The 243793-nt window shown below is 39.2% G+C and overlaps 2 protein-coding genes across 2 annotated transcripts; both read right to left on the bottom strand.

Annotated features, from left to right (window-relative positions):
• Window positions 1–703: 703 nt before the first annotated feature.
• Window positions 704–125462, bottom strand: BEND2 (BEN domain containing 2). The gene is given in 24 exon segments (XM_089904947.1): window positions 704–1047; window positions 6120–6323; window positions 10023–10236; window positions 11971–12086; window positions 13580–13868; window positions 17520–17635; window positions 37596–37703; window positions 39119–39187; window positions 44918–45025; window positions 46442–46510; window positions 52248–52355; window positions 53772–53840; window positions 59581–59688; window positions 68398–68439; window positions 75786–75842; window positions 93995–94158; window positions 98049–98175; window positions 99326–99451; window positions 100867–101281; window positions 101757–101861; window positions 105127–105201; window positions 109194–109354; window positions 115712–115894; window positions 125447–125462. Coding segments are annotated over 24 exon segments (3246 nt in total). The 3' UTR covers window positions 704–850.
• Window positions 125463–137876: 12414 nt separating this feature from the next.
• SCML2 (Scm polycomb group protein like 2) lies at window positions 137877–226390 on the bottom strand. Its single transcript, XM_022565492.2, has 15 exons — window positions 226056–226390; window positions 207094–207139; window positions 204038–204106; window positions 199428–199498; window positions 198388–198622; window positions 194762–194850; window positions 183472–183715; window positions 159198–159415; window positions 155353–155479; window positions 152655–152858; window positions 151754–151936; window positions 146761–146874; window positions 145811–146065; window positions 142447–142598; window positions 137877–141351 (listed from the first exon to the last, which is right to left on the bottom strand). Exons 1-15 carry the CDS (start codon window positions 226356–226358, stop codon window positions 141223–141225), a joined length of 2439 nt encoding a protein of 812 aa, XP_022421200.2. The 5' UTR covers window positions 226359–226390; the 3' UTR covers window positions 137877–141222.
• Between the last annotated feature and the right edge of the window lie 17403 nt (window positions 226391–243793).

Raw genomic sequence — 243793 nt, 5'->3', positions numbered from 1 at the left:
AGCTTATGTTAAACAATATTATGTCAATCCTATGAATCCCCTACTGATGGATGTATAAGAAAGCCAGGTGGCATGGACATATATACACTACCAAATGTAAAACTGAGAGCTAGTGGGAAGCAGCCGCATAGCACAGGGAGATCAGCTGGGTGCTTTGTGACCACCTAGAGGGGTAGGATAGGGAGGGTGGGAGGGAGGGAGACGCAAGAGGGAAGAGATATGGGGATATATGTATACGTATAGCTGATTCACTTTTTTATAAAGCAGAAACTAAATGGCAAAGCAAGTATACTACAATAAAGATGTTAATAAAAAAAAAAAAGCCAGCACGCATGTTTTGGTTATATGTAAACCATACCACCCTTCTGAATCAGTGTAGCTTAACCTAAGCTCTGCACTGCAGATTCACTTGACATATTGAGTGTCTATTACCTGCAAGTTCCTATGCTTGGAATTATGATTTGCCTATCCAACTGTGGCTCTCTACATCACTACCTGTATCTGTATCACTGACACTCAGATTTCATCTGTCATTAACAGCTAAATGTACTATTCTTATTCTACATTAAAACAGCAATAAAAATGATCTTTAGGAGTTTACAACCATTCCTTTTTTCAGAGGTTCTTACTGCAATATTGCCCATCACTTTATTCATGAGATGAAACACATCTTCATAATGCAATTGTGCCTCCCTTGTGGGCAAACAAAGAACATAGGTTATTTCTTTAGGTGTGAATGCTGAACTACAATGCCACTACATCAGGCTAATTTTTGAATTAATAACTTGAGAAACTTAAAGGATGGTACAATAGTGAAAAAAAAAAGTTGGATGACTGACATTCAAGTACTTCAGTCAGCTAAGCCAGTATCTCTTGGCTCTGACTCTGTCGAAGGAGTCGTTTCTGGAGGCGGCTGTGATTTGGATGTGGACTTCTTGTGGTCATATCTAAGACTACAAATACAACTATTGATAGCTGTCACACAGAATTTCCAGTCATATCCAGTTTCTGAAAGATCACAAGTCGGGTAGATGTCTTGGAGAAACTCTGGTGGTAAAGTCCAAAAATGTAACAGTTAATTAGAAATCACTTCTCAGAGAAATGAATTTATTCAACCTTAGTACTATTGCTATGTCTGTGAAAGGGTCATTAAGACTTTAATTAATTAAAACACATGGACTGTAGCTATTATTAAATTAGCTGAACAAATCTTTTCATCAGAAAGGATAGTAATATGAAATAGCACCATTCTTAAATCACACAAAAAACACCAAAATACCCCATGATCTGGTTATGTAGCAAGGTCTGCTCTCTTTAGTACCCAACATAAACTTTTCTTATTCTTAAATTTATTAAACACGCATCTAGTATGTTATTCATTATATCAAATAGAGACATGCTAATAAGGTTCTAGTACACTAGAGGCTGCAGTGTCTTTCATACTTTTAGAGGCAAAAAGCTATAACTGCTAAATTTTTTGGCACTGCTTGGTTTATCTCAGACAAAAGGAATGAGAGTCTTTAGATCTTGCAGTTAAATGAAAACTTCTATAACAGAGCAACATAGCTCAAGGAGCACTCAGAGAAAGTGGGAGGACAAAGGGAAAGGTGGGGAAGAAGGTGCTAACTAGAAGAGCAGAGCTACTCTTGGATACTTTCTTAGGTAATTTCCTAAGTACCTTTGAGCTCTTAGAAAAGGATCTGGCAATCACTACAGGCCAGCATTAGTTGGCTACATTAATGTCATTTGTTTTTTGATAGGATTAATTGGCTAGGAAATCAGGACAATGCCATAAACCGAGCATATATCTAAATTTTAGCAAGTCATGTGACAAAGTTAAAAAGCTTTCATACTCAAAGGTCTAACAGATCAGTGGTAGCCTGGAAGGAGGCTTTTAGTCATATGTCACTGGATTCAGTATCAAGCTCTATCCTGCTGTGCATTTTTATTAACAAAAAAGTTATGGAAAGCAGGCTTGCCCCATCTCCCAATGACAGCAAAGCTGGGACAGATAACTAACAGACTGGAAGACAAGTACCTGTAAAGCTTTCAATAGACTGCAACAAGGAACCTAAATTGGTTGGTGTTTCCTAAAATGTATTCTCTGAAACACTAGTCATAAAAGAAGTTTATTGGGGGGGGAAGATTCTGGTTGTGCAAATAAGAAATGCTTAACTCCAGAGTTAGTCTCCACTGAAAAATCCCACAGTAAAGAGATATGCTGGGGACTTCCCTGGTGGTGCAGTGGTTAAGAATCTGCCTGCCAACGCAGGGAACATGGGTTTGAGCCCTGGTCTGGGAAGATCCCACATGGTGTGGAGCAACTAAGCACATGCGCCACAACTACTGAGCCTGCGCTCTAGAGCCCGCGAGCCAAAGCTACTGAGCCCACACGCCACAACTACTGAAGCCCGCACGCCTAGAGCCAGAGCTCCGCAACAAGGGAAGCCACTGTAATGAGAAGCCCCCACAATGAGAAGCCTGTGCACCACAACGGAGAGCAGCCCCCGCTCGCCACAACTAGAGAAAGCCCGCGTGTGGCAGCGAAGGCCCAACACAGCCAAAAATTAATTAATTAATTAATTATTTAAAAAATGAGAGACGTGCTGAATCAAAGGTGACAGATGCAGATTTGGTGAGGCACATAAATAAGGGAGGTGGCAACACATAAGGCAACAGAGGGTCAAGACCATGGAGATCTAGGCAGGCTGGATAGCTAAAGGCATTCAAAACATGTTTTAAAACAGAGTCAAATGAAGCAGATCTATGGACTGAGGCCCTTGGGGTGCCAGATCAAGATCTTTCCTAGCCATTTGACTAAAAAGCACTTTATTCAGGAAGAACCTATTAATATTCAGCTGTCTTTAAGAAACACAGTTTGGGGAATGCTGCTCTACACTAACAGGATAAAATGCAGGAGGAATAAATATCAAATCCTACATTTACATTAAAAAAATACTAACAGTATAAACAGGAACAGCCTAAATACTAACAATAGAAGTACTGGATAGTAAAGCACTATAGACTTTAAAGAATCTTTCCTTTAAAAAAAGTTAATAAAATAAAATAAAAAGTATTGGATAAATGTCAGTATATAGAAAAAAAAGATCTAGGGGTTTAGACAACCATAAATTTTTAAATGGCAAGTGCCATTTTAGGCTGCATTAACAGCCTTGTAGGTAATAGTACTATTGCATTCTGGGTTAACTTGAGCACATATGAAGTTAGTCACTGAACGAGATCATGAAAGATTAGGACAATATTTATATGAGGAATTACTGAACAAAATGGAGATATTTAACTGTAAAAGTTTAAGACTTTGTGGGGAAAAGCTAGGAATAACACTTATTCTCCAATCCTCAAACACTTATTCTCCAATCCTCAAACACTTAGTCTCTAATCCTCACACTTCCATGTAGAGGGATCTCTAAATGGGAACGTTTAGAAGAACTGGGCATGTATGATTCAAAAATAAAGCTGATATTTTAATCTCCACCTGCCAGATTCTAGTGGCTGTCACTCACTTGGTTCTGAACTTGAAAGTGGGAGGAGAGGGTATATCTATTCTCTCCTAATGCATACAGCAGGAAGTGATAGCTGTCTTTAAATACTTGAAGGCCTATCATGTGAAAAGTGATTATATCCACCCAATTTAGCTCTAGAAGGAATAACTAGGACAAATGTGCATTACTCGCAGGGAGGTAAATTTTGAGTCACTTGGAAGAAGAACTTTCTCATGAATTAGAACCCTTTTAAAATGTAGTGGACTGCCATCAACAGAAGTGTTCAAGCCAAGGGGAGGCAACTATATGCCAAAGCTGAGATGGGAACTCCTGCTCTGGGTGAGAAGCTGTATTAGAGGACCTAATGTACTCCCTATTGCTAAGACTTTACAGTTCTGTTATGTTCAGAAATGGATGGGACGGGGCAGGAGTAAGGGTTGCCTGCTGATTGCAAATCTGCAGCCTTCTAACTTTCTCCATATGGACCATTCTTTAAAGAGACCTTAAGTGATAACTGAACTCTCAGAGAGCATCACGTAACAGTTTCTTAGGTGAAATCAATACCTTTGGCTACTGGACATATTTACCTTTGCCTATTAATTTCCAGAAGAGTTCCCCCAAAATAATAAAATCTTAGGATAAGAAGTGATATTAGAATAGAAGAATAATCTGGTTTACCAACTGCTGATACCAATCAGCAATCAGCAGTTAAAATACATGAGTTAGATCTCAAAAACATAACGTTGGGTGATAACAAAATTTAAAAAGGATATGTACTATATATTCCCATTTATGTACATTAAAACAACTACAAAACAATATTACATATCAACAGAGGTAGCAAAAGTATAAAATATGCATGGGAATGATATATCCACCTCCAAGACTGTGATTACTTTTGGGGAGAAAGACAGGGGAAACAGATGACGGGATGGAGTTTTAATGTTATCAGTAATGATTTATTATTTTAAAAAACCTAGAGCACAAAAAGCAAAATATATCTATACTGGGTAGACAGGTGTTAATTTATTACTATATTATTTTCTATATATTTCTGTATGTTTTAAATAGTTGATACTGAACCAATACTTCTAAAGATGTTATGTTAGAGCCCATAAAGCCTAGTTCTCTTACTAGTGCAGGAATCTCCTCACATCTCTGGTCATTCAGCAGTTACTCTGAGCCTTTTCATTCTCCAAATTCATCGTGTCCTCATATTAAAGTAAAATATGCTTTCTTGTCAGCTTCTCCTCCCTGGGCCTGGCTCTGCCCCCCAGGACAATGATGATTCTACTGCATTCTCTCTGCTGAAATGACTTACATGGCTGCCCTTCTACAAAGGAGTAGAACTTTGAGTCTTATGGGAAATTTGTTAAAATATGCCCTAAGTGGATAGTATGTCAAACTCATGCTGAATATTTTTCACGACAAAAGACATCTTCTTGATTTGTAATATAATTCATTAAGGGATAAAACAAAACAAAATACACAGAATAATATTTTTAGTCCACTTTTAAGGAACTAATCTATTCCAGACATTAAAGAACTCTAAAAGTCACCTTCTACCTCTCATTTAAAAAAATTTTTTTAAATTAGAAAGACATTATTTCTTCTATAAACACCTTCATTTCTAAACTGGTTACAAACTCTGTGTTCTTTTCTTACTATAAGGTAAGAGGAATTAGGTTGTGGTTTTTTGCATGGTGGGTTAGTTCAGTGATGTTCAAGTTGCAAATTATGACCAATTACTAGGTCATGAAATTAGTGATGGCAGCACTTAAAAAAAAGTAATAGAAAACATTGGAATGTAATTCTCATAGGAAGAGTAAGAACTGTTTGTGAAATTTTTGCTTCAGTTTTTTAAAAATCACACACATACTCAGTCACAATGTAAAATATATTTCTTACTATGGGTTGCAGGTAAAAAAAAAATGGAAACCATTTGGATTAGATGATAGCAAATGCTTATGAAAGGTGCTATGAGCCAGATTTCTTTAGTTTAGTGTGAAACACAAGTGTTCTTCAAATCTGATGGATGTGAAACGTGTGATATGAAGGGAGGAACCTGCCAACTGAGATTGGGCCGGGGCTCAGAACTATATCTTTACTGGGTACCAGTGACACAAGTAAGAAATATTCTGCTTCCTGCTTGGTCTAAATTTAAAATTTCACAGAATTGCTTCTGGAAGCTTTATTATTTCATCTATTTACGTTGTAAATAAAGACTACACTATGCTCATGTGCACAAGGAAAAACTAGCAAATTAAACCTGCTGTGCTATTGTTGACACTTCTGCAAATTGACAAAGCCCAGCAGCTTCGACCTTGAAATGAAGGTGTTTGAGTTTCCATACATCTGGCAATTCATACCAGGAGCCACAGTCAATAATGCCTTTCCTGTTCTAATAAAGCTGCTCAAGACAGAGCAATTAGCTCTGAGAACCCAAATGCGAAAAGAAACACATTCATGAACCTGCTGCTGTTATACCCAAATGAGGGAATTAGTAAAAGATCTCCCTCTCTTCAAAATACACATAAACTGAATGAAGTTTTCTTTCTGTCCTTCTCTAACACACTTTGCTTCCATTTATTCTCACATACTCAACATGTAACATACCTCGGAGAGCGTTAATCTTATTGGCGTTAAGGGCGCACGTGCCACGCCCCAGACTGCCATAGACATTACTTTTTATCAGGACTTCCTCTGTGAACAGGTTGCAAATAAGGTATCTGGCTGACAGCTCTGGGAGAGACTTTTCTTTTGCTATATTCAGAACTGATTTTGGCATCTGTATATTTCTACACGGATTTCCAAGATATTCTAGAAGCAAAAGAGAAAGAAGATGTCAATTTTCATGGCAAATGTTAGGTTCAAGTTTTTAAAAGGCTGTAACAGAAAAGTTGACTTTTCTGAATTTTTAGGCTCAAGAATTTGAGAGGTTAAAAAAATTAAAGCTTTAAGTTTTTAGTGTATCACGAGACAGCATGAGAAATGAGACAGGAATCACTTCTGATGTAATTACACATGCTCTGATTGTTCAAGAGGACAATTCAGTATTCTGCTACCTTTTAGGATACAATCAGTTTTAACATTACATTTGGTAGCAAATTCTAAGTAGCTTTCTTAAAATTAATTTTTATTGTATCAAAAACTCTAAGTAGTTTTAATGAATTGTTTTCCTACTTATAGAAAAGGCTTTTTCAAAATTAAAAACCATGATTCTTACTAAAATATTTATAATTTTTAAAATGTAGGTTTTTTATTTGGTATTAAACTCATCATTTAAAAATCAACAAACTCATCTTAAAATATCATATTTTAGATAACCTACTTGAACTGAAAAACAAATTTTAAGCCTGTTTTTATTTCTCAACTCTACAGCCTAATCATCACCATCTCTCTTCAGTCCATAGTGATTCAAATTAACCATACTTAAAAAATATTATATTGTACATATAACAAAGACTTATGTAAGAAAATATATTAGACAAATATGATATGATTCTTACAAGTTAATAAACATATTTTTCATCTTGGAACATCCATCATTTAATGGGCAAGAGTATAAATTGTTGAATCACCCAGATCCAACATTTAGCAAGAGAGATTAAATTATTTTAAAAATTCACTCAGTGGGTCCAAAGACTTAACATCTATAAGATTCATCTAGCAGTATTTATCAAGAGTCAGAAAAAAAGGTAAATACTCTTTAAGCTGGTAAGTCGAATTTCTCCAAAGAAGATATACAGACTGCCAACAAACACATGAAAGAATGCTCAACATCATTAATCATTAGAGAAATGCAAATCAAAACTACAATGAGATATCATCTCACACCAGTCAGAATGGCCATCAACAAAAAATCTAGAAACAAATGCTCGAGAGGGTGTGGAGAAAAGGGAACACTCTTGCACTGCTGGTGGGAATGTGAATTGGTAAAGCCACTATGGAGAACAGTATGGAGGTTCCTTAAAAAACTACAAATAGAACTACCATATGACCCAGCAATCCCACTACTGGGCATATACCCTGAGAAAACCATAATTCACAAAGAGTCATGTACCAAAATGTTCATTGCAGCTCTACTTACAATAGCCCGGAGATGGAAACAACCTAAGTGTCCATCATCGGATGAATGGATAAAGAAGATGTGGCACATATATACAATGGAATATTACTCAGCCATAAAAAGAAACGAAATTGAGCTATTTGTAATGAGGTGGATAGACCTAGAGTCTGTCATACAGAGTGAAGTAAGTCAGGAAGAGAAAGACAAATACCGTATGCTAACACATATGTATGGAATTTAAGGAAAAAAATGTCATGAAGAACCTAGGGGTAAGACAGGAATAAAGACACAGACCTACTAGAGAACCGACTTGAGGATATGGGGAGAGGGAAGGGTAAGCTGTGACAAAGTGAGAGAGTGGCATGGACATACAGACACTACCAAACGTAAAATAGATACCTAGTGGGAAGCAGCCACATAGCACAGGGAGATCAGCTCGGTGCTTTGTGACCGCCTGGAGGGGTGGGATAGGGAGGGTGGGAGGGAGGGAGACGCAAGAGGGAGGAGATATGGGAACATATGTGTATGTATAACTGATTCACTTTGTTGTAAAGCAGAAACTAACACACCATTGTAAAGCAATTATACCCCAATAAAGATGTTAAAAAAAAAAGAATCCAAAATACGTACAATTCTTTTTTTCACGGCATGATTTGCATGATTGATAATCCTCTCCAAAAAAATCCTCAAACAAATGAAAAACAAAAACAACAAAAAAACCAAAATAACAACAATAACAAAAAGAGGGAGGTAGTTAAATAAATTACGTTTTACTTACTCAGTGGAATGTTATATGCCTGTTAAATGCAATGATTGTGAAGATTGGAGATTCTTAAGGAAAAACATGTTAAAAAGAAGAGTAATTATATGGAGACCACAATTCTTTAAAAGCTTCATAAGAAAAAAAAACTGGAAGAAAATTAAAATGTCCACAATAGGTTTTTTTTCCCCACTGAGGTGTTGGGGTTTTTTAAAATATTTATTTATTTATGTTGTGCCGGGTCTTAGTTGCAGCACATGAAATCTTCATTGCAGCATGCAAACTCTCCCCAACCAGGGATTGAACCCGAGCCCCCTGCATTGGGAGCACAGAGTCGTACCCACTGGACCACCAGGGAAGTCCCCACAATAGTTTTTTAAGGTATCTTGATTGTGGAAACTCTTCTTCCCTCCTAAATATTTTCCAGTTTTTCAATAAAATGGCATAATAGACTACACACAAATTGTGGGGGCTGCCTGGCTCACAATTTGCTAAGTTGCCCTGTCCCCTGATTCTAGCTGAGTCAGGGTCAGAGGCCTGTGACCCAAGCTCCCCAAACTGGATTCCTTCTCCTGGGAATCAGAACAGTGACAAGAGAAAACTACAACCTAAAAATCATGGAAGCTACAGACACAGAGCCTCAGAGACTTCAATGGACCCCAGATGCCACAGTCTCAGGGCTGCTCTGGCTCCTGCCTGTGGCTGTTTGTTCTTTGCTTCTTTTAATCTAGGATCATCCAGTGATTTTTGTTGTGGTGGTTTAATTTGAACAGAGTCTGTTTCTTTTTTTTTCTTTTTTTTGCAGTACGCGGGCCTCTCACTGTTGTGGCCTCTCCTGTTGCGGAGCACAGGCTCTGGACGCGCAGGCTCAGCGGCCATGGCTCACGGGCCCAGCCGCTCCGCAGCATGTGGGATCTTCCCGGACCGGGGCACGAACCCGTGTCCCCTGCATCGGCAGGCGGACTCTCAACCACTGCACCACCAGGGAAGCCCGAACAGAGTCTGTTTCTATGGCATATAACCTGATTATAATGGAAAAAATATACTATAAAGATACATTATTTAAATAATTTTACTTGATCAGGTTCACAGATAATATTCTATTTAGGGTTGATATGGGGGCAATGGAGAGACAGAAAGTAGTTTTGCTACCTCAGGTGCCACTAAATTCCAGCATCCTAGGGAAAGGCATTGGGAAGTGTGAGTGGCAGATGGCACAGTCACCTACGGAACCCACTGTCACTTGACACTAATGAAGCAGGATATGCCTGCAGCAGATAGCTAGCAGTGAGGGCACAATATTCTGAGGAATGGGATTCATTAGTTCATGCACAAACTCTTCATGAAGTATCTGCAATGTGCCTGGCACACAGAGAACAAGACCCCTGAATTGCTTCTGGCCCATCCAGCTGTAGCTCCTTCTCTTCTACCTGCGGAGAAAGGTTACTAACCTGAGAGTCAAAGGAGTCGGCTTTGGAAAAATAATAGATTTAGCTTATAGTTAAAAAACTATCAGCCTCAGAACTAGGTATCTATATTTCATTAATTCATTAATATAAAAGATTAAGTTGTTTAGATTTCTTTTGAAAAATTTCAAATGTACATAGAAGTAGAGAGAATAGTATGAGCCCCACAAATCCATCATCCAGATTCAACATTTATCATTAAGAGAACTTATTTTAAAACTCACCCAGTGTTTCATAAGATACCGTTGAATTATCAGTGGAAGGTTCTTTAATTCCTTCAGGGAGAGCACTGCTGTTCTGCTGAGAATTCCCATTTTCTCTTGTTTCTGAGCCAGCTGCTTGCTGAGATAACAGGGAACTACTTTCACCGTCATCACCATCCCTTTTATCATTCGAATCTGTATCCGGGTTGGTAGGCTCTATATTGTTAACAGTTTTCTGCTGAAACACAAAATTGTATCTATAAACAAAGTCCCATAGTGGGAAAATAGGGACATGCTCCATCATCTACCACGGCCCCCCAGGTTGGTGGGGAAGCAACTATTTCTAATACGGTGGGCTGAAGCCCACGAATACTGTTTGCTGTGATAAAAGATGTGTAGGTGGATTCTTCCTCCAGCTGCCATGACTCGCTGCTTCTTGGGGGACTTAGTAGCTGTGTAACGAACTGAATAATTGTTGGCACAAAATAAGTGCTTAATAACCATGTCATAAATAAATGAATACATGAGTTTCTCAAAGATGACAACTTTTGGAGTGTTTTTTTTTTTAGTGTTTTTGTTTTCTCTTTCCCCAGTGGTCCTCAAATCTGGCTGCACATTTGAACATTTGAATTACCCTAGGGATCTTGTGTTTTTTTAAAGCTGTGCTGGGGCCCCACTCACGGCAAATTCAACCAGAATCTGGTAGAGGGAGTGGGAGAGCTCAAGCATTAAAAACTTTTAAAAAAAAGTGTCTCACACATTTCTAATATATACCTAGAGTTGACAACCACTGCCCTAGGCTGGGGCTTCTCAAACTTCAATGTGCACAAAAATCACCTGGGGGGTCTGGCTAAAATGCAAATTCTGCCTCAGTGAGTCTGGTGTGGAACTCAAGTCTCTGCATTTCTCACGAGCTTTCCAGTGCTGCTGCTGCTGATCCGCGGACCAACTTTGAGTAGTGAGGACATATCCCTCTCCTAATCAAGGACACAGCAGGCACTTGGCAGATGCCACTTCTCTTCTGATGCCTAAGCAATATGCAAATTACCATTTCCCAGCAGTATCATGATTTTACATTCAAATGTTTAAGGTGCAATTTTTGTAGGATATAAAAGGGAATGTGAAAAATAAGCAAATTTGGTTTCATACAGATGGTGCTTGAGCTATCACTGAAATCAAGCCGTTCACCAGGAAAACATCAGCTCAGCTACAAATATTCTTGGCAAATAGTTTCCAGAAACTTACTCTAGAGACACAGGAGTGACTAGATATGGTGAGAATAAAATGGGGGTTTTAGAGAGGTGGGTGGAAATTAGGAATTGTCATTATGTTAAATGCTTCATCAGGAGAAGGCAATAGACATGACTCTCTTCCCTACTGACCCATTTGTGTTTAAAAAAAAAACAAAACTCTAATGCACTCTGAAGATAGGATGGGTGAGAGAGAAGTCAGATTCCCGCTTACCATGTAACTATACAGATTATAAAATATCTGTGAAAACTTAACCTCATGACATGCATTATTTTCACCAGTTTCTGCCATCACTGAAAGTGAACGAATAATGAAGTACCTTCCTTTTCTCCTGTGCCATCCTTAACTACTATTACAACAGCTAAGTAGCACCACAGTCTGCTCTTTTATGTGTTACTCAGTGGGATCCTGAAGAAGATTTGCCAAATATCTTTGTAGTTGAAATTTTTTCTAGTATAGCCCTTGGCTTCAAATATACTAATTATGACACTATATTTGATTTATTTTATCTTTAGGATATTTTTATGGGGCACAAAATGTCAAAGAGTGAAATAAATAGGCAGTATGCTTTTGAGAGAACACACCCTGCCCCTAAATTAAATAAACAAGATTTTGAGCACATGGACTGAAGATCCTGTACATCATGCCATCAGTTCTGGAGTTGTATACAGTATGCACTTATACAGCAGTGACCATATTTAAATGAAAAATAACTTACGGGTGTTCTTTTGGAACATAAATGGCAGATCAGAGAATTGATATCGGAAATACAGGCTTGCCAGTCTTTTCCACATTCACGTAAATCATGGTTGGGAAAAATTGCTGCCAGGTGTTCTGCAAATAGCGGAAAGTATTCATAAAAATTAGGGAAAAAATTAACAAAGATACTGACAAAAATTTTTTTATTTAAAATACTGAAATTTTCTATTTTTAATTGTCATCCTTTTCTCTGTTGCTAAGAGTTTAGAAATTCTACTCAAAGAGGATGCTTAGCTGAATATCTCATTTCTTCTAATGTGCAGTCCCCTAAAATACTGACCTAGGAAGCCCATAATGAGGTTTTGGTGATTTAGAAAAAAATGTATAATAAAAAGTCAACTATTTCAGGTGCTAATGCCCTTTAATAACCCTATGGATAAATTAGATCTAAAAATAGAAGGAAACCTGTGAGGAGAAAATAGTGTTATTGCAAACATTATTACACCATGGTCCAGTTATTTGTGCACAAAACATGTCTATCTTCCCCACAAGCTATTTCCTCTGCCTAGAATACTCTTCCTATTTTCTTTACGTAGCTAAGGAATCCTTCCAAATCTAGCTCAAATGTCTTGTCCTTAGTAAGCCTTCCCTAATGCCCTCAAAGTAGGTGCTCTGCTCTCTGAGCTTCCACATTACCACACTGGATTGGAATTTATCTGTTTTCCTCAATGTGTCCCTTTCTAGACTGTGAACTCCTTGCGGGCAGAACTACTTATTCATTGTTGTATCCTTAGTGCCTATGACTTTTAGGACCTCCATACACATTTCTGGAAGACAAAAAGGCAGAGGCTAGAATGGATTAATTATGAGATGCTATTTCTGTGTTGCCAGTTACCAGCAGTGAAATGTGCTTTATTTTCCCACTTTTTTTGGCTTTTTCTTTATTTTTTAGTACCAAGTCTCAGCACTGAAGAACTGACCTAGTACTAACCATAAGCAACTATAACCAATAAAGTTTATCTTATTTCATCAGTCTATGGACAAGTTTTGTTCTATAGAAGCTGTTACCCATTACATACTACTAAATTGTAAAGTCTGGTTTAGGTGAAAAAATGAACGGTTCTAAGATTCAAACAGACTTCATCATTATTTCTTTTTTTTTAATTAATTAATTTATTTATTTATTTATATTTGGCTGTGTTAGGTCTTTGTTGCTGTGCACGGGCTTTCTCCAGTTGCGGTGACCAGGGGCTATTCTTCATTGCAGTGTGCAGGCTTCTCACTGTGGTGGCTTCCCTCATTGTGGAGCACGGGCTCTAGGTGCACGGGCTTCAGTAGCTGCGGCATGTGGGATCTTCCCGGACTGGGGATCAAACCCATGTCCCCTGCATTGGCAGGCGGATTCTCAACCACTACGCCACCAGGGAAACCCCCATCATTATTTCTTCAACTACCAATGACACTCATCAGATGACCAAATGAAAAGATTCCATAATAGTTTTATATACTTTTTTTTTTCTTTTGGCCACTCCATGCGGCATGTGGGATCTTAGATCCCCAACCAGGAATCCCTTGCAGTGGAAGTGCAGAGTCTTAACCACTGGACCACCAGGGAAGTCCCTACATACCTCTTATTGCAGCCATTTTGTTTGGATCCAGGGGTTGGCGGCCTTGGGAATTGACAGCTACAGAGCTGGAAATCATGATTTCCTTGGAGAACAAAATACGAACCAAGTAGCGGGCTGCGTGCTTAGGTGTGGCCTCCTTCTGTGCAGTCATCAAATGAATATCAAGCATCCTGACATTTCTTCTTGGATCACCAAGATATCCTTTAAAAATACAGGGAAAAATTAAAATCCTTGTTTTTTCATGCAAGGCTACCATGAAAGTGCCCAAGAAAATTAAACTAATTGATCTCTAATTCACAAATTTCTACTTGGGTGAATTTTTTTCTATACTTATCTCTTCTTTTCCTTAAATGAGTCTCTTTGATGCCATCTGCACAACTGTTAGCATTTTTTCACCTTTGCTAGTCTTGAATTTGCTGTACTTGAACTAATCGGTTCATTGTCTTGAATAAATTTAATTCTGAGGCCAGAAGTGCATATGTAACCATGTTGCTCTGAGATCTCATTGCTCCCTTTTACATTCTAAAAGTACACTCAGGGGGGACTTCCCTGGTGTCGCAGTGCAGGGGGCCTGGGTTCGATCCCTGGTCAGGGAATTATATCCCACATGCATGCCACAACTAAGAGTTCACATGCCACAACTAAGTAGCCCGCGTGCCGCAACTAAGGAGCCCGCGAGCAGCAACTAAGGAGCCTGCCTACCTCAACTAAGACCCGGCACAAACAAATAAATAAATAAATATTATATATATATATATATATATATATATATATATATGTACATTCAGAGCTCTATTACTGAGTGAGTACATGTTCGCTGAACACAATTTAGAAAATATGGGTGTATATAACTTTTAAAATTTTTCAATATTTAGCATTTATAGAGTATCTACTATATGTCAAGCACTGTGCTAAATATTTTAAATCTATAAGCTCAGTTTCATTATCCTAACAACTTATTCTCACTTATCAGATGAGGAAACTGAGGCCCAGAGAAGGTAAGTTATTTGAACAAGATCACACTGCTAGTTATACAGCCAGTTTTAAAAGCTAAGTCTATCTGTTTATATGCCAAGTGCCTTGAACCATTAATCTTCTTCTAATGTTTTCTATTCTATCTTCTATACCTTTTTTTAAAACACAAAATTGAAACCAAACCTTATATATAGTTTGAATCCTGCTTTTTCAGTTATCATTATATTTTGCACATTTCTCCATTTTCTTTTTCCAAATCTGCATCCCTATCATCATGATTTTCCTGACAGCTGACATTTATGTTGCACTTACGTTCTGGGCATTGTGTTAAGAGCTTTAAATGAATTATCCCATTTGATCCTCACAATTCCATAAAGTAGGTACTATATATTTGCCACATCACAGATGAAGAAACTAATATTTAGGTGAGACAAGTGGCTGAAGGTCACATGGTTAGTAAAACACAAAACCAGCATTTAAACACAGGCAGTCTGACTCAGTAGCCGATGCTTTTAACCATTATGCTTACTGCCTCACATACTGTGGTATACCAGGAGTCATTTAACTAATTCCCTATGGTTGCTTATCTGGCTGTTTCCAATTTGTCATGTCTATAAAAAACAATTTTTGTACCACAATTTTAATACAAATCTTTTTTATTATACCTTTGGATAGAAGTGGGATTACTGAGTCAACTACAATAAATACTACTATGGATTTTTAAACTACTTACCCTCCAGAAAGTTTTCGCCAAATGATACTTCTAACAACAGCATACCACAGTGGCCATTTAACACAAAGAGCACAATTTTTGAAGTTTCTTCTACTTTCGGTACTAAAATTATTTAAACGAAAAGGGTCTCCTCTAGGATGTGATAAGCAAACCAGAGTCCACAGCCCAATCCCACCGCCAGTTCTTGGAAACAAACTTGCATTGGGGCTTCTCTGTTCTGAATCTTGACTGTAATGGAGGATGTCATGAAGTTATATAAAACTGAATACACATACACACACATTCGTATTTGGATGGCTTAAAGATGAAGGCAGGGAAGGAATGACAAGAAGGAGGTGGTGTGGTTATAAAAAGCCAAAAGAGGGTTCCTGGAAGTGATAGAACAGTTCTGTATCATGACTGTAGTGGTGAATACCTGAACCTAAACACGTCATAAAAGTGCGCAGAACTATATACACACACACAGACAAACACACAAATGAATACAAGGGGTCACCTGAATAGATCTGTGGATCATATCAATGTCAAAATCCTAGTTGTGATATTTTACTATCTTTTTGCAGAATACTACTATTGGGAAGTATTGGGTAAAGGGTACACAGGATCTATTTTTTCTTGCAACTACATGTGATTCTGAAATATCTCAAAATGAAAAGTTTAATGTTGAAAACGCAGTCACTAAGAATTAATATTAAGAATGCTGATGGATCTAGGTTAGAGTGTATCATAATAAGGATCATTTCAAGCTCACCTAAACCACCAGTGCGGAAGGAATTTTCTGAATCAGTACCTTCGTCTCTGTCATTTTCCTTTACCGTTGGATAATTCATTATCTCACAACCCTTTGCTGTGCCGGATTCTGTTTGAACAACATTTTAGTAAGTAAAACATCTTCAAGTGCTGAAAGACAAGAAATCTCAACAGTAATTTTTATTTCAGGCAAAACCATCCTTCAGGAATGAAGGAAAAATAAAGACATCTGCAGACAAAGGAAAACTAAAAACAAACTGTTACTGACTGACTTACCCTTAAAAACTGGCTAAAGGAAACTCATCTGACCAACAGGATATAATGAAGGAAGGAAGCTTGGAGCATGAGGAAGGAAGAAAGAACAAAATCCACAGGGACTTCCCTGGCAGTCCAGTGGTTAACACTCAGCGCTTCCACTGCAGGGAGCATGGATTTCATCTCTGGTCAGGGAACTAACATCCTACATGCTGCGTGGTGCAGCCAAAAGAACTTTTTTAATCATAAGAATAATAAAAAGAAAGCGCAGAAATACACGTGCAAAGAAACTAGATCATACATACATTGCTGGTGGGAATGTAAAATGGTACAGCTACACTGGAAAACAGTTTGCCAGAATTTTACAAAACTCAACTTACTATTACCATAGGACCCAGCTACTGTGCTCTTGGGTGTCAGCCCAGAGAAATGAAAACTGATGTTCATACAGAAACCTATCCATGGGCATTCATAGTATAGTAGCTTTACTCCAAACAGCCGAAAACGAGAAACAACCCAGCCATCCTTCAACTGGTGAACAGACAGAGAAGCCAGGGTACACTCATACCGTGCAGTAGTACTCAAAAGTAAAAAAGGACGGATATACACAGGAACCTAGATGAGTCTCCAGGGAATTACGGTGAGTGAAAAAACGAAATCCCAAAAGGTTCATACTATGTGAGTCTATGCAAAACTGTTGAAATGACAAAATTATAACGAAGGAAAACAGATTAGTTGTTGCTGAGGGCAGGGACAGGCATGGTAGCGGTAGGAGCATGAGAGGACAAAGGTGGGTGTGGGTTTAAAGGGCAAAAGGGAGAATCCTTGTGGTGATGGAAATGTTCTGAATCTTCACTGTGATGGAGGATGTAATGAAATTATGTAAAACTCAATACACATACACACACACACACACAAACATAAACACACACATATGCAAAGAAAACTGAAAACATCTCAATAGAAATCTGCGGATTTTATCAATGTCCGTATCCTGGTTGTGATATTGTACTATACTTTTGCAAGGTGTTATCTTTGGGGGAAACCGGGTAAAGTATACGCACGATCTCTCTGCATTATTTTTTACAACTGCATGCCCAGCTAAAATCTTCTTAAAGTAAACCTTTTCATTTTTAATCAGGAAAAGCTACCACTAGCTCATATTAAGGGTGTTAATAAACCTAGATTAAATCGTGCTACTTGTAATATGTATCATTACAAACTCACCAAAATTGGGAGGGATGAAGAAATATGAAGTATCTTACCACTCTCACCTTCCAAGAAAGCTGGGTATTTCATCTGAGTGTTATCTTCCAGGCTGCTTACTGCTTTCGCCAATATTTCTGGAAGGAGAACGTTTTTCAAATGCTGTGAGAAATGACTCCCACCCTCATACCTATAGCTGATGAAACTATCCTCCCGTAATGAAGCAAAAATAGATATTGACAGACAAAGGAAAACCAAAAGTATTTCTCACTAACTGACTTATACTTAGTAAATACCTACAAGAAGACCTTCTAGCAGAAAATCCATAATAGAATTCTGGAGCATTAAGAAGGAGAAAGAACAATGGAAGGAACAGAAATATGCATGCAGAGAAACTAGATCACTCATACATTGCTGGCAGGAAGGGAAAATGGTACAGCTGCACTGGAAAGCAGTTTGACAATTTCTTATAAAACTAAGGGTGCAGTTACCATAGGACCCAGAAATTGCAGTCTTGGGCATTCATCCAAAGAAGTGAAAACTTGTGTGAAAGAGTGAACTGAAGCAAACTTTGAAACTATGAATGAATATTCATATCACCTTTACGCCTAACAGTCAAAAACAGGAAATGCAGCGGTTTTCAACAGATGAACAGAGAAATAAACCCTGGTACATCCACACCACGAAATACTACTCAGCAATAAAAAAGAAGGAACCACTGATACAACAGTGTGAATGAAGCTCCAGGGAATTACACTGAGGGAAGAAGCCAGTCTCAAACACCACATGATTCCATGTATATAACAACGCTGAAGGGACAAATAATAGATCTGGAGAAGAGATTCATAGTTATCATGCAACAGGGCAGAGGTACGCACACATATTAACGCAAGTGAAACTGGGGACAGCTCCAAAATATCTGTGGATGATATGATGTCACTATCTTGGTTGTGATAATCTTCTATCATTCTGCAAGTTGATACCATTTTACAGTTGTAAATACCATTGGGGAAAAGTGGGTAAAGAGAACACAGGATCCTTCTGTACTATTTATTATAACTGCTATCTTACACTAAACCACTAAACCACTATACCACTATCTTACACTAAACAGACTGATGACTCTAGATTCAATATGCTATATGTCAAAGTATCATTTCAAACTCACCAAAACTGGGAGGAATGCAGCGACATAATGAGGAAATATCTTGGCTACTGTTCTTTTGCAATAAAAGTGGATAATTTGTTGTCTCAGGGCTCTTTTCTAGGTAGTTTGAGCTTTTAACAACATTTCTAAAAATAAAACACTTTCAACTACTAAAAGATAAGAATTCTCAACCATGAATGCTATTTTGCCTCATTTTTTTGGCCGCACCACGCGGCGTGCAGGATCTTAGTACCCAGAGCAGGGATCGGACCCGTGACCCCTGAAGGGTTAGCACGGAATCTTAACCACAGGACCGCCAGAGAAGTCCCTGAACCATGAATTCTATATCGGGCAAAACAATTCTTCCAGAATGAAGCAGTTTTGGGACTTCCCTGGTGGCGCACTGATCAGGAATCCGCCTGCCAATGCAGAGGACACGGGTACGAGCCCTGCTCTGGGAAGATGCCACATGCCGCGGAGGAACTAAGCCCGTGCGCCACAACTACTGAGCCTGCGCTCTAGAGCCCGCGAGACACAACTACTGAGCCCTCGTGCCACAACTACTGAAGCCCAGGCACCTAGAGTTCGTGCTCCGCAACAAGAAAAGCCACCGCAAGGAGAAGCCCACGCGCCGCAACAGAGACTAACCCCGCTCGCAGCAACTAGAGAAAGCCCGCACCCAGTAACAAAGACCGAACGCAGTCAAAAATAAATTAATTAATTTTTTAAAGAGGAAAAAAAGGATAATAGGGAATACTGCAACCCACTTTGCCCTCATAAATTTGATAACTTAGAAGAAATGGACCAATACTTCCAAAATTACAAATACTACAACTCAACGAAGATGGCATACGTAGTCTAAAGAGTCCTATAACCGTCAAAGATATCAAATTTGCAATTAAAAAGCTCCCAAAAAGGTATCTACAAGCCCAGATGATTTCACTGGAGATTTTCACCAAACATTTAGAGAATTAACACTAATTTATCATTTACTCCTCCATAAAATACAAGAGGAGGAAATCCTTACTCATTTTATGAGGCTAGTATGCTCTGATACCAAAACCACACAGAGATAACACACAAAAAAGAAAACTACACACCAATATCTTCCATGAACTTGGACACATAAATTCTTAATCAAATATTTGCCAACGAAATCAATTATGTATTCAAAGAATTATACACCATGACCAAGAAGGATTTAACCCAGGTATGCAAGGCTTGTCCAACAATGGAAAACCTATCAATATACTCCTTCATATCAGCAGGCTAACGAACAAGAACCATGTGATCATGGACATAGAAAAAACATTTGCAAAAAACTCTCAGCAAGTTAGGAAGAGAGGGAAACCACCCCAACTTAATAAAGATCATCCACCAAAACCAAGAGTTCTCATCATGTTAAGTGGTGAAAGACTGAATGCTTTCTTCCCAACATCAGAAACAAAGCAAGGATGTCCACTCTCACCACTCTTATTCAACATAATACTGGAGATTCTAGCCACTGCAATAATGCAATAAAAAGGAACAAAAACCATACACATTGGACAGGAAGCAATATAATGGTCCCCATTTGAAGCTGGCATAATGCAAGAAGGATGGCTATGTAGAAAATCCCAAGGAATTGCTCAAAAAACACTCTTAAAACTAATAAGTGAGTTCATCCAGGTCACAGAACACAAGATCAACATTCTAAAATTAAGCTTAACTCTATATACAGCTGACCCTTGAACAATGTGAGCTTTAGGGGCACCGACTCTCCACGCAGTCAAAATCCACATGTAACTTTATAAATGGTACTCGTATCTGCAGTTACCCATCTGTGGATTCAACCAGCCTCGGACTCTATAGTACTATAGTATTTACTGAAAAAAATCCACATGTAAGTGGACCCACACAGTTCAAAGCCATGTTGTTCAACGGTCAACTGTACTAACAATGACCACGTGTAACCCAAACTAAAAACATAATACCATTTACATCTCCAAAAAATAGAATACTTCAGCAAAAACTGATTTTCTTTAAATTTTTATTTTATTTTATAGTATTTTACTTCTTATTTATTTATTTTTGGTTGCGTTGGGTCTTCGCTGCTACGCGCGGGCTTTCTCTACTTGCGTCAAGCGGACGCTACTCTTCGTTGCGGTGCGCAGGCTTCTCACTGCTGTGGCTTCTCTTGTTGCGGAGCACGGGCTCTATGTGCACGGGCTCAGTAGTTGAGAAACACGGGCTTAGTTGCTCCACGGCATGTGGGGCCATCCCGGACCAGGGATCGAACCCGCATCCCCTGCGTTGGCAGGTGGATTCTTAACCACCGCGCACAAGGGAAGTGCCAAGTACAAACTTATTTTTAAAAGATGTATAGGATCTATATCCTGAAAATAACAAAATGATGATTTAAAAAATCAAAGAAGAGCTCAATACATACAGACAGACATACAATGCTCATGGAGGAGAAGACTCAATATATGCAAGATGTCAGTTCTACTCAAGTTGATCTGTAGTTTTAACACAATTCCCATCAACATCCCAGCAATTCTGGGGAGAAACTTAAAGAAGCTTACTCTAAAATTAGGATGGGGGACATTTCCCTGGTGGCGCAGTGGTTAACGCTCCGTGCTCCCAATGCAGGGCGCCCGGATTCACTCGCAGGTCAGGGAACTAGATCCCACATGCATACCGCAACGAAGCGTTTGAGTTCGCATTCCACAACTAAGGAGCCCCCGTGCCACAACTAAGGAGCACAGCTGCTGCAACTCAGACCCAGTGCAAAAAAATAAATATATATTTTAAAAATAAAAAAATTAAAATTAAATTAGGATGGAAAGGCACAGGACCTACCATATCTAAAATGATTTTGAAAAGAAGAAGCAAAGCAGCAGGAATAATTCTACCTGATCGCAAGGCTTACTGTATAACAACAATAATCACAAGCTTGTGGTTCGGCAGGGGGATAGAAACATAGATCAGTAGAACGCAACAGAAATCCCAGAAATACATCTACACAAATATGCCTAATTGGTTTTTGATTAAGGTACAAAAGCAATTCAATGGAGCAAAGATGGTACTGCAGCAACTGGATAGCCATAGGCAAAAAAAAAAAAAAAAAAAAGAAAGAAACTCAACCTACATCTCACACCTTATACAAAATTAACGCAAATGTGTAACGTAAACTAAAAAACTTTTAGAAAACAACAAAGGAGAAAATATTTGGGATCAAGAACCAAAAAAAGAGTTCATAGACGCGATAGCTAAAGTAAACTCCGTAAAAGGAAAGTACAGCGAAAACGTCACAAAAATTAAAACCTTTCTCTATACAAAACAGAACAAAAAAAACCTGTAGACAGGATGAAAAGTAAACCTGCAGAAGGGAAGAAAATATTTGCAAACCGCATATCCAACAAAAGACCAGTATCCACAAATATCTAAACAACTCCCAAAACTCAGCAGTAAAAGAAGAAAACAAATTATAAGACAGAACAGATATTTCAGAGAAAAAACATACAGATGGAAAAATTATCACATGTAAAGATGTTGTATATCACTATCCAAAGGCAAATGCATATTAAACCCACAATGAAATATTATTACACTATACACCTACCAGAAGGGATAAAATTTTAAAAATAGTGAAAACACCAAATGCTGGTGAGGACGCAGAGAAAATGAATCACTTATACATTGCAGGTGGGAATCTAATACCACTCATTCTGAAAATAGCTTGCCCGTTTCTTATAAAACTAAACAGGCAGTTATCACACTACCCAGCAACTGTGCTCTTGGGCCTTTATCACAGGGCAATGAAAACTGCGTTCAGACGAAAACCTGCACGTGAATGTTCACAGCAACTTCACTCCTCATAGCTAAAGACTGGAAACAACCCAGAGGTCCTTCACGAGGTGAACATATAAACAAATCATGGTTGTGCTCAGCAATAAAAAGGAAGGAACTACTGATACATGCAGCAACTTGGATGAATCTCCAGGGAATTATGCTGAGTGAGAAAAAGGCAATCCTTAAATATTAACGACTATATGACTCCATTCATAGAAAGAACATTGTCCTGCAATGACAATATTATAACGAGGAAGAACATATTCGTATTTGGATGGCTTAAAGATGAAGGCAGGGAAGGAATGACAAGAAGGAGGTGGGTGTGGTTATAAAAAGCCAAAAGAGGGTTCACGGAAGTGATAGAACAGTTCTGTATCATGACTGTAGTGGTGAATACCTGAACCCAAACACGTCATAAAAGTGCGCAGAACTATACATACACACACAGACACACACACACAAATGAATACAAGTAAAGCTGGGGTCATCTGAATAGATCTGTGGATCATATCAATGTCAAAATCCTAGTTGTGATATTTTACTATCTTTTTGCAGAATACTACTATTGGGAAGTATTGGGTAAAGGGTACACAGGATCTATTTTTTCTTGCAACTACATGTGATTCTGAAATATCTCAAAATGAAAAGTTTAATGTTGAAAACGCAGTCACTAAGAATTAATATTAAGAATGCTGATGGATCTAGGTTAGAGTGTATCATAATAAGGATCATTTCAAACTCACCTAAACCACTAGTGCGGAAGGAATTTTCTGAATCAGTACCTTCGTCTCTGTCATTTTCCTTTACCGTTGGATAATTCATTGTCTCACAACCCTTTGCTGTGCCGGATTCTGTTTGAACAACATTTTGGTAAGTAAAACATTTTCAAGTGCTGAAAGACAAGAAATCTCAACAGTAATTTTTATTTCAGGCGAAACTATCCTTCAGGAATGAAGGAAAAATAAAGACATCTGCAGACAAAGGAAAACTAAAAACAAACTGTTACTGACTGACTTACCCTTAAAAACTGGCTAAAGGAAACTCATCTGACCAAAAGGATATAATGAAGGAAGGAAGCTTGGAGCATGAGGAAGGAAGAAAGAACGAAATCCACAAGGACTTCCTTGGAGGTCCAGTGGTTAAGACTCAGCGCTTCCACTGCAGGGGCACGGATTTCATCCCTGGTCAGGGAACTAACACACTACATGCTGCGTGGTGCAGCCAAAAGAATTTTTTTAATCATAAGAATAATAAAAAGAAAGCGCAGAAATACACATGCAAAGAAACTAGATCATACATACATTGCTGGTGGGAATGTAAAATGGTACAGCTACACTGGAAAACAGTTTGCCAGAATTCTACAAAACTCAACTTACTATTACCATAAGACCCAGCTACTGTGCTCTTGGGTGTCAGCCCAGAGAAATGAAAACTGATGTTCATACAGAAACCTATCCATGGGCATTCATAGTATAGTAGCTTTACTCCAAACAGCCGAAAACGAGAAACAACCCAGCCATCCTTCAACTGGTGAACAGACAGAGAAGCCAGGGTACACTCATACCGTGCAGTAGTACTCAAAAGTAAAAAAGCACTGATATACACAGCAACCTAGATGAGTCTCCAGGGAATTACGGTGAGTGAAAAAAGGCAATCCCAAAAGGTTACATACTATGTGAGTCTATGTAAAACTGTTGAAATGACAAAATTATAACGAAGGAAAACAGATTAGTAGTTGCTGAGGGCACGGACAGGCATGGTAGCGGTAGGAGCATGAGAGGACAAAGGTGGCTGTGGGTTTAAAGGGCAAAAGGGAGAATCCTTGTGGTGATGGAAATGTTCTGAATCTTCACTGTGATGGAGGATGTCATGAAATTATGTAAAACTCAATACACATACACACACACACACAAACATAAACACACACATATGCAAAGAGAACTGAAAACATCTCAATAGGAATCTGCGGATTTTTTCAATGTCCATATAGTGGTTGTGATATTGTACTATACTTTTGCAAGGTGTTATCTTTGGGGGAAACTGGGTAAAGTATACACACGATCTCTCTGCATTATTTTTTTACAAGTGCATGCCCCGCTAAAATCTTTTTAAAGTAAACCTTTTCATTTTTAATCAGGAAAAGCTACCACTAGCTCATATTAAGGGTGTTAATAAACCTAGATTAAATCGTGCTACTTGTAATATGTATCATTACAAACTCACCAAAATTGGGAGGGATGAAGAAATATGAAGTATCTTACCACTCTCACCTTCCAAGAAAGCTGGGTATTTCATCTGAGTGTTATCTTCCAGGCTGCTTACTGCTTTTGCCAATATTTCTGGAAGGAAAACGTTTTTCAAATGCTGTGAGAAATGACTCCCACCCTCATACCTATAGCTGATGAAACTATCCTCCCGTAATGAAGCAAAAATAGATATTGACAGACAAAGGAAAACCAAAAGTATTTCTCACGAACTGACTTATACTTAGAAAATACCTACAAGAAGACCTTCTAGCAGAAAATCTAAAATAGAATTCTGGAGCATTAAGAAGGAGAAAGAACAATGGAAGGAACAGAAATATGCATGCAGAGAAACTAGATCACTCATACATTGCTGGCAGGAAGGGAAAAAGGTACAGCTGCACTGGAAAGCAGTTTGACAATTTCTTATAAAACTAAGGGTGCAGTTACCATAGGACCCAGAAATTGCAGTCTTGGGCATTCATCCAAAGAAGTGAAAACTTGTGTGAAAGAGTGAACTGAAGCAAAATTTGAAACTATGAATGAATATTCATATCACCTTTACGCCTAACAGTCAAAAACAGGAAACGCAGCGGTTTTCAACAGATGAACAGAAAAATAAACCCTGGTACATCCACACCACGAAATACTACTCAGCAATAAAAAAGAAGGAACCACTGATACAACAGTGTGAATGAAGCTCCAGGGAATTACACTGAGGGAAGAAGCCAGTCTCAAACACCACATGATTCCATGTATATAACAACGCTGATGGGACAAATAATAGATCTGGAGAAGAGATTCATAGTTATCATGCAACAGGGCAGAGGTACGCACACATATTAACGCAAGTGAAACTGGGGACAGCTCCAAAATATCTGTGGATGATATGATGTCACTATCTTGGTTGTGATAATCTTCTATCATTCTGCACGTTGATACCATTTTACAGTTGTAAATACCATTGGGGAAAAGTGGGTAAAGAGAACACAGGATCCTTCTGTACTATTTATTATAACTGCTATCTTACACTAAACCACTAAACCACTATACCACTATCTTACACTAAACAGACTGATGATTCTAGATTCAATATGCTATATGTCAAAGTATCATTTCAAACTCACCAAAACTGGGAGGAATGCAGCGACATAATGAGGAAATATCTTGGCTACTGTTCTTTTGCAATAAAAGTGGATAATTTGTTGTCTCAGGGCTCTTTTCTAGGTAGTTTGAGCTTTTAACAACATTTCTAAAAATAAAACACTTTCAACTACTAAAAGATAAGAATTCTCAACCATGAATGCTATTTTGCCTCATTTTTTTGGCCGCACCACGCGGCGTGCAGGATCTTAGTACCCAGAGCAGGGATCGGACCCGTGACCCCTGAAGGGTTAGCACGGAATCTTAACCACAGGACCGCCAGAGAAGTCCCTGAACCATGAATTCTATATCGGGCAAAACAATTCTTCCAGAATGAAGCAGTTTTGGGACTTCCCTGGTGGCGCACTGATCAGGAATCCGCCTGCCAATGCAGAGGACACGGGTACGAGCCCTGCTCTGGGAAGATGCCACATGCCGCGGAGGAACTAAGCCCGTGCGCCACAACTACTGAGCCTGCGCTCTAGAGCCCGCGAGACACAACTACTGAGCCCTCGTGCCACAACTACTGAAGCCCAGGCACCTAGAGCCCGTGCTCCGCAACAAGAAAAGCCACCGCAAGGAGAAGCCCACGCACCGCAACAGAGACTAACCCCCGCTCGCAGCAACTAGAGAAAGCCCGCACCCAGTAACAAAGACCGAACGCAGCCAAAAATAAATTAATTAATTAATTTTTTAAAAAGGGAAAAAAAGGATAATAGGGAATACTACAACCCACTTTGCCCTCATAAATTTGATAACTTAGAAGAAATGGACCAATACTTCCAAAATTACAAATACTACAACTCAACGAAGATGGCATACGTAGTCTAAAGAGTCCTATAACCGTCAAAGATATCAAATTTGCAATTAAAAAGCTCCCAAAAAGGTATCTACAAGCCCAGATGATTTCACTGGAGATTTTCACCAAACATTTAGAGAATTAACACTAATTTATCATTTACTCCTCCATAAAATACAAGAGGAGGAAATCCTTACTCATTTTATGAGGCTAGTATGCTCTGATACCAAAACCACACAGAGATAACACATAAAAAAGAAAACTACACACCAATATCTTCCATGAACTTGGACACATAAATTCTTAATCAAATATTTGCCAACCAAATCAATTATGTATTCAAAGAATTATACACCATGACCAAGTAGGATTTAACCCAGGTATGCAAGGCTCGTCCAGCAATGGAAAACCTATCAATATACTCCTTCGTATCAGCAGGCTAACGAACAAGAACCATGTGATCATGGACATAGAAAAAACATTTGCAAAAAACTCTCAGCAAGTTAGGAAGAGAGGGAAACCACCCCAACTTAATAAAGATCATCCACCAAAACCAAGAGTTCTCATCATGTTAAGTGGTGAAAGACTGAATGCTTTCTTCCCAACATCAGAAACAAAGCAAGGATGTCCACTCTCACCACTCTTATTCAACATAATACTGGAGATTCTAGCCACTGCAATAATGCAATAAAAAGGAACAAAAACCATACACATTGGACAGGAAGCAATATAATGGTCCCCACTTGCAGCGGGCATAATGCAAGAAGGATGGCTATGTAGAAAATCCCAAGGAATTGCTCAAAAAACACTCTTAAAACTAATAAGTGAGTTCATCCAGGTCACAGAACACAAGATCAACATTCTAAAATTAAGCTTAACTCTATATACAGCTGACCCTTGAACAATGTGAGCTTTAGGGGCACCGACTCTCCACGCAGTCAAAATCCACATGTAACTTTATAAATGGTACTCGTATCTGCAGTTACCCATCTGTGGATTCAACCAGCCTCGGACTCTATAGTACTATAGTATTTACTGAAAAAAATCCACATGTAAGTGGACCCACACAGTTCAAAGCCATGTTGTTCAACGGTCAACTGTACTAACAATGACCACGTGTAACCCAAACTAAAAACATAATACCATTTACATCTCCAAAAAATAGAATACTTCAGCAAAAACTGATTTTCTTTAAATTTTTATTTTATTTTATAGTATTTTACTTCTTATTTATTTATTTTTGGTTGCGTTGGGTCTTCGCTGCTACGCGCGGGCTTTCTCTACTTGCGTCAAGCGGACGCTACTCTTCGTTGCGGTGCGCAGGCTTCTCACTGCTGTGGCTTCTCTTGTTGCGGAGCACGGGCTCTATGTGCACGGGCTCAGTAGTTGAGAAACACGGGCTTAGTTGCTCCACGGCATGTGGGGCCGTCCCGGACCAGGGATCGAACCCGCATCCCCTGCGTTGGCAGGTGGACTCTTAACCACCGCGCACAAGGGAAGTGCCAAGTACAAACTTATTTTTAAAAGATGTATAGGATCTATATCCTGAAAATAACAAAATGATGATTTAAAAAATCAAAGAAGAGCTCAATACATACAGACAGACATACAATGCTCATGGAGGAGAAGACTCAATATATGCAAGATGTCAGTTCTACTCAAGTTGATCTGTAGTTTTAACACAATTCCCATCAACATCCCAGCAATTCTGGGGAGAAACTTAAAGAAGCTTACTCTAAAATTAGGATGGGGGACATTTCCCTGGTGGCGCAGTGGTTAACGCTCCGTGCTCCCAATGCAGGGCGCCCGGATTCACTCGCAGGTCAGGGAACTAGATCCCACATGCATACCGCAACGAAGCGTTTGAGTTCGCATTCCACAACTAAGGAGCCCCCGTGCCACAACTAAGGAGCACAGCTGCTGCAACTCAGACCCAGTGCAAAAAAATAAATATATATTTTAAAAATAAAAAAATTAAAATTAAATTAGGATGGAAAGGCACAGGACCTACCATATCTAAAATGATTTTGAAAAGAAGAAGCAAAGCAGCAGGAATAATTCTACCTGATCGCAAGGCTTACTGTATAACAACAATAATCACAAGCTTGTGGTTCGGCAGGGGGATAGAAACATAGATCAGTAGAACGCAACAGAAATCCCAGAAATACATCTACACAAATATGCCTAATTGGTTTTTGATTAAGGTACAAAAGCAATTCAATGGAGCAAAGATGGTACTGCAGCAACTGGATAGCCATAGGCAAAAAAAAAAAAAAAAAAAAAAGAAAGAAACTCAACCTACATCTCACACCTTATACAAAATTAACGCAAATGTGTAACGTAAACTAAAAAACTTTTAGAAAACAACAAAGGAGAAAATATTTGGGATCAAGAACCAAAAAAAGAGTTCATAGACGCGATAGCTAAAGTAAACTCCGTAAAAGGAAAGTACAGCGAAAACGTCACAAAAATTAAAACCTTTCTCTATACAAAACAGAACAAAAAAAACCTGTAGACAGGATGAAAAGTAAACCTGCAGAAGGGAAGAAAATATTTGCAAACCGCATATCCAACAAAAGACCAGTATCCACAAATATCTAAACAACTCCCAAAACTCAGCAGTAAAAGAAGAAAACAAATTATAAGACAGAACAGATATTTCAGAGAAAAAACATACAGATGGAAAAATTATCACATGTAAAGATGTTGTATATCACTATCCAAAGGCAAATGCATATTAAACCCACAATGAAATATTATTACACTATACACCTACCAGAAGGGATAAAATTTTAAAAATAGTGAAAACACCAAATGCTGGTGAGGACGCAGAGAAAATGAATCACTTATACATTGCAGGTGGGAATCTAATACCACTCATTCTGAAAATAGCTTGCCCGTTTCTTATAAAACTAAACAGGCAGTTATCACACTACCCAGCAACTGTGCTCTTGGGCCTTTATCACAGGGCAATGAAAACTGCGTTCAGACGAAAACCTGCACGTGAATGTTCACAGCAACTTCACTCCTCATAGCTAAAGACTGGAAACAACCCAGAGGTCCTTCACGAGGTGAACATATAAACAAATCATGGTTGTGCTCAGCAATAAAAAGGAAGGAACTACTGATACATGCAGCAACTTGGATGAATCTCCAGGGAATTATGCTGAGTGAGAAAAAGGCAATCCTTAAATATTAACGACTATATGACTCCATTCATAGAAAGAACATTGTCCTGCAATGACAATATTATAACGAGGAAGAACATATTCGTATTTGGATGGCTTAAAGATGAAGGCAGGGAAGGAATGACAAGAAGGAGGTGGGTGTGGTTATAAAAAGCCAAAAGAGGGTTCACGGAAGTGATAGAACAGTTCTGTATCATGACTGTAGTGGTGAATACCTGAACCCAAACACGTCATAAAAGTGCGCAGAACTATACATACACACACAGACACACACACACAAATGAATACAAGTAAAGCTGGGGTCATCTGAATAGATCTGTGGATCATATCAATGTCAAAATCCTAGTTGTGATATTTTACTATCTTTTTGCAGAATACTACTATTGGGAAGTATTGGGTAAAGGGTACACAGGATCTATTTTTTCTTGCAACTACATGTGATTCTGAAATATCTCAAAATGAAAAGTTTAATGTTGAAAACGCAGTCACTAAGAATTAATATTAAGAATGCTGATGGATCTAGGTTAGAGTGTATCATAATAAGGATCATTTCAAACTCACCTAAACCACTAGTGCGGAAGGAATTTTCTGAATCAGTACCTTCGTCTCTGTCATTTTCCTTTACCGTTGGATAATTCATTGTCTCACAACCCTTTGCTGTGCCGGATTCTGTTTGAACAACATTTTGGTAAGTAAAACATTTTCAAGTGCTGAAAGACAAGAAATCTCAACAGTAATTTTTATTTCAGGCGAAACTATCCTTCAGGAATGAAGGAAAAATAAAGACATCTGCAGACAAAGGAAAACTAAAAACAAACTGTTACTGACTGACTTACCCTTAAAAACTGGCTAAAGGAAACTCATCTGACCAAAAGGATATAATGAAGGAAGGAAGCTTGGAGCATGAGGAAGGAAGAAAGAACGAAATCCACAAGGACTTCCTTGGAGGTCCAGTGGTTAAGACTCAGCGCTTCCACTGCAGGGGCACGGATTTCATCCCTGGTCAGGGAACTAACACACTACATGCTGCGTGGTGCAGCCAAAAGAATTTTTTTAATCATAAGAATAATAAAAAGAAAGCGCAGAAATACACATGCAAAGAAACTAGATCATACATACATTGCTGGTGGGAATGTAAAATGGTACAGCTACACTGGAAAACAGTTTGCCAGAATTCTACAAAACTCAACTTACTATTACCATAAGACCCAGCTACTGTGCTCTTGGGTGTCAGCCCAGAGAAATGAAAACTGATGTTCATACAGAAACCTATCCATGGGCATTCATAGTATAGTAGCTTTACTCCAAACAGCCGAAAACGAGAAACAACCCAGCCATCCTTCAACTGGTGAACAGACAGAGAAGCCAGGGTACACTCATACCGTGCAGTAGTACTCAAAAGTAAAAAAGCACTGATATACACAGCAACCTAGATGAGTCTCCAGGGAATTACGGTGAGTGAAAAAAGGCAATCCCAAAAGGTTACATACTATGTGAGTCTATGTAAAACTGTTGAAATGACAAAATTATAACGAAGGAAAACAGATTAGTAGTTGCTGAGGGCACGGACAGGCATGGTAGCGGTAGGAGCATGAGAGGACAAAGGTGGCTGTGGGTTTAAAGGGCAAAAGGGAGAATCCTTGTGGTGATGGAAATGTTCTGAATCTTCACTGTGATGGAGGATGTCATGAAATTATGTAAAACTCAATACACATACACACACACACACAAACATAAACACACACATATGCAAAGAGAACTGAAAACATCTCAATAGGAATCTGCGGATTTTTTCAATGTCCATATAGTGGTTGTGATATTGTACTATACTTTTGCAAGGTGTTATCTTTGGGGGAAACTGGGTAAAGTATACACACGATCTCTCTGCATTATTTTTTTACAAGTGCATGCCCCGCTAAAATCTTTTTAAAGTAAACCTTTTCATTTTTAATCAGGAAAAGCTACCACTAGCTCATATTAAGGGTGTTAATAAACCTAGATTAAATCGTGCTACTTGTAATATGTATCATTACAAACTCACCAAAATTGGGAGGGATGAAGAAATATGAAGTATCTTACCACTCTCACCTTCCAAGAAAGCTGGGTATTTCATCTGAGTGTTATCTTCCAGGCTGCTTACTGCTTTTGCCAATATTTCTGGAAGGAAAACGTTTTTCAAATGCTGTGAGAAATGACTCCCACCCTCATACCTATAGCTGATGAAACTATCCTCCCGTAATGAAGCAAAAATAGATATTGACAGACAAAGGAAAACCAAAAGTATTTCTCACGAACTGACTTATACTTAGAAAATACCTACAAGAAGACCTTCTAGCAGAAAATCCATAATAGAATTCTGGAGCATTAAGAAGGAGAAAGAACAATGGAAGGAACAGAAATATGCATGCAGAGAAACTAGATCACTCATACATTGCTGGCAGGAAGGGAAAAAGGTACAGCTGCACTGGAAAGCAGTTTGACAATTTCTTATAAAACTAAGGGTGCAGTTACCATAGGACCCAGAAATTGCAGTCTTGGGCATTCATCCAAAGAAGTGAAAACTTGTGTGAAAGAGTGAACTGAAGCAAAATTTGAAACTATGAATGAATATTCATATCACCTTTACGCCTAACAGTCAAAAACAGGAAACGCAGCGGTTTTCAACAGATGAACAGAAAAATAAACCCTGGTACATCCACACCACGAAATACTACTCAGCAATAAAAAAGAAGGAACCACTGATACAACAGTGTGAATGAATCTCCAGGGAATTACACTGAGGGAAGAAGCCAGTCTCAAACACCACATGATTCCATGTATATAACAACGCTGATGGGACAAATAATAGATCTGGAGAAGAGATTCATAGTTATCATGCAACAGGGCAGAGGTACGCACACATATTAACGCAAGTGAAACTGGGGACAGCTCCAAAATATCTGTGGATGATATGATGTCACTATCTTGGTTGTGATAATCTTCTATCATTCTGCAAGTTGATACCATTTTACAGTTGTAAATACCATTGGGGAAAAGTGGGTAAAGAGAACACAGGATCCTTCTGTACTATTTATTATAACTGCTATCTTACACTAAACCACTATACCACTATCTTACACTAAACAGACTGATGATTCTAGATTCAATATGCTATATGTCAAAGTATCATTTCAAACTCACCAAAACTGGGAGGAATGCAGCGACATAATGAGGAAATATCTTGGCTACTGTTCTTTTGCAATAAAAGTGGATAATTTGTTGTCTCAGGGCTCTTTTCTAGGTAGTTTGAGCTTTTAACAACATTTCTAAAAATAAAACACTTTCAACTACTAAAAGATAAGAATTCTCAACCATGAATGCTATTTTGCCTCATTTTTTTGGCCGCACCACGCGGCGTGCAGGATCTTAGTACCCAGAGCAGGGATCGGACCCGTGACCCCTGAAGGGTTAGCACGGAATCTTAACCACAGGACCGCCAGAGAAGTCCCTGAACCATGAATTCTATATCGGGCAAAACAATTCTTCCAGAATGAAGCAGTTTTGGGACTTCCCTGGTGGCGCACTGATCAGGAATCCGCCTGCCAATGCAGAGGACACGGGTACGAGCCCTGCTCTGGGAAGATGCCACATGCCGCGGAGGAACTAAGCCCGTGCGCCACAACTACTGAGCCTGCGCTCTAGAGCCCGCGAGACACAACTACTGAGCCCTCGTGCCACAACTACTGAAGCCCAGGCACCTAGAGCCCGTGCTCCGCAACAAGAAAAGCCACCGCAAGGAGAAGCCCACGCACCGCAACAGAGACTAACCCCCGCTCGCAGCAACTAGAGAAAGCCCGCACCCAGTAACAAAGACCGAACGCAGCCAAAAATAAATTAATTAATTAATTTTTTAAAAAGGGAAAAAAAGGATAATAGGGAATACTACAACCCACTTTGCCCTCATAAATTTGATAACTTAGAAGAAATGGACCAATACTTCCAAAATTACAAATACTACAACTCAACGAAGATGGCATACGTAGTCTAAAGAGTCCTATAACCGTCAAAGATATCAAATTTGCAATTAAAAAGCTCCCAAAAAGGTATCTACAAGCCCAGATGATTTCACTGGAGATTTTCACCAAACATTTAGAGAATTAACACTAATTTATCATTTACTCCTCCATAAAATACAAGAGGAGGAAATCCTTACTCATTTTATGAGGCTAGTATGCTCTGATACCAAAACCACACAGAGATAACACATAAAAAAGAAAACTACACACCAATATCTTCCATGAACTTGGACACATAAATTCTTAATCAAATATTTGCCAACCAAATCAATTATGTATTCAAAGAATTATACACCATGACCAAGTAGGATTTAACCCAGGTATGCAAGGCTCGTCCAGCAATGGAAAACCTATCAATATACTCCTTCGTATCAGCAGGCTAACGAACAAGAACCATGTGATCATGGACATAGAAAAAACATTTGCAAAAAACTCTCAGCAAGTTAGGAAGAGAGGGAAACCACCCCAACTTAATAAAGATCATCCACCAAAACCAAGAGTTCTCATCATGTTAAGTGGTGAAAGACTGAATGCTTTCTTCCCAACATCAGAAACAAAGCAAGGATGTCCACTCTCACCACTCTTATTCAACATAATACTGGAGATTCTAGCCACTGCAATAATGCAATAAAAAGGAACAAAAACCATACACATTGGACAGGAAGCAATATAATGGTCCCCACTTGCAGCGGGCATAATGCAAGAAGGATGGCTATGTAGAAAATCCCAAGGAATTGCTCAAAAAACACTCTTAAAACTAATAAGTGAGTTCATCCAGGTCACAGAACACAAGATCAACATTCTAAAATTAAGCTTAACTCTATATACAGCTGACCCTTGAACAATGTGAGCTTTAGGGGCACCGACTCTCCACGCAGTCAAAATCCACATGTAACTTTATAAATGGTACTCGTATCTGCAGTTACCCATCTGTGGATTCAACCAGCCTCGGACTCTATAGTACTATAGTATTTACTGAAAAAAATCCACATGTAAGTGGACCCACACAGTTCAAAGCCATGTTGTTCAACGGTCAACTGTACTAACAATGACCACGTGTAACCCAAACTAAAAACATAATACCATTTACATCTCCAAAAAATAGAATACTTCAGCAAAAACTGATTTTCTTTAAATTTTTATTTTATTTTATAGTATTTTACTTCTTATTTATTTATTTTTGGTTGCGTTGGGTCTTCGCTGCTACGCGCGGGCTTTCTCTACTTGCGTCAAGCGGACGCTACTCTTCGTTGCGGTGCGCAGGCTTCTCACTGCTGTGGCTTCTCTTGTTGCGGAGCACGGGCTCTATGTGCACGGGCTCAGTAGTTGAGAAACACGGGCTTAGTTGCTCCACGGCATGTGGGGCCGTCCCGGACCAGGGATCGAACCCGCATCCCCTGCGTTGGCAGGTGGACTCTTAACCACCGCGCACAAGGGAAGTGCCAAGTACAAACTTATTTTTAAAAGATGTATAGGATCTATATCCTGAAAATAACAAAATGATGATTTAAAAAATCAAAGAAGAGCTCAATACATACAGACAGACATACAATGCTCATGGAGGAGAAGACTCAATATATGCAAGATGTCAGTTCTACTCAAGTTGATCTGTAGTTTTAACACAATTCCCATCAACATCCCAGCAATTCTGGGGAGAAACTTAAAGAAGCTTACTCTAAAATTAGGATGGGGGACATTTCCCTGGTGGCGCAGTGGTTAACGCTCCGTGCTCCCAATGCAGGGCGCCCGGATTCACTCGCAGGTCAGGGAACTAGATCCCACATGCATACCGCAACGAAGCGTTTGAGTTCGCATTCCACAACTAAGGAGCCCCCGTGCCACAACTAAGGAGCACAGCTGCTGCAACTCAGACCCAGTGCAAAAAAATAAATATATATTTTAAAAATAAAAAAATTAAAATTAAATTAGGATGGAAAGGCACAGGACCTACCATATCTAAAATGATTTTGAAAAGAAGAAGCAAAGCAGCAGGAATAATTCTACCTGATCGCAAGGCTTACTGTATAACAACAATAATCACAAGCTTGTGGTTCGGCAGGGGGATAGAAACATAGATCAGTGGAACGCAACAGAAATCCCAGAAATACATCTACACAAATATGCCTAATTGGTTTTCGATTAAGGTACAAAAGCAATTCAATGGAGCAAAGATGGTACTGCAGCAACTGGATAGCCATAGGCAAAAAAAAAAAAAAAGAAAGAAACTCAACCTACATCTCACACCTTATACAAAATTAACGCAAATGTGAAACGTAAACTAAAAAACTTTTAGAAAACAACAACGGAGAAAAAATTTGGTATCAAGAACAAAAAGAAGAGTTCATAAACGCGATAGCTAAAGTAAAATCCGTAAAAGGAAAATACAGCGAAAACTTCACAAAAATTAAAACCTTTCCCTCTACAAAACAGAACAAAAAAACCCTGCAGACAAGATGAAAAGGAAACGTGCAGAAGGGAAGAAAATATTTGCAAACCGCATATCCAACAAAAGACCACTATCCACAAATATCTAAACAACTCCCAAAACTCAGCAGTAAAAAAAGAAAACAATTTATAAGACAGAACAGATATTTCAGAGAAAAAACATACAGATGGAAAATTAGCACGTGTAAAGATGTTGTATATCACTATCCAAGGGCAAATGCATATTAAACCCACAATGAAATATTATTACACTATACACCTACCAGAAGGGATAAAATTTTAAAAATAGTGAAAACACCAAATGCTGGTGAGGACGCAGAGAAAATGAATCACTTATACATTGCTGGTGGGAATCTAAAACCACTCATTCTGAAAATAGCTTGCCCGTTTCTTATAAAACTAAACAGGCAATTATCATCCTACCCAGCAACTGTGCTCTTGGGCCTTTATCTGGGCCTTTATCACAGGGCAATGAAAACTGCGTTCAGACGAAAACCTGCACGTGAATGTTCACAGCAACTTCACTCCTCATAGCTAAAGACTGGAAACAACCCAGATGTCCTTCACGAGGTGAACAGATAAACAAATCATGGTTGTGCTCAGCAATAAAAAGGAAGGAACTACTGATACATGCAGCAACTTCGATGAATCTCCAGGGAATTATGCTGAGTGAGAAAAAGGCAATCCTTAAATATTAAAGACTATATGACTCCATTAATAGAACATTGCCCTGCAATGACAAAATTCTAACGAAGGAGAACACATTCGTATTTGGATGGCTTAAAGATAAAGGCAGGGAAGGAATGACAAGAAGGAGGTGGTGTGGTTATAAAAAGCCAAAAGAGGGTTCATGGAAGTGATAGAACAGTTCTGTATCATGACTGTAGTGGTGAATACCTGAACCCAAACACGTCATAAAAGTGCGCAGAACTATACATACACACACAGACACACACACACAAATGAATACAAGTAAAGCTGGGGTCATCTGAATAGATCTGTGGATCATATCAATGTCAAAATCCTAGTTGTGATATTTTACTATCTTTTTGCAGAATACTACTATTGGGAAGTATTGGGTAAAGGGTACACAGGATCTATTTTTTCTTCCAACTACATGTGATTCTGAAATATCTCAAAATGAAAAGTTTAATGTTGAAAACGCAGTCACTAAGAATTAATATTAAGAATGCTGATGGATCTAGGTTAGAGTGTATCATAATAGGGATCATTTCAAACTCACCTAAACCACCAGTGCGGAAGGAATTTTCTGAATCAGTACCTTCGTCTCTGTCATTTTCCTTTACCGTTGGATAATTCATTGTCTCACAACCCTTTGCTGTGCCGGATTCTGTATGAACAACATTTTGGTAAGTAAAACATTTTCAAGTGCTGAAAGACAAGAAATCTCAACAGTAATTTTTATTTCAGGCAAAACTATCCTTCAGGAATGAAGGAAAAATAAAGACATCTGCAGACAAAGGAAAACTAAAAACAAACTGTTACTGACTGACTTACCCTTAAAAACTGGCTAAAGGAAACTCATCTGACCAAAAGGATGTAATGAAGGAAGGAAGCTTGGAGCATGAGGAAGGAAGAAAGAACAAAATCCACAGGGACTTCCCTGGCGGTCCAGTGGTTAACACTCGCGCTTCCACTGCAGGGGGCACGGATTTCATCCCTGGTCAGGGAACTAAAACCCTACATGCTGCGTGGTGCAGCCTAAAGAATTCTTTTAATCATAAGAATAATAAAAAGAAAGCGCAGAAATACACACGCAAAGACACTAGATCATTCATACATTGCTGGTGGGAATGTAAAATGGTACAGCTACACTGGAAAACAGTTTGCCAGGATTTTACAAAACTCAACTTACTATTACCATAGGACCCAGCTACTGTGCTCTTGGGTGTCAGCCCAGAGAAATGAAAACTGATGTTCATACAGAAACCTATCCATGGGCATTCATAGTATAGTAGCTTTACTCCAAACAGCCGAAAACGAGAAACAACCCAGCCATCCTTCAACTGGTGAACAGACAGAGAAGCCAGGGTACACTCATACCGTGCAGTAGTACTCAAAAGTAAAAAAGGACGGATATACACAGCAACCTAGATGAGTCTCCAGGGAATTACGGTGAGTGAAAAAAGGCAATCCCAAAAGGTTACATACTATGTGAGTCTATGTAAAACTGTTGAAATGACAAAATTATAACGAAGGAAAACAGATTAGTAGTTGCTGAGGGCACGGACAGGCATGGTAGCGGTAGGAGCATGAGAGGACAAAGGTGGCTGTGGGTTTAAAGGGCAAAAGGGAGAATCCTTGTGGTGATGGAAATGTTCTGAATCTTCACTGTGATGGAGGATGTCATGAAATTATGTAAAACTGAATACACATACACACACACACAAACATAAACACACACATATGCAAAGAAAACTGAAAACATCTCAATAGAAATCTTCGGATTTTATCAATGTCCATATCCTGGTTGTGATTTGTACTATACTTTTGCAAGGTGTTATCTTTGGGGGAAACTGGGTAAAGTATACACACGATCTCTCTGCATTATTTTTTACAACTGCATGCCCAGCTAAAATCTTCTTAAAGTAAACCTTTTCATTTTTAATCAGGAAAAGCTACCACTAGCTCATATTCAGGGTGTTAATAAACCTAGATTAAATCGTGCTACTTGTAATATGTATCATTACAAACTCACCAAAATTGGGAGGGATGAAGAAATATGAAGTATCTTACCACTCTCACCTTCCAAGAAAGCTGGGTATTTCATCTGAGTGTTATCTTCCAGGGTGCTTACTGCTTTCGCCAATATTTCTGGAAGGAGAACGTTTTTCAAATGCTGTGAGAAATGACTCCCACCCTCATACCTATAGCTGATGAAACTATCCTCCCGTAATGAAGCAAAAATAGATATTGACAGACAAAGGAAAACCAAAAGTATTTCTCACTAACTGACTTATACTTAGTAAATACCTACAAGAAGACCTTCTAGCAGAAAATCCATAATAGAATTCTGGAGCATTAAGAAGGAGAAAGAACAATGGAAGGAACAGAAATATGCATGCAGAGAAGCTAGATCACTCATACATTGCTGGCAGGAAGGGAAAATGGTACAGCTGCACTGGAAAGCAGTTTGACAATTTCTTATAAAACTAAGGGTGCAGTTACCATAGGACCCAGAAATTGCAGTCTTGGGCATTCATCCAAAGAAGTGAAAACTTGTGTGAAAGAGTGAACTGAAGCAAACTTTGAAACTATGAATGAATATTCATATCACCTTTACGCCTAACAGTCAAAAACAGGAAATGCAGAGGTTTTCAACAGATGAACAGAGAAATAAACCCTTGTACATCCACACCACAAAATACTACTCAGCAATAAAAAAGAAGGAACCACTGATACAACAGTGTGAATGAATCTCCAGGGAATTACACTGAGGGAAGAAGCCAGTCTCAAACACCACATGATTCCATGTATATAACAACGCTGAAGGGACGAATAATAGATCTGGAGAAGAGATTCATAGTTATCATGCAACAGGGCAGAGGGCAGGAGTAGGGGGCAAATGTCAATAGGAAGGGGACGGGTGTGGTTATAAAAGAGCAATATGAGAGATCGTGGTGGTGATGGGACTGTTTCAGGGCTTGCCTGTGGTAGAAGGTACGTAAACCTGCACACATGGTAAAACTGTATAGAACTAAATACGCACACATATTAACGCAAGTGAAACTGGGGACAGCTCCAAAATATCTGTGGATGATATGATGTCACTATCTTGGTTGTGATAATTTTCTATCATTCTGCAAGTTGATACCATTTTACAGTTGTAAATACCATTGGGGAAAAGTGGGTAAAGAGAACACAGGATCCTTCTGTACTATTTATTATAACTGCTATCTTACACTAAACCACTATACCACTATCTTACACTAAACAGACTGATGACTCTAGATTCAATATGCTATATGTCAAAGTATCATTTCAAACTCACCAAAACTGGGAGGAATGCAGCGACATAATGAGGAAATATCTTGGCTACTGTTCTTTTCCAATACAAGTGGATAATTTGTTGTCTCAGGGCTCTTTTCTAGGTAGTTTGAGCTTTTAACAACAATTCTAAAAATAAAACACTTTCAACTACTAAAAGGTAAGAATTCTCAACCATGAATTCTATTTTGCCTCATTTTTTTTGGCTGCACCACGCGGCATGCAGGATCTAGTGCCCAGAGCAGGGATCGGACCCGTGCCCCCTGCAGGATTAGCGCGGAATCTTAACCACAGGACCGCCAGAGAAGTCCCTGAACCATGAATTCTATATCGGGCAAAACAATCCTTCCAGAATGAAGCAGTTCTGGAACTTCCCTGGTAGCGCACTGATCAGGAATCCGCCTGCCAATGCAGGGGACACGGGTACGAGCCCTGCTCTGGGAAGATGCCACATGCCGCGGAGGAACTAAGCCCGTGCGCCACAACTACTGAGCCTGCGCTCTAGAGCCCGCGAGACACAACTACTGAGCCCTCGTGCCACAACTACTGAAGCCCGGGCACCTAGAGCCCATGCTCTGCAAAAAGAAAAGCCACCGCAAGGAGAAGCCCACATGCCGCAACAGACAGTAACCCCCGCTCGCAGCAACTAGAGAAAGCCCTCACCCTGTAACAAAGACCAAACGCAGCCCAAAATAAATTAATTGATTAATTTTCAAAAAATGAAATAAAGGATAATAGGGAATACTACAATCCACTTTGCACTCATAAATTTGATAACTTAGAAGAAATGGACCAATACTTCCAATATTACAAATACTACAACTCAACGAAGATGGCATAGGTAGTCCAAAGAGTCCTATAACCATCAAAGATATCAAATTTGCAATTAAAAAGCTCCCAAAAAGGTATCTACAAGCCCAGATGATTTCACTGGAGATTTTCACCAAACATTTAAAGAATTAACACTAATTTATCATTTACTCCTCCATAAAATACAAGAGGAGGAAATCCTTACTCATTTTATGAGGCTAGTATGCTCTGATACCAAAACCACACAGAGATAACACACAAAAAAGAAAACTACACACCAATATCTTCCATGAACTTGGACACATAAATTCTTAATCAAATATTTGCCAACGAAATCAATTATGTATTCAGAGAATTATACACCACGACCAAGAAGGATTTAACTCAGGTATGCAAGGCTTGTCCAACAATGGAAAACCTATCAATATACTCCTTCATATCAGCAGGCTAACGAACAAGAACCATGTGATCATGGACATAGAAAAAACATTTGCAAAAAACTCTCAGCAAGTTAGGAAGAGAGGGAAACCACCCCAACTTAATAAAGATCATCCACCAAAACCAAGAGTTCTCATCATGTTAAGTGGTGAAAGACTGAATGCTTTCTTCCCAACATCAGAAACAAAGCAAGGATGTCCACTCTCACCACTCTTATTCAACATAATACTGGAGATTCTAGCCACTGCAATAATGCAATAAAAAGGAACAAAAACCATACACATTGGACAGGAAGCAATATAATGGTCCCCATTTGAAGCTGGCATAATGCAAGAAGGATGGCTATGTAGAAAATCCCAAGGAATTGCTCAAAAAACACTCTTAAAACTAATAAGTGAGTTCATCCAGGTCACAGAATACAAGATCAACATTCTAAAATTAAGCTTAATTCTATATACAGCTGACCCTTGAACAATGTGAGCTTTAGGGACACCGACTCTCCACGCAGTCAAAATTCACATGTAACTTTATAAATGGTACTCGTATCTGCAGTTACCCCTCTGTGGATTCAACCAACCTCACACTCTATAGTACTATAGTATTTACTGAAAAAAATCCACATGTAAGTGGACCCACACAGTTCAAAGCCATGTTGTTCAAGGGTCAACTGTACTAACAATGACCACGTGTAATCCAACTTAAAAACATAATACCATTTACATCTCCAAAAAACAGAATGCTTCAGCAAAAACTGATTTTCCTTTAATTTTTATTTTACTTTATATTATTTTACTCCTTATTTAGTTATTTTTCTTTGTGTTGGGTCTTCGCTGCTACGCGTGGGCTTTTTCTTCTTGCATCCCGTGGACGCTACTCTTCGTTGCGGTGCACGGGCTTCTCATTGCTGTGGCTTCTCTTGTTGCGGAGCACGGGCCCTAGGTGAACGGGCTAAGTAGTTGAGGCACACGGGCTTAGTTGCTCCACGGCATGTGGGATCTTCCTGAACCAGGGATCGAACCCACATCCCCTGCATTGCCAGGTGGATTCTTAACCACCACGCCTCCAGGGAAGTACCAAGCACAAACTTATTTTTAAAAGATGTATAGGATCTATATCCTGAAAATAACAAAATGATGATTTAAAAAATCAAAGAAGACCTCAATACATACATACAGACATACAATGCTCATGGAGGAGAAGATTCAATATACGCAAGATGTCAGTTCTTCTCAAGTTGACCTGTGGTTTTGACACAATTCCCATCAAAATCCAAGCAATTCTGGGGGGAAACATAAACAAGCTTTTTCTAAAATTAGGATGGGGGACACTTCCCAGGTGGCGCAGTGGTCAAGGCTCCGCGCTCTCAATGCAGGGGGCCCGGGTTCAATCCCTGGTCAGGGAACTAAATCCCACATACGTGCCGCAACTAAGCGATTGAGTTCGCATGCCACAACTAAGGAGCCCGCATGCCGCAACTACGGAGCACAGCTGCCGGAACTCAGACCCAGTGCAACCAATACATATTTAAAAAATAAGTAAATAAAAATAAAAAATACAATTAGGATGGAAAGGCACAGGACCTACCATATTTAAACTGATTTTGAAAAAGCAGAAAAGTATGAGGAATCATTCTACCTGATGGCAAGGTTACTGCATAACAACAATAATCACAACATTGTGGCTTGGCAGGGGGTAGAAACATAGATCCGTGGAACAAAATAGAGATCCCAGAAATAGATCTACACAAATATGCCTAGTTGGGTTTTGATTAAGGTACAAAAGCAATTCAATGGAGCAAAGATGGTACTGCGGCAACTGGATAGCCATAGGCAAAAAAACAAAAGAACCTCAACCTACATCTCACACCTTTTACAAAATTAACGCAAATATGAAATGTAAACTGTAAAACCTTTAGAAAAAAACAAAGGAGAAAAACTTTGGGATCAAGAACTAAACAAAGAGTTCATAGACGCGATAGCTAAAGTAAAATCCGTAAACGGAAAATACAGCGGGAACCTCACAAAAACTAAAAACTTTCTCTCTGCAAAACAAAACAAAATAAAAAAACCAGTAGACAGGATGAAAAGGAAACCTGCAGAAAGGAAGAACATATTTGCAAACCACATATCCAACAAAAGACCAGTATCCACAAATACCTAAACAACTCCCAAAACTCACCCTTAAAAAAAAGAAAACAAATTATAAGACAGAAGAGATACTTCAGAGAAAGAACATATAGATGGAAAAATTATCACATGTAAAGATGTTGTATATCACTATCCAAAGGCAAATGCATATTAAACCCACAATGAAATATTATTACACTATACACCTACCAGAAGGGATAAAATTTTAAAAATAGTGAAAACACCAAATGCTGGTGAGGATGCAGAGAAAATGAATCACTTATACATTGCTGGTGGGAATCTAAAACCACTCATTCTGAAAATAGCTTGCCCGTTTCTTATAAAACTAAACAGGCAGTTATCATCCTACCCAGCAACTGTGCTCTTGGGCCTTTATCACAGGGCAATGAAAACTGCGTTCAGACGAAAACCTGCACGTGAATGTTCACAGCAACTTCACTCCTCATAGCTAAAGACTGGAAACAACCCAGAGGTCCTTCACGAGGTGAACAGATAAACAAATCATGGTTGTGCTCAGCAATAAAAAGGAAGGAACTACTGATACATGCAGCAACTTGGATGAATCTCCAGGGAATTATGCTGAGTGAGAAAAAGGCAATCCTTAAATATTAACGACTATATGACTCCATTCATAGAAAGAACATTGTCCTGCAATGACAATATTATAACGAGGAAGAACATATTCGTATTTGGATGGCTTAAAGATGAAGGCAGGGAAGGAATGACAAGAAGGAGGTGGGTGTGGTTATAAAAAGCCAAAAGAGGGTTCATGGAAGTGATAGAACAGTTCTGTATCATGACTGTAGTGGTGAATACCTGAACCCAAACACGTCATAAAAGTGCGCAGAACTATACATACACACACAGACACACACACACAAATGAATACAAGTAAAGCTGGGGTCATCTGAATAGATCTGTGGATCATATCAATGTCAAAATCCTAGTTGTGATATTTTACTATCTTTTTGCAGAATACTACTATTGGGAAGTATTGGGTAAAGGGTACACAGGATCTATTTTTTCTTCCAACTACATGTGATTCTGAAATATCTCAAAATGAAAAGTTTAATGTTGAAAACGCAGTCACTAAGAATTAATATTAAGAATGCTGATGGATCTAGGTTAGAGTGTATCATAATAGGGATCATTTCAAACTCACCTAAACCACCAGTGCGGAAGGAATTTTCTGAATCAGTACCTTCGTCTCTGTCATTTTCCTTTACCGTTGGATAATTCATTGTCTCACAACCCTTTGCTGTGCCGGATTCTGTATGAACAACATTTTGGTAAGTAAAACATTTTCAAGTGCTGAAAGACAAGAAATCTCAACAGTAATTTTTATTTCAGGCAAAACTATCCTTCAGGAATGAAGGAAAAATAAAGACATCTGCAGACAAAGGAAAACTAAAAACAAACTGTTACTGACTGACTTACCCTTAAAAACTGGCTAAAGGAAACTCATCTGACCAAAAAGATATAATAAAGTAAGGAAGCTTGGAGCATGAGGAAGGAAGAAAGAACAAAATCCACAGGGACTTCCCTGGCGGTCCAGTGGTTAACACTCAGCGCTTCCACTGCAGGGGGCACGGATTTCATCCCTGGTCAGGGAACTAAAACCCTACATGCTGCGTGGTGCAGCCAAAAGAATTTTTTTAATCATAAGAATAATAAAAAGAAAGCGCAGAAATACACACGCAAAGACACTAGATCATTCATACATTGCTGGTGGGAATGTAAAATGGTACAGCTACACTGGAAAACAGTTTGCCAGGATTTTACAAAACTCAACTTACTATTACCATAGGACCCAGCTACTGTGCTCTTGGGTGTCAGCCCAGAGAAATGAAAACTGATGTTCATACAGAAACCTATCCATGGGCATTCATAGTATAGTAGCTTTACTCCAAACAGCCGAAAACGAGAAACAACCCAGCCATCCTTCAACTGGTGAACAGACAGAGAAGCCAGGGTACACTCATACCGTGCAGTAGTACTCAAAAGTAAAAAAGGACGGATATACACAGCAACCTAGATGAGTCTCCAGGGAATTACGGTGAGTGAAAAAAGGCAATCCCAAAAGGTTACATACTATGTGAGTCTATGTAAAACTGTTGAAATGACAAAATTATAACGAAGGAAAACAGATTAGTAGTTGCTGAGGGCACGGACAGGCATGGTAGCGGTAGGAGCATGAGAGGACAAAGGTGGCTGTGGGTTTAAAGGGCAAAAGGGAGAATCCTTGTGGTGATGGAAATGTTCTGAATCTTCACTGTGATGGAGGATGTCATGAAATTATGTAAAACTGAATACACATACACACACACACAAACATAAACACACACATATGCAAAGAAAACTGAAAACATCTCAATAGAAATCTTCGGATTTTATCAATGTCCATATCCTGGTTGTGATTTGTACTATACTTTTGCAAGGTGTTATCTTTGGGGGAAACTGGGTAAAGTATACACACGATCTCTCTGCATTATTTTTTACAACTGCATGCCCAGCTAAAATCTTCTTAAAGTAAACCTTTTCATTTTTAATCAGGAAAAGCTACCACTAGCTCATATTCAGGGTGTTAATAAACCTAGATTAAATCGTGCTACTTGTAATATGTATCATTACAAACTCACCAAAATTGGGAGGGATGAAGAAATATGAAGTATCTTACCACTCTCACCTTCCAAGAAAGCTGGGTACTTCATCTGAGTGTTATCTTCCAGGGTGCTTACTGCTTTCGCCAATATTTCTGGAAGGAGAACGTTTTTCAAATGCTGTGAGAAATGACTCCCACCCTCATACCTATAGCTGATGAAACTATCCTCCCGTAATGAAGCAAAAATAGATATTGACAGACAAAGGAAAACCAAAAGTATTTCTCACTAACTGACTTATACTTAGTAAATACCTACAAGAAGACCTTCTAGCAGAAAATCCATAATAGAATTCTGGAGCATTAAGAAGGAGAAAGAACAATGGAAGGAACAGAAATATGCATGCAGAGAAGCTAGATCACTCATACATTGCTGGCAGGAAGGGAAAATGGTACAGCTGCACTGGAAAGCAGTTTGACAATTTCTTATAAAACTAAGGGTGCAGTTACCATAGGACCCAGAAATTGCAGTCTTGGGCATTCATCCAAAGAAGTGAAAACTTGTGTGAAAGAGTGAACTGAAGCAAACTTTGAAACTATGAATGAATATTCATATCACCTTTACGCCTAACAGTCAAAAACAGGAAATGCAGAGGTTTTCAACAGATGAACAGAGAAATAAACCCTTGTACATCCACACCACGAAATACTACTCAGCAATAAAAAAGAAGGAACCACTGATACAACAGTGTAAATGAATCTCCAGGGAATTACACTGAGGGAAGAAGCCAGTCTCAAACACCACATGATTCCATGTATATAACAACGCTGAAGGGACGAATAATAGATCTGGAGAAGAGATTCATAGTTATCATGCAACAGGGCAGAGGGCAGGAGTAGGGGGCAAATGTCAATAGGAAGGGGACGGGTGTGGTTATAAAAGAGCAATATGAGAGATCATGGTGGTGATGGGACTGTTTCAGGGCTTACCTGTGGTAGAAGGTACATAAACCTGCACACATGGTAAAACTGTATAGAACTAAATACGCACACATATTAATGCAAGTGAAACTGGGGACAGCTCCAAAATATCTGTGGATGATATGAATCACTATCTTCGTTGTGATAATTTTCTATCATTCTGCAAGTTGATACCATTTTACAGTTGTAAATACCATTGGGGAAAAGTGGGTAAAGAGAACACAGGATCCTTCTGTACTATTTATTATAACTGCTATCTTACACTAAACCACTAAACCACTATACCACTATCTTACACTAAACAGACTGATGACTCTAGATTCAATATGCTATATGTCAAAGTATCATTTCAAACTCACCAAAACTGGGAGGAATGCAGCGACATAATGAGGAAATATCTCGGCTACTGTTCTTTTCCAATAAAAGTGGATAATTTGTTGTCTCAGGGCTCTTTTCTAGGTAGTTTGAGCTTTTAACAACAATTCTAAAAATAAAACACTTTCAACTACTAAAAGGTAAGAATTCTCAACCATGAATTCTATTTTGCCTCATTTTTTTTGGCCGCACCACCCGGCATGCAGGATCTAGTGCCCAGAGCAGGGATCGGACCCGTGCCCCCTGCAGGATTAGCGCGGAATCTTAACCACAGGACCGCCAGAGAAGTCCCTGAACCATGAATTCTATATCGGGCAAAACAATCCTTCCAGAATGAAGCAGTTCTGGAACTTCCCTGGTAGCGCACTGATCAGGAATCCGCCTGCCAATGCAGGGGACACGGGTACGAGCCCTGCTCTGGGAAGATGCCACATGCCGCGGAGGAACTAAGCCCGTGCGCCACAACTACTGAGCCTGCGCTCTAGAGCCCGCGAGACACAACTACTGAGCCCTCGTGCCACAACTACTGAAGCCCGGGCACCTAGAGCCCATGCTCTGCAAAAAGAAAAGCCACCGCAAGGAGAAGCCCACGTGCCGCAACAGACAGTAACCCCCGCTCGCAGCAACTAGAGAAAGCCCTCACCCTGTAACAAAGACCGAACGCAGCCAAAAATAAATTAATTGATTAATTTTCAAAAAATGAAATAAAGGATAATAGGGAATACTACAATCCACTTTGCACTCATAAATTTGATAACTTAGAAGAAATGGACCAATACTTCCAATATTACAAATACTACAACTCAACGAAGATGGCATAGGTAGTCCAAAGAGTCCTATAACCATCAAAGATATCAAATTTGCAATTAAAAAGCTCCCAAAAAGGTATCTACAAGCCCAGATGATTTCACTGGAGATTTTCACCAAACATTTAAAGAATTAACACTAATTTATCATTTACTCCTCCATAAAATACAAGAGGAGGAAATCCTTACTCATTTTATGAGGCTAGTATGCTCTGATACCAAAACCACACAGAGATAACACACAAAAAAGAAAACTACACACCAATATCTTCCATGAACTTGGACACATAAATTCTTAATCAAATATTTGCCAACGAAATCAATTATGTATTCAGAGAATTATACACCACGACCAAGAAGGATTTAACTCAGGTATGCAAGGCTTGTCCAACAATGGAAAACCTATCAATATACTCCTTCATATCAGCAGGCTAACGAACAAGAACCATGTGATCATGGACATAGAAAAAACATTTGCAAAAAACTCTCAGCAAGTTAGGAAGAGAGGGAAACCACCCCAACTTAATAAAGATCATCCACCAAAACCAAGAGTTCTCATCATGTTAAGTGGTGAAAGACTGAATGCTTTCTTCCCAACATCAGAAACAAAGCAAGGATGTCCACTCTCACCACTCTTATTCAACATAATACTGGAGATTCTAGCCACTGCAATAATGCAATAAAAAGGAACAAAAACCATACACATTGGACAGGAAGCAATATAATGGTCCCCATTTGAAGCTGGCATAATGCAAGAAGGATGGCTATGTAGAAAATCCCAAGGAATTGCTCAAAAAACACTCTTAAAACTAATAAGTGAGTTCATCCAGGTCACAGAATACAAGATCAACATTCTAAAATTAAGCTTAATTCTATATACAGCTGACCCTTGAACAATGTGAGCTTTAGGGACACCGACTCTCCACGCAGTCAAAATTCACATGTAACTTTATAAATGGTACTCGTATCTGCAGTTACCCCTCTGTGGATTCAACCAACCTCACACTCTATAGTACTATAGTATTTACTGAAAAAAATCCACATGTAAGTGGACCCACACAGTTCAAAGCCATGTTGTTCAAGGGTCAACTGTACTAACAATGACCACGTGTAATCCAACTTAAAAACATAATACCATTTACATCTCCAAAAAGCAGAATGCTTCAGCAAAAACTGATTTTCCTTTAATTTTTATTTTACTTTATATTATTTTACTCCTTATTTAGTTATTTTTCTTTGTGTTGGGTCTTCGCTGCTACGCGCGGGCTTTTTCTTCTTGCATCCCGTGGACGCTACTCTTCGTTGCGGTGCACGGGCTTCTCATTGCTGTGGCTTCTCTTGTTGCGGAGCACGGGCCCTAGGTGAACGGGCTAAGTAGTTGAGGCACACGGGCTTAGTTGCTCCACGGCATGTGGGATCTTCCTGAACCAGGGATCGAACCCACATCCCCTGCATTGCCAGGTGGATTCTTAACCACCACGCCTCCAGGGAAGTACCAAGCACAAACTTATTTTTAAAAGATGTATAGGATCTATATCCTGAAAATAACAAAATGATGATTTAAAAAATCAAAGAAGACCTCAATACATACATACAGACATACAATGCTCATGGAGGAGAAGATTCAATATACGCAAGATGTCAGTTCTTCTCAAGTTGACCTGTGGTTTTGACACAATTCCCATCAAAATCCAAGCAATTCTGGGGGGAAACATAAACAAGCTTTTTCTAAAATTAGGATGGGGGACACTTCCCAGGTGGCGCAGTGGTCAAGGCTCCGTGCTCTCAATGCAGGGGGCCCGGGTTCAATCCCTGGTCAGGGAACTAAATCCCACATACGTGCCGCAACTAAGCGATTGAGTTCGCATGCCACAACTAAGGAGCCCGCATGCCGCAACTACGGAGCACAGCTGCCGCAACTCAGACCCAGTGCAACCAATACATATTTAAAAAATAAGTAAATAAAAATAAAAAATACAATTAGGATGGAAAGGCACAGGACCTACCATATTTAAACTGATTTCGAAAAAGCAGAAAAGTATGAGGAATCATTCTACCTGATGGCAAGGTTACTGCATAACAACAATAATCACAACATTGTGGCTTGGCAGGGGGTAGAAACATAGATCCGTGGAACAAAATAGAGATCCCAGAAATAGATCTACACAAATATGCCTAGTTGGGTTTTGATTAAGGTACAAAAGCAATTCAATGGAGCAAAGATGGTACTGCGGCAACTGGATAGCTATAGGCAAAAAAACAAAAGAACCTCAACCTACATCTCACACCTTTTACAAAATTAACGCAAATATGAAATGTAAACTGTAAAACCTTTAGAAAAAAACAAAGGAGAAAAAATTTGGGATCAAGAACTAAACAAAGAGTTCATAGACGCGATAGCTAAAGTAAAATCCGTAAACGGAAAATACAGCGGGAACCTCACAAAAACTAAAAACTTTCTCTCTGCAAAACAAAACAAAATAAAAAAACCAGTAGACAGGATGAAAAGGAAACCTGCAGAAAGGAAGAACATATTTGCAAACCACATATCCAACAAAAGACCAGTATCCACAAATACCTAAACAACTCCCAAAACTCACCCTTAAAAAAAAGAAAACAAATTATAAGACAGAAGAGATACTTCAGAGAAAGAACATATAGATGGAAAAATTATCACATGTAAAGATGTTGTATATCACTATCCAAAGGCAAATGCATATTAAACCCACAATGAAATATTATTACACTATACACCTACCAGAAGGGATAAAATTTTAAAAATAGTGAAAACACCAAATGCTGGTGAGGACGCAGAGAAAATGAATCACTTATACATTGCAGGTGGGAATCTAAAACCACTCATTCTGAAAATAGCTTGCCCGTTTCTTATAAAACTAAACAGGCAGTTATCATCCTACCCAGCAACTGTGCTCTTGGGCCTTTATCACAGGGCAATGAAAACTGCGTTCAGACGAAAACCTGCACGTGAATGTTCACAGCAACTTCACTCCTCATAGCTAAAGACTGGAAACAACCCAGAGGTCCTTCACGAGGTGAACAGATAAACAAATCATGGTTGTGCTCAGCAATAAAAAGGAAGGAACTACTGATACATGCAGCAACTTGGATGAATCTCCAGGGAATTATGCTGAGTGAGAAAAAGGCAATCCTTAAATACTAACGACTATATGACTCCATTCATAGAAAGAACATTGTCCTGCAATGACAATATTATAACGAGGAAGAACATATTCGTATTTGGATGGCTTAAAGATGAAGGCAGGGAAGGAATGACAAGAAGGAGGTGGGTGTGGTTATAAAAAGCCAAAAGAGGGTTCATGGAAGTGATAGAACAGTTCTGTATCATGACTGTAGTGGTGAATACCTGAACCCAAACACGTCATAAAAGTGCGCAGAACTATACATACACACACAGACACACACACACAAATGAATACAAGTAAAGCTGGGGTCATCTGAATAGATCTGTGGATCATATCAATGTCAAAATCCTAGTTGTGATATTTTACTATCTTTTTGCAGAATACTACTATTGGGAAGTATTGGGTAAAGGGTACACAGGATCTATTTTTTCTTGCAACTACATGTGATTCTGAAATATCTCAAAATGAAAAGTTTAATGTTGAAAACGCAGTCACTAAGAATTAATATTAAGAATGCTGATGGATCTAGGTTAGAGTGTATCATAATAGGGATCATTTCAAACTCACCTAAACCACCAGTGCGGAAGGAATTTTCTGAATCAGTACCTTCGTCTCTGTCATTTTCCTTTACCGTTGGATAATTCATTGTCTCACAACCCTTTGCTGTGCCGGATTCTGTATGAACAACATTTTGGTAAGTAAAACATTTTCAAGTGCTGAAAGACAAGAAATCTCAACAGTAATTTTTATTTCAGGCAAAACTATCCTTCAGGAATGAAGGAAAAATAAAGACATCTGCAGACAAAGGAAAACTAAAAACAAACTGTTACTGACTGACTTACCCTTAAAAACTGGCTAAAGGAAACTCATCTGACCAAAAAGATATAATAAAGTAAGGAAGCTTGGAGCATGAGGAAGGAAGAAAGAACAAAATCCACAGGGACTTCCCTGGCGGTCCAGTGGTTAACACTCAGCGCTTCCACTGCAGGGGGCACGGATTTCATCCCTGGTCAGGGAACTAAAACCCTACATGCTGCGTGGTGCAGCCAAAAGAATTTTTTTAATCATAAGAATAATAAAAAGAAAGCGCAGAAATACACACGCAAAGACACTAGATCATTCATACATTGCTGGTGGGAATGTAAAATGGTACAGCTACACTGGAAAACAGTTTGCCAGGATTTTACAAAACTCAACTTACTATTACCATAGGACCCAGCTACTGTGCTCTTGGGTGTCAGCCCAGAGAAATGAAAACTGATGTTCATACAGAAACCTATCCATGGGCATTCATAGTATAGTAGCTTTACTCCAAACAGCCGAAAACGAGAAACAACCCAGCCATCCTTCAACTGGTGAACAGACAGAGAAGCCAGGGTACACTCATACCGTGCAGTAGTACTCAAAAGTAAAAAAGGACGGATATACACAGCAACCTAGATGAGTCTCCAGGGAATTACGGTGAGTGAAAAAAGGCAATCCCAAAAGGTTACATACTATGTGAGTCTATGTAAAACTGTTGAAATGACAAAATTATAACGAAGGAAAACAGATTAGTAGTTGCTGAGGGCAGGGACAGGCATGGTAGCGGTAGGAGCATGAGAGGACAAAGGTGGCTGTGGGTTTAAAGGGCAAAAGGGAGAATCCTTGTGGTGATGGAAATGTTCTGAATCTTCACTGTGATGGAGGATGTCATGAAATTATGTAAAACTGAATACACATACACACACACACAAACATAAACACACACATATGCAAAGAAAACTGAAAACATCTCAATAGAAATCTTCGGATTTTATCAATGTCCATATCCTGGTTGTGATTTGTACTATACTTTTGCAAGGTGTTATCTTTGGGGGAAACTGGGTAAAGTATACACACGATCTCTCTGCATTATTTTTTACAACTGCATGCCCAGCTAAAATCTTCTTAAAGTAAACCTTTTCATTTTTAATCAGGAAAAGCTACCACTAGCTCATATTCAGGGTGTTAATAAACCTAGATTAAATCGTGCTACTTGTAATATGTATCATTACAAACTCACCAAAATTGGGAGGGATGAAGAAATATGAAGTATCTTACCACTCTCACCTTCCAAGAAAGCTGGGTACTTCATCTGAGTGTTATCTTCCAGGGTGCTTACTGCTTTCGCCAATATTTCTGGAAGGAGAACGTTTTTCAAATGCTGTGAGAAATGACTCCCACCCTCATACCTATAGCTGATGAAACTATCCTCCCGTAATGAAGCAAAAATAGATATTGACAGACAAAGGAAAACCAAAAGTATTTCTCACTAACTGACTTATACTTAGTAAATACCTACAAGAAGACCTTCTAGCAGAAAATCCATAATAGAATTCTGGAGCATTAAGAAGGAGAAAGAACAATGGAAGGAACAGAAATATGCATGCAGAGAAGCTAGATCACTCATACATTGCTGGCAGGAAGGGAAAATGGTACAGCTGCACTGGAAAGCAGTTTGACAATTTCTTATAAAACTAAGGGTGCAGTTACCATAGGACCCAGAAATTGCAGTCTTGGGCATTCATCCAAAGAAGTGAAAACTTGTGTGAAAGAGTGAACTGAAGCAAACTTTGAAACTATGAATGAATATTCATATCACCTTTACGCCTAACAGTCAAAAACAGGAAATGCAGAGGTTTTCAACAGATGAACAGAGAAATAAACCCTTGTACATCCACACCATGAAATACTACTCAGCAATAAAAAAGAAGGAACCACTGATACAACAGTGTAAATGAATCTCCAGGGAATTACACTGAGGGAAGAAGCCAGTCTCAAACACCACATGATTCCATGTATATAACAACGCTGAAGGGACGAATAACAGATCTGGAGAAGAGATTCATAGTTATCATGCAACAGGGCAGAGGGCAGGAGTAGGGGGCAAATGTCAATAGGAAGGGGACGGGTGTGGTTATAAAAGAGCAATATGAGAGATCATGGTGGTGATGGGACTGTTTCAGGGCTTACCTGTGGTAGAAGGTACATAAACCTGCACACATGGTAAAACTGTATAGAACTAAATACGCACACATATTAATGCAAGTGAAACTGGGGACAGCTCCAAAATATCTGTGGATGATATGATGTCACTATCTTGGTTGTGATAATTTTCTATCATTCTGCAAGTTGATACCATTTTACAGTTGTAAATACCATTGGGGAAAAGTGGGTAAAGAGAACACAGGATCCTTCTGTACTATTTATTATAACTGCTATCTTACACTAAACCACTAAACCACTATACCACTATCTTACACTAAACAGACTGATGACTCTAGATTCAATATGCTATATGTCAAAGTATCATTTCAAACTCACCAAAACTGGGAGGAATGCAGCGACATAATGAGGAAATATCTCGGCTACTGTTCTTTTCCAATAAAAGTGGATAATTTGTTGTCTCAGGGCTCTTTTCTAGGTAGTTTGAGCTTTTAACAACAATTCTAAAAATAAAACACTTTCAACTACTAAAAGGTAAGAATTCTCAACCATGAATTCTATTTTGCCTCATTTTTTTTGGCCGCACCACCCGGCATGCAGGATCTAGTGCCCAGAGCAGGGATCGGACCCGTGCCCCCTGCAGGATTAGCGCGGAATCTTAACCACAGGACCGTCAGAGAAGTCCCTGAACCATGAATCCTATATCGGGCAAAACAATCCTTCCAGAATGAAGCAGTTCTGGAACTTCCCTGGTAGCGCACTGATCAGGAATCCGCCTGCCAATGCAGGGGACACGGGTACGAGCCCTGCTCTGGGAAGATGCCACATGCCGCGGAGGAACTAAGCCCGTGCGCCACAACTACTGAGCCTGCGCTCTAGAGCCCGCGAGACACAACTACTGAGCCCTCGTGCCACAACTACTGAAGCCCGGGCACCTAGAGCCCATGCTCTGCAAAAAGAAAAGCCACCGCAAGGAGAAGCCCACGTGCCGCAACAGACAGTAACCCCCGCTCGCAGCAACTAGAGAAAGCCCTCACCCTGTAACAAAGACCGAACGCAGCCAAAAATAAATTAATTGATTAATTTTCAAAAAATGAAATAAAGGATAATAGGGAATACTACAATCCACTTTGCACTCATAAATTTGATAACTTAGAAGAAATGGACCAATACTTCCAATATTACAAATACTACAACTCAACGAAGATGGCATAGGTAGTCCAAAGAGTCCTATAACCATCAAAGATATCAAATTTGCAATTAAAAAGCTCCCAAAAAGGTATCTACAAGCCCAGATGATTTCACTGGAGATTTTCACCAAACATTTAAAGAATTAACACTAATTTATCATTTACTCCTCCATAAAATACAAGAGGAGGAAATCCTTACTCATTTTATGAGGCTAGTATGCTCTGATACCAAAACCACACAGAGATAACACACAAAAAAGAAAACTACACACCAATATCTTCCATGAACTTGGACACATAAATTCTTAATCAAATATTTGCCAACGAAATCAATTATGTATTCAGAGAATTATACACCACGACCAAGAAGGATTTAACTCAGGTATGCAAGGCTTGTCCAACAATGGAAAACCTATCAATATACTCCTTCATATCAGCAGGCTAACGAACAAGAACCATGTGATCATGGACATAGAAAAAACATTTGCAAAAAACTCTCAGCAAGTTAGGAAGAGAGGGAAACCACCCCAACTTAATAAAGATCATCCACCAAAACCAAGAGTTCTCATCATGTTAAGTGGTGAAAGACTGAATGCTTTCTTCCCAACATCAGAAACAAAGCAAGGATGTCCACTCTCACCACTCTTATTCAACATAATACTGGAGATTCTAGCCACTGCAATAATGCAATAAAAAGGAACAAAAACCATACACATTGGACAGGAAGCAATATAATGGTCCCCATTTGAAGCTGGCATAATGCAAGAAGGATGGCTATGTAGAAAATCCCAAGGAATTGCTCAAAAAACACTCTTAAAACTAATAAGTGAGTTCATCCAGGTCACAGAATACAAGATCAACATTCTAAAATTAAGCTTAATTCTATATACAGCTGACCCTTGAACAATGTGAGCTTTAGGGACACCGACTCTCCACGCAGTCAAAATTCACATGTAACTTTATAAATGGTACTCGTATCTGCAGTTACCCCTCTGTGGATTCAACCAACCTCACACTCTATAGTACTATAGTATTTACTGAAAAAAATCCACATGTAAGTGGACCCACACAGTTCAAAGCCATGTTGTTCAAGGGTCAACTGTACTAACAATGACCACGTGTAATCCAACTTAAAAACATAATACCATTTACATCTCCAAAAAACAGAATGCTTCAGCAAAAACTGATTTTCCTTTAATTTTTATTTTACTTTATATTATTTTACTCCTTATTTAGTTATTTTTCTTTGTGTTGGGTCTTCGCTGCTACGCGCGGGCTTTTTCTTCTTGAATCCCGTGGACGCTACTCTTCGTTGCGGTGCACGGGCTTCTCATTGCTGTGGCTTCTCTTGTTGCGGAGCACGGGCCCTAGGTGAACGGGCTAAGTAGTTGAGGCACACGGGCTTAGTTGCTCCACGGCATGTGGGATCTTCCTGAACCAGGGATCGAACCCACATCCCCTGCATTGCCAGGTGGATTCTTAACCACCACGCCTCCAGGGAAGTACCAAGCACAAACTTATTTTTAAAAGATGTATAGGATCTATATCCTGAAAATAACAAAATGATGATTTAAAAAATCAAAGAAGACCTCAATACATACATACAGACATACAATGCTCATGGAGGAGAAGATTCAATATACGCAAGATGTCAGTTCTTCTCAAGTTGACCTGTGGTTTTGACACAATTCCCATCAAAATCCAAGCAATTCTGGGGGGAAACATAAACAAGCTTTTTCTAAAATTAGGATGGGGGACACTTCCCAGGTGGCGCAGTGGTCAAGGCTCCGCGCTCTCAATGCAGGGGGCCCGGGTTCAATCCCTGGTCAGGGAACTAAATCCCACATACGTGCCGCAACTAAGCGATTGAGTTCGCATGCCACAACTAAGGAGCCCGCATGCCGCAACTACGGAGCACAGCTGCCGGAACTCAGACCCAGTGCAACCAATACATATTTAAAAAATAAGTAAATAAAAATAAAAAATACAATTAGGATGGAAAGGCACAGGACCTACCATATTTAAACTGATTTTGAAAAAGCAGAAAAGTATGAGGAATCATTCTACCTGATGGCAAGGTTACTGCATAACAACAATAATCACAACATTGTGGTTTGGCAGGGGGTAGAAACATAGAACCGTGGAACAAAATAGAGATCCCAGAAATAGATCTACACAAATATGCCTAGTTGGGTTTTGATTAAGGTACAAAAGCAATTCAATGGAGCAAAGATGGTACTGCGGCAACTGGATAGCTATAGGCAAAAAAACAAAAGAACCTCAACCTACATCTCACACCTTTTACAAAATTAACGCAAATATGAAATGTAAACTGTAAAACCTTTAGAAAAAAACAAAGGAGAAAAAATTTGGGATCAAGAACTAAACAAAGAGTTCATAGACGCGATAGCTAAAGTAAAATCCGTAAACGGAAAATACAGCGGGAACCTCACAAAAACTAAAAACTTTCTCTCTGCAAAACAAAACAAAATAAAAAAACCAGTAGACAGGATGAAAAGGAAACCTGCAGAAAGGAAGAACATATTTGCAAACCACATATCCAACAAAAGACCAGTATCCACAAATCCCTAAACAACTCCCAAAACTCACCCTTAAAAAAAAGAAAACAAATTATAAGACAGAAGAGATACTTCAGAGACAGAACATATAGATGGAAAAATTATCACATGTAAAGATGTTGTATATCACTATCCAAAGGCAAATGCATATTAAACCCACAATGAAATATTATTACACTATACACCTACCAGAAGGGATAAAATTTTAAAAATAGTGAAAACACCAAATGCTGGTGAGGACGCAGAGAAAATGAATCACTTATACATTGCTGGTGGGAATCTAAAACCACTCATTCTGAAAATACCTTGCCCGTTTCTTATAAAACTAAACAGGCAATTATCATCCTACCCAGCAACTGTGCTCTTGGGCCTTTATCACAGGGCAATGAAAACTGCGTTCAGACGAAAACCTGCACGTGAATGTTCACAGCAACTTCACTCCTCATAGCTAAAGACTGGAAACAACCCAGAGGTCCTTCACGAGGTGAACATATAAACAAATCATGGTTGTGCTCAGCAATAAAAAGGAAGGAACTACTGATACATGCAGCAACTTGGATGAATCTCCAGGGAATTATGCTGAGTGAGAAAAAGGCAATCCTTAAATATTAACGACTATATGACTCCATTCATAGAAAGAACATTGTCCTGCAATGACAATATTATAACGAGGAAGAACATATTCGTATTTGGATGGCTTAAAGATGAAGGCAGGGAAGGAATGACAAGAAGGAGGTGGGTGTGGTTATAAAAAGCCAAAAGAGGATTCATGGAAGTGACAGAACAGTTCTGTATCATGACTCTAGTGGTGAATACCTGAACCCAAACACGTCATAAAAGTGCGCAGAACTATACATACACACACAGTCACACACACAAATGAATACAAGTAAAGCTGGGGTCATCTGAATAGATCTGTGGATCATATCAATGTCAAAATCCAAGTTGTGATATTTTACTATCTTTTTGCAGAATACTACTATTGGGAGGTATTGGGTAAAGGGTACACAGGATCTACCTATTTTTTCTTGCAACTACATGCGATTCTGAAATATCTCAAAATGAAAAGTTTAATGTTGAAAACGCAGTCACTAAGAATTAATATTAAGAATGCTGATGGACCTAGGTTAGAGTGTATCATAATAGGGATCATTTCAAACTCACCAAAAGAAGCAGTGAGGAAGGAATTTTCTGAATCAGTATCTTCGTCACTGTCACTTTCCTGTACCATTGGATAATTCATTGTCTCACAACGCATTTCTGAGCCGGATTCTGTTTGAACAACATTTTGGTAAGTAAAACATTTTCAAGTGCTGAAAGACAAGAAATCTCAACAGTAATTTTTATTTCAGGCAAAACTATCCTTCAGGAATGAAGGGAACATAAAGACATCCGCAGACAAAGGAAAACTAAAAACAAACTGTTACTGACTGACTTACCCTTGAAAACTGGCTAAAGGAAACTCATCTGACCAAAAGGATATAATGAAGGAAGGAAGCTTGGAGCATGAGGAAGGAAGAAAGAAGAAAATCCACAGGAACTTCCCTGGCGGTCCAGTGGTTAACACTCAGCGCTTCCACTGCAGGGAGCACGGATTTCATGCCTGGTCAGGGAACTAACATCCTACATGCTACCTGGTGCAGCCAAAAGAACTTTTTTAATCATAAGAATAATAAAAATAAAGAGCAGAAATACACATGCAAAGAAACTAGATCATTCATACATTGGTGGTGGGAATGTAAAATGGTACAGCTACACTGGAAAACAGTTTGCCAGCATTTTACAAAACTCAACTTACTATTACCATAACACCCAGCTACTGTGCTCTTGGTTGTTAGCCCAGAGAAATGAAAATAGATGTTCATACAGAAACCTATCCATGGGCATTCATAGTATAGTAACTTTACTCCAAATAGGCAAAAACGGGAAACAACCCAGACATCCTTCAACTGGTGAACAGACAGACAAGCCATGGTACCTACACCCTTATCGTGCAGAAGTACTCAAAAATATAAAAGGAGTGATATACACAGCAACCTAGATGAGTCTCCAGGGAATTATGGTGAGTGAAAAAAGGCAATCCCAAAAGGTTACATACTATGTGAGTCTATGTAAAACTCTTGAAATGACAAAATTATAAAAAAGGAAAACAGATTAGTATTTGCTGAGGGCAGGGACAGGCATGGTAGCGGTAGGAGCATGAGAGGACAAAGGTGGGTGTGAGTTTAAAGGGCAAAAGGGAGAATCCTTGTGCTGATGGTAATATTCTGAATCTTCACTGTGATGGAAGATGTCATGAAATTATATAAAACTGAATACACATAAACAAAAACATAAACACGCATATATACAAACGAAACTGAAGACATCTCGATAAAAATCTGCGGATTATATCAATGTCTATATCCTGGTTGTGATATTGTACTATAGTTTTGCAAAGTGTTATCTTTGGGGGAAACCAGGTAAAGTATACACACGATCTCTCTGCATTATTTTTTACAACTGCATGCCCCTCTAAAATCTTCTTAAAGTAAACCTTTTCATTTTTAATCAGGAAAAGCTACCACTAGCTCATATTCAGGGTGTTAATAAACCTAGATTAAATCGTGCTACTTGTAATATGTATCATTACAAACTCACCAAAATTGGGAGGGATGAAGAAATATGAAGTATCTTACCACTCTCATCTTCCAAGAAAGCTGGACTCTTCATCTGAGGTTTATCTTCCAGGCTGCTTTCTGGTGTCACAGAGTTTTCTGTAAGGAAAACTTTTTTCAAATGCTGTGAGAAAAGACTCCCACCCTCATACCTATAGCTGATGAAACTATCCTCCCGTAATGAAGCAAAAATAGATATTGACAGACAAAGGAAAACCAAAAGTACTTCTCACTAACTGACTTATACTTAGAAAATAGCTACAAGAAGACCTTCTAGCAGAAAATCTATAATACAATTCTGGGACATTAAGAAGGAGAAAGAACAATGGAAAGAACAGAAATATGGATGCGGAGAAACTAGATCACTCATACATTGCTGGCAGGAAGGGAAAATGGTACAGCTGCACTGGAAAGCAGTTTGACAATTTCTTATAAACTAAGGGTGCAGTTACCATAGGACCCAGAAATTGCAGTCTTGGGCGTTCATCCAGGGAAATGAAAACTTGTGTGAAAGAGTGAAATGAAACAAAATTTGAAACTATGAATGAATATTCATATCACCTTTACCGCTGTCGGAAATATGAAACACAGAGGTTTTCCACAGATGAACAGAAAATTAAACCCTGGTACATCCACACCATGAAATACTACTCAGCAATAAAAAAGAAGGAACCACTGATACAATAGTGTGAATGAATCTCCAGGGAATTACACTGAGGGAAGAAGCCAGTCTCAAACACCACATGATTCCATGTATATAACAACGCTGAAGGGACAAATAATAGATCTGGAGAAGAGATTCATAGTTATCATGCAACAGGGCAGAGGGTAGGAGTAGGGGTCAAATGTCAATAGGAAGGGGACGGGTGTGGTTATAAAAGAGCAATATGAGAGATAGTGCTGCTGATGGCACTGTTTCAGGGCTTGCCTCTGGTAGGAGGTACATGAACCTGCACATATGATAAAACTGTATAGAACTCAATACACACACATATTAATGCAAGTGAAACTGGGGACAGCTGAAAAATATCTGTGGATGGTATCATGTCACTATCTTGGTTGTGATAATTTTCTATCATTCTGCAAGTTAATACCATTTTACAGTTGTAAATACCATTGGGGAAAAGTGGGTAAAGAGAACACAGGATCCTTCTGTACTATTTATTATAACTGCATGTGCAGCTAAACTTTTCTGAAAATAAAAACTTTAATTAGCAAGAGCTACCACACTAAACAGACTGATGACTCTACATTCACTATGCTATATGTCAAAGTATCATTTCAAACTCACCCAAACTGGGAGGAATGCAGTGACATAATGAGGAAATATCTTGGCTACTGTTGTTTTCCAATAAAAGTGGATAATTTGTTGTCTCAGGGCTCTTTTCTAGGTAGTTTGAGCTTTTAACAACATTTCTAAAAATAAAACACTTTCAACTACTAAAAGATAAGAATTCTCAACCATGAATTCTATTTTCCCTTATTTATTTTGGCCGCACCTCGTGGCATGCAGGATCTTAGTACCCAGAGCAGGGAACGGACCCGTGCTCCCTGCAGCGTTAGCGCGGACTCTTAACCACAGGACCGCCAGAGAAGTTGCTGAAACATGTATTCTATATCGGGCAAAACAATCCTTCAAGAATGAAGCAGATTTGGGACTTCTCTGATGGCGCACTGATTGGGAATCCGCCTGGCAATGCAGGGGACACGGGTATGAACCCTGCACTGGGAAGATGCCACATAGCGAGAAACAACTAAGCCCGTGCGCCACAACTACTGAGCCTGCGCTCTAGAGCCTGCAATACACAACTACTAAGCCCTCGGGCAACAACTACTGAAGCCCGGGCACCTAGAGCCCATGCTCCGCAACAAGAAAAGCCACCGCAAGGAGAAGCCCACGTGCCGCAACAGAGAGTAACCCCCGCTCGCCCCAACTAGACATAGCCTGCACCCAGTAACAAAGACCGAACGCAGCCAAAAATAAATTAATCAATTAATTTTAGAAAAAGGAAAAAAAGGATAATAGGGAATACTACAACCCACTTTGCCTTCATAAGTTTGATAACTTCGAAGAAATGGAAAATACTTCCAACATTACAAATACTAAAACTCAACGAAGATGGCATAGATAATCTAAATAGTCCGATAACCAACAAAGATATTAAATTTGCAATTAAAAAGCTCCCAAAAAGATATCTACAAACCCACATGATTTCACTGGAGATTTTTACCAAACATTTAAAGAATTAACACTAATTTATCATTTACTCCTCCATAAAATACAAGAAGAGGAAATCCTTACTCATTTTATGAGGCTAGTATGCTCTGATACCAAAACCACACAGAGATAACACACAAAAAAGAAAACTACACACCAATATCTTCCATGAACTTGGACACATAAATTCTTAATCAAATATTTGCCAACCAAATCAATTATATATTCAAAGGATTATACACCATGACCAAGTAGGATTTAACCCAGGTATGCAAGGCTGGTCCAACAATGGAAAACCTATCAATATACTCCATCATATCAGCAGGCTAAAGAACAAAAACCATGTGATCATGGACATAGAAAACACATTTGCAAAACACTCTCAGCAAGTCAGGAAGAGAGGGAAACCGCCCCAACTTAATAATGATCATCCATCAAAACCAAGAGTTCACATCATATTAAGTGGTGAAAGACTGAATGCTTTCTTCCCAAGATCAGAAACAAAGCAAGGATATCCACGCTCACCACTCTTATTCAACATAATACTACAGGGTCTAGCCACTGCAATAATGCAATAAAAAGGAACAAAAACCATACACATTGGGCAGGAAGAAATGTAATGGTCCCCACTTGCAGCTGGCATAATGCAAGAAGGATGGCTATGTAGAAAATCCCAAGGAATTGCTCAAAAAAGACTCTTAAAACTAATAAGTGAGTTCATCCAGGTCACAGAATACAAGATCAACATTCTAAAATTAAGCTTAATTCTATATACAGTTGACCCTTGAACAATGTGACCATTAGGGGCACTGATTCTCCATGTAGTCAAAATCCACATATAACTTTAAAAATGATGGTTGTATCTGCAGTTACGCATCTGTGGATTCAACCAACCTCGGACTCTATAGTACTATAGTATTTACTGAAAAAAATCGACATGTAAGTGGACCCACACAGTTCAAAGCTATGCTGTTCAAGGGTCAACTGTAGTAACAATGACCACGTGTAACCCAAATTAAAAACATAATACCATTTGCATCTCCAAAAAAATAGAATACTTCAGCAAAAACTGATTTTCTTTTTATTTTACTTTATATTATTTTACTCCTTATTTAGTTATTTTTCGTTGCGTTGGGTCTTCGCTGCTACGCGCGGGCTTTCTCTACTTGCGTCACGTGGACGCTACTCTTCGTTGCGGTGCACGGGCTTCTCATTGCTGTGGCTTCTCTTCTTGCAGAACACGGGCCCTAGGTGCACGGGCTAAGTAGTTGAGGCACACGGGCTTCGTTGCTCCACGGCATGTGGGATCTTCCCGGACCAGGGATCGAACCCACATCCCCTGCATTGCCAGGTGGATTCTTAACCACCGCGCCTCCAGGGAAGTACCAAGCACAAACTTACTTTTAAAAGATGTATAGGATCTATATCCTGAAAATAACAAAATGGTGATTTAAAAAATCAAAGAAAACCTCAATACATACATACAGACATACAATGCTCATGGAGGAGAAGATTCAATATACGCAAGATGTCAGTTCTTCTCAAGTTGACCTGTGGTTTTAACACAATTCCCATCAAAATCCCAGCAATTCTGGGGGGAAACATAAACAAGCTTATTCTAAAATTAGGATGGGGAACACTTCCCAGGTGGCGCAGTGGTTAAGGCTCCGCGCTCTCAATGCAAGGGGCCCGGGTTCAATCCCTGGTCAGGGAACTAAATCACACATACGTGCCGCAACTAAGCGTTTGAGTTCGCATGCCACAACTAAGGAGCCCGCGTGCCGAAACTAAGGGGCACAGCTGCCGCAACTCAGACCCAGTGCAACCAATACATATTTAAAAAATAAGTAAATAAAAATAAAAAATACAATTAGGATGGAAAGGCACAGGACCTACCATATTTAAACTGATTTTGAGAAAGCAGAAAAGTATGAGGACCCATTCTACCTGATGGCAAGGCTTACTGCATAACAACAATAATCACAACGTTGTGGTTTGGCAGAGGGTAGAAACATAGATCCGTGGAACAAAATAGAGATCCCAGAAATAGATCTACACAAATATGCCTAATTGGGTTTTGATTAAGGTACAAAAGCAATTCAACGGAGCAAAGATGGTACTGCGGCAACTGGATAGCCATAGGCAAAAAAACAAAAGAACCTCAACCTACATCTCACACCTTTTACAAAATTAACGCAAATATGAAATGTAAACTGTAAAACCTTTAGAAAAAAACAAAGGAGAAAAAATTTGGGATCAAGAACCAAAAAAAGAGTTCATAGACGCGATAGCTAAAGTAAAATCCATAAAAGGAAAATACAGCGGGAACCTCACAAAAACTAAAAACTTTCTCTCTGCAAAACAAAACAAAACAAAACAAAAAAACCTGTAGACAGGATGAAAAGGAAACCTGCAGAAAGGAAGAACATATTTGCAAACCACATATCCAACAAAAGACCAGTATCCACAAATACCTAAACAACTCCCAAAACTCACCCTTAAAAAAAAGAAAACAAATTATAAGACAGAAGAGATACTTCAGAGACAGAACATATAGATGGAAAAATTATCACATGTAAAGATGTTGTATATCACTATCCAAGGGCAAATGCATATTAAACCCACAATGAAATATTATTACACTATACACCTACCAGAAGGGATAAAATTTTAAAAATAGTGAAAACACCAAATGCTGGTGAGGATGCAGAGAAAATGAATCACTTATACATTGCTGGTGGGAATCTAAAACCACTCATTCTGAAAATAGCTTGCCCGTTTCTTATAAAACTAAACAGGCAGTTATCATCCTACCCAGCAACTGTGCTCTTGGGCCTTTATCACAGGGCAATGAAAACTGCGTTCAGACGAAAACCTGCACGTGAATGTTCACAGCAACTTCACTCCTCATAGCTAAAGACTGGAAACAACCCAGAGGTCCTTCACGAGGTGAACATATAAACAAATCATGGTTGTGCTCAGCAATAAAAAGGAAGGAACTACTGATACATGCAGCAACTTGGATGCATCTCCAGGGAATTATGCTGAGTCAGAAAAAGGCAATCCTTAAATATTAACGACTATATGACTCCATTAATAGAACACTGTCCTGCAATGACAATATTATAACGAGGGAGAACACATTCGTATTTGGATGGCTTAAAGATGAAGGCAGAGAAGGAATGACAAGAAGGAGTGGGTGTGGTTATAAAAAGCCAAAGGAGGGATCCTGGAAGTGATAGAACAGCTCTGTATCATGACTGTAGTGGTGAATACCTGAACCTAAACACGTCATAAAAGTGCACAGAACCATATACACACACACAGACACACACACAAATGAATACAAGTAAAGCTGGGGTCATCTGAATAGATCTGTGGATCATATCAATGTCAAAATCCCAGTTGTGATATTTTACTATCTTTTTGCAGAATACTACTATTGGGAGGTATTGGGTAAAGGGTACACAGGATCTGCCTATTTTTTCTTGCAACTACATGCGATTCTGAAATATCTCAAAATGAAAAGTTTAATGTTGAAAACGCAGTCACTAAGAATTAATATTAAGAATGCTGATGGATCTAGGTTAGAGTGTATCTTAATAGGGAGCATTTCAAACTCACCAGAAGAAGCAGTGAGGAAGGAATTTTCGGAATCAGTATCTTCGTCACTGTCACTTTCCTGTACCATTGGATAATTCATTGTCTCACAACGCATTTCTGGGCCGGATTCTGTTTGAACAACATTTTGGTAAGTAAAACATTTTCAAGTGCTGAAAGACAAGAAATCTCAACAGTAATTTTTATTTCAGGCAAAACTATCCTTCAGGAATGAAGGAAAAATAGACATCCGCAGACAAAGGAAAATTAAAAACAAACTGTTACTGACCGACTTACCCTTAAAAACTGCCTAAAGGAAACTCATCTGACCAAAAGGATATAATGAAGGAAGGAAGCTTGGAGCATGAGGAAGGAAGAAAGAACAAAATCCACAGGGACTTCCCTGGCGGTCCAGTGGTTAACACTCAGCGCTTCCACTGCAGGGAGCACGGATTTCACCTCCGCTCAGGGAACTAACATCCTACATGCTGCGTGGTACAGCCAAAAGAACTTTTTTAATCATAAGAATAATAAAAAGAAAGTGCAGAAATACACATGCAAAGAAACTAGATCATTCATACATTGCTGGTGGGAATGTAAAATGGTACAGCTACACTGGAAAACAGTTTGCCAGGATTTTACAAAACTCAACTTACTATTACCATAGGACCCAGCTACTGTGCTCTTGGGTGTTAGCCCAGAGGAATGAAAACAGATGTTCATACAGAAACCTATCCATGGGCATGCATAGTATAGTAACTTTACTCCAAATAGGCAAGAACGGGAAACAACCCAGACATCCTTCAACTGGTGAACAGACAGAGAAGCCATGGCACATACACCCTTATCGTGCAGAAGTACTCAAAAATATAAATGGACTGATATACACAGCAACCTAGATGAGTCTCCAGGGAATTACGGTGAGTGAAAAAAGGCAATCCCAAAAGGTTACATACTATGTGAGTCTATGTAAAACTCTTGAAATGACAAAATTATAAAGAAGGAAAACAGATTAGTAGTTGCTGAGGGCAGGGACAGGCATGGTAGCGGTAGGAGCATGAGAGGACAAAGGTGGGTGTGGGTTTAAAGGGCAAAAGGGAGAATCCTTGTGGTGATGGTAATATTCTGAATCTTCACTGTGATGGAAGATGTCATGAAATTATATAAAACTGAATACACATAAACACACACACAACCATAAACACACACGTATATACCAATAAAACTGAAGACATTTCAATAAAAATCTACGGATTTTATTGGTGTCTATATCCTGGTTGTGATACTGTACTATACTTTTGGAAGGTGTTATCTTTGGGGGAAACCGGGTAAAGTATACACACGATCTCTCTGCATTATTTTTTACAACTGCATGCCCCGCTAAAATCTTCTTAAAGTAAACCTTTTCATTTTTAATCAGGAAAAGCTACCACTAGCTCATATTAAGGGTGTTCGTAAGCCTAGATTAAATCGTGCTACTTGTAATATGTATCATTACACACTCACCAAAATTGGGAGGGATGAAGAAATATGAAGTATCTTACCACTCTCATCTTCCAAGAAAGCTGGACTCTTCATCTGAGGTTTATCTTCCAGGCTGCTTTCTGGTGTCACAGAGTTTTCTGTAAGGAAAACTTTTTTCAAATGCTGTGAGAAAAGACTCCCACCCTCATACCTATAGCTGATGAAACTATCCTCCCGTAATGAAGCAAAAATGGATATTGAGAGACAAAGGAAAACCAAAAGTATTTCTCACTAACTGACTTATACTTAGAAAATACTTACAAAAAGACCTTCTAGCAGAAAATCTATAATAGAATTCTGGAACATTAAGAAGGAGAAAGAACAATGGAAAGAACAGAAACATGGATGCGGAGAAACTAGATCACTCATACATAGCTGGCAGGAAGGGAAAACGGTGCAGCTGCACTGGAAAGCAGTTTGACAATTTCTTATAAACTAAGGGTGCAGTTACCATAGGACCCAGAAATTGCAGTCTTGGGCGTTCATCCAGGGAAATGAAAACTTGTGTGAAAGAGTGAAATGAAACAAAATTTGAAACTATGAATGAATATTCATATCACCTTTACCGCTGTCGGAAATATGAAACACAGAGGTTTTCCACAGATGAACAGAAAATTAAACCCTGGTACATCCACACCATGAAATACTACTCAGCAATAAAAAAGAAGGAACCACTGATACAATAGTGTGAATGAATCTCCAGGGAATTACACTGAGGGAAGAAGCCAGTCTCAAACACCACATGATTCCATGTATATAACAACGCTGAAGGGACAAATAATAGATCTGGAGAAGAGATTCATAGTTATCATGCAACAGGGCAGAGGGTAGGAGTAGGGGTCAAATGTCAATAGGAAGGGGACGGGTGTGGTTATAAAAGAGCAATATGAGAGATAGTGCTGCTGATGGCACTGTTTCAGGGCTTGCCTCTGGTAGGAGGTACATGAACCTGCACATATGATAAAACTGTATAGAACTCAATACACACACATATTAATGCAAGTGAAACTGGGGACAGCTGAAAAATATCTGTGGATGGTATCATGTCACTATCTTGGTTGTGATAATTTTCTATCATTCTGCAAGTTAATACCATTTTACAGTTGTAAATACCATTGGGGAAAAGTGGGTAAAGAGAACACAGGATCCTTCTGTACTATTTATTATAACTGCATGTGCAGCTAAACTTTTCTGAAAATAAAAACTTTAATTAGCAAGAGCTACCACACTAAACAGACTGATGACTCTACATTCACTATGCTATATGTCAAAGTATCATTTCAAACTCACCCAAACTGGGAGGAATGCAGTGACATAATGAGGAAATATCTTGGCTACTGCTGTTTTCCAATAAAAGTGGATAATTTGTTGTCTCAGGGCTCTTTTCTAGGTAGTTTGAGCTTTTAACAACATTTCTAAAAATAAAACACTTTCAACTACTAAAAGATAAGAATTCTCAACCATGAATTCTATTTTGCCTTATTTATTTTGGCCGCACCTCGTGGCATGCAGGATCTTAGTACCCAGAGCAGGGAACGGACCCGTGCTCCCTGCAGCGTTAGCGCGGACTCTTAACCACAGGACCGCCAGAGAAGTTGCTGAAACATGTATTCTATATCGGGCAAAACAATCCTTCAAGAATGAAGCAGATTTGGGACTTCTCTGATGGCGCACTGATTGGGAATCCGCCTGGCAATGCAGGGGACACGGGTATGAACCCTGCACTGGGAAGATGCCACATAGCGAGAAACAACTAAGCCCGTGCGCCACAACTACTGAGCCTGCGCTCTAGAGCCTGCAATACACAACTACTAAGCCCTCGGGCAACAACTACTGAAGCCCGGGCACCTAGAGCCCATGCTCCGCAACAAGAAAAGCCACCGCAAGGAGAAGCCCACGTGCCGCAACAGAGAGTAACCCCCGCTCGCCCCAACTAGACATAGCCTGCACCCAGTAACAAAGACCGAACGCAGCCAAAAATAAATTAATCAATTAATTTTAGAAAAAGGAAAAAAAGGATAATAGGGAATACTACAACCCACTTTGCCTTCATAAGTTTGATAACTTCGAAGAAATGGAAAATACTTCCAACATTACAAATACTAAAACTCAACGAAGATGGCATAGATAATCTAAATAGTCCGATAACCAACAAAGATATTAAATTTGCAATTAAAAAGCTCCCAAAAAGATATCTACAAACCCACATGATTTCACTGGAGATTTTTACCAAACATTTAAAGAATTAACACTAATTTATCATTTACTCCTCCATAAAATACAAGAAGAGGAAATCCTTACTCATTTTATGAGGCTAGTATGCTCTGATACCAAAACCACACAGAGATAACACACAAAAAAGAAAACTACACACCAATATCTTCCATGAACTTGGACACATAAATTCTTAATCAAATATTTGCCAACCAAATCAATTATATATTCAAAGGATTATACACCATGACCAAGTAGGATTTAACCCAGGTATGCAAGGCTGGTCCAACAATGGAAAACCTATCAATATACTCCATCATATCAGCAGGCTAAAGAACAAAAACCATGTGATCATGGACATAGAAAACACATTTGCAAAACACTCTCAGCAAGTCAGGAAGAGAGGGAAACCGCCCCAACTTAATAATGATCATCCATCAAAACCAAGAGTTCACATCATATTAAGTGGTGAAAGACTGAATGCTTTCTTCCCAAGATCAGAAACAAAGCAAGGATATCCACGCTCACCACTCTTATTCAACATAATACTACAGGGTCTAGCCACTGCAATAATGCAATAAAAAGGAACAAAAACCATACACATTGGGCAGGAAGAAATGTAATGGTCCCCACTTGCAGCTGGCATAATGCAAGAAGGATGGCTATGTAGAAAATCCCAAGGAATTGCTCAAAAAAGACTCTTAAAACTAATAAGTGAGTTCATCCAGGTCACAGAATACAAGATCAACATTCTAAAATTAAGCTTAATTCTATATACAGTTGACCCTTGAACAATGTGACCATTAGGGGCACTGATTCTCCATGTAGTCAAAATCCACATATAACTTTAAAAATGATGGTTGTATCTGCAGTTACGCATCTGTGGATTCAACCAACCTCGGACTCTATAGTACTATAGTATTTACTGAAAAAAATCGACATGTAAGTGGACCCACACAGTTCAAAGCTATGCTGTTCAAGGGTCAACTGTAGTAACAATGACCACGTGTAACCCAAATTAAAAACATAATACCATTTGCATCTCCAAAAAAATAGAATACTTCAGCAAAAACTGATTTTCTTTTTATTTTACTTTATATTATTTTACTCCTTATTTAGTTATTTTTCGTTGCGTTGGGTCTTCGCTGCTACGCGCGGGCTTTCTCTACTTGCGTCACGTGGACGCTACTCTTCGTTGCGGTGCACGGGCTTCTCATTGCTGTGGCTTCTCTTCTTGCAGAGCACGGGCCCTAGGTGTACGGGCTAAGTAGTTGAGGCACACGGGCTTCGTTGCTCCACGGCATGTGGGATCTTCCCGGACCAGGGATCGAACCCACATCCCCTGCATTGCCAGGTGGATTCTTAACCACCGCGCCTCCAGGGAAGTACCAAGCACAAACTTACTTTTAAAAGATGTATAGGATCTATATCCTGAAAATAACAAAATGGTGATTTAAAAAATCAAAGAAAACCTCAATACATACATACAGACATACAATGCTCATGGAGGAGAAGATTCAATATACGTAAGATGTCAGTTCTTCTCAAGTTGACCTGTGGTTTTAACACAATTCCCATCAAAATCCCAGCAATTCTGGGGGGAAACATAAACAAGCTTATTCTAAAATTAGGATGGGGAACACTTCCCAGGTGGCGCAGTGGTTAAGGCTCCGCGCTCTCAATGCAAGGGGCCCGGGTTCAATCCCTGGTCAGGGAACTAAATCACACATACGTGCCGCAACTAAGCGTTTGAGTTCGCATGCCACAACTAAGGAGCCCGCGTGCCGAAACTAAGGGGCACAGCTGCCGCAACTCAGACCCAGTGCAACCAATACATATTTAAAAAATAAGTAAATAAAAATAAAAAATACAATTAGGATGGAAAGGCACAGGACCTACCATATTTAAACTGATTTTGAGAAAGCAGAAAAGTATGAGGACCCATTCTACCTGATGGCAAGGCTTACTGCATAACAACAATAATCACAACGTTGTGGTTTGGCAGAGGGTAGAAACATAGATCCGTGGAACAAAATAGAGATCCCAGAAATAGATCTACACAAATATGCCTAATTGGGTTTTGATTAAGGTACAAAAGCAATTCAACGGAGCAAAGATGGTACTGCGGCAACTGGATAGCCATAGGCAAAAAAACAAAAGAACCTCAACCTACATCTCACACCTTTTACAAAATTAACGCAAATATGAAATGTAAACTGTAAAACCTTTATAAAAAAACAAAGGAGAAAAAATTTGGGATCAAGAACCAAAAAAAGAGTTCATAGACGCGATAGCTAAAGTAAAATCCATAAAAGGAAAATACAGCGGGAACCTCACAAAAACTAAAAACTTTTTCTCTGCAAAACAAAACAAAACAAAACAAAAAAACCTGTAGACAGGATGAAAAGGAAACCTGCAGAAAGGAAGAACATATTTGCAAACCACATATCCAACAAAAGACCAGTATCCACAAATACCTAAACAACTCCCAAAACTCACCCTTAAAAAAAAGAAAACAAATTATAAGACAGAAGAGATACTTCAGAGACAGAACATATAGATGGAAAAATTATCACATGTAAAGATGTTGTATATCACTATCCAAAGGCAAATGCATATTAAACCCACAATGAAATATTATTACACTATACACCTACCAGAAGGGATAAAATTTTAAAAATAGTGAAAACACCAAATGCTGGTGAGGATGCAGAGAAAATGAATCACTTATACATTGCTGGTGGGAATCTAAAACCACTCATTCTGAAAATAGCTTGCCCGTTTCTTATAAAACTAAACAGGCAGTTATCATCCTACCCAGCAACTGTGCTCTTGGGCCTTTATCACAGGGCAATGAAAACTGCGTTCAGACGAAAACCTGCACGTGAATGTTCACAGCAACTTCACTCCTCATAGCTAAAGACTGGAAACAACCCAGAGGTCCTTCACGAGGTGAACATATAAACAAATCATGGTTGTGCTCAGCAATAAAAAGGAAGGAACTACTGACACATGCAGCAACTTGGATGAATCTCCAGGGAATTATGCTGAGTCAGAAAAATGGAATCCTTAAATATTAACGACTATATGACTCCATTCATAGAAAGAACATTGTCCTGCAATGACAATATTATAACGAGGAAGAACATATTCGTATTTGGATGGCTTAAAGATGAAGGCAGGGAAGGAATGACAAGAAGGAGGTGGGTGTGGTTATAAAAAGCCAAAGGAGGGATCCTGGAAGTGATAGATCAGTTCTGTATCATGACTGTAGTGGTGAATACCTGAACCTAAACACGTCATAAAAGTGCACAGAACCATATACACACACACAGACACACACACAAATGAATACAAGTAAAGCTGGGGTCATCTGAATAGATCTGTGGATCATATCAATGTCAAAATCCTAGTTGTGATGTTTTACTATCTTTTTGCAGAATACTACTATTGGGAGGTATTGGGTAAAGGGTACACAGGATCTGCCTATTTTTTCTTGCAACTACATGCGATTCTGAAATATCTCAAAATGAAAAGTTTAATGTTGAAAACGCAGTCACTAAGAATTAATATTAAGAATGCTGATGGATCTAGGTTAGAGTGTATCTTAATAGGGAGCATTTCAAACTCACCGAAAGAATCAGTGAGGAAGGAATTTTCGGAATCAGTATCTTCGTCACTGTCACTTTCCTGTACCATTGGATAATTCATTGTCTCACAACGCATTTCTGGGCCGGATTCTGTTTGAACAACATTTTGGTAAGTAAAACATTTTCAAGTGCTGAAAGACAAGAAATCTCAACAGTAATTTTTATTTCAGGCAAAACTATCCTTCAGGAATGAAGGAAAAATAAAGACATCCGCAGACAAAGGAAAACTAAAAACAAACTGTTACTGACTGACTTACCCTTAAAAATTGGCTAAAGGAAACTCATCTGACCAAAAGGATATAAAGAAGGAAGGAAGCTTGGAGCATGAGGAAGGAAGAAAGAACAAAATCCACAAGAACTTCCCTGGCGGTCCAGTGGTTAACACTCAGTGCTTCCACTGCAGGCAGCACGGATTTCATCTCTGGTCAGGGAAATAACATCCTACATGCTGCGTGGTACAGCCAAAAGAACTTTTTTAATCATAAGAATAATAAAAAGAAAGTGCAGAGATACACATGCAAATAAACTAGATCATTCATACATTGCTGGTGGGAATGTAAAATGGTACAGCAACACTGGAAAACAGTTTGCCAGGATTTTACAAAACTCAACTTACTATTACCATAACACCCAGCTACTGTGCTCTTGGGTGTTAGCGCAGAGGAATGAAAACAGATGTTCATACAGAAACCTATCCATGGGCATGCATAGTATAGTAACTTTACTCCAAATAGGCAAAAACGGGAAACAACCCAGACATCATTCAACTGGTGAACAGACAGAGAAGCCATGGCACATACACCCTTATCATGCAGTAGTACTCAAAAATATAAAAGGACTGATATACAGAGCAACCTAGATGAGTCTCCAGGGAATTACGATAAGTGACAAAAGGCAATCCAAAAGGTTACATACTATGTGAGTCTATGTAAAACTCTTCAAATGACAAAACTATAAAGAAGGAAAACAGATTAGTAGTTGCTGAGGGCAGGGACAGGCATGGTAGCGGTAGGAGCATGAGAGGACAAAGGTGGGTGTGGGTTTAAAGGGCAAAAGGGAGAATCCTTGTGGTGATGGTAATATTCTGAATCTTCACTGTGATGGAAGATGTCATGAAATTATATAAAACTGAATACACATAAACACACACACAACCATAAACACACACGTATATACCAATAAAACTGAAGACATTTCAATAAAAATATACGGATTTTATCGGTGTCTCTATCCTGGTTGTGATACTGTACTATACTTTTGGAAGGTGTTATCTTTGGGGGAAACCGGGTAAAGTATACACACGATCTCTCTGCATTATTTTTTACAACTGCATGCCCCGCTAAAATCTTCTTAAAGTAAATCTTTTCATTTTTAATCAGGAAAAGCTACCACTAGCTCATATTAAGGGTGTTCGTAAACCTAGATTAAATCGTGCTACTTGTAATATGTATCATTACACACTCACCAAAATTGTGAGGGATGAAGAAATATGAAGTATCTTACCACTCTCATCTTCCAAGAAAGCTGGATTCTTCATCTGAGGTTTATCTTCCAGGCTGCTTTCTGGTGTCACAGAGTTTTCTGTAAGGAAAACTTTTTTCAAATGCTGTGAGAAAAGACTCCCACCCTCATACCTATAGCTGATGAAACTATCCTCCCGTAATGAAGCAAAAATAGATATTGACAGACAAAGGAAAACCAAAAGTATTTCTCACTAACTGACTTATACTTAGAAAATACTTACAAAAAGACCTTCTAGCAGAAAACCTATAATAGAATTCTGGAACATTAAGAAGGAGAAAGAACAATGGAAAGAACAGAAATATGGATGCGGAGAAACTAGATCACTCATACATTGCTGGCAGGAAGGGAAAATGGTACAGCTGCACTGGAAAGCAGTTTGACAATTTCTTATAAAACTAAGGGTGCAGTTACCATAGGACCCAGAAATTGCAGCCTTGGGCATTCATCCAGAGAAATGAAAACTTGTGTGAAAGAGTGAAATGAAACAAAATTTGAAACTATGAATGAATATTCATATCACCTTTACCACTAACTGTCGAAAATAGAAAACACAGAGGTTTTCAACACATGAACAGAAAATTAAACCCTGGTACATCCACACCATGAAATACTACTCAGCAATAAAAAAGAAGGAACCACTGATACAACAGTGTGAATGAATCTCCAGGGAATCACACTGAGGGAAGAAGCCAGTCTCAAACACCACATGATTCCATGTATATAACAACGCTGAAGGGACAAATAAGAGATCAGGAGAAGAGATTCATAGTTATCATGCAATAGGGCAGAGGGTAGGAGTAGGGGTCAAATGTCAATAGGAAGGGGACGGGTGTGGTTATAAAAGAGCAATATGAGAGATCGTGCTGCTGATGGGACTGTTTCACGGCTTGCCTGTGGTAGGAGGTACGTGAACCTGCACATATGATAAAACTGTATAGAACTCAATACCCACACATATTAATGCAAGTGAAACTGGGGACAGCTCAAAAATATCTGTGGATGGTATCATGTCACTATCTTGGTTGTGATAATTTTCTATCATTCTGCAAGTTGATAACCATTTTACAGTTGTAAATACCATTGGGGAAAAGTGGGTAAAGAGAACACAGGATCCTTCTGTACTATTTATTGTAACTGCATGTGCAGCTAAACTTTTCTGAAAATAAAAACTTTAATTAGCAAGAGCTACCACACTAAACAGACTGATGACTCTACATTCACTATGCTATATGTCAAAGTATCATTTCAAACTCACCCAAACTGGGAGGAATGCAGTGACATAATGAGGAAATATCTTGGCTACTGTTGTTTTCCAATAAAAGTGGATAATTTGTTGTCTCAGGGCTCTTTTCTAGGTAGTTTGAGCTTTTAACAACATTTCTAAATATAAAACACTTTCAACTACTAAAAGATAAGAATTCTCAACCATGAATTCTATTTTGCCTTATTTATTTTGGCCGCACCTCGTGGCATGCAGGATCTTAGTACCCAGAGCAGGGAACAGACCCGTGCTCCCTGCAGGGTTAGCGCGGACTCTTAACCACAGGACCGCCAGAGAAGTTGCTGAAACATGTATTCTATATCGGGCAAAACAATCCTTCAAGAATGAAGCAGATTTGGGACTTCTCTGGTGGCGCACTGATTAGGAATCCGCCTGCCAATGCAGGGGACACGGGTATGAACCCTGCACTGGGAAGATGCCACATAGCGAGAAGCAACTAAGCCCGTGCGCCACAACTACTGAGCCTGCGCTCTAGAGCCTGCAATACACAACTACTAAGCCCTCGGGCAACAACTACTGAAGCCCGGGCACCTAGAGCCCATGCTCCGCAACAAGAAAAGCCACCGCAAGGAGAAGCCCACGCACCGCAACAGAGAGTAACCCCCGCTCGCCCCAACTACACAAAGCCTGCACCCAGTAACAAAGACCGAACGCAGCCAAAAATAAATTAATCAATTAATTTTAGAAAAAGGAAAAAAAGGATAATAGGGAATACTACAACCCACTTTGCCTTCATAAGTTTGATAACTTCGAAGAAATGGAAAATACTTCCAACATTACAAATACTAAAACTCAACGAAGATGGCATAGATAATCTAAATAGTCCGATAACCAACAAAGATATTAAATTTGCAATTAAAAAGCTCCCAAAAAGATACCTACAAACCCACATGATTTCACTGGAGATTTTTACCAAACATTTAAAGAATTAACACTAATTTATCATTTACTCCTCCATAAAATACAAGAAGAGGAAATCCTTACTCATTTTATGAGGCTAGTATGCTCTGATACCAAAACCACACAGAGATAACACACAAAAAAGAAAACTACACACCAATATCTTCCATGAACTTGGACACATAAATTCTTAATCAAATATTTGCCAACCAAATCAATTATGTATTCCAAGGATTATACACCATGACCAAGTAGGATTTAACCCAGGTATGCAAGGCTGGTCCAACAATGGAAAACCTATCAATATACTCCATCATATCAGCAGGCTAAAGAAAAAAAACCATGTGATCATGGACATAGAAAACACATTTGTAAAACACTCTCAGCAAGTTAGGAAGAGAGGGAAACCGCCCCAACATAATAATGATCATCCATCAAAACCAAGAGTTCACATCATATTAAGTGGTGAAAGACTGAATGCTTTCTTCCCAAGATCAGAAACAAAGCAAGGATGTCCACTCTCACCACTCTTATTCAACATAATACTACAGGGTCTAGCCACTGCAATAATGCAATAAAAAGGAACAAGAAGCATACACATTGGGCAGGAAGAAATGTAATGGTCCCCACTTGCAGCTGGCATAATGCAAGAAGGATGGCTATGTAGAAAATCCCAAGGAATTGCTCAAAAAAGACTCTTAAAACTAATAAGTGACTTCATCCAGGTCACAGAATATAAGATCAACATTCTAAAATTAAGCTTAATTCTATATACAGTTGACCCTTGAACAATGTGAGCATTAGGGGCACCGACTCTCCACGTACTCAAAATCCACATGTAACTTTATAAATGATGGTCGTATCTGCAGTTACCCATCTGGGGATTTAACCAACCTCGGACTCTATAGTACTATAGTATTTACTGAAAAAAATCCACATGTAAGTGGACCCACACAGTTCAAAGCTATGCTGATAAAGTGTCAACTGTACTAACAATGACCACGTGTAACCCAAATTAAAAACATAATACCATTTGCATCTCCAAAAAAATAGAATACTTCAGCAAAAACTGATTTTCTTTTTATTTTACTTTATATTATTTTACTCCTTATTTAGTTATTTTTCGTTGCGTTGGGTCTTCGCTGCTACGCGCGGGCTTTCTCTACTTGCGTCACGTGGACGCTACTCTTCGTTGCGGTGCACGGGCTTCTCATTGCTGTGGCTTCTCTTCTTGCAGAGCACGGGCCCTAGGTGTACGGGCTAAGTAGTTGAGGCACACGGGCTTCGTTGCTCCACGGCATGTGGGATCTTCCCGAAACAGGGATTGAACCCACATCCCCTGCATTGCCAGGTGGATTCTTAACCACCACGCCTCCAGGGAAGTACCAAGCACAAACTTACTTTTAAAAGATGTATAGGATCTATATCCTGAAAATAACAAAATGATGATTTAAAAAATCAAAGAAAACCTCAATACATACATACAGACATACAATGCTCATGGAGGAGAAGATTCAATATACGCAAGATGTCAGTTCTTCTCAAGTTGACCTGTGGTTTTAACATAATTCCCATCAAAATCCCAGCAATTCTGGGGGGAAACATAAACAAGCTTCTTCTAAAATTAGGATGGGGGACACTTCCCAGGTGGCGCAGTGGTTAAGGCTCCGCGCTCTCAATGCAAGGGGCCCGGGTTCAATCCCTGGTCAGGGAACTAAATCACACATACGTGCCGCAACTAAGCGTTTGAGCTCGCATGCCACAACTAAGGAGCCCGCGTGCCACAACTACGGAGCACAGCTGGCGCAACTCAGACCCAGTGCAACGAAATAAATACATATTTAAAAAATAAGTAAATAAAAATAAAAAATACAATTAGGATGGAAAGGCACAGGACCTACCATATTTAAACTGATTTTGAGAAAGCAGAAAAGTATGAGGACCCATTCTACCTGATGGCAAGGTTACTGCATAACAAAAATACTCACAACATTGTGGTTTGGCAGGGGGTAGAAACATAGATCCGTGGAACAAAATAGAGATCCCAGAAATAGATCTACACAAATATGCCTAGTTTGGTTTTGATTAAGGTAGAAAAGCAATTCAATGGAGCAAAGATGGTACTGGGGCAACTGGATAGCCATACGCAAAAAAACAAAAGAACCTCAACCTACATCTCACACCTTTTACAAAATTAACGCAAATATGAAATGTAAACTGTAAAACCTTTAGAAAAAAACAAAGGAGAAAAAATTTGGGATCAAGAACTAAACAAAGAGTTCATAGTCGGGATACCTAAAGTAAAATCCATAAACGGAAAATACAGCGGGAACCTCACAAAAACTAAAAACTTTCTCTCTGCAAAATAAAACAAAACAAAACAAAAAAACCTGTAGACAGGATGAAAAAGAAACCTGCAGAAAGGAAGAACATATTTGCAAACCACATATCCAACAAAAGACCAGTATCCACAAATACCTAAACAACTCCCAAAACTCAGCATTAAAAAAAAAGAAAACAAATTATAAGACAGAAGAGATACTTCAGAGACAGAACATATAGATGGAAAAATTATCACATGTAAAGATGTTGTATATCACTATCCAAGGGCAAATGCATATTAAACCCACAATGAAATATTATTACACTATACACCTACCAGAAGGGATAAAATTTTAAAAATAGTGAAAACACCAAATGCTGGTGAGGACGCAGAGAAAATGAATCACTTATACATTGCTGGTGGGAATCTAAAACCACTCATTCTGAAAATAGCTTGCCCGTTTCTTATAAAACTAAACAGGCAATTATCATCCTACCCAGCAACTGTGCTCTTGGGCCTTTATCACAGGGCAAAGAAAACTGCGTTCAGACGAAAACCTGCACGTGAATGTTCACAGCAACTTCACTCCTCATAGCTAAAGACTGGAAACAACCCAGAGGTCCTTCACGAGGTGAACAGATAAACAAATCATGGTTGTGCTCAGCAATAAAAAGGAAGGAACTACTGATACATGCAGCAACTTCGATGAATCTCCAGGGAATTATGCTGAGTGAGAAAAAGGCAATCCTTAAATATTAAAGACTATATGACTCCATTAATAGAACATTGCCCTGCAATGACAAAATTCTAACGAAGGAGAACACATTCGTATTTGGATGGCTTAAAGATAAAGGAAGGGAAGGAATGACAAAAAGGAGGTGGTGTGGTTATAAAAAGCCAAAGGAGGGATCCTGGAAGTGATAGAACAGTTCTGTATCATGACTGTAGTGGTGAATACCTGAACCTAAAGATGTCATAAAAGTGCGCAGCACTATACACACACACACAGAGACACAAACAAATGAATACAAGTAACGCTGGGGTCATCTGAATAGATCTGTGGATCATATCAATGTCAAAATCCTAGTTGTGATATTTTACTATCTTTTTGCAGAATACTACTATTGGGAAGTATTGGGTAAAGGGTACACAGGATCTGCCTATTTTTTATTGCAACTACATGCGATTCTGAAATATCTCAAAATGAAAAGTTTAATGTTGAAAACGCAGTCACTAAGAATTAATATTAAGAATGCTGATGGATCTAGGTTAGAGTGTATCATAATAGGGATCATTTCAAACTCACCAGAAGAAGCAGTGAGGAAGGAATTTTCGGAATCAGTATCTTCGTCACTGTCACTTTCCTGTACCATTGGATAATTCACTGTCTCACAACGCATTTCTGGGCCGGATTCTGTTTGAACAACATTTTGGTAAGTAAAACATTTTCAAGTGCTGAAAGACAAGAAATCTCAACAGTAATTTTTATTTCAGGCAAAACTATCCCTCAGGAATGAAGGAAAAATAAAGACATCCGCAGACAAAGGAAAACTAAAAACAAACTGTTACTGACTGACTTACCCTTAAAAACTGGCTAAAGGAAACTCATCTGACCAAAAGGATATAATGAAGGAAGGAAGCTTGGAGCATGAGGAAGGAAGACAGAGCAAAATCCACAGGGACTTCCCTCGCGGTCCAGTGGTTAAAACTCAGCGCTTCCACTGCAGGGAGCACGGATTTCATCCCCGTTCAGGGAACTAACATGCTACATGCTACCTGGTGCAGCCAAAAGAACTTTTTTAATCATAAGAATAATAAAAAGAAAGCGCAGGAATACACATGCAAAGAAACTAGATCATTCATACATTGGTGGTGGGAATGTAAAATGGTACAGCTACACTGGAAAACAGTTTGCCAGGATTTTACAAAACTCAACTTACTATTACCATAGGACCCAGCTACTGTGCCCTTCAGTGTTAGCCCAGAGAAATGAAAACAGATGTTCATACAGAAACCTATCCATGGGCATTCATAGTATAGTAACTTTACTCCAAATAAGCAAAAACGGGAAACAACCCAGACATCCTTCAATTGGTATACAGACAGACAAGCCATGGTACATACACCCTTATCATGCAGTACTACTCAAAAATAAAAAAGGACTGATATACACAGCAACCTAGATGAGTCTCCAGGGAATTACGGTGAGTGAAAAAAGGCAATCCCAAAAGGTTACATACTATGTGAGTCTATGTAAAACTGTTGAAATGACAAAATTATAAAGAAGGAAAACAGATTAGCACTTGCTGAGTGCAGGGACAGACATGGTGGGGGTAGGAGCATGAGAGGACAAAGGTGGGTGTGGGTTTAAAGGGCAAAAGGGAGAATCCTTGTGGTGATGGTAATATTCTGAATCTTCACTGTGATGGAAGATGTCGTGAAATTATATACAACTGAATACACATACACACACACACAAACATAAACACACACATATATACAAATAAAACTGAAGACATCTCAGTAAAAATCTGCGGATTTTATCAATGTCTATATCCTGGTTGTGATACTGTACTATAGTTTTGCAAGGTGTTATCTTTGGGGGAAACTGGGTAAAGTATACACACGATCTCTCTGCATTATTTTTTACAACTGCATGCCCAGCTAAAATCTTCTTAAAGTAAACTTTTTCAATTTTAATCAAGAAAACCTACCACTAGCTCATATTAAGGGTGTTCGTAAACCTAGATTAAATCGTGCTACTTGTAATATGTATCATTACAAACTCACCAAAATTGGGAGGGATGAAGAAATATGAAGTATCTTACCACTCTCATCTAACAAGAAAGCTGGGTTCTTCATCTGAGGTTTACCTTCCAGGCTGCTTTCTGATGTCACAGAGTTTTCTGTAAGGAAAACTTTTTTAAATGCTGTGAGAAAAGACTCCCACCCTCATACCTATAGCTGATGAAACTATCCTCCTGTAATGAAGCAAAAATAGATATTGACAGACAAAGGAAAACCAAAAGTATTTCTCACTAACTGACTTATACTTAGAAAATACCTACAAGAAGGCCTTCTAGTAGAAAATGCATAATAGAATTCTGGAACATTAAGAAGGAGAAAGAACAATGGAAAGAACAGAAATATGGATGCAGAGAAACTAGATCACTCATACATTGCTGGCAGGAAGGGAAAATGGTACAGCTGCACTGGAAAGCGGTTTGACAATTTCTTATAAAACTAAGGGTGCAGTTACCATAGGACCCAGAAATTGCAGGCTTGGGCATTCATCCAGAGAAATGAAAACTTGTGTGAAAGAGTGAAGTGAAACAAAATTTGAAACTATGAACGAATATTTACCGCTAACTGTCAAAAATAGGAAACACAGAGGTTTTCAACAGATGAACAGAAAATTAAACCCTGGTACATCCACACCATGAAATACTACTCAGCAATAAAAAAGAAGGAACCACTGATACAACAGTGTGAATGAATCTCCAGGGAATTACACTGAGGGAAGAAGCCAGTCTCAAACACCACATGATTCCATGTATATAACAACGCTGAAGGGACAAATACTAGATCTGGAGAAGAGATTCATAGTTATCATGCAACAGGGCAGAGGGTAAGAGTAGGGGGCAAATGTCAATAGAAAAGGGACGGATGTGGTTATAAAAGAGCAATATGACAGATCGTGCTGCTGATGGGACTGTTTCAGGGCTTGCCTGTGGTAGGAGGTACGTGAACCTGCACATATGATAAAACTGTATAGAACTCAATACACACACATATTAATGCAAGTGAAACTGGGGACAGCTGAAAAATATCTGTGGATGGTATCATGTCACTATCTTGGTTGTGATAATTTTCTATCATTCTGCAAGTTAATACCATTTTACAGTTGTAAATACCATTGGGGAAAAGTGGGTAAAGAGAACACAGGATCCTTCTGTACTATTTATTATAACTGCATGTGCAGCTAAACTTTTCTGAAAATAAAAACTTTAATTAGCAAGAGCTACCACTATCTTACACTAAACAGACTGATGACTCTAGATTAAGTATGCTATATGTCAAAGTATCACTTCAAACTCACCGAAACTGGGAGGAATGCAGTGACATAATGAGGAAATATCTTGGCTACTGTTGTTTTCCAATAAAAGTGGATAATTTGTTGTCTCAGGGCTCTTTTCTAGGTAGTTTGAGCTTTTAACAACATTTCTAAATATAAAACACTTTCAACTACTAAAAGATAAGAATTCTCAACCATGAATTCTATTTTGCCTTATTTATTTTGGCCGCACCTCGTGGCATGCAGGATCTTAGTACCCAGAGCAGGGAACGGACCCGTGCCCCCTGCAGCGTTAGCGCGGACTCTTAACCACAGGACCGCCAGAGAAGTCGCTGAAACATGTATTCTATATCGGGCAAAACAATCCTTCAAGAATGAAGCAGATTTAGGACTTCTCTGGTGGCGCACTGATTAGGAATCCGCCTGCCAATGCAGGGGACATGGGTATGGACCCTGCACTGGGAAGATGCCACATAGCGAGAAGCAACTAAGCCCGTGCGCCACAACTACTGAGCCTGCGCTCTAGAGCCCGCAATGCACAACTACTAAGCCCTCGGGCAACAACTACTGAAGCCCGGGCACCTAGAGCCCATGCTCCGCAACAGGAAAAGCCACCGCAAGGAGAAGCCCACGCACCGCAACAGAGAGTAACCCCCGCTCGCCCCAACTAGACAAAGCCTGCACCCAGTAACAAAGACCGAACGCAGCCAAAAATAAATTAATCAATTAATTTTAGAAAAAGGAAAAAAAGGATAATAGGGAATACTACAACCCACTTTGCCTTCATAAGTTTGATAACTTCGAAGAAATGGAAAATACTTCCAACATTACAAATACTAAAACTCAACGAAGATGGCATAGATAATCTAAATAGTCCGATAACCATCAAAGATATTAAATTTGCAATTAAAAAGCTCCCAAAACGATATCTACAAACCCACATGATTTCACTGGAGATTTTTACCAAACATTTAAAGAATTAACACTAATTTATCATTTACTCCTCCATAAAATACAAGAAGAGGAAATCCTTACTCATTTTATGAGGCTAGTATGCTCTGATACCAAAACCACACAGAGATAACACACAAAAAAGAAAACTACACACCAATATCTTCCATGAACTTGGACACATAAATTCTTAATCAAATATTTGCCAACCAAATCAATTATGTATTCCAAGGATTATACACCATGACCAAGTAGGATTTAACCCAGGTATGCAAGGCTGGTCCAACAATGGAAAACCTATCAATATACTCCATCATATCAGCAGGCTAAAGAAAAACAACCATGTGATCATGGACATAGAAAACACATTTGCAAAACACTCTCAGCAAGTTAGGAAGAGAGGGAAACTGCCCCAACTTAATAATGATCATCCATCAAAACCAAGAGTTCACATCATATTAAGTGGTGAAAGACTGAATGCTTTCTTCCCAACATCAGAAACAAAGCAAGGATGTCCACTCTCACCACTCTTATTCAACATAATGCTACAGGGTCTAGCCACTGCAATAATGCAATAAAAAGGAACAAAAACCATACACATTGGGCAGGAAGAAATGTAATGGTCCCCACTTGCAGCTGGCATAATGCAAGAAGGATGGCTATGTAGAAAATCCAAAGGAATTGCTCAAAAAAGACTCTTAAAACTAATAAGTGACTTCATCCAGGTCACAGAATACAAGATCAACATTGTAAAATTAAGCTTAATTCTATATACAGTTGACCCTTGAACAATGTGACCATTAGGGGCACCTACTCTCCACGTACTCAAAATCCACATGTAACTTTATAAATGATGGTCGTATCTGCAGTTACCCATCTGTGGATTCAGCCAACCTCGGACTCTATAGTACTATAGTATTTACTGAAAAAAATCCACATGTAAGTGGAGCCACACAGTTCAAAGCCATGTTGTTCAAGGGTCAATTGTACTAACAATGACTACGTGTAACCCAAATTAAAAACATAATACCATTTACATCTCCAAAAAAATAGAATGCTTCAGCAAAAAGTGATTTTCTTTTAATTTTTATTTTACTTTATATTATTTTACTCCTTATTTAGTTATTTTTCGTTGCGTTGGGTCTTCGCTGCTACGCGCGGGCTTTCTCTACTTGCATCACGTGGACGCTTCTCTTCGTTGCGGTGCACGGGCTTCTCATTGCTGTGGCTTCTCTTCTTGCAGAGCACGGGCCCTACGTGCACGGGCTAAGTAGTTGAGGCACACGGGCTTCGTTGCTCCACGGCATGTGGGATCTTCCCGAACCAGGGATCGAACCCACATCCCCTGCATTGCCAGGTGGATTCTTAACCACCGCGCCTCCAGGGAAGTACCAAGCACAAACTTACTTTTAAAAGATGTATAGGATCTATATCCTGAAAATAACAAAATGATGATTTAAAAAATCAAAGAAGACCTCAATACATACATACAGACATACAATGCTCATGGAGGAGAAGATTCAATATACGCAAGATGTCAGTTCTTCTCAAGTTGTCCTGTGGTTTTAACACAATTCCCATCAAAATCCCAGCAATTCTGGGGGGAAACATAAACAAGCTTATTCTAAAATTAGGATGGGGGACACTTCCCAGGTGGCGCAGTGGTTAAGGCTCCGCGCTCTCAATGCAGGGTGCCCAGGTTCAATCCCTGGTCAGGGAACTAAATCACACATACGTGCCGCAACTAAGCGTTTGAGCTCGCATGCCACAACTAAGGAGCCCGCGTGCCACAACTACGGAGCACAGCTGCCGCAACTCAGATCCAGTGCAACGAAATAAATACATATTTAAAAAATAAGTAAATAAAAATAAAAAATACAATTAGGATGGAAAGGCACAGGACCTACCATATTTAAACTCATTTTGAAAAGCAGAAAAGTATGAGGAATCATTCTACCTGATGGCAAGGCTTACTGCATAACAACAATAATCACAAGGTTGTGGTTTGGCAGGGGGTAGAAACATAGATCCGTGGAACAAAATAGAGATCCCAGAAATAGATCTACACAAATATGCCTAATTGGGTTTTGATTAAGGTACAAAAGCAATTCGATGGAGCAAAGATGGTACTGGGGCAACTGGATAGCCATAGGCAAAAAAACAAAAGAACCTCAACCTACATCTCACACCTTTTACAAAATTAACGCAAATATGAAATGTAAACTGTAAAACCTTTAGAAAAAAACAAAGGAAAAAAAATTTGGGATCAAGAACTAAACAAAGACTTCATAGACGCGACAGCTAAAGTAAAATCCATAAACGGAAAATACAGTGGGAACCTCACAAAAACTAAAAACTTTCTCTCTGCGAAACAAAACAAAACAAAACAAAAAAACCTGTAGACAGGATGAAAAGGAAACCTGCAGAAAGGAAGAACATATTTGCAAACCACATATCCAACAAAAGACCAGTATCCACAAATATCTAAACAACCCCCAAAACTCAGCAATAAAAAAAAAAGAAAACAAATTATAAGACAGAAGAGATATTTCAGAGAAACAACATATAGATGGAAAAATTATCACATGTAAAATGTTGGATATCACTATCCAAAGGCAAATAAATACTAAACCCACAATGAAATATTATTACACTATACACCTACCAGAAGGGATAAAATTTTAAAAATAGTGAAAACACCAAATGCTGGTGAGGATGCAGAGAAAATGAATCACTTATACATTGCTGGTGGGAATCTAAAACCACTCATTCTGAAAATAGCTTGCCCGTTTCTTATAAAACTAAACAGGCAATTATCATCCTACCCAGCAACTGTGCTCTTGGGCCTTTATCACAGGGCAATGAAAACTGCGTTCAGACGAAAACCTGCACGTGAATGTTCACAGCAACTTCACTCCTCATAGCTAAAGACTGGAAACAACCCAGAGGTCCTTCACGAGGTGAACAGATAAACAAATCATGGTTGTGCTCAGCAATAAAAAGGAAGGAACTACTGATACATGCAGCAACTTGGATGAATCTCCAGGGAATTATGCTGAGTGAGAAAAAGGCAATTCTTAAACATTAACGACTATATGACTTCATTCATAGAACATTGCCCTGCAATGACAAAATTCTAACGACGGAGAACACATTCGTATTTGGATGGCTTAAAGATGAAGGCAGGGAAGGAATGACAAGAAGGAGGTGGGTGTGGTTATAAAAAGCCAAAGGAGGGATCCTGCAAGTGGTAGAACAGTTCTGTATCATGACTGCAGTGGTGAATACCTGAACCTAAACACGTCATAAAAGTGCGCAGAATTACATGCACACACACAGACACACACACAAATGAATACAAGTAAAGCTGGGGTCATCTGAATAGATCTGTGGATCATATCAATGTCAAAATCCTAGTTGTGATATTTTACTATCTTTTTGCAGAATACTACTATTGGGAGGTATTGGGTAAAGGGTACACAGGATCTGCCTATTTTTTCTTGCAACTAATGCGATTCTGAAACATCTCAAAATGAAAAGTTTAATGTTGAAAACGCAGTCACTAAGAATTAATATTAAGAATGCTGATGGATCTAGGTTAGAGTGTATCATAATAGGGATCATTTCAAACTCACCAGAAGAAGCAGTGAGGAAGGAATTTTCGGAATCTGTATCTTCGTCACTGTCACTTTCCTGTACCATTGGATAATTCACTGTCTCACAACGCATTTCTGGGCCGGATTCTGTTTGAACAACATTTTGGTAAGTAAAACATTTTCAAGTGCTGAAAGACAAGAAATCTCAACAGTAATTTTTATTTCAGGCAAAACTATCCTTCAGGAATGAAGGAAAAATAAAGACATCCGCAGACAAAGGAAAACTAAAAACAAACTGTTACTGACTGACTTACCCTTAAAAACTGGCTAAAGGAAACTCATCTGACCAAAAGGATATAATGAAGGAAGGAAGCTTGGAGCATGAGGAAGGAAGAAAGAACAAAATCCACAGGAACTTCCCTGGCGGTCCAGTGGTTAACACTCAGCGCTTCCACTGCAGGGAGCACGGATTTCATGCCTGGTCAGGGAACTAACATCCTACATGCTACCTGGTGCAGCCAAAAGAACTTTTTTAATCATAAGAATAATAAAAAGAAAGCGCAGAAATACACATGCAAAGAAACTAGATCATTCATACATTGCTGGTGGGAATGTAAAATGGTACAGCAACACTGGAAAACAGTTTGCCAGCATTTTACAAAACTCAACTTACTATTACCATAGGACCCAGCTACTGTGCTCTTGGGTGTCAGCCCAGAGAAATGAAAACAGATGTTCATACAGAAACCTATCCATGGGCATTCATAGTATAGTAACTTTACTCCAAACAGCCGAAAACGAGAAACAACCCAGCCATCCTTCAACTGGTGAACAGACAGAGAAGCCAGGGTACACTCATACCGTGCAGTAGTACTCAAAAGTAAAAAAGCACTGATATACACAGCAACCTAGATGAGTCTCCAGGGAATTACGGTGAGTGAAAAAAGGCAATCCCAAAAGGTTACATACTATGTGAGTCTATGTAAAACTGTTGAAATGACAAAATTATAACGAAGGAAAACAGGTTAGTAGTTGCTGAGGGCAGGGACAGGCATGGTAGCGGTAGGAGCATGAGAGGACAAAGGTGGCTGTGGGTTTAAAGGGCAAAAGGGAGAATCCTTGTGGTGATGGAAATGTTCTGAATCTTCACTGTGATGGAGGATGTCGTGAAATTATGTAAAACTGAATACACATACACACACAAACATAAACACACAAATATGCAAAGAAAACTGAAAAAATCTCAATAGAAATCTGCGGATTTTATCAACGTCCATATCCTGGTTGTGATATTGTACTATACTTTTGCAAGGTGTTATCTTTGGGGGAAACCGGGTAAAGTATACACACGATCTCTCTGCATTATTTTTTACAACTGCATGCCCCGCTAAAATCTTCTTAAAGTAAACCTTTTCATTTTTAATCAGGAAAAGCTACCACTAGCTCATATTAAGGGTGTTAATAAACCTAGATTAAATCGTGCTACTTGTAATATGTATCATTACAAACTCACCAAAATTGGGAGGGATGAAGAAATATGAAGTATCTTACCACTCTCACCTTCCAAGAAAGCTGGGTATTTCATCTGAGTGTTATCTTCCAGGGTGCTTACTGCTTTCGCCAATATTTCTGGAAGGAGAACGTTTTTCAAATGCTGTGAGAAATGACTCCCACCCTCATACCTATAGCTGATGAAACTATCCTCCCGTAATGAAGCAAAAATAGATATTGACAAAGGAAAACCAAAAGTATTTCTCACTAACTGACTTACACTTAGAAAATAGCTACAAGAAGACCTTCTAGTAGAAAATCTATAATAGAATTCTGGAACATTAAGAAGGAGAAAGAACAATGGAAAGAACAGAAATATGGATACCGAGAAACTAGATCACTCATACATTGCTGGCAGGAAGGGAAAATGGTACAGCTGCACTGGAAAGCAGTTTGACAATTTCTTATAAAACTAAGGGTGCAGTTACCATAGGACCCAGAAATTGCAGTCTTGGGCATTCATCCAGAGAAATGAAAACTTGTGTGAAAGAGTGAATTGAAACAAAATTGGAAACTATGAATGAATATTCATATCACCTTTACCGCTAACTGTCAAAAATAGGAAACACAGGTTTTCAACAGATGAACAGAAAATTAAACCCTGGTACATCCACACCACGAAATACTACTCAGCAATAAAAAAGAAGGAACCACTGATACAACAGTGTGAATGAATCTCCAGGGAATTACACTGAGGGAAGAAGCCAGTCTCAAACACCACATGATTCCATGTATATAACAACGCTGAAGGGACGAATAACAGATCTGGAGAAGAGATTCATAGTTATCATGCAATAGGGCAGAGGGTAGGAGTAGGGGGCAAATGTCAATAGGAAGGGGACGGGTGTGGTTATAAAAGAGCAACATGAGAGATCATGGCGGTGATGGGACTGTTTCAGGGCTTGCCTCTGGTAGAAGGTACGTGAACCTGCGCATATGATAAAACTGTAGAGAACTAAATACACACTCATATTAATGCAAGTGAAACTGGGGAGAGCTCCATAATATCTGTGGATGGTATCATGTCACTTGGTTGTGATAATTTTCTATCATTCTGCCAGTTGACACCATTTTACAGTTGTAAATACCATTGGGGAAAAGTGGGTAAGGAGAACACATGATTCTTCTGTAGTATTCATTATAACTGCATGTGCAGCTAAATTTTTCTGAAAATAAAAACTTTAATTAGCAAGAGCTACCACACTAAACAGACTGATGACTCTACATTCACTAGGCTATATGTCAAAGTATCATTTCAGACTCACCAAAACTGGGAGGAATGCAGTGACATAAAGAGGAAATATCTTGGCTACTGTCTTTCCAATAGAAGTGGATAATTTGTTGTCTCAGGGCTCTTTTCTAGGTAGTTTGAGCTTTTAACAACATTTCTAAATATAAAACACTTCCAGCTACTAAAAGATAAGAATTCTCAACCATGAATTCTCTTTTGTCTTAGTTTTTTTGGCCGCTCCACGCGGCATGCAGGCTCTTAATACCCAGAGCAGGGATCGGACCCATGACCCCCTGCAGCGTTAGCGTGGAGTCTTATCCACAGGACCGTCAGAGAAGTCCCTGAACCATGAATTCTATATCGGGCAAAACAATCCTTCAAGAATGAAGCAGTTTTGGGACTTCCCTGGTGGCGCACTGATTAGGAATCCACCTGCCAATGCAGGGGACATGGGTACGAGCCCTGCTCTAGGAAGATGACACATGCCGTGGAGGAACTAAGCCCGTGCACCACAACTACTGAGCCTGCGCTCTAGAGCCCGCGAGACACAACTACTGTGCTCTCGTGCCACAACTACTTAAGCCCAGGCCCCTAGAGCCCGTGTTCCGCAACAAGAAAGGCCACCGCAAGGAGATGCCCGCGCACTGCAACTAGAGAAATCCCGCGCGGAGACAAAAATATATAAATAAATATTTCTTTTTTAAAAAAAGGATAATAGGGAATACTACAATCCACTTTACCCTCATAAATTTGATAAGTTAGAAGAATTGGACCAATTAAAATTAAAATTAAAAAATAATTTTTAAAAATAAAAAGAATGAAGCAGATTTGCAAAAACATGGTTCATTCTGGAGGGCATTCTGCCAATTGAAATAAGCCAGATAGAAAAAGGCAAATACAGCATGGTGTCACTTTTATGTGGAATCTTTAAAAAAATGTCAAACTCAGAAACATCGAGTGGAAAGGTGGCTGCCAGGGGCTGGGAGGTGGGGGAAATAGCCAGGGGCTGGGAAAAGGGTGCAGACTTTCAGTTATAAGTTGAATAAGGTCTGAGTATCTAATGTATAACAGGTGACTATAGTTGATAATACTATATTGTATAATTTGCATATAGAGTAGAACTTAAGCGTTCTCACCACAAAAGAAATACAAAAGTAAACGTGTGAAAGGATTGCATCTGTTAATTAACTCGATGGCAGGAATCCTTTCACAATGTATATGTACATTAAATCATCACATTGTACACTTTAAATATATTACAATTTTATTTGTCAACTATCCCTCAGTAAAGTTGAAAATAATAAAAGAACATCCAAAATATTAAAACAAAAACAATGAAGAGGAAATAAAGACATTCTCACATGAAGAAAGCTAAAAGTGTTTGTCACTAGCTGAGTTACACGTGAGAATGGCTAAAGGAAAATCTTCTACCAGAAAAGAATGATGAAAGTACAAATCTTCGAGCATGAAAAAGGAAGAAAGAACAATGAAAGCAACAGAAATATGGATATGGAGAAACTGGATCACTCACACATTGCTGGCAGCAAAGTAAAATGGTGCAGCCACTCTGGAAAACTGTTCGGCAGTTTCTTACAAAACCAAACATGCAATTACCATACAACCAAGCATTTGCACTCTTGGGCATTTATCTAAGAGAAATCAAAACTTATGTTTACACAAAAACCTGTACAGGAAAGGTCATAGCAATTTTACTTGTAATACCAAAAACTGGAAAAAAAAAAACCAGATGTTCTTCAACTATGAATCAAAACACAAACTGTGGTACATCCACACCACGGAACAGTACTCAGCAAGGAACTACTGATATAATTCAGATGAATCTCCAGGGAATCATGCTGAGGTGGGTGTGGTTACAAAAGGGCAAGATGAGGCATCCTTAAGGTGACGAAAATGTTCTGTATCTTGACTGGATGGTGGATAGCAAACCTACTCATGTGATAAAATCAAATAGAACTAAACACATATACACACAAATCAATACAATTAAACTGGGGAAATCTCAATAAGGTCTATAGATTGTATCAGTGTCAATATCCCGGTTGTGATATTGTTACAGTTTTGCAAGATGTTATTGTTGGGAAAAATAGGTAAAGTATAAACGGGATCACTCTGTATTAATTTCTTAAAACCACATGAGTATCTTAAATTACCACAAAGTTGAAAGTTTAGTTAAAAACGAGCTATCACTGGCTTACATTAAGGATGTTGATGGATCTAGAATAAAAAGTGCTACCTGAGATATGTTATCATTTCAAACTCACCAAAATTGGGTGGAATGGAGAGAGTTGAAGAGGCAGCATCTGGGCCACTGTCATTGCCCACCAAATTTGGGTAATACACTGTCTGAGAGCTGTTTTTCATGCTGGTTTCTGCTTTTCCCGGCATTTCTGTAAGTAAAGCTTTTTCAAGTGCTGAAAGAAGACAACTCTCAATTGTGAATTCTATACTGGATGAGACTATCCTTCAGGAACTAATGAGAAATAAAGACATTCTGACACAAAGGAAAAATGATTTTTTAAATTTTCCCTAGCAGATTTGCCCTTAAAAATAGCTAAAGGAAAATCTTCAAAAAAGAAAGGGTATTATGAAAGAAGGAATCTTGGAGCATCAGGAAAGAAGAAATAACAACGGAAAGATCAGAAATATGGATGGAGAGAAACTGGATCACCCACACATTGCTGCTTGGAATGTAAATGGTACAGCCTCTCTGGAAAACTGTTCAGCAGTTTCTTATAAAACTAATATACTATGGTTCCAGAGGAGATGAGAAAGTTTGGAATTAAAAGCACAAGTGTTCGACATATACATACTACTATATATATAATAGATAACTAATAAGGACCTACTGTAGAACACAGGGAACTCTTCTCAATACTCTGTAATGACCTATATGGGAAAAGAATCTAAAAAAAAAGTGGATATGTATATGTATAACCAATTCACTTTGCTGTACAGCAGAAACTAACAAAACATTGTAAATCAACTATACTCCAATAAAAATTTTTTAAAAAAAGAAAAGAAAGAAAGAAACATGCTATAAGACCTAACAACTGCACTTCTGGCATTCATGACAGAGAAATGAAAATTTATATTTACACAAAAATCAGTACATCAATGTTCACAGCACTTGTAGTATCAAAAAACTTAGAAAAAAAAAACAGATGTCCTTCAATGTGTGAATGGTTTTAAAAAAAAATGTTGCATATATATACCACGGAAAACTCTTCATTAATAGAAAGGAACTATTAAGAAATGAAAACTGATATTTACATAAAAGTGTGCACAGGAATATTTATAGCTGCTTTACTCCTAATAGCCAAAAACTGAAAAAAAAAACCAGATGCCCTTCAACAGGTGAAGAGTTAAAATGTTGTATATCCATAGCATGGAATACTCTTCAGCAAAAATAGTAATAAACTATTGATACATGCCACAAACTGGATGAGTCTCTAGGGAATTAGACTGAGTAAAAAAAACCAATCCCAAAGGTTACACAGTATGTTATTTCACTTATATAACAATGTGAGACAAAACTATAGAAACGGAGAAGAGATCAATGGTAGCCAGGTGTTAGGGATGGGTCTTGGAGGAAGGGAAGGCTGGTGTGTTGTAAAAAAGCAATAACAAGGGATCCTTGAGTGATGGTAATGATCTCTACCTTGACTGTGATGGACTCACTCATGTGATAAAATTGCACAGTGCTAAGTATACAAATGAAAGTGTACACACAAACATACACGTAAAACTGGAGGCACCTCGATAACGTCTGTGGGTTGTATCAATGTCAATATCTGGGTTGTGATACTGTACCACAGTTTAGCAAGGTGTAGTCATTGGGAAAAATAAGTAAAGCATAAATAGGATCTCTCTGTATTATTTTTTACAACTGCATGTGAATCTTAAATTATACCAAAAAGTATTAAAAAGAGCTGCAACTGAAAAAAACAAAACAAAACAGCTGCAACTGGCTTGTATTAAGGATGTGGATAGATCTAGATTAAACAGTGCTACTCCTAATATATATCATTTCAAACTCACCAAAACTGGGCAGGAGGTAATGAGATGAAGAGTCAGTATCTGGGCCACTGATATTTCCCAGTAAAGTTGGGTAATACACCGTCTGAGAGTTGTTTTCCAGGCTGGTTTCTGCTGTTCCTGGAACTTCTACAAGTATGTATTTTTCAACTACTGAAAGAAAAGAACTCACAACCATGAATTCTACGGGAAGTGAAATTATCCTTCAAGTAAAAGGTGAAAAAAAATTCCGAAACAAAGGAAAACTAAAAGAATCTGTCCCTAGCAGTCTTACCCATATGGAAAGGTTAAAGAAAAATCCTCAAACAGAAAGGATACGATGAAAGAAGGAAATCTGGAGCATCAGGAAGAAAGAAAGAGCAATGGGAAGAACGGAAACATGAATGTGAAGAAACTGGACCGTTGCTGGTGAGAATGAAAAATGGTACAGTCTCAGGACTTCCCTGGTGGTCCAGCGGTAAAGAATCCGCCTTCCAATGCAGGGGACGCAGGTTCAATCCCTGGTCGGGGAACTAAGATCCCACATGCCACGGGGCAACTAAGCCCGCGCACCACAACTACTGAGCTCACGTGCCTCAGCGAGAGAGCCTGCGTGCCGCAAACTACAGAGCCCATGCTCCCTGGAGCCTGCATGCCACAACTAAAGAGGGGAAAACCCACGCACCACAACTAGAGAGAAGCCCGCGCACTGCAACGAAGAGCCCGTGCTGCAACGAAAGATCTCGCGTGCCACAACTAAGACCCAATGCAGCCAAAAATAAATTAAATAAATAAATAATAAATCTTTAAAAAAATATAAAGCAAAGGAAAAACCTGAACATGTTTTCAAAAAAACCAAAAAGTAAAAAGAAAAATGGTATATCCTCTCTACTGGCATTTTCTTATAAAACTAAACATGCTAAGACTCAAAAATTGCACTCTTGGCATTCATGACAGAGAAATTAAATCTTACATATATACAAAAACCAATACATGGGTGTTGATAACAGCTTTACTCTTTTTTTTTTTTGGGGGGGGTACGTGGGCCTCTCACCGCTGTGGCCTCTCCCTCTGCGGAGCACAGGCTCCGGACGCGCAGGCCCAGCGGCCATGGCTCACGGGCCCAGCCGCTCCGTGGCACATAGGATCCTCCCGGACCAGGGCACGGACCCGTGTCCCCTGCGTCGGCAGGTGGACTCCCAACCACTGCGCCACCAGGGAAGCCCCGGCTTTACTCTTAATACCAAAAACTAAGGGAAAAAAAAAACTAATGCCCTTCAATGGCTGAATGGTTAAAAACAATTACTGCATATTGAAATCCTATAAAACTACTCAGCAATAAAAAGGAAGGAGGGACTTCCCTGGTGGCACAGTGGTTAAGAATCCGCCTGCCAATGCAGGGGACCCGGGTTCAAACCCTGGTCCGTGAAGATCCCACATGCCATGGAGCAACTAAGCCCATGTGCCACAACTACTGAGCCTGCGCCTGCGCTCTAGAGCCCATGAGCCACAACTGCTGAAGCCCACACACCTAGAGCCTGTGCTCTGCAACAAGAGAAGCCACCGCAATGAGAAGCCCGCGCACCGCAACGAAGAGTAGCCCCCACTCGCCGCAACTAGAGAAAAGCCTGCGCGCAGCAATGAAGACCCAATGCAGCCAAAAATAAATAAATTTTTTTTAAAAAAGGGAAGGAAATTTTGATACATGCAACAACATGGATGAATCCTCAAGGAATTATGCTGAGTGAAAAAAATCCTCAAAGTTTACGTACTGTAAGACTCCCTTTATATAACCCTCTTGAAGTGACAAAATTACAGAGACCAGTGTTTGCCAGGGGCTAGGGAACAAGCAGTGGGGAAGGAAAGGGCAACCTGAGAGAGGTGGGTGTGGCTATAAAAGGGCAAGAAGAGGCATCCTTATGGTGATGGAAATGTTTCTGTATCTTGACCGCGTTGGTGGATATCACACCTACTCATGTGATGAAATCAGACAGAAATAAATATAAACACACACAAATTACTACAAGTAAAACTGGGGACATCTCAGTAACATCTGTGTATTATATCAATGTCAATACCCCAGGTGTGATATTTTACTAATTTTGCAAGATGTAATCATTGAGAGAAAAGGGTGAAGTGTAAAAGTGATCTTTTTATATTATTTCTTACAAATATATGTGAATCTAAAATTATTTCAAAATAAAAAGTTTAATTTAAAAAATGGGTTACCATTAACTTGCATTAAGGATGTTGATACATCTAGATTAAACAGTGCTACTTGTAGTATGCATTATTTGAAACTCAGCAAAATTGGGTGGGAGGTTGACAGGTAAAGAAGAACACTGGCCACTGTCATTTCTCAATAAAGTTGGGTAACTCATTGTCTCAGGGTTGTTCTCCAGGCTGGTTTCTGCTATTTCTGGCATAGCTACAGTAAAAACATTTTTCAAGTGCTTAAGAAAATAACTCTCAGTCATTAATTCTATACATAGTGAAACTATCCTTCATTAATGTATGGGAAATAAATACATTCTCACATGAAGGAAAACTAAAAGAACTTGTCTCTTGCAGACTTACCCTTAAAGGAAGGCTAAAGGAAAATCTTCAAACAGAAAGAATATGATAAAAGAATGGATCTTTGAGCATCAAGAAGAACAATGGAAAGAGAAGAAATATGCACGCAGAAAAATTATATCACGTATATTATGGGTGGAAGGTAAAATTATACAGCTCCTCTGAAAAATAATTTTAGCAGTTTCTTATAAAACTAAACATGGAATTACATATGACCCAGAATTGCCCTCTTGGGCATTCATCTCAAAGAAATGTAGACTTATGTTTACACAAAAACTGGTAAAGGACTGTTCATAGAGCTAAACTTGTAATAGCCAAAAACTGGAAATTTCCCAAACGTCCTTCTATGGGCAAACAGATAAACAGTTATACACCCATATCATGGAACAGTACTCAACAATAAAAAGGAAGGAGCTCTTGATACAAGCAACAACTGGTATAAATCTCCAGGAAATTATGTTCAGTTAAACAAACAGCCATGCCCAAAAGGTTCTATAGTATTTTATTCCATTTAAATAACAATATTCAAATGACAAAATTATAGAAACGGAAGTCAGTTCAGGGCTTGCAGGGGTTAGGACGGGGCAGGGTGGGAGGAAAGGGTGACCAGAGGGAGGTGATTGTGGTTAATAAAAGGGCAATATGAAGGGTGTTTGTGGTAATGATGGAAATGTTCTGTATCACGACTGTGATGGTGGGCAAATACACTGAGGCATGGAATAAAATTGCATAGAACTAAACACACACACACAAATGTGGATTTAATCAATGTCAGTATCCTGGTTGTGATACTTTACTATAGTTTTGCAAGATGGTATTATTAAGGAAAATGGGTAAAGCACAAATAGGAACTCTGTATAATTTCTTACAACTACACGTGAATCTAAAATTACCTCAAAATGAAAAGCTTAATTTAAAAAAGAGCTACCACCGACTTGCATTAAGGATGTTAGTGAATCTGAATTAAACAATGCTATTTGTAATATGTATCATTTCAAACTCACCAAAATTGGGAGGGATGAAGATAGATGAAGAGGCACTATCCCGGCCACTGTCATTTCCCAAAAAAGTTGGATAGTACCTTGACTCAGTGCTGTTTCCAAGGCTGGTTTCTGCCTTTCCTGACACTTCTACAAATAAAAAGTTTTCAAGGGCTGTAATACAAGAACTCTCATCCAGGAATTCCATACTGGGTGAAACTATCCTTCAGAAAGAAGGGGAAATGAAGACATTCTCACACAAAGGAACTACCAAATGTAAAATAGATAGCTAGTGAGAAGCAGCCGCATAGCGCAGGGAGATCAGCTCGGTACTTTGTGTCCACCTAGAGGGGTGGGATAGGGAGGGTGGGAGGGAGACGCAAGAGGGAGGAGATATGGGGATATATGCATATGCTGATTCACTTTGTTATAAAGCATAAACTAACACACCATTGTAAAGCAATTATACTCCAATAAAGATATTTAAAAAAAAAAAGATTTTTGCCCCCAGCAGATTTACTCTTAAAAAAGAAAATCTTCTACCAGATAGGATATGATGAAAGAAGCAATCAGGAAGCATCAGCAGGAAGAAAGAACAATGGAAAGAGCAGAAATATGGCTCCAGAGAAACTGGATCACTCATACATTGCTGGCAGGAATGCAAAATGGTACACCTACACTGGAGAACAGGTAGTTTCTCATAAAGCTAAACACACAGTTAACATATAACCAGCAACTGCACTCTTGGGTATTCATGTCAGAGAAATGAAAACTTCTGTTTACACAAAAACCTGTACATGAATATTCATAGCAGCCTTAGTCCTAATAGTGAAAAACTAGAAAACAAAACCCCAAATTTTCTTCAGCAGATGAATGCTTAAACTATGACACATCTATACCAAGTAACAGTACTCAGCAATAAAAAGGAAGGAACTAGTGAACAACTTGCTTTAATCTCTAGGGACTTATATTTAGTGAAAAAAGCCAATATCAAAATGTTACATACCATATGCCTACAAATATATAACAATTTTGAAGTGACAAAGTTCTAGAGATGGAGAATAGATCAGTAGTTGCCTGAGTACTGAGGGGATAAGGGAATAGGGAGAGTTAGGGATAGGGGAATAGGGAGGGCAGGGTCACTAGAGGGTGATGGGTGGTTATAAAAAGGCAACACAAGTGATCCTTGTGATGGAAATATTCTGTACCTTGACTATGGTGGTGGACATACAAACTTTATCATATGGTAAAACTGCACAGAACTAAAAGTACACACACGCAAATGAATACAAGTCAAACTGGGAACAGCTGAATAAGATCCATGGATTATATCAACGTCAATATCCTGGTTGTGATATTTTACTATAGTTTTACAGGATGCTACCACTGAGGGAAATTGGGTAAAGGGTATCACTCTGTATTATTTCTTACAACTACATGTGAATCTATAATTATCTCAATATAAAACTTCTAATTAAAAAATAGCTATCACTAGTTTGCATTAAGGATGCCTTTGAATATAGATTACTGGATGCTATTTGTAATGTGTGCCGTTTCAAACTCACCAGTAATGGGAGGCATGCAGAGAAATGTCAAGGCAGCATCTGGGCCCATGCTGTTATTTCCCATTATAGTTGAGTAGTTCACTGTCTCAGAGGTATCTGCCAGACTGGGTTCTCCTTGTGGCAGAACTGCTATAGGCACTGCTACAGTAGCCTGGGCAGATGAGATAACACTGTTGGTACTTTCGGCACCTTCACTGACATAGGAGGATAGAACAGGAAGCCCAGGAGATGGGCTGCGTGGTGTGAAACATGGCTCTAATGAGTATGTGGAGACAATTCTGGGCGGTGGTGGACTCTCCCTGAGGACCGGCTGCTGCAGTTCAGGGAGTGCTGCTGACTGAAGAGATGTTCCTACAGGGTTGGTCTCGGCATTGTCTTCCTGCCTTTCCACGGGTAAAGATGGGCTACAATCTCCCTGTCCAGGGTAAAAGAACAGAATGGGTTAAGCTCCTTTCTGTAATTTCTCCATGAAGTATACAATCAAAACTTTTCTGTGTAAATCCAGATGACCTCTAAAATGACACGAATTCAGTATAAATCTTCTGTGAGTAAAAATAAGAATTGAAAAATCAGTAAAAGCATTAATACCTGTTTTCCTTGCAACATCATTTTCCATAGTCAAGTATAAATGCTGAATTTTGATTATATGATTTTTAATCCTCTTCAACCCTACATTTTGATTGCATTTTATACATTATGGTTACAAACATAAAAATATTCAGTATCATGTCTCAAACCTAGACTTCAGCATTCTTCCAAGAGAGGTTATTCTCCAACCTACTGCTAAAGTAAGTATAGATCAGCCTTGCTAATCTCAGAGTTATTCGTTCTCTCTCACTTCTAACTGATTGGTATCTCTAGGAACTAGAGCTTTATGGAAGTAGTTAGGCACAGTTAGGCAACAATGGTTTCTCCAAAGAATGCTGCATTTGTGAAACGACTCCACAAAGGTGGTTAACCTGCCTCTTCGTGTTTTCAATAAGTTCTTGCAAACCCTGTCATAATAAAAAAAATTTTAGTAGTTCCTATTTTGAAACAAAAGTAACATATAAGAAAATATCATTAAGCCAAAGTCAAAGTCTGAAAGTTTTCAAGCCGTCAGAAATCTCTTGTTTCCCACTTGATGCCTGGCTGTTGGGGACCCAGAGCCGAGCTGGCTGAGATAAGGCGTGCCAACCTCCCACTCAACTACTCCATGTCACACAGGCATTTTACGAAGCTTGAATACTGGGAAGTAAATGTACCACAATTCCTATAAGCCATCACATTTATGATGGAGTCATTTTACATCAAGGAAGGTGCTACTTTAGGAAAGAAATTTTCAAATCTGCTAAAAGGCCAAAGAGCCTCTTTCCATATAATGATGGTATAACCTAATAGGCAGTGAGGGGTCCACTCTGGAAAGAACAGTGAGCCAAATACAACAGATGTGACCTTTGGCTTCAGAGTACTTTAAAGTCATGCAATTAACAATTAACCTTACAAAACCTTTGAGTACGCGACCCCTGTATGCCAATCAAGTATGTGACTGATAAAACCGGAGAATTCTTGAAATACACAGAAATTTCATTCGGGCAAAAATACACTTAAAAGGCCAGAACCATTAATTACATCATTCATTCAAAGAAACATTTATTGAAGGCCTACCACCTGTGAGAACTACTTTGCTAGATGCTGGGAATGTGGACATTAAAAAGAAAAGAAAAAGAAAAAGAAAAAGGAAGAAAAAAACAGCTCCTACCCTAAGGAACTCCCATTTTAGCTGGAGAGAGACAAGTAAAGAGACAAGGTCAACAGAGAAAGTGATCGGCCGCCTGGAGCAGTGGATTTCAGTGTGCTCCGTGGACCAGCAGCATCAACACCATCTACGAGCTTGTTGGAAATGAAAAATCTCCCACCTCAGATCTACTGAATTGGGAACCCTGAGATGGAGGGCAGTGATCTGTGTTTTCACAAGCCCTCTAGCTGATTCTGATGCACGATGAAGCATGAGACCCACTGGCTCTCAGCCCTGAATAACTAGCACAGGCTCTAGGGGAACACAGTTGGGTTCACGTTACTTAACTTCTCTGTTGTTCAATTTCCTTATAAATAGAATCGGGATGAAATCCTCTCTCAGTTCTGTTGAGGACAAAACAACGTGCTACAGTATTAATACCAACATAATAATAATAGTGCATGATGACTGGTCTGACAGTGCTCAACCATCTATTAGTAGTATTATTGCCACGATACAGATAAGAACAAGAGGCTAAGCGTGCACAGAAGAGCAAGACCTAATCCAGCCTGACAGTCGTGGCAGGATTTTCAAAGAAGGAGGTATCTGCGTTGAGAATGAAAAGATGAGAAGGTGTTCACTAGGTAGAGATGTACAGAGGAGCATACAGGGCAGAAGGAACAGTATATTCTAAAATACCCAACAAATTAGGAGTATGGGATTAACTGATATAAACTACTATACATAAAACAGATAAACAAGGATTTACTGTAGAGCACAGGGAATTATACCCCAAATCTTATAATAACCTATAATGGAATATAATCAGCAAAACCCCCGAATTACTATGCTCTACACCCGGAACTAACACAACATTACAAATCAGCTATACTTCAATAAAAAATATTAAAACAGAAATTAAAAACACCCAAACAGAAAACAGGAAGTCAAATGTTTAGAAAGTGAACATAAATGACGATCAAAGAGCTGGGTTACGATGGGAAGGAGAGAGAGAGGATGACAGCTATAGAGGGATGGGAGGCAAAAAGAAGTGGTTTTTTTAAACCTGTGGGAGAATGACTACGCTGCGAGTGATGGAGACAGAGGCTGAAGACACAAGAGACAGAGGGATGAAGGGAGGTGTCTGAGCACAGGGAAAGAGGGTCAGATGCAGAAACCAGCAGAGGTGTTAGCCTTACAGAGGAAACACTTTCCCCACTCCAGTGGTCAGGAAGGAGGTCGTCAGAGATGGATCCAGGCAAGTGTGAGGGCTGTGGGGAGAGGAATCAGGACTTGGAGGGGATTTCTGCTCCACACCCTCCATTTTCTCCACGAAATAAGAGAACAGGATCGGGGTTGTCTGAGGATCACCAGTCCCCAGTGGAAGTCCTCCCCTCTGCTTCCCAGCCTGGACAGGGCTGGGGTTTTACTAAAGGGGGTGCTGGGCGAGGATTAAAAAAGAACAGATGGAGGTGCTGCACCGTGTGGTCTAGACTGGTAAGGGAAGGCGCCGAAGAAAGGAGGGAGCTAGCACATTAGGAGAAATGGAGAGCATCCCTTAGCTGTGACTTTGGAACCTGGGCATGTCTTAGCGGAGATACTCTATCCCAACACATCTTGCACAATCGCTCAGAAGGCCCTGGCAGAGCAGTGTCAACCCAGTTCATCGTGGAAGCTGATGTAAAGCAAGCAGGAGAGAGCACTGCTCAAAAATCAAAACTCCCTACGTCGTCCCTGCATTCCCACTCTCTGTACATCCTTCCCCGGAAGACAAGACACGTTCCCTTTAAGTATTCCACTGCTGTTCTCTATAATGATAAAGACTCCCATAAACATTTTTTACTTTTCAAAGTATGTTCATTGTATTCAAGAAACTTTTTTATATGTTAAGAAACATGTATTTGTTTATAAATGTTCATTGCTTCTAGGGTATGCCGCTCACAAAATCCTTGATAATTACATACTTCTATCAATCTCCACCAACACGTCAATTTTTACAAAATCCCCTCAAAACTGTGGAAGATAAACTCTTTTAAAAATGGTGGGTTGGGCTTCCCTAGTGGCGCAGTGGTTGAGAGTCCGCCTGCCGATGCAGGGGACGCGGGTTCGTGCCCCGGTCCGGGAAGATCCCACATGCCGCGGAGCGGCTGGGCCCGTGAGCCATGGCCGCTGAGCCTGCGCGTCCGGAGCCTGTGCTCCGCAACGGGAGAGGCCAAAACAGTGAGAGGCCCGCGCACCGCAAAAAAAAAAGGAGAATATTGGAGAAATTCAATATCGAACAGTCTAGATGCAAGACACTTAACTACACTTGACCAGTTATGGGCTATATTTTTTAAGGTACAAAAGCCATATTTTTATTTCAAGTTTTTCACCTAGGGATGTTGTTCTAAGTAGATATTTTTTAAATGTATCACAATGGAGTGATAATCATAGAGAACTTGGCATAGCAAAATTTCTATTAATAGTCCAATGACATTAAATGAGGTAAAGAAAATTTTAGCTCAATATTTTGGAAAACTACATTTAAGAGACAACTTTGATACCTCACAATAGTGCTGGAGTTCCGTAAGTTGGTTACGATGATTTTCATCATAGAAAACTACAGATGCACTGCTCTCCTATTAATATCATGAAGATAAGTGAGTCAATGCTTAATATCTCTAGGAGCCAAATAAAGCACTAGAAATATATATTTCCCTATTTTAATTGTTTTTCTTTTTTACCTACATTCCGAAAGGATTTCAGATGTCTACAATATAAAGCAGAGATAAAGTAAAAGCAAACCTCACAATCATGAGAATGAAAAAGATAAGAGCTGATTAAAAAAAGGACTAAAGGAAGGAAGTTACTATATAGGAACCTAAGTTTAAAAGAAGCTCCTGAATATCAGTATGAACACATAGTTTATAATATATATAAAAATAGATATAGAAATATAAATATATGTGTATGCCTGGATTAGTAGACATACACTTATTTGCTAGCTCTGTCCACTAAGAGGGACTAAAATCAATGACACAAGAGTAGCAATGAACACACCTAGTGTCTAGATCTTGGTTTCTAAATACCACTCTCCAATAAAAGGAACCAGAACTTGAAGAGAGGTGAATTCCAGAGCTGGAACAGGGAAAGTATAAATGAGACTACAACACCTTATGATGTCAGAAAAAAAGGAATTGCTCAAAAAAGAAGTGGGGGCATGTCAAAAGGTCACACGAGGCAACTGGAAGGAGCTCCTGATAGCCAAAGCTGGAAAATTTGATCAATAAAATAGTGATAATATTGGATTATAATTTATATAATACAATAAATGCCCACGCGTACATATTGATATAAAATATATAATTGAATGAATAAATAAATGGGGGAGACAGGACAGTTATTCGTTACAAATCAATTCCAATTAATAAATACAAAGGAATAAGGGAAATAGAAAGTCACCATTAGGCAAACACCACAGTGCTGAATGCTGCAGGTGAGATCCATGAGCTAACTCAACACAGGGCAAAAAGTTGAGGACAGGATATTAGCATAGTCTCAAAGTACACTCCTACCTAAGATATTTATTAATTACAAAGGGAAAATAGTAATTTTACAGTGAAAAAAATCCAGAAGACACCAGATGATTGATGTTAACATCACCAGTAAAAAGATATATGGACACCTCATACTCCTGATACGACTCAATGAGGAGACAACATGGTTTGTGTGGCGTTCTCGCCAAAAATGCATAATCTCAATCTATTCAAGAGAAAATATCAGACATATCAAAATCGAGAGACATTTTACAAAATAACTGATCGGTACACTCATCAAAAATGTCAAGGTGGGCTTCCCTGGTGGCGCAGTGGTTGAGAGTCCGCCTGCCGATGCAGGGGACACGGGTTCGTGCCCTGGTCCGGGAAGATCCCACATGCCGCGGAACGGCTAGGCCCGTGAGCCATGGCCTCTGAGCCTGCGCGTCCGGAGCCTGCGCATCCGGAGCCTGCGCTCCGCAACGGGAGAGGCCACACAGAGAGAGGCCCATGTACCTTAAAAAAAAAAAAAAAAAGTCAAGGTCACAAAAGAGAAGGAAAGAATAAGGAGTTGTCACAGATTGGAAGAAACTAAAGAGACACAACTAATTTCCATCTGGGATACTGGATCGGATCCTGGAACAGAAAAAGGACATTGTGGGGGGGATAGTGAAATTCAAACAAGGATGCAGTTTAGCTTATTGTAAGGTATCAATGTTAATATCCTGGTTTTGAAAACTGTACTGTGGTTAAACAATTGCCTTAACTTTAAATTATACAGGTCAGTTAACATTAAGGGAAGGGAAGTGTATACACAAGAACTCTTTGTAGTATATTTGCAACTCTTCCATAAATCTAAAAGTATTTCAAAAATTAGAAAAGCTACTGAAACAGGGTACAAAACTGCTATGAATTTCTATCAGATAAGGAAAAGAGGAAAATAAAATGGTAAACTGCTCATGTGAGAGAAATATTTCCTTGGGCTCACAGTTCAGAGGTACTCCATAGTCAGTGAAGGCTGAAAAAGAATTTTAATCATTGTCTTTATGATAGTAAATGTAAATATATTTGGCAATTATAAATTAATATTACTTAAATATTCAGTCTGATGTACATTCATTAATGACACTTCCACCTTCTTTACAATGAGGTGTTCATGTTTTTGTATAGGAAGGATTTATTAATAAACCAAAAGGAAATATAAAAGAAGGAACTGAAAGAAAAGTTTTAGGACTTGAATTTCACTTTCGAGAAGCACCAAAGGGGGACTACCCTGGTGGCGCAATGGTTAAGATTCCACCTGCCAATGCAGGGTACACGGGTTCGAACCCTGGTCCAGGAAGATCCCACATGCCGCGGAGCAACTAAGCCCGTGTGCCACAACTACTGAGCCTGCACTCTAGAACCCGTGAGCCACAACTACTGAAGCCCACGTGCCTAGAGCCTGTGCCCCGCAACAAAGAGAAGTCACCGCAATGAGAAGCCCGCACACCGCCACGAAGAGTAGCCCCCGCTCGCCGCAACTAAAGAAAGCCCATGCACAGCAATGAAGGCCCAACGCAGCCAAAAAATAAATAAATAAATTTATTATTAAAAAAGAGGAAGCACCAAAGGCCTAAAGGACCTCTGCCCGCTGCAAATACTACAACAACATGGAAAGATATTTGCAGAACTATTTTCTCATTAAGTCAACTACACTTAAGATAACATTTTCCATCAAGCTTAACCCCTTACGTACTTCAAGATGGAAAGACTAGTCTTCCAGTAATCCGGCACCAGAACTGCTTTAAAAGCAAATATTTCTAACCACGAAGAACCAAATGTTATATGGCTTTTAATTTTCAAATAATCCAACAGTGACACTCTGTGGACAAAATAGGAAGCACATAAGCACCTATGTTTCTTAATTAACCTCTAAGACACCTTAAATCCTTTTCTGGAATAAAATAGAGTATAAATAAATAAACAGGCAGCAAATAACCATTTGATTTAATTATAATAACTATTTTAAGGATGAATTATGGACTATAAGGATAATTTTAATAGACATATACCAAGTAGTTATCAATGTCTTTGTTTTAAAAAATTATCTGAATTAGCCCACATTACAAACTTATTAGGCAGTAAAAATTATATGGAATCATAATATAGATTAGTAATAATAAAAACAATATGGTCATCTTACCCTTCTATTAATGCTTTATGCTTATCAAAGTGCTTTCACATAATTATGTCAGAAACCATGGCTCTTGGGAGGCAAATAACATTATCCCCCCAAAGATTAAAATATTGGGGCTGATAGAAGTTAAGAGAATTGCCTGTACTGATTAGGTGGTATTACTATCTTCATCCTTATGTAAGTAAATAAATGCATTTTCTGTTAAGTTTAATTATATATAGTTTAATAATCTATTTTATTCAACTTCAAAGATTTAGAAGCATAGCAGAAAATGATGAAAATGTAAAACAACACAACCACTTCAGAAAACTGTTTGGCAGTTTCTCATAAACTTTAATCTACCCTGTGACCCAGTATTTCCACTCCTGAGCATTTACCCAAATTAAACGTAAATATATGTTCACAAAGAGACTTCCATAATAATGTTCACAGCCACTTTACTCATAATAGCCGAAAACTGGAAACAACCCTAATGTCCATCAGAAGGAGAAGGGATAAACAAATCATGGATATTCATACAACAGAATATTACTTAGCAATAAATGGGAATGCTACAACCAGATGAATTTCCAAACATTACTCTAAGGAAAAGAGACCATGACACAAAAGAGTGCATACTATATGATTCTATTTACATAAAGTTCTAGAATAGGCAAAACTAATCTATGATGGAAAAAAACATCCAAATGGTATTTCGCCAAGGTTCAGGGGGTGGGGACTTACTGGGAATAGGCATGAGGGAAATTTCTGGGATGATGGAAATGTTCTTACCTTGATGAGGGGTGAGCGTACATATTTGTCAAAACTCATTGAACTATATACACTTAAAGATCTGTGCATTTCACTGTATGAAATTAAACTCAATCTATTAAAAAGAAATAAAGCAGAATGAAAAACAGAAAGATTTTCACTTTACCATACAATCCATGTTATCCTCTCCTGGAATAGATAATCGCGCTTTTTTGCGCAACGGGATGAACTCCGTTTCCGCTGAGTAGGGGTCACGTCTTCTTAAATTTGCTAGACGGTTCATTTGTGAAACTGGTTGGTCACCTAGCTCTGCTAAACCTTCAACTCCTGAAAAGCAACGCATAAAAAAGTTACTTCACCCACTTACTGCCTGAATAAACTTAACATGGATATGTTCTCAGAATACCAACTCAAGCTGAATTGGAGTCCTGGCTGAAGTTCAGAGAGTGACAAAATGAGAATTCTTCCATTAGTGATTTAGAATAAACCTTTAAAAAGTGAAGGGTTTTATTGCCCACGCGTAGGAATAAGAATCCAGATCGAACACATTTCCAAATTGTGAAGCGGATGCTCCACAACCTAAAGGCTACAGAGTAAGTGCTGGAGACAAATGAACAACAGAGCATGAGTCCTAACTGCTTTTGTCAAGGAGCTGAGAAGCTTTTTACTCAGGGAGACTGCGGGCCTCCAAATGTGAGTCAGGAGTCTCTTGTGGCTTGGGCCGCCCACCACGGTGCGGCCTGGAAAGACCACTAAAGACATCGCCTCTTCCCCTGCTCGGTGAAAACTGGGTGAGATTACGTCTAAGGTCATTTCAGTGCTAAGATTATAATTGCTTCCGTAGTTAAATTTTAAATTAAACCTAAAGGACTGTATGTGAAAAATAAGCCAAAAACTCTTCTTGAATTATGTAGGCTCAGTTATGGTTCTGAGTCATTCATCTCTGCCACCAGGAAGACGTTGAGTGCAATGCTGTCATATCATATCTCGTAGTAGATTTGAACGCTGGCATCACAGTACTGGGAGGGGCGTTAATGAGAGAGCTAGGTTCCCTTTATCCATCCTGAGCCAGGGCAGGAATGAGGCGGAATGAAGGGTTTCGAGTTTTACCTCCTTTCCTGTTTCCCTTTCATTCTATAGTGGAGATACTAAGGAACAAAGGCTCAGAAGCAAGAAATCAGAGGAGTTAAAGACTCTTGGGCTTCCCTGGTGGTACAGTGGTTGAGAGTCCGCCTGCCGATGCAGGAGACATGGGTTCGTGCCCCGGTCCGGGAAGATCCCACATGCCGCGGAGCGGCTGGGCCCGTGAGCCATAGCCGCTGGGCTTGCGCGTCCGGAGCCTGTGCTCCGCAACGGGAGAGGCCACAGCAGTGAGAGGCCCGCGTACCGCAAAAAAAAAAAAAAGTGTGTATATTTAGTTCTATACTGTTCCTGAGTTATGTCCTTTTATAATAAACTGTTATTCTAGTAAGTAAAATGTTTCTCTGAGTTCTGTGAGCTGCTCTAGAAAATTAATTGAACCCAAGCAGGAGGTTGTGGGAACCTCTGATTTATAGCAAGTAGGTCAGAAGCACAGGTGACAGCCTGGGCTTGTGACTGGGGTATGAGGAGGGGTTGCAGGGGGCAGTCTTGTAAGACTGAGCCCTCAACCTGTGGAATCTGACACTATCTACAATAGATAATGTCAGAATTGAGTTGAATTCTCAGACAAGCTGCTGGTGTCCAAGAATTGCTTGCTGTTGTGTGGGAAGCCCCAACACACACATTGGAATTGGGTTCAGGAACCTAAAAGAATAGTGTATAATTCAATTGAGCTAAAGCTCAATCTAAAGACAGGCAAATATAATCAATAGTGGGAGATGTCAGGATAGCGCTACCTTGCAAGAGAGTAGTGACTGAAAGGGAGGTGAGAGCTGATTCTGGGGGGCTCAGTGTTGGTTATACGTGTGTATTAATTAGAAAATTATTTAAGCTGCATATTTATGATTTGTGCATATTTTTGTATGTGATAGATTTCTATAAAAAGTCAACCTAAAATTAAGCTTTTTATAAAAAATTCAGAATCTAAATAAAGTAATCCATCACTAAGAAATATCATAACCCTTAGATATATTTCCTTCTTGTTTTCTTACTATCTATATATTTTATTTAATTTTTGTTTTTTTTTTATAAATTTATTTATTTATTTGTTTTGGCTGCATTGAGTCTTTGTTGCTGCACGCGGGCTTTCTCTACTTGCGGTGAGTGGGGGCTGCTCTTCGTTGCGGTGCACGGGCTTCTCATTGCGGTGGCTTCTCTTGTTGCCGAGCACGGGCTCAAGGCATGCGGGCTTCAGAAGTTGTGGCTCGTGGGCTCTAGAGCACAGGCTCGGTAGTTGTGGTGCACGGGCTCAGTTGCTCCGCAGCATGTGGGATCTTCCTGGACCAGGGCTCAAATTCGTGTCCTCTGCATTGGCAAGCGGATTCTTAATCACTGTGCCACCAGGGAAGCCCTCTATATATTTTATATAGTAGTTTGACTCATATTGTACATGTATTCTGAGCAATTTTGTATGTCATTTATAATTTTAAAAATATTTTAAATGCCTGCATAATATTCCATCATGTGTATGTCCATAGGTTATGTTATCTGTTTTCTGTCGTAGGACATTAATACGGCTTCCAATTGCTCATTATTTTGCTATAATGATGTGTACACATTCAAATGTAAATATTTATGTACATCTCTGAATAGTTCTTTATAATGTATATATAGAAGAGTCAGTAGGTCAAAGGCTATGAGCATTTCAGGGGCTCCTGATAGGTGCTGCCAAAATGTCCAAAAAGGTTGTACTAATTTACATTCATAGAAAACTGAAGTACAATGGTTTTTCTCCATTATCACTAAAATGAATCATTTAAAAATTTCTAATTTGATAGATGAAAGTTTTTCTATCCCATTTTTATATCCTATTTTAATTTGCATTTCTCTTGCTACTAATGCAGTTGAATATTTTCAGGTGTTTGCTATCTATCAAGATTTCCTGTTCTGTGACTTGTTATTTTTCATGTCCTCTGATCATTGCCCTATTGGGGTTTCAGTGTTTCCTGTTTGATTTGTGTGAGGTCTTGCTATCTTAAGGATAATAACTCTGGAAAATGTATATTTTCGGCAAATACTTTTCCCAGGTAGTGATGTGATTTTTGAAGTCTGATGCTTTTGAGAGAGGGAGCGGTTCTTTATTTTTAATTTCATCAAATTCATTAATATTTTTGTGACTTCTCGAACTACTTCTATACACAATCTTTCACTAGGATTAGGAAAAACATTCAACTATATTTTCTTCTAGTTTTCCATACTTTCATTTACTAGATATTCAGCTGTCTAATCCAACTTGAAATTATTTGTGACGTGAGGCAAAACCCAGTGGGCTTCCCTACTCCTAATAGTTAACCATTTGTACCAGCATGATTTACTATGTAATACGTCTCTCATATTAATATACTGTAGTATATTAACTCTAAATTCTTTGTTCTGTTTATGATCTTCCTATTGCATTAAATCTGGCTCCCTGTTTCAAAACTAGTATCATAGTATTTCGATAATTGTCCTTTTAAACGTTTTGTGCATTTGATATGGTAAATTACCACTTGTCCCTTAAACAGGTTTGCCCGAGGTTTTTTTTAAAGGTACACTAAAGTATTTTTTCTCATCCAGGAACACTTTGTGTCTCTCCACTTAAGCCTTTTTTTATGACCCTCAGTAAAGTATTTTCTTTCCTTTCATATAGGTTCTGCTAATTTTTATTTGTTTATTCCTTATAATTTTAAATATTTGTTTGTAGCCATTATCAATCGGGTTTTTTTCCTATATATTTTCTAAATTGCTTGATGCTGGTATATGAGAAGACAATTTGTCCTTATAATTTAAAAATTTATCTAAACTGACTCAAGAAAAAATAGAAAATCTCAACAGACCTATAACAAGTGAAGAGATTGAGTCAATCATCACAAACCTCCCAGTAAAGAAAAGGTCTGGACCAGAGGGCTTCACTGCTGGATTCTACCAAACATTTAAAGAAGAATTAACACACCAATCCTTCTCAAACTCTTCCAAAAAACTGAAGAATTACCGTGATACCAAAGCCAGATAAAGACATTACAAGAAAAGAAAAAGACCAACATCCCTTATGAACATAGATGTAAAAATCCTCAAAAAAATATTAGCAAGTCTAATCCAACAGCATGTTAAAAGTATTATTCAGGGACTTCCCTGGCAGCCCAGTGGTTAAGACTCTGTGCTTCCACTGCAGGGGCTGCAGGTTCAATCCCTGGTTGGGGAACGAAGATCCCGCATGCCACGTGGCACAGTCAAAATGTAAAAAAAACAAAAACAAAAACAAAAAAGGATTATTCACCATGACCAAGAGGGATTTATCCCAGGAATGCAAGGGTGGTTCAACATAAGAAAACCAATCAATGTAACACATCACATTAATATAATAAAAGGGGAAAAAAACACATGATCATCTCAATTGATGCCAAAAAGGAATCTGACAAAATCCAACATCATTTCATTATAAAAATTCTCAGAGGGCTTCCCTGGTGGCGCAGTGGTTGGGAGTCTGCCTGCCAATGCACGGGACACAGGTTCATGCCCCGGTCCGGGAAGATCCCACATGTCGCGGAGTGGCTGGGCCCATGAGCCATGGCCGCTGAGCCTGTGCGTCCGAAGCCTGTGCTCCGCAACGGGAGAGGCCACAACAGTGAGAGGCCCACGTACCGAAAAAAAAAAAATTCTCAGAAAACTAGGAACAAAGGGAAAATTCCACAACTAGATAAAGGGTATTTATGAAAACCCACAGCTAACGTCACATTCAATGGTGAATGACCTGAAAGCTTTTCCCCTGAGATTAGGAGCAAGACAAGGATGCCCGTTTTCACCACTGCTATCAATATTGTACTGAAAATTTTAGCCAGAGCTATTAGGCTGTCAAATGCTACTTTGAACACTTACAAATGATTAAAATGATAAATATAATGTTATATATATTTTACCACAATAAAAAAATTACCTAGCCGCCTTTTCTGAAATCTCCTATTCTGAATTTTTATGTCAGTTAGATAGATAAAAAGGATCCGACTATAAGTACTGCTCTGCAACCTCCTTTTTCCACTAAACATGTATTAGTCTTTCCAAACTAATACCTTTAGGTATACTGCAATCAGTTTTAACAGCTTCTCAGTTTCCTATCATGCAGATAGGCCATGCATGATTTATTTAACCAGTCCCCAATTCATGGATATTTAAGTTACTTCTAAAGTTTCCCTCTTGCAAAGAACGCTGCTGAACAGTCGTGCACTTCTGCAAGTAGTTGTATGGGATAAATTCCTAGAAGTAGAAATGAGATGTCAAAGGGCATCCACAATTGAAAATTCTCCTCTAGTTCTTTCCCTACTATCAAGGAGTCAGTCAGATGTTTTGTAATACACTAAGAAAGCATCCTGTTGGTCTGGAATACAGTTTTAAAACCAGAACTGATAACAAGTGGTATCAAATGACTTTTGGCATCATTTAGACCAGGGGTTGGCAAACTACAGCCTGTAGACCAAACCCACCCTGCTGCCTGTTTTTGTATAGCCCAGGAGCCAAGAATGGTTTTATTTTTTGGTGGGTTTTTTTTTCACGTTTTAAATTTTAAAAAACACAAAAGAATATTTCATGAAATGGAAAAATTATAGGAAATTCAAATTTCAGTGTCCATAAAGTTTTACTGGAACACAGCCATACTCGTCTGCTAATATAATGTTGTTTTCACATTTCAACAGCAGAGCTGAGTAGTTGCAACAGACCCCTTACAACTGCAAATCCTAAAATATTTACTATCCGGTCCTTTACAGAAAAAGTTTGCTGACCTCTAATCTAAGCAACAATACTTCAATGTTTTAAAGGGTAGGAAACTCAAGTCTCTAAGCAAATGGCAAAGAGCATACTGTCATATAGTTACTGAAGGAATGTTCCCAAGGGGTTAACGTCTCTTGGCTCTGTGTATAAGTGAGGAGGTGAATGGCCTCCCATTTCCTTCTTATTGTGGTTGAGAAGCAACCACTGAAAGGACAAGTAGCTAGAGTTCTGGTTGCAGGATTCTACTTTCCAGGGACTCTTTTTTGGGTGCTAATGTAAATGATGCTGTGTTTTTAATTTCAAGTTTCATTTGTTTACTGCTTGTATATAGGAAAGGGATTGACTTTTGCATATTAACCTTGTATCCTGAGAATCTTGCTATAATTGCTTGGGAGTTTTTTGTTGATTCTTTGAGATCTTCAACAAAGACAATCATCTCGTCTGTTCCACGGACTCTTGGCCCAAGATGTTTCTCCCATAAGTTCAGTTTTTGCTTTGCCCCCAAATAGTTATAATTTTAGTTGCCAGGTATAAATAATTTTTCAGAAACAAAATATATTCTCCCCAACACTTTCCAAGGCTACCTCCCCACTCCCCGTAGAACAAAAATAGAAAAGGAGACATGACAAAGCTTAAATGAAGGGAAAATGAAAGCACAAGTAAACACTGTGCTATTAACACAAAGCTTCGCCCTCTGATAATAACTAATTAATGTAAAAATTAGAGGAATATTTAAGCAATTTACTGGAAATGAGGACCAGGGAGCAAAATTTCACACAGGAGGAAATTTAACAAAATTACCATATGACAATTGGGATGGTTCCTCAGAGGTATCATTGTCGCCTTCAAAATCTGGTTGTATAGTCAACACTTCATCACTGGAAACTATGTTCTCAGTAACCTCTGTATCAGAATCTTCTACCATCACAAGATCAGCATCATCATTGGCATCACTGTCCTCTTCAAGAGCTATAGTAATATAAGCTAAGAAGAAGCAAAGAGAAAGGGTAGATTAGATACCACATTAAATTAAAAGTTTCTAGAGGAAACTACCTTATAAAGTTACAGAGTGTTTAAAAAACATTTTAGCTGAAAAAAATTACATGAAGTATTTTCATATCTCTAATTTCAAGTTAGCTAAGAAATCAACTGCTTAGTATGAAGCTTTGAGATATATGTGTATGTACACACACACAAATAGTATTATTTCTAGGACTTCCAATTCTATATAGCAATAAATTTCTTCTCCTTTAAGGAACTGGACCACAGAAAGATGAAAAGGCAGGGGGCTATGTACCAGATGAAGGAACAAGACAAAACCCCAGAAAAACAACTAAATGAAGTGGAGAGAGGCAACCTTCCAGAAAAAGAATTCAGAATAATGATAGTGAAGATGATCCAGGACCGCAGAAAACGAATGCAGGCAAAGATCGAGAAGATGTAAGAAATGTTTAACAAAGACCTAGAAGAATTAAAGAACAAACAAACAGAGATGAACAGTACAATAAATGAAATGAAAAAAAACACTACAAGGAATCAATAGCAGAATAACTGAGGCAGAAGAATGGATAACTGACCCGGAAGACAGAATGGTGGAATTTACTGCTGTGGAACAGAATAAAGAAAAAAGAATGGAAAGAAATGAAGACAGCCTAAGAGTCCTCTGGGACAACATTAAACGCAACAACATTCGCATGAGAGGGGTCCCAGAAGGAGAAGAGAGAGAGAAAGAACCCGAGAAAATATTTGAAGAGATTATAGTCGAAAACTTCCCTAACATGGGAAAGGAAATAGCCACCCAAGTCCAGGAAGTGCAGAGAGTCCCATACAGGATAAACCCAAGGAGAAACACACCGAGACACATAGTAATCAAATTGGCAAAAATTAAAGACAAAGAAAAATTATTGAAAGTAGCAAGGGAAAAATGACAAATAACGTACAAGGGAACTCCCATAAGGTTAACAGCTGATTTCTCAGCAGAAGCTCTACAAGCCAGAAGGGAGTGGCATGACGTATTTAAAGTGATGAAAAGGAAGAACCTACAACCCAGATTACTCTACCCAGCAAGGATCTCATTCAGATTCGATGGAGAAATCAAAAGCTTTACAGACAAGCAAAAGCTAAGAGAATTCAGTACCACCAAAACAGCTCTACAACATATGCTAAAGGAACTTCTCTAAGTGGGAAACACAACAGAAGAAAAGGACCTACAAAAACAAACCCAAAACCTTAAGAAAATGGTAATAGGAACATACATATCGACAATTACCTTAAACGTGAATGGATTCAATGCTCCAGCCAAAAGACACAGGCTTGCTGAATGGATACAAAAACAAGACCCATATATATGCTGTCTACAAGAGACCCACTTCAGACCTAGGGACACATACAGACTGAAAATGAAGGGGATGGAAAAAGATGTTCCATGCAAATGGAAATCAAAAGAAAGCTGGAGTAGCAATACTCCTATCAGATAAAACTGACTTTAAAATAAAGAATGTTACAAGAGACAAGGAAGGACACTACATCATGATCAAGGGATCAATCCAAGAAGAAGATATAACAATTAAAACTATATATGCACCCAACATAGGAGCACCTCAATACATAAGGTAACTGCTAACAGCTGTAAAAGAGGAAATCGACAGTAACACAATAATAATGGGGGACTTTAACACCTCACTGACACCAATGGACAGATCATCCAAAGAGAAAATTAATAAGGAAACAGAAGCTTTAAGTGACACAATACCAGATAGATTTAATTGATATTTATAGGCCATTCCATCCAAAAACAGCAGATTACAATTTCTTCACAAGTGCACAAGGAACATTCTCTAGGATAGATCATATTGTGGGTCACAAATCAAGCCTCAGTAAATTTAAGAAAATTGAAATCATATCAAGCATCTTTTCTGACCACAACGCTATGAGATTAGAAATCAATTACAGGGAAAAAATCGCAAAAAACACAAACACATGGAGGTTAAACAATATGTTACTAAATAACGAAGAGATCACTGAAGAAATCAAAGAGGAAATCAAAAACCACCTAGAGACAAATGACAATGAAAACACGACAGTCCAAAACCTATGGGATGCAGCAAAAGCAGTTCTAAGAGGGAAGTTTATAGCAATACAATCCTACCTCAAGAAACAACAAACATCTCAAATAAACAATCGAACCTTACATCTAAAGGAACTAGAGAAAGAAGAACAAACAAAACCCAAAGTTAGTAGAAGGAAAGAAAGCATAAAAATCAGAGCAGAAATAAACGAAATAGAAACAAAGAAGACAATAGCAAAAATCAATAATACTAAAAGCTGGTTCTTTGAGAAGATAAACAAAATTGATAAACCATTAGCCAGACTCATCAAGAAAAAAAGAGGGAGAGGGGGCTTCCCTGGTGGCGCAGTGGTTGAGAGTCTGCCTGCCGATGCAGGGGACACGGGTTCGTGCCCCGGTCCAGGAAGATCCCATATGCCACGGAGTGGCTAGGCCCGCGAGCCATGGCCGCTAAGCCTGCGCGTCCGGAGGCTGTGCTCTGCAACGGGAGAGGCCACAACAGTGAGAGGCCCGCGTAGCGCAACAAAAAAAAAAAGAGAAACAGGACTCAGATCAATAAAATTAAAAATGAAAAAGGAGAAGTTACAACAGACACCGCAGAAATACAAAGCATCCTAAGAGACTACTACAAGCAACTCTATGCCAATAAAATGGACAACCTGGAAGAAATGGACAAATTCTTAGAAAGGTATAACCTTTCAAAACTGAACCAGGAAGAAATAGAAAATATGAACAGACCAATGACAAATAATGAAATTGAAACTGTGATTTAAAATGTTCCAACAAACAAAAGTCCAGGACCAGAGGGCTTCACAGATGAATTCCATCAAACATTTAGAGAAGAGCTAACACAGATCCTTCTCAAACTCTTCCAAAAAATTGCAGAGGAAGGAACACTCCCAAACGCATTCTATGAGGCCAGGATCACCCTGACACCACAACCAGACAAAGATACTACAAAAAAAGAAAATTACAGACCAATATCACTGATGAATATAGATGCAAAAATCCTCAACAAAATACTAGCAAACAGAATCCAACAACACATTAAAAGGATCATACACCATGATCAAGTGGGATTTATATGGATGCAAGGATTCTTCAATATGTGCAAATCAATCAATGTGATACACCATTTTAACAAATTGAAAGAGGAAAACCATATGATCATCTCAATAGATGCAGAAAAAGCTTTTGACAAAATTCAACACGCATTTATGATAAAAGCCCTCCAGAAAGTGAGCATAGAGGGAACCTACCTCAACATAATAAAGGTCATATGTGACAAACCCACAGCAAACATCATTCTCAATGGTGAAAAACTGAAAGCACTTCCTCTAAGACCAGGAACAAGACAAGGATGTCCACTCACACAACTATTATTCAACATAGTTTTGGAAGTCCTAGCCATGGCAATCAGAGAAGAAAAATAAATAAAAGGAATACAAACTGGAAAAGAAGAAGTAAAATTGTCACTGTTTGCAGATGACATGATACTATACATAGAGAATCCTAAAGATGCCACCGGAAAACTACTAGAGCTAATCAATGAATTTGGTAAAGCTGCAGGATACAAAATTAATGCACAGAAATCTCTTGCATTCCTATATGCTAATGATGAAAAATCTGAAAGAGAAATTAAGGAAACACTCCCATTTACCACTGCAACAAGAAGAATAAAATACCAAGGAATAAACCTACCTAGGGAGACAAAAGACCTGTATGCAGAAAACTATAATACACTGCTGAAAGAAATTAAAGATGATACCAACAGATGGAGAGATATACCATGTTCTTGGATTGGAAGAATCAATATTGTGAAAATGACTATAGTACCCAAAGCTATCTACAGATTCAATGCAATACCTATCAAATTACCAATGGCATTTTTTACAGAACTAGAACAAAAAATCTTAAAATTTGTATGGAGACACAAAAGACCCCGAATAGCCAAAGCGGTCTTGAAGGAAAAAAAAACAGAGCTGCAGGAATCAGACTGCCTGACTTCAGACTATACTACAAAGGTACAGTAGTCAAGACAACATGGTACTGGCACAAAATCAGAAATATAGATCAATGGAACAGGATAGAAAGCCCAGAGATAAACCCACGCACCTATGGTCAACTAATCTATGACAAAGGAGGCAAGGATATACAATGGAGAAAAGACAGTCTCTTCAATAAGTGGTGCTGGGAAAACTGGAGAGCTACATGTAAAGGAATGAAATTAGAACACTCCCTAACACCATATACAAAAATAAACTTAAAATGGATTCGAGACCTAAATGTACGACCAGACACTATAAAACTCTCAGAGGAAAACATAGGAAGAACACTCTTTGACATAAATCACAGCAAGATCTTTTTTGATCCACCTCCTAGAGTAATGGAAATAAAAACAAAAATTAACAAATGGGACCTAATGAACCTTCAAAGCTTTTGCAAAGCAAAGGAAACTACGAACAAGATGAAAAGATAACCCTCAGAATGGGAGAAAATATTTGCAAATGAATCAACGGACAAAGGATTAATCTCCAAAATATATAAACAGCTCATGCAGCTCAATATTAAAATAACAATCCAATCCAAAAATGGGCAGAAGACCTAAATAGACATTTCTCCAAAGAAGACATACAGATGGCCAAGAAGCACATGAAAAGCTGCTCAACATCACTAATTATTAGAGAAATGCAAATCAAAACTACAATGAGGTATCACATCACACCAGTTAGAATGGGCAGCATCAGAAAATCTACAAACAACAAATGCTGGAGAGGGTGTGGAGAAAAGGGAACCCTCTTGCACTGTTGGTGAGAGTGTAAATTGATACAGCCACTATGGAGAACAGTATGGAGGTTCTTTAAAAAACTAAAACTAGAACTACCATATGACCCAGCAATCCCACTACTGGGCATATACCCAGAGAAAACCATAATTCAAAAAGCCACATGCACCGCAAAGTTCATTGCAGCACTATTTACAATAGCCAGGACATAGAAGCAACCTAAATGCCCATCGACAGATGAATGGATAAAGAAATTGTGGTACATATATACAATGGAATATTACTCAGCCTTAAAAAGGAACAAAATTGGGTCATTTGTAGAGGCGTGGATGGATCTAGAGACTGTCATACAGAGTGAAGTAAGTCAGAAAGAGAAAAACAAATAACGTATATTAATGCATATATGTGGAACCTACAGATGAACCGGTTTGCAGGGCAGAAATTGGGACACAGATGTACAGAACAAACATATGGACACCAAGGGGGGAAAGTGGCCAGGGACGGGGGGGTGGTGGTGTGATGAATTGGGAGATTGGGATTGTCATATATATCCACTAATATGTATCAAATGGATAACTAATAAGAACCTGCTGTTTAAAAAAATAAATAAAATAAAATTCAAAAGAAGAAAAGAAACTGGACCACCTGGCCCATGTACTATGTGTTCAATGATACGCTTTTAACTTTTAAAGGATACAACTGGTATTACACTTTGTGGTGACCATGAATTCCAAAACTTGTTCTTTAAAAATCAATATCGTGCTTCCCTGGTGGTGTAGTGGTTAAGAATCCGCCTGCCAATGAAGGGGACACGGGTTCGAGCCCTGGTCCGGGAATATCCCACATGCCGCGGAGCAACTAAGCCCGTGTGCCACAACTACTGAGCCTGCACTCTAGAGCCCAAGAGCCACAACTGCTGAGCCCATGTGCTACAACTACTGGAGCCCACACACCTAGAATCCATGCTCCACAACAAGAGAAGCCACCGCAATGAGAAGACTGCACACCACAAGGAAGAGTAGCCCCCGCTCGCTGCAACTAGAGAAAGCCCTCGCGCAGCAACGAAGACCCAATGTAGCCAAAAATAAATAAATAAATAAATTTTTTAAAGGTGACATTTAAAAATAAAAAAATAAAAATCAATTATCAATCCTTATGATAATAAATAATGCAGAAATAATGTACAAAAGTAAATGTTGTTATCAAACAAATTAAATTCAAATTGAATCTCACAAAATGTGAAATAGATGACTACAGGTAAACTAGATGTGAAATATCAACTTGGTAAACCATTTTAATGAATATGAAAAATAGCACAATATGCCAAATGTATGGTCTCTAAATGGGTTTTTTTATTTCTTAAAGTTGATCTGAAAAAGAACATGTTTAAGCTTGAAGTATTAACTCGTAGATCACATTTACATTGCATATCTTGGATTCAGTACATTTATTTGCAATAGACCAAAGTATCAGAATAAAGTAACTAGCTAGTATAAGGTGGTGTGAAAATGGTACTAAATTAGGAATCACATGGTGTAGGCTCCAATTCAGGCTCTCTAGCTATCCAGGGGTATTAACTTTGGGCCAGATACATCTACTCTTTTGCCTCTGTTTTCTCATCCATAAAACTTTGGGGTTGAGTTTGGAGAGTCCCAACTATTAAGTACCAAGACTTAATAGTCTTCATGGGAAAAAAATAGAACATTAGAAACTACCTAGTTATCCAAACAAAAGGAAACTGGTTAAATAAATTATGGTATTTTCATATGATGGAATGGTATATTGCCAATGAGAAGCATATTCCCAAAGAACATTTATTAATATTAGAAATGCTTGTGAAATGCTTGCTTCTTAAACGGGGGTAAGATTCAAAGCAGAAAAATACAGCATAATCTTAACTTTGAGAGCAGAAGGAAACATACCAATGGTTATCTCTGTGTCACTATCTCTGGGTGGCAAAATTATCTTCATTAGACTTCCCTGTATTTGTTAAGATTCTCTACAATAAAGCTTAGACTTTATAATCAAAAGAAAATAACAAAGGCAACTGAAATTTTATTTTTAAGACAAGTTTTTGTATATCAACTGATCTTTCAAACTAGTATGAGTAAAGCTACTGACAACTGCACTAAGATTTCTCAGTTAATTGGCAAAATTCTAATTAATTCCTTTAGGTATATGCATAGCCTTCAGAGGCAGTTTTTAAGACATTATAATATTTAGAAGTTTTTTGAAGATTATGGTCCCAAGGTGCAAGGAACTAAGTTGCCATGAACTTCCCAGATAAGGCATTAGTTCACAATGGTGAGGGCTGAAACCTGCGTTTCACATGACAACTAGTGCAAAGAATATACACAGCAAAACAGGGCAGATTACAATGGCCAGATCATTCCGATGTTTTTAGCAAAACTGTGTGTCAGTACACTGAACAATCACTTTCTAAATCTTCTGCCCAGGACTCTAAAAACCAGCCCTTCTACTCTCCTAGTCAAACTTTAGAGACTACAAAGTCGGCCCGTTGGGGGATAATACCACCAAAATGTGTCCCATTGCCCAGCACTTGCTGCAGGCAGGCTTGAAACTGAATCGAGCCCATGCCCTGCTTTATAAAAACAGTGCGTAGAAAAGTTGCTTGTAAAATCTCTACTTGTAAACATTGAACCAGTTGACCACTTCGTGTCATAAAACCCCAGAGCAGTCCTAATTCGGGGAGAACCGGGTAGAAGAGGGAGGGAAGCGATCCCCAGCAGACTAAATTAGGATCTTTTCTACCGAACTACCATGCTCAACCATACTGCCGGCGGGATGGGTCCTGGAGCTTGCACCGAAGCACTCCCCTGCTTTACAGCGGTCCTCACATTTTGCAGTGTTCTGACTCCCGCATCTGCCCTCTTGAAGCAAAGAACAGGCTCTATGCGCAGGAAGTTCTCCACACACACATCTTTATTTTCTTTCTCCTCATTTGCATATTTACTATAAAACAACGAGGCTGCCCAATCTGTCTTTGGTCAAACGCAGTTACGATCTAAGCCTCAAAATCAACGTCTCAATCTCAAAAGATGTTATAATGAATCAACTCGCTAGTTTATCAATTCTTTAAACTCAAAATTCTATATAAAATTTTAGTGGTGAGCATGCTGTAGGGTACACAGAAGTAGAAATATAATGTTGTACACATGAAACGTATAATCTTATAAACCAATGTTATCTCAATGAAAAGCAAACCCAAAAAGAAATAAAAATAAAGTTGTTAACATTAAAAAACAAATTCTATATAACGTCGGAGAGTCTTGGTCCTTCCTGGACCCCTACCTCCTCCGACAGGGAAAGAGAAAGGATAATGGATCAACTTGTCCCAGAAAGTCAGCACCAAGTACTTAAAAAATAAGTAGCCAAATCTCAAAAGCTCACACGTTCTGGCATCCTGGGAGAGACGGTGGGAAACACACCCCACCCCCCGCAGCGCTGCTGCAATTTGAGGTTGCCAAAGGCAGACTCACTCTTTCAGCAATCAAATCCTCTCCTCCAAAGAGTGTCCCAGCCGCTAAGCCAAATCGCTTTCCTGGAGCAACAAGCAGTGCTCAGCAGCTGCTTGCGGTGCATGCGCATGAGGCCTTGAAAAAAAGTTCAAAGGAAAAACCGCTGCTGCGCAGAACTGCTCTGCAGCTAAAGCGTGGCACGCCGCCCTCTGGAGGGCGCAGGAAACAACCGCGGTGGCCCACCCTCTCGCGTGAGGACGGCTGTTCTATGGCCGCTAGAGGTCCTGTAAGGAAACACCGCCCTCATGCAGGAAACGAGGCCGGGCCTCACCACATGCTGGCGCCACGAGAACCCCGGGGGCGGAGCCAGCTATGGGTCACCTCAAGTCCCAGGGACGCCATGAACCCTGGAGACCTGAAAGCCCCAGGATCCCTCCCTCAGGACACCATGAACTCTGCAGACACCTCGAGCCCCAAGATCCTCTCAAGCCCCTGGGACGCCATGAACCGTGGGATCCCGGAAGCCCCAGAGCCCCTCGTGCGCCTGGGATGCCACGAACCCTGGGACCCGGAAGCTCCAAGTCGCCTCAAGCCTCAGGGACACCAGGAACCCTGGGGACCCCAGAAGCCCCAGATTACCTCAAGCCCCTGGAGACCATGAATCCCAGGACCCCTGAAGCCCCAAATCACCTCAGGTCTCAGGGACGCCACGAACCCCGGGGACCCCAGAAGCCCCAGATTACCTCAAGCCTCGGGGATGCCATGAACCCTGGGACCACACAAGCCCCAAATCACCACCAGCCCCTGGAAGCTATGAACCCTGGGACCTCGAAAGTCCCAGAGCTTTCAGTCCCTGGGACACCATGAACCCTTGACCCCAAAAGCCCCAGGACTAGATTCAGCCTCTGGAACGCCATGAACCTCGGGTACACCCTGAGTTCCTGGGATGCCTTGAGCCTCAGGGACGCCCTGGACCCAGGGCTAGACTCTGCCCGCAACACCCGGGTTCCCACGCGCGCCCTGACCAAGCTGGGACCGCAGCCGAGAGGCCACCACCTGACGCGCTGTGGCCAATTAACAGCCAGTCCCACGGTCACCAGTGCAGCCCTCTAGGTGGGCTGGGGTCAAAACCTGTTAGAGCCTTTCCCCGGGCGGGGTGAAGAGAGGCAGAAACTATTGGGAAAGCTTCGGGGAGGGCCCCTTACCCTTTTCCTCAGACATCGTGAGGCAGGGAGCCCAGCTCTGACTGCCTCAGGCTCGGCGTCTGCACTGCATCCGGGTCGCGACTGTGCACACCGGAAGACAGACTGTTAACGGACTGAGGCGCTAACAGAAGGCGCAAAACCCTCCCAGGTTTCTGCGGCTGCGCAGTAGCGCGGGGCGTGTGCAGTCGCCTGCAAGGGAGGGGGGCCGAATGCGCGACGGAAAGTGTGGCGCCTTGCCTCCTTCACTTTATACCTATATGCAGATGTTTTTAACTGTACTTTTTTCCACACATACAAAAAGCAATATGAACTGGTAGCCACCAGGGTAATTCCACCCCTTACAAAATGTTCTTCACATACAACACATCATAGAAAAAGTGTAGAATATAAGAGATTTGAGTTCAGACTTTGTCTAAGGTTTTCCGGGGTTTGTGCTCATATCCAACACCAGCTTTGGGAACAAATCCGGAATAATCCAACTTTCAAAATGTGCCCTTAATGAGGCCCACTAAATCTGTGCCACCCTGCCCTTCAGCTGCACCACTCTGTATTTGCCACTCTCCACTGTAAGAAGTCAGTATTACTGTCCCATATTAAAGATGAGAAAACTGAGGCTTAGATAGTTTCATTAACTTGCTCAAAGCCACAAGACTAGTGGCAGAGTTATCATTTGAACACACGTATTACCCCCACCCCATAGCACATGCTCACATCCCCTGTTATTCTACCTCCTGCTCAATTGCTTCCGGAACTTTCTCACATCCCTTGAAGCCTGTTCCAGTAGGACATCTGTTCTAATAAAACCTACACCAAGACACTTTCCTACAGCCCCCTGGTAAGGAATGAGTAGCTCCTTCTCTAGGATTCCACAGTGGGTTCCCGTCACCTCCTTTTAGCACTTAAGTCACTTTGCCTGTTATTAGAAATCTTTGTAGACAGTCTTCTCGCCTAAGTTCCTAGAGAGAAGCACCACATCTTATTTATATTTAAATGGCACTTTCTTCACAAGGTTCTAAGAATTAAATATTATAAAATATAGAGCACCCACCACAGTGCCTGGAATTTTGGTTCCATTTCACTGTGGCAGTCATACAGTGACTCTTGGCACTGTGCATCTCCTCATTTGGGGGGAAAAGTGAGAGAGAGTTTCTTCACTCGTAAGTTTCTACCCACTCCTTGGGCAGAAATGTAGAGTTGCTTCACTGGGGTATGGGAGTGTAAATATGTGTAAGAGGGTGCACAGGGAAGCTGAGTAATAGAAAGGATGCACTATGCTGGTGTTAAAATCAAACACAAACAGAAACCAGTCTTGAAAATTCCCTGAGCATACAAAACCAGTTTAGTCACACAAGCAAAATTTAATTTAGTTTATTTTGCAAAGTAAGTGAGGCTAACTTAACCTGGGTCACTTCTTGCTTATGCCTCTGAAAATCACAGGTGAAACTTAAGTTATTCCCCAAAACTGATGAGGTGACCACTAACCAATTCCCTTTCATTTAAGAAAATTCTAATATTATAACCAATCACTGTGAAGAAAATCACTGCGTCCACACTATATAAGCTGCTTTGTAACAATATACTTCTGAGTCTCATTCCATGTTTTAGTTTCAGTGCGCCTGGTTTGCAAACTGTTCTTTTGGTGTGTGCAAAATAAATTTTCTACCAATTACTGCCTCACTGATTCATCGGTTTCACTTTTCTTTTTTCTGAACTTTTGACACTGGTACTCCCTTTCAACTTCACATTCACCCTTTAGCCTGCTCTGTGGAAATGGATATGGACCCTTAATTTTTCCCTTTGCCAGTAGCACAGTTTAAGCTTCTTTCAGTAGGAGGTGCTGGAGAAAGATTGTAGAGGGAACAAGTTTTATCCTACAGGGCATATTGCCGGCAAGTTCCAGAGGGTCGATTTACAGCAAGTTCCACCAGTACAGCAGCACAGTGATTTGTATCATTCAGTCATAGTTGTGCCCTCTTGGGCCCACTATCAGCCCTAGAGGTAGTAACTGTTCCTCACAGCTGTTATTCCCATATTCTTTAGAGTTTTCTTTTTTTCTTACTAGCCAATCCCTCATTACTCCAATCCGCTGTTATACTTAATACGTCTTTGTGTTAAACTTTCTCTGTTCCAATTATTGTGTGGCGTTTTTCTCTTCATCGTACACACAGACTGATCCACTCACCCAGTGTACCCAATGTCTGTTCCTGGAATGTAACTGAACATCCAGCAGATGCTCGACGACCCCTTCACTTTCATTTCTAGTCAGACCTCTCCCTTCTTTCACTTGACCCCTCTTCTCCATGAAGGGGCACAGAATGGAAGGTGGAAATGCTTTCTTAACTGTGGTTCTCTCCTAGGGCTAGCTTTCTTCTCCTAGTCTACCTAAGCTGCATCAGCCTGAATGAGTAGGGTGGAACATAGTGCCCAGGAGACCTTGCAGATATGGGAGAAGTGGGAGGAGACGCTGGTAGTGCCATCAACCTAGGCTTAGGTATGAGCTGAGCCACCGTCCCTACAGAAGAGGATGTCTTTCTTTCTTTCTTTCTTTCTTTCTCTTTCTTTCTTTTATTTTGGCTGTGCCAGGTCTTAGTTGCGGCACACAGCATCTTCATTGCGGCATGCGGGATCTTTAGTTGCGGCATGCGGACTTCTTAGTTGCAGCACGCAAAATCTTAGCTGCAGCATGCATGTGGGATCTAATTCCCAGACCAGGGATTGAACCTGGGCCCCCTGCATTGGGAGTGTGGAGTCATACCCACTGGACCACCAGTGAAGTCACCAGGTTGCAGTAGTTTTGATGGAGTTGGCTGGATGGAGTTTTGATGGATGGTTCGATACCTGGTCTGGGAGCTAGATCCCACGTGCATGCCGCAACTAAGAGTTCCAATGCCGCTACTAAACTTGCCACAATGAAGATCCCACGTGCTGTAACTAAGACCCAGTGCAGCCTAAATAAATAAATAAACTACTGCAACCCTGATGACCAACCAGGCACATGAAAAGATGCTCAACATGACTAAGCATCAGGGAAATGCAAATCAAAACCACAATGAGATATCACCTCACACCTGTCAGAACAGCTGTCATCAAAAAGAACACAAATAACAAATGTTGGCAAGAATGTGGAGAAAAGAGAACCCTCGAACACTGTTGGTGGGAATGTAAATTGGTGCAGCCACTGTGGAAAACAGTATGGAGGTTTCTTAAAAAACTAGAAATAGAACCACCATATGACCCAGCAATTCCACTCCTGGGTATATACCCGAAAGAAACAAAAACACTAATTCGAAAAGATACATGCACCCCAATGTTCATAGCAGCATTATTTACAATTGCCAAGATATGGAAGCAACCTAAGTGTCCATCGATGCATGAATGGATAAAGAAGATGTGGGATATAGATAGATAGATAGATAGATAGATAGATAGATAGATAGACAGATATAGATGAATACTCTTCAGCCATAAGAAAGAATGAAATTTTGCCATTTGGAACAATATAGATGGACTTGGAGGGTATTATGCTAAGTGAAATAAGTCAGACAGAGAGAGACAAATACTGTACGATGTCACTTATATGTGGAATCTAAAAATACAACAAACTAGTGAATATAACAAAAAAGAAGCAGACTCACAGAAATAGAGAACAAACTAGTGGTTACCAGTGGAGAGAGGGAAGGATGGAGGGGCAATAGAGGAGCAGGGAATTAATGGGTACAAACTATTATGTATAAAATAAGCTACAAGGATATGTTGTACAACACAAGGAATATAACCAATATTTTGCAATAACTATACATGGAGGGTAACCTTTAAAAATTGGGCATCACTATATTGTACACCTGTAACTTACATAATATTGTACATCAACTATACCTCAATAAAAAATTAAAATTAAAAAATTAAAAAACCAAAAACCCAAAATGAAATAATTGATTATATTCAATTCAAATTATTCAATTTTAAATAAATAAATTTTAAAATTATTGATCCAGCAAAAAACAACAACAACAAAAACCAACGCAACCCGGGGATGGATTTCACAAGGCAGTACTGAAGGCTGCCAATCAACCTGAAACGCTGGGGGCTGCATAGCCCAGGTGTGGAACCTCACACTTGACCAAGACCTCTGTCCCTGCGCCCTTGCTGCCCCCTCCCAACTCCCACCCCACGGGGCCACGACAGGGCTGTTGGATCCAAGGCCTTAAGAACACTTCCCAGTGTGGGGGGCGGGGGAGGGGTGGCAACAACACAGGAACAAGTTTGACCAACTTACATTCTCTTTGTAGAGACAGGGAAAGGCCCAGTAGAGGCACAGAGCACAGCCTGCGTCCCAGCGGTTGTGAAACTGCATCCCATTGGGTCATTAACGCCGAGATGTGTGTGTGTGTGCGCGCATGCGTATACGTGCACATCGGGGGGGATGTGCGTGAGAGAGATTGGGGGGAAGATGGGGCTACGATGGGGGCTGAGAATAGGAAAGACTCTCGAGGGAGAACACAGGGGTAAATAAGAGCCAACCCCTCTCCGCTACTGTGTGACCTACAAAGAGGTGGTGGCGTCGGGCGAGGAAAGTGTGACAACAGCTCGTGTGCCTCCCAGGCTGAGCCTGGGCCTGGGACCCCGGCTCCGGGCAGCAGTGCGGCGCCCCCACCCCCCCGCCCCAGGTGGTGGCACAGGACTCGGGACCTCTCCTCACGTGCCTTCTTTCTGGCGGCGACTCGAGCCCCACGTGGCTTCCTGGCCGCAGTGCGTGGCTCCTGGGCGCCTGGGTGGGGTGGGGAGGCCCGTCCACACCCCATCACACTTTCGTGCCAAGAAACGGCCGCAGCGCCCGCCGCCCTCCCCGTCGGGCCCGGAACTTTCTGCTCCTGAGGGCGGTGCGTCCGGGTCGGCAGCGTGGAACCCAGCTGGCCGGCGGTCGAGGCTTCTGGTTGCCTTCCTGGGTTCTTCCCCGGCCCAAAAGCTCACCTAAGACCCCTGCTACAAGCTGGCCTTCCCAGACCTCGGGCGATCTGGAAAGTAACCGCTAGTATCATTTGAAAGGAAAAGGTGGTTGTGCTGGACCGTCTGCGGGCTGTGCTGAACCCAACAAACAACTCGGGCCGCCCTCAAAGGGACGCCTACGCCTCTGAGAAGAGCTCAGAAAAGGTGGAATGAAATCGCTGGAGTCGCCCCCAAGGACAATACGTGGATGGGATGACAAGGCGCACTGTGGACGATCAGTTCCCTTTGCTGAGAGCTCTCCTCCCTGCCCCCGATAGCTGCCAGAATGATCCATCCAGAATCCAGGTCTGCTTGTGTGACCCCACGCCACCCCCCACTTTATAATGAATAACTTCCAAAGCACAGCCCTTGAGAGCCATCCAAAGCTGACCCAAGGGCCTTCCTGTTCCAAGGCTCGTTCAGCTCTCCAGAACCCATGTTGAAATTCATTTTAAGAATGAATTAAAATCTTCCTTAATATCAAGGCCACATGGCTGCTTTCCTGGGGCTCCAGTATATCAGGAGTGAGCTGTGAACAGGATATGGAAGAGGGAGCAGCAGTGGAGGGAGAGGCGATGCTGGAATAAAGGGACAGTTCCTGCACCCATTGTGTCAAGCTGCTTCCCATCCTCCAACTCCCTGACTTCTCACACCCCTGGAAGGAAGTAGTGATCCTCGCCTCTGAGAGTTTAGCAAAGTCCCACAGACAGAAATCAGCAGAGGAGGGGAATCTAACCCTGAGTCCCTTGGGTACATCTTTCTCTCTCTGACCTCTCTGTAACATATCTGGAAAGAAACTGATGCTTTGGGACCAAGATAGTGCTTCAAAAGCAGAGACCAGGAAAACACCAAGGGGTCCTTTGTGGACAGGGTAAAGCCAGGAGGAGCCTGCCCTGAGGATGTTAGGCCCCAGCACACCCAGTGGCCTGCAGAGACCCCCGCATCAGGGCTCCCCACAATGGAGCACTGGAGATTCTCCACTGGGGCTCAGGGGAACACTATAGAGGATTATCTGCTATTTAATGTAATCCTCTTCTGTTAAGTTTCAGATCTTGTACTATTTTATAACATGCACAGGAGTACGTGTATTGACCTTTCCCTGAGGGGCAGCCCCATCCTGGACTCTCGTGGCTTCCCAGGGCTGAGCCCTCACTGGCTGCTGCCCCATTACACTGCAGGCTGTGAGGATTGCTTCATAAGCCTCTGAACCATCTCTTCAAGCTCCATGAACTATCCCACACCACAGCAAAGAGAGGCTGACGACAACTGGACCCTCCCCCTAGCCGGCCCAATGGCAATTTCTAATAGTCTCCATTTTTACTGGTCTCTAGAATCCCACCGGGAGCAGCTCAAGCCCTCCTCCTTTTTCTGAGCCTGAGGTCCTCACACGTACATTTCACCCCAGCCAGTCCTCCCGCCCCTAGCTCTCCCTCTGGGCCAGTTCTCCTCCAGACACCACCCCTCCCCTTCCTTCGTGTCTGTATCAAGAGAAGGGCTCCTTGTGTCTGAGGGCAAGCTCTCTGTCTACACACCAGAAACCCCTAGGCCCTTTTCCCTGTCTGGAATGCCAGAGCACAGCCAACCTACCCCAAAGGAAAACAACCACCCCTGGCCAAAGGCTTACTTCACCCCTTTAGGTACCTTTGATCGTCTTTGGCTACCCAATTACTCCAGTTGCTGGAGGAAAGATGTGACAGTGTGATTCTGAGGCATTTCTCATCCCTTCTGTACCCCACTCACACTTCTGCTAGAGTCACTCCTGAAATATCAGAATGCCCCTGAGATTCGCTTGCTGTTACTCTACATTTCCCATTCTAACTTTGAAATGAAAAATTATGTCCAGTCTAACCTGGGAAGGCTTTCAAAGAAACAGGTCAGTAACCAAAGATAATTGAAAACAAATTCTAATATTTACTTGTTTTTACATATTCATTGAAGGGGCCACAAATCATAAACTGCTCCTAACTCCTCTAAAATTCCCCTGTCCTTCACAGCTCTCAGCCCTCATGTCTGCCCACTCCCAGCCTCTCATGCTATAAAGCCACTGATATAACGTGTCCTTGTCACGTTCTCTATACTTTTCATCCCATGCCTTAAGCTTCAACTATCATCTTTACATGCATGATGATCAAATATGTGTGTGAGACCAAGAATGCTGGTTGTCTACAAAATCAGTTCTCCTTTTCTTAGATTAAGAGCCTTTTGACTGGGCATGCAGCCGCCTAGTTAAAAGACTCCCCAGAGCCTAGGAGTGGCTGAATGTGAACATGGATGTGATGGCAAGAGTTAGAACAACCATACTGGGCCAGGAGATGGAAGCCACATGCTGAGGAAAGCAGAACAAGATGAGAGGAGTGTGGATCCCTGATAATATGTGGAACACCTCCTACTACCAACATGAAACAAGACAGGAGTATGTTTGTATCTTTTTGAAAGTCCTGAGATTTGGGGTCTCTCTGTTAAAGTACCCAAACCGATATCCTAACTAATGCAATAACTGAAGGAGAGAGGAGGAGGCATTTTTACTCCTCTGTGCTTTCCTTTCCTTGCAACGCCCATCCCTCCAGGGATTTTTTTTTTAATCATTCTTGGAACAGGGGCAGCAGAGGATGGAAAATCCACATCCTGAGAAGACTTCTCCCACAGAAGGACCTGGCTTCCATGCAGCTCCCCAAAGGGTCGTGCAAGCTGCTCCGCAGCTCTGGGCTAACCAGCTTTTCCTCATGCTCCTACAGGCAAAAGGCCAGGGGCGAATGGATCTTCCTCTAACTATGCCACTCCCCGTGTAGCTCCCTCTTCCTTTCTCTTTCACGTTCTTTCTCTTCATGATTACAAAGCCCTCTCCCATCCCCACCAAACCCTACTTCCTCCATTAAAAAACATCCTCTCTGGATGTGGCTGGGGCTTCGCCGGCCTATGTTTGCCATTTTCAATTTTTCAGAGTCTGTTGACTGTAATCTTGCTGCTTCTATGTACCTGTGCTTATATCCGATCCTTGGCACCCAGCCTCCTGGACAGAAATAAAGCTGGATTCTTGGGTATATTTTGGAAGTGTGCTAGAATTGGTGAATGGAAGAGTCCTTATGTAGCAGCATGCTGTACTATGATGGCCTTCAGCATCCTCTTCGTAAAGGAGCTTGGAAAAATGCCAGAATTCAGTTACCATCAGATTTAAATATTAAAAAAAGGACTTATCTGCTGAAGATAATGAAAAGAATGGTTAACCCTGTTATCTCTGAACATTGAATGAGATAAAGTTCCAGCGGCTGTTCTCTATTTTTGTTATTGGACCAATGTTCTATATAATTAGGATGTAACCATTTAATACTCAGACTTTCAATATGTCTGTAACAGTCAACCTCAGTACTGTCACTACAATATTACATTCTGCGTATGTCATTCTGTTGTGTCAGATACCAGTTTTTAGTGAGGTATCTTTAAGGCACATAGTAGAAAACAAAATTGGTAAATTACTCAAGTTCCTTTCACTGTGATTTGGAAACGATAAACCTTTACAGAGTAAGACTTCTTTTTGGACTAGCTTTTTTATTAAAAAAAAAAGGTCCAATTTGTGTTGGTAAGGACTGCATTCATATTTAATAATGCCTGCTTTTCCTCTGGTCACACTATTTTGAGCATTAACCAGAGTACCTCTATTCTTAGCAAACTGTAGTTTATTACAGGTGTTTAAACTATTTAAAACAAGCCTATGCAGTTCTTAAGGAGGAAGATAAATGAGATGTGACTTAAGAGTACGATTGAGAAGATGTTCCTATTTAACATAAAAGAATTCAGAATACTTGATTGGTGTTATCGTCTCTGAAACCTCTGATTAAGTATGGATGTCTTAAGCATAAATTTGACCAGCTAACAGTCATTCTCTAAATAAGACTATATGCTTAGAGTAAAAAGAGCTAAACAGAACAATTACATAATGGTAATCTTATATGTGTTTTTCACTTTTTTTGTGTTAGATCTCTACATTTTAGTTACTCCAAAATGCAAACTCTGTTTTTGTTTTTAATACAGTACTTTAAATCTAGTTTATGTTTCGTCTATCAGCTTGAACAGGAATCTTGTGTAACTTAGTAAGTGATGACAGTTTTCAAATCTACTTACCATATGCCATGGCATAAATGTCTTTGAGCTTTGATGATAAAGGAAGACCTTCAGTAATTTTCATCATGGCAAGAGGAACATTGGAAATGTGACTTGTAAATTTTGTAGTAGGGCAGTTATTACACATTTATGGTTAACATTTCTTAAGGTTCAACCAAAATTCAGTTAAAATTTCAAAGCGAAGGAGAACTTCTTAGCTAAAAATTGCCATTATAAATAGTATTAGATATTGTTGGCAGCTATTAATTCCCCATAAAAAGAATACACTTTTAAGAAAAGCAAACAAACAAACATGCTGTCTCTAAATTCCATGTGGCTCTTGCCCTAGAAGATAGAAACATATCCTTTTATTTCTAGTAACTCATTGGTTGCGTCAGACCCGCATTTAAATTGTCTTCTAATACCCAGCAACGCTTCTCAAACTTGCATGTACCAGAACTACCTGGAGGGCTTGTTAAAACACAGATTGCAGGGTTCCACGCCTAGTTTCTGATTCAGCATGTCTGATGTTTCTTTCTAACAAGTTCCCAGGTGGAGCTGATGCTACTGGTCCAGGACGGCACTTAGAGACCCACATTTGATCTGTCTTTCAATACTGTGGCCACACTTGGCTATTGAGCACGTGAATGGGGCCAGGGTGAAATGAGATGTGCTCTGAGTGCAAAATACACATCCGGCTTTAAAGATGGCACACAAACAAAAAGAATGTAAACTATCTCTTTAATAATTTCATATTAATTACTTGTTGAAATGATCATAGTTTGCATAGATTAAATAAACTATTAAATTGATTTTACCTGATTATTTCTACATTTTATGTGGGTATTGGGAAATTTAAAATTACATATGCTGCTGGCATTACATTTCTTTTTTCTCTTTTTTTTTGAGGCAAGGAATACGACTTTATTTGGAAAGCCAGCAGACTGAGAAGATGGCAGACTAATGTCTCCAACAACCATCTTCTGGCATTACATTTCTATTCGACAGCATTCTAACAGACAATTACAGGGAGATATCAGATGGTAAAAAAGAAATATTGGGGATGATTAGGAATTTGAATACTGTATGAATGTAGGATGATAGAAGGGAATTGCTAATTTTTTTAATAAACTTTTAATTTTAGAACAGTTTTAACTTACAGAAAAGTTACTAAGGTAGTGGAGACAGTACCCACACCCATTTTCATACATTATTACTATTTTATATTGTGGTACATTTACCACAACTAATGAATCAATATTTGTACATTATTATTAACTAAAGCCTACACTGTATTCACATTTCCTTTTCACTTTCTCTGTTCCAGGATCCCATGTTTACTCATCATGTCTCCTTGGGCTCCTCTAGACTGTGACAGATTCTCAGACTTTCCTTGTTTTTGATGACCTAGACAGTTTGGAGGAGGACTGGTTAGGTATGTTGCAGAATGTTCCCCAATTGGGATTTGTCTGATGATTTTCTTCGTGATGAAACTGGTGTCATGGGTTTTGGGGAGGAAAACCTCAGCGATAAGGGGCCATTCTCATGCTATCATATCAAGGGTACATACTATGAACAGGACTTCTCGCTGTTGATGTTGACCTTGACCACCTGGCTGAGGGTGTTTGTCAGGTCTCTCCCCTGGAGAGTTCCTCTTTCCCCCCCTTTCCATACTGCCCTCTTTGGAAGGAAGCACATACTTCTCTGCACAGCACACACTTAAGGAGTGGGGAGTAATGCTCCACCTCCTTGAGGGTGAGTGTCTACGTAATTTGGGATTCTTCTGCACAGATTTCTCTCTTCTCCCCTATTTACTGATTCAATTGTTGATTTACAGCAGTATGGACTCAGGGATATTTGTTATACTTTGGATTATAATCCAATACTGCTTTATTTTGTTGCTCAAACCGTTCCAGACTTCCTGGCCACTGGAAGCTCTTTCAGTTCGCTCCTGTGTCCCTTTGACATTCCTCATTGTTGTGCTTTCTTGGAGCACATCCTTCGACACTTACAAGATGCTCCAGGCTCAACTTGTATATTCCCCGTCCCAGTCCTAGAATCGGTCATTTCTCCAAGGAGCCCTGGTTCCTCTCATTACAGCATGGTGTTAGAAATGAATTATTAATTTTTAAAGTATGATAATGGTATGGTCACTTTTTAAAAAGTTTATCTTTTAGATATACATACTGACCTATTTATACATTAAATGATCTATCAGATTTGCTTCAAAACAACGTGGAAATGGGAGATGTGAGTGGGAGTGTGGATGAAACAAGATGGGTTATGAGCTGATAATTATTGGAGCTGGGTGGTGTCCCTTCACTATCCTTATTTTCACATGTACTTGAAATGTACTACAATGAAGCTTTTTTTAAAAGTAGCTGATAGAGCTAATATTTGCTCATTGAGTCAGGTGTTTTACAGGAGCTATCAACAGCGAGCACAACTTTGACCTTCTATATTTATATTTTTAAATTCCAACTCCAAAGCATGCAAAAGGTGGCTCCTAAATAGGAGAGAAAAATATTAGCCTGGCTCAATCAAAATGGAACCACCCAGCAACTGGTTTGCAGACATAAGATATAAATTGTCAGTAGGACATGGGACAGCTTTGTTAAACTTAAGGGTTTACAGCTCACAGTTACATCTTCAAATCCTAGCTAAACAAACACACACACGCGCGCGCGCATGCAAAACACCAACAGATTTATTGAAAGCACTTCGTTTGTGTCTCTGACAAATCTTTCAGTATATTCATAAAGATGAGGGATTTTTTCAGTTCTCCTACAACAAGCCCAAAATCTCTGGGCCTAACTGCCTTTGCCCTGAGAGTCCTCTGGATCGGCCATCTCCCATTACTGTTCAGACACATCTGAGCTGCTCCATGGTGGTGGCGGGGAGCCGCACTGCATTAATGAAGTACAAGCATCAATAAAAATGATTTTCTTGTAAACTGGGAGAGGTACTGGAAACGGCCGTGTTTTTAAGAAGAAAATTTGCTTTTGTGTTTTTTTCCGTCAACCAACATCTAAGTATCTACTATGTAGGAGATAGTATGCTAAATCCTGGGAATACAATAATAAATAAAAGTATCAGCCCTGGAAGTGCTCATAGGAAAGAAACTTAGCATTTCTGAAGTGGCATCTGGCAGCAAACTCGGGAAACAACAGACTGGGGGGCCCAGACGAGAGAGAGCTGTGAGAGGTAGGATGCCTGGGACCAGGTGACGTCAGGGCTGCGGTGGGCTGTGGATGATGAGGAGTTGAGGCCAACACTGGCAGGCACTCTGTCAGGTGCCCGGATGCATCAGTGGGTGAGGCGCTGTTAAGGCAGGACTGGAGAGGGGCACATCAGCAAAGGAAGGTGGGGAAAGATTCAGGTGTGATGAGGAGGAGATGCTGTGGGCTTGCAGGTGGAGACATCAGTAGACAGTGACATACCCAGGCCTAGAACTCAAGGAGAAAGTTCAGGAAAGAAGCTGTGGCTACAAAGGTAGGGGTGCTTATTGTTTTTCTTGTTAGCATTTCAGAAGTATCTCATTAACTTCTGAATTTTATGTCCCAGACTGTAGCCTGTACTAACTTTGTTTCCTGTGATTCAGAGTGTTCTATGTAGCTTAGTATGTACTCAATTTTGTGAAAGCTCCATGGATTCTTAACAGTGAATTTTCTCTTTGAATCTAATGTCTATCAATAATGCCTTTTTAATTATACCAGTATCTGCCCTTTAATTTTGCTTCCTTATGTCAAAGACTGAATGATACAATAAAGTCTTTTTGCTGTTGCCTCTTGTACAGCAGGGAGAGTGGGCATGCTTGGTCTTAGTATGCGATCATTGTGGAGAGCTGCTTTCAAGGTTCAATTTCATCAAAATGCTGGACAAAACAGGGGAAACGTCAGGAGGGATCAGACACAAACTATCCACCATGCGTTCTGAAGGTGGGCCCTGGCTTACATGTCCTCCCTAAGAGCTCTCTCCATTCCCTGGATCAACGTCAGAGCACTTAAAAATATAAGCAAGTCCTCGCATCACACTGTAGAAACAGCCCCAGAAATTTAAACATACTTCATTCACTCAACCAACTGTGAGTACAGTCCCTTATGTAGCTTGAAAAAGCAGCACTTTTCCTCCCAGAATCACTGTTGCTAGTCATGATGTTTAATTTTTAATTTCTAATATTACAGAAAGGCATGGCTTTTTTCATGTTTACAGAGGGAGTACCAATTTAAAAGTCTGGGAAATTCTATTCTGAACCATGTACCATAAGACTCTCCAACAATTAGAAATCACGTAGACAGAAGACAGAAAAGCACATGCTCAATGTACCCAGAGGGCTTTAGAGCTCAAGTTGCAGAATCCTGCTGCCTACAGAAAGTTGAAGAATGGACTGAGGGGGGAAAACTAGAGCAAAGATAATTAAGTTCACAGGTAACCCGCGCTAACACGGCATGACAGTCTCTGGACAGAAATTTACAAACCAGATAGTGAAAATCGACACCTCCATTCCAGTTACTTGAGATCATCATCCCTGGAGCCTCAGTCAGGGCCCGGTTGTCTCCAATTAACAGCAGTAACAGTTTCTGGGTTCCAAGGCAGCAGCTCCTGGTGCGGGTGGGCTGAGGGGTCGGATCTTGAAGGTGATTCAACCACAACCCTGAGCCTCTAGGGCTTTTCCACCAGGTAAGCTGGGAGAGCTGACGGCTGAGTAGCAATATGGCTTCTGGCCCCCAGTGGTAAAAGAGCAGCCAGAATTGCCAGCCAGATACATGAACTCAGGTGGGATGAGATATATGGGGGCACTGGCATTTTCTAGCACACTTGCATCACTGCCAACTAACTTGAGTACAGATAAAACTCATTGATTTAACTTCTTACTGCTTCCCTGGGGTCTCATTTAAGGCCCCTGCAAAAGATCAGCCCTTTGCTCCTAGGAATGGCAAGTGTTAAAACCAAGTATTTGGACATATATAAAGCCACAAACTTACTAGAGTGCTGCTTTTTCAACTATAGCTGATTCATACATTAATATAATGTGGTGAAAGCAAGTAAAATCAAATCTGAGGCTTTGACATTAATGGCTGTGGTTATTAAACTTTATTATATTTTAAAATCTGAAAACTGTAAAACTATTTATACAAACACCTGAGGACTGTTTAACTGGGCCCAGCATCTTCACACAAACAATTTGAGAGAAGACCAAGTTTAAATTAGAATTTTGTCTTATAACACAAAATGAATAACATAGATGAAACCACCCTTTAAATAGAAGCATTCTCATATAAAGTACATTTGGTTTTCTAAAAAAGAAAATGTACATTCTTGCCCCTGGTGTACATTTTATTGGCATTTATAACAAATGGCTAATACTTTTAGCACAGATTCTCATAGCTTATTAACATTACACCAAACTTATACAAAGTAATTAACAATAAACATATAGCACCATTTCCCCTTGAAAGTTCTAACTTTAAAAATAAAGCCCAAAATGATAAGGCTGAATTAATGCATCTTCCAAAATTTAGCAGAATAAATGGCTCAGAACTAAGCAAATTAACTAGCAACATTGCATAGGACAGAGAACTTCCCTGTATGGAAACCAATCTATGGATTGTTTCTTATCCCCTGAAGACTAAGCTGAGAGGTACTAGTGATAGCAAATGATGCACGTATATTTTTCAGAATAAAAACATCCAACTATATAAACAGTTCACCATTACCTCTGTGGCAGTGCAAAGTGCCATATTAAATTCAAAAACAACAGATTTATTTGTTTGAATACCTTCAGGTATAGAATAATATATAAATATGGTATAGTATCTGTATGAAGAATAAACAGACAATAAAATATATATATTTTAAAAATTTGGGCACAGGTGTCCTCATATAGAGATATGAGAAATGAATGCCTAGTTAAATGTCTAAGCTTAGAGAAAATATGTAAAGTTTTGAAATAATGGGTATTTCACTGAAAAATTTTAATCAGACTCCATCCAAACCACCCTTGTAGTATAATATCTCCTGCATAAAACAACCATTCTATCTTACAGTTGTTTGAAATTTATCAAAAACCGATAAGAACACTTTATGAAAGTTTATAAGCTTGTTTTTTTTCTTTAAATATGAACAAACACAACATACAGAGAAATAATAACGAAAGGAAAATAATTTATATGGCTATTCCCTTTCCGGAAATTGGGAGAACACAAACAGAACATTGCAGTAACAGACATAAAATATTTGAAAAAGAGATGATATCTACAGTTGCATCTTTAAATTCTTTTCTACGGAAAATTTCTCATGGATTTCACTAGAGAGCCTGTCAGTCCCTGATACTTTCCCCCCTTTGGGATGTAGCTGTTTTGGTTTTATATATAAACATTAATCAAAATCAATGGTGTTTCTCTGTTTCCTGCATTAAGTATATTTGTAAACTGTACAATTAAATAATAAACTGTAAAGTGTAAAATAATAAAAAGACATAAAGGACTGCCAAGTTGAATATGCTAATACTAACATGTTAATGTGTTTTAAAGAAGTAGACTGGACTTGTAATGTAGTTCTGCAATTCTGGATATAACGTAGTTTTAGAGGAACTGTCTACAGAACAAAAACTGCTACGAGAATAAAAATACTTTTAAATTAAAAAGTTATCAAGACAATTGAAAATTATGTCTAAACTTACACATTTTTTTTCAATTATATTTTCCTTCTTTAAGTTTTTCAATATAATAACATAACTTTAAGGCTGGCCCCAACTTCAGCCCCATATACTTCATCATCACATCACTTTTGAGTAGTAGCAGAGCCTTCCCATCAATCTCCTACAGAGAGAAAGAAATTATAATTACTAATACTGATTTCATGTTTTGTCACGTTACGTACATATAAGAACATGTAAAACAGGGAGCAGCTGTACATTCTCAACATATATTCTCTGAATATGCATTTATTTCCTGAAAACTATTAAAAATATAACTTATATGTGAAAGCATCATTTGAAAATGTCTAAATTCACTTCAAATTTTAAGAAAAAGGAAATTTAACCCAGTATCTTTGAAAAATGGCCTTAGCATCAAACTCTGATTTTAAATACTATATGTTGAATAAAATACCACGTATTTATGACAAAGGGTAGAAAACTGTGAACTGTAGAAATGAATTTCAGACAGTCATTAACTTTCTTAGAAAGGCTGGGAATATGAGTATATCAGTATTAACGCAAACTGTAAATGTGCTATACAGTGTTGTCATTATGTTGAAAGCTATTCAGTTAGTTGTGTGAAGCTAATTAGATACGAAAACTTATTACTGATTTTCTTACAACGTCAAAAAGGATACATAGATATTTGGTCATGAATTTGTTAGAAAAGACTATAAACATTATTTAACAGACACAAGGCATCCTCCTAAAATTCTTTATTTCCTTAATTAAGCAATTTATGTCGTGGAAGCATATTATTTGGTTTTCATGAGTTCCTATTTAAAATAAAGCTGCACTTAATCTTCTACAGTTACTGGATTCATCAGGCATCATAACAAGGAGGACACCCTGTCACAGCTGTGGTCACCCCTCCTACTCACGGTCCTCGGGCCGAGCAGGGAGCAGGTGGGGAGGAGGATCCTTGTAGCTGTTGTTAGAAAGGAGAAGAAACCTGAGAGTGGCCATGCCGAATCATCTTCTCTTGAGAACTTGAAGACTTGTAGTATTTTAGGTACCCGGGTACCCATTTAAAGCACAGATCCAGCCTCCACCCTTTAAGGCTTTAACTTTGGGCAAAGTAAACTTTCTCGCATATGGAATAATCAGTTGATAGGGTTCCCCCACCATCCACACTAATCAGTATCCAACTGAAGGGCCTGCACAGAGGTCATTCAAAGTCATTACGGCAGGAAAACCGGATCAAAAGATACATTACATGTTGCATGAAGAGGTCGACGAGGGGGCCTGATATCTGAGGATCTTTATGTTTCATAAACTGTATCACTTCATCCACAGACCAGGTTGAAGGGTCCTTAGAGAAGCCTTGTTTCAGGACACTGGGGTCAGGTACAGCTATATAACTTGGAGCTTCAATGGGGGGGAAAAAAGACAAATCATACTTGACCTGATCATTATCCTGAAAGAAGAGATGTTAGGTAGGGAGTAATTGTCTCATTCCTGGAACCTTGTGTGAAGTACCCCGGCATGGACCCAGGACTCCAAGGTAAAATCCAGGGAAAGCCTAGACAAAGATGACCTGAGGATGGCTACTCAAGAATGTCCCACCTGACCTCCCCCAAACAACAAAAGCAGCTTCGGAAGACACCTTACAGTTCCAAAGATCATAAAAGAGACTGAGCAATCCGAGGCCACTTTGGCCACGGGAAAATACAGCAAAAGATCTGTTACTTGGGTTAAATTAGGCTAATCTAAGCTAACTTATTGCTTTCTTACTTTAAATATTTCAAAGAATTTCTCTCAATCTTTCTCCTCTTGATATCTCCAGATTAGGTTTATTTTACTAGCTAATTGCAGTGGAAATCCCCAGAATTTACAGTTTGATAATTGCTTAAATTTATTCACTTTAATGTATTCAATATGGATGGTTCTTAGCATCACTTTATTCTTTAAATTCCTGTTTCTCAAGCCTTACATGCTTATCTGAATTTTGAAGAAAACAAGATTATTTTGTGCTTAGCTAGGTCAGAAGTAACTTTAACATTATACTGAATGCCTCTTTCAAGTTTCACTGCATAGTAATAGATATTTTGGTTGAAGGTTTATATGTTTAAAAAAGAAGTAACTAAGACATGAAACAATTTAAGTGCTCATACCTCAAAAAGTTATATCTGTGCCGTTCACTACACTGTATTGAAATTTCTTTGTGTCCAGACACGCATTCATTTACTCAACCAGAGTGCTTGACTCTCTAAAGTTAGTGTATCATAAGAGAAGTGGGTTTTGTAATTTGCTAGGAGGATTTGTTTCTCTAAACAAGGACCGTCAATACAAATTTAATATTTTTGTATGTGTGAATTAGCCAAAAGTGCACCTTTTCTTTCCTATCCTCTGGGCTCCAGCCATTTTATGAGTATTTGGAGTACTCACCCAGGGAAAGGGCAAAGAAAAACAGAAGATAAAAGAACTCACAATGGTAAATCTTATTTATTTTCTTTTTAAATAGCGTAACTTTGATATGAAATAAAAACTCTTTAGTAAAATCTATCCTACTTTCTACTTGTCAGAGATAAAAATGTTGGTCTACCAAGAAATGCTGCTGGGCTGTATCAACCCAAGTAAAAACGATGATGGTATAGACCATGCCATGCCTAAGGCATTCTAACAATCCAGACAGAAAAGTCTTCTCCTTTAACTCAAAACAGACTCAATTTAATACTTAAAAAATTACTGGTGGGGCTTCCCTGGTGGCACAGTGGTTGACAGCCCGCCTGCCGATGCAGGGGACACGAGTTCGTATCCTGGTCTGGGAAGATCCCACATGCCGCGGAGCGGCTAGGCCCCGTGAGCCATGGCCGCTAAGCCTGTGCATCCGGAGCCTGTGCTCCGCAACGGGAGAGGCCACAACAGTGAGAGGCCCGCGTACCGCAAAAAAAAAAAAAAAAAATTACTGGCAAGGCTAACCATACCTCTAAATTAACTTATATTTGTGTGGGATTTTTGGTTTCTGTCATCAGAATCTGGTATAGTTATGTTTTGAATAACATATAACTACTTTTACGGATTAATACAAATAAACTATATGTAAAGATATAACTTCCGGTATAAAATTATAATTTTATATTAAAAATAAAACAGGGGCTTCCCTGGTGGCGCAGTGGTTAAGAATCCGCCTGTCAATGCAGGGGACATGGGTTTGAGCCCTGGTCCAGGAAGATCCCACATGCCCCGGAGCAGCTAAGCTCTTGCACCACAACTACTGAGCCTGCGCTCTAGAGCCCGAGAGCCACAACTACTGAGCTTACATGCCTAGAGCCCATGCTCCGCAACAAGAGAAGCCACTGCAATGAGAAGCCCGCGCACTGCAACAAAGAGTAGCCCCCGCTCGCCACAACCAGAGAAAGCCCGCGTGCAGCAACGAAGACCCAACACAGCTAAAAATAAAATGAATAAAATAAATTTATTTAAAAATTTTAAAAAATAAAAAATTTAAAAAATAAAACTGTGAGCTCATCTATTTCTAATCTATCATGTAAAATAATTTAACTGGGCCCACATCTTCAAAATAATCAGAGAAAGTTATGAACATTAGTGTTATTCAAATAATTACATGAAATAAATAATTATGTGAAAAATAATCAAAGTCCAGTCATGCTCTTCTCCTTAATGGCTCTGTCTTATATATACTAGGAGATCGGAAGGCCTGTCTTCATGAACTCATATATTGTGAAAGTATCTAAAAATTCAGGGTACGTTACCCCTTTATAAAATGAACATCTATCTTCAGTCTCTCTACAAAAATCACTCCAAAACCAGAGACAATCTATACAGAGTAGGAGATGGGGGTGATGATATTAAATGTATCACAGCATGTGTACAGTGCAGTTGCCCATAGATAATATCCATTATGAAAGGCAGGGGAGTTAGTTGATTCCTACTTCCTTTACTCCTCAACCTTGCCTAGATGCCTATCTGGTGACAAAAGACAAAACACTTATTCCTCTCACCACAGCACCCTTAACCCTTAAAAGGGTACAGGATAGTAGCTATCTTTGCACATGGAAGGCTGCTCTGGCTCTTTCCAAATGAAGAGTAGGATGCTGTCCTGTTTATACATATCATGTTCTCCTGCGGGGTCTGAGGGAATGACTGGGAGTGTGGAAAATGGGGAAACGCCTGCAGCAACAGAATGCCAGAGCCCAGATCTGGGAACCACACACAGGCTGGGGCCAGGAAAGGTCTCAATAGGGACAAGGAAGAGAGTACGTCAGAAAGAAGAGAGGGAGTGCATCCTTCCAGGCCTCAGAGTCATGTGAGGGTTGTGAGTCCAGGCAGTACCCAAGGAAATGATAAATTACAATGGATAGAAAAGCACTAAACTGAGAAGTCTCCATCAGAAACATGGTTGGTGATCCAGATTCCCAGAAATAGTTCTGTAATGCCATGAGGATTAGAGCATGTGTAGCAGCTTGGCCCTGAAAATGATGTGAAGGGGAGGACTCGACCTCCTCACTTTTGGCACTTTCTCCAATGCGATAAACTCTCAGGGGATGTTGTGGGGCATGGAAACCTTAAGGGGAAAGACAAACACACTGGCTGAGAATCACTGTTTTTGAATATACCTTCACTTTTCCTCTGCATCTGGAATGTAACTTCATGGTGACTGCTCTTGGGAGGTGATTCGGTCCCTACCAGTGTTGAACTCGAGGTGCATGGCACACTTTGAGAAACACTACTGGAGACCGGAGTATGAGTGCTTATAGGACTTGTGCTGGCAGGATTCAAAGAACTTGCTGGATTTAGTGGTGGGTTTTTGGACTCTTCAGAAAGCATTTCCCCTTTGGGAATGCCATTTCCCTCAGAAGATAATACTTCTTCTACAAGAAAAAAAAAGACAAAGGCAATAAGAAAAAAGACAAAGGCAATTATCTTCAACAGACTTACAGCTCAAATACTATTAAAAGGTCAAAAATCCCCTAACTGCCAACAACAGTTCACTTAAGCCATACTATACTGAACCACAAACCTCTAACACACAGCACATGGCCATCCCCTTCTTGGTGTTTATAGTAATGGACACTGTCCTGAAATTCAAATTGATTCTAATGATATCACCTATTTTTCTCATGGCAACTAACCCTTGCCAGTCTTGCCACCAAGACTATGAACACCTCACTAAAGCATTTATTTTTAGGAATGCAGTTCTTCACAACTCTTTGTTACAATATGATCACAGAGTTGGTTTCTAACATTTGCTTACTCCTTGGGCACTTAAAACTTTCACTGGAGAAATGTACTAGGTTTTTCTATTCCTCTTTCTATCAGCTTTTAGCAATACAAAGCTGAATGGAAAATATGGCTATAACTGTTTTTCTTTAATCTAAGAAGAAATGACAACTGTGCACTTCTGAAGGGCATGAAGTGCTCAACAAAGCTGCCAAAGTAGTAGCCTAACTGCCAAACTGATTTGGGGGAATATACTCCCCTACATCCAGCATCAACACTCAAGAGCATATAAGTGATAGAAGAGTGACTTTTCTCCCCAGTCTTGCAACATGTAAATACTATTTACCTTCAGAGGCATGCACTTCTGTTTTGGGGAGCTTAGGAGAGAGAGGAGCAACATAAGGCAGAGGTTCCTGAGAAGGTCGTTTGGTGCTTTTCTTTTCTGTTGTATCTTCTTTTACTGTTTTCAAAAAAAGAAATATCTGTTATAACTAATTAATATACTCAAGCGTTTTCATATCATCAGCATAAAACACTTTTGTTTCTAAATCATTTGCCTACTATAACTTCATCAATAATTTATCAATTATTTATGAACAACATGTGTTCATTTCATCCTATTAAATATTTCAGTGATATTATATTCAAGGGTTAAAGGCACTGTGTCTAGGCTTCATTTATTCTAGGGCCATCACATCTTTCTAACTCTCTCAGGCCAACAGTTAGGCAACCAATTGTAATGTGTCTAAAAAGACCTGGGAAAATTGCTCCCATGAGCAAGAAAAGTTAAGAATTCAGAGAAGTTAAAGAGAAGATAGGGTACAATGAACACTCCATTTTATAGGCAACAATCCTGGCCTAGGGGTACACTTACAACAATCCTACTGGTTACTTATCATTCAACCAAATGCATTTCTTCCTAAAGGACCACACTTTAAGGCATAATCCTGAAAATAAAGACATTTCAATTTATTAATTACACTATTACACTACATTAGACTACATTACACTACATTATCAATCAATATTTTGATTTAATCTCCAACTAAAAGGAAAAACAAAGTGCAATAGAAATCTATAAAGTAGGATAACAGACCTCCAGAGAGAAGAAAGACTGCAATGAGAAAGTACCAAAGTCAAACTTCATCTAGTTCAAAATGGCTGGGGGCCAGGCATGCCTCTCAAAATCGTCTGATGAGCAATCTTTAGCCATCCATTTACTGACTGATTACTAATGAGTCTAAGAGAGCTCTCACCATTTGATTTTATTTTTAATCATCAACTATAAAACTAACAGGCAAAACATACTTCAGTGAATGAGAGATATTTCTACAATTAGGACAGTTAAATTCTATGAAGAGAAATAATTGACTTTTTTCATACCCATTTAATGATACAGAAAATTGGAGTACTAAAATATACAGTTTCTATAGTTTTCTATAGATATTTACCTCAGAATCACAGGAAGATCAGAAAAAGTCTTTACTTATCTTTTACTTGTAATATTATAATACATTCTTTATGAAAAGTTTATGAAGCTGGTATATGGTCTACTATCTGAGGTTGATACAAACATAAAACTGATTCTTGACTTCTGCTTCTGGGTATCGTAGTGAGCTCAGGCATGAAACTGTTCCTGCAGAGATAACTAGAAAAGGCCAGATAATTTACAAAGTACTTCAGAAGTCATCATAGGGAAGCACTTCCAGGATGACTGATTAAGGACTTCAGAAAATCCACTCCTTCATAAAAATAATGACAGCGCTGGCAAAATTAACTTTTTCAAAATTGTGGATGTTAACTAAAGGATTACAACAACCCAAAAAGCATTTTATTCAAGAAAAATGGCTGAATCTCAGAAAACAACAAATTCTGTGGCATTTTACCTTCCCTAACATAATCCCATTCACCCCAGTTTTGCAGCAGCCTTGCAAACCAACAGCTTCGCAACTACAGTAGCTGTGAAAGCCAGCAGCCAGCCTAGCACTGAAGGGGGCACAAAGGATTTGGAACTCTCCAAAAGCTCCACCCACAGAGAAGTGTCACTATTTGATCAATCTTGCAGCTCACTGAAAACCTCTGATCTCTGGGCTTGTTTTATTTGACCTAAATCAGAGCCTGCTCTGTGTGAACAGCCCTATCCAAAGCACTGGTCAAAAACCAAACCAAAACCAAACCAAAAAACCCACAACAATGGTAATTGTTTAACATTGCAGCTTCCAGAGGTAGTATTACCAGTTGGGGCTGACAAGACGCTGACCAAGAAGCTTAAAAGGAAAAACTGGAGAATGAGATGTCCATTAGGGGACTCTGAAAAGCACTGAGATATTCCTGGGACTCTAGAAGGCCATATGTATGTACATGGTTGTATGAATGCTCAGGAAGACTTTAGAAGGCCCTAATCTTTCATTGTTTTGCTGACCTTGAAGCTCTGCACAAAGCAGATTTGTAAACTGCCTCCTGGAATGTTCAAGGTAAGTCCCAACACACACTAAGAACCCCTTGGCAAAGGCTGGGAGACATACTGGTTCCAGGCGCTTAAGAAAATCCCTGTCCAATCATTAGCTGACCACTAACCTAAGTGAACAGACTTCAGTAGCCACATATAACAAAATTAGACCTGGAAAAGTCATTAAATTAGTCCAGGAGAGTCACTAAAAATCCAAACAGCACCAGCAACAACAACAGAGCCTAGGAAGGGGGAGGGAACCTAATTTTCAGAGTTGCTGCATTATACTACTTTTAAATTTCAATTAAAAAATTAGGAGACATGCAAGGAAGAGGAAAGTATGACCCATACACAGGGGGAAAAAACGTCAACAGAAACTGCCTCTGAGGAAGCCCAGACACTGGACTTACTAAGCAAAGATATCAAGTCAGTTATTTTATATACGTTTAAAGAACTTAAAAAAAATCATGTCTAAAGAACTAAAGGAAAGTATAAGAACAATGTCTCACACTATCGGTAAAGCGATAAAAATTATAAAAAGAACCAAATAGAAATTCACGACTTGAAAAGTATAATAAATGAAATTTAAAAAACAAAACAAAACCCTAGAGGGGCTCAACAGCAGATGTGAATTAGCAGAAGAAAGAATCACCAAATTTTTTAAGAGGTCAATTGAGATTATATAGTCTGAGGAACAGAAAAAAAAAAGAGAGAGAGAGAGAGAAAAAATGAACAGACTTCAGAGACCTGTGGGACACCATCAAGCATGCCACAATAAACATAATGGGAGAGTCCTGGAAGGAGAGGACAGAGAGAGTAAGGAGCAAAAAGACTATTTGAAGAAATAATGTCTAAAAGCTTCCCAACTTTAATGCAAAACATTAACCTGCATAATCCAAAAAGCACAAGAATCTCCAATTATGATAAATGCAAAGATATCCACACCTAGAAAAAACAGTCAAACCACCAAAAGCAAAAGACAAAGAGAATCTTGAAATCAGCAAGAGAAAAGCAAATCATCACATACAAAGGATCCTCAATAAGATTAGCAACTGACTTCTCATCAGAAACTAGAGGCTAGAAGGAAGTGGGATGACATATTCAAAGCACTGAAACAAAAAGACGGTCAACCAAGAATTCTATATCTAGCAAAACTAAACTTTAAAAACTGAAGGAGAAAATAGGAAATTCTCCATAAAGAAAAACTGAGAGAATTCCTCACTTGTAGAGAGCTACCCTATAAGAGATACTAGAGAGACTCCTTCAAGTTGAAATGAAAATAGAGAATAACTTAAATCCACATTAAAAAAAAAAACAGTACCAGTAAATATATTTGTGTTTATAACTCTTTTCTTCTCCTTTCTCATTTAAAAGACAACTACATAAAGCAATAATTATAGGACTTCCCTGGTGGCGCAGTGGTTAAGAATCCACCTGCCAATGCAGGGGACACAGGTTCAAGCCCTGGTTCAGGAAGATCCCACATGCCCCGGAGCAGCTAAGCCTGTGCGCCACAACTACTGAGCCTGTGCTCCAGAGCCCGCAAGGCACAACTACTGAGCCTGTGCTCTAGAGCCCGCAAGCCACAACTACTGATGGCCACGCGCCTAGAGCCCGTGCTCCGCAACAAGAGAAGACACTGCAATGAGAAGTCCGTGCACCACAACTAAGAATAGCCCCCGCTCGCCACAACTAGAGAAAGCCCACACGCAGCAACAAAGACCTGACGCAGCCAAAAATAATAAATAACTAAAATAAATAAAATTTTTTTTAAAAAAGCAATAATTATAAAACTGTATTTGGGAGCTTATAATGTATAAAATATAATTTGTATGACAATAATAGCACAAAGAAGTGGGCAGAAAACAAAGCTATGCTGGAGCAAAGTTTTGGCATAATATTAAAATTAAGTTGGTATTAATCCAAACTAGACTGTTTTAAATTAAGATGTTAATTGTAATCCCCAAGGCAACTAAGAAAATAACTCAAAAAAAAGTAAAAAGAACAAGGAAAATAAAATGGTACACAAGAAAACATCTACTTAAAACAAAAGAAGGCAGTAATGGAGGAAAAGACTACCCCCCCCCAAAAAAAGAGACATACAGAATGGTAGATGTAAATCCTACCTTATCAGTAATTAAATTAAATGTACATGAAATAAACACTCCAGTAAAAAATCAGATTGGCAGAATGGATTTTTTTTTAAAGTTGTATTACAAACTTACTACACTTTAAATTCAAACACACAAATAGGTTGAAAGTACAAGGATGGGAAAAAATATACCATACAGACAGTACTTAAAAGAGGACTGGGGGGGCTCCCCTGGTGGCGCAGTGGTTAAGAATCTGCCTGCCAACGCACGGGACACGGGCTCGAGTCCTGGTCCAGGAAGATCCCACATGCCACAGAAAAACTAAGCCCGTGCACCACAACTACTGAGCCTGCGCTCTGGAGCCCGCAAGCCACAACTACTGAAGCCTGCATGTCTAGAGCCCGTGCTCCGCAACAAGAGAAGCCACCGCAGTGAGAAGCCCATGCACCACAATGAAGAGTAGCCCCCGCTCCCCACAACTAGAGAAAGCCCATGCGTAGCAACGAAGATCCAACGCCGCCATAAATAAATAAATAAATTTTAAAAAACAAAAAGACCCCACAATGATACACCTTTCAGGTTTTGATTCTCAAGTTAATTATGAGTACAATAAGAAATTACTTTTCCACTTTGAATGAACAAAAACTATATATTATACATGTCTAATTAGTTCACTGTGGCTAAAAGGTTTACTTTGAGGAAGACACAGGAAAAACTGAATTATGTAAGATTCTCAAGTTAATGTAGAATCTAATATAAAATAGAAGCACAGTATAAAATTTTACATTTTCTCTTACCTGAATTATTTTGATCATGCTCTGCAGGACTATGACCATTACCTCTATAAGAGCTAAAAGGCTGGCTACTCAAAAGGTTATCACACTGCAGGCTGTGGCACAATTTCTCAAGAAAGCGAAGAGCAAATGATGCACTGTTCACTGGAGGGAGCTGGATGGAATGAGTTTCCCCATCAAAGGAGGCTATTATAGGGAAGAAAAGATGTCAGAGTTACATCACAGAAAGATGAGAACCACATCAACAAAAATGAAAGTCATCAATTTAGGAAATGTATTATAAATCTAACGTGTAGTTTTTGTAATTTATAAAGGAATAATCTTAAATTATAAAAGTTCCTCTCATTCAAACACAATAGTCTGAACTAATAAAAGCATTCTCATTTAAAAATATTCATAAAGTAAACAACAACAACAGAAACCCACTGATGTACAATAGTTTCTGCTCTTCCAAACATTCCATGGGTACAAATGCAGTATTTGATCATACAATCATGAAAGCCATGTGTATCTTACCTCTTACTCACTTCTTGAATCACATTTTTTACTTAGAGATTCTTACAGATTAGTCTGTTTTCTAAAAAAATTAAAATATATTAAGCTCACTTTATCTATAGTGAGCTTAATATAGCAGGTAAAAAGAAAAATCTGTACCTCTTACCTCAATATACAGTATTATTCTGACGTTATTTGTCTATTTTGAAAGTTAAACTTTCCAAACCAGGGTTAAGTCTATAAACATAAAATTATTATACATATTCTATTACATTAATATAGTATTCAAATATTATAGTTAACAGAATATAAATTTATAAAATAATCTATGTATTATAAAATCCTTGCCTTCTTGAAACCTAAAAACAAATTAGGGAATAAAAGTTCATAAAGGATTAGATGAGCATACCGGTTATCACTTCTCCTCCACGATCATCTGGCTTAAGGAATCCAAAAACAGTCTTACTTTGAATGGCACAATCCACACAGGCCTGCACCGTCCGCCGGAGCACCACATTGACAGGGCCTGGGCCAAAGTGATCGGGCAGCTGCTGGATTTTATTCTGATCCAGGTAAGGGCCAGAGCTTCCATATTTGTTTACATAGACACAGACTTGATTTAAAATGTGTATATAGATATAACAAACAATGAGATTGGTTAGAAGGAACATAATCAATCACTATATATCCCATTAGCCACGCTTCACTCAAAGATAACCTAAACATAGTTACTATCGGTGATCATTTCTGCTACCTAAAAATATGTATGTAAATATATTTTCACATTTTGTAAATATATGAAATCTAGAAATAAATAATCCAAATGCTTATTCAATTTTCTAGAATTCTGCCCAAACTGATTAAAATGAAAACAATACAAGTTTTAGTAACATCATAAAATAATTCTTCACACATTCTCAGATTATATAAAATGGCTTAAAGTCAAGAATATTTTCACTTTTTAACAGTAATCACAGTATAAGAATTTTCTTTCAAAACTGGTCATATTAGCACACTCCTTTTGGACTGAATTTATTTTAAATCAACAATATTGCACTCTCATTATATAGTATTTTCTAAAGTAACCAAATCATTTCAGATATGTGTCACAGTAAGTTCTAATGACCTAGAGAAATTTTTTTAATTTTTTTTTTTTTTTTTTTTTGCGGTACACACGCCTCTCACTGTTGTGGCCTCTCCCGTTGCAGAGCACAGGCTCCGGACGCACAGGCTCGGCGGCCATGGCCCATGGGCCTAGCCGCTCCGCGGCATGTGGAATCTTCCCGGACCGGGGCATGAACCCGTGTCCGCCTGCATCAGCAGGCGGACTCTCAACCACTGCGCCACCAGGGAAGCCCTTTTCATTAATTTTTAAGAAAATAAAAATGTTCTTTATATACATGCCGAGGTTCATGGAAGAAAATTTTAAAAATAAATGCTTTCCTTCGTATAATAAAAGCATAATTTAGAAACAAATAATCTATAATCACAGTCAAGTTTCTGTAATTTTTCTTCACTGAGAATCAACAAACACAAATTAACACACAACGTAATATGATCATTAACAAACAGAAAATATATTGTCCCCCTAAATCAAGAGGCACATTATTTTTATCCACTACTCAATTTATTGCAAAATTTTCATGTATACAGTCTATATTTAGTACAATAAAAACCCATTAAGGGCTTCCCTGGTGGCGCAGTGGTTGAGAGTCCGCCTGCTAATGCAAGGGACACGGGTTCGTGCCCCGGTCCGGGAAGATCCCACATGCCGCGGAGCGGCTACGCCCATGAGTCATGGCCGCTGAGCCTGCGCGTCCAGAGCCTGTACTCCGCAACGGGAGAGGCCACAACAGTGAGAGGCCCGCGTACCGCAAAAAAAAAAACCAAAACATTAATCTCACTTTCACTATGTTGAAATATATGATACTTAAGCTTTGTGGCAATAGCCAGAGGAAGGATGGACTCTGTCACAGAAATGAAACACCTATTAAAAACTTAACCTGAGGTGCTGATGGCATGGACAAAGTTCTACTGAGCACAAGTGAGCTAAACAAGGATTTCAATGTTTATACTCATTTAGCTAGGCTCCCCTCCTAATGGACTAAAAATCAGAAATAATAAAGAGACAAAATGAGGTATGTAACGGGCTTCCCCGGTGGCGCAGTGGTTAAGAATCCACCTGCCAATGCAGGGGACACGGGTTCAAGCCCTGGTCTGGGAAGATCCCACATGCCACGAAGCAACTAAGCCCGTGCACCACAACTACTGAGCCTCCACTCTAGAGCCCGTGCTCCACAACAAGAGAAGAAACCACTGCAACGAGAAGCCTGTGCACCACAACAAAGAGTAGCCCCCGCTCGCCAAAACTAGAGAAAACCCATGCGCAACAACAAAGACCCAACACAGCCCAAAAAAAGGGGGAGGGTATGTTACAATAATCATTTTTAAAGTGATTTCTATTTCAAAAAATTAAATTATAATTTCTTTTTAATAAGAAAAGAAAAATTGAGGGGAAAAGTCCAAGGAACAGAAGAATGTAAGAGAGATAATTAAGGATCTAGGAGAGGGAGCAAAAAAACTTGCTTTAAGAAACAGGAAAGGAATAAGGAAATTTGCAGGAAATGACAAATAAAAGGGACTGATTAGTTTGGGTGTCTGTCATTTCACACTCTTCACATAGCAAAAAACAATTTAAAGTCATCATGCCCCCTGACAGGCAAAGATCTGTGAAAATTTTATAAGGCATTAAAATAAGGTTTGAGGTACCTTAAAAATACATACAAGACAAAAAAGACAAATTGTGAAATGAGATAATGGGAAAACAAGAATAGATTTGACAATAATGTAAATTTTATAAATCTTACCAAGAGGAATATCTTAAGGGTGTTGAATTTTCAAGTGACTTATGTATTTAAACAGACTGTTTTTCCTTGACATCAAAATGAACAATCAGAATTTCAAAATATTTTAATATGAAAAATGCTAAAAGAAATGTTTACTATCATCTATTTTCCCTCTTATTTTATTTCCAGGACTTCGAAGACACTGAAAATAATACAACAAAAGATAACTAATTTTACACTCTTTTAAAAATATTAATTTACCTGTAGACATCACTATTTTAGATGACCCAGGAACAGCATCCTTATCATATAAAACACCACCACGTCCTCTGGCCAGCATACTGACAGAAGCTGAAGATGTGGAACATACAACAGGAATACGTTTTTCCTATTAAAAAAAAAATATTCCTAGATAAGGAGGTCATAAAATTATTGGCATCACTGGTTCACAAATGATCAGTTGTCTGAAGTCCTCTGGGTTGGAAATCCCTGTGTCACAAACTGCAGTACTTTTCAAACTGTGCTCCTAAGAGGGGCCCATAAGCTGGTCAGGTAGGAGAGGAAGAGACCAAGAGGCTGGGATTCCCAATGCTACCCCCTGTTCCAACTAGTCACACTTTAGCGAAAATAATTCACTCTGTAAAACTTGTTTTATTTTTGAGGTTCCCAGTAAGTTTTTTACACTGCTGAAGTAGTTTGGAAATCTAATCCAGCAATTCATCAGATGAGGGTGGGGGACCTCAACAAGGCAGAGGACAAAGTTTGTCTTCAGAAAGCAGTCACTCATCTAGGTTTTTACCATATCTAGCCTGCAATTCTCCATATTACATACAATAATTATGACAAAATTGTCAGTGGCTTGCTAAAGTCCATACAAAATAATGCCTATTGTATGTAAGTCCATACAAAATTATGCCTATTGTATGGGTATTATTAACATCACTAGCGTTTTGTTTATTTTATATCAACTCTTGGGGTTTTCTAGGAGCTATCTTCTAACACAACTCTTCAGTATCAGAGAAGGGGATCTTGTGCCTAGAAAAGGTAATAATAGAAGATATTTAAAAGGCAGGGAAAAAGGAGAAAAACACAAACAGTGTTGTTGGATTTTTCTTTATTTGTTTAAATTAGTGACTGTCATTTGGGTTCACAGTATCTTAGTAAATTATTTTGAAAACACTAAATTACAATTATTGTGTCAATATATTCTCGTTCTTTCAGTATTTTAAAAATCTAAAATCTAAATCCTTTGACTTAAGACATACCAAAATAGTGTGTTTGCACTAACAATGTAAATTGAATACATTTATTTGGAAAATGTGCTTCCACACTTCCATACTTCTAGAATGCTTAAGGAAGGGAAGAAAATAATTGACAAAGGAGAGTACAGCAAGAACAATTCTTACTCTAGTTCAAAGAGTTGAATCTTCATCTTTTTATGATAAAATAATGAAGCTAAAAAAGATGAAGGTGGATTGAAATGCTTCCTTTGCAACAAAAAAGTTTATTATCAAAAAAATTACATTATCTTTCCCTTGCCCCTCCTCACCGCCATACAACAATATTTTCAAAAAGATCTCTTCAAAATTGTCAAACCAGCACTGGAATTATTTGAAAGTAAAAGAATGAAGAGAAACTTTTGGGAGTTATCATATCTTGACCATATACCAGCTAATCACAAAGACTTTTTTCAGCAACTGGAAAATATGTACTAAATATATGCATCAATGACACCCTTGATACATTTTAATTTTTAAAATGCATTTAAAATAAATGATTTGCCTTTAAATTTCATTAACTTTCCTTAAGTTTATACAATTTATTTTTTTAAAATATTTATTTATTTATTTGGTTGCACTGGGTCTTAGTTGTGGCAGGAGGGCTCCTTAGTTGTGGCTTTCCAGCTCCTTAGTTGCAGCAGGTGGACTCCTTTAGTTGCGGCTCGAGGGCTCCTTAGTTGTGGCATGTGAACTCTTAGTTGCGGCATGCGTGTGGGATCTAGTTCCCTGACCAGGGATTGAACCCAGGCCCCCTGCACTGGGAGTGTGGAGACTTAACCACTGTGCCACCAGGGAAGTCCCCTTATAATTTATTTTTAATTTAAAAAATTTCATCTGCTAAGAATTTACATTAGAATAATCTGCTTATTTGATTTTTTCAATATTTATGATTTTATATTTGAAAAATATTCAGTTTTATTGACTTTTGATTTCTTTTTTTTCTTTTCTGCAGTACGCGGGCCTCTCACTGTTGTGGCCTCTCCCGTTACGGAGCACAGGCTCCAGACGCACAGGCTCAGCGGCCATGGCTCACGGGCCCAGCCGCTCCGCAGCATGTGGGATCTTCCCGGACCGGGGCATGAACCCGTGTCCCCTGCATCGGCAGGCCACCACTGCGCCACCAAGGAAGCCCTGACTTTTGATTTTTATTTTATAAATTTTGAATGCCTTTTAAAATAAAATACCAATGTAAGTTTTTAAAATCAAAATGGTATTGTCATTTTGCTCCATACTGCAAACATTAGTTGTAACAAAATAGAAACGTTATATATATTGATATCAGGTGGCTGAACTCAGAAATGTTTAAGGTAATACTGCTGAAATTTAACTCAGTTCTAACAGATCTAGAGAGATTCTATGTCTTTATATTTAGAGTGTATTTCTTGTAGACAGGATGTATTTGGATCTTTTTAAAAATCCATTTTGATAATCTCTGTCTTCTAATTGAAAAGTTTAGTTTACTAATTTTTAAAGTAATTATTAATAAGTTTGGGTCTGGGTCTACCATTTATTATTTGTTTTCTGTTTGTTTCCTCTGTGTTTTGTTCCTCTGTCTTACTTTCCTCTTTTTTGTTGTTGTTGATTACCTGAATAGTCCTTAGAATTCTATTTTAATTTTCCTATTGGCTTTTTAGCTATATTTCTTTGCATTTGTATTTTTAAAATATGCTCTGGGAGTTTCAATGTACAATCCACACAAAGTTAATATTGTACTACTTAACAGAAAATGTTGAAACCTTGCAATGCTACAAATCCATATCCCCAACCCCTAAGCCTTTATACTATAATTTTTTATGTATTATATCTATGTATGTTATAAACCCCACAAGGCTGTATTATAATTATTGCTTTAAATAGTCCTATTTTTATAAGGAAATTAAGAGGAAAAAAGAAAGTCATTAGTATTTTTACCTAGAGATAACTTCCTTCAGCATTTCTTATAGTGTTTGTCTGCCAGTGATGAATTTTTTGTATGCTTTTACCTGAAAATGTCCTTAGTTCTTCATTCTTGAAGAGTATGTTTGCTGAATATAGCATTTCGTATAACACCCCTCCTCCTATGTGTATTCCCCCCAACCACAGTCTGTCTGCTTCCATTCATTCTCCAGTGTCTTCAGGTAGCTGCTTTTTCTATTACTTCCAGGTTTTAGAGTTGTTTTCTTTGGGGGAGAGTCAGTTAGGTAGGATGTGACTTTAGCATCACTGAATTTATCACACTGATTTCTCCCTCACCCCCATTTTACTGAGGTATAATCTATGTACAGTAAAATTCACTTCACATTGATTTTTAAAGTATACTGAGTTTTAAATAAACTGGCTCGAACATAAATACACCCATGCAGTATTTTCAATGTGGTTTTGAAGAGGTCGAACACTATTCAGTTTTAAATTTATCCAAGAAAAGAAATAACAATCTTGATTGTTACACAGGCCTTAAAAAGCCTTATATACTTATTTTTTAATTTTAATTAGGTATAGTTGATTGACAATGTTGTGTTTAATTTCTGCTGTATAGCAAAGTGACTCAGCTATATATCCTTTTTCATATTTCTTTCCATTATGGTTTATCACAGGATATTAAATATAGCTCCCTGTGCTATATAGTAGGTCCTTGTTGTTTATCCATCCTATATATAGTTTACATCTGCTAGTCCCAAACTCCCAATCCTTCCGTTCCCCTCCCCGCTCCACCTTGTAAAAAGCCTTATATACTCTTGGTACATTCCTAAAAGGAATCATAACACTCTTAGTAAGTCCTAAACTGTGTGTTTAATAATAAGGCACTACAGAGACCTGTAATGCAAATTAGTAGGAGATACAACTAACCTTTCTTCCTGAGTTTGGGCCTTTTTTCCTTGGTGTGATATTTTTAACAGAACTCCCCTTCTTGGGGACTGAAGTATGTGCAGGTGGTTTAGTCCGACCTGATTTCCTGATCTGCTGTGTTGGTAATATTACAGCAGTTTTCTGTAGAGACTGCATTGAACGCTGGGTTGCTTTGGAAGGAGAAGGCTGTGTTTTTGCTATATTCTTTGTAACAGGAACTGAGGGAAAAAACACACAACACAAAAATACAATTAAAATAAATGACATAATTAAGGTATTTTCTTCTTATGATTCAAAAGAAATTTAACTCAATCTTTAAAAATATTCCAAAGGTCATTCATTGAAAACCACTTAAAGGTACCATTTAAAATGACGTTTTCGGTATTTAAGATTTCAGATTATCAGGAAATAGTCTGATTCTCCAGAAAAAATAAAGAGGCTTTTATAATAAGAACCAGTAACTTCCCACTTAATTAGCACAGTGAAAATTTCTGTCAATCTACCTTTTGTCTGCTTCTCATATTTTTAGTCCTTGGCACAGAAAAGAGTTTTTCATTCAGAAAATTATGCCATAAATACAGGAATCATTTTGCCCACCAATATAGAAAAACATAACAAAGCAGCTACCAACGGCTCCTGCTTCATCTTTTAAACGCCAGGGGAATCCCCCTAACTAGATTTTTAGTGGCTAAAATACATTATGTTCCTATATGTATGTTTAATAGTAAAGCTTCATAAGCTATAATATAGACTCTACATTAACATTGTCATGGAAGGACCACTATCATGCCCAAGTGATTTGTATCTATTAGTTATTTGTAGCCCAATCAAGACAGTTTTAATATTCCAAATGAAGATTACCTGCCAGGTTACTCTTGTATATATTCATAGTTAAGAGAGATATTTTTAGTATTAATCCCTTAATAATTTCATTAGTACAAAAAATGAACTTTACATAGTAAATAGTACTAACGTCAAAAAGTCTTTACAGGAAGAGCTGTATAAGTAACACATTTATACATCTGTGCAAAAAAAAAATCAACTACTTTTATTTTGAGGGCTTCATTTTACAACTTGAAATGAATCTACCACCTTGCTTCTCCCATCCTCAAAGACTATGTGTAAATGTGACCTCCTATGACCTCCCACATCTTCCCTGCAGCCTTTTTATCTACCTCTATCAATTACCTAGTCAAGAGAATGTAACAGCTGCCAGGGCAAATGGAAGACCACTTAACTGCCACCATCACTTTCCCCCTCCCCTTATTTATAGTAATTTACCTACTTACACCAGCCTTTGTTTAACTCTTTACCGTCATCTACCTCATACTCCATACCCACTTCCACTTTCTTCAAATAACTCTAGTAACCTAATTCACATTATTTCTTCTTACAGAGTCTCCCTGTTATCATCTTCAGGAATTTAAATATCATACTTCTGATGCTCCATCATCCCGATCTCATCAATAGACAATTTGTGAAGCTCTTCTACCTCCAAGATAACCAACTGTGCTTCCCTTCTCCACCTCCAACTTCCTTACCTGTCATCTTTGCTTTATACCAACTGATCATGCTTTTCATTCTCATTGTGAGATCTAGCCACAAGCCCTCTCCATTTTCATCCAATCTGTTAGCTTTCTTCTGGCTTTACTTTACCCCCTTATCAACCTGCACCCAACTGTCCACCTCCACCAAAACCCTCCTAACTAGTATCCCTTACGTTATCACCCCCTGATCTTCGATCATGTCCAACATGTCAGCTCCAACCACTGAGTCACACTATCATTTGCTCTCTCTGGTCCTGAGCAAGGGTCAGTTCTCTCCTTAAGGGACCAGAGAGTAAATATTTTAGGCTTTGAAGGTCACATATGGTCTCTGTCATACAATCTTCGTCTTTCTCTTTTTTTAAACCCTTTATGAATATAAAAACTATTCCTAGCTCACAGGCTACAAGGGCTAAATGTGGCCCTCAGGTTGTAGTTTGCCAACTCCTGCTACAGAACATTGGGATACTGTAGATCACTGTAACATTCATGCTAACCTCAACTGGGGTGTCACTGCTTCAACTCACTGATTTCCAAGTATGTTTCAATGGCAGAACATTTTCCCCTTTTTAAGCTCCCCTCTCCCTCTCACCCTATTCCATTCAGCAAATGACCCTACCGTACTTTATGAGAAGATTAAAGGCTATCTTTTGGGAGTGATCATAACCATCCCATTCCTCCATCTTAAAATACTTTTATTTTCATTCATTCTCATCTCTTCCTGTTATATCAAATGAAGTTTTCTCCCTACTCTTCTAAGCCAAATCCCCTTTCACTTTTGTCCTAATAACTATCTTCTCTGGTTCCTCTGGAACATTACAGTTTCAATTATCTCCTCGCTTCATGGTATTTAATCACTTGATCCCCAACTCCTTGCTCTCTCTTACAACCCTCATATATCCCTTATTTTGAAGTCACCTTCCCCAGTTTTTGGTACTTTCAAGCCCTTGCATGAATCTTCCTTCTACTCACTACCAAGATACAAAGAAGAATCGCCTATACTTCATACTTCAGTTTCCTTATTATTCTGGGCTTCCTTAGTCTCCTGTAATAAGCTTTTCTTCCCCAAACCATTTAAAAAGAATTCTTTCCAAGGTAATGACCCCTTCCCAGTAACTAAATCCAAATAAATCCTCATTCTCTTGTCCCCACCTTTTAATATATGGCATGAAGAAAAGGAAATAGATTGCGCTCTGGACCTGAGTTTAAATTCCTGTACTAGGTTAGTTTAAGACAGAACCTAGGCGTATAGGAGGTCCTCAAAAAATATTTACTAAATGAATGAAAAATATTTTCAACCTGCAAGCCAATGTTAGACCTCCAAAACAAGTATATTTTATATAAAGAATTGTAATAAAATATTACTTTGTGGAACATGGCAAATGTAATGAAATCACTATTTGATCTAAAAAATTTGACATTTGATATTAATAAATCTTGGGACACAAAATATTTGAGCCATAGCTTCAAATATTCCCCCCAAATATAATATTCTATTACAATAAAACTCCTTAATGCATGGTATATATATATGTATGACCAAAGTAAGAAAAATGCATTATAAAAAATTAAAAATTTTTCACTTTAGAAAGCAAGCTTTTCAACGGCAAAGACTCAATTTGATCCACTGCCATATCCCCAGCACCTAGAACAAAATACTTTTTAAACTACTTTAAAGAGGAATGAGTAAACATTCAATACACTGAACAGCAAAATTAAACTATATACATTATACATGTATTTTTATCTCTCCTCCAAAGAGCAATCATATAACATATACACACAATGCTAAAACTCTATTCAGTGTTAATTAAACTATTGAAAAAGAAAATAGATTTGTTTAAAAGATAAGGTGAAAATTATATATAGCACTACAACCATGTGTTCATAGTGGTAACAAAGTGAGTAAAAACCTCTTTGAAAAAAGTATGTAAAATATACAGAAGGATGTGCTAATCATCTTTAATAAAAGTTTTATGTGAATACCTAACACAAAAGATAACCTGGTTCCTCAGTTTATCTTCAGGTAGAACAGACAACGTTTGGGTAAGAAAAATGTCCAGGAGATATGAAGTTACTCAATTATGAAAACGCAAAAGAAATGAATAAATCTTGGGAAACAATCAGAAGGCAGGAAATAAAGTCAAGAGTAGGCCTAGAAGCCTGGAACAGGGGGAACTGAAGAAAGAAAGGAGGTAGACGCCAACATGTACTGGCTACCCGTTACAGGCTAAGTGCTTCAACATCTGTTATTGCATGTAATCCTCCCAAATGTCCTGTGAGGTAGGTATTATTCCCCACTTTATACCTGAGGAAACTTAGGCTCTGTGCGATTAGGTAACTTTGCCAAGATCACCCATTTGGCTAAGAGACTTTTATCTCCTAAGTGCATGCTTTTTCTAATATGCCACCTTGCTTTCTGTCCTCTAACAAAAAAGCCTATTAAATTCACTCCCCTGAGTCAAAGTGCATGTGTTTTAAAAAAAGAAGAAGAAGAAGGCCCAAAAGACAACCCTGTGAACTCCTATGATAATTCACTAGTTGCTATGTGCTCTCTGACAGAGGAAGTCTTGAGTTTTTTTTAAATCAGATGTGGAGGCATACTTATAAGGAGAAAACATTAACAAGTACAGACAAAAACATGCTGGTAAAACTTTTCATGCCTGGAGATTTAACCTTATTTAATATTTATTGCCAAACAGTACTCATTAAATGTATGTTTCTGTTGACACATGAAGATGCTTTATTATTGAAAGATACTGCTTGCATTCTCCTGAGCTATGAAAAGAGAGTAGCACATACAATTACCATGGAAAAGGAAATACACTTAGAAATGAACAGCAACCCCTATTTCCAGTTACTGTTATACATGTGCTGGTTTGGCTTACACATGGCTGACTTGAAGAGGAACTAAAATGGATTAGAGATATAAATTAATATGTATCTTGCTTTTGATCTAAAAAGACATGATAGAGGTATGGCTACTTACTGTTCTCCAGATTTTTCCATCCACCATTTACTTAATACCTAGTGTGTTCTTTTTACCAATCAAGGCAATTTAGGAAATCCAGAAGAAATAAATATGGTCCCAGTCATACAGTTCATATTTTATATGTATATTTGTGTGTGTGTGTATATATATATATATATATATATATATATATATATATATATATAAAATTCCTATCTCCTTAAGAAGACAGATTTATGATTTCCTTCTCCTCAAACAGATTGAATGCTATATATATAACCATACGACAACAAGGGCAGAAACTACTGTAAAAACAGATGCCTTGAATCTGAGGCTAGAAATAGACAAAATCAAAATATGATAGCCAAAAATAGAAAAGTAAAATATGGTTTAGAAAAAACAAAATTGAGTAAAAAAATCTGTTACTGTAAACATTTGACTTTGGAAACTTTTTCAGACTGAGGAATTCTTTGCAAGTCATCTTCCTTATTTTAAAAATGCATGTACAATGAAACTGTCATTATTCTAAGGATCTTTCATACTGGTAACTATAAAACCAAAGAAGCAACACAAGCCTCAATTATGAAAAACATGGAGATATCAACAGAGATGGTTACACCTAAACTATCCAACCTGGAGGCCTGGTATTCATAGAAACTCAGTCAAGGTACCCAATGCCCCTACCTGGAACTTTGCTCCCTGTTCCATAGAGCCCATGTTGCCACAAACTGATGGGTCACGGGCAACAATAAAAGCCAAGGGGAGGCAGAATCAAGTGTAAACCCTATGAACTTCACTCCTTCATTCCTGCTGCCATCCCACGCCATAGCACTGGCCTCCTGGACTGGTATCTTCAGACACTACCCTATTTCTTCTCACCTCTCCCCACACCTGTACCAGAGAAGCCACAATCCTATCCCAGAAACCTTGCTTTAGGAATCAAACATTCATAACGGACAGAGTTTGCTTTACCTCGGAAACTAGCTTTTTGAATACTTTTTTTTTGAAGGACTATTATTGTCACATAAGAGTGACTTCACCTTTTCATAAGCATACTGACAGTCTTTTAAATGCACTTATTTCCTTATTTTTTGCAATAAAAAATCCTTTTAGAAAACCTCAAATAAGCTAAGAAAAACTCTTGAAGGAAACCACAAGGGGTAGTTACTAGTGGAAAAGGAAACAAGGAAGCATGTTCCTGACACTTATCACAGCGGGCGCTTTGGAAGGCAGGAACTAGCTGAGGACTATGAATTTTCTCGGAAGAAGCAGGGTAGAGATCAGATGGACATGGAACTCTGGTACGAGCCACTCTTTACACCTATTCTCTCCCCTGCTTCTTACTATCTAGTACAGAGACACTGGCTCCAGATTAATTACATTCAAAGTCCAGTTTTACCACATAATATCTATGAGAAATAATAGCTTGGGCAAATTAACTGAAATCTGTACGTGGCACATGGTATACACTCAATAAATGTTAGCTGTTATTATCAACACCATCACCATCCCTGTCTCTATTCTCGCTCTCCCTTCCCAGATTCTAAGGGTGCTCCTTGCCTTCTTCCATCAATGGATTGGATAATGGGGAAACATTGCTGTCAATGCCTAACAAATGGAAGAAAGAAGTTTCCTCCAAAGAAGGAACTCCTATTTATCTACATTATCTACAGCTAATACCTTCACTTCTTTTATAACCAAACTTCCTGAAAGACTAGCTCATGGTCACTATTATTGTCATTTTCTCATTTTTCAACCCTCTGCAAGCACACTTCAGGCACCTCTTTTTAGGGAATCTGTGTGCTTACATCACCCATAACCTCCTAACAGCCACTGACAATGATGCTTCTTCCTGATCTTATTTGACTTCCAGCAAGCACTAAACACTTCTTTTTAAAATTCTTTCTTGGATTTCACATGGCCACTCCCTCCTTGCTCTCCTTGTACCTCTGTCACTTTTCCTGTGGTGTCCCCCAGGATTAGCTATCTTCTCCCTACCCTCATCTCAGTTTTGAGCACTTTGGTTCACACCCTTGATTTCAGCTACTGCCTACACATAATAATGATTCCCAAATAGTTCTCTTGCTCATTCAAGCATTCACGTGCCTACCTCCCCCCACCACATCCCCAACAGGCCTGTCTCAAGTTCCAGAGCTGTGTTTTCAATAGCTAACAGATAATCTAAATAGGCATCTCAAACTCAACATGTCCAAAAGGAGAATCATCACGCTTATCCTATATGCTCTATCTTGATGAATGCCATTACCTTTTTTTCACCAAATTACCAGAAGTCAGAAATCTTGAAGTCATCTTTGTACTCTTCCTCCCTTCACATGTCTAACCAAGCCTACCTCCTTTAAGTACTTCCTAGTTGTGTTCTTCTTTATGCCTGTCAATGACTTGGTCCAAGACCTCATGACTTCTCACGTAAGCTACAATACTAGCTTCTTAATTGGCACTCCTGGCTGCCCTTTCCAATACACACTCTATAGTACATCAGCATGACCTTTCTAAAATAGAAACTGTATGTCACTTTCCCACTTAAACATCTTCAGTGATGCCACATTACCCATATGCTAAAATCTGAACTCCTTGGCCTGGTATCCAAGGCCCTCCAGATATCTTCACAGCCTCATCTCATCTCTTCCCCATCTATCATTATAGATTCAGCCATAATCATCTGCTTCAGATCCCCAAACATTCTGACCTTTACTGCCTTTGCAGAGGCTGACCCAAGAAAAGTCTTCCCTCCCTTGTCACTAGCTAAACTACCATGCATTATTTGAAATTCTGCTCAATTACCAGCTCTGTAAAACTCTAGCACTAAGCTCCGAGGCAAACTGTAGGATCTTAAGGGTCATATACCACACATACGGCATTTATCTCTACTGGCACAGATCTTACAGCATCTTATCTTTACTTACACATCTATCTGTCTAGACACACTGTGAGCTCCTTTAGGGGAAGGAACCATGTAAGTTCCATTGTTATATCTCCAACATCTGGTCTAGGGTTCCACTGTTATATCTCCAACATCTGGTTATATCTCCAACATCTGCCACATAATGGGCATCCAATAAATGCTTGTTAAATGAATAAATGTTTAATATTCAAGTTTTGTCTCTGATCTTATATTATTATAGAGACAATTCAGGTAGTTTATGCATTAAATAGATGACCACAGCTTGATCACAACATTATAGATTTCTTGGAAAAATACGCTTCAAATACTAATCAACCAACTTAAAAATCAACTTCTAGAATACATTCCATTCAAAAATGAAGGAAGGACTGCAAATCAAAACCACAGTGAGGTACCACTTCACACCCACTAAGATGGCTATAATTTTAAAAAAAGGAAAATAACAAGTGTTGGCAAGGATATGGAGAAATTGAAACCCTCATACACTGCTGGTGGGAATGTGAAGTTGTGCGGCTCTGTGGAAAACAGTCTGGTGGTCCAAGAAAAAGTTAAACAAGGACTCAAACAAGTACATGTATGGGCATGTTCATAGCAGCACTATTAAAAGTAGCCAAAAGGCGGAAACAGCCCAAATGTCCATCAATAGATAAATGGGTAAACAAATGTGTGGTATATACATACAATGGAATACTATTCAGCCATGAAAAGGAATAACCGATACATGCTATGACATGGATGAACTTTGAAGACATTATGCTAAATGAAAGAAGCCAGACACAAAATCACATACTATATGATCCTATTTACATGAAATATCTGGAACAGGTAAATCCATAGGAACAGAATAGAGATTGGCGATAACCAGGGGCAAGGGGGAAGAGGGAGTGGGGAGCAACTGCTTGATAGGTACGGGGTTTCCTTCTAGGGTGATGAAAATGTCCTGGAACTAGACAAAGGTGGTAGTTGCACAACATTGTGAATGTACTAATAAGTGTTTCTGAATTTGTGCATTTTTAAATGGTTAATTTTATATTATGTGAATTTCACTTCATTTAAAAAAACACACTGGGGGAGAAAAGGGAAGAGAAATTTGTATACTTCAAATGAGCCAGAGACTTCACATATATTATTAAAATTTGTGTTTACAACTTTGTAAAGCAAGTATTATTCTCTCGATTTTACATATAAAGAAATAGAGGCTCAGCGAGGTAAGTAACATCCAATCCAGTATCACACATCTAGTCTAGAAGTGGTAGAAATGGGATTCAAATTCAGGTCTATCTCACCCCAAAGCCCACGCTCTCTGCTTAAACCGCGTACTATTTTTAATTAGTGAGGGAAAAAATGAAAAGACACGGTCTTTTAATTAAAATATTTTCTATAAACTTAATGAACAAAATGCAGAATTAAGTGGTTGGCTTAAACATTTTTTCAGGTTCAAATCTGAGGAAGCTTACATGTAAACAACAAAGAAAAATATTTAAAGTAATACTGAAAACGAACTATCAACATGCCTTAATAATCCAGTGTTTTAGGTGCTTCAGTTTTTTCAATTCTCTTGGCTGAATATAAACCCTTAAGGAAAAAAACTGCATCAAATATTGGAGCATCTTCTGATAGTCTTTCTTTACTCTTTAAATTTTCTTGTGGATTTTCTCTAATTCAAATATTTACAATCATAACACATTTTATATTTATCTATTAATTACTAGAATAACAGAGTAAGACTACTTAAGTAGATGGGACCAAACCAATACAATTCTGTATACATGGAACAGAATACAACATATGCTGTCCTCAGTTGGTCTCAATGACTCTTGGCAATGAACATTACTGATTTTTTAATTAAAGTTTCCTAATGTTTATACACCAAAAATATTATCAGTGATTATATCCAGATGGCAGGAATATAAACAATTTTTAGATTTTACTCATCACTTATCTTTGTTTTCTAAATGTTCTACAATAAATACTAATTTTTGTCATTAAAAATATAAAATGCCCCAACAAAGATAAACAACCTAGCCACTTTTTGAATAAGAATATAACCAGTCACTCTAAATATTTAGATGTCTCTAGAGAAAACAATTATTCAACATAAGCATTATAATATTCTGTTTTGATAAAAAGCCATACAACTTTTAGACTAGCATATACGTATTCACTAAAAATAACATTAGAAAAACCTACACAGGTTCACTGCATACCTATAGAGACCTTTAGAATCTATAGCTCAGTCTCCAGCAGTTTCAGAATTAAAGAGCAGATCCCCTCATTACCAAGGCAGAAATCTTTCAGAGAAGCTTACTCAGCAGAACATAATCATAAAAGCATCTCTACTGCCCAAGCAGTTGACCATCAGAGACATATGGGGCCTACCATTCATAGTAGCAGGGGCACTCTCTGTCCTGGTCAGATACCTTCCCACACCTCAATCCTGCCTCCCACAGGTCTCTGCTTGTCATTCTTCCTTTTATCATTACTTAAAGACTTCTCTACCATACCACTTTTTTACTCTATCTCTTACTTGCCCAAAACAAACACAGAAGTCCTTTTTTGACCCTCACCCCTTGTTCACTTTAAAAGGTTTATTTGTTTTACCACTCAACACTACAAGGGAAAAAAAGTTACAAAGGAAAACAAGATCTCTAATTTTTAGTGGTAGTTATCCTGGCTTTTATGGAGACAGAACCTGTCTTTTCAAATTTAACCCTTGTTGGGCCTTGCAGCCAGTTATCTATTCTGACCTGAGGGCTCTGCCCAGTTCCCTGCTCATTGACCAAGCAGAGGTGGTTTGGTTGGCGTGGTGAGAGTCCAGTAGTGTGAACAAACCCTTAGCTCCTCCACTGCCCCTCCTGATTCTCCTTCATGAACCATGTAGGTTTCTCTCAACACCAAGAACCACAGTTTTACAGTATTAAAAACACCTTAAACATATAATAGAAGGTAACTTTCACATAAAAAGAAATAAATCATTCACTCGGAAAAATAAAGATCTCATTTAAAAGAAGTTGCTTTTGGGGTCTGACAGAGCGTCTCCATTTGGGAAGTGCTGCTATGTCTCTTCCAGTAGCCTTCAAAAATTATGTCTGGACAAGTAAACCAAAACCAAATATACTGAAAGGATCTGCAGCTTTGAGTCACTCCTTCCCCCGTTTCAAAACAGGGCTTGGAGATCTAAGGTAAACAGATTAAAGAAGAGAGAAGAAATTCTTCATACATATACCTTATAAAACATATGTTAACCTGCATAGAATATTCTATCTTAAGGTGATTTAAAACTTGTAAAAATGTTACTGGGAAAATTTTTCCAAACAAAATTGAAAGGATAGCTCTCTAACTTAAACAAATTACAAAAGTCCAGTTATTTATCTCCATACCTAAGTGACAAGGCCTTTTACCCTTGGCATACATACAAAATTAAAACAAGAAAATCGGGGCTTCCCTGGTGGCGCAGCGGTTGAGAGTCCACCTGCCGATGCAGGGGACACAGGTTTGTGCCCCGGTCCGGGAAGATCCCACATGCCGTGGAGCGGCTGGGCCCGTGAGCCACGGCCGCTCCGCAACAGGAGAGGCCACAACAGTGAGAGGCCCGCGTACCGGGGGGGGGATCTAATTTAGTAGAATTTGCATTATTTTTCTACCCTGTTGCATAATTATTTCTCATATGTATTTAGTCTAGAAAGGAAATCATAAAAATGCAAGAACAAGCTACAAATTACAATTAGAATTTAGAAGGGCTTTAAGAGTGTTGTTTTAAAAATATACTTGTTTTCTACTTTCGGATCATAGATGCTTTGTAAACCACTCCTGTCAGCTTCACTGGGGGTGCTTCCCGTGAAGATCATTTTATTTCACAATTACTACTCATATCTGGCTCAGTTCATGAGAAACCAAGATTTTGGTTAAAATGACATTACTAAAGAAGATGACAGTTTCCAAAATCTTTAATATTTTGAGAAGAAAGTTCACACAAAAAGAAGCAACTTCAGTTGTTTCAGGTCAATTCACAATTCACCTAACAAGACTAGCTTTTCTTTTTTCTTTATTTTATTGAAGTATAGTTGATTTACGATGTTGTGTTAGTTTCAGGTATACAGCAAAGTGATTCAGTTATATATATATGTATTCTTTTTCATATTCTATTCCATTATGGTTTATCAAGACTGAGCTTTTAAAAGTCACTCAATTTTTAAACCATAACGTCTTTTTTCTTATGGAATGAGTTCTATAGAGTGACTTCCATTATGCTCCTAAAAAAAAATATAGCAGTCACCACTATAATTTCCACAAAGCACATTAAATGTATTGACACAATAATTAGTAAAATATGTTATCCACATTTCTATATCATAAAAGTCCTTTTAATAAGTCTCACGTAATACCAGTGAAAAATCATGTTGTATTCCTCAAAGCTATAGAAAAACATTTGGCAACGTTTGATTACAAACTGGAGATTTAAGTGATCAAGTTTGACTTACAATAGGGTTGGTCCTTTCTTATTTTAAACCATTTTTATGGTGGAAATAACCAAAATCTGACTTTTCCCTTGTACTGTAAAACAGTTTTTAGAAGTGACTCATCAAATAATAGTGCCAACAATTTCAGCACGTAATATTTAGAACAAAATAGAGGATTTTTTTTTTAGATAACAGAAATGACTGGGATATTTAATATACAAAAGCTAACAAAGCAGACAATGAATTTCTTTAACCAAACTTCAACTGCAATAGAAAGAAACTTTTGGGGTAATTCCTACCTTTAGAAATATTCCAGAGAACCAAACTGTTGCTGTATTTACCACAAGGGTGATTTAGGTTCCATTTGATAGCCTTTCTCCTACCAGGAATAAAACTGCCTTTCTGGAGAAAGCGAGTTAACAACAAAGCCCATGTTGCCGGAGCAAGCCTGAATTTCTAGCAAATGGGATGAAGCTATTTGCATTTGTTGGTTGCGGGGGGGAGGGGGGGATTAAGAGGGCTGCTAAAGTAATTCGCATATTGTCTGTGGGCTGTATAGACAGTGATCATCAGTCACCTGCTCAAACTTCCTTCACTCCTGCCTTCAGAAAAGAACCAAAGGTTACCCTGGGTCAGAGAATCTGGAAACAAATGAGAAGACATGCAAAAATCTAACTGCCAACTCACTGCGTATGTAGACAAAGTTATTCCCGCTGGACCACATGTCCTAAAAACCAAGACACTTTAATAGTCTCAAGAGAACTTGTTAAAATATATCACAGAACCGAAACAAGAAAGAAGCTTCAGGCTCTGCTTGCAATTACTGCAGTATTTGGCTGAAAACAGAAAAAGGACATTTGTTTTTTTCTTCAAGATACTTCTTTGCATCATAATAGCTGTCTCATTTGCACAAGCAAAACATTTGTTCCAAGCTGTACGTTTGAAAAAGAAAATATCAGCTGTTGAAAATGTCTTGGCTTTTGAGTGAATAATTTGGGTTGATAGCATTTCTACCTATTTCTTTTATACCAAACAGGAAAAGTACTAAATATACTAAGCATTATTAGTCTGTATTTTATTTTGAGCTACATTAAGGGCAAAAATCTAAACAAATACTCAAATTTTTATTCAGAACCTTTCGGATGGGACACCTTGAACTTTTTACAGCCTTAATTTTACGTACCTCTGCTACTTCTGACCCACTATAACACAGAGAGAGGAAAAGTGCTGCTTTATGTGGTGTTTACTGAACACACACAGTCATATAAAAAGAGGGAAAAATTTGGTAAAGATATGTCCGAAAAACTATAAAATCTTAATTTTAAAATTTAGAAAGAGGTGAAGCACAAGTTATAGAAACCACATACTCCTCTGGTTACCCAAACAAAGAGCAAAAGCAACCATAATTTCTGGTTTTGTTTTTTAAAAAAATAAGAATGAGATGACGGTGAGGAGCAGAGCTATTTCTTGTTTGCACATGGAAACTTTGAAATATTTCTCAAAAGACTAACTCTGAAAAAGAATATATATATGTATAACTGAGCCACTTTGCTGTATAGCAGAAATTAACACATTATAAATCAACTATACTTCAATAAAACTTTAAAAAGACTAACTTTTAAATAGTTCCAAAGGAAAATGTTACATAGGAGAAAATAAGACTACAATATAAAATGACTAATTACATTTTTTTTAAAGATCAAAAGTTTAGATTTTAAAACCCACTCCCTTAAAATTTTAATTAGAAGCTAAACCATACACTTGTGCGCGCACACACGATGTAAAATAAACCACCATTCAAAGAAGCAGCTAACAGTGCCCAGGATAATTATATTTAAAATCTATTTTTCACTTTAATCTTAAGAAGAAAGTTCCTATTCATACAATTTATGTCTGAATTACCAACAAAGAAAATCTAATATGCCAGTTCTATCAATTATTCATAATCAGAAATGTTTTACAAAGTTGTGAAGGAAATGTCATGTTACCATTGAGTTCCACCTGGAAATTAAAGCTGTTTCCATGAGAGGCAGGGGGTGGGGGACCCAAATAAATTGAAGGATTTTTATCAAGAGAAGAGTTAAAATGATCACTGCCAGGATATGGTGCCACTAGACAGGAATGCTTGGCTACACCTTTCTGATTCTAGGTTTTCCCCTCCTCTGCATTTCCCTTTGGACCAGAGGAATTCCTCTATACCCCTGGGATCCTGCAACTTTATACTCTAAGCATCTGGAAGCTTGCTGCCCTCTTTCTTGGTTTGTATGGTCACAAATGCTTAAAGAATTAGACTACAAGATGACACTTCACACTAGTATGGGTCATTAATTTGTAATCAATGATGCATAAATCTGAAACTACATTAAATAAAACTAATTCATTAATGTTTCAGAAATTATATAAATTTAAAGTTTAATTTATATAGTTAACTTTAAAAGTATTTAAGTACCTTTAAAGCCAGGTAGAATGGTTTATAATATAGCTATATTTATAAAACAAAACAAAAACCTTTGAATATCCCACAATATTAGAAAAAAAATAACATTGGGTCAAATTTTTAAAAAGAATCCTCTGCTTCTGAATTTCCCCAATTTCTCAGAAGACTAAAAACCTACATTTATCGTGTTTATAAAACAAAATAGTAACCTATTTGTTTACAAACTTTCCCAAATAAAGACAGGGAAAAGAAAAGTTTTTTTAAAAAATCATACATAGCCTTTAAAATAACAGGTGTCCCAGTTCTGATGCTAAGTTGCTGGATTCCAAGTCTTGTCCTTCATGTATTAAACATGTGGACTTTAATGAAATGACTGGCTATAAATCCCTATGACTGTATATGCCAGAGACAAAGGAAGGGCAATATGAGAAGAAACCAATAGTTAACCAATAGTTTACTGGGCATTCCTAAATTTCTATCATTTACTTAGAGAGAACTAAGTATGAGATACAAAGGGAGGGGGAAAAATCGAAACAGAGAACAGCAAGATCAAATAAATTTTGCAAGAAAAAAATCTACAATGAACTTTGTTTTAGTTTACCTGACTCAGCCTTAAGTTGCCAAGGACACAGCAGCATACATAGTTCTTTCCTCTTTCTCACCAGACACCCTGTGCAGGTCTCTAGAATAAATCTGATGAGCTGTGACAGCACCAACCAGAAGTAAAGAGCTTTGAAAGACTGTAGAGTCATTAACAAGAGCCAAGAAAGGAAAATCTAAATAAACGAGGAAAAAAAGCCACTCAGCTTGCTTTATTTTCTATTGAAGGTATGTTTCTCAGTGGATTTTTATACCAATGATAGGCCTGATAAGAACTTAGCTGTTTCTGATTATAGAAGTGTTAACACCAGCAGAAAAACTGTTAGGAAAAGTTTTAAAGTAAATTAAACCTTATTACTATTCTTGAAAGGAAAACCAGTAAAGCTTAAATAAGGTTTTTAATGTAAAGTCAAATAAAGTAGCACTCATGGAAGCCTCACTACATTTCTTTAAGAAACTATGCTAGTGAATTGTCTTTAGTCATTAATTATTTGAAAAGGTTTTATGTGCTGCAGTCTAAAAAAAAAAAAATTGGAAAAGCAATTAAACAAAGGTCAAAAAACAAACATTTCCAATGTGTTCAAGAAATACTCAAAACAAATGAAAACATAGATTTTTTTAATTCATAAAATTCAATTGATTTAATATTATTTGTGCCTTTTGAAATTATTTAATTCTAAGGCCCTTGAATTATTTAATATTCAAGTCAAAAAATTTAATATTTCTGTACATTTTCTTAAAAGGCCATAAATAACATTAAAAAGCAAATGACCAAGAAAAGGTTTTTACTTTTATGACAAAGGGTTGATATGTGCAATAAATGAAGCACTCAAACAAATCAACAATGAAAGGAACACTCTAAGAAAAAAATGGGAGAAGACAATTAGGAAAATGATAAAGGAATATTAATGGCCAAAATACATGGAAAGAAAAAGATTCAACCTCACTAGTAATCTAAGAAATGAAAAATTTTAAAATAACATTTTTTAAATTAGCAAAAATAAGAAGATAATGCCCAAAGTTGACCAGAGAAGGAAAAAAACATTTTCACCCACCACTGAGGGGGAGTGGAAGTGAGTATAGCTTTCTGAATGACAATTTGTCAGCCTTAGAAACGTAGCCTCTGACTCAGCAAACTTATTCTATGTAGATAATTAGAAAGGTATGCAAAGATATATTCTTCATATCATCTAGTTTAATAACATAAATGTTGAAACATTCTAAATGCCAAACAAAATAGATATTTGGTTAAATAAATTATGGTATAGTCATATGATGGAGTAAAAAAACAAAATTGAATTTGTAGGGATATATTTCACATAGGAATACAGTCACAAGACAGCATGAAAAAGTAGGCAAGAAAGTGGAATATGAAGGATAATCTGTCTTCAAACTGAAACTGTTAATTAAAGATACAAATGTAACATACCAATACATTCTTGTTTAAAAAAAAAGGCCACAGATAAAAGCAAAAGTCCCCATTACCACTTCCTTTACCACCCTATACCCCTTTTCAGAAATTATCACTATGACACCGATTTGATATACTGTATAGCCTTTCAGATCTTTTCTGTGTATTTATATACATATACCTACAGTTAAATATAGAAATACATAACTACTTGTTTTCTCTTAACTTAATGGTATTATATTGTATGTATGGGGGGGTTGTTTTTTTCAATTAATACATCTTGGAGAGTTTTCTTTCTTAGTACAGGAACACTTTCATTCTTCTAAACTGTTCTATATGATTTTAAAGAATAAATACACCATAACTTAACATTTTTCTACTGATTTGGCTATGTGCGTGTTCTTAAGGTGCATGTGTAAAACAAAAAGAAAAAAAGGCACTATGAACCCAAATATAGATAAAACTGTTTGCCATGGTTATCTCTGCACGCTTTTCTCAACTTTTTCCTTTGAACATTACTTTTCCTATTAGAGTAAAATGATTTAAAACTAATAAAAAATAATTTAAAATATTTGGCTTTCAAGAATATATCACATTATATCTAAGAAATGATACTTATATATTATAGCTGCCATTTAATGAATGATATATTGGCTAAAGTAAATGTTTTCTCTACTCAAAAAGAGTATTTCACCTAGTGTAAGCAAGTACAGTACTAACCCTATTAATCTCTCTGCAATTAATAAGCAATGCTTGAAAAAAAATCAAAATGAATCATATATGCAACGTTAAGTATCAACTAACAATCTTTAACCATACTTTTCCCAGAATCCTAAGGTTCTTCTGGGGACTTCTGTGAATCTTTACAAATCAGAATGTGGCACCAGTGGGCACATCTTTGTTTCTACTCTGCTGTTTCCAGATTCTACCTTGTCATGGGTTGATTTATTTGTATTCAAAAAGTAGTCATAAATGATACTACAAAGCTAAGGTAACCAAAACAGCAATGGCAGGGCACAAAAACAGACACACACCAATGGAACAGAATAGAGAGCCCAGAAATAAACCTACACACCTACGGTCAATTAATCTATGACAAAGGAGGCAAGAACATACAATGGAGAAAAGTCTCTTCAACAAGTGGTGCTGGGAAAGCTGGACATCTACATGTAAATCAATGAAATTAGAACACTCCCTCAAACCATATACAAAAATAAACTCAAAATGGTTTAAAGACCTAAATATAAGACATGACACCACAAAACTCCTACAACAGAAGATGGGCAAACATTCTCTGACATTAATTGCAGCAATATTTTCTCAGATCAGTCTCCCAAAGCAAAAGAAATAAAAGAAAAATAAACAAATGGGACCTAATCAAACTTAAAAGCTTTTGCACAGCAAATGTAACCATCAACAAAACAAAAAGACAACCTACAAAATGGGAGAAAATATTTGCAAATGATGCCACCAACAAGGGGTTAAGATCCAAAACAAAGAACTCATGCACTGAACATCAAAAAAACAAACAACCCAATCAAAAAATGGGCGGAAGACTTAAATAGACATTTCTCCAAAGAAGACATACAGATGGCCAACAGGCATACGAAAAGATGCTGAACACTGCTAATTATTAATGAAATGAAAATCAAAACCACAATGAGGTATTGTCTCACACCAGTCAGAATGGCTATCATCAAAAAGTCTATAGGGACTTCCCTAGTGGCGCAGCTGGTTAAGAATCCGCCTGCCAATGGAGGGAACACGGGTTCGATCCCTGGTCTCCCACGTCCAGGAGGCTGACACATGCTGTGGAGCAAGTAAACCCCTGCGCCACAACTACTGAACCTGTGCTCTAGAGCCCGTGAGCCACAACTACTGAGCCCACTTGCCACAACTACTGAAGCCCACGTGCTCTAGAGCCCGTGCTCTGCAACAAGAGAAGCCCACGCACCGCAAAGAAGAGTAGCCCCCACGTGCCGCAACTAGAGAAAGCCCGTGAGCAGCAACGAAGACCCAACACAGGCAAAACTTAATTAATTTTAAAATCTATTTTTAAAAGTCTACAAATAATAAATGCTGAAGAGGGTGTGGAGAAAAGAGAACCCTCCTACACTGTTGGTGGGAATGTAGATTAGTGCAGCCACTATGGAAAATAGTATGGAGGTTCCTTTAAAAACTAAAAATAGAGCTACCATATGATCCAGCAATCCCACTCCTGGGCATATATCTGGAAAAGATGAAAACTCTTAATTCGAAAAGATACATGCACCCCAATGGCAGCACTATTTACAATAGCCAAGACATGGAAACAATCCAAGTGCCCACCAACAGACAACTGGCTTAAGAAGATGTGGCATATATATATATATAATATTACTCTGCCATTAAAAAGAATGAAATACTGCCATTTGCAGCAACATGGATGGACCTAGAGATTATCATACTAAGTTAAGTCAGACAGAGAAAGACAAAAATTGTATGCTATCCCTTATATGTGGAATCTAAAAAATAATACAAATGCATCTATATACAAAACAGAATACAGACTCACAGACATAGAAAACTCATGGTTACTAAAGGGGAAAAGGGGGGAGGGATAAATTAGGAGTATAGGATTAAGAGATACAAACTATTATATATAAAACAGATAAGCAACAAAGATTTATTGTATAGCACATGGAACTATATTCAATATCTTTTAATAACCTATAATGGAAAACAATCTGAAAAAATATATATATATAACTGAATCACTTTGCTGTACACCCAAAACTAACACAGTATTGTATATCAACTGTACTTCAATTTTTTTAAAGTACAAAAACAAAATGAAAAAAAAGTAGTCATAAAAAATGCTTCACAATGTCAAATTACTTGTGGCATTTGAAATCCTTAATAATGATAAAACAGTTAAATTATAATATCCAACATTTAAAATTTTTCAAAATGAAAGTAAACAACTTATCATTTGTATCTGTGTGGTTTTGCCAAGATTCAACAAAACCCACACCTAGAATTATCAGAGTGAAAATAAAAAACATCAAAGATGACATGAAAATATTAAAGTAGCTAGAGAAAAAAAATGACATTACAGTCAGAGGAAAAATAGAATGACAGCTGAACTGTCAACAGCAATGAAAATCAAAAGGCAAAATAATGATACCTTCAATGTGCGGAAAGAAAACAGCTGTCAACTTAGAATTCTACACCCAGAAAAAATGTCTTTCAAGGAAGGAGGTGAAATAATGACATATTCAGATGAACATAAACTGAGAAAGCATGCCACTAGCAGACATTCACTAAAGGAAATTCTCAAGGATCTATCTCAGGCAGCAGAAAATTAATCCCAGATGAAAGGGATTAAGGAGGATTCCTACTAAGGAGGAATAAAGAGCAAAGAACATGTTGAATATGTTGGTGAATATCAACAAATATTGATTACTTAAACAATAATAGTAATAGTTTATAAGATTACAAAAATATATAATTAAAATATACAACAGTAATAACATGAATTTGAAGGGAGTAAATAGGTAGAGTATTCTAAGTTCCTTTTATTGTCTTAGTGCAGAAGAAAGATATTAATTTCAGACTTCCTTGAAGAAAGCATGTTAAAATTCCTAGAGCATTAAAAGAACGGAAAATACAGTGTATAACTTCCCAACAAGAGGAGAACAAATGGAATAAGAAAAAATAATCCAAAAAAGGATAAGAAAGGAAAACAAAACATAGAAAAGGCAAGACAAATAAAAAGCACAAAATAAGATGGCATACTGAAAACCCGATATATCTGTGATTACAATAAATAGAAATAGATTAAAAGCTCCAGTCAGACTGGCTGACTGGCAAAAAAATAAAAATCCGACTATTTGCAAGAAACACATCTCTTTAGATTAGGATAGATAAAGGCTGAACATTAGAAAGAGAAAGAGAGAGAATAAGAACACCAACCAAATAAAAGCTGGTATAACAACAACAAAAAGCTGGTATAGCTACATTAATACAAGATAAAAGCAGACTTTTAAGCTAAAAAAACAAAGAGGATTACTACAGAAGGTTCAATGGACCAGAAAGTTATGAGAGAATTCAAATTTGTACACACCTGATAATGGAGCCAGAAAACAGAGCATAATGTAAATACTAGAAGAACTACAAGGAAAAACAGACCCATGATCATAATGGAACCTATAGGGGAAAAACAATTCGAATAAAAGCAAACTTCTCATCAGAAACCATGGAAGCCAGAAGGAAGTTGCACAACATTTTTAAAGTGCTGAAAGAAAACAACTGCCAACCTGGAATTCTATATCCAGCAACCACCTTTCAAGAATGAAGGGGAAATAAAGACATTCTTAGATGAAGGAAAACTAAAAATTTGTTGCCAGCCAACTTACCCTAAAAGAATGACTAAAAGAAGTTCTCTAAACAGAAAAAAAAAAAAATGATAAAAGGAGAAATCTTTGAAAACCAGGAAAGAAGAACGAACAACTGAAAGGACAAAACTGTGCATAAATACAATAGATTTTCCTTCTCTTCTTGAGTTTTCTAAATTATGCTTTATGATTGAAGCCAAAATTATCACACTATATAATGCCACTCTCAATGAATATAGAGGAAATATTTAAGACAACTATAAATGGTAGAGGGTAAAGGAATATAAATTGAGGTAAAGGTTCTAAATTTCACATTAACTGGTGAACTGTCTAGTGGGGTAAAGGACAGAGGAGGCATATTTCAGAAAGTATTGAAGTCACTTTTTTTTTTTTTTTGCGGTACGCAGGCCTCTCACTGTTGTGGCCTCTCCCGTTGCGGAGCACAGGCTCCGGACGCGCAGGCTCAGCGGCCATGGCTCACGGGCCAAGCCGCTCGGCGGCACATGGGATCTTCCCGGACCGGGGCACAAACCCGTGTCCCCTGCATCGGCAGGTGGACTCTCAACCACTGCGCCACCAGGGAAGCCCTGAAGTCACTTTTTTAAAAACACTTTGCATCTCCTATTTACTCCTCAACTTTCTAAATCTGGTTTTTCAAAGAAGTCTAGCAACCATGCTTTTACTTATTTAAGACCACTAATGAGCTCTCTCTCTTGAGTTTTATGCTGCATTTGATAGTGCTGAATACTTATTTGCTTAAAATCTTTCCTCTCCTGTTGTTGGGGGAATCAACCTAGTGCTTTTCCTACATTTATATACTTTTTCTCAGTGTCCTAAATTGAATTCTATCATCTACCCATCTTTTTTTTTTTTTTTGCGGTATGCGGGCCTCTCACTGTTGTGGCCTCTCCCGCTGCAGAGCACAGGCTCCAGACGCGCAGGCCCAGCAGCCATGGCTCACGGGCCCAGCCGCTCCGCGGCATATGGGATCTTCCCGGACCGGGGCACAAACCCGCGTCCCCTGCATCGGCAGGCGGACTCTCAACCACTGCGCCACCAGGGAAGCCCTACCCAGCTCTTATTCTTGTGTTTCTCAAGGTTCAAACCATGTACAGTGGAAACACCTGAGCCCCACTGCGGACCTACTGATTCAGAACCCCTAGATGTGAGCATCAGGATATCAGCCTTTTAACAAGCTCTCCCAGGTGATTCCAGTGTGAGAATTATTGTTTTAAATGTTGACGCACAAGGTTCTGTGGTTGATCCGCCTCCACCTGTTACACATGTATAAATAAAATCACACCCACTGCTATCAACAGGATGTGTAAGCTGCCCACCTCCACACCAACCCCCCCGCCAGCACCTATAATCCCACCTGACACAAAGCGTATTTATTTGAATGAACGTGATGATTCTCAAACCTGCTTTGTCAACCAAGACCTAACTCTTTTAGGCTTCATACCTGCATGTACATCCATCCAATGGACATGTCTACCTAGATGTCCTAAATTACCCTGAATCAGTTAGGATTAAATTCAGCTAACAGTAACAGAAAAGCCTAAAACAGTGGTTTATATAACACAGAAATTTTTCTCTCTCAAATAATAGTCTGGAATAGGCTAGTATAAAAATTCTGCTCCACAAAGTTCTCAGAGACTCTGGCTCCTTTCTGCTTTCCACTTCGAAATGCCTAGAATGTGGTCCCCATTTCATAAGCCAAGATAGAGCTCCATCCAAAACAACCACATTCCTAGCAGCAGGACAGAAGCAAGAAGAAGGAAGAGAGAACGGTACATTCACTTCTCTGTAATACACTACCTGTGCTTTTATCCCACTGACAAGGACTTAAGTCTCACAGCTGTAACTAACTGCTAAAAAGGCTGGAAATCTAGTCTTTATGTCAGGCAGCCAAACTGCGTTACTAAGGAAAAATATAGGGAGACCAGATACTCAAGGACAATATCATTCTGGGCTACACATTCCAAAGTTACCATGTCCCAAATTGAACTCACCAGTTTTCAGAACACACTGTGCAATTTCACACCTTTGTGATGTGTCCACCCTACCTTTATCTCCATTCTGCCTGGCAAACTCCTTCTCCTCTCTTAATACTCACATCATGTGTCTTTTTGTGAAGCTTTCCTTTACCCAACCACCTTTCCGCCAGCCTAAACAGACCGGGGGTCTTTTGGGCACCTTCATATCTAGCATACATCTCTAGTTTTACACTGCTAATTCTGTACTGTATTTTTTTTTAAAGTCTATCCCTCCATTCATCCCTCTCCCACTAGAAGGTAAACTTCTTGAGGGCAGAGACTATGCCTTACTTTATTTATTTATTTATTGGCCACACAACAGGGATTGTGGGATCTTAGTTCCCTGACCAGGGATTGAACCCATGCCCCCTGCTGTGGAAACATGGAGTCCTAATCACTGGACCGGGAGGGGATTCCCATGCCTTATTTTAGTATCATATGCACATAAATCTGTATCACACTAAATTTTACAAAAATCAACCATTAACATCTCTTTCCTAAAATTATGGGAGCAGGGAACCAAAGAGGTACCTAACAAAAAGATCATCATGGTATGTAGTATTGTAGTATAATGGGATGTGTTAAAAGTTCCAAATTACAGAAGATTCTAATAGCAGTTACAAGAATAATACGGCTATGTGCTCATACCTAGCCACTGCCCTCCTCCACCACACTACCTACTCATTTGCTACACCCATCTTTTTTTTCTGGTGTAAATAAATAAATTTAGTGGGGTAAATTTTAAGTATGTTTACATTTGATTCCACTTATAAGTTTACATTTAACTTAGGCCAAATGATTGGGTTCTGTGCTTAGACTCCACTTACATCTCAGCAGTTATTCCATCACAGAAGACCAGGTTAGGCGTGTCTATGTCCTTGGAAGAGTCAAGCAAGAAGCTTCAATATTTTGATGACTTTTCTTTGAAAGAAAATATCTAGACTAGGTGACACTATATTCAACTTAGGAAGCGCAGCATTACAACTGATAAACACATGACGGAAATAACATACTGATCTATGATGGCTTCCACAGTCAAAAATTTTTACGGACATGTAGATTTTACTTAACACTATCAAAGTATCAATTTAACTTGAAAAAACAACCAAAATCATGTAAAACATGTATATAACACTTGTTATGCCCAACCTTTAAAAAACTATCTTCAAGATACAAACAATGGAATGCCACATGCAATTTTAAATAGAATATCAACTATAAAGGTACCTGAGCACCCCAAAATGTTTCTAGCAGCAAGGCTTCAATAGTCTAAGTGTGACTTGTAGCTTTGTCCATATTCCCCAGTGTGGACTGTCAATTCAGACCACGATGTTGTGTTGGCCCTCAAAAATTCTAATTGTAAACTTTTACCTCCAGTTCTCTAACCTGGACAGTACCCTTGCTGTTCTGCCTGGTGCTCCTCAGTTGGACATGAAATCCTACCCTCAATGCCAAGAGCAGTTAGATCTAACTTCAAGAAAATAAAAGAACATGTATTAGTTAGTTATTATCTTACCATAAGTTCCTGGTGGTTGTAATACATCTCCTGTCAGGCGACACCACCCAACTGGGAAAATATCTCGACAATCATACTTGCACCAATAATCAAAAGCTCCACTCCAGCCATCGAATGTGATATAAACTTCATCTCCTTTAACATTTCCAATAGTTGCAGGGCAGATCAGATAAGGGTTCTTTCTGTCTATAGCTTCAAGTTTCATTCCCACTTTAAAATTATTTAGAGGTGGCTTTGGTGGTTCCTACCAAAACATTAAAAAAAAGTTTTCATTGTTAAAATGTATTAAGAAGCATTTGCTCAACTGTATTCTTACAACCTTCAGCAACCAAAAATTAAGCTTCATGTTTATCAATTAAATACAGGAAGAAACAGTTCTCACAGATTCCTCTGAAACTCTGCTCTACAATATCTCACTTACTCTGGAGCAGAGCCAAGAACCTAGAAGAAAACAAAACCAGCCTGATAGTCATTCATTCATTCATTCACTCAAGAAGTATGTATTATATACTATGTACCAGGAATTTAGCATTCGTAAGTGAACAAAAATATCAAGATCCCTGTTCTGGTGGAGCTTATATTCTAGTAGTGGTGGTAGCAGGGGTAGGGGAGCCAGATAGGATGAAGGGGAGGAAGCAATAACAAGAAATTTTAAAAGAGAGTCAAACAAACCTAAAAATATAAAAATTATAGGGTATTTTGAAAGATAGTAAGTCCAAAGAGAAGGAACAGCAGCAGGTAATATCCAAAAACACCCTCAAAGTATAAAATGCAGATACAAGAACATGAAAGTCACACAAGTCTGGGGTCATTTATGATAAGCAATCCAGAAACAAATATTTAAAAGTATTCCTTAAGGACTTCCCTGGTGGTCCAGTGGTTAAGAATCCACCTTCCAATGCAAGGGACACGGGTTCGATCCCTGGTCAGGGCACTAAGACCCCACATGCCGCGGGGCTTGCCCTGCTCTACAGTCCACGTGCCACAATTAGAGACAAGCCCACACGCCACAAGGAAGAGCCCGCATGCCGCAATGAAAGATCCCACGTGACACAACTAAGACCTGACAGCTGCCAAATAAATAAATAAATGTTAAATAAAAGTATTCCTTAGTTACAGAAAGTTAAAGCATGCAAATGCTAACAGGATTCTTAGAAAGACCAAGTGCTATGTTAAAAGCAACATCTTTTTTTTTTTTTCAATTTGCTTTTTATCCTAGTAAATGGCACCATCAGCAATCCAATCACCCAAGCCAGAAACGTGGAAATGGTCCTAGACCTGTGGTTCTCAGCCTGACTGAACATTAGAATCACCTGGAGCCACACTGCCAGCGCTACTGATTAAATCAGTCTAGGTGGGGCCCAGGGCATGTTTTAATTGCCCAGATCCAAGGCTGAGAACCACTACCCTAGATGCATCCTTTCCCCCTAACACAATCAAAGACCACAACCTGCCAATTCCACCCCCTAGATCTTTAGAATAACGATATTGAAAGTTAAACCTTCAGGGGACTTCCCTGGTGGTGCAGTGGTTAAGAATCCGCCTGCCAATGCAGGGGACATGGGTTCGAGCCCTGGTCCGGGAAGATCCCACATGCCACGGAACAACTAAGCCCACGCACCACAACTACTGAAGCCCGCACTCTAGAGCCCGAGAGCCACAAGAGAAGCCACCGCAGTGAGAAGCCTGTGCACCGCAACAAAGAGTAGCCCCTGCTCACCACAACTAGAGAAAGCTTACGCCCAGCAACGAAGACCCAACGCAGCCATAAATAAATAAATAAATAAATAAGTTAACCTTAAGGAGTGCTTATTATATATACATAAAAAAGGTAACCTTCAATTGTTTAGTATACGCCAGGCACAGTTTAAATATTTTCCACATATTCATTTAATTCTCACAACAATCCTATGAAGTCAGTGCAATTATTATACCCATTTTACAGACAAAACTGATGCACAGTGGCCTAAGACTATACCATAAGTATCAGAGCTAGATTTTAAACTTAAATAGCCAACTTTGTGAAACACCCTACACCCCATCATCTGCTGGGCCAACTCCAACTCATCCACACTTAGAAGCCCAATTCTCCTGGTCTCTTTAAGCCTTCCCTGACCAATGCCTGCCCACTCCAAGGCCCACCAAAGAGGTGCTCTTGCCTTCAACTATGAAACTATTGTTAAAAATGTGTTCACTCCTCTGGGACTTCCCCAGCGGTCCAGCGGTTGAGACTCTGCCTTCCAATACAGGAGGTGTGGGTTCAATCCCTGGTTGGGGAGCTAAGATACCACATGCCGTGGGGTGTGGCCAAAAACTTAAAAAATAAAATGTGCTCACTCCTCTATGAGACAAAGGGATTCTTAAAATCAAGTACCACATCTTTTACATATTGTTATTTCCAGCACAGTACCCAACAGTAAGCATTTTTTAAATGAATGAACCAAGGAATCACCTGGAGAACAGTAAATGAGCTCTCAACTAACTCTTTCACCAAGATATAATTTTAAAAACCTATCTGGTAGATTGGTTCCTTTTAAAAATGCCTCCTTTACTGTAAAGCAATTATACTCCAATGAAGATGTTAAAAAAAAAAAAGAAGCCTCCTTTAAACCCATCTCAACATCCCATGCTTTCTCTGTTTCCTTTAGCCTTGCAATCTGAAAATTCCTTAATTCTTAGCCTTCAAAGTCCTTTTAATTACATATTCTTAATATGATTCTTAAAACCACCCTGAAGGGCTTCCCTGGTGGCGCAGTGGTTGAGAGTCCCCCTGACGATGCAGGGGACACGGGTTCGTGCCCCAGTCCGGGAAGATCCCACCTGCCGCGGAGCGGCTGGGCCCGTGAGCCATGGCCGCTGAGCCTGCGCGTCTGGAGCCTGTGCTCCGCAACGGGAGAGGCCACAACAGTGAGAGGCCCACGTACCGCAAAAAAAAAAAAAAAACCCACCCGGAAAGTCAGCAGGGCAAAAGTTAGATTGATCAAGGATCAAAGTATTTGATAAATAGCTGGTAAGTAAGAAGCAGAGTCACATACTGACACTTCATGAAAGGGCCAAAGGTCCGTTATCAGTTATTACACATGGAAAGAAGGGGGCGCAGATTTTACAAAGTATAACCATGGAGGTTGATATATTTGTGCTAGACATTCACAGAATGCAAAAAACATTCAAGACACATATAAGGATCACAGGGCCTTACACTGTCATTCAACAGAGTAAGAGTAAGTCTTTCCATAGCAAAGTAAACTAGATCAAATGGCAATATACATTTCCTGCTACAAAACAGATTTAAGACAGTCATGACAAGAGAAACAGAACTAATTTTAAAATTCAAATGTATAACCTAAAAAGAAATCCCAATATGACAGTATGTTATCAATGTCCCTATTGGCTGGCAAGTAACAAAAACCAGAAAATGATTACAGACAAAATGCAATTTATTCTCTAAAGATTTTCATGCTGTTTATTAATTCTTCTAAATTTCATGAAAATTCTATCAAATTTTCTTACGTAAGTACAGCCATACAAATAAATATTAATAAAGCTCTAGGAGAAAACAAATTTTTCTTTTAAAAAAATCAAAGGAACTACTGTTTTAATAACACAGTAAATGAAAGGACTTTATCTCAAAACAACCTCCTTCCAGATTTAGGTAACTGGCAAAATGGTTCCCTCTGCTGTCCACAAAAGGTAATGATACAAAGTTGCTTTAAAATGTGTTGTTTTTTTTAAATAAATTTATTTACTTATTTATTTATTTTTAGCTGCATTGGGTCTTCGTTGTTGTGCGCGGTTTTTCTCTAGTTGCGGCGGGCAGGGGCTACTCTTCGTTGCGGTGCGCGGGCTTCTCATTCCGGTGGCTTCTCTTGTTGCAGAGCATGGGCTCTAGGCACGCAGGCTCAGTAGTTGTGGCTCACAGGCTTAGTTGCTCAGCGGCATGCTGGATCTTCCCGGACCAGGGCTCGAGCCCTAAAATATGTTTTTAAAGAATACAGTTCGTGGGCTTCCCTGGTGGTGCAGTGGTTAAGAATCCGCCTGCCAATGTAGGGGACACAGGTTCGAGCCCTGGTCCGGGAAGATCCCACATGCCGCGGAGCAACCAAGCTGGTGAGCCACAACTACTGAGCCTGCGCTCTAGAGCCCACACGCCTAGAGCCCGTGCTCTGCAACAAGAGAAGCCACCGCAGTGAGAAGCCCGTGCACCACAACAAAGAGTAGCCCCACTCACCGCAACTAAAGAAAGCCCACGCAGCAACAAAGACCCAATGCAGCCCCCAAAATTAATTAATTAAAATATATATAGTTTGTCATCATCCATTCTTGAATGACTTCCTAAACACAAAGATATAATTTGCGAAAGCAATAGCTAAAATAAACAAGGGATCATTCTCTTTTACTGTAAGAAAATGATTCTGTTCTAGAAGGTGGCTAGCAAAGAATGGCCTTTTAACCTCCCTCCTTGCTTACCTACAATATGGTTCTCCTTACAGGCTACTTTTTCACATATCCCTGTGACTGAAGCCAGTCTCAGCATTACCTACATTACCCTTCTGCCTGGAATATTTTTACCCTTGTAGTCTCAAGGTTCATTCTCTCCCTTTCTCCACATCTTCACTCATATGGCAACTTCTCAGCAAGACCTTCCTGGCCAACCTATCTAAAATGTCACCCTCCCTTCTCCTTAGCATATACAACTATCAAACATAATACACATGTATTTATTATGGCTTACTATAAATTTATCAAGCTAGAAGGTAAGCTCCATAAAGCCTGGAGTTTTTTATAGCTTTGTTTACAGCTACATTCCTAGAGTCTACCTGTGATCACAAACTCCTATCCTTAATTTCTACTTCCTTACTTTTAATCAATTACTTCTTTGACCTCATCAAGAACTGTAGTCCTTTAACCTTCATTTATTCATTTACAAATATTTACTGAGTGCCTACTAAATGCCAGACACTACTGAAGGCTCTTGATATGTATTAGCTAGCAAAATAAAAATCTCACCTTGCAGTGCTCACATGCTAGTAAAGAGAAAGATGAGGAACATAATAAGTAAAATATATTCTATGTTATATATGATAAGTGCTTTGCAAAAACAGAGAGAGAGAGAGAGAGAGAGAGAGAGACAGAGACAGAGAGAGAGACAGAGACAGAGAGAAGAGCAGAGTAAAGGGAGATCCAGAGAGCAATGTAGGGGAGGGGCTGTGCAACTGTAAACAAGGTAATCAGGACAAGCCTCATCTGGAAGGTGACATGTGAACAGAAGCCTGAAGGAGGTGATTATTAATCATGCAGTTATCTAGAGAAAGAGTGCTCTAAGCAGAGCCAAGGCCCTAAAACAGGAGATGTGTCTGAAATATTCGAAGAACAAGGAAGCAGAGTGTGGCTAAAATGCAGTATGCAAGTGGGAGGGCAGTAGGAAACGAGGTCAGAGAGAAAGTGAGGGGTCGTATCATGTAGAGCTGTGGAGGCCACTGTAAGAACTCTGGCTTTTACTCTGAGTAAAACAGGGAGCCCCCTGGGTGGTTTTGAGCAGAGAAGTGATATAATCTCACTTTTTTTTTTTTTTTTTTGCGGTATGCATGCCTCTCACTGTTGTGGCCTCTCCTGCTGTGGAGCACAGGCTCCAGACGCGCAGGCTCAGCGGCCATGGCTCACAGGCCCAGCCGCTCCGCGGCATGTGGGATCTTCCCGGACCGGGACACGAACCTGTGTCCCCTGCATCGGCAGGCGGACCCTCAGCTACTGCGCCACCAGGGAAGCCCCTCACTTATGTTTTAAACGGAATACTTTGCTTGCTGTGTTGACTACAGACTGTAAGGTTATAAATAAAGAGATCTATGAAGAGGTTACCACAGTAATCCAAGTGAGAGCTAAAGGCAGCTTGTTCCAGCCTGATAGCAACGGAGATGGCAAGAACTGGTTGAATTTCAAATATATTTTGAAGGTAGAGCAAATAGGGTTTCCATATGGACTGGATGTAGTATGTGACAGAAATAATCACCAAGGTTTTTGGCAGAAGCAAATGGAAGGATAGTTGCTACTCCCTGATATGGGAAAGGCGGCAGGTGGAGCAGTTTGACATGTCTGTTAGACATCCAAGTAGGGATACTGAGTAGGTAGGCTGGATATACAAGTCTGAGTTGGGAGCAAAACATCTGGAGCGGAAATATAAATTTGAAAGTCACCTGCATACAAACTGTATTTAAAGCCAGGAATTAGATGAGATCACCAAGGAATTAATACAGATCAGAGTTTCTCGAACATGACACTACTGTCATTTGGGACCAGAACATTCTGTTGTAGGGGCTGTTCTGTGCAGTGTAGGATGTTTAGTAGCATCCCTGATCTTTACTCACTAGGTATAAGTAGCACCCACATACACACACAGTTGTGATAACCCAAAACGTCCCCTGTTGAGAACCACTGTATAAAGAAGAGAAGAGAGGACTTCCTTGGTGGTGTCCAGGGGTTGAGACTCCGCGCTCCCAATGTAGGGGGCCCAGGTTTGATCCCCGGTCAGGGAGCTAGATCCCATATGCATGCTGCAACTAAGAGTCCGCATGCCGTAATGAAGATCCTGCACACAGCAACAAAGGTCCCACGTGCTGCAGCTAGGACCCGGCACAGCCAAATAAATAAATAAATAAATTTAAAAAAAAAAAAGAAGAGAAGAGGACCAAACACTCTAACATTCTATCACACCCGTTCACGTCCAGGTTACAGTGCATCATATCACCACTTTCTTCTCAGCACCCCAAACCAACTTATCCCCTTGTCCTTGTTCTGTTACCTCCAAACCTTAGTTCAATATCACCATCCACTTTACTATTTATTCTCAGTTTCCAAGCACTGCTGGAGAAAAGTCCCACATGCTTATTACATGTAGTGCTACACATATTTAGTCTTCATCCTCAGGTGAACCCTCCAAAATACTGTCATATGTCCCTAGGTCGATCCCTCTCCCATCCCACATGGCACCTATTCCAAACTTTTATCATTTGCCTTAAGACCAATAATGTTTCCTCACTATACATTCATTACTTTATTTGTTAACTGACTTTCTCCTAAACCACAGAGTAAGCTCTCTGCCTTGGTGTTGGAATATAGTAGACTTTCAATCAATGTATGAATCCTTCCCTCCAGCCTTTGTCAGTTTCCTATTTCACAGTAAATCGAGGCCATCAGGAATGAACTCTATCAATATTCTGCCCCCACAATTACAAATTTAACTCTATCTGGGGACACTTTTTAGCTGGTCTTCAGCTCTTGCTAATGTAACTGATGAACTTCCTATCTACCAAATAGTCAAGAATCAGCTTTCCTTTTAACTGACCTCTACTAAGTACCTGATATGGGTACTTATACATCATGAAGGTGAGTGGGTATTTCTCAAGGTTCTAAACTTGACACTCTTCTCTTCTCCTTCTATATATTCTCTTTGGACTAGCTCATTCATGCTCAAGGCTTCCACCCCTACCATTTAAGCTGAAAACTCCCAAATCCACGTACCCAAGCCAAACCTTATTTCTAGGTTCTAAATACTTTATGTCTAATGTCTGGTGGTAGTCATTCCTCCTCAAACTTCCCAGAGGCACTTCAACATGTCGAAAACTAAACCTATCTTCTCCCTCTCTATGTATTCATCTTCCTGTACTCCCCCATCCTTTCTTTATTCATCGAACAAACAAGTACATACCAGGACGTATGATAGGCACTGCAAATACAAAGCCATGTTAACTTTTCAAAACAAACTCACAGTCTAGGAACCAAGAGACAGTGAAAATAATAATATAATCCAATAACCACAAAGACTGAGATATGGGGGACTTTCCTGGTGGCGCAGTGGTTAAGAATCCGCCTGCCAATGCAGGGGACACAGGTTCAAGCCCTGGTCCAGGAAGACTCCACATTCCGTGGAGCAACTAAGCCCATGCGCCACAACTACTGAGCCTGCACTCTAGAGCCCGCGAGCCACAACTACTGAAGCCCGCGCGCCTAGAGCCCGTGCTCCACAACAAGAGAAGCCACCGCCATGAGAAGCCCGCGCACCGCAATGAAGAATAGCCTCTGCTCGACGCAACTAGAGAAAGGCCCGCATGCAGCAATGAAGGCCCAACACAGCCAAAAATAAATAAAGAAATAAATAAATTTATTTATTTTTTAAAAAGACTGACATATGCACAAGGTGCTACAGAAGTATAAGAATAGAGAGGCAAAAATAGGGAAGGTATCCTGGAGGATTTAATGCCTGAAATGAATCTTAAAATAAAAATAGGAATTAACCAGAGATAATCAGCCTAAAAAAAGAAATATTGTATGGACAGGCTATTATAAGCAATTCAGAACATAAAATCCAAAGCAAGAAGTGGCAACTGTAAACCAGAGAGATCACAGAGCACCTTAAAGGCCATATTAACAAACTTATACTTCATCCTGAATGCAAATGGGAACTTCAAAGGAGTTTTAAGTATGGAATGATGTGATATGGCTTCTGTATCAGATATTTCTAGCAGTTGTGTTTAAGGGTGACAATTATAGGCAGTTATAAGGCTAGTTGAACAGTCTAGGCAAGAGGAAAGCCTGCACAAGGGGCAGTGGTATTAAGGTTAGAAAGAAGAGACACAACAAAGAAATAATTAGCAAGCTAAGTAGGTGGGCCTTCCTAATTAATTGGCTATCCAGAGGCCAGGGTCAAGGAGGAGTGAGGATTTAAGATGGCTCCTGGCCAAGTTCCAAGCTTGGCTGAAAAGAGCACCCCACAAATCAGTAAGAGTAAGAAAAGAAATCCAGTAGAAAAAAGGCAAAGGCTATAATCAGGCGATTCACAGAAAAATAAAAGGCCATTAAACACATTTTAAAAGTTCAATTTCACTGGTAATCACTTCAAGGCAAACTACAATGGGATACCATTACCATTCCCACCTCCAAAAAAAGATTTACAAAATTTTAAAAGATAGATAATATTCATTGCTAGTAAAGGTGTGGGAATATGAATATATCTATACACTAATACTGGAGCATAGTTTGGAACACCGTTTTAAGGTGCAATTTAACAGTATATTTCAACACTTAAAGCATACATTCCCTTTGAACCAGGAATTCTACTTCTAAGAATGTAGGCATTCACACTTATATAAAAAGTTCTATATGAACTATAGAACATTCTATAAGAATGTCCACTGTAGATGATTTAAACAAGAATATGGAGACAACCTAAACATCAATCCTTAGGGAGAGGTTAAATCACTTATGGTAATCCATACCACAGAAGAGTACAATACAACCTAAAATATATATGAAACGAAACGGAAATTTCAAAAAAATCCATATTTTAGGGGAAAAACTAAATCACAAAATATATTCCAATTTATGTTTAAGAAATAAAAGCCCATATATGTTTGTGAATGCACAGATAAAGGTCAAGAAGAACATTTTGGAGAGAACAGTAGAACGGAGGAATGGACGGGATAAATGGACACTCATTTTTCACTTTAGTTAAGTATATAGTTTGATTTTTCCCCCCACACAAAGGTAAATTACTTTTATAATATTAAAAATGAAAAACATAATGTGACATGCGGCATGTGACTAGCTGATAAAGCAACTTAATAAGTAAAACAGATCCAGTGGCTTTTCTAAAGCCACAGCCTAAGCTAGTAAGTATTTAATAAAGACTACTACTAAACATCTCTTTTGTTGTTAGCTATCCTCATATATGCTTTACACAATGCCCAAAGGGATTGCATTCACCTGTGCCCCTTGCTGGTAGGGCAAGCCCACTTACAGCATTCATGCTGCTCAAACCTATACTCCAAGATTTTTTCTTTGCAATGCGGGAATCATGTCAATTGACACTGCACATCTTTATATCTTTAATCTTCTTGAAAAGTTTTTAAAACGTACAATCAATGTTTACCATTCCTGATATGAATGGCTGTAATAAAATTTAAGTGACTGAGAAAACAATGAGGACAGACAGTGAGAAAGAAATATTTTGACCCGTAATTTAACTAAAACTTGGCTTTCATTCATTGTTTCTTAACACAGTGTACTCTTTCAACATTTTCTCAAGAGCATAAACTATTTTTGGAATTTTCCCTCTTTGTTATATAACAAGTATTTCCTTGTAACAAATTCTTTCTGATGGCTGTTTATAACATTCTTTTACTTCTGCAACCAAATCTCTCCAAGTAACTTTCAAGTGGTTTTTTGTCCCATCATTTTCTCCAATATCAAAGACACCACTAACATAGCAAACTGAGGCGAAGCTTCACTTCTGAAGGTACATAAAAAATAATAACAAACATTTGCTTCCGGTAGAGTACCCCTTTTTGTATCTGAGGTCAAGAAGGAAGGTACTAATTCATTTTGACTACTGGATGATTAAAACTGAGCCTTTTTTATGACTTGCTGTTACGGGCTGAATTGTGTTTCTGTGTCTCACCCCCCACCCAACCAAAATTCATATGTTTAAGTCCTAACCCCAGTACCTCAGAATGTGATTGCATTTGGAGATAGGGTCTTTAAAGAGATAATTAAGTTAAAATAAGGCCATTATGGTAGGCCCTAATCCAATATGACCAATGTCCTCATAAGAGGAGGAAGTTAGGATGCAGATACGTAGCTCATGTATCTTTTCCTCCCAAAGAGGAGAAGACAACTATCTATAAACCAAGGAGAGGGGCCTCAAAAGAAACCAAGCCTGCTGACACCTTGATCTCAACTTCTAGCCTCCAGAGCTGTGAGAAAATAAATTTCTGTTCAAGCCACTGTTATGGACTGAGTTACATCTTCCAAAAATTCATAATTTGAAGCCCTAACTCCCAATGTGACTATATTTAGAAACAGGACATTTAAGGAGGTAATAAAGGTTAAGTGAGGTCCTAACGGTGGGGCCCTAAGCCCATAGGACTAGTGTCTTTTCTAGAGAAAGGGAAACCAGAGATCCCTCTCTTCCACGCACGCACAGAGAAGAGGCTGTGTGAGGACAGAGCGAAAAGACTATAAGCTGAGAAGAGAGGCCTCACCAGAAACCAACCCTGATGACACTTTGATCTTGGACTTCTTGCCTCCAGAAATGTGAAAAAATGAATTTCAGTTATTTAAGCCACCCAGTCTGTGGTACTTTGCTACAGCAGCCCGAGCAGACTAATACACTTGCCAATCAAGTAATTTTAAAACCATTTTTGCTTTCCATATCAGAGAAGACAAAGCATTTAAGCACCCACTGAAACGATAAAACCACAGCCCAGTTGATGGAAGCTTTTCATAGCATCTTTCTCACCTTCTTAAAGAATGTTGCAGGTGCCATTTCAGATCCACTCAGTGTTCGCAAGAGGAACATTGGCCAAGATGATGTGTTCATCTGGTACCCTATTTTATAAAATAAAGCAGAAATCAATTTTAAAAAGCCTCCCTGTGATATTACAGCAAGGTGGTATTAAAAAAAATGTTTCATTTACCATTCTCCTCCAGAGAATGACTTTCTTATTGACGAACTCAGGAAATGGGCAAAAGGAGCTGGTGTACCCTCCAATCAGTGCTACTGTATCCACTGTACTATTAAACAAGAATGCTACAGTGGGGGTAGAAATTCTCATCTTAAAGAAGCCACTAGCTAGGGTTCACCAACATACACATATATGTTGGGAATGGGCCATAATACTAGGAGAAATCCAAGCCAGAGCCCAGGAGAGCTTCCATTCCCCACCAACAATCACACACGCAGGGTAAAAAGGCCGCAAAAGACTTCCAGTCCCTCTTTTTCCTCAGAGCCCCTGCCTTATTTCCTTTCCGAAAGACAGTTTTCTGTCAAACTCAGCAAATGTACACTTATGATGGTGCATTTCACCATACGTAAATTTCGCCTCAAAAGGAAAAAACATGTAAATAAACAGTGAACTCTAGTTAATGATACGCATGCGAACGTATTTAGGAGAAATGCACTGATGTCAATAACTTATCCTGAAGTGCATTTAAAAATATGATGGACTGATGAATTGACAGGAGGACAGATGGACAGATAAGTGATAAAGCAAGTATAGTAAAATGATAACCGGTAGAACCTAGGTAGTGGGTATGTGGGGGTTCACTGCAAAATTCTTTCACCTTTTTTGTAGGTTTGAAATTTTTCATACATTATACTGGGAAAAAAGACAGCTCTCACTTTAGTAAACTTTGCTCACACTAAATGATCTTATCTTAGAACTTTTATCAGATACTATCAAAATAGACTCAACAGGTGTCTTCTCTAGAGATCTCATCAATTAATGGTGAATATCACAGCATCTGGCATGTGCAGCGGGGAGCAGCGGTCTGCTAGTTTTAGTATTTTCTGGGGGCAATCTGTTACATGCAACACTTGCCTCCCTTGATGCCAGAATTGGTGAGAACTTGGCATGCATCCCTGATGAATACATGCATTAAGATAGGGAGGCACATGAATCACATTGGCAATGGGTCCATCAATAGGATAAAATACCCAAGGAAGTTCAGACAGAAAGTCATCCTATAATAATCATGTACCAAAACACCCTTAATCTGACTAGGAAAATAATTGTTGCTAGGGAAAAATGGGGGAGGGTTGTTACACACTCTCTTAAAATAAATCAGTATTATTAGTGATATCTAATAAATAGTTATCCACAGCATGGATTCTCCACACTGTGGTTAGAATAGTACATAAGAATCATTCTCTGGTCCTTATGCCTTTCTCTTAACCCCCATCTTATCCTATTACATGATGTACCACGATTTTCTTTTTTAATTTAGCATTTTCCTTAGTTCTTTAATTGCCTAAAGTCAAACATAGATTAAAAGGTCAAAAAAGATCAAAGTGCACGTTAAAAATTCAAACATAGATAAAACTAATCCATGATATTAGGAAGTCTGGACAGTAGTTACCTTTGGGAAGGAGGAGGATATGACTGGGGATCAGCAGGAATGGGGCTTCTAGGGTGCTGACAATGTTCTATTTCTTGATTTGGGTGTTGGTTATACAAGTGTGTTCATTTATAAGCTGTACACTTTTCTCCATGTGTGTTGAAACTTTAAAAAAAACCTTTTAGGGACTTCCCTGGTGGCGCAGTGGTGAAGAATGCACCTGCCAATGCAGAGGACATGGGTTCGATCCCTGGTCCAGGAAGGTTCCACATGTCACAGAGCAACTAAGCCTGTGTGCCACAACTACTGAGCCCACACGCCACAACTACGGAAGCCCGCGCGCCCTAGAGCCCATGCGCCGCAACTACTGAGCCCACGCACTCTAGGGCCTGTGTGCCACAACTACTGAGCCTGGGTGCTGCAACTACTGAAGCCTGGGTGCCTAGGGCCCATGCTCCACAACAAGAGACGCCACTGCAATGAGAAGCCCATGCACCACAATGAAGAGTAGCCCCCGCTCGCCACAACTAGAGAAAGCCTGTGCGCAGCAACAAAGACCCAACGCAGCCAAAAAAAACACAAAAAAAACACTTTTAAATAATAAGCTTTAAGGTTTAAATAAATAAACCTTTTAAAAAGGAAAATGAAATAAGTTGTGTTATATTTAAATGGAAACTATTCAAAAGCGCCTGATGAGCAAATTGGCAAAAATTGTATTTTTTTATTATGTGCTGTCAAAAAACACACTCATCAGCATGTACTGCTATTTATTTCATATTTTTAATTAAACTCTAAAAGTAATTTGAAAAAAGAATGATTATAAACTTGGTTATGTGTTTGAAATGCTGACAATCACAATAGCTATGTTTCCTTTAAACAAAATACAAACACATAGTATCATATTGTAAACAGAGAAATAAAATCCAAACAGGGAAGAACTAAGTCTCAGGTTTATATTATGTCTCTTACAGAATTCTGTATGATTTAAGAAATACTATAAAAATAAACAACGAAAAGTGTGAATGATATGAAGAAAGAAAAGGGGAAAAGCATAAAACACATATACCCTAAACCATCTTCTTGGAATAACACATCTCTGATTAGTTTTTTCAAATATTTTAAACCAAATTAGGAATAAGTAACAATTACAGCAAGGACAGTATAAAAAGATATTGCTAAAAGAGTAGTTATTATTATCTTACATTTTTGGTTCTCAGGGAATTTTTCACTAGTAGGAGACAAAAAAAATCCATTCTCTCACTGTGCTTTACAACAGAGAATTTTCATTTTTAGCATTGTAAAGAAACAAAAGCCAATACCCACCATTCACTCAGAATGTAGAAGTAATAAACTAAATCCTTATATTCTACAGAATACCATGGTACTCTTATTAAAAGAGAAAATTTTTGCACAAAATTAGTGTCACACACTTCTTACCTTTTAAAAACCTGGTCAAAACTGAGAGCTTTGTATTAAAAATCTTTGCTGAAGAGTTCCATCCATCTCCTCCTTTTCAAAGATCTATAGGTACTGACTCCTACCCCTCTCACCATGACTTCTTCCCACATAGGTGTAATGAAATTTCCAAGTCTGAAACTGGAGTCCTGATGTAAAATCATACCCTTCTGCTGTGCTCATCCCCATACCAAAAATGATGAATGGCTCATTAGACAATATTGAGGGAGGAAGTGACTCATATCAAATGCTACAAACTTCTCCCCCAGAAGGGTTTCTGAATCTGCATGTGTAATCCAGTAGAGCTGCTTTTGACATTTCAAGTTTTAAGGCAGAATGAGTCTTGCTCTGGAGTGGGGAACCTTTAGCACACAAATGCCAAATATGTACTTAGGTGAAACTCTGTAACATATGGTACTGAGTTACTTTCTCATACATTCTCCACAGTAACCACCTGACTATCTATTTGTAAGAATGCCCAGAAGAAGAGATTTTTAAAAGGCCAGTTAAAATTACTTCTATTGAATATTACATTAAGAAAAATATGTTATTTTAAGAACTGTTTATCCTTACCCAGTGGAGGCCGAAGTAAGTCCCCCTCCTTTTCACATGTCCCAACAGGCTGTATGTCCGGAGAATCAACAAGCCGCCAAAAATCATTTCTGTTGTCACTACCATCCAGTCTTAAACGTAGCCTGGCACCAGTAATTCCAACGACTGTGGCGATACATACTGAAATCATATTGCGAGGGTCATGGGCTTCCAATTTCATACCAACTTTGAAGTCATTAGCTGGTGGAATCTGGGACTATATATATACACACATATAAATAAAATTTTGTTAAAACGCATCAACTATAAGAAAATCAAATGGTCAGTTTGATTTTTAAGTACGTTTTAAGTAACAGTCACAGCAGTTGGTGAACAAAAGTAAGAGCTATAAGGGTTAAGAAAAAGATCTTCTCCAAACCCTCTCCTTGGCTTGACATGCAGCCTGACTTGGCTGCCCACTGCTGGTCTTGCTAATCTGCCCACTTCCAGGCAACCCAAATACAGCCTCAAAAATGTATCCTGAGTGGCTTTCTAAAATAAGAATATGATTAGGCCATCCCCCTTAAAATAAGCCAAACGGCAGCTCACCACCGCCTAACATAAAGTCCAAATCCTCAGTAAAGGTTAAAAGCCACCGCACCTTAATCTCATTCCCATACTATCACTGCTACCCACTTTGTGCTTCAGCCACTCCATACCATCCCTTAACACTCAGGTTCTTTTACACCCACGTGCCTTTGCTTTGGATGTTCTCTCTGCCTGGAATATCCCTCCCCTCATCCCAATCACCTCAGATAGCCACCTCTTCTGTAAGCCCTCCCAGTATAGTTATCACACTTTTCATAATTAATTATTTACATGTCTGTCTTTCTCTCCAGATCTGACATAAAGTAAATTCTTAATGAATGGATGCAAAGAGACCATCTGGTTCTTAAGCAGCACTACCACAATCCCACTATCTCCTCACACTACTAGAACCTAACAATCACACAGGCACCCTTCAACAAGTTAATAGTTTACATCAATATATACAACATGACATCTACAGAATTTTGGCATACCTGTCTGAAACACTCTGAAGGAGCACTTAAAGATCCAGTTTCTTTCAAGTAATTTTCCCAGTTAAAATCATCTGGAAAAAAACACGCAAAAATAGTTCTGTTGTTTCCTTTTTTTGGCCATGCCATGCAGCTTGTGGGATCTTAGTTCCCCGACCAGGAATCGAACCTGGGCCCACAGCAGTGAACGTGCCAAGTCTTAACTACTGGACCAGCAGGGAATTCCCATTAATACATATAATATGTATACTAACTTTCAGGAATAAAATGGGTTTTAGTTCCATATCTCTTCAAAGAAATACTTCTTAAAGAACAGATTCAAATTTCCTGATCTACATTTGACTACCAGCATGGAAATAAAAAATAAGACAACTTCCTAATAACAGCTCTGATATAAATTACAATCCAGATCATCTTGATGAAATGAAGACTGCAGCACAGTGATTCCGAAAATGTGAACTCTAGAAATAACTAAAGGACTTTTTATAGAGTAATAGCAAATTCTACTCATATGTCTCAAATATAAATTTACTCAAGACGTGTTTTTACCATTTCATCCCATTACTGTGAAGGCGCTTCTTTGTTTTTCACAGGGATCTAAAGGTGTTTAGATGTGTGGTATAGCGGAAATAAAGCAATACTTTATGGAAAGAAAAACTCTGAGAACCAGCATTGTTTCTCAATTGACTATTAGATCCCCATCCAGGGTGTTAAGAATATGGTAGCAGAACAAAGCAGAAACCAGTCGTCAGTGCAATGACTGATATGCATTGTTGTAATTATCTATATTTTCTACAAACTCTTGCTGTCCTTTCTCTCACTCAGTCTTCATGATATATTATAATGCTAGAAGAGAAGGTCAGAAAGCAGTATACTTTGCCTGGACACTTCAATTCACTGTGCCAGTCACACTGCCAAGACACTGAAAGACTTGATAGCAGTATTAAAGGTACTATTAATTCATACAAAGTTTAATTCTCATCAACCATGAGGTTTTTTCTATACTCTTGTCTAATTTCCTCACTATAAAAATATTGGGTTTGACAGTTCCCTCCCTAGGGGTATCTGTGTTACTAGCCTCTTATATATCCTTCAAAGGATATAACAGTTCCACTTACACACTGCTAATAAATGTTTAACAGCCAACTTTCCATAAAATACAAACAAACAAAAAGCCTGACTGGTAGTGTTTGCAGATTTCTGTGGTGTAAATACTACCACCATGGCTGATTGATTGCAAGGTGCCAAGGTAAAGTCACCAACCACAAAGTTGGGAAGAAATGTGTACCACTGGCTCTCCCAAGCTGATGTGAGCCAGCTTCAGAATACCACTGTTACCTGAAAGTATGCATTTATATGTGTATGTACACATATTATATATGGTATTAAGCATGTCATATGTAACACTGTATACCCTTTTAGAGATTTTTCCACTAAAAAAAAAAATACTGGGTTTAATTCTTCTTCCAGATAATGTAAAGCAAGCACTACCACAGCGCTGAAAGGTATGCAGCAGAATGTCAAGAACACAAGCTCTGGAGCTGAACCTGCCGCCTTTCAGTCGGACTCTGCCTCTTACTAGCTATGTGACCCTGAGCAAGTCATTTCACTTTCTCAGCCTCAGTTCCTTCATCTATAAAATGAGGAAAGTAATACATATGGTATAAGGTATTTTGAGAACTAAGTGAAGTAGTACACGTGCAAGTAACTCAATAAATGGTTTATGTTATTATTCTAAAACTAAATGTCAGAGTTGTGCCTAAACTTAAGAATACTGGATAGCTTTATTAAAAGTGAAAACTGAGATCTGTGGTTCCAAAATTTAACTGACCAGGTTATTTCAGTGACCTCCTAAGCACTAACCTGACAATCAAGAGACCCAAGGTTCTAACTGAAGCTCTACCACCATATGACCTTGGAGAGCATTACAAAAGAAGAACAAAACAAAACATGAATGGGGGAAAAAAATCTGACTAGGATGTCATTAAGGAGCCACCATACCAGGAAGAAAGGAGTATAAGTTGAAAATAATGACTGAGAAATCAAAACCATTTCACAATTATACCTCAAAGAACTTAATTAAGACTCTTCCACAAACCAGTTACATTTGTAAAATTTTCAATGACATTGGAAAATACTTTATCCAACACAATTTTTAAAATATTCTATTACCATTTGTGTCTTAATGGGCTATAATTTGAACTAGCAAATCCTTTATACCAGTGCTCCATAATACAATTATTTTCTATTGCACTGCTAGTTAATTTAACCTTTGGAGCCTTAATTTTTTTCTTTATTCATAAGGCAAAAATTTTTAGTCCACAGGACCGTTCAGCTTGGTTGCCCATATGATGAGAGTCTGCCAATAACATGGGGGAAACACACATAGCAAAAGGCTTTACTAATTTAGATTTGATACATCTACAATAACACAGCTGGAATTGCTGACCAGGAGCCAAAACAGTCAAAGTCACAGACAAGCATGAAGTTCCCGTCTGCCTCTGCATCTTATCCTCACTGACAGATTTGGGTGGAGGGGGGGGGGATTTACCCTCTCTCAGAAAGGAGCCCTGGGAACTCATAGGCCTGTTCATGAGACAGATGTACATACATAACTTTGTGATCTGTTACCTGCACATGTTTATGGTCCTTCTTGTTTGATTTGTACTCTATTCTAGTCCATACATTAACCCAAACACCTTTCAGCAAACTGAACATAATCTATGAGGCCCCCCAGTCTTCTCCAGAGTAAATCAGAATCATAATGTCTTCTACCAGTGCTGGGTTTGGGTTCAGAGGCTATGTAAAGAAAATGGGCAAAATATCTAGAGCTTGAAGCTTCTCAGCTGAATGATCAGCACCCAATACCTCATAGCATTTATCACAACTGTAACTGGGCATTTGTTTAATGTCTACTTAAGCCCAAAGACAGCAAGAATCATGTCTGTCTTATTCATCAATGGATTCCCATAGAAGGTCACCAGTATGTGTCAGGCACTGTACTAGGTACTGCAGATGCAGCAGTTAATAAAACAGACAAAAATCCTGGCTCTCTTGGAGCTTACCTTCCAGCAGTCACTCACTGATTTCTAAAATAAGATGTTAGAGTGAGAGCCCTGAGAAATATCTGCAGATGTCTGTCAATTTGATTAAGTAATACCATTTTTAATCAGAATTTCTCAAACAGAGTTTGAGAATTTTGAAAAGTTAACTAGTTTCAACCTTTAAGAATATATTTTTTCAAATTTATTTTCATGAAATTTCCAGAATAGGAAAATCTATAGAGACAGAAAATAGATAAGTGGTTGCCTAGGGAGAGGCACTGGGAGGAAATGGGGAGTGGCTGTTAATTGGGTACAGGATTTCTTTTTAGGGTGATGAAAATGTTCTAAAATTGATTACGGTGATGGTTACACAACTCTGAGAATGTACTACTGAGAAGGACTGAATTGTATATTTGAAATGGGTGGATTGTATGATATACGAATTATATCTCAATAAAACTGTTATATTAAAAAAATGGAAAGGAATTTGTAGGGATAAGGAAGAACATTCTAACCTAATGGCCTCCATTTCCTTTGGAGGGTTTTGGGGGTTGGAAGGAAGACCTGAGGAACAAAACAAGGCCAATGAGAAAGAGAGCTAAGGAAACACTGAGGACACAGCTACAGTGAGAAAGAAGGACTCCGTGGGGATTACCTCTATAGGCAATCTTCCTGTAGGAACAGAAAGTCATGGGTGAACTACTTACTCCAAGAGTAGGGCTGGCAGGCCAGGTACAACAGAAAGACAAGGGGCAAGAGGTTTGCCTGGAAATCTCTGGTAAACACAGTAAGTTTGCTGTAGTATTTTTTAAATTCAGCCTTTTGTCTATGTATGACTTATTTTCTCATTTTCCTTAAGAGCAGGTGCAATGAGTCAGATCCTATCTCCTGAGTCTCTGATGTAGTGCTATATACATGCTGTTCACAATAAAAAAACTTAAAACATGAATAACTCAGACTTCATAAATAAAGTTAACATTTACTGAACATTTACTATAAGCCTAGGCATTATATTAGGTGCTTTACACTCATTTTCTTTAATTCTAATAGTTCCACGAGGTAAGTAGTATTATCCCTGTGCTACACAGGAGAAAAAGGAGACTAAGAATGTTGAGTAATTTGCCCAAGGTCACAAGGCCAGTAAAGAATGAGGCCAAGATTCTAGAACAGGTCTGTCAGACCCCCTCAATGCCTAAGCTTTAATCCACTGGACTGTCTTTTGACCATCAAAAAAGGACTTTCACATTGACTCTAGTGTTAGAAGAGTTTTTATTAATAATCAAATTATTTTAAATCGGTAATTCATGGTAATTAATAACTATATATCTTTAATTTGGCAACATTTGCACTGAAATACAGGGTTATCTTTTAACTTAATCCCTCTCTACGTGAAACCAAAGTAAAATTTCCAAAATTAAACACTATCTTTTTGACCTTTCCTATTGCTTAGATTTTATATTTACAGGAGCTTACTATACAGAGATTATACCAAAAGCAGTAAGAAAAGAGTTTATATCAACACTGAGTGAGGAAGAAAAATATGTTGTACTGAACTAATTTAAAACCTACCATCTTGCACAGAAGATGTGCCTGACTGAGGAGCTTTCTCTTGATTCTCCTTCTTTGCATCCATTGACTCTTAAAAAAAAAGAAAGAAAATAGTGAGAAATAACAGAAGGCCAGAGAAACAGTTTGAAAGAGTACTTATAAAAACCATAAACTAAAACTATTTTCTAATAGAAGCCAGTTTTAATTTTATAATTAATATCCTCATTTTCTGCATAGGACTTCACTTTCCAATATATAATGTACCTTTTTTTAAATTTTTATTTATTTATTTATCTATCTATTTATTTTTATTTTTGGCTGAGTTGGGTCTTTTGTTGCTGCGTGCAGGCTTCTCTCCAGTTGTGGCGAGCGGCGGCCACTCCTCGTTGCAGTGCGCGGGCCTCCCCTGCTGTGGAGCATGGGCCCTAGGCGTGTGGGCCTCAGTAGTTGTGGCACGTGCGCTCAGCAGTTGTGGCTGGAGGGCTCTAGAGCACAGGCTCAGCAGCTGTGGCACACGGGCTTTGCCGCTCCGCGGCATGTGAGATCTTCCCAGAGCTGGGCTCAAACCCGTGTCCCCTGCATTGGCAGGCGGACTTCCAACCACTGAGCCACCAGGGAAGCCCATAATGTACCTTATAATTTGCTTATTTGTTGATTGTATGTCTCACTTCACTCAAATGTAAGCTCCAAAAGATCAGGAATTTTTAAATTTTACTTTGTCTCCTTTGTTCACTGCTGTATCCTCAGTGCCTAGAAAAGGACCTGGCATACAGAACACCCTTGAGCATTTGTTAAATGAATGAACGAACGAGCCAAAATGAGCTGAGCTGATCCTTACAATGTTCAGATTAATGTGCCTCAGAAATAAAGCGCATGCTTTTGAGAATTTAAAACAAAAGGGGGGCTTCCCTGGTGGCCCAGTGGTTGAGAGTCCGCCTGCTGATGCAGGGGACACGGGTTTGTGCCCCGGTCCGGGAGGATCCCACATGCCGCGGAGCGGCTGGGCCCGTGAGCCATGGCCGCTGAGCCTGCGCGTCCGGAGCCTGTGCTCCGCAACGGGAGAGGCCACAACAGTGAGAGGCCCGCGTACCGCAAAAAAAAACAAAGGGAAGCTAAAATACAATGTAATTCAATGGACTAGGCAAAGTTTTTCTCTGTGCTAGGCTGAGGAACTCAAACAGTACTGGACCTTGGGACTTCAAGTCTAAGATGTATTTCATCCACATTTATTACAGTATATATTTCTTAAATAACTCATTTAAAAATTAATCATAATACTATTATTATGCTGAAAAATTAACGAAAATTCTTTAATATTATCAAATAAGCAGTCAGTATTCTCATTTTCCCCATTGTCCTAAATATTTTAAATGTGTCTGTTTCAATCAGGACCCAAATAAAGTCCACACAGAGCAATGGCAGATACATTGCTTAAATTTCTTTTGATCTATAGACTCCTCCTCCTCCTCCTTCTTTTTCCCCCTTCCCCTAGCAATTTTTTTGCCGATGATACCAGTTCAGATTTTTCCAGCCTGGAGTTTGCTGACTACTTCCTCATAATGCTGGGTTCTTCTGGTCCTTATATTTTCTCTAAATTCGTATTGCTATTTCGAGCCAGAAGAGCTTAACCAGATTCAGGTTTGGCTTCTTTGGGAGGAAGAGAGAAGATGACTTCATAGGTACTTCTCACAGGGGGTTCCTAATATACCTAGTTCTCTCTCTTTTTGTGATATGAGCTGCCATCGATGATTATTGCCTAGATCCATTAGTTCATTAGTGGCTGCAAAATGGAGGTATTCTAATTATCGTCCTGTCTTTATTAGCCAGAAAACTTCTATAGAGAGAAACCTCCCCTCTTCAACCATTCAGTTACCTTGAGGTAGAGCTCACAAAGGGAAGTCACAATCAACACTTTGTTCTTTTCCTTTATTTTCTAGTTTTCAAGATAATGAATTGTATCCGTGGGACGTCCCTGGCGGTCCAGTGGTTAAGACTCTGTGCTTCCAATATAGGGGGCATGGATTCAATCCTGGTTGACGAACTAAGATCCCACATGCCGTGCAGCCAAAAAATTTTAAAAATTAAAAAAAAAAAGAGTCGTATCCCTACCATTCTCCACAGATGACAAATAAATTTTGTTTTGTTTTTTAGTATCATTATGAACTAACGAATTTAACCACACTTCATGTGTTTCCATCTATTGCTGTTTTACCCTTACTGATGCTTGAGTTGTCAAGTGACAAGCTTCTTAAAAAAGAATGTATGAATGATGCCAGGTGTACCATTTAAGGTAACAGATCTACTTTCTGGTTATGACTGAGTGACTCTTCAAGATACGTGAACACTCGACAGGGATGTATGGGCTGCTCTCTATTTAAATAATTTGGCTAGTATGAAGACAGTACACATTTATATTTACTAAATAGTTCTACAGTAAGATTTTCTAATAGGAAAGAAAGTGAAATTATAAAGGCCTGGTTCCTGCTCTAGGGAAGCTAAGAATCTAGGTACAGAGACTATACTAAACTAATACACTTGACAAAAATGGAAATAGCAGAGCACAACATTCAGCATGCAGCCAGAGGAAAAGTCATGAGAGACAGAAGGCTTAAACTGGGTCTTGAAGGAAGAACAGGATTTAGAACAACAAAGGTATGAAGAATGTATTAACGGGAAAGAAAACACAACTCAAAACAGAGAGTGCAAATGAGTGTGGCATATTCATGGGACAGTGAGCAAACTTCTCACTAGAGCAGGACAGGATGAAGCATTTTTTAAATCACCCATATTAGAGTAAGAAAATCTGGACTGTGATCTTGGCTGTCACAGATTGTTATATGACCTGTTCACTTAAACTCCCTCAGTGTCAGCTTTCTCATTTATAAAACTAAGAAGGGAAGACAAGATTACCTTTAATAGCTATTCAGTTCTAAAATTCCAATTCTAAGCACCTAACGTCTTCTATAACTTTACTTTTAAAAAGGCTTTTTTTCCCCCAAACATTCAATCTACCAAAAGATACTCATTCCCAATGAATAAATGAAAATATTTATCATCTTTAGACAAGTAAATCTTACCTTCGTTCACTGTTCGCCCCATGGTATCCCTCTCTGGTGTTCTTTCCTACAAGGTGAAAAATCAATTACTACCTCCTTTTAAAATAATACATTTCTGAATGGTGGTATTATTACAAATCAGCTATAATGGGACTACATCAAGCTAAAAAGCTTTTGCACAGTGAAGGAAACTATCAACAAAATGAAATAGCGACCTACTGAATGGTGAAAGATATTTGCAAATAATATATCCAATAAGGGGTTGATATCCAAAATATACAAATATCTCATACAACTCAACATCAAAAAAACAAACAACCCGATTAAAAAATGGGCAGAGAATGTGAACAGACACTTTTCCAAAGAAGATATACAAATGGCCAATAGGCACATGAAAAGATGTTCAACACTAGTCATCAGGGAAATGCAAATCAAAACTTCAATGACATACCACCTCACACCTGTCAGAATGGCTATTATCAAAAGACAACAAATAGGGCTTCCCTGGTGGCGCAGTGGTTGAGAGTCCGCCTGCCGATGCAGGGGACACGGGTTCGTGCCCCGGTCCGGGAAGATCCCACATGCCGCGGAGCGGTTGGGCCCGTGAGCCATGGCCGCTGAGCCTGCGTGTCTGGAGCCTGTGTTCCGCAACAGGAGAGGCCACAACAGTGAGAGGCCCACATACCGCAAAAAAAAAAAAAAAAGACAACAAATAACAAGTGTTGGTGAGGGTGTGGAGAAAAGGGAGCCCTCGTGCACTGTTGTTGAGAATGCAAATTGGTGCAGCCACTATGGAAAACAGTATGGAAACTCCTCAAAAAATTAAAAATATAACTACTGTATGATCCAGCAACCCCACTCCTGGGTATTTATCTAAAGAAAACAAAAACACTAATCAAAAATATATATGCACCCCTACGTTCACTGCAGCATTATTTACAACAGCCAAGATATGGAAGCAACCCAAGCGTCCATAAACAGATGAATGGATAAAGAAGATGTGATATATATACACAATGAAGTATTACTCAGCCATAAAAAATAAAATAAAATCCTGCCATTTGCAAACAACATGGATGGACCTAGAGGGTATTATGCTAAGTGAAGTAAGTCAGACAAAGACAAATACTGTATGATTTCTTATACGTGGAATCTAAAAAAACAAAACAAATGAACAAACATAACAAAACAAAAACAGTCATAGATACAGAAAACAAATGGGGTTGCCACAGGGGAAGGGGTTGGGAGGAAGAAAGAAAGGTGAGGGAGATTAAGAGGCTCAAACTCAGCTGCAAAAAATGAGTCAGAGGTATGAAATGTACAGTGTGCGGAATACAGTCAATAATTTTATGTAATATCTTTGTATGGTAACAGATCATAATTGACTAGACTTATCGTGGTAATCATTTTGAAATGTACAGAAATATGAAATCACTATGTTGTGTAACAGGAACTAACATAGTGTTGTAGGTCAATTACACTTTAAAAACAAAGAAACAAACTCAGAAAAAAAGATCAGATTTAATTATCAGATCAGATAAATAAATAATTATCTAACAAAGCAGGATAAAATACAGGCTCTTTGGGAAGTTAGGAGGTACTGTGAACTGGGAATATATAAGAAGCCTTCTCAGAGGAAATGGTAGGTAAACTGGTACTTTAAAGGTGAGCATTTCAATGAACAGAGAAGAATGAGAGAGGAATTTCAGGCTGAAGGTACAAAATGAGTGGACACTAAAGAAGAGCCTGCCTCCTCTACTTGATTATGAAATGCTGGAGTTGCTCAGGTTCCTTCTGGGCTCTCATCTCCCTCTATAGTCTCTCAGGAGCCACCCATACACAGATGACTTGCAAAGCATTACCTTTCCTTCCCAGACTTCTCCTCTGAAAGTCAGACTGAAATAATTAAATGGATTGGCTATTTGATACCACTGGGAAGATGCTGTCAATTAAGGACTATAGCCTAGCAGCAAAAGAAAAAGTGAAATATATAGAGAGTGCTGAATCGAAGCAGAAAGTAAAGGGAGACGAGCTGTAATCCAGGTAGGGAACAAAGGCACTTAACCAACTCTAGTCAGAAAGTAAAAAGCTGTGAATTACATTAAAGTTAAGTCCCATTACTACACAAAGGGATTCAGTTCAAAAAAACTCAGGGATGGGTCACACATAGAAGATATACCCAGGTTCCCATGTCCTTCTCTAAAATCTCTAACTCATAACTGAGTTCTGAATCTCAACTGGTATCCATTGCTCCCATTAGTTGAGTAAGTGATTTTGTAAATCCTAGAAGGTGAAAATATATGTTTAGAAATAATTAAAACCAAATCTTTTTTTAAATTGAAGTATAGTTGATTTACAATGTTGTGTTAGTTTCTGCTCTATAGCAAAGTGACTCTATACACATATATACATTCTTTTTTATACACTTTTCCTGAAGACCTAAATAAAGAAATCCATGTATCATGTTCACAAGTTGGAAGATTTCTTGGATAGGGATAAAAATGCACTAATCACAAGAGAAACTGGATTTAACCATGATTAAATTTTCTGTTTATCCAAAGGTACTGTTTAATCAAGATGGAGTAGTACTGGCATCAGAGCAGACATACAGGTCAATGGAACAGAACAGAGTCCTGAAAGGTCCACCTATATACGGTCAATAGATTTTCAACAAAGCGCCAAGGTAATTCAGTGGACAAAGGATGGTTTTGGTTTTTTGCTTATTTTTTCAACAAATGGTGCTAGAACATATCTACATACAAAAAAAAAAAAAAACCTACAATGAGGTACCACCTCACACCGGTCAGAATGGCCATCACTGGAAATGAAATCATCTCAAGGAAATAACTGTACTCCCATGTTCACTGCAGCATTATCTGCAATAGTGAGGGTATCGAAACACCTAAGTGTCCATCGACAGATAAACAGATAAAGAAAATGTGGTGTGTATATGTCCAATGGAATATTATTTAACCTTATAAAAGAAGGAAACCTTGCCATTTGTGACAATACAAATGAACCTGGAGAGCATTATACTAAATGAAATGAGCCAAAGACAAATACTACATGGTATTATTTACATGTGAAATCTTAAAAAAAAAAAAAAGGAAATATGTGAGGTGATGGATATGTTAATTAACTTGATTGTGGAAATCCTTTCACACTATATATGAATATCAAATTATTACTTTGTGCACTTCAAATATACTACAATTTTATTAGTCAATTATACCTCAATAAAGCTGGGTGGGGAAAAAAAAGAATGCCCATCATTAAAAAGTCTTCAAATAACAAATGCTGGGGACTTCCCTGGTGGTCTAGTGGTAAAGAATCCACCTTCCAATGCAAGGAACGTGGGTTCGATCCCTGGTCGGGGAACTAAGATCCCACATGCTGTGGGGCAACTAAGCTCGTGGCCATAACTACTGAGCTCACCCACCTCAACGAGAGAGCCTGCATGCCACAAACTACAGAGCCCACGCGCCACAACTAGAGAGAGAAAACCTGCACGCCACAACCAGAGAGAAGTCCACGCACTGCAACAAAGTGCCTACATGCCACAATAAAAGACCCCGCATGCCTCAACGAAGATCCCACATGCCACATCTAAGACCCGATGCGGCCAAAACAATAAAGAAAAAAAAATGCCACACTGGGAGTGTGGGATTAGCAGATGTAAACTACTTATATAGGATGGATAAACAACAGGGTCCTACTGTATAGCACGGGAACTATATTCAATATCCTGTGGTAAACCATAATGGACGGACTTCCCTGGTGGTCCAGTGGTTAAGAATCCGCCTTCCAATGCAGAGGAAGAGGGTTTGATCCCTGGTTGGGGAACTAAGATCCACATGCCGTGGGGCAACTTAAGCCTGCACGCCGCAACTAGAGAAGCCTGAGCACCGCAACTAAGACCTGATGCAGCCAAATAAATTTAAATAAACAAACAAAAATGGTCCACATCAAAAAAATCTTTAAAAAAAACCATAATGGAAAAGAATATTAAAAAAAGAATGTCTGTATGTGTATAACTGAGTTACTTTGCTGTACAGCAGAGATTGGCACAGCATTGTAAATCAACTATACTTCAATTTAAAAAAAAGAAAAAAACCACTTACCTCACAACAGACAAAAACTGCTACCTTGAGATAGATCATAAATGTAAATGTAAAGCCTAAAACTATAAAATTTCTAGAGGAAAACATAGAGATCTTGTGACTTTGAGTTAGGCAATGATTTCTTAGATATGACACAAAAAAGCACAACACATAAAACAAAAAATTGATAAATTGGACTTCAGAACTAACAACTGCTCTTCAAATGACACTGTTAAGAAAATAAAAGGATAAGCTACAGGATTGGAGAAAATATCTGCAAAACACATATCTGATAAGAGATCTGTACCCAGAATATACAAACTACTCTGACAACTCAATTTTAAAAAGGCAAACAGAGCCCAATAAAAACATAATTGGCAAAAGATTTGGACAATCACTTCGATAAAAAAGATACATAAACGGCCAACTAGCATGTGAAAAGATGTTCAACATCGTTAGTATTCTGGGAAGCACAAATTAAAGCCACAATGATATACCACCACATAAATGGCTAAAATTAAAAAGACTAACACTACCAAATGTTGGTGAAGATGAGGAACTGGAACTCTCATTCATTGTTGATGGTAATGTAAAATAAGTATTCCTATTAAAATAGAACCTTCTTAGAGTTAAATGCAAAGCAAATATTCTTAACTTCAAAACCAATGTTTTGGAATCCAAAGCACTTCCTTTAGAGGTAGAACCACAGACCAAAGAATAAAATATTCTACTTATCCCTAGATAAAAACAGAAAGAATTCCAGACCCCTTTAGTTTGAGATTAGCCATATTAGATAAAATCAACTCTTTCAAAGTTTGGAAACGTTTCCTTTTCAATTATCATAGTCATTCAGCACCACTGAGCAGACATATACTCTTATGAAGTCCGAAGTCATGTCAAAAAAAAGACTTCAACATAAAAAAAGAACCCAAACTCTTTAGGAAATGAGTCAGTGATTCAATAAGCCTTCCCTTTCAGTCATTATGGTGTTACAGTGCAGAGAGGTTTTAGGAAGACATCATCAAAAGTGAGCTTGTGTCCACTGTGGTAATTTAAGGGTTCTTGCACGGTCACGGTAAAGTCAAAATCATTTACCCTAAACACTCTTCTTCACTATAAACAGCCTTTACTGTCTTCCCTCTTGAGCCATGTAGCTTCCATGTTCCACCGCACCAATCATTCCAATGTAAAATGAAATAGTTTTCCCTTTAAGAGAATATGATCCTGCCCTGTTTTATTTCCTTTATATATATTCCACACCACCTAGAACAGCACTACGCACAGGTAGATTCAAACTGAACACCTGAGTGAATATTCACCAACCTTTAATAAAACTATTTCTTTTCAAATATTTTGAAATTCATAAACTTCACTGGAGACTTATTTTATTTCCTACTCTCTCCAATATTCCTACTATCCAAGTTCTATATTTGGCCTATGCAAATGTGTAAATTCTCATTCAATTTATGTACCAAATGTACAACCAAAGTGAATGCTTAAACTTACTTTTGAGCAAATAGAGTTCTGTCTTAAAAAGTATCACTACTTAAACTATCTTAAACTTCAAAGTGTCATGCACTATACAGACAAAACTGTACAGCAAAATATTACAGCATCCTCCTTGTTAGAAAAATGCCCAAACTCTCTGATGGGAAAATGGGTAATTCCATTCCAAAGGAACAAAGTAAATATACCAACTGTCTCTCTACTGGGCTCTCAAAACTACAAAAGCTAATCCATTTAAACCTGCAAAGAGAATAATCTTTTTTGTTTTACTTGAACACATGACTTTTAGTTACAGACATTTATTTACAGACATGTGGGCATAATCCCATGTGTCAAGGGTTTATGCCCATAAGAATCAACAAGACAAGGCCTCTGCCCTCTGGGAGCTCCCCGGCAGGGCTCCCAGGCTGTGGAGCAGATATGGAAGCAAGTCTTATATAATACGAGTTGTTTACCTGCTCACCTCTCCTCACAGACTGTAAAGTGATTGAGAATTACTCTTCCTTGTAGCTCTCCCACAGCTAGCACAAAGCCTTGCACTTAAAAAAAGTACTCAAAGGTTCTGTTAGTTACTAAAATCTCACTCTAAATGTATATATAGGTCTCTATAGGATTATATGAGTAAAAGATTATTTAAGCATGGAGAGAAACATAGGACATATACTAGGCTGTTAATAAGGCTTACCTGGGAGAGTAAAGATGATGGGGTGTGTGTGGGAGAGGGCATTATAAATATATTTTGTGTGATATAATTCTATTTGTATAAAATTTTGCACAAGCTTGCATAAAGTAATGCAAAAATATTTTGGTGATCCTCCTTTTCTGCATCACAGGGTGGTGAAATTTCAGGTGACCTTTATTTTCTTCCTTATATTTTTATGTATGATTTGAATTCTTTACAATGGTATATATTAAATAATCAGAGAAAGTTATTTTCATTTGTGGGGGGAATGTACCCTGACAGTTTTTTAAAAATAATCCCTAAATGTTGTTATATTATTAAGAAGCTCTGTATATGCAATCCTGGCTTATCACATAAGTTTTAACAAATTATATGGTTACTGTGATGGTTACTGGCAGCCATAACAATTACACAGAAATATTATTTCTAGTGCTTAAAGCCATTACAAATTACTTCATCTCCCTGAGTCTTGGGTTTTCCCATGTGTAAATTAAGGCTAATACCATCTACACTTCATAGTGTGGTCATGAAATTAAATGTAGTCATGAAATTAAACGAGATAGTATAGGTACAGCATCTAGCATAGTACCCTGAACAACTGGAAGCTCAAAGACTGTTTTCTATCCCATCCCAACACCCCAAGGTGAGTGAGTTTTAGCATTAACACATTAATTACATTGTAAAGTGGAACTACATTCCTACTTTGATTCCTGAGCATTACTTATTCTCTTCCAAAGTATAAACTAAAAAGGTGTTGTTTAAAGAAACAAATGCTAACTTTAAGGCACTCTTAAATTAAGCAGTAATATATATATATATATATATAATGCCCAGACATATAATTACTAAAGAAAGCAGCCACCATCTCCCAACCAGCATTATCAGAAAGCCTATATATTCTAGCTAAAGCCAAAAAAAACTCGATGTCACCCCATGTTGGATGACTCTGAGGTATAATTATTCATGAATATATTATTTCCTTTAGGGTTGGTGAGTACTGGAAATAGCTTTAGGTTCTTTGTGAACTAAAATGGCCTTTGTGGGCTTCCCTGGTGGTACAGTGGTTGAGAATCCGCCTGCTAATGCAGGGGACACGGGTTCGAGCCCTGGTCCGGGGAGATCCCACATGCCACAGAGCAACTACGCCCACGAGCCACAACTACTGAAGCCCACGTGCCTAGAGCCCACAATCCACAACAAGAAAAGCCACCGCAATGAGAAGCCCGCACACCGCAACGAAGAGTAGCCTCTGCTCGCTGCAACTAGAGAAAGCCCACGCACAGCAACGAAGACCCAATGCAGCCAAAAAAAAAAAAAAAAAAGGCACATACAAATTGAATGGGAAAGATAGACATTTTCCTAGGACTGAATACTAGGAGAAATTTGTACAGATTATGATGTAAAGAAATACTGGCTAATTTAATAGGAAGTATCTTTGACTATAATTTGAGAAAAAATAAAAGTTGCATTGTCCCTGTTATAATGCCCCAGCATTACAATGTAATTCACCTATGTCCTTCAGTCGCAGTAGAAGGACAGAGATTATAGGAGTTAAGGGACTACACCATGATCTGTTGGTAAACCTGGATAGCATCAATTCATAGTTGAATCCTCAGAATGCCTCAAATAAAGATATACTGTGGAGTTAAGACTTACATACCACATACACAGACAGCACAGCTATTACCTTTCTGGAAAATATTAGGAGCCTGACCTTCTTTTAGAAATAAAGACGTACCTCATTTCCACAATGGTGGTCTGCAGAAGAAACTACAGAAAAGCTTAGCTTTGCTCTCAATATACTTTGAACTGCCTCAGCACTTCAAGAAAAACTCAAATAAGACCCCCAAAGTAGTTCTCCATGTTACATGGGAGAGAAAAATTAAAAGCTTTGTTTTATTTTTGCCAGCACTAAGAGAAGCTGTTTCACTAAATGTATATAAGGAGCAACTTCACTGCATTAAAAAAAAGAAAAATCCAGGGACTTCCCTGGTGGTCCAGCAGTTAAAACTCCACGCTCCCAACGCAGGCAGCCCGGGTTAGATCAGGAAACTAGATCCCGGCACACCGCAACGAAGATCCCACACGCCGGAACGAAGACCTGACGCAGCCAAATAAATAAATAAATATTTTAAAATAATAATAATAAAGATTACCTGGTACTGTGTGTTTGAATCACATAACAGCTCTTGACACATCCACTGTGCTCAAAAATATTTTTAAAAATAAATCCAAAAATTCAAGTATAAGCCCAAAAATGTAGTAGGTTATAGCGTCTGACACTGACATTTATTTCCTTTACCACAAGACCACAGTTACACTAAACCTAGTAGTTGTATCCAGCAGACTTTAAACAAGGATAGATACACTGGGGTCTTTTACAAAACCATTTGTTTTGCAGATTGTATCTTATAACAGAATTAAGCGCTGATAATAGATCAACAAATGCTTTGAAAGTCTTGCATTGTTTTAAAACATTTTCTCAGTATGATTAAACAATGTAAAACACTGATTAAAGTGAAATTATTAAACCTAAAACTCCTATTGCTCTTATCTGATTCTGGAGAAAATTCTACAATTTTTTTTTTGAGAAGGACAGTTTTAAAGGACTATTTAGCAAGTTAATGGGTCCATAATTCTAAGATTACAGGGCTCTTCCATTATTTGTTTGCTTTTTTTTTCTTTTTGCCTTTCCATTGTGTTTTGTTTTGAAGATGAGGTAATACACCTTGAGTCTCTAATTAGAGACCACTACCTGAAGAGTCAATAAGGGGCAACATTTTGACAAGGACAGGAACTAGCAAGAAATTTCCCAGGGCCCTTTTCGACTTTAGGCCATTAGTCAGATGTTATAAAATGGATGGAATTACAGAATCTCAACCTGAGAGAATATAAAAATAAACAAAATACAGATGCTAAACTAAAAAAAATAAATTTGTTCCCTCACCAACAGCAAGGTTTGCTGCCATATGTGCCAGACAGAAGTCCCATAGGTGAGAATAAAGTCCAAATTTAAGCATTCATTATTCACTTGTTCACTCAACCTCCCATTTGACAGACATTAAAATCCACATTTTTTGAAAGAGTAAAGTGACCTTAAATTGAGACAACACTGAATTTTTTATCAGTGTAGAAAAATTCTCAACTATATTATACATTTACCAGACTAACCGTTTCCTGATAACCAGGGTTTTTGGTAATAAATATAATGATAACACCCATAACACAAAGAGTTGCTGGGCTACCTCACTTCCTGCAATCTGGCCTCTACCTCCCCACTTCTATAACTGCTTTCCAAGGCCCCAATTACCCTCCAGACAACAAACCCAATTACAGTGTTTCAATCCTACTTCCCCTTGACATTTCAGGAACTCTCTGTGATAGATCCGTCAACTCTCATCTTAGACACCGCTCCTCTCTGAGCCTCATATGTAGGTAGGACCTAGCGGTCCTACCTCTATCTCTTTGTGTCTACTTCCTCCTTCTGTCCCAGCCATTGATCTTCTGTAGTCACTCAGTCTCTTCCTCTATATTCTACAAATTTTTAGAGTCTAGAATCTCATTCTATTCCACGGTTCATGCAACATCCCTATGTGCATAACTCCTATATCAGCACCTCTAGTCCCAATCTCTCTCCAAAATTTCTACTCTAGCCAAATGAACATCAGTCTGAATGCCTCACAACTCCTCAAATACTACATATTTTTAAAAATCAAACTCGGGAATTACGTGGTGGTCCAGTGGTTAGGACTCCACGCTTCCACCGCAGGGGGCCTGGATTCAATCCCTGGTTGGGGAACTAAGATCCCACAAGCCGAGTAGCACGGCCAGAAAACAGAAAAACAAAAAAACCAAACTCTTTTGTCCTCCAAAATGAGCTCCTCTTCCTCTGCTTCTTATTCTAGACATCACAAACTCCCAATTTTTCTGAATTAGAAGTCATCTTTGAGTCCCCTCCTCCTTTGCCCATATCTTATCAGTTACCAAGTTCTGTTGATTCTAGAAGCTCGGAAAGCTGGCAGTGAAAGAAAAATGATTCAAACCTAAGTTTGTCAGACACCAAAAGACAGGGATACAATACACTGTTCACGCTTTGAAAGGGAGAAGTAAGGAGACATACACACCATGCACCCTGCACAGAATGGATCCTTGAAGGCAGAAGAAAATAAAGATTATGGTCCCTGGGGTCTACTGATGGTGGTGCTGGCAGTGGTAATAATACTAAGAGCTGTCACTTACTGACCTATTGCTAAATGTCCGGCACCCAACTAGGGCCTTTATAGTCATTTTTCTTATCTAAAGCCTATTACAAGCCTGTAGGGTTAATACTGTTATTAATGGCCATTTGAAAGTTAAAGATGTTGAAGCTCAAAGGCCTGTACAATTATTACCCAGCTAGATTTAAACCTAGGTCCATGAATGCTAAGCCATTATGCTAAAATTGCTTCTGTTGTGTTTGTGTGCATGCCTCATCTCCCCTACTAGATAAGCTTTTGGGGGCAGTATCATGTCTGGTTCACCTTCGTATTCTGCAGTGTCTATCCACCATGTCTATCACATAGTAGGGCCCCCAAAATATTTGCAAAATGAGTAAATCTGTTGTGCTACAGTATACTTATACCTAAACCATATAGTCCCAGAACATTGTGGTTTTTTAAAATAATTTTGGTGAGGTTTTCTTTTGGCTGTCATTGTTCTCCATTCTTTTCTGCAATGTCTACTCTGCTGTCTTAGTTTACCCACAAATCTAGATCGGTGGGCCAAGGAGAAAGTTCTGTGAGATATGAGATAGTCCCCCACTCCCCACATCTCCCTCCTTCCCAACATCTAATACACCTTCATTTTTCTTACTCTGAATTTGATTTCTAGGATGTTCGAAGTCTCAAAAAGACAGGCCCCAGTACAAATGTGTTATTATTACAGGCATTTTTCCAGGGAGAAGAACTAGATATACTATTCTGTACCAGAATTCAGTTTATAAATTGCAACTACATAGCAGTTTGAACTAAAATATGCGTTTTAAACCAATATTCACAAAAAAAGGAAAAGACACAGTCCCTACACACAAAATAATTTAACCGCAAAAATATTTCATTATATCCCCGTGAGCATAATCAATAGTATAAGAAGTTTCAAGGCTAAAAGAGGTTTACATATATGTCTGCTGGTAGTTTTAAAGAAAAGGTTGAAAGAAGTGACTGAAGTTATACACACACACATAATTCACCACAAACTACTGATGAAATAGCACAGGTAGAACTTTTTTTCTTTTTTAGTGTATCTTGTTATAAAGACACTGTTTTCAAATTTGAAAAACAAACAAAAAAGTTCTTCTTTATTGCTCAGTCAATATGCAAGAAAATGATAGAGAAGTCTAAATTAACTGCATAAAATAACACCTTTAAGTTTTTCATTTTGACTTGAAAATAGTTTATTACTTTCATTTCAAGAAGTACTTCACATTTATACCTAAATGCAAAAGCACTTGACTTAATTGAAATATATTATAGCTATATGTTTTCCTTTGACAAAGAGAAGCTGGCTCTTCTAACTAAAAATTTGATCCTGGTAAGATGATTATCTTAACAGGTTTACAGAAGTGTATACAGTTGGCTCTCAGTATCCAGGGATGTAGAACCCACGGATACAGAGGGCCGATTGTGCTAAGCCATTTTATATAAGGGACTTGAGCACCCACAGGTTTTGGTATCCGAGGGGGTCCTGGAACCAATACCCCACAGATACAGAGGGACAACTGTAGGATATCCATTGCACAGCTATACATAACTTGTTGAATTGGACATGATTCATCATTTTAAGATTTCACAAGCATCTACTCTATTTACTTAGTATTCAAATTTCCCCATTTTCTGATATATTTATAAATATAATCAGAAAAAAATCTAAATTCTAATGTTGTAATTACTTTTAAAAATAAGATCCCATCTCTCAACTGTGAGTAGTCAATATTAAGAATGAACATTTTTAGGGACTTCCCTGGTGGTCCAGTGGTTAAGACTCTGTGCTCCTAATGCAGGAGACCGAGGTTCAATCCCTGGTCAGGGAACTAGATCCTACATGCTGCAACTAAAAGATCCCGCACACCGCAACTAAGACCCAGTGCAGCCAAATAAATAAATATAAATATTTTTTAAAAAGAATGAACATTTTTAGTAGTGAGGATGTATCAAATCAAGCCTTCTGGAGGAGCAACTTTACTTATGCTTTAGTAAAGTCTACCCCCAACGACTTAGAAATTAATCTTTTTCTGTGTTAAAGCAAACCCAAGAAGAAAACAACTATTTTAAAAAAATTTTAATTTATCTAACAAATTATAGTCTCCAGGGCTCCCCTGGTGGCTCAGTGGTTAAGAATCCGCCTGCCAATGCAGGGGACACGGGTTCGAGCCCTGGCCCAGAAAGATCCCACATGCCGCGGAGCAACTAAGCCCATACACCACAACTACTGAGCCTGCACTCTAGAGCCCGCATGCCACAACTACTGAAGCCCACGCGCCTATAGCCCGTGCTCTGCAGCGAGAAGCCACTGCAATAAGAAGCCCGCTCAACAAAGAGTAGCCCCTGCTCGCCGCAACCAGAGAAACCCTGCGCACAGCAATGAAGACCCAAAGCAGCCAAATAAATAAATTATAGTCTCCAAGTTAAATAATTAATCCCTTACAATTTTAAAACAATATATGTGAATGCTATGCATTTAGTTAAGAAGTGAGTCATTCAGAAAACAGATAAATGAAAAAAGTCAAGGGTTGCCAAAATCCCAGTTTATAATTGTAAATTCCTAAGGTTTTAAAGCACGGCCACAGGCTAATTGCCCAAAGACCTGTTGCCCACCGACATTTGCAGAGGACTGAAGTTAATAGCAGGGCATGTCAATTTACCACAGGCAGCTCTCGGGTGCGACATTTTGACAAAAGAACTGGGTCAGGTTACAGCCTGCTCCTATTATCACAGCAGTCTAGATTTATAGTTTCTAACACTGGCCCTACAAGAAATAATGGAAATGATGACAACAACAATCCCTGCTAGACAACAGATTACAGAAAAGCATGCAATAAACCACAATCTGAAGTGACCAGAAAACTAAACATCCCTGACAATGCTTAAAACATGAGGCAGGTGTCAGTAAATTACCCATTTAAACATTTCTACAACCTCTCAAAACCTCAGCACAAAAAAATCTCAAATCAGAGTTTCTAATCTAAAGTCAAGCAATATACAAAGGTATTTAAATTATTGAGTACTATAGTTTAATTCTTTTAGTAACCATCAAAGACAATGTAGTTCATTTGAACAGATTTATGAAACTATACCAAATTAATAAAAAATAAAGAGAATAATGAACATTACTTTTCAAATAACTTTAAAGTATACTGGAAAACACTCCAAATAATACTTAACATCTTTCAAAAGAAAAAAAAAGGCAGTTTCACAGCAAAGGGCACAAGTTTACAACTGTATTCAGAGAGGCAAGAGAACTGCAGAAAATAAGCATGTGATTAATTCACTGCTTAATTTAAAACTAAAAGAAGTTTGTCAATACATTTGCTTAAAAGACTATGTCAAGGTTACAAGGTACATACCAAGCAAACGGAGCTGTCTGTCTGGAATTCAACACCAGTTAATCCTTATGAGAAACAAAGGTCGAGAAAAATCAAATATGTATTCTAAACCCAAAAAGCGAAGAGAGTTCCACCACCTTTCCCCTGAGAAAAGAAAAGCATCCTCAAGATATGCCCTAAAATTGCAATATATCTGTCCCTCCAGAAGTTTACAATGGCATGTTACCACAAAAGGTGGGTACTCTCTTTCCGCTCTTACAACAATTTGCTCCTATAAACTTAGGAAGGGGCAGAGCCACAGCCATAAACACAGGTCACAAGTAGTAGGTAGTCAAATGCTCTCTACCTTCAAATGTTTCCCAGCTCATTACTCATACAAAGCTTATCTTTTTTTTTTTAACTCCTTGGTTAAATAATGAATTCACCTTATCTATGTCAGACGAGTATGAAATTCAGTTGAACAGCACCATCATATAAACTGCTTATAGGAGCCTCAAATCTTTCACTGTTAACACAGTAAGATATTCTCATTTCTTAAGCTAAAACCTTTCCATCACATGCCTAAAAAATGAAAGTAAGAGAAAGGTTTAGGAATATATGTTTAGTAGAAATCATTTAGCATAAAAATCACAAGTATTATTATTTCTAAGGTAGCCAAGGTTTACTTATTAGACAACATAAAGACAAAATAAGCAAAAACGCCTTACTCATGAAAACCAAACAACACATGCATATTTCAAATCTTAGATGGTTTCTGAAATTTTCTAAAGTTATCATGCTTTAAGAATGGTCACCTCGTGCTTCCCTGGTGGCGCAGTGGTTGAGAGTCCACCTGCCGATGCAGGGGACACGGGTTCGTGCTCCGGTCCGGGAAGATCCCACATGCCACGGAGCGGCTACGCCCGTGAGCCATGGCCGCTGAGCCTGCGCGTCCGGAGCCTATGCTCCGCAACAGGAGAGGCCACAGCAGTGAGAGACCCGCGTACCGCAAAAAAAAAAAAAAGAATGGTCAGCTCTGCTATCTTTTAAAAAATGAGACGTTATCGTTACAGTAAAGTCATTTCTACTCTTAGAGTAACCAAAGCTCAAATTAGTTAGAGCCTGGAAAACTTGTCACTAAATTATACCAACCTATTTTAATCTAAGAGCAGTGGTTTCTCTTATTTATTTCCCCAAGACGAAAGGATTATAAAGATTAAGACTCCAAGACGGGACTTACCTGGTGGCGCAGTGGTTAAGAATCTGCCTGCCAATGCAGGGGACACGGGTTCGAGCCCTGGTCCGGGAAGATCCCACATGCCGCGGAGCAACCAAGCCCATGAGCCACAACTACTGAGCCCACGCCCCACAACTACTGGAGCCCGCGCGCCCTACAGCTCATGCTCCACAACAAGAGAAGCCACCGCAATGAGAAGCCCTCAGCAACTAGAGAAAGCCCGCGCGCAGCAACTAAGACCCAACACAGCCAAAAACAAAAAAAGACTCCAAGCCAAGGAAGTGTAAACTTTTCCTTTCAAAATGACCAACATTTGCCATTTTCAAAATTTCCACATCTTTGGTTCCTGAAAGCATCAATCACTTCAAATTCTAAGATATTATATAGTAATTTTCAGACACTAATAATGTTCCTTAAATTCTTAGGGGCACTTGATTTGCTCACTCCAAAGTACAAAATATCTGGCAATGGCAGACCAATATTCATACCATAGCCTCATGGCTCTAACGTTGATGGCTAGCAGAGTTCACTTTGTTCATATCTTATACATCCTAAAAACCAGGAATATTACTAGGAGGAGACAGTGAGACTCCCAGGGAGGTGACCTAATAGAGAACATGACCTCAGATTTCCATTCACAACTGGAATGAAAATTGCCCTGGCCTAAAGGGAAAAAAAGCAACAGAGTAACCTGGCAAAAAAAAAAAAAAAAACTAGAGGTGACTAATAACTCAAATAGCAGAGGATCCTTTGCATCCTCCAGTGTTCCAGTTACCAAAGTTCCAACAGTCATTTCTATTAACCCAAAAAGAGGGGCAGTAAAATATTCAAGTGAAGTTTTCCTCCTCCCTCCCTCTCTCCCCACCCTGCAAGAGCTCAAACTAAAATTGGGATTTGGATCTTCCTTAAGTGGAAAAAGGGGCTACATCATTTTCATTCAAAAAATTTGGCATTTACTCAGCCTTCTCAAGGCACTTTACTATCATCAATTATTTCTCAGTGAGAGAGTGCAGGATTACCCTGACCATTTCACTGATGCGGAAACAGACACCAACAGCAAAGGGAACAGGGGCAGGAAGAGGGGCGATAGGAAGCATCTGGGAGGAACAGGCAGGCAGCTAAAAAGGAACAAACCCAAAAGAAAATGAGAGTCACATCTGGCTTAAAGCTGACCATCATAACCCTTGTTATTTTTTAGCTCAGAGAGATTTCTGAAACGTTCTGAAAACAGAAAGTGCTCTAAATTATCAGTTCATATCTTGTTACAGCCTAAACTTCTTGGTCATAGAAGTAAAGTTACTTAGCATTAAAAACTCACTATCCAGAGCCCATACTGATTTCAATTTATACCAGTAATTCATTTTCTCTCTCAAGCCTAACCAGTATGTTACCTGTTTGACCCAGAAAACAATCTCTCATAAAAATATATCTTTATATCAACATAATCATAACAAAAAAGGCACAAAGTTAATATCACGTAAGTCAGAAATGATTCACAGTTCCACTCAAATTTTGTTTAGAGAATTATGACCAAAACATTGACTCCCTGAATTTGCCACTGAAATAAGAGGACTACTTGTTCTACATTCGTATTGATTTTCTTAACTATAACCTTGAAATTTTCAGGAATAAACTACTAATGGGAAGCCTTAAACACCCCAGAAACCAGCACACATAGCAGTAGGTTGAACTGAACCCCATACTACAGGCAGCACAGATAGTTAATAAAAATGTGTTGACTGAAGCATAAATCAAAAAGACTGACCAACTGCCTCATGAGAAACACCACCTCTTGAAGACTGACTCCAGGGGCTTCCCTGGTGGTGCAGTGGTTAAGAATCCACCTGCCAATGCAGGGGACATGGGTTCGAGCCCTGGGCCGGGAAGATCCCGCATGCCGTGGAGCAACTAAGCCCGTGTGCCTCAACTACTAAGCCTGCGCTCTAGAGCCGGCGAGCCACAACTACTGAAGCCCGCGAGCCACAACTCCTGAAGCCAGCGCGCCTAGAGCCCGTGCTCCGCAACGAGAAGCCACCGCAATGAGAAGCCCGCGCACCTCAACGAAGAATAGCCCCCGCTCGCTGCAAATAGAGAAAGCCTGTGCGCAGCAACGAAGACCCAACGCGGCCAAAAATATATAAATAAAATAAATTAAAAATAAAAAATTCTATCCGACTGTTTTGAAGAATATGGATAAAGACATAGCCAAACAAATACAAGGCATCAGGTGAGAACTCAAACTTTTCTCAAAATCCCAACTGGACTCAATTCCAAAAGCTATTTTCACATTCCTGCCATTAAATATACAAAACCACAAACATAATGAAAGAACGTTCATCCTTGGAAATACATTATTTAACGCGTAATTTAAAAAAAGAATGGCAAGAAAGGCAGAACTGTCATTACTGAAGAACATTTCCAATCAGTGTTACTGAGAAAAATTAAATATGAGTCTATTAACTATTATTATAATACAACTGCTTGTCATAGGAAGTTGTACTCCATAAATGTTATACATCTTATAATACTCTTTCCCCAAACTAGAAATATGAATAGCTCTGGGAGCATTAAAAATGCAGCAGCATCTGCAGTTGTTTTCGGGAAGAAAACCATCTCCAATAATTTCGCAAATCATATGATCAGAAGGAAGTATTCACTTTCCCTGCCTCAGTTTTCCCCTCCAAACCGACCCATTCACTTTTAGAGATGTCTGTCCTAAAATCACCTTATAGGTACGTCATAAATGTTAATCTTCTAATTCTTCAAAGAGGCTAACACCAAATTGTAATCACACTTTATAATGAACGACAAACGTATTAAAACCTTTTTTTAAAAAAATCAAGACCTTAAACGGGAACCTGTAACTAAGTACCTGTGCTGCCCTAACATTTGGGGGGGGGCGAGGGGAAGGCGGCGCGAATTTTCAGCTCAGCCCTCAAAGCAACGTATAACCTCAAGACGCAAAATCTATTAAATTCGTCTACTCGCTCTTCCCCTGGCGATTCACACTAGGGTGTAGCACAACCAATATCCAGGTGGAAAAAGCGAGAACGGTATCTCAAAGTAAAGGCAACAGTGGTCCTTTGACCCACTCATGCCGCGAGTGCACGGCGGCCGCCTCTCCGCTCCTGGGGAGAGCTGGAGCCCGGCTCTCCGGCCCCCACTGCCACCCGCACCCCACCCCCAGGGCGGGCCACGCCTTCCCGCCCCGCTTCTCCCCCGAGGGCGAGCCACCGGCGCTGCCCCCCACCCAACCGCCTGGAGCCCCGGGCCGCGAGTCCAACGGACACCTGGCACCGGGACCCGAGCCCGCGCTTGGCCACAGGCGCATCCTTCCGCACTGACGTTTTACCTCCAAACTCCAAAAGTTATCTCACAAGTCCCCGGAAGGTTCCCGGGCGAGTTTCAGCCCAGACCACGCAAAGTCATTCCTACTCCTCAGCCCCGCCGCCTACCCGCGCTGTCCCGGGACCCCAGCCCGGCCCCATCCACGGCCGGAGGATGCTCTGGAGAGTGCTGTCCGAGATTCGGGTAAGGGGACGACTGGGGAAGAGAGGCCCGGCACCCGAACGCCGCGGGCGAGATGGGCCGGTGTCCGGCGACCGGGCCCCGGGTGAGTGAGGGGCGTCGCGTAGAGCGCTACATGGGGCAGGGGAGCCCCGGCCTTGGGGGTAAGGCCGCCGAGGGGCAGGGGAGCTCTGGCCTCGAGGGTGAGGCCACCGAGAGTGGGTGACCGGAGTGCGGGGCCGAGCTCGGGCCGGACCCCGCGGGGCGGTGAGGGGGCGTTCCGCGAGGGAGACGCGCCGCCGAGGACTCCCACCCGCCCGCGGACAACGGCCAGAGCCCAGACGCCACAGCTGCGCCTCTCCGGTACTCACGGGGCCTGGAGTCGCCACGCACCTCGAGTCTCGTCGGCGAAAAGAGGGAAATTCTGTCACACTGGTCCAGCGAGCCGGTACAGGTCTTCACACCGCCGCCGCCATGTTTGAGAAGCCGCGCGCGGAGCCGCGCATGCCCCGCAACCGCCACCGCTGCCCCGCCCCCCGCCCCGCTGCCCGCGTGCCCTGGGGTTGCCGCAAGCTTGCCCTCTGACCTCGGCCGCGTGCGGAGCTCGAGCCCGGGGCTCAGCCGGAAGCCCGCGCGGGCGGTGGCGAGCGATGAGACTCTGCGGCTTGGGGAAAGCCCTAGGCAGTTCTCCCTCATCCTCCCCCGCCCCAATCTGCCCTCCCGCCAAAAAAAAAAAAAAAAGCCAGTCGCAGCCCATGCACCCAAGACCGTGGTGGGCCCCCAGTTGGGAACCCAGGGTCCGCGTCAAGTTTCATCCAAGGGGAACTCGCTCCCCTTGGCCATCGACTTCAACTCTCGGCCACCGCCCACCCTCGCCACGCACCGAAAAGGCAGGCGCTTCCCTAAGAACTCAAGCAAGTTCGATGAGCAAGGAAAAAGCAACTCGTTAGAGCAGCTTGAGAAAAGCCATTCCTTCGCGGGTTGCAGCATAGTTCTTGAAACAGCTTTTCTCTTTTTCCCGTGGGTTTTTGCCACGCATTCCCCTCCAGCTCCACATTCCGGATTTAGTTGTTCCTCTAAACCCTGGTTTGAGATAACGGGAACTAGATTAACCTGGAGAGTAAAATAATTTGCTCACAGGTTTCAGGGTGCTCGGGAGCGTGCTCGGGAGCGTCTTCGAGAGTGCATTTTGGGGTCTCCTCTGCCCTATTCCCCTCGCCCCGGACCGAGCGGTTGCGCACGTGGAGGTCGCACCAGGGGGGAGGGGGAGGGCGTAAAAATAGCTCCAAAAGAAATCTCTCCGCACAAAATGTGGCAAACAAAAATCCAGAGAAAAACATCCCATTCTTCATTGTTAGGTTGGGTATAGGCAGATTTAAAACTTTTGTTTGAAAAATAATACAACATGCTGTGTTAGCCAAAAGTAAACCATTGGCAGGCCTTCTCTCTCTCTACAACTCTTTTCAAAAGTCGGATGGAGGTTTTGCATCCGTGATCTGCTTAACTTAGTATATAGGACATGAGTATTTTTTAAATCATAACTCGGAAATCAGAACCTAAAATTTAAAAAAAAACCGCGGAATATAGCCATTTTCTACAATGCAGAATAAAATTATTTTCATACGGCACAACTTTTGCAATGCTAAACAAGGGCCAAATTAAAGTATTTTCTATTGTATCTGAACACTGGCGAATGGCACAAGATCAAATTGCTCTAGTTGTTCTTGCATCCTTTAAAAATAAATAAGTAGGAAATCAAGAAAACACTCCCATTTACCATTGCAACAAAAAGAATAAAATATCTAGGAATAAACTTACCTAAGGAGACAAAAGACCTGTATGCAGAAAATTATAAGACACTGATGAAAGAAATTAAAGATGATACAAATAGATGGAGAGATATACCATGTTCTTGGATTGGAAGAATCAACATTGTGAAAATGGCTATACTACCCAAAGCAATCTATAGATTCAGTGCAATCCCTATCAAACTACCACTGGCATTTTTCACAGAACTAGAACAAAAAATTTCACAGTTTGTATGGAAACACAAAAGACCCAGAATAGCCAAAGCAATCTTTTTTTTTTAATATATATAAATTTATTTATTTATTTTTGGCTGTGTTGGGTCTTCGTTTCTGTGCGAGGGCTTTCTCCAATTGCGGTGAGTGGGGGCCACTCTTCATCGCGGTGCGCAGGCCTCTCACTGTCGCGACCTCTCCTGTTGAGGAGCACAGGCTCCAGATGCGCAGGCTCAGCAGTTGTGGCCCACGGGCCCAGTTGCTCTGCGGCATGTGGGATCCTCCCAGACCAGGGCTCGAACCCGTGTCCCCTGCATCAGCAGGCAGATTCTCAACCACTGCGCCACCAGGGAAGCCCCAAAGCAATCTTGAGAACGAAAAAAGGAGCTGGAGGAATCAGGCTCCCTGACTTCAGACTATACTACAAAGCTACAGTAATCAAGACAGTATGGTACTGGCACAAAAACAGAAAGATAGATCAATGGAACAGGATAGAAAGCCCAGAGATAAACCCACGCACATATGATCACCTTATCTTTGATAAAGGTGGCAGGAATGTACAGTGAAGAAAGGACAGCCTCTTCAATAAGTGGTGCTGGGAAAACTGGACAGATACATGTAAAAGTATGAGATTAGATCACTCCCTAACACCATACACAAAAATAAGCTCAAAATGAATTAAAGACCTAAATGTAAGGCCAGAAACTATCAAACTCTTAGAGGAAAACATAGGCAGAACACTCTATGACATAAATCACAGCAAGATCCTTTCTGACCCACCTCCTAGAGAGATGGAAATAAAAACAAAAATAAACAAATGGGACCTAATGAAACTTCAAAGCTTTTGCACAGCAAAGGAAACCATAAACAAGACCAAAAGACAACCCTCATAATGGGAGAAAATATTTGCAAATGAAGCAACCGACAAAGGATTAATCTCCAGATTTTACAAGCAGCTCATGCAGCTCAATATCAAAAAAAAAAACAACCCAATCCAAAAATGGGCAGAAGACCTAAATAGACATTTCTCCAAAGAAGATATACAGACTGCCAACAAACACATGAAAGAATGCTCAACATCATTAATCATTAGAGAAATGCAAATCAAAACTACAATGAGATATCATCTCACACCAGTCAGAATGGCCATCAACAAAAAATCTAGAAACAATAAATGCTGGAGAGGGTGTGGAGAAAAGGGAACACTCTTGCACTGCTGGTGGGAATGTGAATTGGTTCAGCCACTATGGAGAACAGTATGGAGGTTCCTTAAAAAACTACAAATAGAAGTACCATATGACCCAGCAATCCCACTACTGGGCATATACCCTGAGAAAACCAAAATCCAAGAAGAGTCATGTACCAAAATGTTCATTGCAGCTCTATTTACAATAGCCCGGAGATGGAAACAACCTAAGTGCCCATCATCGGATGAATGGATAAAGAAGATGTGGCACATATATACAATGGAGTATTACTCAGCCATAAAAAGAAACGAAATTGAGCTATTTGTAATGAGGTGGATAGACCTAGAGTCTGTCATACAGAGTGAAGTAAGTCAGAAAGAAAAAGACAAATACCATATGCTAACACATATATATGGAATTTAAGAAGAAAAAAAATGTCATGAAGAACCCAGGGGTAAGACAGGAATAAAGACGCAGACCTACTGGAGAATGGACTTGAGGATATGGGGAGGGGGAAGGGTGAGCTGTGACAGGGCGAAAGAGAGTCATGGACATATACACACTAACAAACGTAAGGTAGATAGCTAGTGGGAAGCAGCCGCATGGCACAGGGATATCGGCTTGGTGCTTTGTGACCGCCTGGAGGGGTGGGATAGGGAGGGTGGGAGGGAGGGAGACGCAAGAGGGAAGAGATATGGGAACATATGTATATGTATAACTGATTCACTTTGTTATAAAGCAGAAACTAACACACCATTGTAAAGCAATTATACCCCAATAAAGATGTTAAAAAAAAATGAATAAGTAAATGTTAATGCAAAATTCAAGAAAACTTGAAGGCAACAATAGAAAAACTAGCCCATTGATGTGCAAATATTAAAGAGAGATTTGGTCCATCTCTGTATAACATATATCACATAGGAGGGAATGTTGAAATGGTCTAAGATGAAGGTTCGAAAATGTTTTTAAGAGCCAGAAAGGTACCTTTAACAGAAAGAAATTAAACAGGTTTAAGTTTAATCTTAGCAAATCCTTAGTATGGGCTACAGTGGGGGGGGTCAAATTTTTAATTACTGGCCATTGTCTTTCTAATCTGGTTGCAATGGAAATATTTGAAAGTCATCTCTACATTCTATGAAAGATATGAGTTATCATTTATGCCTCCTTTACATGTACGGACCTTTTCTTAAGTTGTAGAAATACTACTCTGATTGTAAATTGCCTGTCTCAGGGATGCCTTGTCTACTTCCCATATTTCTTTCCCATATTTCCCATGAAATTACTGAAGCCCTTATTCTAAAAATGTAATTCACATTATCTATATTAGAACATCTTCTCAATGACTCTGTTCACCTAAGCATTTATAGAAGTGTCTCCTTGTTATATTAAATATGAGTTATTGATAATGATAAGAGCTACCATCTATTGAGCACCTACCATGTGCTGAGAATCATGCTAGCCTCTTTAGTTACATAATTTTCAATATTCATAATGTTCTTTCACAGAGTTCTTATGAGGTAGGTACCCTTATTCCCATTTTACAGACGAGGAAATTGAATATTACACAGCAAATAAGTGGCAGAATCAGCTTCTGAACATATACTTGAAACTCTCCTAACTATCCCTTCCATCTTTGTCATCAATCATATGCTTTCATCGTAGATTATGTATATAAACATTCAATAAAAATTCTTTTATTTACTTATACCTTGCTTTTTCCCCCTTTGCCAAAATAAACTCAAGACTGCTTTTTAATGATGTTAGCATAGTTTGAAACATCACTGTTTCTTTTACATTACATGGAAGCATCTTGCACACAGTAGGAACCTGGTAAATACCAAGTTGAATGAGTGAATAGATGAATGGATGAATGAATTCCTACTATTATGATGTTTAATTAATTTTGCCTAGATAACATGAAAATGAGGAGACTGGGCTTCCCTGGTGGCACAGTGGTTGGGAATCTGCCTGCCAATGCAGGGGACACGGGTTCAAGCCCTGGTCCGGGAAGATCCCACATGCTGTGGAGCAACTAAGCCTGTGAGCCACAACTACTGAGCCTGTGATCTAGAGCTTACATGCCGCAACTACTGACCCTGCGTGCCACAACTACTGAGCCTGCGTGCTGCAACTACTGAAGCCCGTGCACCTAGAGGCCATGCTCTGTAACAAGAGAAGCCACCGCACCTCACACCAGTTAGAATGGGCATCATCAGAAAATCTACAAACAACAAATGCTGGAGAGGGTGTAGAGAATAGGGAACCCTATTGCACTGTTGGTTAGAATGTAAATTGATATAGCCACTATGGAGAACAGTATGGAGGTTCCTTAAAAAACTAAAAATAGAATTACCATATGACCCAGCAATCCCACTACTGGGCATATACCCAGAGAAAACCGTAATTCAAAAAGACACATGCACCCCAATGTTCATTACAGCACTATTTACAATAGCCAGGTCACGGAAGCAACCTAAATGCCCATCAACAGACAAATGGATAAGAAGATGTGGTACATATATACAATGGAATATTACTCAGCCATAAAAAGGAACGAAATTGGGCCATTTGTAGAGACGTGGGTGGATCTAGAGACTGTCATACAGAGTGAAGTAAGTCAGAAAGAGAAAAACAAGTATCGTATATTAACGCATATATGTGGAACCTAGAAAAATGGTACAAATGAACCAGATTGTAGGGCAGAAATAGAGACACAGATGTAGAGAACAAACGTATGGACACCAAGGGGAGAAAGTGGCCCGGCATCGGGGGGAGGGGGGTGGTGCGATGAACTGTGAGATTGGGATTGACATATATACACTAATATGTATAAAATGGATAACTAATAAGAACCTGCTGTATAAGAAATAAAAATTCAAAAATTCAAAAAAGAAAACCAGAAGCCACCACAATGAGAAGCCCGTGCACCACAACAAAGAGTAGCCCCCGCTTGCTGCAACTAGAGAAAGCCCACATGCAGCAACGAAGACCCAACACAGCCATAAATAAATAAATGAATAAATAAATAAATTTAAGAGCACATATCAGTAAGATATAAATTGTTTTTAGAATTGTTATTGGTGGTTAAAATAAACCTCTTTTTCTAACTTCAAAATAGTAACTTCCTTGGAAAAATAGCAAGAGGTGAATGAAGTCTGTGACATGAAGAGAGAGAAGCCAGTCTAACAGAAAGGCTATGTCTTGTCAAAGGACAGAATTGCATCAGGAGGTCTGAGCCCTTGTCTTGAGTTCCTAGTCTATCATCCACTAACTAGATTTCTTTAGAATCTTTCCATGCCTCACTTATCTGCCACACTCCACAGATGAGAAAGTGCTACTCAAATCTATCAGAAAACCACCTGGTCTTCCCTTAATGGATCTGCACACTTTTTAAAAAAACATAAATTCATCTTTTACCAACAAAACGTATGAGATCTAAGCTGACTTTGGCCATGTCAAATATTTTATATGTTGTGAAAAGTGGCATAACCTCAATAAACATTATACACTACACTTGGCCATTATTACATTCACTCTGTCCTTCATTCAAAAACCAAACATTTATTGAGTGCTTGTTTTATGGAGGTGGGGATACCAAAATGAATATGACAAACTGAACACTCCAGTTTACACCCAGAGTCCAGAAAAAGTGGCGGGGGGGTTGTTTCAATGTCTTCAAAAGAACATTTTTTGATATACCATATAATCCTGTATAACTAGATGAATGGAATTGCAGCTGACCAACTGACATAATGTCCTTTGGACATTTAATTAAAACATTTATTCGTTCTGATTTTACACTTTTTGTGCTGGTTATTCTCCATTTGAGCCATCACCCCCCCCATGCATTTTCACCCTTCTTTGTCCCTGGGGAGTTACTTCAGTAGTGCTAGCTCTTGTCAGCTGGTCTGGCCAATGGCAAGTGTGACTGAAGCGGGTGGCGGAGGCGGGGAGGAGTTCTTCCCCACTCCCTTCCTGCCTGGGACCGCCGTCTGGCAGTGGCAGTGGCTCCCCTTTCAGCGCTGGTTCTCACTGGGTCCTCAGGAAGGGGAGGAGCAGGTACAGCTTCCAGCTTCCAGTTTTTACTAATCCCTGGGCAACCTCAGCATCCCCTGTTAGTTCCCCTAAACCTACCCACACTTCTTTAAATAATTCATTCAATGCTCTTCAAAATCATATATGACTGTACCTTCTGTTCCCGCTTGGACCATTATTGAAATGGTTTTATTCTCATATTTCGAGCAGAGCAATTGAGAGGATAGGGTAGGGGTTTCAGATATTTCTGTAAGCCTTTTGAGAACTTATGAACCCGAGGCACTGTGTCTATAGCACCTAAGGATTTTACAGCCTGTTATATTGTAAACAAGTCACTATAATACTGTGGATAAAACAACTTGGAGATATTGTCTTAGAGTGAAGGTTAAAGAAGATAATGTGTGGAAAGCACCTAAATGCTGTCTGTTTATTGATAATAAACATTCCACAATTACTAGTTCCCCATATGCCTATTTCTTTTTTTTTTTTTTTTTGGCTGCGTCAGGTCTTAATTGCGGCATGCAGGATCTTTTGTTGCGGCATGCGGGCTTCTATAGTTGTGACGCACAAGCTTCTCTCCAGTTGTGGTGCGCGGGCTTAGTTGCCCCGCAACATGTGGGATCTTAGTTCTCCGACCAAGGATCGAACCCGCTTCCCCTGCATTGGAAGGCAGATTCTTTACCACTGAACCACCAGGAAAGTCCCCCCTATTTCTTTTTTTTTTTTTAATAGTTAAGCAGAGTTATTGTTATTGTTTCAAGTTTTGTTGAGGTACAATTAACATACAAACGGCACATATATAAAGGATACAATTTGATAAGTTTTGGTATGTTTGCTACTATGAAAACATTGCCACAATCAAGATAACACATCTGTCACCCCTCCCTTCTTTTGGTAATCCCTTTCTTCTGCCTCTCTTACCATCCACCATTGCCATTCCCTCCCTTTACCACTAACAAGTTGTTCCTGTAGCCATTTATCTGCTTTCTATCATTATAAGTTAATTTTCAACAATTTTGCATAGACAAAAAAAGCACATACTATATGATTCTAACTTCTTTCGCTGAGTAAAATTATTTTGAGATTCATCTACTGCACATCAATACTTCATTCCTTTTTATTGCCAAATAGTACTCCATGTGTTCCCCCTATTTCTTAAGAGGGTAAAAGAGATGACATTTGAACTTAGAGGGGAAGAATACAGAGTTTGCCAAACAGGCAAACAAGATCATAGGGAACAACATATGTGCAAAGTAATGAAAAGTCACTGCATCGTCTTTGAAGAGGGAAAGGTTCAAAAGGTTCATTGGGCTGAACAAAATAAGAAGGGGTCAATTTAGAGATGACTTTGAGTGCCATGCTAAGGTGTTTGAACCTTATGCAGTGGGTGGATGGGGAGCTATTGAAGGTTATTAAGCAGGGTAGTTGTCGAAAGAGAGTTGCAGATCCCTGCAACCCCTCTAGCTGTTGCCACAGTGCTGAGGGCTCTGCTCCCCTCTCCTAATGGAAGCCTGACCTCTGTGAGAGCAGCCGAGATGGGCATGCGCTGGCAGGACGTCACTGGCCATCCAGCAGCAGCCCCGGAGAGCATGCGCTGGAGTGGGCAGAGGCTGGGAACTGTCAGAGCAATTAGGCTTTTATGGTCACAGGGAGGAGGATGAGGACCAGAGCAACAGAGCAGGCGGCCAGCAAGCCAGACTGACCACCTTACAAGGCCACTTCAACAAGTGTGCTCTCCTTCTTGGCTTTTTTTCAATTGAGCTTTAAGCTACATTCAATAAAGTACACATATCATAAATGTACAACTTGATTAATTTTTACATGTGTATGCACCGATGTACTCACACTGACATCAAGGTATAGGGATTTCCAGCATGCCATAAAATCTTATGACTCCTTCCAGTCAAAAATATCCCCTTCCAAAAAAAAAAAAAAAAAAAAAGAATATCCCCTTCCAAAAAAAAAAAAGAATATCCCCTTCCTTGCCTCCAAGTAACCATTATTCTGACTTCCATTGTTAAGGCAAGTTCGTGTGCCCGACGCACAGTGAGGGCAAACAAACTGAAACGTCAGAGTTTGGAGCAGAGAAGCAGAAAGGTTTATTGCCAGGCAATGCAAGGAGACAAGGTGGCTCATGCCCTGAAAAGCCTCGAGCTCCCCGTAGGGTTTCAGCAAAGCATTTTTCAAGGCCAGAAGAGGGTGGGGCGGGGGTCGCAGGGTACGTGATCAGCTTGTGCACAATTCCCTGATTGGCTGATGGTGAGGCAGCAGGGTCTTGTCACAGGGGTTCACATTATCAGTCCTTAGGCTCTAGGAGGCCTGGGGCTCTGTGCCCATGGTCAACAAGTAGTTCTTCCATTTGATGGGGGCGGGGGAGGTCTTCACATCTGCAAAACAACTCAGGAAATTTGCATCAACTACTATTATCTAGGTACTTCAGAGAGGAGCTAAAGCAGAGGACATGGGGGAAGGCCTGTCCCAGGAAGGCCTGCTCAGTTACACTACACTATCATTATAGATCAGTTTCTTGACTTAACGTTTTGTCCCCAAGATTCATCTGTATTGTTGAAACATCACCCTCATTCTTAGCAAGTGTTGCAGACAACTTCGCTGTCCCCCTCTTTCCCACAAGCTGTTCTTTTTTATTAAAGCTATTGTAATTTGTCTTCCAATTATTTTCTCCTTCTCCTTCTTATGATGAATTCTCTTTACTTAAGGCAGTAGTTTGGCCTCCAATTATGTTAAACTTTAGTTATCTTGATAGTGAAAGCTTTGCTTTATTCAAAGTCAAGGGCAGATTTCACTTCATACCTGCAATGGGTACTCTGTAGGTAAACTATTGACCCTTCTTCCATTTTGGGTCCTCTGGTCTAAATACAGATTTGTAAACCAACACAGTGGTTGGGAAGACAAACACTTAGAGGCCCTTTGGATTCCATGTAGTCCATAGATTTGGGCAGCTGGGTTTCGTTTGCTATTTACTTCTTCCTGGCCAAAAACAAACAAGCAAAAAATAAAGCCAACTACCAAGAGAGTTTGATTGAAAAAGTAGAAAGGCAAACTAACATAAGCAATAGTGGAAAAGCAGGCAATGGCATCTGACAAAAGGAAGAGTATAATTAGGAGAGTCTGGGTTCAAGAGAAGCAGGAACGTGGTGAATAGAAGTGGTCACCTGCCTACCTTCAAAGGCCAAGGTGACTGGAAGCCTAAGAGATAGCACGTATCATTTTTTGCCCTGTGAAGCATGGAATGTTCTTTGTTCCTTGACTGGTTCAATTAATTGCATTTCTGTTCCTTTGTGCATATGGATGTCTGGGGATTTAACTCTTCCACTTCCCTGGGGCCTCCCACCATTCTTTCCCTTCCAGCCCCTGTTTTTCTGGGCCAGCCTCCTGTCCCAGCACCAGCTTGAATGGCCCCTTTCACTTCCCATCCTGATAATACTTTTACTCTGGCTATGTTACCATCCCTAGGTAAGTCCAGCTTGGATTACACCAGCCTAGGTCTTTGGAAGTCTTTTAGGTCATAACACTTACACTTAACTACTTTTTTTCTTGCGTATGTGAATGTGTTTAATTTTTAAAATACACAAAAGTAGAATAGTGTAATGGACCCTATGCACCCATCACTCAGCCCCAATGATTATGGCCAATCCTACCTCATCCACACCCCTCTCCGATCTCCCCCATCCTCTATTATTGTGAAACAAATTCTAGACATCATATTTATTTTGTAAACATTTCATTATATATCTCTAAAAGATGACTCTTTGTATAACATAACTGCATCAGTATTCTATTGCAGCTATAACAAATTACCACAAACTTAGCAACTTAAAACAACAGAAGTTTGTTATCTTACAGTTCCGGAGGTCTAAGTCCAAAATGAGTAAGCAGGGCTGTGTTTCTTTTGGAAGCCCTATAGGACTATCAGTTTCCTTGCCTTTTCCAGCTTCTAGACACCACCTGCATTCTTCGGTTTACAGCTGCTTCCTCCATCTTCAAAGCCAGCAGTACAACATCTTCAAATCTCTCTCACTCTGACCTTTGCTTCCATTGTCACATCTCCTCTGACTCTGACTCTCCTGCCCTGCCTCTTTCCTTCATAAGGACCCTGTGATTACACTGGGCACACTGGATAATCCAAAATAATTTCCCCATACAAGATCATTAACTTAACCACATCTGCAAAGTCCCTTTTGCCACACATTCACAGGCTCCAGGGATTAGGATGTGGACATCTTTGGAGAAAGGCATTATCCTGTCTACCACAATAACGCAATGAGCTAAGCAATTAGAAATAGTTTCTTAATATCATCAAATATCCACTCCCTGTTCAAATTTCCAACTATCCCATAAAGTATCATACTTCTTCCACAGCTTTAGAAAAAAAAAAAAAAGGATGCAAGTAAGATCCACAAGTTTGGATGGTAAGACTTTGGAGTCCCTTTTCATCTATAGGTCGCTTCTCCATCTCTCTATTTTTTTTCCCCTTGCAATTTGATAGTTGAAAAATTCTGGGTACCTCCCTGATAGCGCAGTGGTTGAGAATCCGCCTGCCAATGCAGGGGACACGGGTTCGAGCCCTGGTCCGGGAGGATTCCACATGCCGCGGAGCAACTAAGCCCGCGCGCCACAACTACTGAAGCCAGTGCTCCTAGAGCCCGTGTTCCGCAACAAGAGAAGCCACCGCAATGAGAGGCCCACGCACTGCAACGAAGAGTGGCCCCTGCTCGCCACAACTAGGGAAAGCCTGCACGCAGCAATGAAGACCCAATGCAGCCAAAAATAAATAAATAAATAAACTTACTAAAAAAAAAAGAAAGAAAAATCCTAGCTTCCCAAAACAGAAACTCAAAAACAAAGGCTTACCCTTTAAGAATATATAAATTTATTCCTTTGAAATAACAGGGTAAGTTAAGAATGCTTTGGGGGGCTTTCCTGGTGGCGCAGTGGTTGAGAGTCCGCCTGCCGATGCAGGGGACACGGGTTCGTGCCCCAGTCCGGGAAGATCCCACATGCCACGGAGCGGCTGGGCCCGGGAGCCATGGCCGCTGAGCCTGCGCGTCCGGAGCCTGTGCTCCGCAACGGGAGAGGCCACAACAGTGAGAGGCCCGCATACCGCAAAAAAAAAAAAAGAATGTTTTGGAATCCACACAATCTCTCATCAAGATTTAGGAAGGATTTTTAAAAATGGAGAACAATAGCAACAGCAATGTTGAGTTAATGAGCAAACTGATGGAAAGAATAAAAAGCAATACTATGGACACTTGGGCATTCAAAGGCTTGAATTCAGAAAGACATAACCACAATTCAAACATTCTAGACAGGTTTTATAGCAGTATCTCTATACCAAAGGTACATGATTTCCAAACAGGGTCTATCATGAGGGTATTAGAGAAAGCATGGGGAGTCAGGGGACGTGGGTTAAATTTGGCTCTGCTCCTTTCTGGGACTGGGACTGATTTAAAGTGCACCAGACTCTAAAGTGAATGGAAAACAACCCCACCAGCCGGCCATAAGCCCCTCTCGGGCTGGTCTAAAGCCAGTATCTGGCATTGTAATCCATCTGCACGATACCCTGGGGACATTCAGTCCTCATTCAGGAAGGAAGTATTTACTGAGCCTACTACATGCAGATCATGTGCTAGATGCATACAATCTGCAGACAAGTAAAGAAGGATCTTAATGTTAAGAGCTATCAGTGAAGTTAACACACTAATTATAGGCACCAACAGGTATTTATTCACTTGTTAAGCAAATGGACTCTTACCTGTGTTTATGTAAATGAATAAAAATAACCCTTCATACAAAATCCTGTAAACTTTGAATATAGGACACAGTGAAATCAGACAAGCCAACATGAAATTCACTCAGAGAATATTTTCCTCCTTTTCTTAAAGAAGTTCCTTAGCTCCTAGCTTTTGGAAATTTCCACCAAACTCTCCTTCACACATTCCCAGCAAGTTGTCTTTCCAAACCATGCCTCTAGGCATCTGGAGGGAGGGAGCCAGTCAACCACATGGTTTAAAGCCCAGGGTCCTGCAGACCTCTAACAGCATAGCACTCTCAATGGCCTCTCTTCTCCCCTCTAGTGCTGGGGACCTCAACCCAGGTGCTTGAGAAAAGAAGATGGAAAGTTGTGGTTTTGTGGGTTGCTTTGTGTAAACCCACAGTGTGCAAACCTTTTTTATTATATAGTGTCGGCTAGGAAAGGGGGAAAAAAAATACCAGGCCTAAGTCCACGAACTTCCAAACCACGACACAACACGTTAAAGGTTTAGTATCATGAACAATCAGGTCCTTGTCGTCTACCCATTTGCTAGCAAGTTTCCACAAATAACAGGCAAGCTCAAAACTTTCATAAAACGTTTTGGCAGTGCAGGATGGGCCAGCTTTTTGGCCGTCTCTCTAAGGAAATGACTGCAAATGTTTTTTGGTGTGAACAACCTTAAGTATTTTAAATCCTTGGTAAATAGAGTTGCCAACAGTCCCAAATATGTTTTACTATTTCTGAATTGGACATTCAGGATTATTTTAAGGGGATATTTTTCAACAACAAATATTTCAATAAATGAGTTATCCTAATTCCCTTTCTCAAATATTAGTGACTTTGGAAAACTTTGTAAATGAGAAACAAACTTTAGTAGCCAAATTGCAGAGGATGACATAAATAATAATTTCCTAGAAAGCATACTTAAAGAGAACATGATTCTATTGAGGCTTCCAAAAATAATATACACCCGCAGTTTTGACCACATGAGAACGCTGATTTCTAAATCAAAGGTTTGACACACCAGTATAACTTACTAAACTGAAATGATTCTAGAGTTCTTTCTGCAAGCTATCCTGAAGGACGTTTGTTCTAAATCTGGTTTCCAATATGGTAGTCACTAGCCACATGTAGCTATTTTTAAAAAATTTTAATTTATATTGGAACATAGTCGATTAACAATGTTGTGTTAGTTTCAGGTGTACTGCAAAGTGATTCAGTTATACATATACATGTATCCTTTTTCAAATCACGTGTAGCTATTTTGAATTAAACTAATTAAAATGAAATAAAATTAAAAATTCAGTCCCTCAGTCACACTAGCCTCCTTTCAAGTGCTGTATAACTACATGTGGCTAGCGGATGTCATACTGGATAGTGCAGAACATTTCCATCTCAGAAAATTCTATTGAACTGAGTTGTTCTAAATCCTTATTACTCAAAAGGTGGGCCAGCAGCTTCAGCATGTGAGAGCTTGTTTGTCTTTTTCTTTTTTTTAATTTTTTGGCTGCACCGAGCAGCATGTGGGATCTTAGTTCCTCAACCAGGGATCAAACCAGCGCCCCCTGCAATGGAAGCGTGGAGTCTTAACCACTGGACAGCCAGGGAATTCTGAGAACTTGTTGAAAAGACAGAATCCATGCCCCACACCAAATGCACTGAATCAGAATCTCCATTTTTTTTAATTAATTAATTTTATTTATTTATTTTTGGTTGCGTTGGGTCTTCATTGCTGCGCACAGGCTTTCTCTAGTTGTGGTGAGCGGGGGCTACTCTTCGTTGCGCTGCGTGGGCTTCTCATTGTGGTGGCTTCTTTTGTTGCCGAGCACGGGCTCTAGGCGCGCAGGCTTCAGTAGTTGCGGCACGTGGGCTCAGTAGTTGTGGCTCGAGGGCTCTAGAGCTCAGGCTCCATAGTTGTGGCACACTGGCTTAGTTGCTCCGCAGCATGTGGGATCTTCCTGGACCAGGGATCGAACCCTTGTCCCCTGCATTGGCAGGTGGATTCTTAACCACTGCGCCACCAGGGAAGTCCTGGGAGTGCAGAGTCAACCACTGGACCACCAGGGAAGTCCCAAGAATCTTCATTTTTAACAAGTCGCCCAGGCGATTTGTGTACATAGTTTGAGGAGCATTGATCTAAATCAGTGTTTCCCAGACCTGGCTTGGTCATGAGAATCACCTAGTGCACTCATGAATCACTCAGGGTCCAGGGCCTTGCTCTAGATCTACTAAATTTGACTCTTCAGAACAGGTGCTTGGGAATCTGTATGTTTAATAAGCACTCTAAGTAATTCTTATTACTCTGGAATTGGGCACTGATATTTTTTCAGAACTCCCCAGGATTCTGATGGGCAGCCCAGGTTAAGAACCACTGCTATAAATTATTAGATCTCAAAACTACTTCCGGTCTTAAAATTGGGTATTAGATTTTTAAATAGATGAAAAATGAAATGACATTAAAAGTAAATCTAGGGACTTCCCTGGTGGTGCAGTGGTTAAGAATCCACCTGCCAATACAGGGGACACGGGTTCGAGCCCTGGTCCAGGAAGATCCCACATACCGCGGAGCAACTAAGCCCATGTGCCACAACTACTCAAGCCCATGTGCTCTAGAGCCCTTGCTCCGCAACAAGAGAAGCTACTGTAATGAGAAGCCCCTGCTAGCCACAAGTAGAGAAAGACCACGTGCAGCAACGAAGACGTAACACAGCCCCCAAAAAACTAATCAATTAATTAATTTTAAAAAAGTAAATTTAACAGTCTATGCAGTTTAGAAACACAGCTAAAGAGCTTGTTGTGTATTCCATGAGCTAAAACAGGAAGCACTGATATAAAGTTTTGGCTACTTTGCCAATTTCTATGTTATATAATCAGAATTCTATATGGTACTTTTTTGGTTTTGTTATGTTTTATCTATTTTTTTATGTCTTGGCTTTCTAAATAAAATGACTAGCTCGAGGATAAAAATAAGATTTTCTAATTTTTGGAGCCTATGACTCCTACCACAAAATATACACTTGTTGACTCATATTAACCGATAATGAGACCCAGATAAAACAAAGCCACAGTATTTTAATAGCAACAGCAGCAGATAAGAAAGTCCCAGAAAAAAGACTACCCACCCATGAAGAACTAACAGTCCTAAAGATATGAGTGGGTAACAAAAAGAGAAGTGTCAAAACATGATAGGGAAGTGTCCAGAGTCAGAAAACAAAAGTTTGTTGTTTCTAAGATATTAATTTTATTATTATGCTTTATAACTTAACTTTTATAGCCCTAGATGCCTAGAGTAGAAAATAAGAAAGACTTAAAATTAATTAGTTAACTGTCCAACTTAAGAAGTTAAAAAAAAAAGAAAGAATAAACCCAAGGAAAGTAGAAGGAAAGAAAAAAACAAGTGAGAATATCAATGAAATGAAAAACAAAGAATAGAGACTAGCAAAGCTGAAACTTGGTTCTTAAAACAACAACAACAACATTAGAAATGATTCATATAGTCAATCAGTTTTCCCCAGATTAATCTGTAGATTCAGTGCAATTCCAGTCAAAATTCCAATGGGTTTTTTTCAAGAATTCCAATAAGCTGATTATAAACTTTCTATCAAGCTTTCTCACCCTTGACAGTGTTGACATTTGGGGCTGAATAACTTTTGTCCTGGGAAGTTGTCCTGTGTGCATTGTAGGATGTTTTGTAGTATCCCTGGCCTCTACTTACTATATACTAGTAGAAACCTACCCACTACCCCATTGCAAGTTGTGACAATCAAAAATGACTACACGGGCTTCCCTGGTGGCGCAGTGGTTGAGAGTCCGCCTGCCGATGCAGGGGACATGGGTTCGTGCCCCGGTCCGGGAAGATCCCACATGCCATGGAGCAGCTAGGCCCGTGAGCCATGGCTGCTGAGCCTGTGCGTCCAGAGCCTGTGCTCCGCAATGGGAGAGGCCACAACAGTGAGGGGCCCGCGTACCGCAAAAAAAAAAAAAAAAAGACTACAGACATTGCCAATGTGGTGGCAGGGGTGGGGGTGGGGGTGATAAAATCTCTTCCAGAAGAGAACGACAGCTTTATAGCTTTAAAGGGAAAGGACCAAAAATAGCCAGAATACTTCTACAGTAGAACAGACCTGGTCCCCCAGATCTCAGAACTAATTATGAAGCTATAGTAATTAGGACAACTATATGGTCGTAGAATAGGCCATCAAACCCAGATATAGTCCTCCTTCCAAATTACAAACTAGGAGAAGATATTTTCAATCCACACAACTAGAATATATAAAGAACTCCTACAAATAAATAAGAAAAGCACAAGCAATCAAATAGAAAAATGGGCAAAAGGCATTGTTATGGACTGAACGTTTGTGTCCCCCCAAAATCCATATGTTGAAATCCTAACCCTCAATGTGATGGTATTGGGAGGTGGAGCTTTTAGGAGGTGATTAGGTCATGAGGGTGGAGCCCTCATAAATGAGGTTAGTGCCTTTATAAAAGATACCCCAGAGGGCTCCCATGCGAGGACACAACAAGAAGATGATCATGTATGAATGTGGAAGTGGGTTCTCACCAGACACCAAATTGGCCAGTGCTTTGATCTTGGACTTCCTAGCCTCCAGATCAGTGAGAAATAAATTTCTGTTGTTTATAAGCCACCCGGTCCATGGTATCTGTTATAGCAGCCCAAAAGGACTAAGACAGGCAAGAACATACATTTCACAGAAGACAAAACACATATGGCCAATTAGCATGTGAAAAGCTGTTAAATATCATTAATGATCAGGGAAATTCAAATCAAGACCAAAATAAGATACTATTTTCCACATATTAATTGGCAAAAATTTTAAAGTCTAACAATATCAAGTGTTGAGAATGATATATTTCAAAAGAATTGTTGCTGTTAGGTGTGTATATTGATATAATCATTATAGAAAATAGTTTCACCTTATATCATGAAGTTGAACAATCACATGCTCTATGATACAGTAATTCTATTCCTAAATTTATCCCAGAGAAACTCTTACACATGTATACTTGGAGACGTATATGATCATAGTAGCATTGTTCACTATAGCGAAAATCTGAAAATAACTCAAATATGCATCAATAGAAGACTGGATTGAT

This window comes from Delphinapterus leucas, chromosome X, assembly GCF_059928025.1.
Source record: "Delphinapterus leucas isolate spDelLeu-1000000601 "Yukka" chromosome X, BTC_Dleu_Yukka2, whole genome shotgun sequence".
NCBI lineage: Eukaryota > Metazoa > Chordata > Mammalia > Artiodactyla > Monodontidae > Delphinapterus > Delphinapterus leucas.
This window is presented reverse-complemented; position numbering and strand designations above follow the sequence as displayed.

Bases quoted from the DNA above. Each gene is read 5' to 3' on its own strand.
- SCML2 (XM_022565492.2), bottom strand. From the start codon at position 226,358: ATGAGGGAGAACTGCCTAGGGCTTTCCCCAAGCCGCAGAGTCTCATCG. The intron at 198,623-199,427 runs GTATGCCAAAAT...GTATATATATAG, and splicing joins CTTCAGAGTGTTTCAGACAG to TCCCAGATTCCACCAGCTAA. The intron at 159,416-183,471 runs GTAAGATAATAA...TTTTTCCCTCAG, and splicing joins ACAACCACCAGGAACTTATG to TTCCTGTTACAAAGAATATA.